Below are 225,363 nucleotides of genomic sequence, written 5' to 3'. Positions count from 1 at the left end.
AGCTCTCCCAATCCCCCACTGGCTCTCCCACTGCCCACAGTGTCTCTCCCAGTGCACTAATGGGTATCCCAATCACCCATTGTCTCTTCCAGTGCTCCCATGGCTCTACCAGCTCCCTATTGGCTTTAAGAGTCCCCCACTGGCTCTCCCACTGCACTCATGGCTCTTCCATTGCCCCTGTGACTTTTCAAGTGACCCCATGGCTCTCTAATCTCCACTGGTTCTCCCACTGCTCCCATCATTCTCCCATTGCCCCCATGGCTCTCCCAGTCTCCCATATCATCCCAGCAAAACCAGTTCATCCACGAGGCAGTGAGCCTATGCCCTCAGGAGTGCTTTATGCCCAGGCTTCTTTCAATTCCCTGGGCTTCTCTGGGACTTAAACATATGTTTGCAGTTAATCCTGAGCTTACATTCTATCCCAAATAGGAAGAACTGGGGTCTCTGGGCAAATTATCCTGCTGTTCAAGACAGCTGAAGGGCTCCCTCTAATTCAACTGAGCATTAATCCTCTCTCCCTGCTCTGCTCTTCTCCTCCTCCTCCTTTGCTCAGTTCTTTCCTCCTCCTCAGACATCATTTTTGAGGTTTCACTCCTTTCCCCTTCTTTCCTTCCTTCCCACACCCCAAGCAATCAATGGAAAACTTCCCTATTTCCTGGGATGACCAGGTGCTGGGTGCCCTCCCCTCCTGGTCCTGCACCAGCAAACCCCATCAAACCATCTGTTCCTGCAGAGTCTGGGTTCAATCAGGGCATGTTTGGTTTGCCCGGCAGGCAGCGAGCTGAAGGACTGTGTAGGATAACACCAGGAAATAAAATATTTGCACTGTGCAGGGAGGTACAACACACCTGCAGTCACAGGGCAGGCAGTGGGTTGAGGGAATGGGATTGGGTATGGAGTGGCAGGATGGGGACACAGGGCTTGGTGAGGATGGGCAACCACCCAAATCCCAACACTGCAGCTGCTGGCTGACGCCTGCCGGGAGAAATGTTTGCCAACTGTGAGCTGGTGTTCCTCCACATTGCTGTAATTAGAGCTGGGCTGCAAACACAGCCAGAGAGTGAGGCTGAGGACAGAAAGATAGGACTGCTGGCAGCCAGCAGAGCTGTCTCTGAATAGGCACAAGCATCCTGCCTGCCTGGTAGTGTTTGTGCCCTTGGCTGTTGGGAGATGCTCCAGGGATGGACAGGGGAGGGGGAGGCCCATTTGGAAACCTGGGAAGGACTTGGTGACATTAAGCCAGGTCATGGGGGCTGTTCCCCAGCAGAGGCCAGTTCTCACATAGAAGCAGCAGAAAAAGCTGTGGCAGCTCATCTCCAGGATGTGACATGCTCAGTTCACCCCCCATTCTGCTTGTGCACTCTGCACAGAGGGAGAAACTGGGGCACAGGGCAGGATCATGGCTCTTCCCTTGTTCTTGGGATTGGGAGGATGGATGGAGCGAGCAGAGGATGGATAGGGTGAGTAGGAGGATGGATGAGGTTAACAGGAGGATGGATGGGGTCAGCAGGAGGGTGGATGTGGGGAGCAGAAGGATGGATGGGGTGAGCAGCAGGCTGCAATAACTCAAGGCAGTGCTGCAGGGATGTGCAGGTAAAGGCAGGATGTGGCCACATGTCAAGGCTGCCAGGAGGTGACTGCTGGTGTCTGCAGTGAGTCTGCTTGGCTGGAATCCTCCTTGGCTGAGGGAGAGAAGAGCTGAACACTTGGGCTTGGTGACACACTGTCATCACCTCTAGTTCATGGAAATTCCTTCTCTGCTCGGAGGGGAAATTATTGGCCCAAGTAGGATTGGGGCTGGTCCCCTTTGTCCCATGTGCAATGAATGGTGGGTGTGAGGATGAGGTGACTTCTTGGGGTCCCATTTCTGGGACACCCCAAGGAAACAGGAGTGGCACTGCCATGGCCCAGGGGGGACAAGGACAGAAAGCAGCAGCTCAGAGCTGGGGGAACATTCATAGGGACTACCCTGGGTGAAGCAACCTGTCTCTGCCCAGGGGCTGATGGAGGGGACATGGGGAGTATGAGGGTTCTGGAATAGGGGGCCCGGTGACCCTAGCCCTGTGCCATATACCCCTATTGACACCCCCTACCCGGGGTGGCCCCTGCTGCTGGCCCCTGGGTGCAGGGTGCTGCCAAGCTGCTGCTGCATGTTTCCAGGCGCTCCTTGTCCCCGGGGAAGGGGAATGTGAGGAACGCAGCCCTGCACGCCCTGCCCGGCCACCCACCAGCTAAGAATAGACCTGGCCTGGCTGGGCCCCCGCCAGCATCAGGGATGTGGGGTCCCCCCCAGCAGCCACCATCCTGCAGCACGCTGAGTGTGGATAATGAGCACAGAAACATTGGAAAATGCTTTTTTTTGCTGTGCCCAAAGGGTCCCTGAGATGGAAAAGGGAAACCAGCGTGATTCTTGCTTTTAATTTGTAGGGTTTTAAGGCAGATTTTCCCTCTGTGAGCTTTGTGCACAGCCCCTGCCAGTGTGGAGTGATGCTTTCTGAGATCCCCTTAAGGGAGCAATGTGAACTGAGAGGGAATCTCCTCTTTTTCCCCACTCCTTTCTATTTGTTTTTATTTCCTAGGGAGCAGTTTTGCCAAGCCTCCTAATTCCAGCAGGAAGCATGATGCAGGAGCCAGAAGGCAGCAAAATCTCTCCAGATGTTATCACAATGGGGAAGGGAAATCATCCTCATTTTAAAGGTATCTTGTAGAACATTGGTGATGGGTTACCAGAGCCCTGAGGGCATCACCAGTTATTCATTGCTCTGAAAACTTCACCTGCTCCCCCACCCACGTCTCAACCATTCAGTTTAAGCTCAGGTTGGAAACTTTGCCTTGAGTTGGGATGGAGCAGCTTGGTGTTCTGTCCTACTGAGTGGCTAAACCTGTGTTGAAGGTAACGTGGTGTGCTCCTCTAGGAGACCACAGCTCAGTGCACCCATCACCCACCACTGTGGCATTATCCAACGTCCTCTTCCAGGACATTCAGCTCCTTGTGGATCCTCTGATGTTGGGTTGGGGCTGAGCTTGTATTGCAGTCCCTGAATGAGTGTTCAGTGTGGCTCTTTTTCTTTCCACAAAGCAATTCTTATGATGCTGGCAGGACCTTGTTGACCTTGGAGACCTCATTCCTTCATTAATTGTACAGAAGTGAGCCATGGGGCTCAGAATTGCCAGCAATGAGCTGAGCTTGATGGAGCACACCTGCACCAGCCTGCCCTATGGGGCTGGAAACAAGCTTGGCTTCACACCAGCTCTCACCTTGCAATGGGACGTGATACAAGGTCTTTGTTCTGTGAGCAGCGTGTGGCTGGGATTGGGGTAAGGACAGTGATCAGTGTGCTGGGAAACAGGGCAGCTGCTTTGGGGTGGGTGTTTGGGGCAGCTGTTTCCCAGCCCAGGGAATGTGGTGAGAAGGGAAGAAACTGGTGGTGGTCCCTCCCTGTGGGTGTCCTGTGCATGGATGGAGGAGGGTTGGAAGCAAGCAACAACAAACCTGAGCATGGGTGGGCAGACATCTGCCTTCTGCTCCTCTTGGGTGCCTCTGGGGACTCAGTTTCCTGATGTAAGACGTGGCTGAGAGTGGAGGCAATGCAATGGGAGGGACAGCAGGATCCATCCTGCATCCCCTTATTTCCCCTCCTGCTCGGGGCTGCAGCAGACCGCAGCTCTTTAAGGCTGCAATAATCCCTGGCCTGGGATTAGTTTTGCACCTAATCACTGCAGAACAAATACGAAGTTTTATTTACAGAAGCAGAAGAAAGATGGGGGTGAAAAAAAAAAGCCTCAAGCACTGCTGATCCCAAGATAATCAGAGCTGGAGAGCAGGCAGCGATCGCTGACCTCAGAGCCCCCAATCCCCCCCTCCCCATGCTCTTACGTAAGTACACATCATTCAGTGCTGGAGCATCCCATTGAGATACCCCACCCCTGATAAAGAGCAGAGCTGCTGCACTGAGGGTAACAAGACATGGGTTTATTTCTCATCCATGCAAATGAACAGCCCAGCAGTGGGCAAACTAGGGATGGGCAGAGATCAGAAGCACGTTCTGTCCTTCCCAAGCCTGCCCTCTGTCACTTGAAGCCCCCGTGGCTTTGCCCATCCTGGCACAGGGGCTGGAGATGGGTGGTGGGGGCCCATGCTGGATTCAGTCCCCCCTGGGCACAGGAGCAGTCCCTGATGGCTCCGTGCCTGCCGGTGCCTGTATTTCTCTTCCTTTTATGCAGACGTTGGCAAATAAATAGTTCTTTTCTGCTTTGGCTCTTGCATAGTGGAAAAAAAACAAGTCCAACCTGATTGGAGAGAGGAGTCCTGGGCTGTGGAAACCCATGGCTTCGTGGGCAGAAGTGCCCTCAGCATTGCCACCAGCTGCCTGAGTCGCCCACCCTCACACCCTGTCTGCGCTCCCCCGTCTGTGGTTGCCTTATTTCAGTTCCATTTCTGAGCTGGATTTGAAGGCCTTTCTCCTTGATGAGCACAACTTGACACCCAAGAAGATGGAGATGATCAGGAAGACAAGTGCCAGTGCAAGCAATACCCAGGCGCCTGCGGTGGCTTGTTTGGTGCCCACTGACATGCCCAGAAAATCAGTTTTGTCGGTGGCAGCTTGGAATCCGGTGGCTGGAAAACAAAGGAGGGATGTGGTTGGTGCTGGTGGCTCTGGGCTGGGTGCAGTGGGTCACCTGCCCTCCCTTGGTTGGGCTCTTGGGTGACTTGTCTGCTTGTGAGACTCAGCTTGCTGGGAAATCAATGAGAGGCATCCAAACCCCCTGTGTTTTTTGGGGTGGTCAAGCAGCTCCATGTCTACCATGAACCGCATCCCCACCACGGTGAGGACCAAAATCTGCCCCCACTGTGGACCATGTCCAGCCCATTCCCACCTGTACCTGCGTAAGGAGTCCAGCTGTACTCGGGCCAACCCAGCACCTCGCCGTTCTTTGTGTTCTCCTTCACCAGCCATGTCATAAGGGGCTCAAAGTAGCTCATCAGGGCTTCTGCTGACATGTTGGGCTGCCCAGTGATGAGCTGCATGGCTTCAGGCCACGGCTTGCTGAAACCCAGCTTCATGGCATCTCTGTCGGGGGAGAAATTGGGTCCAGTGGGTTCCTTGTGGCCCTCACCTATCTCAGGGCTTGGGATTCTTGGTGTCATCAGCCCTGGGACACAGTCTGTGCCTTCTGACACCCACAGGGCTGTGAGCACAGAGCATGGAGAGAAGTTTTCATGTAGGATGTTGAGGCAACCCCCCACCCCCCAGTGAATTCAGCCTGATGCAATTCACTTTATGGGTTGAAGGGGTTAATTTTGCAGGCACTTTCCTTGAAGTGAGGGGGCTGTTTTCCCTAAGGAACAGGGGGCTGCGGGGGAGGAAGAGGAGGAGGAAGGAGCCTTCCCTCTGCCAGGGTCCCAGCTACCATCTAGTGGCTGCTTTTGCAATCACAGCTGCAGCGCCCAGCCAAGGGTCTCCCTGCCCACAGCCCATGGACAGGGACTTGGCTGGAACAAGGAAGGGAAGGGACACCAGGCTGCATTACCTCCTGGCTTCCTGAGCCACGGCCTGACTTTAAGGTATTTGGACATAAAGCCTCTGCCCTGCCCGTAGACCTACCCCAGGAGCTTCCCAGCCTCCTTGGACTGATAGATGTCACATGTGTGCAGGGGTCCCGTGTGCCCAGCTGCTTTGCAGAGTGCCTGGTGGAACTGGAACTGGATCACAAAGCTGACAAAGTACCTGGAGGGTTACATGGGGACAGATCCTGCTAGTGGCTGTGAAGGGAGCTGAATGTCCTCCCCTCCTCCCCTCACTGCAGAATCTCAACTTGGAGAAGCATCAGAAGCATCATTGGCTTTGAAGCTCCATCTGCATCAATTTGGCCCAATCTGGTGATGCTGCTTTTCCTTTTAACATGAGCTTATGGCTGCTCAGAGGGATGAGCCCATGCTTGTTGGAGAGCTCCCAAATCCAGCCTTCCCCTCTGACGCTCAGTCAGGATGGGCACCACCAGGAATCCCACCAGCCATGAAACAAGGTGGCATTGCTGCACCTGAACTGGATGTCCATGTTTGTGCATGGGCTCATTTATTCAAGAGGTGCTGCCCTGACCAAGCTCTGCTTGCTCACCTGATGTAGGGGACGTTGGCAGGGATGTGAAACTTTGCCCCAGGGTCGAAGTCATCTTCAGACCTTAGTACTGGTGGGCATAAGCCCTGGTACTTCAGCCTGGGCCAGAGAGGGAGAATTAGTGCAGTCTGGGGAGGAGAAGGTGGGCTTGACTGGGAGGGGTTATGGAAGGATGTGAGGACAGGATGAGGGATTACGTATCCCATCATGTCCCCATTGCAGCCAACTGGGCCACATGGAGAAAACACAAAGAGAAATGATGACCAAGCACCAAAGAGAGGTCTGAATGTGAACATACCTGAGGTTCCACCACTGCTGGTTGTACTCATCCTCCTTGATCCGCCCATCAAACACCTTCCAACGCCACTGGTCCATGAGGTATCCAAAGGGCAGGAAGGCGATTTTGTCCAGGGCGATGCTCATCAGGTAGTTGATGTCACTTTCTGCCCAGAGTGGGAAGATGTGAACAAGGCAGTACTGCAGCCACCTCTCCACCCTGTATGAGTCGTTCCACCCAACTGCATAGTGTCCCTGTTGGATCTTGCCCCTTCTATTGATACTCAGACATCATGCATGTCCCTGGTACATTCTTCCTCTGCATTTCCAGCTGCCTCCCCAAGCACTGTGCTGCGTGGTGTTCCCATGTCAGCTCACCTTCATTTTCTGTCACTTGGTCCAGCAGGTTGATGCTGTGCAGGTGTTTTGGGGTAGAGACAGACAATGCCATGACATCCCCAATGGCCTCGTGGAAGCCAGGGTTGGCTCCATCACGGAATGAGATGGGCTGGTCCATGTACTGCAGGAAGTACTGCACGTGGCCCATCTCATGGTGCACTGTGATTAGATCATCCATGTTCACCACGGTGCACTGCTTGATCCTGGATAAGGACAAGTGGGATGGGAAGGGGACAGAGGGCAGTGTTAAAGGGTGAAAGTCTTCAGGAAAGACTATACCCCATTCAGCTAATTTTCTCTTTGGTCTCTTTGCGTGTACCCCTTCCATCCCCAGGTCTGATGCCAGCCTGGACAAGTCTTGCTCCATAGAGTTGATCTCTGGCCATCTTCCTGCCTTTCCTGCTGCCCCTGCCCATTCCTGCTGGTATTCATTGCCTTTTTCACCCATTAGGGCAAGTCAGGGTAGGTTTGGATTGCCCTTCATCTGCCGTAGGAGCTCCTACCAGCAATGCCAACATCTTGGTTACCAGTGGGGCAGTGTGCCCTCACCCTACCTGAAGTCCTTGCGGTTGTAGAAGTCCCAGGCTGAGGCATGGCACACCACCTCCCGCCCATCCGCTGGCTTCTCAATCATGGACTTGTCCCAGAACTCCTGCGGCATGGGGATGAGGCCCAGGGAGGTAAAGAAGCGATCTGACTCCTCAAACATCCTCTTGGGTGTCCAGCCCTGGGGAGAAGCAGACAGAGGGTTTGTTGAAGGGCAGTGGAGATTCCTGGGGTTGCTGGAGGGAGGTTGGGGACAATCTTGTCTTTCTGGGAGGGGAGGTCTGTAGACAGTGCTGTGAAAGCACTGACCTGTTGTTTCATGGCTGGGGTGGCATCCACCTTGGTGGCATCTGGGAAGGGCATCACCAGGTCGAAGATGTTGGACCATGACTGGGCCCACATGTTGCCTGGGAAGTGCAGGAGGGAGACATGGAGAGGAAAGAAAAGGCAACCAGTTACTTTCAGCTTGTGCACAGGATTGGGCTAGTAGCAATCTCTTCCTGCTGGGAGACACAGCTCTGCTGAGCAAAGCCCTTACCCAGCAAGTGAGCAGGAATGGGACCCTTCAGGTTTATGTGCTCTGCTCCATATTTGTTGTACAGGGCACGACGTACGTAGGCATGCAGGTTGAGGTACAGGGGCTGCAGCTGCAGGTACAGCCTCTCTAGATCTTCCTCAAAGGTGGGTGTCTCATACAGGGATCTCCAGTAAGCCCCATTGTCTGTGTATCCTGTAGTAGGGCAAGAGCAGAAGCTGTCAATTCCCTTCTTGGGCAAGCCTTGGGTCCCAGGTTTCCCCATGAGAAGTGGACCCAATGAGAAATGGATCTCTGTGCCCACAAGATGTTGGCTCTGATCTGGATGATCAGCTCAATTCCCTGCTCACAGGGTTCCAAGGTCATGGTGGGTGTCTGAAGGAGCAGAACACTGACCATTGAGCACTGCTGCCTTGTTGCTCAGTTCCACGTATCGCTTGTATTTGTCCTTGATTTTCGCCCCAGAAGCATCCCGCCAGCCCTTCCAGGCAAAGAGGAGCTCCTTATAGTCCCGTGAGGTAGCCAGGATGTCCGTGAGGTCTGAAGAGAGAGCAATGATGTCAGCCTGAGGGTGTTGGGTGGGTTGGCCTGCTGCAATGACGCTAGACCCTATATACTGCTCAGGGGATGTCATAGAGAGGGTTGAAGAGCCCCTTGATGACCCTTCTCTGTGCCCCTGTGAAGAATCCCTCCTTCCTAAGGCTGCTGCAGAAGAACCACTGAACTCCCTGCCAGCTCTTACCAGGATCCAAGGGGTGGCAGACGTTGTTCTCCCTGCAGACCTTGGCTACGCTGTATGTGGTCTCCATATCTGAGAGGAGGGTGTTGTACTGCAAAGGAGATCACATTGTGTGAGCTGCTTATCATTGCTCTTGCTCTTGGGGAACAACACAGCCCCTGGGTGTTTCCCTCTGCCCCCTTCCACACCGTCCTGGAAGGTTGTGTGAGCCCAGAAGGAGGCAAAGTTGAGTCAAAATGGAACATGTTGGGCCAGCACACAAGGTGTTGTTGTCATCTAAGCAGCTGGACCCCACAGCAGGATGAGATTGACAATACTTTGGTGGGAAACTCTGGAGGCAATGACCCCTCCTTTGTGTAGAAGGTCCCAAACCATCACTTAACAGCTGCAGGGGCAGAGTCAGCTGCCCAGTGTCATTTGCTATAAGCTGGGAGAAGCCTGTATCTTATAGTGGCAAAGGACACCCAGCCCTGCTCTGTCCCCTTGCAGCTCACCTCCTTCAGCTCATCCTCTGGCAGGGCTGCCCTCTCAAGGACACTCAGCTTATTGAGGATGCGGGTGACAGTTTCATCCTGGAAGTCCGAGGAGTCGAACTGCCTGGCTCTCATGCCATACTCAATAGTGTGCTTGGACATGGCCAAGTTCTTCTCCAGCTGTAAAAACAAGAGGAGACAGGAGAGAAGTTACCTGAGAGAGATCCCTGAGACAGGCCATCAACAGAAGCACCACCTGCTATACCACAACTGCCAGCATCCCCATGGCTTCCCACATGTTCTTCCCCATACAATCCCAGAGTTGTTTCCATACCATGACTTCCTTGTTGTGGTCAGTGATATTGGTGTTGTAGGCCCAAGATGCCTCAGTGTAAGCATTCCACACCGCCTCAGCCGTGCTGTTGTACTCGGCTAAGAACTCTTTAGCTTGTGCTTCATCTACTATTTTATCTAGAGGAAGACATAAACGAGGGAAGAGAGAGGGAGTCCTGTTCAGAAGAGCATCTTTCCATGGACAAACCACGCTTGAACTTTTCCCACAGCTGCAGGTCTACTGAAGGATGCCACAACCTGGGAGCAGCCTGAAGATGGGAACGTCCCATAGGACAGGGGGTGGGATATCAGGACAAGCTACACACTCTAGACCCACTTGGGCAGGCAAATGGCACCTGTTTCAATGGAAGATGAAACCACCCAGGAAACAACACCCTTAGGCTGAGTATTTCTCTTTTTCCTGGCATGGAGCCCTCACATATCTGCAGCAGAAACCTCCTTGTCTTGCCTAGGGTTTAGTGATTTCCTTTGGCATCTCCCAATACTAGCCTTACCAATGCCTTCAGGATAGCCTTCAGGGACAGGGGGACGCCAGTCAAACTCAGGCCAGCCCAACACCTCGTTGGTCTTGTTGTTCTGCTCCTGCAACCAGGTGGTGACAGGGCTGAAATACTCCAGGAGTGCCCCAGCATCCATCTTATCCGTGCCAGTGAGGTTGAACAGGATTTCCTGCCATGACTTGGAAGACCCAGCCTTCAACACCTCCCTGCAATGGAGTGGGACAGTAAGAGTTGGCATGAGACTAGGGCATGGATGGGAGAAAAGCAGTGATGGAATCTCAATACCACAAGGGCTTATACTGTTCCTGAGAGGGACACAGACCTGGAGAACTGCCACTGAAGCCCCCCAGCTATCCTGTGCTTGGGGATTGAAAACTCTCCCTCACATTCTCATGCATTCATTAACACCCAATACGTCAATGGGAACCAAACATGCTTGAGTGACCTCTTGTCTGGGTGGAGCTAGTGACGGGGATAATAGCAGGACTCTGGTGAGGACCACTCACCCCACCCCAGTGCTTCCATGAATTTCCATCTATCCATCCATCCATCTGCAAAGCTATTTCTCCAGCCATCTCCATGGCCACTTTTTCCTTCCTTCCTTCCTTTCTTCTTTCCTTCCTTTCTTCCTTGCACACCATCAGCTTCCACGCACACATCTGCCCGTGGCGATTGTCCCGACCCTCCTCTGTCCCCACCTGAGTTTGGCTCCAGCCTCTTTGGACATGTAGATGTCACAGGTGTGCAGGGGACCGGTGTGGTTGGCCGCCTGGCACAGCGCCTTGTGAAACTGGAACTGGAGGATGAAACTCGCAAAGTACCTGCCAAGGAAGCCCGTGAAGGTGAGCAATGGGGACAAAGGGAAGCAGATGTGTCCCAGGGCATGGCTGAAGGCACCTTGCCACACGTCTGCTCCCCATCATTTTTTGGTCCCAAGCATTGGATGGTCTCTGTGTATTGAGCAGAACCAACACATCCCAGTCTCTATCTGAAGAGTTGGGATCCCTGCACCTCTCACAAACCCCCATCCCCTTCCCAGCACCTTCTCTACCTGATGTAAGGGGTGTTCCCAGGGATGTGGTACTTCGCTCCGGGATCAAAGTTGCTTTCATTCCTTGAAACTGGAGGACAAATACCCTGGTATTTGGTTCTGTGGACAACAGAGAATAAGAATACAAGCTGGAAAGAGGAAGCCAGATGAACCAAGGGAGGGAACAGGAAAGGAAGATGCAGTGCTAAAGAGAGCTGCACCATTGTTTACTTTCCTGAATTCCCATTCCTGAACCCACCCATCCACCCATCCATCCATCCATCCATCCATCCATCCATCCATCCATCCATCCATCCATCCATCCCCAGCCATTTCCTCTGCCACTTTTCCCCTCCCTTCACATCCTCAGCCTCCATGCATGCATCCATGGTGACCAGCCCTACCTCAGGTACCACCAGTCATAGTTGTATCGACTTGGGGGTGTGCGGCCATTGAACACATTCCAGCGCCACTGGTCGATGAGGTAGCCAAAGGGCAGGAAGGCAATCTTCTCCAAGGCCATCTTCAGCAGGTAGTTGATGTTGCTCTCTGCAGGAAACAGAGTCCAGATGAGGCTGGGAAGGAGCCTGTCTGGACAGCACTAAGATCACCAGACCTTTTGTTGCCATCAGGGTGAGGAGGGCTGGATGAGCAGTTGGAACAGCATTTCAACATGTAGTTTTGCTCTTTAGTGAAGCTTGGATGGGACACAGGAGGTTTTTCTAGCTGCAGCTCCTGCCTGGGACAACTTGGAAGTGACAAACTCATTGTTCCTTTGCACTCAGTCTGGCTCTCAGTATGAAAATGTCTCAGATAAGGATACCTCTAATGCACACATTCATTCTAGAGGGTCTTCAGGCTGAAAGGGATTTGCTCCCCAGGGCTGGCATGGCAAAGCAAAAGATGCCACAGTTTGGATCCAGAACTGGGGTCAAACCTGGTACAGTAACCACCATTCCATGGGAAGCACTGCGGGTGGTGACATCTGCTTTCCCCTGCTCCCTGGGGAAACCTTACAAAGGCAGGTTGAAGAAGGACCAGCTGGAGAGCCAGCTGAAGCTGTGGGGTTGGGAAGGGTTGGCAGCAGTTCTCTAAAGGGCTGCTGGCTGCCATCACAGCACTGGCGTGGCAGCCAAGGACCCGTTAGTCAGACAGCAATGCCTGGAGGCAGGGACCATCTGCTCCACACTGCTTGTACAGCATCGACCCAGCACTCTTCTGTGTTGTGATGGCTTCCCCCTCATGAAGCAGATTTAATGACAAGGCAGGAGGACCCGGGACTGTCCCTGCTCTGCAAAGCAGCCGCCTGCGGCAGGAGGCTGTGAACACTGTTTCCTCTGCTGCCATCAGCTTTGATATGTTGGCTGAGAGGTGGCTGCGGGGAGGAGATCCTTGCCAAGCTGGGCAGTGTCCTGCAGTGACAAGTCCTCCTCCGCTGCACTGCCTGGCAGGCAGACATGTCATCCACTGACTGTCCTCGTGACGGAGCACATGAGAGCTCAGTGCTACCTCTGCAGGGCTGCTCAGGGGCTCCTGGGAGCTTCCTGATGAGGGGAAGGGGAACACCAGAAAGACTGAAGCTGATAAAGCACAGAAATGCTGCTGTGAGGTTTGGGACAGTTGGGGAAGGGAATGGACAAGCTCTGGGGAGCATCACTGCTGCTCTTGGTGGTGAAAAGAATGGACTCAGAGGGTGGTGACGCACTGGATCAGGTTGCCCAAGGAGGCTGTGGATGCCCCATCCCTGCAGGCATTCAAGGCCAGGCTGGTCTGGTGGTTGGCAACCCTGCACATAGCAGGGGGTTGGAACTGGATGAGCACTGTGGTCCTTTGCAACCCAGGCCATTCTATGACTCTATGGGCCAAGAAGGGATTGTTCATAGAGACAAGTAGGAAATGTCCATGTAGTCATGAGTCAAGAAGGGGCTGTCTATGGAGCCAAGAAAGGATCCATGCATGGATTCAGAGAAAAGAAGGGGTCTATGCTTCTAAATAAGCATGAGTGGAAGGTGTGGGGCTTTTCCTTCTCTGGGCTGTGTTGCCAGACTGCAGCCTACCCTGGCACATCCCCCTCCCTTCCTGGTGCCACTGGCAGTATTTGAACCCTCCAGATCTGCAGAGAAGCTGCCATACCTTCATCCTCAACAGCATTGCTGAGCAGCCCGATTTTCTGAAGGTGGATGGGGGTGGAGACAGACAGGGACATGACATCACCAATGGCCTCATGGAAGCCAGGGTTGGCCCCACCACGGAAGGAGACGGGCTGGTCCTTGTACTGCAGGTAGTACTGCACATGGCCCATCTCGTGGTGCACTGTGAACAGCTGCTCCATGGTCACTGTTGTGCACTGCTTGATCCTGCCGGGTGAAAACAGCATTGCCTGAGATGGGTGAGGGCTGCCTGACCTGCCCATGCACCTCTTGATGGGAACAAACCCTGAGGGTCCCCAATAGGATGGCAGAACTCCATGTGGAAAACATAAACTCAATGGAAGGGAAAGCAGAGCAGTGTCATACCTTGAAAACTTATCCCATAAAGGGAAACATCAGGTTGGGGGTACCCAAAATGATGACCATCACATCAGGGGGGACTGAGGAGGGTCTTGTTCTGCACGACCCACACACCTGAAGTCCTTGCGGTTGTAGAAGTCCCATGCTGAGGCATGACACACCACTTCCCGGCCATCTGCTGGCTTCTCCAGCATGGACTTCTCCCAGAACTCAGGTGGCATCTCCAGCAGCCCCAGGGAAGTGAAGAACTCCTCCGAGACGCGGAACATGTGTGTGGCATTCCAGCCCTGGTGGGACATGTGGGATGGTGTATATGTAGCCACTAGAACTGGTCCCACTGCATCATCATGCCCTTTTCTCATCTGCTGCCTCTTTGACTATTGCTGGAGAGGGAGTGGAGTCATTTTTGTGTCCCTGGCCCTCCCCCAAAATGCCTTTTCTGCTGCTCCACATGCAGATATGGGCAACCACCCCCATAGGCTCAATGTTATGGTCAATGCCTCCCCCCCCCTTTTTTTTTTCCCCATCTGTTGCCACTAGCTCTGTACCTTATTCACCATGGTGCTTGTGACATCCAGGTTGGGCTTGTTAGGGTAGGGGACCATTAGATCATAGATATTGTTCCATTGCTGAGCCCACATGTTGCCTGAAAGCAGAAAACAGCAGGAGTGGAGTCAGAGATGGGACACGAGGAAGTGAAACACAGCAATAGTTGGTACCCCCGCCCTGCCCCCCCCAAGTCCTGTTACAGCTCTCCAGCCCCACCAGCACCCCTGGCCCTTACCGAGGAGGTGAGCAGGGATGGGGCCCTTCAAGTTAATATATTTGGGGCCATAGCGGTCATAGAGCTTTCTTCGGACAAAAGCATGCAAGTTGAGGTAGAGTGGCTCCAGCTGGTTGTAGAGATGCTCCAGGTCATCCTCAAAGGTGGGGGAATCGTACCAGGAGCGCCAGTAGCTGCCTGTGTCCTCGAATCCTGCAGGAAGGCAGTGATGACTCTTGACTTTAACCCCAAAGAGCTGACCCCACATCTATCCCCACCAGCTGGGACTGTTGAACATCAGTGGGAATTTTACTCCTACCTCAAGGTGTCAACACCTGGGCAAGGGGGGAAGTGGAAGCTCTGTGCATTTGGGATGGGGAGAGCAGGACACCACACTGCCCTGATTCCCACCCCTGGCCCACCCCATATCCCCCATCCTGCTCTCACCATCCATCTGATACGCCTCGTTGCTCAGTGTCACGAAATCCTGGTACTTGGCACGCAGTGGGTTGCCTGCAGCATTGTGCCAGCCCTCCCAGGCATAGAGGAGCTTCTTGTAGCTGCGGGAGGTGGCCATGATGTCTGAGATGTCTGGGACAAAGAGGACAAGCAGGACATGAGGGCCCAGTGGGAAGGAGGGGCAGAAGCAGGGCACATCCCATAGCAAGTCTGTGAGGTGCCACCATCATTGTGTTGAATACATCACAGAATCATAGAACCATTAAGGTTGGAAAAGAACTACAAAGGTCAATAAGTCCATCCACCAGCCCATCCCTACAGTGCCCACTCATGAGGTTGGAAAAGACCTCTAAGATCATCAAGTCCAACCATCAACCCATCTCCACCATGCCATGGTCCTCCAGACTTGTGCTCCAGACCCTCCAATATTTCCTCATCTCAAGACAACCCCAGGACCATGAACCAGGACCCTGTCAACCACGACCTGCTGAGGATCTGGGGATCAGAGCACACTGTGTGTGCTCACTGGGAGGCAGGGGATGGAGATGGGGATGATCTTTACCTGGCTCCAGATCCCAGCAGGTCCCATTGTCAAGGCACACCTTGGCTGTGGAGTATATTTTGTCCATGTCGCTCAGGATGGTGTTGTACTGTGGGGAGGGAAAAGGCATTGGGGCAGGAAAGGGGTGGGAACAGGCTGCTCAGAAAGGGATTTACAAAGATTTCCAACCTCCAGAGCACATGAATGTGTCTGGAAGAGGAGCCAGTGTGTTTGTACAACACGATTCTGGGGGAGATGAGCGTCATTTCTGCACTCATTGTACAGAGGCTCTTTGGGACAGACAACCCACGTACAGCCTCCATGTCCCGGAGCACAGCTATTTATAGTGCCCTTCATCAGATAGAACAGTCTGTTTATCAGAGTGGGCAAAAAATAAAACAAAATTAAAGAAGGAGCAGGAGGAGGGAAGGGTATTTATTTCTCCAAACTTCAACAACAGCAAACAATAGCAACGGGAGGTTTCCTGGAACGTGCCCAGGGAGCTCATTCCCAGGGAAGGAAATTCCGTCCCTCTCTCTGTCCCCATTCCTCTGCTCAGGGTGTTTGAAGGGGAGGGGACGGTGCTGGATGACGGCAGAGGCTGCAAGCAGGGGGAAATGAGGATGATGTGTGGGGAGATGTGATGCTCTCTGTTATCAGGGATAGGTTTCCAGGAAGGAACCAGGGCCAATGCTGCTCCTATGAGGATTGATTGTATCAGTGGGCTCACTATGTGAGCTGTGTGTCAGTGGAGAGGTAACCCAAGAGCCAGCACAGATGTACAGACATTGCAGCCTGGTGCATTTTACTTGCGTTTAAGCTGCAGACCATGCAAGCTCAGGACTACTATGGGGAAGGCTCAGGCCATCCTAATGTACCCAGTGCTGGGCTGTGCCCAGGGCCAGCCAAGCCAGCTGGCCTCCAGCCATGGGCACGGGTTGGATGGTATCCAGGGCACACACAGAGCCCCTCAGTGTAAGCAGGAAATCTCTGGCTCCTCCTCACAGGTAGCTCTGTGCTGATGTTAGGGACTGATACCAACCATGTGCAGCCCCAGATGGGGACCACAGATCCCATATATGCCCTCCATCACATCCCTACTTCACATCATTCCCCCAAAACACAATGAAGGGCCATCAGAGGAGTCTGGATGCTCAGGGAAAAATGGCTTTCATAGAGCTGAGCAGCATAGAAGCATCTCCAGGGCTTCACCAACAAACAATATTACCTACCTGCTGCCTCTTGTCCAGGGGCAGGTTGGAGGGCCCCAGGGTCTGGATGGAGCCGATGATTTTCTTCAGCTGCGGGTCACTGAAATTGTTCCAGATGCTGCCATACAGCTCTTTGGCTTTCTTCCCCCACAATTCTGTGAAGTTTTGTTCCTCCAGCGATGCCTCGACCTGCATGGAGAGAGAGAGATGTTCCACTGCATGCAGTGTCACGAGGGTTTGTGCGAGCCAGAGGGCTCAGGACATGTGGGAACAAACAGAGACATCCCCAAGTGACATTTATAAGAAGAGACAGCAGTTTCCAGCTGAATCCACAGCTGCAGACAAGGAGGTGGCATTTCAGTCTCTTTTGGAGGCAATGTAGCTTGGGTGGGATGGGGACACCAGGATGAGGTGTCCGTGCCATGTGGGCAACCCCTGCTCTGTGTCCTATGATCTCCAAGCTTGGGTTTCACCTGGTAGTGGAGTACTCCTTTGCCCTGCAGATGCAACCCCTCGAGTTTCAACCTCTGGAGATGTACCCTTTGGTGATAAACCCTCTGGAGATGCACTCAGTTTTGGGGCTCCCACCATCTCCAGCCTCCAACCCTGCCAGCCCCAACCTCCCTTCCCATGCTGTGGGGCAGCAGCAGCTGGAGCTGCAGCCAGCAGCCACAATTCTGGGAAGAGGCTCATTGCAGGCAGCAGCATCCACACACCCAGCCTGCAAACACTGATTTTCTTGGGAGAATCCCAGCCTGGGCAGTGGGCAGTGAGAACATGCAGAACACCTGCCCTGTGCCATCCCAGTGTGATTTATGGAGCTCATTAGCTGTTACTTGTGGCGTTTCCAGCCTGGCCCCAACAAGCCTGGTTTGTTTTAGTTTAATCTCCACATTCTCTAGGGAGGATGGGAGTTGCAGTTACAGGGATGGGAGTTGCAGTGCAGTGGGGCTGGAGGTGGCTTGGGGTAGGGAGGGAGATGCCTGAAGCAGACCCAGGAGCCCTCCTTGGGACATCCTGGTGCCTCCCTGGGGACATCACACTGGCAGCCTCAGGGACACCCTACAGCAAGAGCCCTTCACCCATGGGAGTCACCCCACAAAGTGTGGAGGATCATGAGGGAGATCTGATCCCTTCCAGCACCCTGTTTCTGAGCCGGGAGATGCATGAGGCAGAGTCCAGCTGTGTTTTGTCTTCTCCTTGAGCAGCCGCCTGTGTTTGGTCAGACCAATCATGCCCTAAATTCTCCTGACAGCTCTGGTGGAGTGAGCTGAGGCTGCCGGCTCTGCCCGAGACCCCTCGGTCCTTCCAGGATCTCTCTGCATGGCTGAGGGCTGCTGTCATTTTGTCCCCTGGGCCACTTCTCTGGTTCCAGGTCCTGGGGGAGCCCACATCTGGCTCAGCCTCACTGTACTATAGACCTGAGCAGGGATTACCTGGCCCAAGGTTCACCAAATTTCCCCCCTCTCCAAGATTCAACCTTTGAGTCACCCCGTTAACCCTTTGGTGCTCAGTCTCCAAGTCACACAGCATACGTTCTTTCTATCTCTTTGATGAGCTGATGTCAGGGGCTGGTTCCCCTCCTCTCCCTCTCCTAACACTGCATTGGGACTGGGGAAAGAGTGTGCTGGTTGCTTTGCAAGCTGCTGGGGGCATCTCCCATGGAGGGCAAAACTTTGGGCACAGCAGCCAGAAAAGTTCTCTCCATCTCTACCCTCTCATCCCAAAAACCATCTGGGAGCTGCTGGGAAGGGAGTGGGGCTGGCTCAAGAAGCACTGACATCACAGTGAATGCACAGCTGTGATCCTCAGGTATTTATTAACATGGGAAAGAGCACAAGCTGCTCTGGGGAGGCCCCTGAGGTGCCTCCAAACCCACTGCCTTGTGTGGCTTGGATGCTCCCACTGTGCCCAGAGGTCTCTGGGCCCACTGCAACATCTGCAAAGGCAGCAGCTGGGTGTGTATTCAGACCTCACATCAGCTCGCCCTAAAAGGCCCCAGGGGCACACAGGGTGTCCTGCCAAGCTGGCAGCAGCCCTGGCAGTGTTTGTTCCCATCCTGTCCTTGCTGTGCTCTGCATGGACTGACAAGCAGCCCACAGTGTGTGTCCCTGTCCCACAGGCTGGGCTTGGGGTTGCATGATGGTGCTTAGGGCATGAAGGTGACATACAGGTCCCCAAATGCAAGTTGGTCACGTATGGGTTGTGCTGACCCTATGTCCACTTTGCTATATAGGGTGGCACATGTAGATCTGAGCTGCATACAGAGCTATGATTATGTCCCCATGCCATCACGTCCATAACCCCAAGCCACATCCCTATCCCCATGCCATGCCCATATCCCCATGCTGTGTCAGTGTCCCTGTGCTGTGGCCATGGCAGCTCCCCTCATCCAACAAGCATTAGAGGAATGTCCAAGCAGAGCAGGGGCCAGGCACAGCTGTGCAGCTCCATATCCTAGCCCTGGTTCATGCCAACCCCTTCCACACCTGCAAGGAACCCACAGCTTTGCTCCCTACTGGAATCTGCCAGCACCAGCTGAGCAGATGTCAGATTTCCCACATTTGGAGCATGTTCCCAACGCCAGCTTTGTCCCCATGGGCTGGGGATGAAATAATGTTGCCCCGGTGCCACCCCGCTGTGTGTTCACACTTGGGGCCCTGGCAAGGCACAGTGCCAGGGACGTGGAGGGAGAAGGGACAGGAACACACGACACCTGACCCTGGTCTGGGAGGGGGGGTTGAGGGGTGGACAGGGAAAAGTGCTGGGAATGGGGAAACACCTCTAAAAATAAACCCAGGCTGCTGTGGGGCCACGACCGTGGTGCTGAGGTCTCCCCAGAGGGACAATTTGGGGGGAAAACCTTTCAATTCTCAGGCTGGGAGTCCAAGCACTGTGCCAGCACCTTGGGACACTAAGGAAGGAACCTACAAGGGAGGAAGGAGAGGAAGGGGAGGAAGGGGATCGCCGACCCCACTCAGCAGCGCCCACCCCATGATGTCCCCATCCCATCACCCACCTGCAGGGCAGCGTTGGCGGTCGTCAGGTTGGTGTTGTACTCCCAGCTGGCCGACACGCTTCGGAAGAGGACGATCTCTGCCGTTCTGTTATAGGCATCGGCAAAGAGAACGGCCCCAGCTTCGGTGGCGTCGAACTGGGGGGGTTCCAGCCCAGGCTGCAGGGCACCCACCAGGCTGAGCCACGGCAGCAGCAGCCCCAGAGCCGCGGGCATCGTGATGGGATCCGTGCAGGAGCCTTGCGAGGGAGCTTCCCAACGCTGCCGCCTGCTTATAAGCCAGCGCTAACCCTGCCCACCGTGCCTGCCTCCCTTCGCCGATAAGAAGCGAGCATTTTTGCGCTCGCCCTTGGGCTGCACCGCAGCGGGGTGACAGAGCTGCCTTTGGGGTGCAAAGTCCCCTCGGCGTCCGGCTGTGCCAAAGGGAAGGGGAAGGGGTTGGGAGGAAAGAGGGAGAAGAATTGAGGGAAGGGTGGGAATGAAAATAAAGCAGGAGGAAGGCTGGGAGTTCGGGGTGGGCGGCTGCGGGGTCTGTCCCACGCTGGACTCTGTCCTGGGCCCCTCCCACAGCTGTATGGCAGTGAAACCCCATCATGGTCATCCCTGAGTGACCCACAGCTTCTTGGCAGCTCCCCATGGACCGAATCTCATTTTACAGAGGAAAGCAGTGTTTCTTTGAACCGTGAAGGAAATCCCATCCCGTCCCACGAAGTGTTTGGATTTGAGGAATTAAACTGATGACAAACGAGTAACAAAAAGTTCTTTCCAAATGAAAACCAGATCCGTTTTGATGGGCTTGATGGCTCATTTCACGTCACGTTTTTGTTTTGTTTGTAGCTTTGTTGTTGTTGCTTTTTAATTATATAAATCCCTTTTCTCTGGGGTCTGGCCCCAGCCCTGGGAGCTGTGCCCAAGTTGAGCTCTGGCCCCAGTCTGGCCACATCCCACTGACCACATCACTGCTCTGTAGGGTCACAGCAGACACCCTTCATGGAGTGGGGAGCTTTTAAAGAGGGGAACAGGGCAACACTTGAACTGTTGGCCCCATCATGTGCTGGACATGGCCATAGAGACCCAATGGGGAAATCCCAACTCTTTGAAAAGGGACAAATCATCCCAATGTGGCACCTATGGGATGCAGAGAACCACTTCCAGAAGAGAAAGAAGGGAATTAGGAGCCTGTGAGCCCTGACATCAATAAACCCCTTCCAAGAATCACAGCTTCCTGGTCACACCACATCCTGATGCAAGCATCCACAAAACCTTCATTGTTGATGCTGGTTCTGTGCCCACCAGTGAGATCAGCAGCGCCCGCAGCCTGGACACCACGACACCCTCCTGCCCCCCCCTTGCCATCTTCACTCCCAATCGGCCACACGATCCTGGAAACATCCCTGAGAAGTTGGGAAAATGGTTGGTTGGGCTCCAATTTGGCTGATGACCAAGAGCTGATGAATGGAGATTTCCTGAGAAGCTCCGGCCCCCTGTTCCCAGCTATACCGGGGAGGGGTTTTCCCGGCCATTGGGCCAGGATTAGGGCTGAAATGGGCTCTGCAACCTCTGCATGATGTGGTGACCCCAACAAAGGCAGTTTGGAGCCTTTTTCCATAGGGAAGAGCTCACGGTGCTCCTGTGGTTGATGTACCTGAGGTGATTCTGAGCGCTGCTGCTGCTGCTGTGGGATGTTGTGTTGGGCAGGGTGGCTGTATTGCCCAGCTCAGTGACATCCCATCCTAAAGGTTTCCAGCTGAGATCAGACATGGGACAGTGCTGGCAGAGGAAGGAGCCATGATCCAGGAAAGCAAATGGGATAGATGCAAGCCCAAAGATGCAAGTTGGTGCCTCTGTGCTGCCATGGGGCACACTTGGGTGCAGAGGGACCCACATACCCATTGCAATCTGATGGGGTTGAACTGGGTGATGAGGATATGGGAACACATTTGGACCCATAAATGGGATACCCTGGGCTGCGTGTGATGTGGACCAGAGGGATATCAAAGAATGCACATGAAGTGTTGCCACGGAGACGGATGCTGGACTGCAAGCGGCCGCAGGGCTGTGGGGTGATGTGGGCTCCTGGGTGAGATGCCGTGTCCCCGACAGCTGCTCCAGCTGGGAGGACATTTCCCATCCACTTGCATTTCCATCAAGAGCTGCAACCAGCAGCATCCCCCTCCCTGCAGCACGTGTGTGTGGACACGTGTGTGCTGGTGGAGGCACTGAGGGGCAGCGGCTCCTGGCACCGAGCACAGAGCCCTGGGGACCGATGGAAGAAATGGGACCAGAATGGTTCAGATATCCCCAAATCTCAGACATCCTGTATCTCATATATCCCTGCAGCATATTGCCCAGGGCAGGATGTTGCTGGGGAAGGAGCACTGTTTACTTTCATCCTCTTTAACAAACTCTTTGGCTTCCTGACTCAGCAAACCTCCCAACCCACAGCCCTGGGGAGAGAGGGGGGCAGTGATGGGAAATGAGCTCCTGGCCCAGAGACCCACAGACTGGGAAGAAATAAGGAGTCTGAAAGCAAAAACCTTAGGAGGTCTGTAAGGAATCAGCTGAGATAGCAGTGAGGTGGGAGGTGTGCGAAGGAGGAGGAGTTTAGGGATATCCCCAGTGCTGGATGGAGAGATCTGGGGATCTATGGCTCTCCCTATGGCCTCCATTGGGGATGATTAATCCCATCTTCTTTATTTCGGGTGTGCCCCCTCGTGTGTTAATTTCCCTCACTGCTGTGGTTTTGTGGGCACAGTGGCTGGTGAGAACCCTGCCAAGAGAATTCCTCCTCCCACTCCCAACCACGGTTTTAAACGATGCTGCTTCATTTACTGATGAATTTAATCAATTATCAGAGTGCATAATTCGCTAAGCTGCTTTCCCTGATGCTGTGACGTCGCTGTGAGGGAGAGGGAAAACATCACTGCTCCAAATTCCTCATCTCAGCAGCTCTTTGGTCGTCCTGCCAAATAAGAAATGCAGCAATGCGCCTTTGTTTCAGTTTGTTTTGGACTTACATGCGCCAATATGATGGCAAACCATTGGTACAAGTGCTGTGGCCGATGCAAGCAAAGAGCTGCAGTAACTGCAATCCTGATCCAGAGAGATTTGAGCACACTTGGCATTATGGGATGGCTCAGGGTCCTGATGGGTCATCTGGGCTTGGGGATGGGTTAGCAGGACCAGAGCGCTGTTGGCCATCAGCAAAATACATCCATTGAGAGTTGCTTTGGTCATTTCCAGGCTAAAGTGGGCTAAAATTTCCAGGCTACGTGAGGCTAAAAAGACTCACTTAAAACCCAGAGCATCCCCTCTCCCCTGGTTTGGGGTGTGGTGGCTTGGCAGCGAGCTTGCTGTGTCATCATAACAGCCACCCCATAGCACCAAAAGAGCACAGTCAGCATTTGTTGAGGCTGAACACAACAGAAAAGCTCCACATCAGCAAGATTTCAGCCCTGCCCTCTGACAACGCCTCCTGTCGCGTGCTGGCCATAGGACACACGTTTATGGCTGGTGGCGTGAGAGGAGATGTCAATGGAACCACATGCTTCTCTGCATGTGTAGCACCAAGCAACCTGGTGGGGCTGGGTGGAGATGGGAAGGGGGTGGAGATGTGGGGTTCTACCATGGGAGCTCCTCCAGCTCTATCCCCTGGGCTGGGACCAGCACCAGCATCTTGAGGCTGTAACATTGCCTCAGAAGGCAGCATGCAGGGGGTGTGAAAGCCCATCAATACTAGACCCCAACAAGCAGCTCAGTGGGAACACTATGGGGCAAGAACCGAGGGCCAGAAGTCATCTGCTGCTCGTCCCTCGTGCTGTATTCCTCATCCACTGTCACCCATCCCTCATCCCTTGTCCTGTGTTCCTCATCCCTTGTCACCCATCCCTCATCTCTTGTCATCTATCCCTCATCTCTTGCCCTCCCTCCATCCTTCACCCCCCACCCCTCATCCCTCACCCTCCATCCCCACTCCCCGTTGGCCAAGCACCAAAGCGTGAGGTGATGCGGGAGATCTCTGTGTTCCCTCCACACCTATGCATCAACCTGATAAAATATGGCAAAGTCCACATTTTTTTTCCTTCTCCCCACCCCCTGTTCCTTAATAACACAAAACAATCCTAGCCACAAGGCAAGTGAGCGTGACTGCTGCAGGAGCATTAATCACCCGCTGTGAGTCCGGTGAGGGTTATCGCCGCTGTTTATCCAGGCAGCTATTAAAATCCCTATAAACGAGCCTTCAGCCTCTTCTGAAAGAGATGGAGTGTGAGTGCCTGCTGCACAGATCTTATCACTGCACTGTGCTCCCAGCGAGGAGAGGTTTAATTGCTGAAGGGATGAAAACGGGTGTCTGTGCCCTTCGTTCTGAGCCCTGGGTCAGGGGGAACTGAATCTCAATGGGAATCTATGGGACCCCCAGAAATTGGGGGCTTGTAGGGGCAGCCATAGGTGCAATTCAGGACAGGGACTCTGCATGCTGGGGGTTGGGTCTGAAGCATTGTTTTTCCCATTGCATTTAGTGACAAACCCAATCTCAGCAGCTGTGCTCCTGCAGCCTCTCCTTGGGGACTCATCCTTCCCATGAACGCGTTTCTTAAGCGATAAAAAGTTGATTTAGGGGAGAGAAAAAAGGAACCAACCCACCAGCCATGCGATATAACAGCAAAATGGGAACTGGATAATCTCAGGTGGAGGAGGAGAGGGGGCAGAGCTGGGGGGGGGGATGTGGGTGGGCAGGACGTGGGGTATTGATCTGAGGGGCTCCTGGTGGTCCTTTGGAGCCCCAGAAGAGCCCAGCGCTGCTGCAGGCCATAGAGGTTAGAGCTGGGGCCAGTGTCATCCTGGCACTGTGGTGATGGTTTCATTACAGGCAGATTTAATAAAGCCATTATGTCCCTGGCAACGTTGCTAATTAAAGAGGCTGTTACAAGCTGCTGGCGGGACCCAGCGTGCAGGGCTGGTGGCAGGGCTTGGGCTGTCCCCACATTGCCACTGCTGTGTGTCCTGTGCCTGATGGGTGCAAGGGACCAATGGGCTCAGGTTTGCTCCTACTGTGTGGATGGGATGAGCAACCACGTGCATGTAGGGCTGTGGGCTGCTGCGTGGCTATAAACACATATAAAGATGCTTTGTTGCATTGCCTTGAAGTGCACGACACTGTGGATAAGGCCTTGATTTGGTGAGGGACACCCAGCTTGGAGGTCTCCTGCAAGCCAACCATGCTACAATTCCATGACTCAATATTAAAACACTGCTGCTCTTAGCACGAGGGTGAAGCTTCCCATCTTGCCATCTCTCCCAAAGGAAGCCCCCAGCTCTCATCCCCTGCAAGGCTTTTCCAAAGCTCTCAGCCCACCCACAGAAGGGGAATCCCTCCTTCAGCTCTGCCCCCAAAGCCCAGCTGACCCCTGCCACGAGCTGCAGCCCAGCTGCTAAAGGTTTGAGCTTTATGGTGGGTTTTATGGCTGAGATTAGCTCTGGTAAACCATTTACCAATCTATTTACCAAAGGTCTGGGGAGGATCCTGCTAACTGGATGCCAGCCAACATTATCCCCATCTGCCATTGGGAGCTGCAGCCCTGCCAGGATGACCCCCAGGTGGGGAACGTGTCCTGGGGATGGTGGAAGGCACTCAGAGAGCAAAGTTATTGCTAGAGCCAATGTGGGCTGATGGAGGAGGGGTCCATTGGTATATTTCTGAGTGTTGGGGGGCTGAGTGGAAGAGCTCCAGGGGTTGCAGAGAATGGGGCTCAACACCCGCAGTGCTCCCAGGGCTCCAATATAGGGCTGGATCTGTTTGACATCTATGGGTGGGAGGAGAGGCCCTGGGGCTGCCTGGTCTTTGCTCCCTGGTCGCCAATGGTACAATGTGATTGCACCACACAGCTGTGCCAGGGGAAGCTCAGGTGAGGCCATAACATAAATGTTTTATCATGAGAGTGGTCAGACACTGGCACAGGGTTCCTGTGAGGAGGCTGGTGCCCACACCTCTGCATTCAGGGGGCACTTGGAAGATGCCCTCGGTATCTTACTTTAACTTCTAGTGGCTGGGCAGGCAGACTTGCTGACCTTCCTTGGTCCCTTCCAGCAGAACTATTGACACATCTCCAATTGCTTTGCAAAGATAATGCTGCTGCAAGATACAGTGCCCCTGTGCCCAGGGTTGCAGTCGTGCTTGCAGGGATGAGGTCTCGAGGCTGCTGCACGTGAGGCTTTGCCCTGGAGCAGGGAGCAGACTTTGCTCTTAGGGTGATGGGTTTCCATTGGGAATGGGGATGTCAGCTCTGTTGAACCTCTGGGTTGTGCTCCTAATGGTACAGCAGCAGCCGGAAAGTGCTCCAGGTCCCACCAGATCCCACTGGGTCTTACCAGGTCCTCTATGTCCTGCAGCTCTTTGGGTGCCCCAGGTCCCACCAGACCTCATAAGATCTCACCAGGTCCTCCAGGACCTTCAGGTCCTTGGGTGCTCCAGATCCCACTGGGTCTCACCAAATCCTTCAATTCTTTGGTTATTCCAGGTGTGAGGTCCCATCAGGTTCCACCAAGTCCCATCAGCAACTTGAGTGTTCCAGGTCCCACCATCCCCACCGCATCTCACCAGATCCCACCAGGTCCCCCATGTCCTGCAGCTCCTTGGGTGCTCCAGTTCCTACCAGGTCTCACCGAATCCCATCAGCTCCTTGGGCACTCCAGATTCCACCAGGTCTCACCAAATCCTTTGGGTCTTTGGGTGCTCTCGATCCCATCAGGTCCCACTGGATCCCATTATCAGCTTCTTGGACACTCGAGATCCCACCAGGTCCTTCAGGTCCCACGGCTCTCCATGTCACTGGGTTCTCCACGTCCCACAGCTCTCGACCTGAGGGTGCTGTGGGTCCCTCGGGGTGCCCAGCTCCGGGGATGCTGAGCACTGCGAACTCCTGGTGACATCTAGTGGCACTGCGTGACGGACACGCACACAAAAGGGGGGACACAGGGACATGTCCCGTCCCCCCCCACCTCCGTCATCAGCCTTCACACCCGCACTCCCATCAACGCTGCGGCTGCCAAAACATCCCTTGGTGCTGCTGATAGGGGTGCAGGTGATCAGCGGGAGGTAATTGCGTTAAACCCACGCATGTCCCCTCTGCTCGAATGGAAAAAACAAGTCGTGAAGCCGCTGTGTCCTCTGTATGGGGCTGTGCGTGGGGCTGGGGGGGGGGGGTGATGCACCCGAGGGTGGCTGTGTCCCCTGTGAACGGTGATAGTGGGTGGGGGGACAGGGCTTGGGAGTGCGGGGGGGTCACACAGCAGTGATGTAGAGCTCTGGGGCTGTGCCCACACTGTGGCAGATCCCCCCCTGTTTTGCAGCCTCCCTGCCCGCTGCCATGGCACCCTCGGTCTGCAGTGATGCTGTGGGGGGGACGGGGTGTGCAGCCCCCCCCTCGCCTTGCCATCATGCCGTTGCCTTGCCAACGCGGTGGCCTTGTCCCTGGCTCAGACGTTGTCACCGCAGGGTCTGGAGCTGGCAGCACCCTCAGGTAAGAGCGGGGCGGGGGGTTGCGGGGGAGGGGGGGCTGCATCGTGCAGTGTTGTTGTACACCAGGATCCGCCCCCCCCAACCCTCAGAATATCTCTGCATGAACCTGTAGCCCCAATCCAGAGCAGGGATCCCCCAGGGGACCCCCAGACCATCCCCAGGGATGATCCCCACCATGAGAAAAAAGCAATAGGGAGGGGACAGCATAATGGGGTGGGGGGGTTTGGGGGGGTGTTGGTACTGATTTGCCATGCTGCTGACCCGCTGCTTTGCTGGGAGGATGCTTTTCACCCCAGTGCCTGGTGGTGGCCATAAACTTGTTCTTTCCAGTGCTAAGGGGCCACCTGCAGATCCCATGGTGGTTGGGGACCAGGCTGCCCCCTCGTATCCAGGTGTTTGCAGCTGGCATTCAAGTTCTGGGTGATGAAATCTTAGTCCTTTTTGCCAACTTTGAGGCCAAATGGGGCAGGATGGTATGGGGTAGGTGCCAATTTGGGGCAGGTCCCAGGGCTGTGGGGGGCCTTGTGTAGTGGGGAGGGGACCTTGCTGCCTCTCCTACCCCCACCTTGCTCCTGTCCCCATTGTGTCTCCCAGAGCCTCCGTGGCCCCGGGCGTTGGGGCTGGATATGGGCAGGCGACATTTGCAGTGAAACCTAATGGGATAAACCAATTCCCTTAACACACTTATCCAGCTGATCCAATAAAGGTGGCTGGGAATAAAGTGTGTGCGTGGTCTTAATGCATGCCCACCCCCTACCCTACCCCACCCACCATCCCCAGTCCTGGCAGTGCTGTTGGTCTGTTACAGCCCAGTTCCAGACGCTGCGCAGCACAGACAGGGACAGAGGTGGCCTTAGGGCTGTGACTTGGTGGCCCTCACTGACGGAGACTGGAGAAGCGGCTGTGCTGGTGGAGGTGGCTCTGATCCCTGCAGATAACCCGGCACAAAGTGGCTGAAGGTGAGTCTCAGGGGCTGTGAGTGTGGCCATCATGGTTTTCTCCCCCCCAAACCCTGTCCCCAAGGGCCAATGCTTTGGTCACTCAGTGAAGTTTGGACCCTGAGCAGCATCACTCATCCCTGTGCTGCTTTCATCTAATAGAGGGGTGCAGTGGGGTGGGGATGTGGTGGGGAGGGATGTGGAAGTTGGGGTATGGAGGGATGGAGATGAGGAGGGGGGAGGATGGGGATGGAAATGGAGGGATGAGGATTGGGAGGGAGTGAGAAGGGTGGGGATGGGGTGGGAGAGCGGATGTAGCTGAAGGGCTGGGGCAGGAGAAAAGGGCAAGAACAGATGTGGTGTGAGGGCTGGAGGCAGCAGCAGTCGTGCAGGGACAGAAGGGCTGGGTTGGGGCCAGGTGGGGGGAATGGGGAGATCACAGAATGGTCTGGGTTGAAAAGGACCACAGTGCTCATCCAGTTTCAACCCCCTGCTATGGGCAGGGTTGCTAATCACCAGCCCAGGCTGCCCAGAGCCACATCCAGCCTGGCCTTGAATGCCTGCAGGGATGGGGCATCCACAGCCTCCTTGGGCAACCTGTTCCAGTGCGTCACCACCCTCTGGGTGAAAAACTTCCTCCTCGTATCTACAGAACAGGGATAGAAGTGCTGGGAGGTGACAGGAGAGCAGTGACAGGAGGACAAGGATAGGAACTTAGGAACAGGATCCTGAGGTCAGGAACTCAGAAGCACTTGGACAGGAGCTCAGAACCAGGATCACAGCAAGATCAGGAGCTCAGGGATGGGAGCAGAGCAAGGACAGAGGCCAGCAGGGCTGGGCGTGCCATGGCTGCTGGGTGCCACCCCATGCAGGTGACGCAGCGGCAGCAGGAAGCATCCAGGTCTCGTGGCAGGTGAGGGCGGTCCGGGCTCCACCGCCCCAGGGTGGGCCCCATCAGGGCCTGGCTGCCCTCTTTGTGTCCCCGCAGGTCACCATGGATGGGTCCCCATCACCTGCCAGCCCTGCTGGGCTCTCAGCCTACGTGGCAGTGTCGCAGCTGCTGGGTCTGACGCTTCTGGCAGCTACAGGAGCCTGGCTGGGTCGGTACCGGGGTGGTGTGGCTTGGCAGAGCCCGCTGCAATTCAACACCCACCCGCTGTGCATGGTGCTGGGCATGGTGTTCCTGCAGGGGGATGGTGAGTGGGGCATGCTGAGCACCCATGGGGGAAGGCCAGCAGGATGGCTCATAGAGTGGGTGGGAAGAGATAGAGGGAGGTGGGGGGCGTCTGGGGAGATGGGGGTTTAATGGGAAGGTTGGGGTTCCCATGGATGTGGGGGGGACAAAGGGAGTGAGAGGGGTCCCAGGGGTATATGGGGATCTCAGAGAGATGTGGATCATCCAAGGAGACATGGGGTAGGTCCAGGAGTGTGGGGGATCCCAGGGAGATGTGGGGGTCCCAGGGAGGTATGGGGTGGGCTGAGGGATGTGGGGGAGTCCCAGGAATGTGGGGGTCCTGAGGAAGTGTGAGGATCCCAGGGAGGTGTGGGGGTCCCAGAGACATGTGAGGGTGCTAAGGAGGTGGGGGTCCCAGGGAGGTATGGGGTGGGCTGAGGGATGTGGGGGTTGCAGGGAGATAAAGGGTGGGCTCAGGGGAATGGGGAGTCCCAGGGACACGTGGGGGTCTCAGGGAGGTGGGGAATCCCAGGGACATGTCGGGGACTTAGGGAGGTACGGGAATCTCAGAGTGATGTGGGGGTCCCAGGGAGGTATGGGGTAGGTCCAAGGATGTGGGGGTCCATGGGGAGGTGGGGGTCCGAGGAAGGTGGGGGGGACTCAGGGACATGTGTTGTTTCTGGGGAGGTGGGGGGATCTGGACACTGCCCCACTGCTCACTGCCCTCTCTCCATCAGCTCTCCTGGTGTACCGGGTGTTCAGGAACGAGGCCAGGCGCTCCACTAAAGCGCTGCATGCACTGCTGCACGGCCTGGCGCTGCTCATTGCCCTCGTTGGTGGGTGCTGTGGGTGGGGGTGATGGATGGGACCCCCACCCCAGTGCTGATGGGCTCCTCTCTGTAGGCCTCGTGGCCGTCTTTGAGTCACACCGTGCTAAGGGCATCTCCAACATGTACAGCCTGCACAGCTGGTGTGGGATGGCTGCCTTTGTGCTCTACCTCCTTCAGGTGAGTGCTCGCAGCCTGTGAGGAGCTGTGGGTTGGTTGCCTATAGGGCTGAGCACCCTCTGATGCCCCAATAACCTGCAGTGGCTCCTGGGCTGTGGCTTCTTCCTGGTGCCTGGTGCATCCTTCTCACTGCGTGGTCGTTACAAACCCCATCACATCTTCTTTGGCATCGCCCTCTTTGCCTTCTCCATTGCTACCTGTCTGTTGGGCATCACTGAGATGCTGCTCTTCAACATCAGGTGCGTGACTGACCTGGGAGGGTTGTAGCCCCTTGGACCCCCATTAAGGGCTGCTCCAGCCTCAGCCTGTGGGGCAGAGCCCAGCCCCTGCCCAGGCTGTGGTTCTGTGGCTGTGAATCACCCTGAAGGTTTGAGTTGCGCTGGTGCTGAGTCACTTCCCAGATGCTGTTTAATAGGGGCCTGCAGCAGCTTTTTCCTTTGGTCCTAAAATACAGTCAGCACTGTGGCTGCTGCTCTGCAGCAAGATGCATGCATAACCACTCAGGTCCCCCCAAAAACCTCTGCCCACTTGCTGGGAGGATGCAAAGATGTCCCACAGCTGCGTGGTGTGGGGCCAGGCTGCTTGTAGGGTCTCTCTGCAAAGCAGTCTCACTTCTTGCTCTGACTAGGGACAAAGGGACCCTTCCCAATGTCTATACCTGTCTGTGGAGGGTACCACAGCTTCCTCCAGGGAGAGGAAGATGAGGATGAGAGGGGTTCCAGCCCTGGTAGGGATGGTCACCTACACCGCAAAGCTCAAGCATCCCCCTCTGCACCCACAGGGACTCCTACAGCCACTTTGTGCCAGAGGGAGTCCTGGCCAACGTGCTGGGGCTGCTGCTGGTGGCCTTTGGGTTGGTGGTGGGCTACGTGCTGACACGTGATGACTGGAAGCGGGCACCGCTGGCTGAGGAGATGGCCCTGTCCATGGACTTCAAGACCCTCACGGAGGGTGAGAGCCCTGGAGGCAGCCAGTGAGGCCCCCAGCGATGCCCTCAGCTGCCTGGTCCTCATGGATGTTGGATGTCTCCATGTGCCCCAGCTCCATGCCCGGTGTTGGTGAGCAGAGCCTTTGCTCAGGGCTCCCTCTGCTTCTCCTGCTCCATGTGCAAATGGAGCTGCCTTCACATACAGTGTCCCCAGACTCAGCATTTCCCTACTCCCAACCTCCAAAGCACATTCCCATCTCTTTGTGCCAAGCAGCGGATCAGATGTGTCCCATCACCAACACTTCTACTTGCTCTCAGCCCACACCCTACAGGGCTGCAGCCACCAAAGCTCCCTCGCGGCTCCAAGCAACACCATGTCCATCTGTGCAATATAATGTTTGTATTCAAAAGGTTTTCCCCTCTTTTGCCATGTGTTGTCTGCAAAGTGAACGCTCCTGCCTTAATAAATACTTGCAGCTAACCCTGCCTCTCACCAGTGCTCATCATTTCGGGTACCCCAAATCACCTCCCATTGCATTGGGATGGGCAGAGCTGGGCTGCTCTCACCTGCTGCCATTTGGGATCATTCACGTCAGGTTGGGAAGAACCATCAGTCCAAAGGCTGTTTCCAAGTGTTAACCATTTATAAATAAGTACATTTTTTTTTTTTTCATACATACAGTTTTCATTGTACAGATTACAATCTGTATACATTGGGGTGAGGGAGTGGTGGGGGAAATGCATTCTTTTGAACTTTTCACATCTATCTCACAGCTCACATGTACAGACAAGAAAACTCTGCTCAAGCAAATACAGCAAAGGAAAAAATATGTTTTCTTCTTTCCTTATACGTGACAGGCGAAGGCCTCCGCTGTCCGCAGGGGTTGTTCTCCCCACTGCACAATGTCACAACTGTGTGGTGTTCAATATATCATCAGTAGAGAGAACAGAACATGCATTGAATAATATACTGTACAGAGAAAGTCCTTTACATCGGAATTATAGAAAAGCTAAAGGAAAATTAAGTGTCTTAAAGATCTTCCCAGCAAGTGTCTCGAAGGATGGCAACCAGGGGGGGATTGTACAAATCACAAAGTGTGCATACTGTACAGGTCTGTACCAACTCGGATCCTCTCGGAAGTGAAGACAGAAACAAGAGACAAAACGTTGAATGCAACACTATGGGAATAGGGAACGCCTGGCAGGAACGACTCCTGCGGCGCTGGAAGTCCACACCAGTCCGTAAGTCAGCGGCGCAGCGAGGAGCGAAGGCAAAGCAACCACCTCTCCTGGGCACAGGAGAGCCCACCTGGCCCAACCCCGCGGGGTCCCAGCACCCACCTGCCTCCCGCGGGGCTCCCCCAGGAGGGATGAAGTCCTTCTTGCAAAGCTGGCGTGGCACTGAGACGCAGCGGTGGCCGGGAGGGGAGGACGCAGCGGATCCCATTGGTGTCCGTTCAGTGTAGCGGGTGATGATCGCATTGAGCTTTGATTTTCTCTCGGGTGGATCTGGAGAAGTTCCAGTGAGATCCAGCTGCCGGTCAGGAGTTGGACACGAACGCACCTTGCTAAAGAATTGAGCCCTTAGTGGTTTAGATTAGAAAAAAGAGTTTGATTGAATGAAAATCCAGCAATTTATCCAAACAAATCTGAAAAAAAGCAGATTGACTTTTCACCGTTGTGCTTGTGTCCAAACGCACCCCAGCGGCATCGGGGAGTGCAACCAGCCAGGAGTGAAGGCGTCCTCTGTGGAGGTCCCCATGCCACGCCATGCCCTCAGCCCTTCTCACCACACCATGAATCACAGCCAGGAGTTGTCGGAGACCCCGAAGACAAATTGAGCCCAAAGCCACCAAGGAGTGACCCAGGACCTCCTCTGCAACCAACAGGCACGGCGGCTTGCTTGTTTCTCTAGGTAAGGCGGAGCTGGCACTTGGGTTCAAGCTAGACTTCTTCTGGGTAACCCTGAATTCACAACTGCCTTTGTACGAGGGGACTGCATGGCCGCCCATTCCGTACCACCCCGCTTCGGGACCTAACCCACATATGGCTTAGGCGTGATGCACACACATAGTTTACGCAAGCTAAGCGGGTTTCTTTACAGCCATATGAAACTGGGAATAAAAGAAAAACAACAACCAAACCAACACAACAAAATTCAGCCCTGGATGAAGCAGCGCAGGGTGGGCAGCCCAGGTTCCACCTCTGGAGCTGTTTGAAGGACCTCAGCTTTGGAACAACTTCCCTTTGCCAAGCACTTCCATCGGTCCCTCACAGCTGTTGTCAGAGCCCTCCAATGTCATGCCCAGAATGTAGGGCCAGCAGCATGACCACACGATGCAGGCAACCCACCTGGCACCGCAGCATCCTCGGGCACAAACCAGAACCATGTGAGTCTACAATGGGGTACAAACCATTACCATGTGAATCTACAATGGGGTACAAACCATTACCATGTGAATCTACACTGGGGCACAAACCAGAACTGTGTGATTCCAAACCAGGGCACAAACTAGAACCGTGACCCCACACCGTGCTGCTGCAGCCCCACACTGAGGTTGTGGCTCAGCAATACAGAGAGTGAGGGACACCTACTGGTGCTGCAGCTCAATACAGGCACGTGCTCCCACACTGCTGACCGAATGCACCCCAAGAGCCAAATCCAGAGGGTTTCCTAGTTGACAGTCATCTCGGTGCAACCTAAAGGACCCTGCAAGATGTGAGAAACTCAAATGGGAGTTACTGAAAGAAGCTGAAGGCACAGCGCAACGTGGGGCACGACGGTCTGCAGCAAAGACCTGGCAGTGAGGGGACATGGAGTGAAATCAGAGCAATGAGGGCACTTCACAACGGGACCACAAACACACACCGACCTCTGCTCCTGCACAAGCAAACCCGAGTGTGATGCTGGGGGGAGATGGCGGCTCCTCACCCCTATAAGAACTGCTGGGGAAGTGCCTTAAAGCCACTGCAAAGGCCGTCGTGTTTGAAAGTGACTCTGCTTATTGATGCTTATGTACAAGAGTTGGTCCTTGTGCGAGAGATGCCAGAACTCCTTGGGTTGTTTTTTTTTTCCCTTTTTTCTCTTTTTTTTTTTGAAAAATACACTAAGAGACAAGAGCTGCTTTGCTATTTCCTAACGAGGACACTACTCACACTTAAGTACCCAGTATTTATCAGAGGAACAAATTCTAACAGTAAAGTGCACTCATGTACAAGAGAGAATGGATGGAAAGCCATTAGTGCAAGAATCCTGTGAAAACGCAACACCTGCTATTGTGACAAACCCACACGCTGCACTACTCCAGTGTTGTCTCCGTGCTGTGCCTACAGTGAGAGCTATGTTTTGGTTTTATCCTTAAAACACCTTCACAACCCCGAGGTGACACTGGGGGCCATGGGGCCGTGAGCAGCACAGCAAATGCAGCTCTCCAAGTGCTGAGCAGCAGAGCGGGGCTGAGCTTGGTTCCTTTTCCCACTCCAAGAAGCAACAGAAGGCAGAAAGCTGCTCATGTTCGGAAAGATGAGGGGATGGGGTTTTCTCCTTGCAAAGCAAAACTGCTTCCAAAAGAGGGATGCACAGCAGCACGCTGATTCCAAGGAGAGAAGCAGCACTGCTGGCGCTCCCCCAGCCCTGTGACAAAGCAAAGGTTGGGGCTGAGCTGCGCTGCAGAAGCAAGTCAGCCTCAATGCAAACACTGCCCTGGACAAATACACAACAGCAGAAGCAGAGGAAAAGCCCAGGATGCTCTTGGCATGTCTGTGAGACAAAAGGACCCGCCATGCCCAGCCTGGGCTGAGCCCGACCACCACTGGGGCTGGCTTAGCTCCAAACCCTCCCACACTGCTGAAGCTGAGTGCTGCAGTTTGGTTCAAGGCATCCAGCAATCTACATCCGGATTTGGGTAGCCCTTTGGAAACATCAACAGGTTTTGCTCACTTTTCCTGCTCAGCACCACATCCTTCTTGCTCTACAAGGCCACAGATGGGGCCCTGGGCAGCCTGAGCTGGGGAGGGCACCTAGCCCACAGAAGGGCTCGGAGCTGGGAGGGCTGTAAGGTCCCTTCCAATCCAACCACCCCACAGTTCTATGACTTTGTTGTTAAGAGCTGATATGGGTGAGGCTTGGTGGTGGGCAACAGGCACTATTTTTGCTTTAAAACAAGCTCCAGCTTTATCGCTCGTCCAACCGATCGCCCTCAGTAATGGAAAGGCAAATTACAAAGCAAGCAGCACTAAGTGAAGCATTGGTAAAGAAGTCCCTCCACTCATCCCAAGAAACGCCAGGGAACAACTGCAAAATTCAGTACAAAGGTTTCTGGAAGCATCCCCCTCTGTTCCCACTGCCTTGATGTGACTTGTGTTTGATTTACAAAAAAATAAGAGAAAAACAACCAAACCACAAAAAAAAAAAAAAAAAAGAAAAGAAAAAGTCCTGAAAACAGAGCACATAAATAAATTATAAATACCCCTCTTTTAACTAGAGGCCCTTAAAGAGCAAAGCACCATCTCTGCCATCTATAGGTAGAGAACAGAGCATTTGCTTTCCAAGATTTTGGGATGGATCCTGCAACCCTAAGTGACTTTGTCACCAGACTCATCCCATCCCGGAGCCACAGTGCCACATTATGCATCCCAGCCAAGAAATAAACTGTGGGTTTCCTTTTTGGAAAGGATTTCCTAGTCAAACAGACAGAACACCATAAAAAGCCCTGAAATAAATGAAAACCCCAACGTTCAAGCTGTCCTGGTGATAAATGTGGCGCTACGTGTGGGACGCAGCCATCTGCTAATGGGGCGACCAAGCTGTGGTCCCACTCCTAACCCAGTTCCCTTGGATGATGAATGCACCATCTCTGAGCACCTGCAAAGTGCCCATGAGTAAACCAAGGTCAGGGCACCCAGATGGCAAAGCAGCAAAGCACGGGGTGACCCCCACCCCTTCCAGCAGCGTAAGCAACTAATTAAATACAATTCCAAATGCGATGCTGCACACTGGACAAGGAGGGTGGGTGCTGTGCATCGCTACAAATGATGACCTGCTCCATGTGAGCAAAGAGAGTGTTGGGAAGGGAACGGCCTTGCTGTGTGGCAGCCTGCAGATGCAGCCTCAGAAAAGGCTCTTGGGATACCTGCTCTGCTCCCACCGGGATCTGTAATGATCTGTAAGAGCTCACTGAGACAAAAGAAACTAATGGAAATCAGACACGATTGTCTCCTGAAAACGATCCGGTTACCTCCCACTGCGTAGGGGATGTTCCTGGCCTACCCCGCACCGTGTACTGGGATATCCTGGTTGGCAGCTGCCAAGTGAGGGAGCTCAGCTGGAACTGGGCAATGTACTGCTTGGCTGATGGTGGCTTCACAGTCAGCTGGGGGACGGAAGGGCTGGAGAGCGTGCATGGTGTCTGATCACCGCACCAAGTACCGGAGAAACGTGGTCATGTCGCTACCAAAGAGAAATAATAATAATAATAATAATAATAACAATAATAATAATAATAATATGCATGGAAATCAAGCTTGGAAGTGTGTGCTGCAAACATAAGGGTCTTACTCCAACAAGCGTCTCTTACACATTAGACTCCACAAATGGTCTCTTTGGTTTGATTGGGGATGTCTGCCCTTGCCGGGAGTCCCGGGAGAGCTGCCTGTACAGGTTGTCCTGGTAGGCTTGTGCCACCGGCAGCGTCCTCGCCACCTTCACATCGGGGTACGAAGAGGCTTGGGTGACTCTCTCCAGGAGGTCTCCCCGGGACCCATTGGCCAGCATCCCATGGGGGCTGTAATAGTCTTCCTCTAGCAAATGGCCATTCTGTGCATTGTTGGTTTTGTTATAAAAGGCAATGTTGCTGATTGAAGAAGGTGGGCTAAATGATTCCGGCTGGGGGAGATTGCCAGGAGATGTAGGGCTAATTACAGTGTCCACTGACGACACGGCCCAGGTCCGGTTCTGCTGATGGAGGTGGGGGTACTGCTGAGTCCGAGCTGTTTTATCAATGATTCCCATGAACGGTGTGGTCCGGGAACGGGCCGGCTCGCTGGGGTACCCACCCTGCGTGGGGGACACCGGGGACAGCTCGTCGCACGCCCTGTCATAGGCCGGCTTGAGAGGGATCTCCATCTGCTGGATCGAGGCGGAGGGGCGGAAGTTGGGCGTCAGGTTGGAGGTGGATGAGATGCTATTGCTGGAGGGAGAGAAGCGCAGGCCGACGCTTTGCGAATGGAGCAGCGGTCTTGGGGTGGGAGGGTGAGGCTTGATTTCACTGGGGTTGACGCTGATGGGCCTCCGGATGAGGTGGGACACGTCCGGCGAGCCGAGCTGTCCAGAGGGCAAGGATGAACGCTCCAGGTCCAGTTTTGAGTGGCACATGGGGTAATAGGAAGCCGACTGGCTGCGCCCAATTTGGGGTGTCTGGCTGTACCTCATGCCCCCCCTATACGCCGAGGATGGCCTCTGTGGAAGGTCTTCCTTGGCCAACCCTCCGTGCTGGCAGATGGCCCCCGCGCTGAGGCTGGCCTGCACATGCTGCACAGGCCGGCTGTCCCCTACGATCCCCCCGATGGAGCCCTGGTACACCAGCCTGCTCTGGTTGACCCCCATCTCCCCCGCTGCTGCCTGATACTTGCTAGCCATCGAGTGGGCAACCTGGCTGTACGCACCGGTGGGGATGACAGTGCTGGAGTGCACGGCTGAGCTGGGCTGGTTGCTCCGAACGATCTGTGCCTTTGCTGGCTGCAGCCTCAGGCCCTGCTGCGGCACAGCTACGGGCAGCTGGGGCATCTGGAAGGAACGCTGTGACATTTTGGACAGTGGGGACTTGGGCCGGCCGGGAAGCGGGCTGACGGCGCTGGGTTCTTGCTGATAGCGAACTGGGGAGCCCGACTGCGACCTGTACACACTCATGCCATCTGCGGGGGGGCTGGCACGGTACTGAGGGCCTCTGCGAAGAGGAGAAGGAGGTGGGCTCTGATATTCCTTCCCCTGGCTCCCCACGGGAGGTGGGCTGAAGCGGTACGAGGAGCCCTGATGGGCAGGAGAGGTGTGCGGAGGACTGGGCCGGTAATGGGAGTTCTGGTGTGTCGGAGACAGAGTGGGAGATGTGGACTGGTAGCCCTGCCTGGTGGGTGAGCCCACTGAGCTGTTGGACCTGAAATCAAAGACCTGATGGGAGCCGAGGGGTGAGCCAGAAATATAGGCAGAGTCCCGATGAGCTGGGGATGGAGGCGGGCTCTGGATGATGGGAAGCCCTTGGTTTGGCCTGGACTCTGTCTGCAAGCCAATGGAAATGTTCTCAACGTCCTGCTCAAGGTACTCCTCCTCGAAAATGTCTTGCACAGAATACAGCTCTTCATGCTGGGCTTCGGGCTCAGGCTCTGCTGGCAGCGGGGATGGCTGTTGCTGCTGCTGTTGCTGCTGCTGCTGTTGCTGCTGCTGCTGCACCTGCCGGCACTCCTCCTCCACCCGCAGCAGCAGCCTCTGGATCTCACGGTTGTTGGGGCACAGCTTGATGGCCTCATTCAGGTCCTCCAGGGCTGCTGCAAACTGCCTGCTCAACAAAGGGACAGAAAGGAGAACTGAAGTTACTCTGCATTCAAACGGGGCCGTTCTCGGAGGATATCGGGGGTTAAGTGGCTTTGTCCAGTTTACTGTGACCGCCGCAGCTGGCTGCTGCCCTACAACCCTCACTGGGATTTATTTTATTCAACCTGAAGGAGAACACTGCCAGCCACTCTACAAAGAGGGGAAAATACGGTCCTGAGATGGCACAACCCAGCCTAGCAGAAGACCTCTGCAGCGTGCATTACAGGCTGACTGATTACTCCTCACAGCACCACCACGAGCTATGCCCTGTGTTAGCAAATACAAAGCCAAAGCAGCTGAGCTCACTGTAGCCGTAAACAAGTGTAGCTCCGATGGAACTGCCGCTGCTGACGCCAGTGAAAACGTCACTTCTGCCCACTGGCAAACACACACAGCATCAGAGCTGGCTGCAGGACCCAGGGGTTCCCAGGGGCAGCGCTTCAGGCTCAGCTGGCTCTCCAGTTTTGCAATGGCTTTGGCTAACTTCTGCAGAATGAAGGGTCTGAGCAACGTTAGCAAGCCTGAAGCCCCCCAGGGATGGCGTGGCAATGGTAAGGCTGTGAGGAGTTTGGCTTTGGAGTAGAACCATCCATCTGACTGTGACTGTGATCTGGAGGATGATCCCCACCCTGGGCTGGACATGCCAACACCCTGGTTTGTTGCTTACTGCTCTATCATAGAGAGAGAAAAACTCCCCAGAACCTCCCAACAGCAGCCTGAGTTTCTGCACAGCCCACTGGAATCCAGGGGCAAGGAGGAAAAGCCTCGTTCCCTGGATGTGCTGACCTCAGCGGTGCTGCACAAACAGGGAAACAAACAAGGGCAGAAGTGATCATGGTTTCTGTTAGAGAGACCTGGGGAGAAAAGGATGCTTGTATGCCTGGGGACTGACATCATCTGGAGCCCAGTTCTAAGACTTCCTTAAAGCGTTCTGGAAACAATGGAGGGGAAAGCCATGAAAGGAAAGGCACAAGGTCAGCATGGCTCAGCTGAAGGGCTCCTCTGCAGAACAGAAGGTCAGGGCTGCACTGCAGGAGGAGCAGGCAGCCCCACAGAGGGTCACCTCCAGGGGGAAAACATGGGAATGCCATGGGCTCCAGATGCACAGAAAGGCCATACTGCACAGCCCAGTGCACTGAGGGCCACAAGCACAACAGCTGGCACAGTCACTGCATGATTGGTCACCAACTCTGCCCTGCAAGCAGTCCTGCAAGGCAAGGAGTTGGGGATTTAAGGTCAGACAAAAGCACTGTGATGAGCAGGAGCCTGCCCTTTCGCATCATGTGAATCACATTTTGCTTTGAGTCCAAGCTGAGGTTGAACTGAAGTGTCTTTATAAAAGAACACCCAGTCTTGGTGTACAGGCTCCCAGTGCAGCACAGTGTTCAGACAAAGATGAATGGCTCAAAAACATTTATGCTCCATTCTGTCATCTCATGAAGTTCCTTTGCCACTTCTTCACGTGGGGACACTCACATAGAGCTGCATGCACTCAACTTTCTCTTCCAGTTTCCTCACCTGCTGCTGCGTTTGGCTCTTGCTCTTGCATAGAAAGCTTCATAAGATTTCGGTTTCAGCTCCAGTGCTTTAGTAGCGAATTCCTCTGCCATTCCAAAGTCCTGTCATTACAACAGGTGGGTAGGTGAGTCATTGAATAGACAGAAGAATAAAAACATACACAAACTGGGGAGAAAACAAACTTATCGCAGACATATTTTGCACGTTAGCTCTGAGAAACTGACAGTACTGGAATGTTTCACATGGATTCCACATCACTTACAACCAAAGTGCTCTGCTGGCACATCCAAAGACTCAAAGCCCTTTCCATGCTGCTGGATGCTGTCAGCACCCACCAGAGGCAGGCGTGCCACCAGCTCTGTTCTCATTGTGTCCCCAACAAGAACATGCAATCCCTGTCCAACAACCTACAGTCTTGAGGAAACATCTGGTCTCACAGAGCCTGGAATGTAATCTCATGAAGGATTCTTTTTCCACAGTTGAAAGCGATAGGAAACCTTTCCCACGCCCTCAGCTTCCCACTCTGGAACGCTGACATAGTTGAAAAGGGATGAACAAAGCTGTGCATGAAGGAAAGGACTGCTGGTACCTTGGGAGCTACAAAATAGGACCTGGCTGGCAAAGATCTCCCACCTGGGCCACTATTTCACTGTCCTTTTGCCTCTCCCTGCGTATCATATTGTTGGGAGTGGGAAGGAAGAATGCGACAGTGAAGGATGGAGATGTGATGCTGAGTGGCAATGCCATGAGATCAGCACACAGCCTGCTGCCCATCCTCAGCGCTGAGCTCTGGGGAGAAGGGGATCTCCTCCAACTGAATGCTCACTGCTTGACTTGACAGGACAAGGGGGAATGGTTTTAAACTGAGATGGGGAAGGTTTAGGTTGGATATTTGGAGGAAGTTTTTCACTCAGAGGGTGGTGATGCGCTGGCACAGGTTGCCCAAGGAGGCTGTGGATGCCCCATCCCTGCAGGCATTCAAGGCCAGGCTGGATGTGGCTCTGGGCAGCCTGGGCTGGTGGTTGGTGACCCTGCACATAGCAGGGTGTTGGAAATGGATGAGCACTGCGGTCCTTTTTAACCCAGGCCATTCTATGATTTTATGATTCTATGACTTCCGTTCCAGCCCTTAGCAGTCCTGCCAGAAAGCACCCAAGAATACCCCTTGTTTGTCCAAGAACTAACCAAAGCCCACCCTTCTAGAAATGAAGTTTATGAGCACACCACACTGCTTTGCACTGAGCAGCCGTGCAGGGACAGGTAAGGCTATGTGCGCCCTAAAAAAAACCCAGGGTGAGGTTTAATATCTCCCAAGGTGTCCATGCTGGGGTTTGCTATGGGGACACGCTGCTTGGAGAGGCTGACACTGCAATGAGCAAAGAGGCCCCAGAGCAGCACCTGCCTCACCCCAGGGTGGATCCAACCTACAGGTGCAAAAACTGCACAACTACTTACATCTGTTCAGTTTCTATCACAAACCCTGGGGTGACTCAATAAGCAATAAGCTGGGGATCCAGTCCTTAACACGCAGGCTTAGCAGGGGGCTGCCTTGCTTCAAGAGAGCATTCACACTTCTGAGAACTGCGCTGTTTGTTCTGCAGCACTGAGATTTCCTTTTCACTGCTCTTCATCCGTCTCCCTCCTAGCTTAAAGGTGTCACAAAATCCCATCCTCCCTCCCCATGCAATCATCGCTGGCTCAGATATCACTTTCTGAGTCTATAGAGACTTGAAAAGTTGTGGAGGTGAAAGTCTGAGAGCAAGGGGGAGGTGGCAGTGTGCTGGAGAACAGACGTGCTGCTGAGGTTTGTCACTGGGTAGGTGCTGCTGGATTGGAGCAGGGAGTGACAGTGCTACGGCACTGCTGGGAAGAGAGGGAGCGAGTGGGGGTGTCTGCAGATGAGTCACTGCCCTGGGGAAGCATCAGCCCCCTAAGCATATGCTCCTTCATTTTAAATTAATTAGCATTCCAAGGAGAGCATCTCTTGGCTCCTCCTCCCTCACTACTGCCCTAGAAATGTGAAAAATGCCTCCACCCCCCAAATCCACAAAATCACCATCAAAAGGGAGCGATAAAAAATTCAAAACGCTGTAAACACAGCCATGAATTTTTCATCACCAGAGATGCATATTAAATCATTACTTTGCTCCTCTGGCAATAGAAAATGTTCTTGCTCTGCAAAGGACAACCCGGGCACATAGAGGAGACTGTGGAGGTCAAGGCAGGGCTGCAGGAGGGACGTGGTTCTGTGCACTATGCAGAGGAGGGTGACTTACATTCATTTTCCTTCGACATCGGGAGAGGTTGAGCAGGAGTGACACCTTCAGCTCACGGAAGGTTTTCAGGTCTTCCCCAAAGCCTTCCCTGGGGAACTTCTTCAGGGCGTACTGGTAGCGCTGGGCAGCCTCCTTCACTTTACCTTTCTGATAGAAGGAGAACACGTCAAAGCAAATCCTTTGGGTGAGTTTACTGCAAAGCAATGCCAGACCCACGGGTGTTTTGGCAGCCGAGGTAAAATGATGTCATTATTTAGCTGTTTTCTAGAAATGAAAGCCAGACCATTTGTCCAGTATCTGATCTGGAAATGCAGATGCCATGTGCAAGTTGAGTTCTCCCCCTCTCCCGCAGCGGGAAACTCAGCAAGAACTGTTTTAATAGCTTGATCCAACTCCATCTGGTTTATGGACAAATGGACTTCTGAGCTGGGTGAACAGTAAGCCAGCTCTGCAGAAAACCCTACATCCCTGCACTCCTGGCACCCAACTAACAGCTCAGTGCTGTGCACCTCAGCAGCCACACAGTGCATATCCAGTGCAACTTCATGGTGCTGAGGAGCAGCACTCTGGCAATGAGCCTTCCACACCACTCTGACTTGACTCAAAACCTCAGCAAGCACTATGGAGGGAAAGGAACACAAAGCATTGGTCTTTGGGTGCAACAGCAACAGCAAAGATAAGCATTATGGCGTTGGAGTGGTTCTGACATTGGACAAATGGATTGGGACTCATCTGGAGTTCAGATGTCTAGAAATTAGGTGCCTACATCTAAGCCTGTCAGCTGGGTTCCTTTTATCACTACTGGGATGCAACAGTCACCTTCAAAAGGTGACTCAGCCTTCTTATTTTGGGTTCTGTGCCCTGAAGGGGGGCATCCATAGCAAATGGAGTGAGAGAAAGAGGGCAGAATGGGATTTGGGACGCACGCAATTCATGATGACCCAGACAGAAGTTTTGCAGCTACGAGCAGTGAGCTTTAAAACCTCTTAGATTCAGGTTTCAGAGTCGTATCACGTATCTCTGGCAGATAACTGCAGTTGCGATGCCAGCTTTGCATATTTTCTGCTTTACCCTTGGAGCTTAACAGTGAATCATTGTTGTACTTGCACATTTTTGTGTGTGCATGCAGATCTCCAAGTCTTAATACACAAGGAGACAAAGCAACTCTAACCACGATGGTAAAACACATCCCACGAGTTAAAGGACAATGACAAAACCACCTGCGTCCTGACAATCTGTTTCCATCACAGGTTTCTCTGGGCTGTGCTGCCCTGTTGCCTTGCTCACAGCACAGAGCTGCTTGGTAACCGCAACGCTGCCAGATCTGATGCAATGACATCAGCATTGAGAACCTCTGGAAAGCACTTGGGTTCTGGTGTTTTCAAGGAGGAAATGAAGTGCTGGCTCGAGCCCAGAATGCACACAGCCTTGGCTTTGCTTCAGCTTTGTTAGGGAGTTTGGCATTCAACCTCCCCCCTCCCCAACCCCATTAACCAAAGCCAGTTTGCAGCACAAGGAATCCTGCAGGCTTTAAGGCAGCAGCACTGCTCACACTGCTATCAGAGGAGAAACAAATACATGCTGTGAGCTGCACTTTCCCCATCTCTTCAAGGAAACCCTTCTCACCTTGTAAAACATGTCTCCCTCCTCCATCAGCTTGCTCAACAGGATGATCATGATGTCTGGTTTGGAGGTGGCCATCGCCCATGTTGCTGGACCTGCAGTGTACAGGATGCATGATGGGTAAAAAACTCATACAATGCAAGGGTGGTAGGAAGCTGGGTGGAAAAAATATCCTGGGGTGGGAATTTCTGCTGGAGAGAACAACTTGTGGCGTGGTCAAAGAGCTCCCAATGACGGAGCTGACATTTCCTCTCACACTTAAAATCAATGGCATCCACACTGCAATGTTTTTTCCTTGGAGGTCAGTTGTTAACGCTGGCACTAATCAGCACAGCCATGTGTGGAAATGCTGGGAGCCATCTCCACGAGAGGGCAGTGCTGTTTGCAGAACTGGGGTGGGGGCAAAGTGTGGGGGCAGTGAGAAGCATTTAAAGGGCAAATCCAAGTGTTTATGTTGATCTAACAGTATGTAACTTACTTGTGGATTGATATAGATGTATATATATGGGTACAGCAGCAGATCCTAGCTAAAAACCAGTGCTGAGTTGGGGATGCTCTGTGCAAAGTGCTGCGGGACAGCACAAGGGGACCCAATACAGAGCATCATTATCTGACTGATGCTGGGGTGGTAAAATCTGGGGCCAGCTCATTAGTGTGGGGGAGGAATAAGTCACTGCTATTTCTATAAGTAGATTCAGTACGTTTTGGGGGAAGCAGGTTAGTTTTTGAGTTCAAGTTATTCTCTGCAACAGTCATTTAAAGAAATTATTCGAAGGTGAGGTAAATTAAAAAGATTAGAGGTGTTGGGGACGCATGCAGGCTAAATCAAACAGGAGAAAGCAAGGCTGACAAAGCTATCAGATCGAGGCTGATGCTGACAGCAATGAGATATACCTCGTGGGCGACTCGGTAACGTCTGACAACCTTCAAAGAAAGGAGAAAACAAAAAGTTGTAGGAGAAGAGGGGAAAAAAATGGATGAAGGTGAAAAGAAATAAATTAAAAAAAAAAAAAAAGAAAAAAGAAAAGGAAAAAAAAAAAAAGCAGCTGTGAGAGGCAGGCAGCAAAGAAGCCAATGCACCAGCAAAATCCCCTTTCACAGGAAAACACAACGTGAGCGGCTGCGTGGCGCAGTGCAGGTAACACTGAGGTCTGAAGCGTATACAGAGCAGTGAAGGCAGCAGCTCACAGCAATGCATGGACACAGTACGCCTGTCGGCTTGGACTAGCAAAGATAGAAAAGGCATTACCAGAGGAAAGACCTTGCCAAAGAAACAGTTGTTTATTCGCTTTCTCTAAGTGATACGACAGCAATAAAACACCCCCATTTAACAGCACGGCTCTCCTGACTCGGGGCTGATTTTGGGGTACGAAGCAGCAGTGGGGCTGAGGCTGCCTCCAGGTCGGGGTTCTCACCCCAAGTGCCCACGCACAGTGCTGACCAGCTGCCCCCCAGGCCCTACCTATCTTTGCTCCTTTCTTCAGGAGGGTGACGACCACCGAGGTGTTGCGGCACCCCACTGCCCTGTCCAGGGGACGCATCCCGCTGTAGTCGACGTGCTCGATCATGGCCCCGTGGTCCACCAGGAACTGAACCTGCAATGGCAAACCAGCCGTCAGATTACTGGGGAACGACATCCAGCAACAGCTTGCCCAGCTCCAACTGGAAGAGGGGAGATTTAGGTTAGATACTGGGAGGGTGTTGAGGCCCTGGAACTGCCCGGTGCTGTGGGTGCCTCATCTCTGGAGGTGTCCAGTGCCATGGATGTGCTCCAGGCAGCCTGAGCTGGTGGAGGGCAGCCAGTCTATGGCTGGGTGTGGGGCAGAGGGGCTTTGGGGTCCCTTCCAACCCAGCCATGATGTGGTTATGCGGGTCTATGGCCTTCAGGGCCCCTTACAATCCAACTGTGCTGTGGTTCTGTGTCTATGGTATTCAAGGTCCTCTCCAGCCCAACTCAATCATTCCATCTTTCTCCGATCTTTAAGGTCCCTTCCAACTCAACTATGCTGTAATTCCACAGTTCTACCATCAACAAGGTCCCTTCCAACCCAACCCATCCTACGACCCCGTGATTTGCTATACCAAGCCATGCTGTCTACACCAAGCTATGCAGTACTACTTAGAGGGGTTAAGGTAAGCTGCCCTTTTAGTTCTGCCACTCACCACCTCCGCGTCACCGTAGAAAGCCGCCAGGTCCAATGGTGTGCGCCCGTTTTTGTCGGCGTGGTCGGTGGCCGCCCCATTCTCCACCAGGGCCCTCACCACAGCCAGGTGGCCCTTCAAGCAAGCCCAGCTGAGGGCTGTCAAGCCCTCCTTATCCATCAGAGAAATGGAGGCACCTGGAAGGACAAGTGGCAGCTCACTTGCAAGCTCAGTGACACAACAAACCATCACAAACTCTCCACACAGCGATGACAGCTTGTTTTTAGGGAATGAGAGATGTAATTATTGAATTACTCTATTAGCATTTCTCCCACTCCGCAGCTCACCCTCCATCACAACTCCAAATGCACTGATAAGAGCCGTGCAAGCAGGTTTATTCACACCAAACTACAAGCTTGTTCACACTCTGCTCCGCAAACCCTCCTGGCAAAGCCGTCAGAGCAGCCGGGTGGATCTGACATCCCTCAGCTGAGATGTCAATCTTTCCTTTTAACTGTTTTTTGGTGTCGTTTCTTTTCAGTCCAGCCTGTATGAGTCAGAGACGAGGGCCATTTTGCTGTTTCAGCAGGTCGTGGTGTACCAGGGGAACTAAATCACCCCCATTCTTCCCTGAAAGCGCATATTTCCCCCTCCTCACTCCCCTCCCTTTCACCCAAATGGACACAATTTCCAGCAGTATTTCTCCCTGAACTTTACCCAACATAAATACAACGCTGTGGGATAAACTACTGCCAACTGCAAGCCAAGGAGTGGGGGGGAACTTGACATTTTCTTGGATGCACAAATTGCGCTGCCATACCAACGGGTCAGCGTTGCTTCACACGGCATATGGATCCGCATACGTGATTTGAACAGCAGCATTAAGTGAACACTCCTCTGCGTGGCACAAAGACAGCTCCTGTTGCCATAGCACGCACTGAGCTCTTGCTCTCCAGAGTGCAGAAGAGATGTGCATCAGCTCTGCTGCTCTGAGCAGCCGTGCCTACCTGTGAGATGCTCCTGCCATCAGGCTGGCATGAATCGCTGCTGCAGTGTTTTTCTCCTGTAGGTAAACTCTCAAGCATGTGTTTCTCCCTGGCTCCAGAAAGCTTAGCAAGTGGGGGAGGAATGCAAACATCCTGAGCTTCCCATTCATCCCAGCTGACACATCCCTGGGTAGCAAACGTTGCCCAGATGACAGTGAGCTGCTGTGTCTTCCAACTCGCCCATCTTGTTTGTGGAGGAGCAAAACAACGTGAACATTTGGTGGAGATTATGTTCAGAAATCTGCACCTAGAGCTCTCAGCACAGTCCCAGCACTGTGCCTGCTGCGTGCACAGCGTGGCTGGAACAATCTGGTGTGCTGAGGTGGCACCGTGCTGACAAACATTGCTCCCCACCTCCTGCAATGCTGCTCCATGTGGAACCTACCAATCCTTCTGTGAAGGCTCTCGAGCTTGCTGAGGCCAACTGCTGCTCCACTACAAAGGATAAGCCTCATTTCATTCCTTCTCATTTGTACCAGCTTCTTTCTTGCAATTAAAGTTCTTTGTTGTTGGGTGGTCCCATGCAGAACCATGAGTTGGACCCAGTGATCCTTATGGGTCTCTTCCAACATGGGATGTTCCATGAGTTGGACTCCACGCTCCTTATGAGTTCCTTCCAGCTCGGGTTATTTTACAGTTCTCTTCTTGTTTTGTTCCCCCCTGACTTTTGGAGCAGGTGAGAAGGCTCCTGCAGGAAGAGGGAAGGCTGGAGAGCTGCGCCAACACCCAATCATCCCATTCCTTCACCAGTCCAAGGGAAGAGCCACCACACAATGGAGTGGTACACACAGACTTCAGGGCACCAATGCAGTGATCCAAGCTGAAGGTCCCAGCGAGAAGTGCCAGGCTCCCAGCAGAACCTCTGTGGGCTTTTCTACTTCTTCTTAATGCATCCTGCACTCCCCAGGGGTCTCTGACCCACTCAGCATTAAGAACATGGAACAAGCAGAAAGTTTGAAGGGGAACTGGCTTAAGGTGCCATCACAGGACAGACCCTTGCTGCAGTGGGAAAGGTTCTGTCTGAATACAACAGCCAATGGACCAACAGCTGCTCTGGCAGAGGTACAGCCAGGGAGGTTTAATTCATGGTTCACAGCTCTGCTCCTCCCAGGTGCTCATAGAGCAGCAGGTAACTCCACCAGTCTGGATTTCAAGTTGATTGAGGACTGCAAGTCAGTTAATAAAAAGTGTTTACAAACGCTGACTGCGTTCATCAAGTACAGCCAAACGAGATTTGCTTTGCAACACTCTAATTACTGCTTATGGCTTATGATTCACACGCTTTGATTTTCATGAAACATTAAACAGGATTGTTAAAGCCATTTTAATTAACGTAACCTATATATCACTGCACTCTGCCCAGGCATGGGCTAACTTTGCGGGACCGTGTGTTATGGCAGATTTAGTGGTGCTTAATGAGCTACTGAGATGAATGGTCCCTTTCAAGTACAAAAGGTTTCTATGGTTTTGATTTCTTGCACCTACAGCTTCATGATCGCTGTCACAGTCCCATGCAGGGCAGCACGAGTCCCAATGGCCTGTATTTAAGCAAGGACAGAAATAGTGGTGTCTGCACAGGCTGCAGGCAGTGTGCTGCTCCAAATCACCTCAAACATGTGCCTCAGAAATGAATAAAACTGAAACAGATTTGTGCTGACTGAACGACCCCGAGCGAAGCAGTTATTAGATACTAAAAACACTGAGCAAGGTGGATCTGTGAGTACTAGACTTGAAGAGCACACCATCTTCAAAACATCCAACACACCAAATCCTTTCCCATGTTAGGGCCTTACCATCCTGTTCATGTGGGTGTCAGAACTATGGGTATCAATGCTAGCACTGCAAACTGGAGTGATAACATGCCCCAACCCCTGGCCCTGAGCATCACTCTGTGGTCTTGCTTGCAGTTCAGGTGCACTACACGTTGATTTCTGTCTGAGGGGAAAGGTGGAAGTACAGCTCAGGGGCACACTCTGCCCTCAGTGTCCAAAGCATCTCTCATACGCTGCCATTGTAATTCCTACACAATATGTGGTTTGGAGGCCATGAGTGTCAAACAGAGATAACAAAACAGACAGCCAAGATCAGTACATCGACCATAACTGCTCTCCAACAGCTGGGTAAGTGATGGGGACCTCTCCTACTGCCCCATCCAGCAATGGGACCACAATCCTCATCCCTGAGGAAATGCAGAAGGCACTGGGATGGGACCTGCTGTGGTCAGACCCCAACATGTTCCAAACACGTGCTCTAACCTTGTGCAAGCAGAAACTCCACCGTGCCCAGGTGTCCCTCGGACGCAGCCATCATCAGCGGTGTCCGGCCCTGCTTGTCTGCCATGTTCACGTCGGCGCCGTGGGTGAGCAGCAGGTCCACAATCTGCAACACACAACGAGAGGACACACCTGGAAGAGCTGCTGGAAGGAGGTGGGAGCTCAGAAGGTCCACAGTGGTCCCTGCAGCTTAAGGGCTTCGCAAAGCCTTCCTGGAAAGCAAGCTGGGTTGAGGGCTGACCTCACACTCTACAACCCCCTGACAGGATGCTGTAATGAGGAGGGGGTCAGTCTCTGCTCCAGGGACCAACAACAGGATGAAAGGTGATGGCCTTAAGTTGCACTATGGGTGGCTCAGATTGGGAATTAGGGACAATTTCTTCTCCAAAAGAGTGGCAATGTGTTGGCACAGGCAGCCCTGGAGGCGTTCAAGTAACGTGAAGATGTGGCACTGGGGTACATGGCTATGGGCACGGTGGGGTGGGCTGGGGTTGGGCCTGAGGATCTGAGAGGCCATTTCCAATCTTAATGATTCTATGACTGTATGAAATCTCAGCTCCCAGCTGCACGTTGAGATTAGAGATGCAATTCCCAGCTCCAAGACAGAGGTGGGATGGGATAGGATGGGATGGGATGGGATGGGATGCTCACCTGCCAGTGGCCCTGTCGGACAGCACTAAAGAGTGGTACCACGCCGCGCCGGTTGGGCTGTGCCACAGCAGCTCCCTGCTCCAGCAGCAGCCGACACACATCCAGCTTCCCCCGGCCCGCTGCTGCCGTCAGTGCTGTGGAGAGAGGAGGCAGTGAGGGGAGCAGCCACCATGGCTCCATGGTGCCCCAACCACAGCACCCAATGGGCAACACCAACTGAGGATCAGAGCAGCGTTGTTGGGATGGGGGGTTTTTATGTCAGCCTGTGGTTCTCTGGAGTAACTGGAAAGCAAAAGTGGTGCCCACGCACTCAGATGTTCTCCATGCTCATTTTGGCTGCTGCTTCTGGGCAGGAACAACCCCACCTGCAATGGTCTTTGTGCAAAAACCAAATCATCTCATGCTGGAACGGGCTGCCCAAGGAGGCTGTGGATGCCCCATCCCTGCAGGCATTCAAGGCCAGGCTGGATGTGGCTCTGGGCAGCCTGGGCTGGTGATTAGCAACCCAGCACATAGCAGGGGGTTGGAACTGGATGAGCATTGTGGTCATTTTCAACCCAGTCTGTTCTATGATTCTATGGTCTCTCAGCTTCAGTGGGTTGGGAAGAAAACAGCTGATAACTCCTCCCTGTCCAAGTCTGCTCTTTCAACCCAAAAAGTCAGGCTGGGTTCGAAAAGACGAATCCAACCTGAAAATAGCTCTGAGTGCAGGACCTGCCTTTTGAATCGTCTTTGGTATTAATTTTAGACCTCTCAGTTCCTCCCTCTCCCTCCCCCCCCCCACTCTCTGTGCACTTCAGCCCTGCCTCCGGTGGGAGCTGGAGCAGAAGGTGGGAGTCTATTTCAAACTGACGTCTCTTGTTTCTTATTCTGAAGTACATTTCTGTGGGACGGCTGATTACGAGGTGTTGATGGGTTTCCAACTGCATCACTGTTAATGGTGGGGGATTTAATTAATTCTCTCTTCTGTTCCACATTATGCTCGAGTTTTTTCTTCCCTCGGAGTTGAGAGACAGCAAGAGTTAAAAGAAAAATCAAGCCTTTACCACGAGCAGAACATACTGCAGCATCTATAATCAGATCCATGTGGGTTTTAAACGTAAGCTACCAATATAGCAGGAGGACTGTGACCAATGTGCATGGCAGAGCGATCAGCACGCGGGGCTTTGGGGTTTTATTTCTAAACCTGCCCGCACTTGAAATGCTGTGGGTTAATTTCAGGTATTTCACATCAAAGTGATTTACGTAAAGCAGCCACACAGTCTGTGTTCACCACAGAACAGACTTTGGAAGAGACTTTAGTGGAGCAGGATGGTTGGGTCTGTAGCCATAACCTTCTGAGCTCTGCTCTGCTGGACTCCTCTGTCCTGCAGCACTGTGGCAGCAGTTCTGCTCATCTCATCCATCCCAGTTCCAAAGCTCAATTAAACCACTTTGAGAAGCCTCCTGCAAGAACCCACTTCCATAAGCTTTTAGTACTCCTCGGGTGCATGTATCCACCTGCTGCCTTCCCCATGCACTCTGATGTGCCTGCAGGAGCCACCACAGAACCCGCAGCTCAAGGCACAACTCTGCAAAGGGCTTGGAAAGGAGATGAGAGGAAATGAGAGAAATTGGTTGGTTGGAAGTTTTGCTGCCTGAGAGCTCACTGTGAAGAACTGAGCCCACTGAGCCCAGCCAGCAAGAGGAGACCAGAGATGGAAAATGAGAGTGTTTACACTGCAGTTCTTCCAGGAGAACAGAATGCCATCCTATCACACCCTGCAATAACCAAAGCTTGGCACAGATGCCATGAAACACTTGCTGCAGTTCCCCAAACACAGCCAACAAAACCCAAGCCGATTCCATCCGCCCTCCATTGCCGGCTCTCTGGCAGAAGGGATTTGCTGCAGCCCACTGCCTGCTGTGCAAAGCGTGCCTGCTTTCCTACAGAAGAACAAAGCTGATCTGCAGAAGGCATCATTACATGGCAGTGGGCTCCAACATGGCGCATGGATCCACCTCAGGGGCTGCCAGCATGGCACACACAGACAGTATTGCTGCTCTTGCACCTCCAGCCCTGATGGAGCTGTTACAAGTGATTCAGATGCTTTTGTGCTGGGTTTGATGGGAGCCTTGTCCCGGGGGCACACGATTCATCTGGAGTTGTGCTGTCAGCAATTCCTGACCTTATGATGTAACTTGGCGCTGCCGTGGGATGAGATCAGGCTGACATCACCGAGCCAAGCTCTGTTCTATGGCACATCAGACACACGAGCAACAAGTATCAAAAGAGAGAAAAGACCCCACTTGGATTTCTAGAGCAGACTGCTATTTTTAGGTGGAAATGAGCGTTTTCTCTTCAAGTCCAAACTAAACTCACTATTTACCCTTGGGAAAATAAAAACAGAACAGACGTGCTTGGAAGTCTTGTGATCCATACGAACGTATCTTACCTGTGATGGAAAGAAGGACTGCTGGCATTTGGTGCTTGGCTCAGTTTTGCTCCTTTTCCTACCTTACCCACAGCTGTTGTAATGGATAAGCGAGGATCCATTTCTAACAGCTTCCCAGTTTGTGTTTTATGTGCACATCAGCAGTCTGTGCTGCCAGCTATCCCTTCCAAATGTAAGTGTAGCTTTTGGCATTGGAGGGGGAAGGTATGGGAGGAAGGTGACAGTGGGGAAAGGTTTCTGCTGGAGTCCTTGGGGCAGCAGGCAAAGTGGGAACAGCAGAACCACCCAGATGTGAGAGAGAGAATAGCTGGGATTTTGCAGGGAGAAGAGCATACAGCAAAGCACTGGGAGCAGAAAGAGAGGAGGGTTTGGAGGGCTGTGACCTGTGAAGGCAGAGCTGCAGGGAAGAGCAGAGCCACAGAACAGCCGGGAAAGCAGCAAGGCTCTCCACCAGGCTTTGCCAGCTTATCCAGACAACCAGGACTATCCTAACCCAAGAAGAGCATCAGCATTACCTGATGCAGCTTCTGAGGGCATACTGCAGGGACATGTGTCCATCACTTCTAATCGTACTCTGAAGCCATCTGGACCACCTCCTATCTGCTACCCTTCTGCAGCAGGACCATTGCTCAGCAGTGCACGTCCTGTATGAGCCATCTCTGACCTGGGGTTACAGCCTGGCTGATCCAATAAAAATGCTGCTGTTTTGTTACTAACTGCCAATGCTCCATCATTTCATTTGAAGAATCCTATATTCAGTTTCTGTTTTTTTGCTCTGTGATGCCCTCGGGGCACTTTAAAATGGTTTATTAGTACATTTGTGGTATTATTTCCACCAATAAAGGCAGCATGTCCTTGCTGCTCTGTGGCTGTGTGTGCAGTGAGCTTCTGCTTTTCCCTGTGCTCCATCCCATGTTGGGACACGTTACTCCTCTCCCTCTGCCATTTAAAGCAGTGCATGCTCAGAGGCAACACTTCCCAGCCAGCTCCATCCATTACAGCACTGTACTTTCAGAAGTACTGAGTGCCAACCATCTCAGACCATAACCCAGCCCTTCCCTGCTTCAAATACAGACAACCTGAGCCCAGCACAGCAGTGCCTGCAGTTCGGAGCATGTCACTGTTAAACAAAGCTGATGGAGTTGAAGGCAGAGCTCTCTCACCCAGACAGGGACCAGCGCATCAGCTCGACAGGAGCACTGATGCAAGTGGATTGGTGACCTGAGTGCAGGAGACAGCGGGTAACATTTAAGAGGTCACCGGAGTCAAAAGCCAACAAGGCAAAGTCTGAACAGCTCAAGAAATGGAGATGACAGTGACTTGTGTGTGTGTGTGTGAGGAGGAAAGGGGGGAATGGCTGGTTTTGTTTTGGGGGCAGTGAGAAAAGGAGGGCTTCTGTGTTAGACTGTGAGCACCAAGGAGAGCACTGAGCAAAGGACTTTCTCTTTGTAACTAGCAGGTGTTAAATAATGGATAGCTTAGCAATCAGTGCTGTGTGTTACAGGGAAGAGGAGAGCAGAATGGACATGCTCTGAGTAAATATGTGAAGTATCAGGAGAGAACGAGCAGCAGTGTGCATCCATCTGACTTCACGTGGGATGTTTCAGAAACCAGTGGGCTGGCACTCAGAGCTGCTGTGCGCCCCGTGCTTCAAAGCCAGCATCAGGAGCACAGGATTTCCTGAAGACCAACTGTCTATTTAAGCACCTTGGCATCTGTACATCACCCAAAGTGAAATCAGAGGAAGGGGAGCCTCTCACACAGGGCAAAGCAGGGATCAGAGGTATACCAGGAGCCCGTAAACACCAACACAAGCATGCAGGAGAAGCTACAGATCTGCAGAAATCACCTGTCTCTCCCCAGAGGCTGTCGAAGCTGTTGATCTGCGCTCGCTCCACCTCCTCTTCATCTTTTTCTGGAAGGTCGAGCAGGTAGGAGACAATCTAAAACAAAACGACTTGTCAGCTCACCGACCTCGATGCATTATAAATAAACTGCTGACATTTTAACAGGAGCTGCTCTGAATACACTGAGGAGAAGGCACAGAATCTCTGCCTGGAACCCTCAGCTTGAGTTAAACAGAGATCCCAGCAAGGACTCTGCTGTGGCTCCAGCAGTGATTAGGATCAATTATAGACACACACAACATTTGTTCCATCACCAAAGCTGGAAAACTCAGCAAGTTTATCACCAGCTTATAGCTGTGCCTGCAAGCAACTCCCAGCAGGAGCCTGCAGTATATTCTGTAAGCAGACACGTGCATTTAGGGTGTAACAAACATGAAATTGCTTTTTTAAGTTACTAAGGTGGTTTGGGGGAAAACTCTCATTTGCAACATTCTGTGCCCTGTTACAAATGATGTCAGCGTGCAGATCCGTATGGTTTTGAAGTCACATCTGCTTCTAATTGGTTCAGCTCACAGTCACTTTAAGCTAATAGCAATTATCCAGCTTTCTTTAATCAGCTCCTCTGATCTGAGCATGTTATCTATGTTTTTATGGATTATTCAGAACAAAAGCAAAATCTAAAGTCAAGTCAATGACGGCTCCAACCCCCAGCCCCCCTTGCTTGGTATTGTGGCTAGAAATCATGGTTAACCTTTGGTGTCCCATGGAGAGCGATGGGCTGGGAGCCTTACCTCCGTGTAGCCCATGCTGGCTGCGGCAATCAGGGCCTGCTGGATGGCGTGGCTCTTTTTGAACACCCCCTGCTGCTGCCCAGCCATGCTCCAGTCGCATTGGATCAGGAACTTCACCACTTCCAAGTGTCCTCTGAGGGCGGCGTGGACCAGAGCGCACTGACCGTTCTTGTCCAAGTGATCCACCTTGAAAAGAGAAGGCAACAACATGCAGTGAAGCCAAACCTCGGGTGAAACATCTTCCTTCCTGAGTTTCCAGCCCTGGTTTCAGAATCATGCCACGTGTGCAATTCTTCTGGTCACAGTCCCTTCCCTGAGCAGACAGCAGCTCTTCCCAAAGGCAATGCCTGGGACTGAGGCATCCTCTTGGCCACAAGTGTTTACTTTGGCTAAGCTGCCATTTTACTACGGTCTTCTTCAGACTCAAAGGCTGCAAAACTGTTTTCCCTTTGTGTCCTGAAATACAGCAATCACGTTTTCTTGCAATCATGCACACACAATCATCTCCCTTCCCCAGATCCACTCAAGAAAGCAGCTTGTTTCCCAGATACCATCTCAGGATTCATTCAAGGGAGACAGAAATGTCTCAGCTGCAGCCTGACACCCTGATGTGAACCCGATGCAAGCAGAAGTCAATAGGAAACAGATTTCATTTGGCAGCTCTGCAGGAGCTCCTCTGCTCGGCTGCTCAGGACGGGGCACAGTTCAGCAGAATACACCAGCTGGGATTTCTTTGCTACACTTAGGGATACTGAAGGAAAACCTGGGCAAGCTTTTTGCACTGCGTTTACCCCTAAAACTCCTGTTCTCAGCAACAAGTGCCAGGGGCTCACTTGACTCTTAAACTATCCCAAAGAAGTGACATTAAATAATGTTACTTCCTCCCATCCTCATATTATAACAGACAAACAGGGCAAGGTCTGAGAAGTCCCTCAGTCGCTCTGACATTCATAGGGCAGCTTCACAAACCCACGTTTTGCTTTTTGAACTGAAGCTCACCATATAGGGAAACCACTAATTGTTTCCAGGAGGCTTCGCTTCAAATAGCAGCACAACTTTCTTCTCTAACCAAGTATTCAAACGTGACTCATTACATCCAATTAAAACTCCAAACGCTCAGCAGAGAGCTAAACAAAGGGTATTTTTCTAGGATAAGTCTGATAGAAGTTTTTGGATGATGTGTCTCAATGAGGTATTTAAAGAACACTCTGTGCTGCAGGAGCAGCGTTGCCATTTTGGCACTGTGATGCTCAAGGACCAGACCAGACCTCAGCAGGCTGTTAGTGCAGCACAATTAGGCAGCTCCTGCACCAGACCTGCATTCCAGAACACTGGTTACAGACTGCCCGGAGCTGTTTGCCTTTGGTGCTAATGTGACATTTGGACAGGCAATACTCTTTAAGCAGCAAACCCTCTGCAGCAGCACGCTGTGTTCACCTGATAGGGGATGCTCTTTAGCAAGCGGGATGTCCCCTGCCTGCAAGCTCATGTTCTGAGTGTGGAACACTGTATGCCAGCTGCTGGAGGGATGGAGTCATAGAATCACAGAATCTTAGAATGGCCTGGGTTGAAAATCCCACGATGCTCATCCAGTTCCAACCCCCTGCTACGTGCAGGGTCACCAACCAGCAGCCCAGCCTGCCCAGAGCCACATCCAGCCTGGCCTTGAATGCCTGCAGGGATGGAACATCCACAGCCTCCTTGGGCAACCTGTTCCAGTGCGTCACCACCCTCTGCTTGGAAAACTTCTTCCTAATATCCAACCTAAACCTCCCCTGTCTCAGTTTAAAACCATTCCCACTTGTCCTATCACTGCCCACCCTCACAAACAGCCATTCCCCCTCCTGTTTATACGCTCCCTTCAAATACTGGAAGGCCACAATGAGGTCCCTCTGGAGCCTTCTCTTCTCCAAGCTAAACAAGCCCAGATCCCTCAACCTTTCCTCATAGGAGAGGTGCTCCAGCCCTCTGACCATCTTAGTGGCCTCCTCTGGACCTGCTCCATGCCCTTTCTGTGCTGGGGGCTGCAGGTTTGGATGCAGTACTGCAGATGGGGCCTCATAAGAGCTGCGCTAAGGGAGTCACCTTACCTTGGCCCGTTTCTTGCACAGCAACACAACGATGCTCAGGAACCCAGCAGCAGCAGCGTACCCAAGGGGGGTCAGGCCGCTCTCAGAAGCAGCATCCACGTTGGCACCAAACTCCAGGAGCAAAGCCACCATCTCTGTGTAACCCAGGTGGGACTGCACGCACAGAATTGGGGCGTTGTTTAGAACTTCGGTCCGGTAATTCACATTGGCACCTCCTAGAATCAGCAACCGACTGACCTGCAGAGCATTAGGAAAGCACCTGTTAGCTGAGTGTTAAGGATGGGAATGAGTTTACTGTCAGGGCGATACAAGAGTTGAAATCAGAGCCCTTTGTGTGGTTTTAAGCAGATCTAAAGCCAGGAAGATCCTCCTCCTAGTGCTGTGGGGTGGTAGAAGCTCCCTATGGGAGCTCTGGATCCCCTCCAGCTCGCCCCTCCTCACAGTACCTTGATGTTTGGGGTGTAGAGGTTTCTCAGTGATGCCAAAGCCATGGAAAGACCCTCAGTGCTGTAGGAGATCCAAAGCCCTTGCAGGATGGAAGAAGATACTCCAACTTTTTTACTCAGCCCCTGTGAAAAAGAAAAGACAGCGTAGATCCAAGCCCTCACCTTTACACAAGCCCAACCTGGATTAAACCAGGATTAATTCAGTAACCACACTCACACCAATTTAACTGTAATCCCCAAGCTCTGCACAGAATGTTGCTTGCAGGTACCCCAAACCACACCACACTGATCCTCCCAGGCATAAAGATACGGTGCACTTTTAAGATACAAGATGTCAATGAACAAACATTTGCCCTTTGGGGTCAATCAATCAGCTTGTAGGAAACAAGCTGCAAAGTTGCTGCGGCCATCTGCAAGCTCTATGCAAGGCAGGGTGAAGCTGCAAGCAGCCCAAACCTGCTCACCTCCCCCAGAAGATGCTGTGTTGAGAAGCACTGCACGCTTCTATTCTTCTTTTTGTTAAAGCACATCTTATTTTGGCAGAACTGATTCACGGAGTTTCCTTATTATTCACAGGCTTAAACGAGATGACAATGCGTGCTCACAAAAGGATAAATTAAGGAAGCCTTAACATTTCCATATCTAACACCAGACTGCCTCCAACCTTTCCCGTGGGCATGTGAGAGCACTCATAAGCAAGCATCCCTCCTCCTACCAAGGGGACAACTGCTTTGCAACCAATGTGCCTGCAGACAGATCCATGACAGAGGGATGTGTCTGCAGCCCTGATGCATGGACAGCAGTGTCCAGCAGTGCTGTGTGCTGTGGGTACAGCCTGCACAGTGCTGTTCTGCTACTGATTTACCATTAACTCTGATGTTTCCATGGAAACTGTACAGCCATCTCTAGCTCTGCCACAATGCACAAGCCCTGATTTCTGCTTCCTCAGTGCTGTGAGGTCCACAGGACCACAGTGCTCATCCAGTTCCAAGCCCCTGCTGTGTGCAGGGTCACCAACAAGCAGCCCAGGCTGCCCAGAGCCACATCCAGCCTGGCCTTGAATGCCTGCAGGGATGGGGCATCCACAGCCTCCTTGGGCAACTTGTTTGCAACACCTTGTTGCTTGGTTTGTAAATCTGTTTATCTGAAGTTTGGGCCCAGCTGTATCATGACTGAGTGTTTCTGTTCTTGCCCTTCCCATCCATGCCACATTTCCTGGATGGGTTTCCACATAGAATTAAAGAACCACCAAGGCCGGAAAAGACCTACAGGATCATCCAGTCCAACCATCCACCTATCACCAATAGTTCTCACTAAACTACATCCCTCAACACAACGTCTGAACCTTCCTTGAACATCTCCAGGGTTGGTGACACCCCACCTCCCCGTGCAGCCCATTCCAGTGCTTGACTGCTCTTTCAGACAAGTATTTCCTAACATCCAACCTCAGTTTCCTCTGGTGCAACTCAAGGCCATTCCCTCTCATTCTATTGCTAGTTACATAAGAGAAGAGGCTGACCCCCATCTCACAACGTCCCTTCAGGTTGTTACAGAGAGTGATAATGTCTCCCTGGAGCCTCCTCTTCTACACACTGAACAATCCCAGCTCCCTTAGCTGCTCCCCCTAAGACCTGTGCTCTGTTAGGACTGGTGATCACTTTAAGACACTCAAATATTCATACTCATGTATGTTTCCCAAACTGTTTGAGGATGCTTGTGCTCAAGAAGGAACGTCGTTGGGTCCCAGCCTCAGTACCAGCACCGTGCACCGTCCAATGCACAGAGATGGACAATACCGTTCCCTCACTGATTAACCCATGTTTTAGTCTGCTTTCAAGAATTTCTTCCATGCTGTTGCTAATTCTGTAGATCTAATAAAGCACATCTCTTACGGAAGCCCTAAAACAAGGACAGACCAAATGCTGATGGTGTTTGGTAGATTGAACACAACCAGGACGAGGCTGGAGCAAAACTTCCTTTTCCTTACCTTAAAAATATGTGCTTTGAGAATGTGATGTCCCAGTTCGATCGTTTGCTGTCGGTTTAGTTTTCCTTCCTGACGGGAAAACCAGAAGGCAAGCAGTGTGTGGCCACTCCTGGAAAGAGAAGAAGGAAGCACGTCAGTATTTAAAGCCTTCTACCAACAAAAGGGCTTCGGAGAGCAAAGCCTTTGGGAGGCAGAGCTGTAAACCACCAACTCGTTTCCACTTTCTTTGGATTATTGGTGACCACAGGGACCAGGTCATTAGAAGATGCAACCATACAACAAATGCTCCCTGTAAACCTTTCCCCATTTGCTGAAGAAAGCAGCCCAGGCCTTTGCAAGCTGGAGATGCATTTCCCTACTGCAGACATTGCCACTGCCTGCAAAGAACTGGGAGCAAGCGAGGCTTTTCCAAGGTCTCCCAAGTGTTATCTGATCAAAAAAAGAGAGAAGTAATTCTTCTGTGATCAAATATGCAGACCATAATAAGCAAAGCAACTCCTAGCCTTGACATTGAGGGCAGAGAAGAAGTTCAGATTCTTCCATAAGCCCCCGGGTATCCTCAAGGGAGTCCTTTTTAACCCACTTAATTCCTGGAACTAAATAAGAATGTGATTCCATATAAAAGCAACCAAACTCCCTCAAGCCAAACAAAACCAAACACGATATAAGCTGCGGCTTCAGAAGGGCTTTTAAGGACAGGGAATGTTATTAGCTCATCACTGTTTGGTAAAGCAGAAAGTGCTCAGCCTGGCCAAAAGGCATAGAAGCAAGCAGATGTCTGCACAAGGGCAGGGATTTATCTGCATGTCTCTGTCCAAAGAGAACACCAAGCCCAGGTGCTGCCCACACGTTGCTGTGCTGTCAAAGATCTCTGCACAGCAGCAACTAAAGGGACAGAAGGAAAGTTGGTGCAGCAGAAGTGGTAGGATGTGGTTGTAGGATGCTGAGCCATCCTTGGCTCTTTGCATTTCCCTCCCGTTGCTCTTCCCCCCTTGGCTTCCCACTTTTGGAGCAGGAGGGTTGGGGTTGGTCTTGATGATCTTTGGAGATCTTTTCTAACGATTCACTGAATGGGAATGCTGGGAATGGCTCAACGGTTGGACCTGATGATCTTGGAGGTCTCTTCCAACTTTAATGACCCTGTGATTCTGTGAAGATCCAGAAAGTTCTGCCATAACAATGAGCAGCTCCATGCTGACACGCCAGCCTGGCGTCCCCGCTTTGCTGCAGCTGGAGGGCATTTACCCAAGTCTGATCACACGCATGGCTGTTACAAATAAGGCATCTACAAACTCTTCCAGAATCAAGCACAGCATTCATGAGCAATGCATTACCTCTGCAATGTTTCCCAGACCTCGGCTCCAGGCTCCTTGAGAAATACTTGCAGTCACTTGCTCTGTCAGCGCTAATTGCCTGCTAAAGCAGACTCCAACAGCACAGCCTTGCTTTCCTTTCCCTTTCCCCCCACCCCCCTTAACAGAGCAGCGGATGGCAGTAATGATTTCTACATCAAGGAGCTCAGTAAAACGATCTGCTTTGAATTTCGCCACTGCAGAGTTTGCCATCAGAGATTTTCTATTTTTAATGTGTGATTTCTTCTCGTGAAAAATTAATAGTGCTGCCAGCTCAGCTCCCGGAGCCTTTGTTTGCTGCTGCAGATCGTGTATGGCACAGCTCTGGAGCTCTGCATGGTGAGGGATGTGCTCAGGGATGGGCACAGAGAGAAGGAAGGATCCCAAAGCTCGGTGAGAATCAGTCCCTTCCACTTCTGGCCCTATCTGATGTCAAACTCCTGATGTCTCCTCACTGCTGGGCTGGGACTGAACACTGGGGAAACCAGTCCCACCTACACGGCCACAGCATCTTACACATGGCAGGGATGGGGCTGGGGAACGGAGTCTCCAATGCTGCTGGATAAAGACCATGCTGCATCCATGTGTTACTGAGTATGGGGAGCATGTGACATGGCGGTCAGAGGGCTCATCTGTAGGATAACATCCAGGATAACGTACCTGAATCCTCATCAGGAGCTGATCCTGGAGAGCCACTGACATGGGAGAATGGGGGTTCTGAGCACTGCCAGGGGGAACAACAAGGAGGAAACACGGATGGAACCCTTTGGTTCATGGTAACAAAGCAATGATTTAAAAAATACAGAGCAATAAGGAATACAAGAGAGAGAAAAGCATTTCGGAACACTTGCAGAACCTGATTTAATCAAGTTTAAAACCACGGATCCAGAGAGCAAAGATGGAATTCTGCCGTCTCCGCTCAGCTCAAAAAGCTTCCCCCAGATCTTGCTGGTTGCCAGCAGCAGATACTTCATGTTCAGAGTAAATAAGTGATGTCTGAGAGCACGGTGAAAAGACTGCTGGCGTAACTTAATGACCACATTGGGTGGGTTGAATGGGCAGAGCCATCATCTCCCTGTATGCTCTGCAATGACCGCAATGCACGGAGCGCTGGGCTGAAGAGCGCTGACACGTTTTCTGTCCTCATTTCACCTGCTGTAACTTCTCGTATGTAGGATTGCAGCAGGGCGGGGGATGCGACTTGGAAGTGCTTCGCTTCCATTTGCCTGGGAGTGATGTGGAACAACGTCGGGAGCTGCCCTCAGCAAACCTCTGCAAGGCTCTGCTCAGTGAGGATTGGAGGAATGCAATAACAAGAGCAAATTAAGCAACGTTTCGCTCTTCAGTAAGCGCTCGTATTGCCTCCAATTAATTCCACTTCTCTCTCTTTGGTGGCTCAGTGCCACCGAATGGATTACTCAGTGGATATTTCTTCCAGTGAATATTTTCTTCTTTCTTTAGATGTGAAAAGTGGGACAGCGTGCACAAGTTTGCCATCCGGAGAAAGAAAAAATAACAAGACAGAGATTTTATGAGGACAGTAACTGAAGGAAAAACATATTCCAGAAGGGTTCTCCATCTGAACCCTTACACTGCATGTCTAATGAGCCAGTAGTTCGGCTCATGTCCTTTGTGGTGGGAGCAATCACATCTGCTGTTCATCTCATCCCATCATGTAACGTCTCCCTCTTCTCTTCCAACCAACACTGCAGCTGCAGCTCCATCCAAATGTGGGGACGATCCTTGACTTGCCTGACTTATCCCAATGGCTTTAATCACTCCTTTTTCAACTCTGTACTTCTCCATGAGATCAGAGCCAGCACCTGGAAATGCCAGCCATGGGGATGCTTATACGTAGTCTCCAGCATTCACTGTATGGAGTTATTGCCCATTCCTATCACATTCCATGATGTACCAGTTACAAGTCAGGAAGTCAGACAGCTTTATCCTGGAAGTGGCAGAGGAAGGTGAGAAGTTGTGCTCCTGGTGTCAGCAGGGATTGGGTCCTCACCACTTGGTGGACAGACTGTGTTTGCCCATTCAGTGAACAGGAGAGCACCAGGATCCAAATATATGGTGCTCAGCTGTGTTCCCTCTTGATGAGGAAATTAAACCAACAGGAAACATTTCATTGCCCTTCAAATGCACCAGGTACAGAGGGACCCCAACGCCAAACCATGGGTAAACCACTGCTTCCACCATGCCAAAATTAGAGCTGTAGGAATGACTACCAACCACCAAAGCCCGTGGTGATCTGTGAATTGACTACACCAACTCAGCACAGGCTCTGAGCAAGGGCAAACACCAGGACACAAAGTACACAGCTGGACACAGCACAACCACCAGATGCCCAACGATGTAAGGGATTCAAATCAATACAAAACACATTCTTTCCCCTCACCTTCAGTTCAAATGGCATCTGTTTCACGGAGCGAAAAGCATCTCACGTGAGACCAGTTTTTCAGGTTTAAAATGGAAAAGCATTTGGAAAGTCAACCTGGTCTAGAGGGAGGTGACCCTGTCCATAGCAGGGCAGTAGGAACCAGATGATCTTAAAGGTCCCTTCCCAACCCAATCAATTCTACAACTCTATTACTCTATGACAGTTAGGAGCTATCTGTGGACAAGCTTTAAACATCTGATGTACAATGGATGGAGTCTGATCTACTGGTTGGCAACGCAGCCCATGGCAGGGGGTGGAACCAGATGGCATTTAAGCTCACCTCCATCCCAACCATTCTATGACCCTGTGATCCCCACACCTCCCATTTCTGTGTTTGTTGTATAACTTGACTCTTAAAGATAACATTTGCACTGCACTCCTTTCCTACACCCTTCCTAAACCTATTGCCTGGGGACTGCTGGTCAGATCAGCCTTTGCATCAAAAGCAATAAGACACTCATTTGCTTCTAATTCATTCTCCATCACCCTGCTGGGTAAGATGTAAGTACGCAACTTGGAGGAGGATCAAGTCTCTCCTTGCAGCTTGTCTCCTGACAGAAAGGAAAATGCAAAACACCTCCACTGCATTGTGTTACAAGACAGCTCTGCTCGAAACCATGGCAACTGAGCATAGTTATCACTGCTGCTGCTGAGCCAGCCCACACCGAGCCCCATAGAGACAGAGCAGGTTTGGCTCATGGTGTGGAACCGAAGGGAATGGGTGAGGAGCTGCCCTCACCCTCACCTCCAGAGACATCATTTCTTCACTGAGATCCTGTTATTATTAGCTATCTTCTAATAGCTGATCAATTCTTGGTGCACAGCGAACGTTTACTGCAGAACACTCATCTCCTATGTAGCGTTTCTGGGTCTGGTTTCAGACTCAAACAGCTCTGCAGTGCCACACCAACTCCTGTGCTGGGCACCAGCAATCAGGGTCTGAACAATACCAGATGCTGCATGGGTTTTCTTCACCCTTCTTCTGGAAACCAAATCCCAGGCATTTAGGATTTCAGACTAACACCACATCCTGAGATAGATGCAAAAACTCCCAACTGCAGTACTTCAATCCATACACAATCATTTCACTCTGGGGGTCTGCATCTGACTGCAGCCCTTCTACCACCTCACCAACACCAACCACTTCCCACCCCCCACCTCCCTCAGTCCCATCAGCAGCAGCACAGGGATGAAACATTTCATTTCCTAAGTGCTGCAAAAGGACGCAAAAATCACTGCATGGAAGGTTCTGATGAAATCAAAACACAGAACAGCATTACAGGATTTAGGTTAGGAAGTGTCAGAGTGAGTATATAATAAGCAACACTTTTTCATGCTCTGGTCACAATGGATTGGGCTTTTCCCTATGATACTTCATGTTATTTGTTAACTACAACACTTGAAAAACAATGCCAGCAGGGGAAACCATTACTGCAATGCTGTTTGAACCCTGACAAATGCTACCAACAGCCATGGATGCTGGGGGTCCCTGATGGGAGATCTACAGCAATCACGAGCCAACGAGCCCTTGTTCACAGTGAGCCCCAGCACAGAGGGTCAGCAGCCCCACAAGCCAACACAAAAGGTGGAGGCTGGAGATGCACCATTTGTCAGAAGCTTAGACAATGTGGTGATTTCTGGACGTTGTGTTCTTCCTCTTCCATCTCCCCATACTTCCAAGAAGATGGGAATACACTCCCTTCAACACAAGGAGAAAGATGCCCCAGTGGCGGTGCTGCAGCCCCAAAGCCCATCATCCCCATTTCCTTCACGGTGTTCTCAAACCCAAACACTGTGCCAGGGTACATCAATTAAGAACAGCCTCACAGAACCACGTTTCACTTCAAAACTTGGCCAAACAACACTGGCTTCAGCAGCTCCATTCCTCACTGCATCGACACAGAGACAGCAATGAGCTCTGTGCTAACAATGTGCTCCTGCCCCAGCGATGATGAACCCATGCAAGCAGAAAGGAAATCAAAGCTGCAGCCAAATCTGCTCCTGGTGGCTCGGTCAGGGGCAAGCTGTGCTTCTTTTAGAGAAATAAAGTGAAAAATCATCATTTATCTTCATTGTTACTAAGGGTTTACTATGCCCTGAGCTCAACGTCTCAATATTAGCTGGACAGGAGGGTTTTGAGGAGCACAACAGCAGAATCTCAGGGGGTCTGCCCTATTAATCACCCAAATGTATCCTGCTTCATTATCTACCATCAGAGTGTAATGCAATTAGCGTGCATTATACATTAGAGAAATTTATTAGCCTTTCAGTACATACAGACTTGCACTCAAGGCACTGGCAGCCTGTTTTAGCACTGTGTAACTTCTTGCCTCTGGCAAGGCACCTGGTCTGCTGAGTGCTGGCAATCCCATGGGGCCCTACAGATGCCCACATATGCTCAAGTGACCACGTATTTACCACCTGAGAGGTGGAAGCCATCACCTCTCATCCTACCACTGTGAGAATAGGAAGCTCCTGGCCACCTCTGTAAGCACCAGGAAGAACAGTGCTGGGCTCAGGGAACCAAAAACACCTGGATTACACAGCTGCACAACTGGCTGCTATGTGCAGAATGCCACATATGGGGGTGTTCAGCATCAGGGGAGTGTTCTGCAGATGGGTTTCCTTTTCCTGCCAACACAGGATGGCACTGAATTACCTGAACTGCTCCTGTGGTGGTGATCATTGCTCCCAGGCTGCCCATACCCAGGAAGGGGAGCAGATCTCAGCTCCACAGGCATCACAGGCACACACACATTACAAAGAAGGTTGAGAAGAATTCTCCAGCGACAAGCACTTAATGACTCAAGAGGAAGGATATCAAATAGCTGCCATCGATTGATACAGAGCCACTCGCTGCTGTAAGATGCTTTCCAAAGGGTTCACTCGATAGGACTGTTGTGCAGAACCTATTAAAGCAGGTCGGTTTCCCATTGGGAGGAGCTACGTGCTATTTTTCTACTCCAGACTGTTTGCCACAAAATTTAAAGCAGTAAATTACTCTGAGACCGCCAGCAGCTATGGCTGCTTTGATCAACCAGGAGCTGTTTGGTTCCAGCAGACAATGCTGTGTTTCATCAGCCTGGTTGCAGGGCCTAGAGATGCCCCGATAAGGCTGAGAATCCAAGTGTTTCCCTGAGTTTTCTAATCGTATTTTTGGAGATGGGCAGGGAAAAGAGAGCAGAGCTTACAGGGATCAACGACCAGCATTACAGTCAGAGCGTCTGTTTCCACTCTTCAGTAAAAAACAAAAGATAACGCAGTTAATAGTGATCATTGGGCTTACAGAATGTAAATCTAACCATGATTAAATTCTGTTCTCTGTGAGCTAAGCCAGGAGCTCTGCTGCTGTCAGAACAGAGATTACACATGCACTTAAGAGTCCAACATTGCTAAAGCCTGACTCTGTTCCTCATTCTGCTCTCCAAATGACACTTAATAGGACTACAAGGAGCAAGACTTCAAAAAGAAGCCAGCTTCAAAAGATGCATCGATGCTGCTCATCCTTCATCTCCTCATCCCTTATTTTGCGTGGCTGGGAGGGAATGGAGGAAGATTCTCCCTCCTGCCAGAGCTGGGGATGTCAATGCAGCTCCCCCCAGCAGTGCCATAACTGCAGCTTCGAGCTGCCGAGTGTGGACCCTCCGAGGTCCTTCCAGGGCTCAGCTCACCCTGGAGATGACTCTGATGTTTCCTGGCTCATCTGTGTGCCCAGGAAGCACCCACAACTTTCCATGACCAACACATAGGTTTAAGGAGACCAGCACAGATGTAGACCCACACAGTGTGGACAGAAAGCCAAGTAAAAGCAACCTCATCCCATGTGTGACCTCAACCAACGAAGCGGTTCTCAGAACAGAACAGAACACTTTTAGATGAACACACATCCATAAACCCATTTCTCAGAGCGTCTGCTTACCGAGGATCACAAAGAAACTTGGTCTTTTCACCTTCTTCTCTCCAAATAAGCCATTCTCGGAAAGAGGGATGAACAAACATTCGCGTCATGTCTCTACGTTTGATAAGAAACATAGAAAGGTTCTCCATCCTCTGCTGAAAGTCATCCCACTCCAAAGTGCCCTCAATGTTACCTGCATTAATGGCCTGAAAAATATGCTCATCTGTTAAAGGATGCAGAGATGCCACTGCCACATTCAAGAGAGGCATAACCCGATCAAAGGAAGACTGCGTTGGGAACTTCATATTGCACTGCAACAGGTAAACTTCTGACAGAGACACTGGGACTACTTTGTAGCTGGAGCTTTTTAGTACTAGATATCCTTTCTCTATGAGATCAAAAGTGAGTTTCAGGTACAGGTAGGACCCTTGGCTCAAGGTCTTGAGGTGAGAGCTGAGTTTGCCAAAGGTGGTGTTGTCCATTTTGCCGTTCAGTGAGATGTTGTTCTGGATCTCCGAGCTGCTGTGTATCCGATGGAGGATGTAAGCCTGCAGGTCCTGGTCTATGGCTTCGTTCTCTTCCAGTCTATCCAAAAATATTCTGTGGAAGGGCAACAGCTTAATTATTTCCTGCAAAGAAAGAAAACAGAAGTATATTCATTCTGGGAATGCTTATTATTCATTAAGTAAACTTGATTTGTATTACAATAGCACCTCCGAGACTCCTTTAAGACCTTTTCCATCAGAGAAAGCACATGAGAAGGCAGTTTAAGCCCTCAGGACCTCACAACCTCATCTATAATCAAACAGTTTCTGTGTGAGACGTGACTGAAATAAAAATGCAGGATGTGGTTCCTAACACTGCATCCACAAGAAGGACCAGGAAACTGGCACAGAGAGGTGCCCTCATCATCCCCACCCCAGCCCAACCCAACAGCAACGTGCCAACCCTCCTGCTGTCATCTCAGCCATTGAAAGTGGAGGATGTGGAGGTGATAGAAGAGAAATCCCACTGCTGACCCTGACCAACAGGGCAGGTCACAGGGAGTAAGTTCCACTGTTTCCAAGCAATGATGTCTAGCTGGATACCATGGCCAGGGAATCTCTCATTTGCTAAGCTCACCAATGGATGTGCTTATAGAGCAAACCCCCAAATCATTAAATGCTTTTCCAACAGGGTTCTTATGTTATAGGCTCTGTCACTGCATACTGGGGAGAAATGACCCAGCAGAGACTGAGGAGAGCAGCCCCATCTCCTGAATGGTGGTGCAAAACCAAAGCTCACAGTGAAGACAACAGGGGATGCAATTTACCTACCACCAGCAAAGCCTGATACACCCTAAGCTATTCTTTATCACAGCCCATCCTGACAGCCCAGCAGTTCCCAGGACTCAGAGTACCTGTAGACTCGTCCTGACGGTCACAACCAGCTTCAGCCAGGAAGGGAATTTCCCAATCATTTTGCTCAGGAATGATACGATGGTGTCACCATAATCTGGCTTGTGAAATTCAGCCTCGTTTAAACCATCAATTAATATGATGAAATCTTCGTCAGGGATCTTCCTCTCTAAGATGCAAAAAAAAGAGAAGAAAGCATTTCCTTATGAGGCCAAACATGTGGCTACAGAGTACTTTAAGGGTAAGGGAGAAAGAAGATATGGTGACAACCTCTCTCTTATGACACACTAATTGCACATAGGTAGGTCCATGCATACTCAGCTTCCATCCTCAGAAAATAGGTATTTTAATGAATGAACACTCATTGCCAACATGAGCTGTCCACAATACTCCAGGGAGTTGAGTGGAATCCCATTCTGTCCCAGCCTGACGTTACCAAGTTGCATTTAGTTCTGAACGTACCACTAATAGCCATATGAAAAACACACAGTTTGCATTAAAGTCACCAGAGATCCTTTTTCAGCTGACTCCCTCATAAGCTCATTGGATGCACCTGGAAACACACTTTATGGCTCTGAAATCATGGAGTGAGTGGAGCCTGAGTTTTATATCCATATATCATGTTTCTCATAAAGCCCAAAGGAGGAAGCAGAGAGAGGGGAAGAATCCCTACTTTGTTCTCCTATATATTATTTAAATTCCTTGAGATTAAATATATACACATATTGGAGAAACATGAATATAAGTTTCTCAGTGATATCCATCATTAACCATTAAGCAACAATTTTGCCCCAGCACCATTAAAACTCCATCAGCACCTTGTAAAAGACCTGCTGATATATTTACAGTGCCTTAAACGTTATAGATCTTAAAACCAATTTCCAGACATTGCTCGTTTTGTTGCAGAACTCTTAGTAGCCATCAGCCTGCCAGCACTCCCCATCTGCAGAGCTGGAAGATATGGAGAGCCCTGATTCCATATTTCCATCCCCCAATAACTTGGGACCAGCTGGAGGTCAACCTGTGTGGCAAGAGAAACAAGCATCCTCCAAAATGCCCTATAACCCAGAGCTGAAATACCTCGCAATGAGTTACCCAGCTCATTTTCCTGCATGGCAGTGGCTCCCAACCCAGGACTGCTGGGAGGAAGGAGCAGCCCCACTCCTCCTACGGTGACATTTGTGCATGCCAAGAAAACAAAGTGCTGTGTTTGTGCTGGCTCTGCATACCCCCATGCCCAGGAGAACCACACGCATTGGGTGCACGCTGCTGCTCTGCACTTTGGGCCATTTCTGCAAGCTGCTCTGAACAACAGGGCTTCAAATCAGGTAGATGCGATGTTTGCTCAGATGTGGTGATAGGAAGGGTCAGAAAAGAAACTAATGTGGACTATTTGTGAGGCCGATGACAACAGACACCATTTTGCAGGACAACAGAGCCCTGAACTCTGCAGCACTCTGACAGCTTTCATGACAATGAGCAAAGACCTTCAGTGCAGTGACTGTCACAATGAGTTAGTGACATCTCGGGTGAGGAGGAAAGGAAAGGAGACAAAATCAATGCTGCTTTGGGAAAGCTCTGAGATCAGCAGTCAGCATCTGATCTGTTAGCAGCTGCCTTAGAAGCTTCAGACAGCATGTCTATAAACTCCTATGGTATCAGTCCTTCTGCTGAAAGCTTCCAATTCTCAAGAGCCTATTAAATAAAGAGAAGGAAAAAACACTCCCGCCCCCCAAAAAATATGAAACAAAATATGTTGTCATGTGCAGGGTTGTGTATGGAAACTGTCGTGTGTTTTTACCTTCAGAGCTGCGAGGCCACATTCACATGGGTGGACAGTGATAGAACAAGGAGGGATAGTTTTAAACTGAGATGGGGGGGGGGTTGGGTTGGATCTTAGGAGGAAGTTTTTCACCCAGAGGGTGGTGATGCACTGGAACAGGTTGCCCAAGGAGGCTGCGGATGTTCCATCCCTGCAGGCATTCAAGGCCAGGCTGGATGTGGCTCTGGGCAGCCTGGGCTGCTGGTTGGTGACCCTGCACACAGCAGGGGGTTGGAACTGGATGAGCATTGTGGGCTGTTCAACCCAGGCCATTCTATGATTCTGTGATTTGGGATGGGGAAGAAAACAAGAACACGCTGCCATCAGCATTTCGTTTTTGGCTCTGAATTACACCCCAGGAGAGGAGGGGCTGCCAGCCTTGCAGATAAGTGTAGTGACAATTTCAGCTCCTCCACGTCTCACCCCCCCACCTGCAGCTCCTGACCGCTGCTGGGTTTAAATGCACAGATGCAAGAAAGCACTTCAAAACAAACAAAGTGGCATCAGGGAGCAAAGAGAAAGCAAAGCATAGGGAGCACCATCCCCATACCTTTGTGCAGGTTCTCCAAGGGCTCCAGGATCCCCCTGCGGAAGGAGGCCATGGGGTCCTGCACGCAGGAGCGGAGGCTCAGCATGCTCTGCAGGTGAGGCTCACGCAGCAGCTGCTCCCGGTAGGCAACGAATTGGGGTGAGCGACACAGCAGCGCGGCCACGTTGTGCACAAACTCGGGCACCAGGCAGGTGTAGGCATTGTCTGCCTGGCAGTAGTGGTAGGCGACAACCTGCAAGAGAGAGAAGGAAGGATGAATACACCTCTGCCAGAGCTGGGATGAGCTGCAAACCACGGCACTGCGTGATTATGATGCACTCTGGCAGGTGAGCTCTTTGAGGATCCCCAGCATTAAGTGCTCATGACAGGGATCCAGATGAACCAACACTGATCCTGAGAATGACCAGAGCTGCCATACAGGGAGCAATGCAATTCTGCTGGTGCTGCTCCTCAGGCAGGCACTGACAGCACTCCCAGCTCCACGCAGCAGCTGGTAAGGGTTTGGGATTGCTTTCTTCCACTTACTTCTTGCTGGCTGCTCCCCAGTGCTGGGTGCTGGGAGGCCACTGCATGGCTTCTGTTGGAGCAGAGCACCGTGCACAGCAGCAGCTGCAAGCAACGGGTCCCACGAACAATGAGAGCACAGTGCTGTGCATCACCCATCTGCCACCATGCAGCTCTTCATTCAGAAAACACGGGGAAAAAATAGAAGAAACCTTCCTCTTCTCCTCGATCAACTCATTTTCCCAGGTCTTTGCAATCTGCCAGGCTACTCCTTCAAGCATCACACCTGCATATGTGTGCCTAAGCTCTACTGGATACCTCACAACAGAACTTATGCTACCATGTACTCATTGCATCAAGCTGGAATAAAGGCAGTGATGTCCTTCCCATTTATTTGGGGATTATAACTGTGATTCCTGCAGTATAAAGGTCTTGAATCACCCTCCCTTGATGCCACGTTCCTGGTAACAGAAACCAAACTCCTACATGCAGAGCTCTAAGCTCCAGCACAATATGCAGACCCAAAAATGAAGGTTCCTTCATTATGAGAGGCTCATTACCTTTATCCAGGAGCCTAAGGAGCCATATCATGGGAAAGGGGACTGAGCTGTCCTTGGAGGGGACACATATTCTTCTTCTGGAATACACCCACAGTTACAGCACAGCTCATAGGAACACACTACATCCATCCACTCCTGATACCCAGGATTGAATCATGAGCATACTGACGGTGCTTATAAAATCAATGCAGTGCTTAAGGGACGGACCTAAGATGCACCAGTAAGCAGGGAGGACTTCAGAAGGGCCCCAAAGGAAAGGTGCTACAGTGCTCTCAGAAATGCAACTGCACAACATCAGCTTGATGGTATTTATTCTCCATGACATTTTCTCTACTTCAGACCCAAAAGAGGCTGCCAAAAGTGAGTGTGGTGCTGGGAAGCAGGCGGCCTGCCTATCTCAGAGCTGCCTGCCAAGCAGCTCCCTCATCCTATAAACTCCCAAAGCTTTCAGAATGTTTCCCTGTTCAACCTTCAGAACAAGACTGGGTTTTACATGGAAAGCTAAAGGAGGAGACCTGAGGATAACCTGAAACGAATGCTACTCTGGCTGTGATTCTGACTGTAACAACAGCCTTACTCACCCAGACAAGCACATTAATGATGTTATAAGGCTTGAGAAACACCAGACACAGGGAAGGTGGACGCTGCCTCTCCTGGTCCATGGCCTATGCCCATAGGTACCAACACAACCCCACACCTCCTGATGTGGGGTCAGGGAGCTCCTGAACCTTCCCTTCCTCAGGAGAGTCACACTGACTCATCTCCCTAACTGTAAAAGCAGGATTAAGAAGTAAATTATCCATATACTCTTCAGGTATTAAACCCAGAAAGCCTTCTGTCCCCATTTTTCCCAACACCAGCCATGTTCTTCTCTCCACCACATCTTCCATGTTTCCCTCTACCCAAACTCCTGTACCCATCACAATCCTGACTGCCTTCACTCTGCCCTGCTTCACTCTGTCCTCACTCACCCTTTCCAGGATGCTGTGTTTGGAAGCTCTGTCCTTCCTGCATCTCTCCCTGCCCCCCAGCCCTGCACGCTGCTTGCTAGGGCTGCACTCCCCACTTCAGCTGCTTTGTGCTACATGGGCATTCAACTTTGCTGAACCCAAGGGGGATTCTGATTCAGCTGAGAAAGAACTGCATGCAATGAGGAATTAAAAAAGAAGGAGATTTCCTCATATAGATCAGATCTACGAGAACAGCTATTTGAAGAAAAAGGATGACACGTGTTAAAAGCAGCACAGCTATTCCGAGAGTAACAGAAGATGCTGTTGGAACAGGAGGGAGAGCTATGGGAAAGCAGCAGGAAGAGGACAGAAAGGGCAGAGTGGGGGAAATAAGGCACAGAAGAGACTGTGCATCACCTATAAAGTACAGAGGAGCAAAGAGAGTGAGTGGAGGGGGAGAGGGGAGAGGAGAGCTTAGATGGACAGGTCAGGAGCAAGAACATGGGGCTGGGAGGGCAGTGTGCCTCAAAGGAGAAAGGGGCTGAGATGGCACAGGGGAAACAAGTTATTTTTACTTAACAGGACAGGCCAATTCAAAGGAGTTCTCTGGCACTATTTGTGACGAGTAATATCCTCCCTTTCAGAAGCTTTCCTTTGCCATCATGCTCTGCTTGCCCTGACTTATCCTCCTCCAGCCCCCATCTGGATGAACCCCACATCCCTGCACCCACAGCAACACCCTCCCCCCCTTAGTACCTCCCCCTGCTCCCAACCAACCACTTCAGCACTGTATTCTAACCACATTTCTGCCCCTACTAAGACTGATCTCCTTTTGACCCGTACAAAACAGCTTCGAGTCAATGTGCTTCCACCTGCCAAAAGGCTGCCTGCCACTCAGAACGTTGGCTGTCATCATATAAATAGAGATCAGCGTGTCTGTGTTTTATTCGCTGCACATGACTGTGTGTGGATGGAGTGACCCAGTTTATGGGGAATGCTCATTACTTTTACATAGCTGAGTTTGCCAGCAAATGCCCTCTGAAGCTCATTAATGTCACAGGGCTCAGAGGAACGAACCCTGCCACCTCTGCACGAGGTGGGAGGGCTCCTTTCTTTCCACAGCCCGCAGCAATGGTAGTGATGCTCTGCCTTGTGGCTAGAAGGATGGGGAAAGAAGTCAGCACTGTGCTCAGCATCAGCAGAGCGAGCTATGCAATGAAAGAGCAGCTCCCCAGCAATGTGTATGGGATCATCCATTAGTGTCGTGCTGCCCTTCAGGCTCATCTGTTTAAGTGCTGCACCCAAAAGCAGCCAGAAGCCCAGCAAAGATGGCTTTCAGTGGTTATTTAAACCACGTACTGAAGCCATTAACAATCCTGTGTGAATAAAGGACAAAACCTTCAGGGATAGTGGGGAAGTGATCCCAACCAGAGGGGACACGGCCACACTTCTCCCTCTCCTGAGCTGAACCCATTGTGCCGTGGCTGTCAGCCCTTACTGAGATGCAGAGATCACTGGGATGTGCCTCTGTGCTGCTCAGACAACCACAAAGCTCATCCAGTTCCAGCCCCCTGCTGTGTGCAGGGTCACCAACCAGCAGCCCAGGCTGCCCAGAGCCACATCCAGCCTGGCCTTGAATGCCTGCAGGGATGGGGCATCCACAGCCTCCTTGGGCAACTTGTTCCAGTGCGTCACCACCCTCTGGGTGAAAAACTTCCTCCTAAGATCCAACCTCAACCTCCCCTGTCTCAGCTTGAAACCATTCCCCTTGTCCTATTGCTACCCACCCCCACAAACAGCCATTCCCTCTCCTGTTTATACGCTCCTTTCAAACTCTGGAAAGGCCTTTCAAATACTGGAGCAACCTTGCAGTTGCTCTGTACAATCAGGCAATACATTTACAAGCACTGAGGAACCCAGATGAGTTTAAGAACACAGAGCTCTGCTCTGCCATGCTCAGCACACCAGAACGCTGCTGTGAATCTCCTGCAGGATAAGCCCTGGTTGTGCAGCCTCCGTGGCTCTGCTGAGATCTGGCAGCTGCTCAGCAGCCCTGTGAGCTTATTTCCATAACGTGTGCATATACATATTAGAAGAAAAAGCCAACCAAGCACGTTGCCAGGAATGCTCATGGTGTCAGGGTGGGTGCTGCAAGTCGAGGAGCTTTGCTTGTGGCTCAGATCTGTCAAGACAAACCCTGCTGTCCTCCCTCCCTCTCCAAGGCACAGAGCACTGCAGTGGGCTGGGATGGAGCAGAGGTGGAAGAGGAGCTTTGCAGGCAGGAGCTGCCCAGTAGACTGCACTGCATGGCCAGGGGACGTCTATGGCTCTGCTGCTTCCACTCCTCTGGGGCTGGAGGGGAAAAAGGGCTCTGTGCCAGCAAGGTTCCCAGCAAGAGGATTAATGCTGCCTTTAAAAAATATATTGGGAAGCTGATTGACGGATATCTCTGCTAAGAAGCAATTCACATTGCCACACATTCAATACTGCCATGAAATGGGAGGTGGTTTTTGCAGTTCCATGCTTCCTGGTGCACTTCTACATCCCTCCCTAAACAGCAGCACCCAATACAAGCCTCCAATGCAGCCTGGGGATGGCAGCAGGACTTGGAGCTTTGCCTGTCCCTCAGCATTCCCTATGAGTGCCAGCAGCACGGGGCTGCAGTGCTTATACACAGCATCACTGCACTTCCAGCACCTTCTGTGCTAATCCCTTTGGGTGGCAATCACAGCACTTCCACTCACAGCACCTCAGGAAGATGGAGGGGTAGGGGAAGAAATGACAAAAGGAACACGGCAACCTCAAGTTTTAAGCTCCTTGTTTTCTTTCATTCTTTCAAGAGAAACTTGCTGCAGCCCCCAGAGTGCACCCGACCTTTCCTACCACGACTGCTGCTCACACAACAGAACCCATTTCTGACCCAAGGGAGGGCAGCAATACCATGAATCCAACAGCAACCAGCAGGGCTGCACAGCCTGGAAAGCAGAAGAGGGACATGCACACGCTGTTATCTACCTCCTACATCTGATTTATGGCTCCTAAAACACTCCTGCTGATTGTGGCTGTCCATCACTGTCACCACTTTTTTTCCCCCTTCAATTCTGACCCGCTGCATTAAAGCAGCGACTACTGAACGTGTGCACAAGAACCATTATTCCAACAGCCCAACCCTAAGGGTCACCCTTTCTTCTGCAGCCAATGGAACAACAAAAGCTTTAAGCAGGCTGCCAGGAATCCATATTTCATTCCTCAGCTCCTGATGCAGGAATGTGCTCTGCTCTCCCTTCCTCCTGAACCAAAGCATTTCCCCTTTTCTTTTTCAGATGGGCTTTTGCTCTGGGCTCAGAGTTGAGCTTCGCAATGTGTTTTCCTGCCCTGTTGGAGCACGTGGCCTCAGACCCTCAGTTGCCTTTAACCACAACTGCTGACCGAGACCATTAAGGGCATTTGCTCTATTTTAGATTTCAGCACCTTCAAAGCCTCAAGCAACCAACACATGTTCATGATTTCTCAATGGCAACTTAGACACGTGTGACCGAGTTTCCGACCAAGGGGATCACACACAGAACAAAGAGCTCAGAACTGTTATTTTAATGGATTTTCAATTACGTTGCCAGGTCAGTAATCCTTTTTCTCCCGGTGTCACTCAGAGACTTCAAAACCCGCAGCTGTGGAGGAACAGGCACTGTTTGTTTTATCTGGGAGGACATCACACAGCACTGCTCCTTCTGTGCAAACCCATGTTATTTGCTGCTGACAGCATGCATCCATCAGTGGTGGTGCTGAGCTCCACTCCGGACATTACCAGGAGTGCATTACAACATCCAGCCATCCCTTTGACCAACACCCTGACTCCATTTCATTTGCCTTTACTTCCCTTCCTGAGGTTTGCTGATCCATCTGTAACACGCTGAGCTGCTCCAATGCAATAAAACCAGAACTGCTATTGCTATGGAACTGAAACATGGAAGCTGAGAGAAACCAAACCCCAAAGCCTGCTATGTTTTCAGTAGAAGTCTGTTTGTAATAGGATGTGATGCTTTGAATCAGGATTTGAATGCGTGCTGAACTGCAGTAGCTCCATACAAGCCTGTGTGGTGTTGGAGCCCAATGACCTTCCAAACAAAGCCACTCAATGGCTCTGAGCTGCTGAAGCACAACCAGCTGCCCATTATATACCCTTCCCAACATGGACACCCAAGGATGGTTGGCTGCATGGACCACTTCCCTATCTGTAACAGGAAAGCAGAGCAGGCCAAGGAGATGCTGATCTCCAAGGAGCCCACGGAGGCTTCACAGCAGCACAGGGAATGGATCCCAACCTCCTGCATGGCACTATGAAGCTTCCCCAAGTTCCTGCATGCCGTGTCAGCCACCTGAGCACAAGAAGCCATTCCCAGACCCTCCAGATCAGCTCATCAGCCCCAGCATCCACCTGCTCAGGGCAGCCTCATGTTGGAAGGAAACAGTGACATTTACTTCTGTCTCCATTTCCAGCAGTGGAGACCAATTGGGAGATGAAGAATTGCAGCAGAACGCTGCAGTCCTGCAGTGAGCACTGGACATGGCACATCTCCCCAACCTTTGGCTGTGGGATAAATGGGGCTTTGAAACCCCTTCCTAAAGGGGTGCGCAGCCAATCTATTTTAACTTCATGTTTTGGCTACGAAGATTGTTCCTTACTCTTTTAACCAGAGATGCAAAAAAGCTTCAGTGCCTCTTTTGTGCTCCAGCTATGACACACAGCTTGAAAAAGCCGTGTCCCTCACCTTCTTCAGTGGGAAACCGAAGCTAAAACTGCACTCATTTATCAGTTATGTATCCAGCAGGATTACTGGAGCACTCAGGGGGAAGAAAGTCTGGACAGATTAGGTGCTTGAGGCAGAGATAGCACACATTACTGCCTTCTGGCAGCCTGTAATGCTGAGGATTGACAAGAAGCACGATGACTAACGCACTCTGAATGAAAGCAGAGCTGCCTGCTGCATTCCTTTCAAGAGCTCCATGTGGAAGAGGAGAATATCAAGTCCCAGTATTTATTTACCCAGCAATCGCACACTCCCTGCCTTTGCCATCTGGGTGCAGCAGAAAGCAGACAGCACAAGGCAGTATGTGGCTCTGAAAGCCAAGCAAAACACGTCCCGGTGGTGACAGAGAACAAAGACTTTGCTTGGTATTTTCCTATCCAAAAGGGAACAGGCAACAGGAAAGCATCACTGCTCACATCCTGCAAACCCTGGGGGAGGAGCAGCCCCCTTGGATTTCACAGCAACACAATGGCACCTTACCAGCATCACAAAATAGGGCTAAACCCCAGGACCACAGTGAAACATGAGCTGCACAGCTCACCCCCACTAACAAACACCACTACATACAGCCTGCACTTATCAGAACACCAAAGCATTTGGGTACTGCTCACAAAAGGCTGCGATCTGCTCTGCATCATCCATGTGCAACCTGTGCAGCAAGCTCCTCTCCTGCTGTTTGAAACCAACCCCTTTCAAAGGGAAGCACCGAGCAATCTGCTTTCCACTGCTAAAGAAAAGCAATGGTAACTCTGGCAGCTGTGCCATCCCGTAACGCATCTGCTATTGTAATGGTGGCTGGAAAAGATCAAGTCTCAGAATTAGAAGTGAGTGTACTCGGTGTAATGGGAATTCCTTCCTACAGAACAAACTTTCTGTGGCTAATAAAACTCCTTCCAGGAGTTCTTCCTCTCTGCTTCCCCAATATGACTTTGAATGCGCACTCTTCCCAGCGCCCAAAGCGATGCAGGACAGGAGAGCTTCCAAGAGATCCCATGACAAAAGAGAGGTTCCTGAGGCCTGCAGCCATCCCAAATGATGCCCTACCTGGGAAGCGAGCCTCCTCATGGCCTCCTCCTGGCGCCGGCGCATCTCGGGGGTCCCCGGGCAGCTCCCGCTGGCGATGGAGGAGTGAGCAGAAGGCGGCTGGGTTAAGGGCAGCTCTCTGTTTGCATCCACATCTGTCTCAAAGAAAGAGGTTAGGAACTGCTGAGGGATGAGAATAGCCAACACAGCCACATAGAGGAATCACCTCTGCCACATGTGCTTCTCATTGCATTTTATCTCTTGCACTTCAGCAAAGCAGGAAGCTTTAAAAGCACAACACTTCACCCACCTGGCCTTTCTGGTTAATATTCCCAACCCACTCATCTTCACACTCATAGGTACTCAGAGTATTACTGAATGACATTAAGACATGCAGAACTTGGTGATGCCTAATTACTGACTTATTAGTTATAGGAATGCTTTAAAAGCAGCAGTCTGAAGAACAGACTGCTGGCAGAGGATTGGCCTGGATGGATTGCTGCAGTGCATCCTTGAGTTCAACCTGAAATGGTAATGGAAACAATGACCCAATTAATGGCAAACAACGAAGGAGGATGAGCCAGGAATCAATGGTACAAGGCTGCATTTATTCCAGTTTGCTAAGGCTGATAACACAAGTGCTGCAGTACAGTCAGGGCACCCAATTAGCATTTATTGCTCAACACAGAGTGCTACAGACTTCTTTCAGCCTGTGAAATCTGTAGAGCAGTTTTATCTTCTGGAGCTGCACTCCGGGCCTGTGGAGGCCTTAGGAAATAAAACCCATCAACTGAGTGATTCTTAGGTTCTCACCCCAGTGACTGACACCAAGGAATCACTCAGCTCTAACCTAATGGGCACATCTGAGTGTGAACTCAAGGGCTGCTTTGGGTGAGCAAAGATCTCTTCCTTTGTGCATGAAGGCTGTTCAGTGCAAAACAGTCTTTTAAACCCCACAACCCTCCCCAGCAGACTGGGGAGACGTGCAGCCTCTACTCTGCAGAGTTACAGCTAAAATACAGAAACCATGCCTGCCTTTCACCCTGCATTGCTGGGTTAGTGCTGACAAGTGGCACTCCTCAACATGGCACCAAGCAGTGACATCTCAGATATCTCTCCATGGCTCAGAGCACGGGATTCCAGTAAACAGATTTAACTACAGAGTCTGTGAGATACAGTGACCTGGATCCTTGAAGATACTGTTAGGTACAGAGCCTGGTATTTTTAGTCCTGTCTTATTCACTTACTGGAAGCAGAGTGGTTGGAAAACGCTGCCATCCCAACCGGCAAATGCACTGGGGCAGAGTGATGGGAACTGGATGGGACTGGGAGGCAGAGCAGCCCTGGCTGCCAAACCCACACGGGTTGGGACTCACCCTGGGCTTCTACAGCATCACACACTGAGTCTGTATGGGAAAGGAGGGCAACAACATGACAGAATGGCTTGGGTTGGAAGGGACCCCAAAGAGCACTGGGATCCAAACCCTGCCACAGCAGGGTCACCGACCTCCAGTCCTGGGACTGGACCAGGCTGCCCATGGCCTCATCCAACCTGGTCCAAAAGAAAATCCTCAGGAAGTATTTGTAATGACAGAATACTTGAAAGTAGTACTGGAGTATTTCTGATGGGAGAGAATCTGTGAGGCTTCTAAGGCAGGGAGTGGAGAGAGAGCTATTCTAACCCTTCACAGAAAAGATGTGCATCACAAGTAGTACAGACATTGCTTGCAGCTGCTTCCTTTGCTCTGCAACAAAGACTAAACTGAAGGAGAATGGGATCTTTTTCACTAAAAACATTGAAGAAGGGCATAGACAGGGTTAGGATAGGGTCAGGTTAGGGTTAGGATTTGGTGAGGTTAGGGTTAGCGATTAAGGGTAGGGTTAGGGTTTGGTTAGGTTGGGTTAAGTTAGGGTTAGCAGTTAGGGGAAGGGTTAGGGTTAGGCTAGGGATAGGGTTAGGTTAGGGTTTGGGTAGGTTAGGGTTTGGTTAGTTCAGGTTAGGGTTAGGGTTAGGGTTAGGGTTAGGGTTTGGTTAGGTTAGCTTTAGGGTTAGTTTAGGGCTCCAGACTTTGAAGAGCTGCACAGTATCACACTTACGTTTGGGTGAGGCGTGCGGGCTGTCGGATGCGATCTGCCTCATGCGAGTGCCGTGGCAGCTGAGTGCAACCAGCCTGGAGATGATGGCTGTCTTCCCAAAGCCAATGTTCCCCACGATCACCACACCACGGTTCACGCTGGCGTTGGAGCTCTGCAGCTGCGCATCGATCTCATGGAACACCCAATCCCGGCCCACGAAGACGGACTCGGTGGTGATGCTGGGGACCTCGAAGAGCAGCGGCTTCAGGGAGATGTCTGGAGGTCGGTAGGGTGCAAAGCGCACTGTGAACAAACACCAGGAGAGAATTGTGTGTTAATACTGAGCACAGCTACCGAGCTGTTTGTTGGGCATCTTTTCACTGCAAGAGGGAAAAAGAATACAAGCTTGTTTATTACAAGTAGCACAGGCATTGCTTGCAGCTGCTTCCTTTGCTCTGTAACAAAGGCTTCTGCTAAAAACATCACAGAAGTGGATGGAAAAGGGAGAAGGCTCCGGGGAGACCCCATTGTGGCCTTTCAGTACTTGAAGGGAAGTGTATAAACAGGAGGGGGAAAGGGCTGTTTGTGAGGGTGGGCAGTGATAGGACTAGGGGAAATGGTTTTAAACTGAGACAGGGGAGGTTTAGGTTGGATCTTAGGAGGAAGCTTTTCACCCAGAGGGTGGTGACACACTGGAACAGGCTGCCCAAAGAGGCTGTGGATGCCCCATCCACATGTGTCTGCATTTCTGCTTCAGGTGGGAGATGTGAAAGCAGATCCAAGTGGTGCTGCAGGTGCCCTGGTGTTAGCAAGGAGCACAAGAAGAACTCCTGACCCGCCACACACACTGCAGCACCAACAGCCACAAATGCAGAAGCTGGCTGGGTTCGTTTCCCCATTTCTGTATGCAAGCTCATCTTTTGAAATGGTCCTCAGAGCTTAACAGGGGGAGGGAGAGAAATTCAAGTGCTTCCCCTTGGCAATCAAGGGAAAATCGCAAACGTTTGTGGGTTAATTAATTCCTCTGAAGGTAATGAAAGAGGGCTACAAATGGCTTCATTGCATCCGGAATCTTTTCATCTCTATTTAAAAGAGGCATAAAGCACCAAAAAAGCAGCCTGCTCTATTTTGTTTTTACCTAATGACTTGGCCATTGCTGGAGTTTGTTTTCATGATGAAATTAATACCGTCATTCGTTTCTATGGGCTGCCAGAGTCAGGGCACCTGGGGACAGTGTCCTCAGCTCTGCATCCTGGAACAGCCCTTGGTTGGGGGTTGGAACCAGCTGATCTTTAAGGTCCCTTCCAACCCAACTATTCTATGACTGCACCTTGTCCCCTCCCTATAATACTAAGGATCCCAAAGACATTGGGAACCCTGGGGAGGCACAGGGACTCCTGCACGGCTCCTGCTGTTGCCACGCTCAGCTCTTAGCTTTGCATTTGTTCCACCTTTGGATTCTTATCAAGTGAATAACTAAAACTAAACCAGTCTGGAAACCTTTGCAGGAACATATGGGGGTGGAGGGAGAAGGTATTTGCCGTTCTTTCCACTCAAGTGCAAGCTATCTAGGGAATGCACGCCTAAAAAAAGCAGGAGCTCCACACCAACCCGATGCCAACCTGGGAACAGAAGGATCAACTCATACAGCTCGTTCTGCCTGGAAGGTCTGTAAATGGGAGATGATACATATAAACCCAAAAAAGAAACGGATGGAAGCACTTTGTGTTGGCAGGGACAGCTGCTGCTCCTTCATATTCTATTGCTGAGATGATTTTTTCAGGGGAAACTATCAGGAAATGGCCATGCGGGCAGCAGGTGTCTGCTTTGGTTTTAAAACATGGAGTTCAGGTTGGGGGTTGATAAGTTGCAGCTCTGTGCATGTGCCTATGGGATGTGTGAGTGAGTGGGAATGTATGGCAAAGCTGTGTGGAGCCCATGCAGGTGGGAGCCAGATGGCCATCAGGTACCAAACAGCCTCCGGAGTGAATGAAGAGCTGTCGCTGCTTAAACCTACCAGCTGTGGGACACAGTGAACTCTGCTTTATGCTGGGGAGAAACAGATTTCAATCCCTATTTCTTTCCAGAGGTGAGGATGGGGATGTGTGCATTGACAACTGCTACATCCTACAGAGATTAAACTGGACACAAATGGGCACAGCCCTGAAGAAGGCTCAACATGACCCCAGTGGAGATGTGCCCACTTGTCTGCCATGACCCAGTCCTAGAACCCTATCAGCCCCCTGGGTCACAGCAGAGCAAGCCAGCAAGCCCCATTCATCTTGCTGTCCAAAGGAAGCCTCTGCAGGGCTGAGATACACGATGTGGATATTGCCAGTATCTTGAGATGAAGCCCAGGCAAGAAGCACTTTAATATTTATTACAATGAAATGTGGTTCTGAATAACACAGTATCTATCAGCATCTACTGTGTCCTTTGGTAAATAGGAGCCCATAAATTAGCCAAATGTTGAATTTATTTCCTTTCCTTGCTTCAGACTGCAGCTTCTTTCAAGTGTCATCTTAAGTGCCTCCATCCATCACCATGAAACCTGTGCCTATTTTTCATGGACTGCGTGCCTGAAAATGCTGAACTATGCTGTAACAGACCCAAAAGGCTGCAGTGTGGAGTAGGCATCAAGAAGGAAAACAAAACTAAAAATCAAAGAAAACGGTTTAAAGGAAACAACTGCCATATGGTCTGTATTGGCCAATTGTCCTGGTCCATTGCAGCACCAAGTCTGGGCAACCCCACTTGATGAGCTGATGGTTGGACTGGATGACTTTAGTGGTCTTTCCAACCTTAGTGATTCTGAGTCTCCATCCCCATGAGCCTCCCCGACCCAATAAGGTTCATCCCCTGCACCAGCACTGACATTTGGGGAGGAAAAGAAGCCCTGATGGCAACAGCTACTGGATGGCATCAACCCACAGCAGGGGTTGGAACTGGGGGATCTTTAAGGTCTCCTCCAACCCAACCACTCTGCAGTTCTATTCTAGGTTATAGAAACCCGTAACGGCTTCAAATTGTGCTGGCTCAAAATAGCTACACCAAAAAGAGCCTTCACCATCCTATTAAAAACCTGCCATGGTACAAACATTGTAATGCTCTTAGCCTCGGGGATTACATTGCAAAGTTGCACTTCTGGTTCAAATCACCAACTTAGCAGCACACAAAAGAAAATAGCTGAGATGGTCTCCATTTAATTTCTCTGCACTGGGATTCTTAAAGGATGGGACCCAAATAAGTGGGCTATGATGGATGCTGCTGCACCCACAGCCCAATGGATCCAGACCCACTGCCCCAACACGATGCCAAGAGTGAAGGCAGTGAAGCTGGACCCAAGTTTAGCATCTACAGTCAAAACAAAGAGCTGGAGATGGCAGCAGTGCAGTTGAATGCAATCTCACAGCAGTATCTGGGCTCTATCCTATTTTGGGGGGGGGGAAAAGCCAACCCCAAAGAGGGTTCATTCATTGAAAGGAAAATATTTCCAAATACTGCTTGATTCTTTTCACACCCTCTTCTCTCCCCTCCTCTTTTTAAAAATAGCACATCTCCTCCTCAACCAGAACCAGAAACAAGCTCCAAAAACCCAAACACTGCTGCTATTCCCATGCAACACCAACAGAAAGGGAAAACACACAAAGGAAGAGAAGAAAGAAAACACGCCGCGCTACGTTCCTCAAGAGCGAGTCTGGAAAACAACTTGATTCTGTTCCTACAATAAACTTCCATGTTTTGGATGCAATCACTGCAAATTACGAAGCCTTGGCAAGCTGCTCTGCTCGAGCATATGGAAATCCTGTCTGTCAAAGTTTGCCTTCTTCGCTTGCTGCTGCTCATCCATTTCTGTAACAGCCTCACCAGCCAAGATGATTTCACGACAGACTGAGATCCAGCACAATACAAATGCTCTTAATGCTCTTCTCCCCACCACTGGGGGCTCGTGTGCTCCGTGCAGACCCCAGAGCAGGAATGGGAGGTTTTACCTTTTCACCCTCAGAGCAGCAGAAGTTAAAGAAGCTCCTGTGTGCTGCCCTCTGAGCCCCTCTGATGTTTGCTCACATGGCAATGGCAAGGAAGAACCAACCGAGGGATTGTGCTGTGGTTGCAGGGCCACCACTGCTCCCAGAGATACTGGAAGCTAAAACCAAGAGTAAGAGGGGATGGAAAGCTCACGGACACAGCGTTACAGCAGTGCCAAGTCTCACTGGAATTAAATAGAAGGCAGAACTGCCAGCCCTTGTGCTTCTTCTCATCACTGACCTTGTATGGGGCTTGCCAGGAAGAAGCACGCAACCCTTCCCCCTTGAAAGGCCTTTGAGCAGCAAAAGGGACACCTGAATGCAAGTGAAGGACACTGTGAGCAGCCCCTGCTGCATAGGGTGACCCCAAAGGGACCGAGGGGAGAACTCCCAATGCTCTGAATGAACCCAGCACTCAGAAACACACGGGTGTTCAGGGAGCAAGCGGGGAGAGGAGCTCAGGGACCACCTGTAGGAACATCCACACAAACCAGGAGCTCATCCCCCATCCAGCACAGTGACACACAGACACACATGGCTCCTCCTCTTACCTCGCAGGTCCTGCTGTGTGCGGGCTCCGGCCACGCTCTGCCGGGGCATGCGGAGGGAGGTGCGCAGGGGGGTGTGTCGCTGCTCATCCAGGTACGCCAGGTCCTCCAGGTGAGCTGAGCTGGTGGCTGCCAAAGAGAGCAGAGCCCATCTTAGCTCCCATTTCCTTTTGTCAACAAAGCATGCAGGTGTAAGTACCATGAGTCAACACTAAGATGAGCCAAGGCTGATTTCCCATAGCTAGGAATCAAGAAATGCTTTGGTAATGGTTTCTCGTGCCCTGCTGCCCAGATGCTCTACACCATGCCCACCTCCCTCTGTTGACATATCCATTGCAATGTTGGGACTAAGCACCATTTATATTCCATTCACAACTATACCATACCAAGACTGTTACATCAAATCAAAATAATTAATCATATGACTCCTTCAAAAACTGCTGGAGATGCTGACTCCAATTCTTCACTGTGAAATGAGTAAACATTTGGGCAGAGCTCTGCTCATGCAGTGCTGGGTTCTTCCTCTGGTCCGACTGCATGGGACGCATCAACTTCACAAAGCAGAGCATTCTGGAGTGAAGAGGAGCATTCCTTCCTCCTGGAACCTAATGGACATGCACAGATCTTTCCAAGCTCTTGTTGCAGCCAAAAATAAAGTGAGACTGAGAGATTGCTAAGATGAAGGTTTCCAAGAGAGATGTCCAAGCTCACCCCAAACTGTGGGGTGAAGTGACACAGCAGAGGGACAGGATGCCATCCAGAGGGACCTGGACAAGCTGCGCAGTGGGCCCAGGTGAACCTCATGAGGTTCAACAAATCCGAGTGCAAGGTCTTGCACCTGTGTTGAGGCAACCCCCATTACCAATACAAGCTGGGTGGTGGAAGAATTGAGTGCAGCCCTGTTGAAAAAGACCTGCAGGTCTGGACCAGGCCCTTGGAATCCTAATAGAGCTGTGGTGTCTCTGTGCACTGTGGGGAGTTAGGAGAGATGGCCCTCAGAGGTCCCTTCCTAAGGATTCTATGGCTCTATGATACCAACTTATGTGATGGGGAGATGCTCCCAGCAGCACAGAGCTGCCCTTCTGCTCCCACCTCTAGCACTGTTGTGTCCAGTGCTCTGTAACAGAGCATCCTTGCAGTGTCCTCACTGATCAGCTGAGATTTATCTTTCCCATTTAGAACAGAGGAATAATTAAAGAGGCCTCCAGCCAGAGAAACAGAAGTCATTTTTTTCCTGACAGTACGCTGCGGTACTTCAAACATAATGTAAGATGAACTGATCTTATCAAATATACTATCAAACTCACAAAAGCTTCCCCTCAATGGTGAGGTTCATTCTGTGCAGCAAGACACTGCAACCGCAGATGAAACACACAGGAGGAACAAATGCCTCCTCAAAAGCGATACCTGTGTGCTGCTGCTGCAATCCTTCCAAGGTCCCAATGAGCTCTGAGTGTGGAACAGGAGGTCCTGGCATGGAGTTGTGATGCAACAGCCAAACATGGGCTCAGTCTGCTTGGGGTAAAATGCACCGCTGCAAGGTGAGATCCTCCCTGTGCATCCCACTTCAGCATATTAATAAATACAATTCAGTTTTAATGACATCATGCTGGGCTGGACGTCTGCTCTGAGTGAGCAAGGAGGAGTCGAGCACAATTAGGGTAATGTTATATTTTGGGTCTTATCTGAATTCCTTCTGTGCCCGGTTGGCATTGATTCTATTTCCCCTGGGCAAAGCAGGTGTTCATACACAGCTCCTGTGCTGCTCCTTCCCAGAGCCATTGCTGTGTCTATCCCTGCAAGTGTGCTCATCCAAAGGCCTGAATGCACAGCCCCAGTTCCAAGTGCCTCCTGCTGATTGCTGCAAGACATGCTGGAAGAATGCATGATGAAATACTGCCTGCGTTTGCCTGGGATGCAGCAGGAAGAAAGCAAACACTGTTGTAGCTTTCAGTTGCTGTGAACAATAAAAGAGTAAAACAGCAAAGCCAATGTATTTACATGGCTCTGAGCCGTACAACTGAACTGCTGGAAGACCTGGGATTACTTTTATAGGTGTTTTTCTTGGATCCAACCTCTGGCTGCTTGTAGCTCTGGATTTCCACATTAGAATTGAGTGCACTCCATCTCTGCAGAGAGGAACAGCACAAAAGCAAAGCCTGCTTTGTAGAACAGGTAATGTGATGACATAGGGAATTACAACCACCTCTGCTGTGATTTGCTGTGATCACAAGGAACTGCCCGACAAGCTCCGTATCCACTTCTTTGCTCCTTTCCATTTCCTTTTCTTTTCTCTCTTTGGCTTTGAGGTTGAGGTTTCAATTAGAACTGCTGATGACTCGACTCTGCTCTGCAAATGCAACACATCAGAGCAAGTGAAGGAACACTCCTTGTACCATGAAGCCTGGAGAGGTGATTCTGTCACCCCAGAAGTGCTCTCTGTGTCACCAACGTCGGGAGGGAATTCCCTCATCCTCTTGGTTTCCCATGGCAGCACACAGTGCACTGCAGCTGCTTCTAGAGGATGGAATTTGGAACCCAACCAATCCAATGCATTAACACATGCAGTAGGCAGCCCAGTGTTCTCCTGGTGGTGTTGGTGAGGATTCACCCACAAGAAGTGAACCTCAACCCAACGTGATGAGGTTCTGCAGCCTGAGTTCCTAGTCTTTTAGTTCCCATCACTTGTTTCCATGCTGAAATCCCATGCTTTTAGTCTCTCAGATGTGAGTGCGTGGCAGATGTTGTACCTCCACACTGTGTGTTTTAGTACTGATGACAAACCCATTTCTACATTGCTTTTTGTCTGGGGTGAGATTAAAGAGGTAATGTAATCCCAGTTATGCAATGCAGCCTGGGTTGTGAAGCACTGCTGCTTTAACAGACGTTATCCCTGCACACAGACCAAGGCCAAACCTTCCAACATGTCTATGGAGACAGATATCTCAACATCATCACAGGATCATCACAGGATCCCCCAAGTCAAAAGGGACCCATAAGGATCACCCACATGCAATTCAAGCAATACAGCAGCAATGCAAGGAAGAATAATTCCAAGCAAGAAGCTTTTCAGTACAGCTTTAGCGTTTCTAATCCTCTTGCTGCTGTTCTGGTACCAACTTGAGGGCTGACCTCAGCAGCGTTCAGACACCACTAAGCTACTGCTGCATTGTTTAAGAACCTTTCCAACAAGGCATCTGAAATTAAATGAAGAGAGTTCTGATGCTAAGCCAGAACAAAAGGAGATTGGTTGTTAGCTGATCTCAGGTGCTGCTCCAGGGGAAGCAGTGCATGCACATGTGTGCTAATGCACCCAGGGCAAAGTCCCACTGAGAGAGGTGGAATCCACAGCAATTATTCTGTAGGCAGTTTATCCTAATTGACTTCACTGTGAGGCTCTGAGGATCAGCAGGGAAGTTTGGGCACTTGGCTTTTCCCTTTGGAATACAAGAAGTGACAGATGTGGAATCGATCTCAGGTTTGAAGTACGGTGTATTTGTATTGCAAGACAGGAAGGAAATACTTTTTGCTTTTTTACATCTCCTTGCCAATATTCTTCCAGCTGCACAGCTTTGTTAAAAAGACATCACAGATGGCCAAAACAGCCATTAAAAACCAACAGAAACAGTTCTTCCCACCAGAGTTTTCCATTAGAAGTATTACGGCACGTGAGAAGGCAGTTTTTGTCCCACTAAATGATGATGACTACAGAAAGGAGATGAGGAGCACAAGACAAGGGCTGTGATATGGAAGGGCTGCACCTTGAACTATAATCCAACCTGAAAGTAAAGCCATCACACTCTTACCTGCGACTGAGTTGGGCCGTGGCATGAGGTACAGTGGGATGGACTGCACTGACTGGGACAGGACGGTCTCCAGGTTCCTCTCTGGGATCTTGTTCAGGCTGTAGGTGGAGGCCGTCATGTTCTCATCCACACGGTACAGGCACGAGTCCATGCTGGACTTCTGGGACTGCCAGGGCTTCAGGTTGCCACCGGATCCCATCTCCTTGCTGCCTTCCCCTCCATACTTTGTGCGCTCCACGTTCTCGGAGTAGCTCGTCAAAGTGGCTTGAAGGAAGGAACCACAAAGAAAATAAGCATGGGAGGAAGAAGTGCTTGCACACACAGCCACGCTCGTCATACATTCCACATCCACATAAATCAGATGAAATTGCTTTTAATGATGCTGCTTCTGCAGGAACATTCGGGCTCACACTGATAGAAGCCATTTGTAATTACAGAGAGTATTAAAAATGATGTGCGATGCTGCGTTAAGGGTACACAGCCCCAGAAACAATTAAGGATGATCTGTTAGCAGTGCTGCTGCTACCTCTGAATTCGCATCACAGCCACAACCCTTCCAGACGGCGCTCTTAGAATTGCATAACCTTACTAAATATCATTTATAAAGACTGTCTGACAATGAGACGCCACACAGACAGAACCCCCCCACCTGCCTCACGCCATCTACTGCTCCTCTGGGTGAGTTCAGCTCAGAAGCTGAATGCATTGGTTTGATTTGTTCTGGTTTTGGGATGCTTTCTGTTTAATCCATCCATTCCCCTTTGCACTGTCCAGTTCCCAAGAGCTAAGATGCTGATATATTAACACATCACTCACCATTCAACTCAACATTCAATTTCATTCCAGCCCTTCCCAAACCCTGGGTGTGCGTGTGGATGGACTTAGAGATATTTATCTCCTAAATCCCCTGAAATGCATCGCTTTCACTTAGCCCATGGTAAATACCAAGCCAAGGCCAAACTCTTTGATCATTTCTGTCCCTGGGCACAATGCTGTGGCTCTGTGGCCTCGTGTTGGTGGTGCATATCCCACTGCTGTCCTTCCCGGAGCAGGGGATGCACTCCCTCATTACCACCCATCCCCACAGTGGGCTTCACACTGAGAGATCAACCTCGTAAAGCCACCAATTCATCATCCAAAAATATGAAGACATAAAAGAAACTTCCAATCCACATCCATCCCAATGGAGCTGGGGTAGCCTTCAACTTTCACCTTTCCTATCTTTTACTCTCTGGGTGTTGTGTTTGCTTGACCACACTGTCAGCTCAATGCCTGCATATCCCCTATGTGTCCCCTGCATACCCCCTATGTATTCAGCTCTTTGTAACATATATCCTGAGACCTGAAATCCAACACATGCAGCTGATGAGAACCACATTTGCTTGTTGGCATTTAGACACCCATTCCTGTCAGGTAAACACACTGACACTTCAATGGGAGAAGCTAAGATAAAACCCAGAGAGACACTTACAGCTTTCTTTGGCTGCCAACACTGATAAATACATTTTTAACTATAAAACCTCCAACTGGAACAGCCAGGGTTGCAATGCTGGGCACAATACACCTCACTGACAGAACCTCAGCCTATTTCTCATTAATCATTTCTCATTAACCTTAGCAGAGAAACGCCAGCAGCTAAGATGTTCAATACACCAAACTAAGGGTAAAAACCAAAGTAACTATGGGTCAAAGTAAGCTTTTTCAAGCACAGATGGCAGGCTCTATGCCCAACCAACCATCACCTTTCTTACCTCTTCTCTCAAGCAAAATATGACTTCTAAGAGTTATAACTTAAGAGCTTTGCTTCCTTATCGCCGCACTGTGCTGTGTTCCACCATAACCTTGAGAAATGAAGCACAGGTTCCAAACTTCTGCTGCTGCTCACACAGCTCTGCTGCAATGTGGATCATTACAGCAAAACATTCAGGGCCAATCCTCTGAGATTTCAGGGCTCTGTGATTCAGGACTGTGACACCAGCAATGATGGGCTGTGAAAATGAACCTTAATGACAAAGAATCCCAACAGCCCACAATCCTGAGCTGCACTGAACTGTGCCAGTGCCAAAGGGGCTGCAGCAGCACCCATCAGAACCCTGTGCTTTAAGTCCTTGCACCCTTGAGATGCAAATCAAAGCACTGTCTGGTGACACAGTGGCTGTCACACTGATGGAGATAACAGAGGAAACCTTTCCTCAATGCAAAGCTTATGAAGGAAACCAACAGTTCTTTGCTGTAAAACCTCTTATGGGTCCCATCTTTAAAGGGAAGGATACAAAACCAGACGGCATGCTCTAGATTTGGGAAAGATAAACTGAGCCTTTCCCAGTCTATAGCCCTGCAATGGGTTACGGGAGAGAGCACAGAGAATAGCACTTTGTGATCTTCCCATTGCTGAATCCATCTGGAAAGCACAACCTGGGTACCAAAAAAGGCAGAATACTGCAGTTCTGGGCTGCTCCAGTGGAGCTGCTGGGCTGCAGCCTTAAGTAGGCTGAGGCTGAGGAGCACAGGAGAGATGTGGGCAGAGGGCACAGCAATGGGGCAGCTCTGGAGTCGCATCTTCAGTGCATCAGCTGGTGGCCAATCTACACTGTATTTAATACGAGTGCAGACAGAATTTGAGCCATCAAAAGCACCTGAGAGCTGTGCAGCCCTTTAAGGAGCACAAAGGCCCTGTGATGGCAGGACTGAGGAATTCATCTCTGTGCAGACCCTGCACGCCGGAGCACGAGAGCTCCAGCTGCACTTATCTCCAGTCACACAAAGGCATTTTTGCCATCCCATCCAACTCTCCTCGAGGCAAAGATCATGCCTGGCAAACATCACCTTTCTGCTCACACTGCAGATGGAATGGCAGAAAAAAGCAGTTTTCTATGGTTACCATTTAATGGCAAGCAGCAGTTATGATATTAATTATAGGTAGGGATTAAGGATAGACCTCAAGAAGGAAATAGGGATTTTGTTGCATTAAAAAAATAACTGCAGCAATGCAGTGAGTTTCAAACACTGCAGAGGAGAAACTCTTGTGCAAACAATGCAGGTTCACCTTGTTTCTCTCCCATCCCCATGCATGCCTTGCACAGAGAGCTGCAAAACTACTTCCAGCCTTTGGATCCTGCACCAGACTTATTTCACGTGGCAGGAATCTGCAGTTTAAGATCTGAACTCAAATCTATGGGTGGAGAACTTAAGAAGGTGGCCCCCCCAATGTCACAGAACCGCAGGGGTTGGGAGGAACCTCTGGAGATCATTGTGTCCAATCCCCATAAAGCAGTTCCCTACAATAGCTCATGCAGTAGATGGGTCAGGACTATCCACAGGAGGCGACTCCACCACCTCCCTGGGCAATATACAGGTATAGATACAACTTGCCATGTCACACTGGAGATGTCCAAGCTAAAAGGAAGGAGTGGACACAGACTGGACCCCTCAGCCCTTCTTGAAGCTGGAGGTCAAACCCCAGCCTGCTCCTCACCTGCTTCACTTCTCCTACAACACTGGTCTCACCAAGAGGGGAAAAACAAGCACTGCTTTAAGTCACATCACCAATCCTACTAAAAACAACAGAGATTAAACAGGTAAACCCATTTCTGTTTCAAGCCTGAAGCTACCATCAATCACGAGGGAGCACACAAAGCTCTCGGAACGTAATGAAAAATACCTTGGCCATAGCATCGTGCTGACCCTGTATTCTTTTGGTTCTGAATCAGAATTCCCTGACAAGCAGGATGAGGAAGAGCAGGAGTGTCTGTGATGCAGACAGGGCTCATAGCTACGTGCTGTGCAGAGCAGAAATACAGCAAAGCAGCAGCACTGCAAACAGCCCTCTGCAAACAGCACAGCTCCAGCTCCTCTACTGCAGGTTCTCGTTTGGGGAAACATGGTGATGAGTGTTTTTAAGCACAGCAAACACCAAAGAGATCTGTTAGTAAGGCTCCAAATCTAATCTACATGCAATAGTTCTGATCTTCCAAAGGGAAAGTGTCCCAAAATACAATTATTTAGACACGTCCCTGTTATAAAACCACACAAGTAGGAAGGTTGGACTGGGTGATCTTAGAGCTCTATTCCAACCTTGGTGATGGTTCCGTGATCCTAAGGACAGCTGGAGGAGAACCTCTGTGACAGCAATGCATAATGACAGATGAGGGGCTCTCTCAGGTTCCTAATGGCCTCGAAACTTCATAAGATTAAACAAGAGAGCAAAAAAGAGGCATGTGGAGGGGAGTTATTCATACACCAAGTTAGTTGGCTGAGGCAAGGAGGATGGAGTGTCCTTGAGGTCCCTTCCAACCCAACCCATTCCATGATTCTGCCATTCTATGATTCTATGCTTGGTAGAATCATAGGTACCAGGAGTGGTACCTACAGCACACAATGCCATTGAGACACAGTGCTGCCCAACAGATGAGATGTCTGATAAATCACCTCTCCTTCCTCCTCCTGCCACATCACCCCACTGCTGCAAGATGCAGGTGCATTAGAGAGCAGAGCTCATCAATATCCAACATTATTCAGGGAGCTCCTCCTCTGGGGAATGAACCCGGATGGGCAAACTGAGAAATCTGTAGTTCTTAGAAACCTAATTCATTATTAAGCAGCCGCTTGATAATACTGATGAGAATGTCAGAACTTGAACTCAACAGCTGTAGGGTCACAACAATATCGAACCAGAGTGAAATCCATCTCGGAGGGACCTCTGAGCTGCTCTTTGCTCCCTTCTCCAAACTCAAATCTGTAAAGAAACCCGTCTTGGTTTCCTGCCAGCAGCATCTCTTCTGCTCAGCGTGCAGCCCAGACCAATTTATTCACAAACCCATTTTTCACCCACAGCCGTGTATGTAGGAAGCAGCAACTCTGTGACAGCTCAGAACTCAGCCTTCATTGTAAAGCACACAAAACCTAAGGGAAGCCAACTGGAGTACATGGGATAAGATCCACCTACATCACAGCAGCAGCGGTGCAGGAGGACCTACCCAGTTCACTGCCTTTGATTTCAGCAGCTTCAGCATCATAAACATCTCCTTGCTCCAAATGGTCTCTCCAGTAAGCACTGCACGGCTGCAAAGGACCCACCCAGAGGGTGGTGATGCCCAAGGAGGCTGTGGATGCCCCATCCCTGCAGGCATTCAAGGCCAGGCTGGATGTGGCTCTGGGCAGCCTGGGCTGCTGGGTGGTGACCCTGCACATAGCAGGGGGTTGGAACTGGATGAGCACTGTGGGCTGTTCAACCCAGGCCATTCTATGATTCTAAGATTCTTTATGTGTTGGCAAGAGTACAGCCTTGCATGGCAATATCGGAGATGTTCTGCATTCAGCCATGCATCAGAAATGCATTTCTGCTGGGATGGATGCACAGCACCCAGCAGCGCTGAGGTCCAGTGGAGGAGCGCGGGGTTGTGTGAACACTTTTCTTTCCAGTAGCAGATTCCGAACATCAGCAGTTGGCTGCCTCTGTGCTGAGAGAGCCAACAACTCTGGGAAGCTCTTCTGAGGTTAAAGCCAGGTCAGCACTCCCAGCAGCAGCTTCTGCTGCATTGAAAGGATTTAGCAGCTTCCAGGAGAAGGCTGACTGGCTCCGGGCTCCTGTCAGCTCCCTCCTCCTCCCTCCTCCCCCCTTTCCTTGTTCTGCAAGCAAGCAGCATACATTTGTGACAGCTTTCAGTGGCAGCTGCAAAAGATGCAGCAGATTACGCCCCAAAAGTCAGCTCTTCCTACAGCTGCAATGCCACTATTGCACCGCTCCTGCCCTGCTGTTCTGACCTGGGGTTCTATGGAGCTTTTGTGAGGGTGCACTGAGGGGTAAGCAGTGATATCAGCTGTTTGGGAGGAGCAGGAGGGTGACCATGACCACAGCTTTGAGATGGAAACCTCCCATGGATTTACACTTCCAAGGTGCCATCAGTGTGGCTCTCTTCACACAGAGCAAACATAAGCAAGAGAAATAGCACCGAGGAGCTCTGCATCCAATAAAGGAGGAACGCAGCAAAGGGAAACCTGATCCCCGACCCTCCAAAAACAAGGAGAGCACAGCTGTCTGTGCTGCACATATGGACCATTCCCTTGCAAATAATTCCTGCTAACTGTTGTCATGCAGACAGCGCCCTAACAGACCCAGAGCACAACAGCTCACATCCAACCGGTGTGACGATGGCACAAATGCACACCCATCCTTCTGCCTGTGCTGCATCAGGCCTTGCAGAGGGCAGCAGAAGCAGAAAGACCTGGCTGCAAAACTCCCCTTGTTTTGCTGCTGGAGAAGATTGCACTCCTGCAGTCTGTTATGGCTGCACAGCTTCTACTGAAGGGCAGAGTGAGATGGTGTTGAAAACGCTGTCAAAGGGAATGGGGCCAAGGGAGGGAGGCAGAGGCTGTTGTTTGCCTCTGAGTGCTAACAGAAGGAGTGGGAAGCACTGGATACATTACTATAACCTTGGGATAAGCCATTTCCTTTCACTTTCCGTTGGGTTCTGACTTTCAGGAATGACTACAGAATGGGATGAGGGGCATGACAGAACCAGCAGCTCCAGCATCTCATCCCACCAGCAGTGTGCTGACACTCCCAGCCTCACAGATGTGCTGCTGGGACCATCCACATCTCCCACGTCCCTCACCTGGGCAGCTGGCACAGCCATCCCCCACAGCAGCCACCCCCAAGACACTCTGGAGCACCAGAAGCCACCAGTTTGCTTTGCTATGCAGCTCCCCATGGCTCCTAAGAATTAAAGGAGAGGGGAAAACGCTGGGAAGAAAGATGGCAGGAAGCAAGTATGAGAAGTAGAGAATGAGGGAGGAAGATGGGAGGAAAGGCAGAGAGCAAACAACTGCACTCTTTGTCTTCTACCACTTAAACACTACCCAAGACTTCACACCAAATGATTTTCACTTCGCCAATGCAGCTCCCACCATCAGCTTATCAGTGAGGAAGGGTGGATGGAGGGTGACCATGGTGAACGCCTCCCACTTGTTACCAAAGCTGCACACGCTGCTCCAACAAAGCTTGCTGCATGCACAGCGACCGGCTTGACATTAGGGAACAAGCAGAGCAGGAGGGCACGCAGCCCTGCTCACCTATGATGCCGCTGTCCCTGCTCTCCAGCGTGGACGTGGGGCTGGTGACGGCCCCGTAGCTGCAGTCCTTGGCAGGGACGCTGGTGCTGACGGGTGGCAGCGTGGAGCAGGGGCTGCTGGCGGGCGGTGAGGCCGTGCTGCTGGTCAGTGTGGAGCAAGGGCTGATGCGCTGCGTGACGGCCGAGCTCTGCAAAGAGGGAACGTGCAGAAAGCAGTCAGCAAAGGGCGGTTCTGTGCGCTGCTATGCAAGGGTGCGAGCGCTTTGCTAAGCGGTGATGAGCTCACCTTGACTAACAGCGAGACAAACCAAAGTCAGGAAATCCTGCCCAGACCTCTGTGCCATTTGCATCTGCTCAGAAATCCCAGCGGGATTGCAATTTTCCTTTTGCCTTGTAAATGTTTTCCTCTGTTCAGGAAAACCAACTGTGGACTCATAGCTCTGCTCAGAGGGATGACTCCAAAACCCCAATCAGGGCAGAGTCGGCTCTGGATACGCTGCCTCCCCCACCATAGAGGGTTCCTATAATATCCCAACACTGGGAGGGTGACTCTCCATGGACAGAACACAAGGAGAAATGCAGCAGCACAAAAAAAGCCGCTGTTCTAAAAGTTATCTGTGCAAAACTGCATGCAGAAAAATCCTGTGAGTTTATAGACCCCATGCCATGCACTGAGATGAGTTTATAAAGCAAACAGATTTGCTGCTGGGTGCTGTTGGTGACAAGTTGTGCTGTAAGTGTGGCTGCAGAGCACACTGACAATGGGTGAGCCCACCCTGCCTGCCTGCTTTTGCTGTTGCAAAGTGGCACTGCCCTCAAGGAAAGAGCAGCTGAAGTTAATTGCCAATTAGGAATTTCCTTAATGGAGATGCCTTGTATTGTGGGTGAACACTTTCCTAATGACCCCAGAGGTCTGCATTCCCACATTCACACCATCTGAACCCAGACAGACGGCACCGTGCTCACAAGTCACAAAGCGTGTCTCAAGTCAGATTGGTTTCTTCCTTCTCACTCTTCTACACTTAAAGCCCAGGATGGACGTCAGTAAGCAGAACAGGGATCCCAAGGCAGGCCTCCAAGCTCTGTGCTCCCCCAACCAGAGAGGTCCCTGTGGGGTGGCAGTGGGCACACTGTGGGGCAGCCCCCTGAGCAGCACAGCCCCAGTGAGCAGTCAGAGCACTCAGCACTGCAGCTCCAAGCTGTGCATGGCAAGGCTCTGCTGAGCCTTTATCTCAACTGCTTTACCAAAATCTTAAGCTTATCTCGGGGTCAGCAAAACAATCTGCCAGCCTTAAAACACTGAAATTAAAGCTCAGCCCTCCGCTGGCCGATAGCATCACTGTCTGATGAAATGCCAGAAGTGATGTCCTTACCAATTCTTTTATTTGTGGCCCCAATGATGCAGCTCTGCAGGCAGAAGGAAGCAGCTCCGTAACGCAGCCACGGCTTGGCACTGACTGATGTTTTATTTCTGTATCTGTATAAAAGAACCTTCCTCTGCGCTCGCTTTCAGCATCCATTCCCACTGACAGAACATTCTGTATTAATACGATTGCTGCTGTTTCATCTGCCACATCCTCACTAAGCTTCACAGAATTCAAGTCCTCTGTCACAGCCCCACGGCCCTTTGTGCCACTCCAGCAGCTCTGGTTCAAAAACAGCTCCCCAAAAAGTCAGAGAGAAAGGATTAATTCTTTGATATTCATGATCTCTCATTAAGGAAAGCGTGATTAAGGAAGAGTCCATCCAACAAGCACATCATTCCACAGCAATCTGCATTAAGGATTGCATCCTTCAGTGGGTCCAGAACCAGGCAGCTGGATGGGAATGGGATGTGCTGATGGGGCAGTAACAGTGAGAGCAGAGGAGATACAAGACCCAAACCCATTGGTTGTGCCTATGAGTGGGGCTGAGGGAGCCCGGCTGCACAGTGGAGCACTTGGGACAATGCTGGGTGCTGTACCATCCTGTCCTAGGGGCACTTTAGAATGGAGCTCTGTGGGCACCCAGAGCCATTTCTGGCTGCTGCTTCTTAGGGAAGTCAGCACTGTGAGCCCAGTCCCTGCAATTGTGCTGTGTTGGTATCTAAAGCAGAGACAGAATCCTGCAGAGTCATGCAATGACTGTTAAAAGAAGAGTTACAGCTGAGCTCCTGAGTCTCACCTTTCTGCTACCTGCTCTGTTCTTCTCTTAGCTTAAAACAAAACATTCAAAACCAACAGCAGGAGGTCTCCCAGCTTTGTCCTCATTTCAACAGTGCTGACAGCAGCAGGTACAGCCCCGGGGCTGAACAGCAGGAGGAAGAAACTCAAGCAGGTTCTGCCAACCCCACACCGCAGCCAAGACCCCGACCTTGTGCCCTTTCCCTATTCAGCAGCCAGAGAAGATACAGCAAGTGCCCACTCCCAGAGCATTTGCAGACACAGGAAGAAACAATAGGAGATGTTTCACATGGGGGCAGCTCATCTCTGGAATGCACAGCAATGATTCACTGCTGAACAAGGAGATCCAGCCTTCCACCTCACTGCAATCATTTCATCACCAGGAGACACTCAGCTGCCATGGAACGAGGAAATAACCACCATCTCTCATCCTGTATTCTGATGGGAACCAATAAAAACACTGAGCGCCTTCCAGTGTTGGAATGGCGCTTAGAGAATCCTTCAGAGGGCAGAGAGTGATGGGACAAGGGGTGAATGGTCTTAAATAAAAGAGGGGACATTCAGGTTAGATGGGAGGGAGATATCTGTTACAAAGAGGCAGTGAAACCCTGGCACTGCTCAGATCTGTGGGTGCCCCATTGCTGGATATGCCCATTGCCATGGATGGGCTCTGAGCAGCCTGAGCTGGGGGGCAGCCAGACCACAGCAGGGAGAAGAGCTGGGGGCTGTAAGGTCCCTTCCAACCCAAGCATGCAGTGATTTTGCTGTTAAAAGGAGAGCAGAGGACACATCATACCTGGTTCTCGTCCTGCACCTCCATGCTGTACTGGGGCCCTGGCTGCACCTCTGTGACTTTCTCCCCCAGGAGGAAGCCCAGGCGAGTCATGAGTGTATTTGCTGCCTCATCTACGGATGGAGGGGGTCCCAGCTCCTGCTCAGCGTCACCTGAAGAGGGAGAGAAACAAACAGGTTCAGGTAAATTAATGACCTTGGCTACTGCTCAGTGCATTTACCAACAGAACACTGTTAAATTTCCACACTGTGACTTCTGTACCCAGGATTCTGGGTTACATTCAAGTCTATGTTAATGTTATTTGATGGTCATTAACTTTAAGGTTATTCATTCCCCCAGCCGTGAAGGCATATTTACTCTTATTCTGGCTGTCACTTCTGCTCTCGTTGCTTGTTTTATTCTCAGCACCCCAGGTGGAAGCAACACATTCACCTCCATTTCCATGCCCCACCACCAAAACCCAACTGGGAAGCAAGATTTCCTGGATGTGATGAATTCAAGCCCCCATGTGCCAACTTCTGCTGCTCCCACAGAGCTACAAGAGATGCTCAGCAGCAAACCTGCACTTCTCAGGGGTTAGCAGCAAAGAAGAGGGCAGAAAAATCACGAGCATAATTTGCTGTCAGCTGCTGCTTGGGATATACTCAGGGTTATATGGGAAGTGCTGCTCTGGAGAGGTTTCCTTGTGCAACATATGGGCTGTGATATGGAGGTGAGAGCACCTCCCAACCCCTTCCAAGCTTAACAATTACATCAAAAAGTTATTCCAGATGATTGTTTCCTCGAGTTTTCTTGCCAAAGAACTAAGTCTGCTTAAGGACTTGAGGCATCCCAATAGTGAGGCTCTAAAGGGCACATTCTGCCCCACTGACCACAGCTGCTGCAGTACAGTCGAAGCCTGAAGGTCAACCTCTTCCCACATCACACCGATGCAACACTGCGCTTGGCGCAGTTGTAGGATACTAATGAGGATCTGCAATTACTCTATAGTTAATTATTCATCTGATCGTGTACAATCTGGAAAAAAGCCCATCTCCTTTCCCGCATCCTGGCTCGGGGCTGCTGCAGCTCTCAGCCTGGAGCTTCAAATAGAGCTCTCTGATAACTGAACCCCACCAACCATGGGATCAGGGATGCACCCAGACACCTACACCCAGAAACTCCCATCCAGCTCCCAATGTGCATCTCCTGGGAGCTCCCAGCCAATTCTGGGTGCTTCACCCACACCACAGTCCTCAGGAGCCCCTCTGTTCAATAAAGTCAATGCTCATGAGCACTGCTGGCTCCGGGAGCATTGCTTACATGGCAGCTTCACCACGGCGAAAGTGGATTATGGAGCGTGAGAATGGAAGCTGTCTTCTAAGTCACTGAATCCCTATTGTACCGCTTTAAACAGCACCGACGTGAACAGGATGGATTTAAGACAGAGACAAATTTAGATGGATGGCCCCATTTTCCTGAGCCGCTGACCACCCACATTTGGGCTGTGGGCATTTACCATCCCAGGGAGTCATATTCAGAACAGATACGTTTATGTAAAATGAGCAGGATACGGGACTTTGATTTCCAAGGTTATCTCTGCTTTTTTTTGTAATAAAAGTGGACTTTTAGAATGCATCCCAGATCTCTGCATTGGCCTAAAATTAGCAAATAGGCGACTGTGCAGTGTGATGTCTGCAGTGATGCATGGGGAGAAGCACTCGGTATGGGTTCCTGTACCTAAGCCATGTCTCACCCCTTTGGGGCTGGGTGTAACCCTGCCCATACCAGCCCTACAATTGCTCCCAGGGGCACAAAACTGTCTTTTGTCCCTAAAATGAAGTTCTGAGCTTGGCCCAGCTTACAGATCCACAAAGGTTGGAAATGACCTCTGAGACCATCTGAGACCCCATGTCCAACCCACCCCGCCATGCCCATAACCACATCCCTCAGTGCCACATCTCCATGGTTCTGAACACCTCCAAAGACCAGAACTCCCTGTCCCCCATGCAGACCATGTCAGCACCTGACCACTCTCTGCAGAAGAAATCATTCCTAATACCCAGCTGGACCCGCCGTGGTGCAACTGTGGGCCATCTCCTCCCATCTTATCACTGTTACTGGGAGTGGAGACCAAACCCATCATGCTATAACCTCCTTGGGGAGCAGGAGGGTGTCCCCTGTGCTTCCCCTTTTCCACACTGAATGATCCCAGTTCCCCAGCTGCTCCCCAGGAAAGCTGTGCTCCAGCCCCTGCCCAGCTCTCTCCTCTTCATGGCGCAGGATGGTGAAGCAGCACAGACAAGTGAGAACTGCCTGGCATGGCTGTAGCCCTAATCCCATCCTCACAGTGCAGGCCACAAGCACAGAGAGCCCCCAAGAGCATCCAGGGCAGCCTCAAAGCATCCACTGTTTTATTACCAACCCAACGCTTCCAATGAGGTGGGCATCACTTCTCCAGCCTAGCATGCACAATGCAACGCTGCGGCTGCATTTCATGCACACTTCAGTGCAATGGGTTCCAGGAGCACAAACCTGGCAGCAAGAAGCACCAACACACTGCAGGGAACTGCTGGTTTCCCATTACATAAATAACAATCTGTTATTAATACCCTCAGCACCAGGAGAGGTCGGGCTCAGATGAAGGAGAGGTAATTTGTCTGAGCAGCACATGTGTGGTTCTGGGGAAGAAAAATGTACGCACGCTGCCTCGCTGTGTGCTGCCAGAACAAATGGACCCAAAAATAAGACATTCAGATTCTTCCGGACTGACCTTTTCATCAATAAGAAGCACCTTCAAAACAGAAAGCAGATGAGCGCTTTCCAAAAGGCCACACGCAAGAGGTGATCCCATTTCTGAAGAACCAACCCTTCATCTTCAGGACAGAAAGGCAGCTGCTGCGTTACACAACAGAAGCAAATCCAAGCTCCAGCACTGATGTGAGATGGCTTGTGCAGGAACTGAGAGCATCACAAGCAGAGCACACCGACTACACGGATGCCTCTGATTTTCCTTCCTTTCCAACAGCTGAACACACACCAGCTGTGACCGATCACTTCTGCAATTCACCGCAGAATTACCTGAATTAGGGCTGCTGGGAGCAATTTTATGGATCCCAACAACTTACCTACGCACATTCTGGGTGCTGTGGAAGGGTGCAACTCCAGTACCTCTGGACCAGCACTATGCTGGTCTCCTGGTTGCCAAGAAAACCTTTATGTGTAGCAAAATCAGATTCCAGAGCAGGGCACCAGGACAGACCACAATGCTCAGTGCCACTCCTGGCCTCACTCAGGAACCAGGTCCAAAGGAAAAGGGAGTTTTCTCAATGCCCCAGAAGTAATTTGCAGTTCTTCCACTTCTGCCACATGGCATTGAGCTCAGGTTACCTTGACTGAGTCAAAAAGGTTTTGGGTGGAGTTGGGTTTGTAGGTATGGAGCCGTGAGTTGGAGCTCGATTTGTAGGTACTGAGCTACAAGTTGGAGTTGGGTTTGTAGGCACTGAGACACAAGCTGGAGTTGGGTTTGCAGGTACAGAGTCATGAGCTGGAGTTGGGTTTGTAGATATTGAGCCATGAGTTAGGTTTGTATCCTCTCAGCCATGAACTAGAGTTGGGTTTGTAGGTACTGACCCTTGAATTGGAGTTGGGTTTGTAGATACCAATCCATGAGTTGAAGTTGGGTTTGTAGGTACCTAGCCATGAACTGGAGCTGGGTTTGTAGGTACAGAGCCATGAGTTGGAGTTGGGTTCGTAGATATTGAGCCATGATTTGGGTTTGTATGCACTAAGCCATGAATTAGAGTTGGGTTTGTAGGTACTGACCCTTGAACTGGAATTGGGTTCATAGATACCAATCCATGAGTTGAAGTTGGGTTTGTAGGTACCTACCCATGAGTTGGAGTTGGGTTTGTAGATATTGAGCCATGATTTGGGTTTGTATGCACTCAGCCATGAATTAGAGTTGGGTTTGTAGGTACTGACCCTTGAACTGGAATTGGGTTCATAGATACCAATCCATGAGTTGAAGTTGGGTTTGTAGGTACCTAGCCATGAGCTGGAGTTGGGTTTGTAGATATTGAGCCATGATTTGGGTTTGTATGCACTCAGCCATGAATTAGAAGGGTATGTAGGTACCGAGCCTTGAATTGGAGCTGGATTAGTAATTACTAACCCACAAGTTGGGTTTGTAGGCATTGAGCCATGAGATGGACTCAATGATCCTCATGGGTCCCTTCCAACTCAAGATGCTCTCTGCTTCTATGAGTGACACAATAGTGGCCCTGCGATAGCAGCACACATGGCCAGGGATCACCAGAAGGGTTCCAGGCAGTAGCAGGGGCATCGGGTTCTGCTTCCCATCAGATCAGTTTTGTTTTCTTTCCTCCAGGAGCAGATCACAAATTTCATAACATTTCCTTGAGAAATCAAACCTCTAATTTCCTAAGCACACTGTATTAGTTTTGCTTTTCTCAGTAAAGCACTCCAACTGTCTTGTTTTGAACGTTATCATTGTAAAATACTGTTTCTCTTTAAACCCCTTAAATTCCTATTAAAGCACAATGAGATTTCCCTATGACATATTTTGCAACCCTGTGGCTTGTTGAACAGCTACCACTGCCAAATCTCCCCCATCTACAACACAGGGAGGCACCTCTGTGAGAAACCAACAGTGTGCCTTTACTCCATAGAATATCTTTACTGCAATGGTTACGCTCTCACTTCCAAAACCAGACCCTGAATGGAACTGAAATTACATCTGAAATCTATTCCAGTGAGCGTCGAACTACAACAAGAGGGTAACGGTTTGCTCAGTGGCACCCAACCTAGAATGTGCCTGAATATAAAACTGATTTGTCTGAGAAAATCAGGAATTCTTCAATGAACAGTGGGAGAATGGAGCAGTTGCATTGCAACAGTGAGCCCCCATACAGCACTGCAAGAAACGGTGCCATATATTATTTTGATCTCCCATTACATAACTGTAGGGTTTTATCCAAAGACGTCCCTCTTTACATGTGACCTGAATCCGTCCCATTATTATGTACATCTGCTTTAAATTATTCTGGATATACTTGAGCTATATTTGGAAAATGCCCTTGACCATTTCTGCATATTTCCTTCATCTCGGAATTAACGGGGCGGCTTTTTCTTTACTCTTTGCTCACGTCAAGAAGAGAAAACTTCTCCAGTGAGGGATGAAGGCTACATTGGATGCACTGCTCTGGAATCAGCCCTATAGAACCACGTCACGCTTCAGCTGTGACCTCAAGCTGCCAAAAGTAGAGAGGATGAACACCATGGAGCTCAAGCAGCGGCTCAGAGCCACCCCATGGCTCTGGGGTTGGAAGCATGCTGCTCTATCCAGGTGCTTCTCTAACAACCTGCTCTTCTCCCTCCCTGCAAGACCAGTTCCAAACCTCACCTGAGTTGCACAGCATTTGTTCTATGGAGAAATTCAAGAGAAATTCTCCTTTCCAGCACAAACCAAAGCTGCTTCCCAGCAGTCCTTCCCACTGCCAGAAGGAAGTCACTTGTTAGTCAGGAACCAACTGAGCCACAGACACACATCAAAAGCAACATCAACGCTACCAGAAAATCCAATCCAACATATGCCATGCTCTGGGTTTGAAAAAACCCTTTGCACTTGAGCACTTGGATTTACCCTCCTGTTTACACCTATGTTGTTACCCAGGTTAATTCAGTGAGGTCAGCAGACAGGATGGCCAGGCAGGTAACCCCACATCTCACATCTCTTTGGGCTGGGAAACAGAGTGGAGAATCCAGCAGTAAGCTTGGGAAACTGGCTTCAATTTCAGGCCCAAACAGCAATTCTGGAGTGTGCAATAAGCTGCAGACCTCTGGAAGATACGTCAGTATCACGGATGCTGCCCAGCAAGGCTGTAAGCTGTCCATCTTTTCCAGTCAGCATCTGGCCAACACTGTCATGGTTGGGTTCCAAGTCATTATTTTCCCAGTGATCAGCAGTTACACCATCAGTGAGATTGGTATCTAAATGTCAGCTCTGTGAATTGGACACCCCAAAGCCACCTCTTGTCTCCAGTGTAAGAATGCAGCTGTGCTGACCAAGAGAAAGGAACAGACAGGATGGGCAGAATAGTGACAATCAAAACAAATTACAGCGCTGGGAACAATATACCCACTGGAAAAGAATAAAGAAGCCCCTGTTTTGCAGTCCTGAAGAGTGATAGGAAGTCAAGGCAACTGGTAAGAGAGCAGCAGTGAAGCTTTCAGAGCACCGCATATTTTCACTGATGAGAAGCTCTCCATAGCATCCCTGTTCAAGTTCAAGTGCCTTTTGGTTAAGGGGGAAAAAAACCCATTGGATTGATTCAACCATTAGGACATGGGAACCAAGCTTATAAAAGAACGGAGCAGTGCTCCAGAAATGAACTTATCTTTAGAGCTGGTAAAACCAACATTCACTTCTTGCTCTCATAGAAACTTGCAACAAAACTAATATTGCCCCCAAATCCATATCCGAAATGACAACCAAAGTCGAATTATTGACCACTTAGTCTAGATTATAAAGTATTTGGGAATAAATACATCTTTGAGCAACCTGGTGCTCAGGAAGGTGCCCCTGCCTACAGCAGGGGGTTGGAAGCAGATGACCTTCAAGGTCCCATCCTACCCAAACCATTCAATGGTTCTATGAAATATCCAAGTTGGGAGGAAAAAAGTATGATTAATTGGATGACCAAGAGCCCCACCTACCACCACTGCCCTTTCCTTTTGCTTCTTCAGCATCCTTATGTTCCCACCAGGAAATCTGAAAGTGAAGTGTGACCTTGTCTTTGCCCATTAGCAAGGCCACAGCTGAGCACCAAGTACAGCAAAGGCCCCCAGTGCTGCCTGCATGCAGGGAAGTGTGGTATGGAGCATCACATGGGCTCAGATGTGACTTTGCACTGACCCCAATGGGCTCATCACTGATGGCTGCAAAACCAATAGCAGCATGTGCCACAAGTGCCTTCCAGCTCAATGCTTTGGAGCTGAACCTCTCCTACATTGCATTTCTGGACCACCTGAAGTCTTTTTATTTGCCTTTCAGAGAGAGGAAACTAAACCTGAGGTTACAAAGGTTAATGTAGATTACATCAGGAAGCTTCCAGAGTACTGTGTTAGCACACATAACAGCCAAAATGGATGGCAGCAGTACCTGCAATCCCTGCTATTTCCAGCTCTGCCCTTGGGCACTTTGACATAAAGGCTCATCCCACAAACCCCAATTTGCACCTTCAGGCCAAAACTGCCATAGAAGCCACCTGGCACACAATGGTGAGTGGTCTGCAGCCGATCCCAACCTGATTCTCCTATGGGATGCTGGAGGGATGCAGTGAGCAAGGGCTGATGGTTGGACCTGGTGATCCTAAAGCCTTTCTTCATCCTCAATGGATCCGTGACCTCTATGCATGCCCTCATGGCAGAACCCCAGCCTGGTTTACTTTAAGGCTCTTCCTACCACAAAGCAAAACAGAAAACAGTGCTATCCTCCCAAGTGGAGCCTGAGAGACATCGATGGCTCCCATAGCAACCAGGCAGGGAATGGCCACAACTGCTGCAATTAGGGCTGATTGCAACGATTTCCCATTCCCTCCAGGTCAGCGGGCTGGAGAACACTGGGCCAGATGCAGAGCTCCCAGTAACAGCATTTGTCAGGCCACGGTTGGTTTGATCATTCCCAGCCTTCCTACCAGTCCATGAACAACATGGAAACCCCCAGGTCAGCCCTTACTGTCCATGGCACTGTGAGGTGCCGCCCTACTATATGGAATGGAAGGAGAAAACCTTCCCCAGATGATCCCTTTCACCATTCTCTCAGCCATGCCACCATATAAGCACTGCCCTGCATTACTCCCTATGGCAACTCGCCCTCTTCCTCTCCCTTCTTTCCCTCATGTCACTTCATGTTTCTTCACTGACACCTCAAGGTACGAGGAAATCCCACACCCCGTTCAACATCACTCCAATGGCAGCAAGAGAAGGAGATCAAAAGGCAAAAAAAGACAGAAATAACAATAGGAAATGCCACCATCAGCACCCAGGGCTGTGTGTGCGTTGGGAGAATGCCCATCCCCAAACCACGGGCACATGGAGCTGGGGCAGAAGGACGAGACACACCTGAAAGAGATGCCACGAGTGGGGAATGCAGGATTTCTGCTTTTAAGCCACATTTACGACTCTAACTCTCTGCAGGTGCAATCGTAACAAGTTATAATTACTTACAATTACAGAGACAGGAGGAGAAGACATTCAGTTGGAAGAAGAAAGGGCTGCGAGGGCAACAGTTTAAGTATTACATGATCCTTGACAAAGGAAGAACACTTTTCATAGCAGCTCTGGCCTGGAGGAGGAACCTCCAAGCACAGAGACTGCTTTGTTATCTATGAACCCCATCTCAAGTAAATCACGCTGAAGAAAGCCTGCACCCCAAGCACTGCTCACACAGTTCCCCCAGCCACAAACACCCCATAGGCTCTCACCATCCGTGCTATTTTAGGGTGTAGGTTCAACAACACTGCACAAGTGCACATCACTGTGAGCAATGATAGCTCTGAAACGCGCTCTCATTCCATGAACCGGCATTAAAAATGAAATTTCAAGCCTATCCGATCACTTTCACCTCCTATCATCAATATTCCTCATCTCCTATGCTGCCCCAAGGGGGAGCAGCCATGCAGCTCTCACCTGCAGCACGAGTGAATGGGCAGCAGTGAGAAATGAATGCATGGAGCTGCCTGCTCAATGCAACGGGGCTGTGCAGCTCCCAGGCAGCACCGTATAACAGAGCTGCACTACATGCAGTGCTGCTCCTGGCTGCAGCTGCTGTCCCTCTCCAAATGCAGCACCTCTGCATGCAGCTTACCAGGGCAGTACGCATCCACGTCCAGTTTCTGTGCTGAAGAAAGTGTTGGTGAGCCGAGCTCGGACTCGGGGATGCGAGGGCTCTCAACAAACTTTGCTTTCCTCAGAGGGGCTAAGGAGAAGGAGGGGGAGAGAGAGAGAGGGCTCATGAGTAAGGGAAACAGCAAGCAACAGATGGAAGCACTTAATGACACTGTCAGACTCAGATCAGGTTACCCCCCCCCCCACCCCCTTTATTTTTCTTTTCTGCTGGAAAAAAAAAAAAAAAAAGCATTATCTGCATTCTTTGCAAAGGAGATGGCTCTGATTGCAACTTGCAGGCTGCTGCCTTCAGAGCATGCAGGGCTGCAGCAGCTCCTGATGCTCCCAAGCACTTCCCTGTTTCCTTCTCACTTTAACCCATCTTTTATAGGAAGCAAACAGGACTGCACTCTGCCATGTAAAGGGCTGAGATGGCACAGAGGGACGCAAAGCCTGACGGGGTTTCGGGTATTTAACTCCAAAACACTGAAATGAATCCACAGATTCTGTATTCACTGATTGCTTCCTCTGCAGAGCAATGAAACTAAACCCATTTTGAAGTGTTGCAAACGTCTGATCTCACAGGTGCTGCACTGCCTGTGGATGATGGGATGGAAACCAGTGCTGCTCAGAAGGAGAGGACCCAAGTGCTTCAATTTCATCCCTGCAAACCCAGAAATGATTCAAAGGAATGAAAAAAAGAGCTGGGAAAGGAGAAGTGCACCAGCACTGCACCAACAGCACTGGATTGAACTGAGCTCTGAAATTCAGTCACAAAGTGCTGTGCCCCTTATGCTGGTAGTGCAGCAATGATTTCTGAAATGCCTTTAGCACCAAGTTTTTCAATGGGTATTTCTACCAGACCAGAGAAACAGAACCGGGCTGTAAAAGCTGGGTGCTGGTGATGGCATCGCGCTTCCCAGCTGCTCTCACTGCCCATTGAAGTGAAAGGCCAACTTGAAAAGCTGCTCTCCCAACTCCTGCCTGTGCTGCTGACAGCCCTCCTGTGCATCACTCACATCACAGCCCTCCTACCCTCAACACCAAAGCAGGGCTGAACCTCACGATAGGCTTTGCTCTCATGCACCTCCTGCAGCAGAAGCTGAACAGCCGGGTGCCAGATAACCACATTGGCACCATGGGGATTGCTGCCAAGGCCTGAGAGTTGTTGGGATCCATCGTTCTGCTCAGAGCCACGTGCTGATATTCCATGTGAAGCTGCAGTTCTGCCAATGGGGTTTGGTACAGCTGCCTTACTGCAGCCTCACTAGAAGACATCTTTATAATTGGAATAGCACGTCCTTATTTCATTGTTCCAGGCTCACGTCAGAGCCACAGACCTCTGCTGCGACAGCCAAGCAATGTTCCACTGAAAAGAAGTGCTTCTCACAGCTGGAGATGTTAATAATCACAACTGGGTTGGCACCAAAGCTTCTGTGCTACAGCTGAGGTACAAAACCTAAGAGCCTGCTGACATCCTGAACCCCCCCATCCTCTCCATAACCACAGCAAAACCTTAATGACCAAAACCACACCATCAGTGCTTGAGAAACAGCAGAAACCTGAACTGAGCTCACAGAAGGGACCTGCAGTGTTCCATATCTCCACCCACTGGGGCTGATCCTTCACAGTCATGGAACTGCAGGGGCTGGAAGGGACCTTCACTGAGTCCAACCCCCTGCCCAAGCAGACCCCCTTACATCAGGCTGCACAGGTCGGCATCCAGATGGGTCTGGATCCCTGTTTGGTTTGCACTGGGGAGCCCAGAACTAGATGCAGGACTCCAGGTGAGTCCTGACCAGGGTAGAGCAGAGGGGGAGGATCACCTCCCTTGTCCTGCTGGCCACGATCCCTTTAACTCACTCCAGGATCCCATTGGCCCTCTTGGCCACCAGGGCACAACCTGTCACCCACCAGGACCCCCAGTTCCTTCTCTGCAGAGCTCCCCTCCAGCAGCCCATCTCCCAGCCTGTTCTGATATGTGCCCTCTGAGCTCAGACAGCTCTCAGCCCACCTTGCTGGCCTCTCACCTACCCCATGCTTTCCCAGCTGAGTTATCAGGATGTTGTGGGATACGGTACCAAAAGCCCAGCTGAAGTCAAGGCAGGCAATGTCCAGGCAACACTGCATGTGCACTCTGCAGGACAGCTCTGTTCCCAAGGACCCAATGACACACACAACACTGCACCATAAAGGAATGGCCTCGCTGCTGCAGAACCTCCATAAGAAGTAATTCAAAGCAATACACCAGAGCAAAACCCCAAACCCTTCCCTCAGTGAAAACAAAACCTTGCTTGACTTTGAGAGGAGTTTTTCCTCTTTAAGGGAAGTGATGGTCATTCCAGGCCAGGAATTCACCACGTCATGCAAAACCATCACAGGGTGAGCAGTTATAAGCTTAATAAGCTGCATTATTGATGACCTTTGTGCAGCAGTGGGGCTGCCTTCCACCAGGGCAATGATTTCCTGCTTCCTCCTCTTGGCACAGCAATTCTCCCCAGGGCTCACAAGGCCACCAAACATCACAGCATCACCCAAAACCAGCATCTAGAACAGCAAGGTGTGAAGTGAACAGCAAACAAATCCAAAGATCTACTTGGGACAAAAGCAGAGATCTGTAATGAAGCTACCAAATAAAAACAGAACAAAACCAGCATGCCCGTATTTCTTTGGTCTCCATTAGCACTGTGCTGAGCACCCTAATTCTCCTGCATTCTCTCTCACTATCATGTAATTTATAGAAGAGTTTGCATTCTAATTAAAAGAAGGCTTTCCTTATGTGAAAATGCACTCAGAAAAGGAACTGACCGCGCATATACCCTATAGCATCACATATGGGGTATATGGGGGGGGAGGGAGGGTTGGGAAGGACCATATGGATCAGCTTGGTTTTAAAAAAACCTAACTTAAAATAATTAAATTACAGGGTGACATCCTTCTGTTTTATGGAGAAGGGAAAGGGGAGGAAGGAAGGTCAGGCTGGACCAGACTCCGAGTACCAGATGGAGCTGTAGATGTCCCTGTTCATTGCAGGGGAGTGGGACAAGATGACTTGCAAAAGTCCCTTCCAAGTCAAAAGATGCTACGATTCTATGACAGGATCCTCCTTTCCCTGTTGATTAATTTATTTCCAATGTGGACTACCCAAAAAAAGTCTTCATCTCCACGAGGAAAATAGATTTGAGGAGCAGCATCTCACGCACTGACGCTGCAGGAGGAGCGGTCGGTGCTTTCATCTTTGCATCTGAACCCAGGAGGTCGGCTCTGACATCAGCAGTTCTCCACGTCATTTCCCATCTAAAATTCTCCTTCTCAGCATCTTCTGAACCAGCTTTGAGTACAAATTCCGTGCGTGTTCCCTGCAGCACTCAGAGAGAGGAGGAAAGATGAGGATGAAGCCAGCGCCGCTCACCTCAGCTTCCCAAACAGAGGCCTGCAGACATCCCTATATATCCAGTGCTGTTTCTAACTCCTATTAAACTACAGAAACAATGGATGAAGACCCAGGATTCCGGGATGCGATCACGCCGTCAGCATTTTCAGCCCACTCACGTTCTGCTCAAAAACCCACGGAATCCTCTGAATGGCAGAAAACGGGAGCAGCGCTGAGGCAGAAACGTTCCTCACCTCCCTCCTCCCCTGTTTTCTTTTTGGCTTCGTTCGAAGTTAGGTTTAAAACAGATGAGAGCACAGCACTCACTGAGATGCGGTGCTGCCATTCAGCCCCTGAATGCAGCAGCTCGGAGGCTAAAAATGAGCACAGCTGCCCAAGGTGACCCGGATCCACAGCAAAGGGTGTTTTGTTCCAAGGAAAGAAGCGAAGCGCTCCGTGTCCCTGTGATCAAATGAAGGGTAATGCCATTAAATTGCTGTTTGGAGGAAGGCGGTGTGTCCGTCATCCTGAGCTAAAGGCTGAACCGTGGATGCACAGTGCTTGGATTTTCACATTAGTTTCAATGGGAGAAATCAGAAGCAAATTGAACTGGAACTGAAGGAAACACATTTTCCTCTTCTCTGTAGGAAGCTGCTGAAGGACAGAGCTGAGGAGGACCATAGAAAGGAAAACATGATTCCCTGCTTTCCTTGGGATGTGTGTCCTCCAAACATATTCCCTTCCTCCTTCTGAAGCTGTGTGTCACTGCAGTGCCCCAGCAGTGCACTTCTGCTTTAATATTTGAGGTTTCCATCTCACACATTGAGCAGGTCAGGCTGTGGGAAACATCCAAATAACTGAACACAGCTTCACTCATCTCAGGGCATGTGCAGCACAACTGCATCCAACAGCAGGGTGACCTGCACAGAGTGTGTGTTCCTCTGGCTTTCTGCACAACCCTTCTTTCCATTTACACTAAGCTCTGCTGACACAAATACAGGACCTGGTAAGTCAGTGTGATGCTGCATCACAGAACCATACAATGGCCTGGGTTGAAAAGGACCACAGTGCTCATCCAGTTCCAACTCCCTGCTATGTGCAGGGTCACCAACCAGCAGCCCAGGCTGCCCAGAGCCACATCCAGCCTGGCCTTGAATGCCTGCAGGGATGGGGCATCCACAGCCTCCTTGGGCAACCTGTTCCAGTGCGTCACCACCCTCTGGGTGAAAATCATCCTGCAAAGGGTCCAAAGAACAACAACCAAAGGGAATTATCCACTCTAGACACCAAAGTGAGAAAGCAGGACTAATTACATGTTACTTCAATATTTCACAACAGGCCGGGGGTGCTCAAAGTTATACATCCAGTTATACAGCCAGATTTGCACTGATATGGTAGGGCCAAGGCTGGGAGCAGAGCATCAATGAACCGGATGGTTTGGATAATAAAGACAGGCCTGTCATCCCATTGGAATGCACACACAGCTGTGCAGCTGATAGCCAACTATTTTGGATCCATGTTTCTTTGCTGGCAGCAGCCACAGGGATTGCTCTATCCCCAAAACGAAGCTCCTCACCTTGGTGTTTACCAACATAGAAAAGACTGAAATCCAATACAGAAGCTCTCAGGATGCTGAGCCAACACCAGAACCTCCTAAAAGCAGCAGCTCCTGCACCCTGCTGCTCTCTGTGCACAGTGCAGCATCCTGGTGTCACCCTTATTTCATCCTTATTTCCCCTTGAAGCCCATCTGCCCTTGCATCTGCAATAGCCACGTTGCATGCTAAGCATGCTTGATGCAACCATGAAAGCAGAACTTTAAATGTGGGCATATAGATGTGTCCCTGCCTATAGCAGAGGTGTTGGAACGAGATGACCTCAAGGGTCCCCTCCAACCCAAACCATTCTATGATTCTACAATAAATCAATCAAATATGCAATGTCAAGGTGGTTACTACCTAGCAGAGCTGGGTACCTAGACATCAGCAGGCATATTTCAGCACAGCAACCTATTTATACATGCACAAATGCCTTCTAACAGATATGGTACAAGACAAAAGCAAGTCTGTATGTGCCACAAAGAAATCCCCTTTACTAGAAGACAATGTGGAGTTATTCTCATCCCCTTATGCAACCTGCCTGCGTGTGATGTGGGCGGCCAGAATCTGCCTGATCCGGAGCAGCCCCGGTGGGCACTGAGCTGCATCCCCACTGCTGTGCCAAGGAAAGCTTTGTGGGATGCTTTAATCCCACCCCAAATCCCCATCCCACTTCCACGCCTCTGCCTGTACAACCTGGCTGACGGAGGAACACGATTCTGGAGCTCAGAATGGGGGGATGGAGGAGGGTGGGCACAGCGGGGATGGGCTGGTTGCTGGAATGGATGATCTCACAGGTCTTCTCCAACCTTAACATGGCTCTATGATAAGAGATGCCCAGAGAGGTAGAGGGAACCCCATCCATGCAGACCCCAAGGTGAGGCTGGAGGGGCTCAGTGCAGGGCAGCTGCACCAGAGGACCCTTGAAGGTCCACTCCACCTATTCTATGATTCTATGAAACCAAGATCCCTCCTTCCCCCCAATCCAGTCAAAATATGATGTCCAATTAGTGGGAGTTCATTTGTTTTCCCATCTCATTTCGCTGTGCAACGAGCTGATATTTTAAGGCCACTCCTTTGGACGACTAAAAAAGCTGATGCCGAAATAAGCGAGCAGCTGGTTTCAGAACGCAGGCACACGCATCATCTGCTTGGAGAAACTCATCACGAGCTGCATCCTGGTAACAAGCACGGTGCTATTTCTTGGCTGAGTGCACAGGAGAGGAACGGATTACACTATTTCCTATTCTGAGGTGCACAGACTGCTAAAGGTTTACAGCTCAGCGTTACACTGATATACAGGAGGCCCCATCTGGAGTCTTACATCCAGGTGTGGGGTTCCCAATACAGGAGGAATGTGGAGCTGATGGAGAGGGTCCAGAGGAGGGACATAAGGATGAGCAGAGGGCTGGAGCACCTCCCCTATAAAGACAGGCTGATGGAGCTGGGCTGTGGATGCTCCATCCCTAGAAGTGCTAAGGACCAGACCAGATGGAACCCTGGGCAGCCTGGGCAAGTAGCAGAGCTGGAGGTTGGTGGCTCTAGTGGGGAGCGGGCAGCTGGGTCCAACCCCACACAGCACCTCCTCCAATCTAATCCCACATCCCCACTCCCCACAGCACCTCCTCCAGCTGGAGGAACCTCATTGCTACGCATGGAAATTCCCACCCTCAAAAGCAAAGCGATGACAGATGCTCCATTTTGTGCAACACCGGTGTGAGATGAGGACAAACTTCTGGCTCTGAGCTCCAGGGCAGGCAGGGCAGCTCGGGGTGACTGATGTGTTCAATGTTACTGCACCGAGTAACAGCCTTCCCATTGAGTTCAGCCATACACAAAACACACGGAACAAAAAGCCACCAGCACCCCCCAGGCATAGCAGCAATGTTACCCACATACTGCACACATCCCTCAGCCAGGAAAGGAAGAGTTTAAGTTGGATCTTAGGAGGAAGTTTTTCACCCAGATGGTGGTGACGCACTGGAACAGGTTGCCCAAGGAGGCTGTGGATGCCCCATCCCTGCAGGCATTCAAGGCCAGGCTGGATGTGGCTCTGGGCAGCCTGGGCTGCTGGTTGGTGACCCTGCACATAGCAGGGGGTTGGAACTGGATGAGCACTGTGGTCCTTTTTAACCCAGGACATTCTAGGATTCTATGGTTCTATGATTCTATGAACCAGGAAGGTCCTGGCAGAGCACCCCAGGTTGGGGTATGGGGCTGGATGAGAACACTGGGGTTGAAATCACAAGGAGATTCTGCACACACACCTTCTGCCTCTCGTACTGAGATGCAATTCAATTCCCCCTTCTGACATTATGTAAGGCGCCGGGTTGTGCTAAGCCTCAAGACTGCCGTGGATGGTGATGGATTAGGGAAGATGAAATGGAAAGTGAATGATGCATCCTGACAAACACAGCATCCTGAAGCCCTCCATCCCACCCACACTCCAACACCAACACAGCCCTTCCTGACCCATACCGAGCTGCCAGAGCAGCAGCTACAGAAAGCAAGAGGGAAAAAGTGACCACACAGCAACACCAATGGTACCAGAACAGCCAGGAATGATATCAAGCACAGCACCCTGCACACAGCGCAGCACCAGCACCACCTCAAACCACACCTTGCAAATGCTCACTGCTGTACCGGTGTTCTTGCCAGCAGCTCCAATTAAACCCCTCCTCGTCATGATGCCGTTGTTCTGAAACCAAAAATACCATCCTTGATATCCCTGGTGGATTATTTTTCAGCCCGTTCCTCAGTAGATCTGTTCTACTTCAGCAATGCTGAGGAAGTGGAATGTTTTTCAGTGCAGGTTCTTTTTAGCTTTTGTCCATAAAATCCTCATCTCCACCAGCAGGAAACGAGCTCAGGGTTATGTAAAACTATTGCAATGACCAGAAGAAAAACACCCAAAGCAGCAAAACCTGCCCTTAACGCTACAAGCCACCTAATGGCTTCCACGCCAGCTCCAGGTGCTCAGCCCTCTTATTCTACATCGATTTTCTGCAGAGCTAAAGGAGGCCAAGCAAAGCCTACCACAATTTCAATGCAAGTGCATGCAAGAGGAGCGGTGCTGACACTCACAGGGCTTTGTTTTCTCTCCCCAGCACCCGCAAGCATGAAACGCTGCAGCAGGAGGGCAGCGAGACCCAACAGAGCAACCCTGAGCCTGCAGCCCAGACCCACAGCCTGGACCCATAGTCTGGATCCACAGCCCACACCTGTAGCCTGGACCCAAAGATCAGATGCACAGCCCGGAATCACAACCTGGACCCACAGTCCAGACCTACAGCCCTGACCCACAGAACAGCCTTGGATCCACAGAACAGACTCACAGCCCAGACAAACAGCCTGGACACACACAACCCAGCCCCACGGATCACATCCACATCCCAGCCCCACACAGCTCCATGCCATCAGCCCAGGGCTGCGGTGCAGTGACGGCTCCCTCTGCCCACAGCAAATCAGAGTCCCCCTGGCAACCCCCCATCACCTCTGCATCCTCACCGTCCCCACAGAATGGGCTCCGAGATGCTGGTTTCAGGAGAGCTCACAGCTTCCTCTCTTCATTAATCCTCTTGCTATTAAAGAGCCCTTCCTTCCTTCCTTCCAGAATGCTGCAGCAAACGTAGACTACATGCCTCCCTTGGGGGAAAAACAGAAGGATTTCTACACCGCTTTCTCGCTCTGCTGGCATTTAATTTGCCCTTTTTTTTTCTCTCCCCCCTCGAGCAAATTGTTGTAAGAAGAGGTAAAGGATGGCACAGCACCACGGGGCCAATGATCCACCGATGCTCTTGGAGTGAGCCGAGGGGCAGCGATGCAGCCCAGCACCCGGAGCCCGATGAATGGTGCAGTGCTGCGGTTGGTATGGAAACGGAGAGGAAAAAAAAAGCAGCCCCATATAAGGAGCTGTGACATGGATTCTGGGAACAATTTATACCAAGAGCCTGTCGGCCCTCGGATGCTTTAAAGCCGCAGCGTCCCCTTCTCGTTGCTTTGCAGCCGGCATTGTTTGGCTGGAAGGAGATGCGTGCATGGGGAGCCTTGCACAGATTGCAGCTCACTGAGGTGGTTTTGCAGTGCTTTCCAAGCTTGAAGGGATGATGATGGAGACAGCACTGAGCTGGTGGTGCTCCAAAGGAAGGTCTGAGCACCGTGATGCACCAACCTGCAGCACCAGCACTGAGCAGCAGCACTACAGTGGGGACTGAGCACCCTTGGGTGCATGGGTGCACTGAAAGGCAGCTCACACAGCTGACAGAGCAAGCTGAGGCACAGCCATGGTTTACACACACAAGGGGGAAAAACCCACTGTTTTATGCTATTATCCACATGGAAAACACATTATCTTGCATTACAGCCACATTGTTTGATGCTGTTGTCGGTGTCTTTCACCTGATGCATGCACAGACAGCACGCTGCAAGCACAGGAGCTGCAGCTCCTGCACCACGAGCTGATGAACAGGTTGCTCCCAAGGCCCCGCTCAGCAAACACTATTTAAAGCCTTCAGAAACGCTCCCACTCAGAAAGAATTCAGTTTGCAACCTGTTACCCAACGGGAGGATTAAAAATAGCTGAGGACGGCGAGGAATAAAATTACCCCCATGTGTGCAAATGGGAATGGCTCAGGACTGCACCCCAACACGTCCATCTCTGCAGCAGCCAGACATGCACAGCAGTGCTTTCTATGGGGTATTGAATGCAATATTGCCCTGTTTGCATTGCAGCCATGGTGCAATGATGTGTAGCAGCAACTTCCAAGTGCCAGCTTGCCTGCAAGCAAACCTGAATGGTTTGCACACTCACCTGGGCTGCAAGCATTGAGTCTGGGGTTTGTTTGGTGCTTTATTACTGCCTCTTCAGGCATGTTTCCCATTGGGCTTCCTAATAAAGCTGTCATTATAAGGAGAACATACGCAGTGATGGGGGTTGCATGCTCTGCTCCAAAGCATCCTCAACCACTGCTGCCCCACTGCTACCAGTGCAGGAAGGGGATGGAGCATATCAATTATGCTCAGTGTTAATTCACCCCTCAGAGCAATGATGACCTTAAGCTTTTCATTAATCCAGCAGAAGGGAAATTGCAAGCACACCGAATATTTATCAGCACCGCACCAGGGCTCTGCACAGAGCAGACAGAGGGATCAGGCTGCCAGTGAGCAAGGCAGCCCTCTGCTGAGTGAATCATGGCACCACGGGGTGGTGTTCAACCCAAAGTGGAAATCATTGCTGTGGTGTGGATGGAACGCCGACCTGTGAACAGATCAGTGAATCCACTGCACTGAAAGATGATATTAAAGTAAACAGACAGCGCTGCTGTATCTGCTGGGCAAGCTTCTCTTTGCTATACAGCCTTATTTCTCTTTCTAAAGGGTTACATTAAGACCATCATTAAGGGATGCTGGTGATGCCCATGGAGATGGCCAACCCCCCAAAGCCACCTTCCTGCCCCATCAGTTCTGCTTTTCCTATGGGGAATGCAGCCCCAGAGGCACCCGCAGCACTTCAGCCCTTGAATGGGAACCAACAGCAGCGTGGTGCAGCAAATGGTCCTACATCTCCAGGGGGAAAAACACACAGAGCCAACACAGCATCTGACGCCATGAAGGGCACCATCCCACTGCCCGAGCACCACACGTATTGCACAGAGACCAAAGCAACTGGGTAAGACCTCAATGATTTTCTCTCCCCTCTGCCTGCAGCTGAGGGGATGCTCAGCATTAAGAAGCTCTCAGCTGGTTTATATATATGTGGAAGTTAAGAAATGAGTGAGGAGATGTGAGAAACAACCAGCAGCACAACGCTGCACCTCCAGCTCCTTTAAGCATCACCTCAATGAAAGCAAACAAATCCCTCTAATGACTGCACGAGGATGCACAGCAAACACCTCCCCTCCCTTCCACCGTACCGACAGTAAATTAAACTAATAATGACAAAAAATCACGCTAAGCCACTGATGCACGCTTTGAATTTCAAGTGTGTTGGAGCTCCATTGCAAGTATAAGGATGTGTATGTGTGAAATCAAGAGGCTGTGCTGGCTCTGCTTGGGATGGGGTGTTTAAATGGGTGTAAAGGCACTGGAGTATAAAGCACCCACCTTCCCAATGGGGCTCCAAAGGATGCACAGGGCTGTCCCCAGAATGCAGCTCTGAAGGAAGCTGGCTGCTAACAGAGAGCCACAAAGGCAACCTGCAAGGTTTACAGGTTTGCCACTTCATCTCAGGTGTCCCACATTAATGACCCTAATTACCCAGGGAGATGAAAAGCAGGATTCAAGCAGCTGGGTTACCAGAACCCACCATGGGAGCAGATGTAACCCCCCAGCTTCTGCTCTATGAATGCACATCCAGATGGGCACGGACCCGAAGCAGCCCTCCTCCTACACCCACAGCATTACATCCTGCTGCACTCCACACACAACAGCACCGCCAGCCCAGAAGTGGGTTCAGGTTGGATGCCTTCATTGTCCCCTCTGTCTCTAAGGATTCCATGGTCCTATGAAGCTCTACAAGGGGAATGATCTGCAAGAGAGCAGCGGCTGTGAGATGGCAGCTGGGGCCGTTCCATCCATGGGATGAGGACATGGCAGGAGATTCTTGGCACAAAAAGAGGACACCCCTCCACAGAATCACAGAATGACCTGGGTTGGAAGGGACCTCAAGGATCATGTAGTTCCAGCCCCCCTGCCTGGCAGGGCCACCAAACATACACATTTACTAGATCAGGTTGCCCAGAGCCCTGTCCAACCTGGCCTTGAACATCTCCAAGGACGGGGCATCCACAACCTCCCTGGGCAGCCTGTTCCAGGGCCTAACCACTCTCCTAGTAAAGAACTTCCCCCTAACATCCAACCTAAATCTTCCCTCTTTTAACTTAAAACCATTTCCCCTAGTCCTGCTATTATCAGCCCTTTAATGGGGGCCCTCCCCACCCCCATGGCCACGCAGCCCATCCTCAGTGCAACCACTGAGCCCTTTTCAATTTCTCCTTTCACCAGTGGGCAGGAACAGCACGGCACAAAGCACAGCGGCACTCAGGGCATTGGCTGAACATCGGTCTGGAGGGTTCTCTCGGTGCAACGCTGCACCCTGGCTGGTTGATTTAAAGATGGGCACAGAGAAACGTCCAATTTTGGGTAAGAAACAAGCTTCCCAAAGCTCCAACCAGCAAGAAAGCATTGGGCTTTTCCAACAGCTCCTCAACAGCAGCTGCTTTGGGAAACCCACCTGCTTTGCCATCCTTCGGTGTTCCAACCCAAACCCAATGACATCAGTTAAACAAAACAGTGCAACAACATAAACAGACCCTCCATAAAGATCCCTCTGCCTCACCATGGCACCATTTCCCTGATGCACTCCCCCAGCCTCCAAACTATCAGCTTAAAGTTCTTATACAGCTGCTGGGAAACGCTTCCACTGCGCGTCACCAACGCTCTCTTACACATTTTTTTTTTGCACCGACGGACCAATAAAGCCCCCACCGAACGTTATTTAAAGTCCTTACCAGGCAACTTCTTCACGGGTTGGAGCCGAACACTGATAGACTGATGTGTGAGTAAGGGGGAGGATGGAAGGGAGCGGGACATGCCCTCCATAATCCGAAACTGCTGCATACCTTCGGTCACGGGGAGCGGCGGGATGGCGTAGTCTGCATCGAAAGCACAGTCGTTCTCTGTGGAGGTGCCTGGAGGGACACAAAGGGACAGCAGGGTGATGAGGGGAAGGATCTGTGGGGTTGGGTTCATCTCTCCCAAATAGGGTCCTTCCCACAAAGAAATCATTGTATTTCTCCAGCATCTTCCCAGCGCTGCTCTTCAGATTGCAAACAGCAATGCCATGAAGTGTTTGTTTGGGTTTTTCTTGCTTGCATGTTGAATTTAACCCCAATGAACCAAAAGCCCTCTGATTTTTTAGCATTAATGGCCGCCCCAGCTCTGCCTGGCCAACGTGGGACGCATGCAGAGCCCAACATGGAAGGACTGCAAACACCACAAGATACCACCAAAGCATATTGAGGTTACACACACAGCACTCCCATAGAGGCCAGATTTGAGCTCTCAGTGCCTGCTCCCCTCCTCACCATACACTCAGGTACACTGGCTTAGAGATGGTCCTTACAGCCGCAATCTGAGCCGGGCACCAATGCTTTTCTATTTGTTTCATGCTGTTTTAATTAAGCACACACAGGAACCCCCTGCAGAGCACATCCCTGTAAGGGCGCGTGGAGCATCATTCATCCTTTTGCATTCATTTTGCACTGCAGGAGTTGCAGAGAGCTCAGCAGCTCTGCTCACTGTGCAGCCCATCCCCAACCACCCATCAGCACCAGGAGGGTGAATGGTGCCGGTGCCAGCGTGGCGTAGGCACACACACAGCTCTGCCCAAGCACTGGTGCATGCCTAAAGCTACGGGGAACTGAGCAATGGGAACAAAGCAATGGTCACAGCATCAGGGATCAGCCAGGTAAGAGCTGGGTGCTGCACAGAGCCACATGGGAAGTGCACACAGAAGGAAGATGAGTTCTCACTCTGGATGGAGGGTTCAACCCTGCACAGCCGGAGCCCTCAGCCCAATTATGTGAGCACTGCAGAGTTGGGCTGAAAGCATCCGTGCACGGCACCCAGCACAGCCTCAAGGCACACACCACCACGATGGCACTCTATGGTAAGTAAAGAATTGCAAATTAAACCAACCAAAAAGCAAAGCCAAGCGGGTCCTCTGCCCCAAATCTGCACCAGCACAGCCCGAACAAACAGGAGAACACTGCACACAGCAACAGAGAGAGAAGCAGCAGCTCCATGTGCTGCAAAAGAACCGCTCCTGTACTCTGCCACAACAACACAGCAATGCATGCAAAATGTTGCTGAGCTCCCACAGTGATCATTGGAGGAACAGGGGGGCTGAGAGAGTTCTGCTTCCAGATGCAACACTCGAAGACGACAACAGCACAGCTCCTATGTTAGCAAAGCAGCTTCGGCTGCTGACACTGCACAGCGGTGGTGCTGCACTGCCCCGAGCAGCAGCACAGAGCTCAGCCTGCACACACAGACAGGGCAGCCGTGCTGCAAAGCGATGTGAGCTCCTGCAAACTCTGAGCAGCTCTGGGGGTCGCAGCGGGGTTTGCAGCTGCAGGGGTTGCAATGGCTGCAAGAAACAGACGGACACAGAGCAGTGCATGGAGAAGCAAGGCCACAATGGAGAGCAGCAGCAGCAGCAGCAGCCATTACCTTGCCCAGATCGGCTCTGCCGGGCGTCTACACTTGCCTGTCTTCGGTCTGGCGGCTCCTCGCTCCCTCCATCTGCATGAGAACCAAAACAGCACAAGTAGAACATGGCAGCGGACAGGTCAGGCAGACGCAGCTTCTCCTTCAGCCCCATGGCCAAAGGAGCCCCGCAACCAAGAAACTCTTGCTGAAATCGCTTCCCTTTAAAGCTATCTGCTGGGCTGGAAAGCAGGCAGGAAGAACAGGACGCTGCTCATCGCCCCTCCTGGGCTGCAGCTGGCGAGCAACAAACCCACCCGGATCAATGAGGATGGGCACAGAGCACGGCAGCACACAATTAACTGCACGCTGGTGTCCATCGATCAGCTGGCCGGATTAGAAACAACGGCTGTGCACGTCGATGGGGACATTGGGGCACGTGGGGCTGCTGTGGGCTGGAAGCAGAAATAAGCCCAGCTACACTGCTGCAATGCACAGTGCTGTACAGAGGGTACAAAACTACAGCAGGGAGGAAAGCTCCGGCAGCACCCAGCTCAGCTGGGATGCAAACTGCTGCATTATCCACAGCCTCAAGAGCTGGTTCTGCATTTGGCCTCCCAGCACCAAACACACCCATAAAACAGAAGGACTGCATGCTCCTTCTGCAGCACACACTGCTGCTCTGAGCGCTGCTGGGTGTGTGTGTGCAAGAAACACCAGGGTGGTCTCTAATGCAAGCATACATGGGCAGCTGTGAGGTCAGGAAGAAAGCAAGATGAGTCTGAGCCCCAAAGTGTGCACCAAGCAGTCCTAAGGACTAGAGGTGCTGTCACACGGAGCAAAGCACAGCACCAACATCAAGTACAGCCCCTGCTTATGGGAAGGAGACACAGCAGAGGCCCTGGTGTCACCCAGCACGGGCCCATGCACCAGCTGCAAGGGATGCCACTGGGAAAGCTGCAACCTCAGAACCAAATTCAGCTGCTGCTCCCCACATGAACAACAGGGACATTAAACAGGTTTGCAAGACTTGCATTGAATTCACAGAGTAACTTTTTTCCGCAGCACTCTGCAGTGTGATGGAGACCACAGTGCAGCTCAATGCATTTGCACAGCGACAGCGCATCACTTTGCATTGTGCTAACAACACACTCCCAGTACCAAACAAACTAACTTTAAAACGCCCTTGCACTAATTTATCCCACAAAACACCACAAAACTTATGTGTTCAGCATGCAGGAGCAGCAAACAGACTCGTTCCTTACTGTGCAGGGATGCAGGAGTGCAAAGCAGCAGCCCATGGTCTGAGCTGGTCCCACTCCCAGCAGCAGGGAGGTGGATGATGCTGTATGGATGGGAGCAAAGCAATGCAGGGAGCAGCAAACAAGAAGCAGGTGAGCAGGGAGCAGCAATGCAAGTCACACTGTCAGCATGCAGCACAGTGATGAGAGCAGATCACAGCACTTTGGAGGCCTCGCAGGGACCACACAGCCATAGCAGAGCTGCAGCCGTGGAGCAATGCAGACACACACAGGGTGGGAGGGCTGAGCAGTGGTGACTCAGCACTCGGTGCTGATGCAGCTGAATGGGAGCAGAGCGCTGGTGGCTCTGAGCAAGGGGTGGTGGCAGTGATGCAGCTGGGGGTCAACAGCACGTTGTTACACGCTGCCTGCAAGTTGCATCTCCACGTGCATGCAGAAAAAGGAGCAAATCGATGAGGGTGCTACAGTGTGCACAGCCCCCCAAAGCAGGACATTGTGCATGGCTGCCCTGCAGTGCTGTGCACACGGGTGGGTCCGTGCAGCTCAACACTGCCAGCTGTGGGCAGGAATCAGCACAAAGCATTGCTTGCAGGTGTGCAAACAGCAGCCGTGCAGCACTGCATGCACCGAGCTTAGTCTGCTGCTCTTCAAGCTGCAAATGGAGACGCTGCAACAACAGCACGGACAGCAGCTCCTAAAGCAGCACACACTGCTCTGAACAGCGTGAGAGCTACAGCTCCAGCTTTGCATTAAAACTCAGTGACAGAGCAAAGCCCCGCAGTGCATGAAGCCCACAGGCTCCAGCAGCCCCCCCAAGTCCCAGCAAAGCCCCCCATGCTTCAGCAGCCCCATCAGTGTCCCCCAAGTCTATTGGGTCCCCCCTCTGATCCCAGCATTCCCCCAGCTCTCAACAGCCCCCATAAAACCCCATCATCACCCCCCCAAACCCCAGCAATGACCCCAAATCCCAGCATCTCCCTCGGCCCCAACGATGCCCCCCAGACCCCCCCAAACCCACAACACGAATCACATCGTAGCTCAGCTCCATCACCCCCCCCCCCCCGACCCACCTGCAGCCCCGCCCGGCTCAGCGCGTTACGGCCGGTCTCAGCGCAGCGCCCGCTTCTCTCCGCTCCATCCCGACCCTCGCTCCGTTCGGTCGCGGCGCCTCCAGCCGCTTCTCGTGCTTTTCTCTGACAAAGCACTTTTTAACGCAGGAAAATAAGGGCGGGTCGGAGCTCGGCACGCATGCCGGGAAATCTGCGGCAAAGAACGGGAGGCGGCGGACGGAGCGGAGAGATGCGATACGATGCGATACGATGCGATGCGATGCGATGCCCCACGGAGCGGCGTTCAGTCGGGGCAGCAGCCGAAGGGATGAGCCGGGTCAGCGCTGCCCAGCGATGCTCAGATCCACGCTGAGCCCCCACGGAACTACACACAGCTCCAGATTCAACGCTCAGACCCAAGGAACCAAGTTCAGCTCCATGGATCCGCACTCAGCCCCACGAAGACACACACAGCCCCAAAGGAACCAAGTTCAGCCCCATGGAGCCACGTCCAGATCCAGAGATCAATGCTCTGCCCCAAAGGAACCAAGTTCAGCTTCACAGATCCTTGCTCAGCCCCACAGATGAACACTCAGCCCCAGGGAACCAAGTTCAGCCCCATGGATCCTTGCTCAGCCCCATGGAGTCATGTTCAGATCCACAGATCGCTGCTCAGCACCAAGGAAACAAGTTCAGCTCCATGGATCCTCACTCAAGCCCCATGGAGCCACTCACAGCCCCATAGATCCAAGCTCAGCCCCAAGGAACCATGTTCAGCTCCACAGATTCTTGTTCAGCCCCACGAAGCCACACTTGACCCCACAGATCCATGCACAGCCCCATGAAGCAGCACTAAGGTCCATAGATTGATGCTCAGCCCCCACAGATCCACTCTCAGCCCCATGCTCACATCCACAGATTGCTGCTCAGCCCCACAAATGAACACTCAGCCCCAAGGAACCAGTTTCAGCTTCACAGATCCTTACTCAGCCCCACAAAGCCACACTTGGCCCCACAGATCCATGCAAAGCCCCATGGAGCAGCACTCAGGTCCACAGATGCCTCTCAGCCCCACAGATCACTGCTGAGCCTCCATGCCCACATCCACAGATCGCTGCTCAGCCCCAAGGAACCAAGTTCAGCTTCATGGATCCTCACTCAGCCCCACAAAACCACACTCAGCCCCATGGAGCTATGCATAGTCCTATAGAGTACTGCACAGCCCCATGGATCCACTCTCAGCCCCATGGTGTGCAGTGCAGGTGATGCTCCCTGTGACTCAAAGCAATGCATGCAGTGCAGGTGATGCTCCCTGCAAGCTGCTGTTTTCCAACACCTGGAGACAGCAGGCAGCAAAAAAGCAACCTGGTGCTGCTCCTTGTCTGCAGGCATTGCTGTACTCTGCTGTCTTATTGCAGCTTCCCTTCCATTTGCACCCACACTCTGAATGCACTGTGATGCTCTGTCACAGCAATGCAGAGCAGCAGAGCAATCCTTGCTGCACCCCAGGACCCTGAGATCCCACACTGAGTGCTGGGCTGGGCGACCTCATTCTATTTATCCATGCAAACTTTGAAGCTTATTAATGGGAGTTTGCAGCAAGGCAGCTGCTCTGCTAATTAAATGAATTGTGAGCAAGTTCTCACATCGGCAGCTATTAAAGAGCAAGAGGGATTAATTGCACGGAGCCATGCAATGCAGGAAGCACATATTGCATGGCATATTGCAACAAGCACGACAGCAAGAGAATGCCCACCATATTGCAAGCAATGTGACACCAGAACTTGAATGCACTCCGCTCAATTCATATGCAATAAAGCAGCTTGGTTGCAGCAAGGCCTTCGCCTGCAGTTGTGCAGCACCAATGCACACAGCTGCAGTGTTTTGGGGAGGCAGCTGCCTGCAGCCTGTTCCTGTTAGCAGACCTGACAACGTTGGAACAAAGCATCTGCAAAGCAGAAGGGAGAAGCACTGTGTTCCTGAAACACAGACCTGGGGGCAGCAGCACAATGCAGCACAGCAAAGCAGAGACCACAGGGCTGCAGAGCAGGAACCCTGCTACCTGCTGATAATGCATTGCACAGCCCCACTCCCCGCATCCCCACAGCCACTGCTAACACTCCAGGTGTTACCACGTGCACAAACAAGAGGAGGAGGAGGAGGAGGAGGAGGAGGAGGAGGAGGAGGAGGGAGAGACACAAGTGTTTTACAAAGGAAAAGCCTTATAACAGGTTGCTGTAAGGAATGGTGGCAAAGTTCAGAGGGACACAAGTGCAGATCCTACCTCCTGCAGCACAACAGGGCAGGGCAGCAGCACAGCAATGCAGCAGCACAGGGCAGCAATGCAGCAGGGCAGCAATACTGGGCAGCAGCACAGTAGGGATGCAATGCAGCAGGGCAGCGATGCAGCAGGGCCACCACCCCCCTGCAGAGCCCCAGCAAACTGCAACAGCTGCAACCCTCCACTGCCACCTGCTTGCAAGTGCCTTTATTCCTTGTTAATGCACTTGCTCAGCCTTATCTCACACAGCCCTTCCATCCTGTTTGCTGCCTGTGTTCCCCCTGTCTGCACTTTGCCTCACATGAAATGGAAGGTGCAATTTTCCAAAGGTTACAATGCAAACGAGATGCAAACTCATTGCATGGAAAGCTTGAATGGGAGAACCACACATTTGGTATTTCCCACCTTGTCAGGATTCCCACAGAGCGAGCCATCTGCTGGGGGGGAGGAACCACCGCTGTTTGCAATACGGACACATTGTAATTAATGAAGTAAAAAAATAGCAATTTGGCTTGAGGTGCTTTGGCCATTGATAAGCATCCTTTGGTCCATGCATTGCTCACAGAGTTCCTGCAATCCCAGTATGCAAACTGGGAGAACAACTTCAAACTCCTGCTGGGAAGGACCTGGGGGTCCTGGCAGCTGACAGAGCAAAGAGCAGCTTGCAGGGTGTCCCTGCAGCCCAGCACAGCCATAGCACCCTGTGCTGCAGCAGCAGTGGGGTGATGCCCCCAGCTGGAGTGCTGCACGATGGGCAGACACACATACAACATCACTGAACACTGCTGCATTCTAATGTTGGATAATGGGAGCCCTGTTTGACTTCAGCTCAGGACAAGAACAACCCGAGGAATAAAGCACCTGAATGTCCCTGTGCTATCAGTGACAGCATTGCCATGTAAACTGAAAGCAGGTCTGCGTGCAACAATAAATCCCTGTTCACCTTCTCACTGTTAACTACAAGAAAACTCCAATACAAATTAATTGCTCCTTTTTAAGCATGAGGTGATGCATGACCTTCATGGTCCAGCTGCCTGTCTGCTGGCTATCAGCAATGAGCACAGATCTGGGATTATCCATCAGTTATCTCCAAATATATTCAGTACTACAAAAAGTCCTTGTATGAGCACAGGGAGGGACAAAGATGTGAGCGAAACTCTGCAGATGAGGAACTTAGAAGCACAGAGCTTCAAAGAATATCAATCCTCTTAAAAGAGTCCTTCCATTAAGTGCCAGAAACCACTGGATATTCGTCCTTAAGGAAAGAAAAGGGGAATATAAAAGAAAAGCAAGTACAACTTACAGTGTTCCCCAATGGGGCAGAGCACAGAGTGAGAAACAGGAATACAGTGCTGGTGTTTGGCACCAACCTTCCCCTGTTGTACTTTCCTTTGCTTCTATGACACACAAAGGTCATATTTACACTCGAAGCAATGAGTGCAAAGGAACAGATGTGCCTTCAATGGAGGAACAAAATGGGACAGAGATGTTCAACACCTGCATGTTGATTTTACACCCATTTATTTATGAGCATTTAATACTCCTAGAAACATGAAATGCATCACTTCTGGTTTGCTGCTATCACACAGTACATGTGCATCTGTATGGAATGGATCAACTCCTTAACTTAAAAGTGAGATTGGAGCACAGGGAACAAAGTCTGTTTTGACACAAGGGCTGGGACATCCAGCACAGAAAACCAAACATCAGCTGTATCATCACAGAACCATAGAACAGCCTGGGCTGCACAGGCCCACAGTGCTCATCCATTTCCAACCCCCTGCTATGTGCAGGGTCACCAACCAGCAGCCCAGGCTGCCCAGAGCCACATCCAGCCTGGCCTTGAATGCCTGCAGGGATGGGGCATCCACAGCCTCCTTGGGCAACCTGTTCCAGTGCATCACCACCCTCGTGGCTATAGCCAGAATTCGATGCCATCCCCACAAAATCCTGCCTACAGCCAAAACTGCACAGTATACACACCTGTTATTTTGCCCATCGTGCTGTTTCCTCCCCCAGCCTCCCAGAACCTCTCAATTTCAGACCCAACGTCCCCGAGCTGCTTTAAAACAGGACATTTAAAACAGACAACACCTGGGAGCACAGAGCACCTCCACTCCTTCCTCAATTCAGCATTGCTCTCTGTTGGTCTCCTTGCAACACACCTTCATTGGGTGCACACAGCATGTAAAGCCCTGCTGGGAGGAGGGCCAACATCCCAACCCCATGCCTCTCTCTGAGCACTGCACCACAGCACCAGCACCCACCACCCTCACTCTGCCTCCCCCAGACCAATGCTGTGCACTCATCCAGACTTTCCCATCCAGCCCTGGGGATGGATGGGGTGCTCCAATGCAGAATGGCCCCCAGCCCCCCCCTTGGTCCTGTCTTGCTCATTCCTGCCTGAAACCAAAGCTTGTGCATGCACACAGTGAAGGCTGTGAGCTCTGCTGACTGCATGCAGTGCTCTCCAATGGGGGCTGGCCTGGCAGAAAGCATGCAATGAAGGCAACTAATTGGCCCCACAGCTCTGAGTGTGGCTCATCAGTGAGCCCAGCTCACAGCCAACCCTGCAGCATCACCAAGGGGAAGGGCTGCAGGAGGTCTGGGCTGAGCTGGAGAACAGGCTGACCGACCTGCAGATCAACCCCAGAGATAAAGCTCGGATAAAAGCAGCACGCAGGAACATGTCTGCAAATCCACGTGGGGATGACCAGAGGAAAGAAAAACACAGATGGGAATTGCCTGCAGGGAATGCAGCTCCCAGCAGCTGCAATGGGACGGCCCCATGCAATGCTATTGCTATGCAATAGCAGGACTAGGGGAAATGGCTTTAAGTTAAAAGAGGGAAGATTTAGGTTGGATGTTAGGGGGAAGTTCTTTACTAGGAGAGTGGTTAGGCCCTGGAACAGGCTGCCCAGGGAGGTTGTGGATGCCCCGTCCTTGGAGGTGTTCAAGGCCAGGTTGGACGGGGCCATGAGCAACCTGATCTATGGGGTCTCTATGGGGATCTGTGGGGTCTATGGGGTCTCTACGGGGATCTGTGGGGTCACTATGGGGATCTATGGGGTCTCCTGGGCAACCTGATCTAGTAAAGGTGTATGTTTGGTGGCCCTGCCAGGCAGGGGGGTTGGAACTACATGATCCTTGAGGTCCCTTCCAACCCGGCTCATTCTGTGATTCTTTCTGTAATGCTCACTGCGCGTCCCCCACTCTCATCTGTGTCACACAAATGCCATCAGTGGAGACCAAACACATCACACCTCCCTGCCAGGTGCATGGCTGAAAAACACAGCAGGGTCTGAAGATTCTCTCATTACATTTTCTCATTCATTTTGCATTGGGAGAAGAAAAAAAATGAGCATTTGGATACAAACTGCTTCAGTGAAAAGGGACAAATGAAAGAACTGCACCCGTAGAATATGTGCACAAATGCATGCACAAGTAGCATCATATCACAGTATTACTGCACACCACGTGCATTCACACCAATGTCAATGGCCTTCTCTTTTTATGAATGCTTTAATCCATCCAGCATCACCACAGCACAAAGCACAGGGCTGTCAGCCTGGCTTCAGCAACCCCAGTTGCAGCTGCATCACTGCAAAGTAAAGCAGCTGCATCACTGCAAAGTAAAGCAGCTGCATCACTGCAAAGTAAAGCAGCTGCCTGGAGGAGGAGCTGCAAAGGCACCACGTTCCCTGGGTTCCACAAGAGAAAAAAACACCACCACAACCACCTTTCATTTTGCTTCAAAGGCCTCTGTGATGCCAAAGGAGCAGGGCAGATGAAATGCAGATGTGCACAATGCAGCTCCATCCTTCCCCATGCAGCAAAGCAGGGAGTTGCCCCCTGCACGACTCATTTCCAACCTTCCTATGGGAGGAGTGACCCAAGGAGCACAGCTGAGTCCCTTCACTGTTGGCATGAGATGCAGAACCTGCTCTGGGCTCACAGCAGTGTGCACAGCTCCCACCGCTGCTGCCCTGCACTTACAGCACTGCAGGGTGTCTGACACATACACTGTGGCCACTGTGCATTACAGGAAGGTCCACCCATTGGAAAATCCCACCACAGTGCTTTCCAGGAATGTGTTTCTCTGCTCTGCTCACAAGAAACAAGAAAATCATTACAAATCACCAGAGCCATGTGGCAGCGTGAACTCCCAAACCTAACCAGCCCCTTGTGTGGGCACCTTGCAACCAGAGCCAGAGATGAAGCAAACCCCAAGGACACAAAACTTGCTTCATGCACTGCTGCTGCTGCTGCTCCCAACAACTGTCTGCAGCCCAAAGTGACCTGGATGTCACAATCCTCCTTCCCAAACCAAACCCGATATTAAAACCAGGGGAAATCAGAAGTAGATATCACAATCAGTATTCATCAGAAGCAGCTATTAAATCATTTCAGCCAAGGGAAAGAAGGGGATTGTTTGGTTTGTTTTTCCCATTGCCTTTATCACCATTGAATCTCTGCATGTTCTATTGTGGTTTCCCACGGAATACACAGCTATGCTATTTACACAGACACACGAGCACGAAGCAACAATCCATCCCCAAATACTCCAAGAGTGCTGCCAGATGGCTTCACAAAGGAGAATGGAAGAACTAATTCAAAGCTCTTACGCTGCCAGCAATCCATTTTTGGAAGGAACTACTTAAAGCTCAACAAGAATACTTAGCACTTTCCCCAGCCATGGAGGCATTCAAGGCCAGGCTGGATGTAGCTCTGGGCAGCCTGGGCTGGTGGTTGGCAGCCCTGAATATGGCAGAGGGATTGAAACTGGATGATCTTTATGGTCCTTTTCAACCCAGGCCATTCTATGGTCAAGCACAGTGGTATTTCTTGCAATGCTTTGCTCTAGGACTACAACCCTCCCGGATGGAGCAGCAAACAACAATCCTGGGATGCTGCAGAGAGGAGCTGGGCAGAAACACTGACCAAATTTGAACACTTCTTCCTTAATTCCATCTCTTCCCATTTCTCCATCCCCCTCATCTTTGTTTCTCACAACACAGGATTGCTAACACTGCCAACAAGCATCGCTGAGGTGTAACTGTTTTCTTTCTCTGCACCATATCTCTGCAATAAAAGCAGACATGGTTTACTTGCAGTGTTTTCTAGCATTACACCACCACATGGTACTACGATGACCCACAATGATGTGCTGAGTCCATCACAACACCAACCAACACATCCATTCCTTAACAAGAAGAAAAGGGCCCAGTGAAATCAGCACGAGTGACATGAGAGGAGCAGTGCCAGCAGAACACACGTGAGCAGCTCACTTACTTACCACTGGACCTGTTTTTGCGGTTCGATTTCCCTCCCGTAAGGAGCATCTTGAGGCTGTTCCGAAACATGGCGATGCCGTCCCGCCGCGCGGATCCCACAGCCTGCATAAGGAGAGAGAACACACACAGACATGGAAGCCTCTGTACCATTGGGGATGCCAGGAAGAGCTGCTGGCCTCACAGCACTGACAACTCATTCCACTTTGCTAAGGCAGGTAAGCCACCAAAACTGCAATGGCAGTTCCAGGCTGGAGCAGAGCAACAGCAAAGAGCCTTTGACTGGGACATGCAATGAGGAGTGACTTTGCTTCAAAGGTAACACATTCATATATATCACATTTTGTCTTTAACAATGTAGGATTCTTCTTGGAGGATGCTCAGTAAACGCCATCCAGAGTTACTGCACTGTTACCTGGTGCTGTGAGGTATATTCATAGGGGAATACCCCCATACAAAGAGCTTCCTGTGAATGGTTAAAAGCCCTTTACACGACCTGCTCACTGAGACACACCAACATCTAAAGGCAGATTTTGAGGGACGTGTATCTGAATGCTATTAGCTGGGACACAGCAGCAGGATTTCCTTTCCACCCCCATCACTTGCTCCTGTAATGAACTTTTTCACATCAAACCCCCCCATGCAACAGCAGAAGAGGAAAACACGAAGGAGGCGCTGAATGTAGGACAGACAGCTGAACACACAGCAGCATTTACTTTGGAAGGTGATGACATTACAGCCCTTCCAGCATCCCACCAACCCAAATGTATTTATAGGGGCTTCGAGCAAGACAACAAGAAGGCAGCATACAGCTCCTGCTGCTATCTGAATAACCAGCCAGCTCTGAAATGACTGGGTCCAATGCTAAAAGCACCACAGCACCGTAAGTGCTGTAAAGGAGGATGTGAAAGGGGTGAATATATCGAGCAAGCAGCAGCAGCTCTGCTCTGAGACCAAGCTGCTGTGCTTACCACTTGCTTTCTTCTTATGGTCAGAGAATATTTTCACGCCGAAGCTTTGTGAGGGTGGGCAGAGCAAAAGGCAGCAGGCAGAGCAGAACCTGGAAGCTCCTGCGGAGGAGGGAGAGGTGCAGGAGGAGCTGGGATGCACCCAGCTCTGCTCCAGCTGAGAACAGAAGCGGGTGGAGCTGCGCCAGCAGAGCTGAGGAACAACATAATTAACCTAATTATGCTGATGGAGCCAACTGGACTGAGGCTGAACAATGCCAAAGGTGAGGAGGAAAGATTGCTAACGATGTTTACCTCCAGCCTTGACGTGATGGAACTTCTGAACCCTCTGCCCAGTGCCTTTATGAAGGCTCCACAAACTCACTCTGAAGAAGCAGGATGAGTTGATGCTTTGCTTTGAGACTCTCATCTGCCCACCCTGGGGGCCTTAGGGACCAGCATCTGCATTCAGAGCTCACCCTGAGGCCTCAGAAGAACACCAGAGGCCCCCAGAGGTGGTAAGGAAGGCTCTCAGCAGCAGGCCCAGCCTGCATCCCTGACACAGCTCCATATCGTACCCTACAGACAGCACGGCAGCATCCCAGCCCTCAGTGGATGGACATCTGATCACTCAAGTGTTCCAGGGGGCTGCACATTATCAGGGCCTACAGAAGTAATATTCGCTTCTTTCCTGAGATGTGAGGGACAGATACGGCCCAGCAGAGATTGGATTTCCAAATCAAAGCAAATTCTGTTTGCTCCAGATAAGTGAACAAGGACACCTCTGTGCCAGACCTGGCATCCCAGCAGCTCACACTGCAGCAAAGGCAGAATTTACTCCTAAAACCTTAACAACATCCAGCAAAAGTTTATGAATGCTATCTAGAAGAAAAGAACACTGTATTCATACATGTAGATGGATGGGGGGAGAAAGCAAAAGACATTTCAAGTTTGGAAACAGCGTCACAGATCAAGGCGAACTCAGAAGATGAGTGCATCCTTTGTGGCACCCCATCTCAGTGCAGCACTCTGCCATCCTGCAGATGCAGCTCAAACACTGTGTAGCAAAGCGTGCTTCAGTGCAGTCGGCATTTCCTCCTGCTGCTTCACTCCTGCTTGGCACTGCTCATGGAAGGTGAGATAAAGCTTTGCAAAACACATGGCCACAATGCACGCCTTTCCTGCAGCTCCCAGCAGCCTCTTCTCACCCAGAAAGCTGAACTCACTGCATGAGAAATTAAGATGTGTGTATAATAAGTGTATATTAACACACCCAAACTGTCTCTCTGAATATTAGCTCTCAAGGTTTAACAATGTGTTGATGCTAAATTAATGTTTTATGGGCAAAAAGGAACCTTTCACCAATTAGTGAATAGCTTGCTATGTTAAGAGCATTCAGACTTCAAGGAGGAGCAGACATTGAGGCCTCCCCTCAAGAAAGAAAGAAGGGAGAGAGCTATAAAGCTCAGGATGAAAGAAACTGAAAGCTAAAAGGAAAACACACAACACAGATGTGGCTGTTCTGACCACACTACCAACATGGTAACACTGAGATCAGAAACATCCCTGGAAGGATGCAGTCAGTCCCTAGAAGAAAGCCGACCCACAGAACCATCCTCTGCTGAGCATGGAAAGGTAACAACCTTGAAATTAAGGAAATTTAATTCTGAATGGGGCTTTATCGCTTCCCATAACCTGGTTTCCAATTCTAGATTGATGGTGCAGAGTCCATAAGGGATGCTGACGTTCTCTGTACGCAATGCCAGCCACTCTGAGAGAATTGATACTGGGGGAACAGTTTGGAATCTGATCACCTCCCTTTCACTGACCTGTCTGCAATGTTGGAAGAGCCTCCTGTGCTGCCCATAACAGTGAGAACTGCTATTCGTGTTGTCAATAACATCAGCAGCTGCCTCTATCAGAAAACACTTGGGCATTCCAAAAACAAGCAGGCATTGAAATGGAATGGTTCTGCAGAACTCAAGTCTACCTCTGCAAAATGAGGAGCTGGCACAAATCTTCAGGCACTTCTACAGCTGGAATGAATGGAGCCCAGTGAGCCCAGCACCAGGAACGGGTTCCTCACCTGGAGCCATCAGCACTGCAGCTCAGAGCAGCCAGCAAATCCTGCTGCCACTCAAGAAGCAGCTCCTCATTGCAGTGCCCACCTCTAATTACAGGTGATGAGACATGAGTGTCGAGATGAAAGCACTGAGGAGGGCTTCCGTTCTATTTAAGCAATTAAATTACAGTAAAAAAAAAAACAAACCCAATGTGGTAAGTCCAATTCTCTTACCTTGCTATGTCTAGTCAAGTTAAATCTCTAGGAAAGCGTGTCTTCCTCCATGCACCACAAGTCCTGAAAGAAAAGAAACAAACAGAATTTAGCAACGTCTTCTCAACCCAGTGCTGTGTGCACCAAAGTGAAGGATCTCAGCCCAGAATGAACTCACAGCTCTCAGAGCACCATCACCACAATCACAGCCTGTGTTCACACATCTCCATCTCTGCAGAGCATCCAGACATTCTGGTCACTTGATTCTCCCCCCTCAGAAGCCTCAAAGTTGCCTGCAAAGCAACCCAGAGCATCCCATCCTATCCACACAATGAGCTTTCACTGCTCCTATTGCTGCATTACAAATCTTCATGTGGATGCAGCAGCCGTGAGGGAGCTGTCAATATAAACCAAATGGCATCAAAGTCCTTTTCTTCTTTTAATGCCTTTAACCCTGTAATTATAAATCCCGCTGCATGGAAGCGCTGTATCACAACAAATATAGCCAGAGAGCAACACATAAATTGCTACAAGGAGAGGAATCAATGTTAGAACTGTTCTAACTAGAAGGATGCCATCACAGAACCACAGAATGACCCGGGTTGGAAGGGACCTCAAGGATCATGTAGTTCCAACCCCCCTGCCTGGCAGGGCCACCAAACATACACCTTTACTACATCAGGTTGCCCAGGAGACCCCATAGATCCCCATAGATCCCCATAGAGACCCCATAGACCCCATAGATCAGGTTGCCCATGGCCCCGTCCAACCTGGCCTTGAACACCTCCAAGGACGGGGCATCCACAACCTCCCTGGGCAGCCTGTTCCAGGGCCTGACCACTCTCCTAGTGAAGAACTTTCCCCTAACATCCAACCTAAATCTTCCCTCTTTTAACTTAAAACCATTTCCCCGTGTCCTGCTATTGTCAGCCCTTTCCAAGAGTTTACTCCCCTCCTGGGAGTGAGCCATGCACTCACCAAGCTATGAAGATGCACTACTGAAATGCACACAGCTGTTATTAATGCTGCAAAGCCAAGGAACCAACAAGCTGAGATACAAGCACTGGACCTCAGCACATGCAGGGATGGGGACTCCACCACCTCCCTGTGCAGCCCACCCCAAACTTAAGAAGTTTGCTGCATTGAGATGAACACCATCCCCTGTATAAAGTGTTTAACATCACAACTGAGCAAAGCCCCAGCAGGGTGAAATGCAAGGTTGACTTTCTGCTCCTCTTAAAGCAAACAGAGCAATGCTTTCCCCATCATCTATGCAGACACTGCACTGGAGCAGGTTAATACCTCAGTAGCACACAGCTAACTGAATTTGAAGCCTCTACAACAAACACTCTGGGTCACGCGGACCCAGAGAAATTACCAGCTCACACTTCTATCAACGCAGCATTAATGCAGACTTCCAACCCAGTGAGCACCTGTCTCCAACACCACTGATCTGAGCAATGCTGCCCGACCAGCTCTGCTGGAAAGGAATGCTCTGTGAATGGAGATTTCCACCTTCACACCAGGTTACTCGTCCTGTTGGGCCATCAGCTGGCACACACCTGGAAACCAAAGGAGCTCGGTGGGCATTCTCAACTCAAACATTACTTTGCATATACAAACGTGTTGGAAACAAAGCAGAGACTGACAGGAAATAGCCTCAATTTAAGCTCTAACTCAGCTTAATGTTTCTATGATTCTATGTGCTTCTTTTTGTCAGGTTTTTTAATGACGGGGGTCATCCATCAAACCAAAGATCAGGAACAGTGATCCTCAAGCTATAGCAATGCAGGGATGACCCAACTGCATTGGGACCCACCCAGAAAACAAGCATCGTTTCCATCCTGATAAACACAGTCTTCTCAACTTCTGACTCTCTAATTGAAAGCAATTACGTAATTAACTGCACTTGGAGAGTTTGCTACACAGGAGCAGATCCCACTGATATATCAAATACTGCACAGGAGACCATACAACCAACACAGCAGCACCTTGGTCCATATTCAGATCCCACCTGGCTGATCTGCAGTTGCATTATGCTAATATTCACTATTCCACATTCTCAGCTGGCAGCAGCTCCCTTGCAATAATCATCCCTGCAAATAATGTGGGAAGGCATCCAGATGCCAACAGAACCATCACAAGGATCAGAGAACAGCCCATGTTTACATGAGATGGTTCTGCTCACCTCTCCCACCTTCAGAAAGGACTGTATTTGCATCGTGCCATCTCACCAGCCCAGACTGTTGGTTTAATATGAAAATTATAACGAGCTTCCATTTTATTTCCTGTTTAACAAAGAGTTCCAAGCTATTGATGGAGCAATCTTCCCAGCATCTTAATAACACTGATCAAATGCACCACGATCTGTACTGGCAAAGCACTTTGTGGGCCCAAACTGCTTTGTTGTTACAACGAATACTGCTGCAAATCCTCACCTTTCTGATGCCTTCAGATGCTCATTAACATTACATGCTTAATAACATTAAATACAACCTAACTGGTCACCCCTCTGCTCTTTCTCTTCACAGGTCACTATTTATTAACTAATTGTTTTCAGTGCAGCACTTACAACATGCATGTCAATGCCAGCACCCATTACAGGGTTCGTTCAGCACACACCAAGGCAAATATTTTCCTTCCCGAGTCATTCAAGGTCAGAAGTAATGCAATTATTTAACGTTTTAATAGATGCCAGCTGATAACTGGAAGAGCAAACCCAACAGCCCACAGAGCACAACAAGGGGGGGAGGATGGAGGTCCCCACTGAAGGAATTTGAGGATGGATAGAGAGACACAGAACTGCAGGGGTTGGAAGGGACCCCTGGAGATCATTGAGTCCAGCCCCCTGCTAAAGCAGCTCCCTACAACAGGTTGGCATTCAGATGGGCCTCGAGCATCTCTGCAGAAGATACAACCACCATATACGACCCCATATAGGTCGAACAGACCCCATATGGCCCCATAGACCCAATACCTGCCCCACATCCCCATATGGGCCCCATAGAGGCCCCACAACCCTATATGGGTCCCATAGATCTCATACTGGCCCCACAACCCCATATGGGCCCCAAAACCCCATATAGGCCCCATAGACACCATACAGGCCCCAAAACTCCATAGAGGTCCAACAGACCCCATATGGCCCCACATCCCCATATAGGCCCCATAGACACCATACAGGCCCCAAAACCCCATAGAGGTCCAACAGACCCCATATGGCCCCACATCCCCATATAGGCCCCATAGACACCATAGAGGCACCACAACACCATATGTGCCCCATAGACCACATACAGGCCCCACAACCGCATATGGACCCTCTGGGCAGCCCATTGCAGTCTTCTTTTCCCCATGCTGAATAGCTCCAGGTCAGCCAGCTCTTCCTCATAGGGGAGATCCTGGAGAGCAGCACACACTCACAGCCATGGGCTTCTTCCAGCAGGGAACACCTTCAGCCACTACAGCAGTTATTTGCAGCTTTATTTCAGCTCTTGGAGCCACAGAACTCAAAAAGCCACTCAGCAGCTCCCTACAGCTCCCACAGAACAAGGGAATTCCCAAGAGAACAGGCAATGCCTTTGCTCACATGGAAGCATTCAATTATAACTTACATACCTCAGAACACAGCTTCTGCTCTGCCATCTCCACATCCCCTTCTTTAAGCACCTTTGGTAATAACATACTGGGACACATGCAAACCTGCTGCCTTACCAGCTCCTCTGGATGAAGCTGCAGCATTCAGCCATATACCTTCACTCCAACACAAAAGCTGCTGGCCTTCAAGATAGGAAAGGAAGGCAGAAAAACCACAGGGGCAAAGCACTCAGAGCATCCCAGCCCCAGAGCAGTGTGCACATGGATAAGTGCTTGAAGGTAAGGGCACATTTATACACATCAAAGACAAAAGGTAAGTGGTATTTAGAATAGGCCTGACTACTTAAGCAATGTGTTTAAAGCAAAAGCAGCTGTAAACAAACCTGTTGTGTGAGCACACTTGAAATTACAGTGTACAGATAAGAACGCTGAGTGCTGCAGTGTGTCCAGAGCTGTTCCATCCCAGCTCAGAATTCAGCTGGTTCTGATTTCATCATGCAATAGGCAATACAGGTAGGTATGGAGATGTACGGGTATGGGAACGCAAGATACAAACCCAATGAGATCTGACTGGGAGAACTGGCCTTGAAGCTGCCTTGAAGCCAGCTGCTATGGGTCCATATTGATGGATGGCCAGAAGATGGACAGCAGCACTGAAAACAACCACAGTGATGGCAATGGAGCAAGCAGCACTTCCCAAACACACTGTTTACATATTTCCAATGGGGCTCTTGAAATCCACCCCTACCCAAATGGAGCCCAAAGTTAGAAACCATGCAAACACCTTGAGCAATTCACACCAATGGCCCAAAGACTATGAGAACAAAGGGTGTTTATCAAGTATATCCTATCCTGCAGCTCAGACAGTCACCATCTGCCTGCTGACAATAGTGAGCATCCCCTTCGCTCACCCCATCTGCAAAACAGAACAGGTCGGAGGAAACTGCTCCCTCCTGGGATCCATCCCCATGTTCAGCTTTGGTGCAAAGAGCAGCTCATCCCCATCCCACTGCTCTGCTGTGACACCACCACCTCCATCCACTCTGGAACAATGTCCAGAAATAAACAAAGGTCTATTTCCTCAGGCAGAGGAAATTTCCTACAGAAACACATTTATGGCATTGAGACAAGCTACAGAAAGCACAGCATCATCTGCTGCTGCGCTGCCAGCCGCACCAGGAAGCCTTTCTTCCCTAACGAGATTGAGCTGGAAGGAGAAAAAATGAATTAACATTCAGCGTCGTGCTTCGATTGGATTATCTTCCATCTAAACTGGATAAGGATATCACGTTTTCCAAAGTTTGCTGCTTTTTAAGCAAAACAATGCAAACAATAGCACGGAAACCATTTATGAGCATTCCCACCTAGAGACAGTGAAGATTACAGCTCCTTTCAAGTACTGGAAGGCCACAATGAGGTCTCCCCCCAGCCTTCCCTTGTCCAAACTAAACAAGCCCAGTTCCTTCAACCTTTCCTCCTAGGAGAGGTGCTCCAGCCCTTTGACCATCTTAGTGGCCCAGATGATCCCTCCAGCCATCTCCATTGTCACCAGCAGTGAGAGGAACTGCGTTTGGAGCACTGTTAGAGGACCAATGCAACACACTGAGCTCTAAAACACAGATCTCTCTTCATGCCACGTTTATCCATTCTTTAGATTAAAGCAGATTGCTTGTTTCAGAGACATTACTGCCACAAAACATAACAAATTCTCCCCATTTTCTGGCTTTAGAGGTGCAATGAAACATCGCCACTTTCTCCTTCCATAGTGTAACCATCTACAGGAAACCATCTCCATCCATCTGCAGCTGAAGTTTGTCATCACACCAGTGCATGAATCCAACCCAAACCCCAAAGCACACATTGTAATGCTGAATATAAGATGCTGGTGCTGCAGTGCATGAGTCCAGCAGCAGCACAGCTTGGCTCCAGACCACAGGGATGGAGACATCAATGCTGTGTGTTATCCTGGGCTGAAGATGGAAGCTCTGCTCTACCAAAGCACCGATGCCAACAGGAGGATCAACCTTGGAATTATTCCTGCTGTTTCACATCAGTTTGCACAGGTTGGGCTCACAGCTCCCACAACAAACTGCGCCCCGATGTTCTGTGCAACACGGTTCTGAATGGCACAACAGCACACGAGACATGCAGGCTGTTATTAGTTCTACGTCACTGACAGGAGAGGAGCAGATGGGCAACTACAGAACCTTCACTATCAGGATTTTAGAGAAACAGCACCACTCTGCTTTGCCAGCTCAATCTGGAGACAACAGAAGCTCACCTGTGTAACACCAGCCAATATTCAGTTCATCTGAACTGAACAGCACACAGACTGGAGGAGCTGGGAGCTCCCACGTGGTCCATCTCAGGCTCTGTAAGTCGGATGCACAGCACTGCAGGGATGTAACAACAGCCAGACGGGAAGGGAGGGCGGAGGGAGGAAGAGGAAGAGCACAAATAAAGGAAGGAAAACCAACCTGATGTTTCTATAATGAGTAATATGCAAAAGCTCGCATCTGGGAGCTACACCAGAGGTAAACACAATACAAACAACAGCACACACTTGAAATAATATCAGGCTCTCCTGTAGCTTCCTTACAGCATCCCCAGAATAGCTCCAACTCTTTTGGCCTCAAGTTGAGTTCTCTGCCTAAACGTTTAGCAAAAGCCTGTGAGCATCCTGCAGCCTGACAGAGCCATCAGGGAACAGCACAGAGAGCCATAAACATAAAACAACGTGAACCCTGGAGACCTCTCTTCTATACCTAAAAGGAACGAGAAGCATTGAGGCTTTCCATCAAACAAGATGCATCAGGCATGCAAGCAAAGCCATGCATCGTTCAATTGGTTTCTTATTCAGAAGCATAGAAGTATGAATAGTTTAAATTAGGTTTTATTTTTTTCTGCACATATTCTGGTCTACATCCTGGCCTACATTCAGTCTCTGTTCTGCTTTATACTCTAGCCTATATTTTGTCCTATGTTCTGGTCTACATTCTGGTCCATATTTTGTCTACATTCTCCCCTACATTCATGTCTGCATTCTGGTCTATGTTCTACATTCTGGTCTATGCTCTGCTCTACATTCTGGTCTACGTTCTATGTTCTGATCTATATTCTATGTCCTGGTCTACACTCTGTCTGTATTCTGGTCTATATTTTGTCTATATTCTGTCCTACATTCTATCCTACATTCTATGTCCTGGTCTACATTTTGGCCTATGTTCTGGTCTACACTGTCTGTGTTCTGGTCCATACTCTCTCCATGCTCTATGTTCTGGTCTATGTTCCATCTATGCTCTCTCTATGCCCTATGCTCTCCCTATGCTCTACATTCTGGTCTATGCTCTCTCTATGTTCCAGCCTATGCTCTATGTCCCAGTCTATGTCCTGGCCTACTTCCCCTACCACGAGTATTTCACACAGAACAACTCTGACACCAGGAAAAAACTGTTGAGAGAACTCAACAGCCACCATGCAAAGCCCAGGTGATGCCAAAATTACTGTTTCCTATGGGAGAGATGAATGGGAAGTGGAAATCTCTGCTAAATGCTCCTCCTTCCATGTACTGCTCAGACACAGAGCAATCAGTGCACCCCATGCAGGGCCTTATCTCATCTCCCAACAGCAAAAACATTTGTCTGCAAGGAAAAATGCAGCAAGAGAGTCTGAAGTTAATCACAAGAGCTTCGTGTCACGTGAAATTTTAGTTACAAGCAAGATAGAACACACAGCACACTGATAGATCAGATAAGAGCCGATCTTACAGCGCCTTCTGCTTGCATGAATGCTGCAACTCCTGGCATAACATCCTTGGGAGCTTATTGCTTCAATAAGCGTACCTACCCCTGTGTATCCTTCTCCATTAAACTGTGCTGCTTCATCTATAGGGGGGCAAGCAGATGAAACAAGCCCATCATAACAAGCCCATCATAACAAGCCCGGTCATAGCCCTGGGATAAGCATCCCAGTGCTTAACAAACCCTTCTGTAAAGAAGTTTATCCTGATATCCAACCTAAACTTCCCCTGATGCAATTTGAGGCCATTTCCCCTCATCCTGTCACCAGTGAGAAGAGACCAACCCAACCTCACTGCAATCACCTATTGGGCTTTGGAAGAGAGCAATCAGGTCCCCCCTCAGCCTCCTCTTCCCCAGACCAAACGGCCCCAGGTCCTTCAGTCACTAAGAAGTCCACAGAGCAATAAGAAGAGCCAGATGCAAAGCTTATCTGCATTGCAAGGACCCCGTGCTTACAGCTGTGCCAGGGAAATGGGCAGCAGCCAAGGCCCCAGCAGACGGGCTGTGTGCTGACAGTGGCACTGCTAACTCAGCCCCCCCCCAAAGAGCTACAGAAGGAACAACAAAGGCTCTCTTTGAGAGCCTATCTGCCCCAGCACAGCTCTGATACATTCAGGGTCTGAGAGCACAGCACAGCCCTGAGAAAAGGCCAGGATTGCAGAGCAGGGTCCTGGCTAGGAGAGATACATAGACAGAAATAGGAGTCAGTACATTCTTTGCACATAAGCACAACCCACACCTTGCCTTCTCTGCAGCTCCACCCACCCTCTGATCCATGCAGAGCTCACCTTCCCACTGAATGCGTTGATCTGAAACCTCCAATCCACCCCGAATTTCCCATGCTCGGTGTGAGTGCATCATGCAGACACAGAACTGCCATTCACAGCGGGTTGTCTGCCTCGGTTTCATTGCCTTTGGTGCTGCTCTGCTTTCTTCTTGCACCTTCCACAGAGCTTTGCATATTCTCAACTCCGCCGTTCCCGTTTTCAGATCATTTACTTTGCATACAGGAGACTTAATTACCTCTTTTCTTCTAATAAATAAGCAAAGCCAACTCAAAGGAAGCCTTTCCCTGCGCCGCAATGGATTCCTTCAGATGAGCTCACATCCAAGCATTCGATCCCACACTGGAAGACGTCTCAGACGCATCAGCTGTTCAGCTCAGAAATGTCAGCTCAGCACTTCTACACCTCCCCGTGCAGATGGCAGCTCCCAAAACAAACAACAACAACAACAACAACGAGCTGCGAGAGCCCTTATCTACATCCATCTTTGACTCCAATTCATCCATACGTGGTATTTTTCCACTCCCCTGAGATGGGCATCGATGAGATACTGATTGCTCAGGGATGCTCTCTGGGCTCAGCATCAACTCCCATTACTGGTACATGGGTGAGATACGCCTCAGCTACAGGCCTTGCCAGACACGGCCTTCTCCCTTTTAAATTGCAGTAGCAATGCTTGCCTATGCACAGCTTTCCCACTAAACTGAGTTAATCCATCTGTTGCATTCGTTACCACGCTTCGGTGACGCAGCTCACAGCCACACAGTGGTGCCATGGCTCAGCTCCATGGATGCTCTGCACAGAGGTAACCACAGTCCTTTGCTGTGCTATGTGATCAAGAATGGCCTGAGTTGAAAAGGACCACAGTGCTCATCCATTTCCAACCCCCTGCTATGTGCAGGGTCACCAACCAGCAGCCCAGGCTGCCCAGAGCCACATCCAGCCTGGCCTTGAATGCCTGCAAGGATGGGGCATCCACAGCCTCCTTGGGCAACCTGTTCCAAAGGTTATTTGTATCCAAATACAAATATCCAAGGATTTATTGTACATCTACAGCATATCTTACGTGCAGAAAATGCCCGGAAAGGATCATCTGTAAGGCTTGGGTTGTCATGGTATTCCTTTTGTTATTCTCTAAATGCTTCTATTTCAAATAGAGGCCATCATCTTCCACTGCTGTCAGTGACGCTGAATCGATAGCAGCCCTCGGTCAGGATCCAACATGATGGAGGGAAAGGGGGACCAAGGAGATGTGCCACATCATCTTCACCTATTGTTGTTAGTTTAACTCCACATTTAAAAGTAATTATTAAAAGAACTATTAGTTCCAACTCTTCCCACCTTCCTATGAGGAGACATCCTCTGTCTGGGCTCTCTTTAATTAAAACTTAGTTTAGGTGATTGATAGTCAGTACTATAAGTGCGTTCTACCTGTTGATCAGTGATTGTATAAGCATTTATAGGAGACGTGGCTCAAGGATGTGAGATTTACACCCTTCCAACCAACCAGACTGAGCACGGGGTACCTTCCCACCTCATACCCCAAGGGGAGCAGCAAAGCCCTGCTAAGGGCTGGTTGTGCCAAAGGACAACACCACATCCTTCAGTTCCCACCAGGCAAAGCCAATGGGAGCCACTCCATCATTCACACCCTTATAAGAACCCCATCCGCAGCCCTTATGGGCTCACATACCCCATATGCCACTGCATTGAGGGCAGTGGTCCCTCATGCTCACTAAACACGGCCAAGCCAAGACCCCAGTTGAGTGCCCACCACTGAAAAACCTCTGCAAAAATAAACACTTGCATCTCTTTTCCCTTTGGAAACGTATTAATTTAGAAGTGCGCCATTTGGCTTGTGATCACAACTTGTAACTGGCAACAACTCCCACTTGCCATTACTTTTTGGGATGACTGCTGCCCACACGGTGACAGATGGTAACACTCCACCTCTGCTGAGGAGGTGTAGGAGCACTGCCTGCTGTCAGCGAGGCATGAAAAGAAACCCAGAGACAGATAACATTACCAGCCTGAAGGGAACGCAGGTGGGTACACGCAGCTCCGTTATGGCCTGAGCCTTCAGAACAATCTTCCTTCAGTGCCTGATGCATCAAATCCCTGCTCCCAAAGGCAGAGGATGCCCCAACACATAACTACCCATGGGCTGTGCTGATGGAAGGCCCCAGCAGCTCCAGTAAATGGGTGTAGCAGTGGGATGTGAGCTGGGGGCTGCACAGAAAATGAAACAGGAAAGAGTGATCTGAGCCATAACATCTCTCTGGGAGAGGAAGCTGTCCCTCTCTGACCACCATCTCCCCTTTGCAGATGTGCTCCTGGAGCCCTGCATGCTATCAGAGGAGCCTATGGGCTCCATCCTTTTACCCTATGTCCTGCACTGAGAGGCCCTGAGCATCACACTGCCATCCCCCCCATGGCCACAAGCATATACTTCCCAAGTGACATCCTCAGTATTAAGAACCTCTGTGCCCTCACCACTCAGCTCCTGGACCTCTTCTGATCACTATCTAGAACATCATGAGCATGCAGCTGTTAGAAACAGCATCTCAACGCAGAACCCACAGGAGACAACAGGAGCTGGGGACAAGGGATACGTGCTCCAGAGGAGGTGCATAAGGGCAAAGACAAGGGCAGATGTTTCCTTTGCTGCACACTGCATGGGGATGAAGCTTTGAACCATCCATTACTACAAAAAGTATGGGAACCCTTTAACATAACCTGCAGCTGAGTGTTGACACACAGCCAGGAAGACCCCAACTCACATCTGCTTCTCCTTGCAGTTACCTCTCAGCTTTTCCGACCCCCAGCTTCATATGAAATAGATGATCAAACTCAGAGGGAAGCAGCCCAGGAAAGATGCCAGGCATAACAAAGCAGCCCATGAACAGGGCTCATCCACAGCCAACCACCCCAACACCATCGGGCCCCTCCAGCTTCACACTCTATGATCCAAGGACAGAAAACCCACCTTGTGGGGAGCCCTGCTTTACCAGCCCGTCCTCAACATACAATCACAGCATCATAGAATTGCCCAGGTTGCAAAAGACCTTTAAGACCATCCAAGCCAACTGCAACCCAACCATACTACCCTAACAAACCTCCAATAAACCAAGTCCCTGTGCAGCACAAAGGGAGAAATAAAGCAAGCAAATAGGAAGGTCCTCTGCTGCACAGACACGGATCAGCCACCTCTTCTCCCACCTCAGTAATTACTAACACACTCTCAATGTGGCTGCTATTGCAAACAAGAGCTCACCCTGCCCAGCAGACTTTCTTCCATCAGCGTAACCCTTCCAACTCCATGCTACAGAACACCAGCTTGGGTGAGAGGCTCTGAACAAATAGCAGCTTCCATACCCCGAGCCTGGATGAAGGCAGACACACCACTGCCCCTCTGAGCTGCAGATATAGGAAGGCACACATCTGCTGTTTGCACACCCGTGTGTGTCAGCCCAGGAACAAGCAGAGCTCTGCGCTTGCTCTGCCTGGCTGCGGGTCAAGAGAGCTCATCAGATGACTCTTTGGTAACTCATGTGGATGGGAGCAGCGTGAATGGAAGTGGTTGTGGGGCAGAAAGAGGGTTATTCACACACACAAGGATCTGAAGGCTGGGACGTGCACCAAGTGCTCCATTTGTGTTAACCACAAGCCAACCCCATTGCTGCAACAACTCCATGCCATGGATCTGATAGACCTCTCATAAGGGAGAAATAAAGCAGCTCCTTCCTTCCATGGAGCCTCCATCCACCTCCAGGATACCCTGCAGTCGCATCATAGTGCAGACACACAGATAACAAACATGGGCAACGTCAACACATGTGATTCGTGGCTCTCCATGCACAGCACACACCAAACCAACTGCTCCATGTGTTTTAAAGCAATGATTCCTGCAGCAGACAGGCAGCGTGGCATGAAAATAAACCTGAGTCAAACATGAAAGCAGCACTCTATAATTACCGATGCTTTTTGAAAGAGAAGCTTTCAAGGTGGAGTTTCTCACACCGCAGCAGTATAAATAAATCATTCGACGCCTATCAGGAAGACAAGCAGTGAGTGCTGCCCAAAAGAACACAGGAGATTTCCTTCCTGATGATGTGGAGCACTGCAGCTCCTGTAGCAGAGCCGCGTTGTATTGTCACTACAGATACCCCCCCATGGAAGGCCAAGGCAGGCTGCCCCACACTGCAGCCCTCTGTGCTGTGCAGAGCTGGGCAGGAGGTTTAGCTTGGATCTTAGGAGGATGTTTTTCACCCAGAGGGTGATGACACACTGGAACAGGTTGCCCAAGGAGGCTGTGGATGCCCCATCCCTGCAGGCATTCAATGCCAGGCTGGATGTGGCTCTGGGCAGCCTGGGCTGCTGGTTGGTGACCCTGCACATAGCAAGGGGTTGGAACTGGATGAGCACTCTGGGCCTTTTCAACCCAGGTCATTCTGATTGTATGATTCCATGGCACTCAGGACCACCAGTAGGTTGGTCTGCTCACGGTGAGGCGATGAGCACACAGCTCCCTGCTCCTGCACGGCTCCAATTGCTTCTGCTCGCTCCACGGATGCGCACAGTGCTCACCAATGTCCATAGCAACGTATTAACCACGCTGGGCACAAGGCGCAAGACGTCACCTGGAAGGAGCAATGAAGCTGACTGCAAGAGTTACAATGAATGGATGGACCTGTGCACACCTTGAAGTGCTGCTCCTGGAGACACCCAAGCCCTGGATACCCACATCTCATGGGCACAGCACTGAACCGAGCACCAGCTGAGCTCACATCTCCCACACCCCCCCAGCAGAGCTCACACAGGACCAGCTATAGAGGAAGAAAAACTTGCATAAAGGGTAGAGAAGCCCCACAGTGCTCATCCAGTTCCAACCCCCTGCTATGTGCAGGGTCACCAACCAGCAGCCCAGGCTGCCCAGAGCCACATCCAGCCTGGCCTTGAATGCCTGCAGGGATGGGGCATCCACAGCCTCCTATTACTGCCATAACAACACCCTGAAATGAACGGCAGACTAAGATTCCATACTAGCAACACTCGAACCTGCTGCAAACAAACCAGGATACCTCCCAGGTAAAGGGTTCTGCTGCAAAACCAGATGGGAAACACAACCTGCAGGACCCGCTGCATGCAGCTGTGCTTAGGGATGCACATCTGGTCCAAAGGCACCTCCATACACTGCCATGCAGCCACGGGGACCGCAGGGCTGGAAGGTGGGTGTGCCTGCATGCACTGCTGCAGTAAAAAACAACTGCCATGAGATCTAACCAGGTTATATTTGAGGGTTTCTCCATTCTAAAGGCTGTGTTCTATGCAGACTCGCATTCTGAGGGCTGAATGGAAAGAGGGTGACCATCAGGTAGCTTAAAAAACACATTTTTTAACACATTCATTCCAGCTATAAAACAAGACACTCAAACCTTGCATCGGGGCCAAAGCAATGGAAGAATGAGGAGATGAAAGCAAGATGGGAACCGCTACAGAGCAGCACGAATTCATTCCTAGCATCGCCGTGAGATCGGACCCGCACCGACCCACACCGCCCCGGGTTGACGGCGTTACAACCACCCGTCCATCCCAACACAGCTCCCACCCGTTCTCCGAGAGGCTCCGGAGCACGGAAAGGATCGGATCGCTGCACCTTTATGGGGATTTACTATTTAAACTCAATCAAATACGGACGGACACGCTCCGAGTTCCGCTCCGAGATGGAGCAGAGAGGCGGCGCCCACCGCCCCACATCGCCCGTCCCCCCCCATCCGGGCAGCGCCCCCCACCCCATATCCGACACCCCCCCACCAGGAGCATCGAAGCGGCGCTGCCGACCCCCCTGTGACCATTCCCCTCCCTTATCCCCTATTCCCCTCCCTTATCCCCTCTCCCCCTCGCCGCGCCCCCTCCCCACTCCCAGACAGTGGCGGCGCTGCGGGCTCCGCTTCCCCGCACCGATTCCACCCCCCCCCCCGCACAACCAGAGGCTGCGGACCCCCCCCCCCTCAACACCGCGTTCCCCCATGACATATCGCCGACATACCGACATACACCCCCCCCCCACGACAACACACCCCCATACCTGCCGCCTGCCCTTCCGCACACGCACCCGACGGGGAGGGGCGGCGTAGAGGTTGGTTAATGTGGGGGGGGGGGGTCGGCTCTGCGGCTGCTCCCGTAGAGCGGCGGTGGCTCCGCACCCACTGCGCGCTCACTCCGTCCTTTCGATGCGCGCCGCCGCCGCCTCGCGGGCGCGCGCGCGCGGAGGGCGCAGGGAAAAAGCGGGCGGGGCCGCGCGCGCCCCCCGGGCGGAGGGGGAAGGGAACGGCGGGCGCGCCCCCGAGATCCTTCCCTCCTTTCGTCCCTGCGATGCGCGCGGAGGTGAGGCGGATGAATATTCATGAAGGGGGCGTGGCTATGCAAAGCGTGCCCCGTTTCATACACCGGCGAGTGGGCGTGGCTAATGAAGCGAGTGGGCGTGGCTTAGCGCTGCCTGGGGTCGCGCGTCCCGCCCGCAGTGAGGGCGGGAAGGCGGGAGCGGCGCGGAGGAGGCGTCAGTCAGCGCGGGGTTGAGGCGTTCAGGCCGCATCTCGGTGCTATTTCGGCCTTATTCAACAGTAAGTATGTTTTTCAGCCGCTGTAGGCTTTAATTAAGTTAATTGCAGTCTCTATGCTCGCTAGGCTGGACGATGCCTCTTCTCACCGCCCTTCCCTCAGCACTGTGGGAGGCTGTGTCCAGCATGGCGTCCAGCGAACAGCCCAATGGATGAAGGGGTCAACCAGCAACATAGAACCTTCCATAGAACCTTCCAGAAGCAGACACCTGCATCCTCCCATCTCCTTGGCTGCTCCAAGTGCTGTCTCTAATTGCTGACCCCTTTGGCCTCTTTATACACTAGGGGTGAATTAAGACGTCAGGATAAGTCCCGTGTTTTCCTTCTTAGCGAAGCAAATCTCTGCCTCGCAGCGCCGTGAAGATAATAGTTCCACCTACGAGAGAGTATTCTCAGAACTGATGTCAGCTGCTTTATATGTCGCCGTATCGTTACGAAGGAAACAGAGCCGAAGCCGTAGGTTTGTGGACAACAAGATGCGATGCTCCCATAGCTGAAGGAGCTGAAGAAGGCAATGAAGAGCTGAAGGAGTCAATGGCAGGAGGGCAGCTCCGAACAGGAACACAGCAGCCATGTGAGAGCAATACTGAGTGGTGCTGGGCAGCTTGAAGCATTTAAGAGCAGTCACAAGGTCCGTTTTCTGCACTGTCCATTCCAACAATAGCCAAAAGTAGATGCACATAGAATAATTCCCGCAGGTCTTATGGCATTCTGCAGTGTTTCTGGCTGTAGGACCTCTTGAAGCAGATGTGATTACAATGCTGTGTGCACAAGCTCTGTACAGTGCATTAATCTCAGCTGGGTGCTCCAAGTAGGAAATCCAAGTCAGTGCTTGGGTTTGAAAGCCTTGCGGACTGAAAAGAAAGCATCCTTTTGCTTGCCACCCCAACAGCCTCCTGTGCGTTTTGCAAGGAGCCAGATTCCATTGGAACACACAAAGTTTGTTCTGAATATGCCTTTGGGACACACAGGCACGCTTGGTTCCTGCATCCCGGCCGTTCAGACTTTATATACAGCACCAACCCGCCCAGACCTGCAGGACTGCAGAGGCACAACAGCAGGTATTTGAAGAATATCAACACAAAATACTCATAGCACTTAAGGCTTCAAGGATGGACTCAGGGATGGGGGGAGTTTTCAGGGTCACCATTCTGGATTTTGCTCCAGAAATCTGGTCCAAGTTCCCCATTGATCACATCCACACCTTACCACCTTTGGCCCTTCAGCTTGACAAGCACTGATTCAGATATCCTCCTGGTGAAATGGGACTAAAAGGAAGGACATCGAACCTCAATCGACTCCTTATGTTTTGTGTTGTCTTTGCAGCAAACTGCCATCAAGTTTATACAACAGCAAAGAGAAATAAAACGGCTGTAATAAACAAGATCTCATCTCTTAAAGAGCCGGAATACCTACGGTAAGGTATTAAAACACTCAGTCTCTTAGCTCAGATACCAGCAGATAAACTTCCAGATGGATGCTGTTCAGCTTGGCCATAGGAAAATAAACATTGCTTACGATGGGCAGGCAATGCAGAACCAACTGCAAAGGGGAACCTCGGGGATTCTGTTTAACAGCAAACACCCATTAGCAAAAGAATAATAGTGTATGGCAAATCCTAACTGCAAGTTTGGAAGAGAGGATGTATTTATGCAGATCATAATTCGGCAACAATGCCAAGCTCAACATTTTCCACTTGAGAGGCACTGGGGGAGCTTTAATGATTGCATGTGATCAAGATAACATCTTGAGTGAAGCAATGCAGCTCTGGCACACTGGGGTACAGCTATCAGAGTACAAATAGCAATCATGTAAAGAAAGGTCACGATCACACCTTCCTATGTGTTACCTTACAGAGTTGATGAGTTCTCTACAGACAGAAGGTACTGGTATTTGTGTGCCCAAACACAACAGCAGCTTCTGGCTTTTCCCTACTCGAGTCACACTGCAACCAACTTAACTCCATCCTTAAGAGTTAAGGACTGCTGGTGGCAATCAAGTGAACGTTCATTTGTGGTTGGAGCAGCATCATGCAACTGTCTGCAGTTTTGCTACAGGTTATGGGATACCCTCTGTGGCCACCATACTCTGAGTGCAGCTCCACTTCCAGTTTGTGTGTTGGAACCTCCCACATCCCCATCCTTTGTATTTCTGGCCCAGCATTCTGGAAGGCTGTTCAGCACGGACTGGTTTTTGTTGTGATGGTCTGTATGCACAGACATGACATCAATTGGCTGACCAATGAGAACAGCCAGAAAACATTGAGAAGCTTTCTATTTTATAAACCCACTTCCACATAGTTCAGACAGAGATTGCTGCTGTAGGGGCTGCACACCCCAAAATTAGTCTTGTGGTTCTAATTAGCCCAGTCGGTTTTAAGAAAACACTTCTGCTAATAAGTACTGCCCAGGGAAAAGACGACCAATTATGGTGCTATTTTCTGCACGTCCCACTTATTCCTATTCTCTTCTCCACTGAAAGGAGCAATTTGGTGTGCTAAAACAAAAGGGAAGGAGACAACAACCTTCATGCACGTCTAGGATCAACAGGAAAGGCAAGGAATTATTTGTTCTCCATCGCTGACATGAACAGGACGAGAAGTACCAGGAACAAAATGTAGCAATGATGATTCTGATTGGAAATAAGGAGTAATTTTATAATGGCACGGATGGTTAAACATTGAAATAGGCTTTATGTCAACAGCGGGATACCCTATCCATAGAGACAATAAGTTTTTGTCATAAAATAGGTACATTTGAGCCTGATTTGAGCACTGTAAAACCTCATATAGGGCGCTGCCACCCTTTGCAGCCCACAGCTGTGGGACAGCACTCCTTCACCATCAGACCTTGGAATAAAACTGGTTCTAAAGCAGCAATAATATTTTGCAAGCCAACAAAATAATAAGGCTATTTATTTAAAGCAGAACTGTCGGCGGTTTGATAAATGGAGCTCACGTGCTGTATTGTAAAGAGTAAAGCTCTAGTCAAAGTCATTCTTAGGAAAGGAGAAAGCTTTGGTTCACTCTATTTGTTTCTGTTAAATACACTGTAACTCAGTGGTGATGGAAAAAAGGGTGTTTAACCAACAAGAGTCCCATACACTCCATTAGCCCATCCCAGCATTAATAGAACAAGTCAGATTCTTCTCCAGCACGTCACGTCTCCCATTCAACCCATACAATCAATCAAGATAGATTTCTTAATCGCTCGCCTACCCCAAAATCCAAAGTACTGCATGTGAGCATTGCTCTGAGTGGTTATTTTGTGAAGGAGAAACAACACAGTAACTCTTCCCAGATCTAACATAGTGAATGCTTCCTCCTCTGCCTCTCTGCTTCTCCTACACCATATCAGCCCCACTGGTCCCAGCAGCCCTCGATGTGCAGAAGGCTGACCCTCAGCAGGTGGTTTAGGTGGAGCTGATGCCTCAGCAATAGGAAACATTCAGCTCTGCAAACTTCTGAGATCCCTCAGCTCCCACAAAGATGAATTACAACAGCAGAAACCGCCACATTTGGCAAAACAGCATCTCACAGCGAGAGGCCTGGAAGTGCCTCCTGTCCAGTAGCGGCGTCAAGTCGGGCTGTCACAAAGAGTGAAGAGCGTGTCTCCAACCCAGGGCAGACACAACAGCTGATGAATTTGTTTGCAATAACATTGTAAAAGCCTCATTCCCATCCCCAGTAGGATACCTCCTGACTCTGAAACGCTATCCCAAGAGGGCCTTATTATCACGAACTGCAGCAACGCTCCAAATCCTTCTTTCATGACATTCCTAAACTGTTTGCTCCACCCTGATTCATTTCAGGAAACTGATAAGGCAGCTGTGAAAATACACCGTGCAAAGCACACTCATATTACAAACCAGCTGGCAGAATCTGCGCCCTTTTTTATCCCAGGGGAGTCAAGATTGTTGTTTATTCCATTTATTCCGAAAGGCACATGAACCACAATGCAACCTTCTCTTAATGAACCCAACTGGTTTTGGGAAGTAGGTGTGTACTGACAGAACATTTTGGCTTGCGATGATCACTAAAGCAGCCGCCTCTGAAACATGTGTGGGCTACACTCAAAGGATTTTCTTATTATGAAAGGGGGTGTGGGTCTCTCATGTCAGGAAAATGATCATCATTTTCTCTCTTCCTATTCAGTGTCTCCTGTAATCATTGCTGCCTTTCTCACGACAGCTTCCCAAGCAAGATGATGGGTCAGAGGATCTGCCAGGCCTGGCACAATCCTTACACTGCTTCCATAGGAATGTCAGCCTCCTGTGGGAGCATTAAGCCAGAAGGGGAAATAAAAATGGAGGCTCTGCTTCTTATTAATAACACTGAATGGCATTTTTTCCCCTCAGAATTGTGTATCTTAAAGGCAAGGAAATGCCCAAATGTATCTTGCTGAGCCTATTACCCCATGTTTTGTTGATACAACCTTCCCAACTGCTCTGTTATTCTCCTGAACCTTCTTTCTGACACTGCTATGAGCCACTCCTGTGTGCCACTGGGCTGGTGTTGTTTTACACCCTGGAGGTGGCTGCAGTTCAATGATAGATCCCTCTGCTAACAATATTAGCACTCTGTGGCAGCACAGGAATCCAGATCTTCAGGACTAATGACACTGTAGAGGTACTTGAGGTGAATTTACAAAGTGAAAAACGACACTTTGATCTGCAGTTCCTTTTTAACACTTTCCTTACTTCACAGTTGATCCCAGTTGCCATTGCAGGCCTTGCTTCTGTCTCATATACTGGTCTTTTGCACTGACAGTTAACAGAAGCCCACACATAAGAAAGTCATTTCCTCCTCCTATTCCAGAGGTGCTATCTGCAGGCTAGACATACACTGAGGAACAAAAGTTGATAATGGACTTATACTTAACGAGGCAACTGTGGAGAGCTACAGATTGCTCCTGCTGCCACTGGATACCCTCCATGCATGCTCATGGCAAAGGAGCCCAGCAATACCTCCAAGCTATCCATGAAGGGAGGGGCAGGATGAGAAGGGCTCATCACCTGTAGGCCCCTCCACCACTTTAGCCTGAAGTTTAGGGGCTCTTCACTGGCTCTGCTGGTTCATCCCTATGAAGGACTCCCATTCCATTTGGGAACAATACTGCTTTCCCCAGCATCCCACCCTAGTTGCTTCCTAAACTACAAAGGCTTAGACCTGACCAGAAGCAATGGCAGGTGGCCACGTGGCTTGTGCCTCTCTAAAGCCTCTCTATGCTTTTCTGCTCTCCAAGACGGTGATCTGACAGAACAAACCAGCTGTTCCCCAAGTGCTCCACGACAGGCTGGAGCCTGGATAGTTCAGAGCAGCACTTGAACTCCTCAGCTCATGCCTATATCTTTGCCAAGCAATGTCTTCCATTATGAATCTTTGTTGTATAACAACAGATACTTTGCAGTTATTATTTTTTGTTTGTTGGTTTTGTTTTTTTTTTTTTAAGGTAAACCATATTTGAGCCGAATCAAAAATAACCAAGAGCTAAAATATCTGCAGTGCTGGGGCGATGCCAAACACCCACAGATCCTGTACCCTGCACTCAAGTCTTGTCAAGTAGCTCAGCACATCTTTGTTCTCATCATTTACTTTCATTTTATGCCTAACTGAGAAACGTCCTGATTAACCAAGCAAAACACTGCAAGGAAAGCACAGGGAACGTTTGGTCAGCTTTGGGCACTTTGTGTTGCTCCAACATCCACAACTATCTTGCTGAGATATTTAGGCATATGTAAAATTGTACATAGAGCTCCTAATTCTTCTTCCCCAAAGTCTTTTACAGAAGTAAACAGATAATGAAGCAAAATGATGATAAGATCTGTTATGGGTTATGGAACAACTAGTATAGCTGGGAAAGGCAATGATAAACAGCTCCTTCTGTTAAGACAGCTCAGCCCAAGCTTTCCAGTCTGCGGTCATTTACCCATTTACCCATGGACACCCAAGTACTGCAGAACAAAGCAAGTGCTGTCCTTTAACACAGACAAGGGTTATGTTACACAGCATTAAGTTGCATGTCAAAGTGTTCACCTCCATACACAGATGAAGCAGCTCAGAGGAAAACTAACAAGTTTGGTGATATAACCAGAGAAACAAGAGCACCCAGAGCTGCTCCTCCCAGGTACCAGCTGGATGAGGAAAGGGGGAGCAGCAGCCTTTGCTATCGTGCTGCTGGATTTTCTATCCTACAGCAGGTGGTACCCTGTGTATAGGAGTCTGCACAGCAGTCTATAGACATGGCATTTTCCAAAGGAGAAGCACAATAACCAGAACGTTTTGGGGCAGCACCAGAAACTACGGGAAGTTGAAAGATCACTATTAATTTTGTTCAATGAAATAAGGACTCTGGGAAACTGAAGCAAAAGTAAGTGCTTGTATGTGATGAGGTGAAGTGAGATGAAGCGACTACGTATAAGAAATGAGCGATCCACCACTGGTTTGAGCACTGGTGATGCAAACTGTTTTCAAGCTCTAATATAAAAAACATAAAGAGAATATTTTCTCCTCTGCCATTTGCAGAATAAGACACTTCCCTTCACTAGCCTGTGTATGAAGTGAGAATGAACAGCACTTCTTCACCTGAAGCTCAAGCAGATGAGGAACACCCCTAACGAGTTTGTTCTAGTCAGAATCAGGAAAGGCAGTAACAAAACAGCCTGTTTTTCCGGTACTTTCACTTTCCACACACCCTGAATTACATTCACTTTTATGGGAGATGGAGACCATTCACACCCTTTGCAAAATGAACAGCAGCAGCCAGGCAAGCGGTGTGGAGGGCAGGAGACCTGCCTGCTTTGTTACACAAGCACCTGCTTTCAGGATGCACTGTAGCAGAACCACAAGCACCACAAGAGCTGGGGCAGCTCTAAGGCTGGGGCTGGAGCCAGGGGAAAGAAACCAAAGGGAGGTTCAGCAAAAACATTCTGAACTGCCCTTGTCAGGGAAACACTGAGTCCTTGCATTACACCACAGCAGCAGGTGGGTGACAAGGATCCCCATAACCTGGTGATGAGTCCTCACATCCAGAGCTCTGAGTTTACACATCTCCATTGCAGTGCTAATGCTGTCCTATGGACAGTCTCTCTCTGAAGTACCCTCTAGGTTGCCTGCTCTCAGCTGTATGCATGGGAGAGGAGAGGTTCCCTGAGAGGCTCCCAGGGCCAGCTTTGATGGAGTTCAAAGTATTTCCTTTTAACTATTCCCCTTTTGAGCATAAGGTAGAATTCTTTCACTCTGAGGAAAAGGGACTGCCTGAACTAATGGGGAAAAGGGACTACATGAAGTAATGTCTGTGCTATCAGGACTTATGTATGTGCTGCAGCCCCAAGCAATACAGAAAAAAAAACCGAGGGTGTCTGAAAGTTTAGGACTTAGATATTTTTCTTGTATAGCAAAAAGATACATGTACAAGTTTTAATCTCAGCTTCCAAAGGTGTCCTTAACACATGTGTGCAGTACTCCAGTGATCACCCCTTACCTTATACTTCACTGCAGATTGCTGCTGGAGCTTTGTGTAAGCGTTCAATGCACTCAGTGGGAGTGGCTGCTGAACATCTTCCAGGAGAGCCATTAAAGATCCTTCCTGGCTGCCTTCAAACCATGCTGAGCCCCAGCTAGGAAACCTGTGTATACAAACGTAAAGACACCTAAGCAAGGCCAAGAGGAATGCATTCTTCCAATGCAGAACCCACAAGGAAAGACAGCACAACAGCAGCAAATGGCAGAGCACGCTGACATCATTAATTCCAGCAGCCCATCTGATGTTCACCCATAGAAATAATATTTATGACACTTAAGAAGCTTAAAACAAAAAAAAAAAACAACCAAAAAAAACCAGAAAGCCCGACACCAAGGAAACTATTTGCAAATGGCAATGTTTGAGAATGATCTCATTTGAAAAGATTTAGTGCAGCAAAATGTGTAACTGGAAATGAAAGGGGGGGAAAAAGAGAAAGAGAAATGCCTTAAGACGAGAGTTTGAGGAATATATCACAGGTTTATGCCAAGAATTATTCACATACATCTGCACAATCCCCCTCCGTCTATTTTTACTTTCCTGTGGGCCAATACAGAGAGCTGCGTATTGTCAATCCTAAAAATAAGCATTTGAGCTTTAAAAAGCATTTCTATCGCGGCATGGGAAAAGAATGATAGTGTTCAAATTAACCTTTCTCACAGGCTACATTGCCTCAGCCATGGTAGGTAGAGGGCAGAGCATAACCTCTTCCTCACCCTCCAACAGGAACAAGAGAACATGCCAGACGAAGGCTGGAGGACCATAAGCAGAGAACGTAGCGCAGCCCTCCTGCTCTGCACCCTGGGATGTGCATCATGGAGAAGCTGCCCTACCTGCAGTACGTGTGCCTTCCCAGAGCTCACACCGTGTACACCCACAGTCCCTATCAGCCTCCAAAGCCAAAGCTGAGACCCTGATGCTGTTCCAACAAATAGCAGAGCTCCCTTGGCTTCAAAGGCCGTTTCACACCATAAACTCCAGAGTCACTGGAGAAGCATTCAACTGCTTCATCACTGGCCCCTGTGCTTGCTGCCTGTCAGTGCTACCTTCTCTGCATACCTATTAGTGCACTTGCTCTAGTTCCTTAGGTCATCAGCTTTCAGTTGAAACTGTTCTGCAGTGGACACCATGAAACCAATCAGACATTTGTACAGCAAAAACTACTACCTGCATGCACGCTTACTGCTGTCACTTCCCGTGGCTTCTTCAGCTCAGCACAGTGTCACCCATAGGCGAAGGTGGAGCAGATGAGCACTCAGAAACTGGGGCCGACCACCAACAGCAGCCAGAGCTCCCACAACACCCCACAGCTGTTTATAACACAAAGGATAATTTTAGCAGCATTCCCTTTTGTTTTCCTCTCTATTTAGAAAACAAATGCAAAACCTTCTGGGGAATACTCCAAACTGACTTTGCATTAACTCCATTGGCAAAGAGGACCGCAAGCAAAAGTGTCTGGAGCACAAAGTTGGGCAGATGAGCATTGCTGAGCTCTGGGGACAGCTGTTGAGGGTCAGAGCTGCCAATCTAAAGCCATTTTGGTCTTGCAGAGAACAATTTTATCCACGTGCAGTGAAGGTCCTCCCCTTCTCCTTGCTTCCAACCAGCCCTCCGGATGCTATTCTTGCTGACTGCTCATGACAAATGTATTCAGTACTGTAAAAAAGCCAAAAGGTTCTTTACACTGAGCCACGTCTGCTGCAGCTCCATTGCCAACATTGCAGCTCCACTGCTGGGCCTTGTGACAGCACAGTGCAAACACACAACTGCAGGCAAACAAGTGAAACACACAGTGAAAAGAGAACAGCTGGAAAGCACAAGCCCAGCACATTGTTCCCTCATCTCTATGCAATTAGGCAGCCATGTGCTGGCTGCTTACAATTCTTGTAAGGAGTACAGTAGTGTTGTACGTGTCCTAGGCATTACCTTGGTGTAAACACCCATGCAGCAGGCAATGCAAAGTAAATGGGGCCCACAGCGAGGATAGGTCAGACATAAGCGAGGAGCAAAAGAGAACAGGAGCCACAGTTCCCTCTTTTCCTATGGTTTACATCCTTGGCTTTGCAGCTCTCACCATTTTAATGTCATTTCCTACAGCCTTTTCATTTGTTCTTTTGGGGGAAAGAGCAATTTTTCTTCCCTTTGTGCTTCATTCTTCAGAATGGAAGAAATCCAAAAACTTTGACAAAAGTACTTTTTTTCTATTAGAAAAAAATGAGCTTTTCTTTCACTTCAGATGGACACGGAGAAAGATTGCTTCCAAACGCCATCTGAGCACGCTCACTTTGCACAGTGAGCTTTCCCTCCTGGCGCACTCGCACCTCACTACTGTTTCACAAGCTTTTCCATTTGGAAGCCAGTACAGATGTGTGGGAAACACTGTCAAGCTCTGGAACATTTTCCATATGAAAATAACTTCCAGTTTTGGCAGTGACACTTGCAGTACTTACCAGTTGTTACGTGCTCAATGCATTACTCTAAACAGTGACAGCGTGACCCCGAGGCTCTTTTTAGGCTATTTAAAAGAGGCTTCAATATCTCAGGTTGTTGCTTCAAAAAAATGACTTCTGGAGCTATTGAAGACCAACAGCCACATCTCCATAATGGAAAAGAGAAGACTTTACCCTATGGGATCTTCAGAGCCTTCCAGAAATGCGATCTCAGGTGAGCAGTGGAGTTGGAGAACACCTTAAGTACAGATACAGATTGTATCTCTACATTATCTTAAAGATCTATGCTATGGCAAAAGACATAACAGCGTAGGCGTAGCTAACCACGCTTCTTTTCCCTTTATCAAACCTTAACTGTACGCCGGATTACGCAGCAGTAACACGGCCCTGCAACAGAAATGGAAACTCAGTGGGCAGCCCGTGTGCTTTTCTCCCAAACAAGATGTAAATAACTGAGGAGGAAGAAGCCTCCATGGACAGCATGGAGTCAGAAAGCTTTCTGCTGTCCCTTGGTACTGCACCCAGCAAGGAGCAACCACAGGTAACGCTGCCGGTGGCTGAGAGGAAAAGCAATCCCCTGACAAAACAGCAATGAGAATTCATCCCAGTTCTGCTCTTCTTGTTATTTACCTCCAACCTGACACAGCCTGCTTCCCAGCCATTCACTCCCTGTGTGCCTCAGCCTCCAATGCTGTGTTTCTCTTGCTCAAAGCTCATTAAGTCAATGCTGTGCCCTGAAGAGTTTCCCACAGAACCAGGGACACATTGCAGTGACACAGGGGGCACAAACACCCAATAAAGAGAGCAGGGAACGCAGATGTATTTCACTCCAATGCAGAAGTCTCACTGTTTGTACCCCCTGTAACCCACACTGCCTAGCACACTAACTTACGAGTAGATTCATTTAACCTAACAGCCTCATTTACATAGCAAATTAGGGCAGAATTTCAACAGTGCTCGCCTCTTGTATCTTAAAGCTGGTTGGTGAACTTCTCAAGACGTGGTTGCTGTTACTCAATGGGAATGAAAAGCAACAGGAGATGGCAGGGCCTCCTTATCCTGCATCCTCAGAGCACAAACAGCACAGCGAGGAGAGGAGCAGCCTGCTGTACACAGCGCCTTCTCACACCTTATTTCAGCTTTATTTCTTCACGTGCAGGAAGGGAAATAAATAAGCATTACAGGCTTCGCTCTGTGCTGCTGCCTCGCCCAGCTATGGCGGATGTTTACCGAAGGGATTAAACTAATCTTTGTCTTCTCCCTCTTATCTGAATCCTCATATCCCTTTCCTAGACGGTAAGTAATGCCATAGAATAATATATGCCATTTCGACCTGGAGCGCGGTGCACGTGCTGTTATCGGCTTCCCACAAACATAAGGATGTTTTCCCATCTGATCCATTTCAGACACTGCAGCCGTTTCACAGCGCCGTATGACACCGGTAGTGAATCTTCAGCCTGACTGCAATCAAATATTTAACATCTAACTAATAAACTGAATGCAGCCGTTACTTCCCCGCCACTCCGTGCTTTATCGTCTGCAGATAAATTACACAGGCAGAATCCCTCCAGAAGTACAGAAAAGCACGGATTTGAGGTTGGATTGACAGCAGTGGTCATTGACAGGCAGTGAGTATCTGCTCATGTATTACAGGCTGAGGAGAAGTGGAAAATGGTTACCTTCGGAACTGGCACTTCCTCACCTGACATTTACTACAAAAGATTAAGAAGAACCATTTCTGCTGACAACAGAGGACTGAAATCACATGCAACAAGCAGGTTCAGCTCCACTCTGCTCCAGCCAAGGCTGCATACCCGGCTCCGTCACAATGGGTATGGTCAACTTGTTCCAAGGAAATAACACCTGTCCTCTCAAAATAACCAGCATCACCTCTCACCACCCATTCCCTAAATAGGTTGTGAAATTACCTCCCTTGACAAGGAGCACTCCAGTGGGGATTTACATATGCAGACAACAGGACAGAGCATTGGAAGCGAAGCACACAGGGCACCTTTAGGTGCTGTCTTCTGTTATTGCTGACATATGTGACTAGTCACAGCCAACTCTGCGTGGAGCCAACGTTTGTCATTTTTACAAGGACTGAGTAATGCTAAATGTCACTGTGGGCTGGTGTGAGTGCTGTTTACAGGAACATTGGTACAAGATACGAAGGGCCACATTTACGGTTGCTGTAGCAAGCTGAAACTACCCATCTCAAGACACCGGAGTGATAATAAACCATCGGGGAACCCATCTTGCTTTTTGTCCAGATGAATTCCAATATATTATCTAAAAAAAGATCCCAAACCAATAAAAACTATGCAGCCAAAAATGTTTGTATCTCTTCTAGAAGCGCACATGCCAATTAACTGCAAGGTTTGGGACACACAAACCGTGCAGCTGAACTTAGGAAGGGCCTTCCAACATTCCAACAGATGCTTTAGGATCAGTTTGCATTTCTCTTTTAACCCCAGTTAAAAGCAGTGACAGCGGCAGAGCCAGCAGAGCAGGAGGGATGGACACAGTGCCAAACTCAACGCTCCACAGACCAACAACATCCCATGGTCCAACTGCAGAACACGCTCTGGGCCTTCTGAAACACACTGCAAAAGGTGACCAGAGACAAGGTGTTCACAAGTTCTCTGCAGCACCAAATACAACCTATCAGCCCTCACTGTGTGTTTCCTCATTTAGAGGACGGAAAGAGCTGCCACCACATATGTCATTAACTACCTGACTGGAACATCAGGTGCTCAGTGAACCAACGAGATGCTGATGCATGTCCCCTTGGGGTGTTCACTATCCTGTGCACACCCTGGTTGCAGGCAAATGCGTTAGGAATGCGTTATTCCCATAGGGAAGGAGGCTGTAAGCAGACCTAATGAACTTCTCAGTGGTGTTTGGAGCCAACCCAACACAAGGTGCCTGCAGACTGCAGCTCTGAGGATAACACACCATACCTGCTCCTCCTTTCCAGCCGCCCAGCTGGGCAGATCCATAAGAAAGAGGTAAAAAACTTGCATTATTCTTGGCAGCACAGATGACATCCTCGTACCATGTTTAAGGTCAGCAGGGGGGACCTGACAGGGAGCCTCAGGTAGGATGAGACTCAAATGCAAACACAGCCCTACCTTATGTTTCCATTTCACCATACAGCTCTTAATGATTTCCTAAGCTTTACAAATCACACGTCCTTTTCCACCAGGCAGCTCATTAGCAGCAGCCCTCAGATGGACAGGGAAGATCAAACCTTGGAAGGAACCTGGGTCAGAGCAGAGATTGGAAGAACTCCCCAGCAGATCCCAGCACCTGCACCTCACAGGGCTCTGATGTGACGTCTGATCAGCTGCAAACCTGGGAGGCCAAGGATGCGTCTCCTTTCACACTGTGCAGATGGCATCACTTTAATTACTCTCCAGCATCACATGTTGAATAGAGCACTCTGATTGATTACTTTCAGATAAACGGACCATTGTCTTCTCCTTCCTATGAATGTTCCTGCATTGAAAATTCAAGTGAGAGAAAGCAGAACGGAGGGGAAAAACAGCCCCACAAAGGCAGGAACAGTAAGCATACTCCACAGCAATTATTTTCACACCAAAAAGACAGAAGTGGATGGAAGGAACATATGACCAGAACCACGGGCACTATTACAAAGCACTGGCTGCCTCTCCTAGCTACCGAAGCATAGGATGAGGTTGCTTAGTAACCCAGCCTGCCGGCTCCCTGCTCGGAAATCAGCCATAAAAGGAACTCCCTTGCTATTGCAGCATTGCCATGGCAATGTACAGAAGTGATGGATCCCGAGTTAGAGGCACACCTTAAGCAAGAATATGTTTTCTCTCATCTTAAATATTTTCCACCCCACAAACACATGGAGTCTGCAATTCTAGATAGCTCCCAGCAAGGCTAACTTTTGTTGTCTGCCTTCGTTTAAGACTTTGCATGTGTAACAAAGCAATTTGCAAGGAAGAAAAGATAACAGCCGCCACGCTGAATTGTGAACATTCATCCAGCAGGGAAGAAAAACATACAGTAAATGCGTACAGGCGCTCCTGCAATGTGCTGACACACAGAGGGAGGAGGGTCCTGTGCAGGCACTGGCTGCAGTGAGGCTGTAGGACAGCAGTGCAGTGCAGCCTCACTGTGCAGCTGCAGGGAAACACAGGGTCTGCCCAGCCTCAGTGACTGCAGAAGGAGCCCAGAGCCTGGGGAGCCACACAGGGACCTGCATCACGCAGGGCAAGGCACAGCTGTGTGCCCTTCTGTGCTGCTGATGGACACGGGCTCTGCTTGGGACACCCAGTTGGGTCCACCATGACTGCTGAGGGACAAAGATGAGGCAGCTCAGAGGAGATGCCCATGTTCAGGACACCCAGCTGAACCCAGCAAGTCCCACCTTGTGCCACCCCTGCACTGTCTGGCACAGAGGGCTGAAGAGCCATCTAGTCCTAATGATCAGCATGGCTGGGGAGTAAGTTCCTTAAGGCCATATGAGAAGGGAAAGCTGTTGGTTCCTAGAAGAAAACTGGCCCCTGAAGCCAACAGGTTACATGGGTTCACAGGACGTCAGCTGTAACCCAACATGCAGCTCCTGCTCTTCCAGCATCTCTGCCCACCACCTCTGCATGGCAGTGATGCTGCTGAAGCAGACACACACTGGGACTGGACTGCACTTCTTGCGGCCAGGCAGCAGCAACAAGGCCACATTCATCCCCCGATCCTCATGCAAACACCAAGAGCACATGGCAGACACAGAGTTCCCTTTCTATTGCAGCAACACGCCAACGTTGGGCACCTGGCAAGGAGGGGAGCAGCAGAAACGAAGCTCTTTTCTTCCCGAAAATGTCTAAAACGGCCTCACAAACCAAAATTATACAATAATTATCCTCTGCCTTGAGCTGAACACAAAAAGGTTATTCACTACAAAGCCCTAGCAACCATCTTACCCTTAAAGAAAAGGAAAGCAGACTGCCAAAGCAGTAATGAAATGACACACAACTGTTAATTTCATGTCTGTTTCTCAGAAGTCTGTAATAATAACCAGTAATTCCTTACAAAGCATCCATTCTTGTTCCCTAATTCCCACCTAGGGATATTAAAAGGCTTAGCCGTTCCCTAGCTGTATCTTGCAGGAGATAACGTCCACTTTGTTCCTAAAATAAATACACATAACTCTTTTTAAGGAAAATCACCAACTTTATAGACAATCTATAGAAGTGCTCCAGTGACTCCAAATGGATCAGCAGGACTAGTAATGATGTCTGGGCACATAAATGGGTTTCTCTGCTGGCTCAACATGACCTGAGTTCGATGGCCTCAGCACAGTGCTTCAGAAGGTCACCTTGTGTACTTGGAACCATTATGAACAGAAATTACTGAGAACTCCCCCAGAGTGGACAAAGTGGCATCGTTTTGTTCTGCACTAAGCTGAAAACGCACAGTTTCATCGACTACTCATGTGTCTTTCCAGAGGACACCAAGCAGATTACCGAGCAGAGATCTGCTAACAACAGCAAAGGCAGGCAGGATCAGGAATAGCTCCTCTAATTGCGCTGCAGCGTCATGCTACCACATAACAAAAACAAATGCTGTTCCAGAAGCAGAAGTCTCTGCACAGCTTCTGCCATCAGGAGAACTGCCTCAGAACATGGATCCTGCGGGCTGGCTCAGACCTGACATCCACAGGCCTGAGAGTCCCACCCAGCTGCTTTTGTGTACGTAGGAATAAAGCAAGCTACAAAGCTGCTTGAGGCATCAAACAAGTGCATTCACATACGGTACCTGATGGACTAAGCCAGATGTGGGCACACACACATGGCACCATCTGACCAGGCAGACCCTTCTCAGCAGCCGTGAGTTTCAACTTGTAAGTCATTGAACCAGAAGCCAGAATTTAAGGGATTCCCTTTAAACCAAACAGACACTTGTTTTACTTATATAGAACCCTTCAGAATGGTCTGAAGGCATGTCACAAGGCAAAACCAACTCGATGCCATCCCAGGAGGGCTGCTGCCTCTGACTGTGCTTTATGATTCCGTTTGTAGGGCAAAAGGGTTCCTAAATCAGTGCCCACTTTTTAAACCATTTTTGCTTTTATACCCCAAAGTTAAAGCCCTGGCCATAGCAAGCTCGTATTTCTTTGAGAGCTCATTCACACGACATGCCTGTTGGCAGCAGCCCAGCATGCTTCCAGGACAGTAACACCGCTCCCGTGCTGCAGGCAGGCTTCTTCATTATCCTATCTCTGCATTTCAGGAAGAGATGGCAATGGAAAGGAAGTTGGTTTAACCTTTGTTTGCATCGTGCACTCACAGGTTCAACGCAGGTCTGCGTGTGCTTACGTAAGGTGGCAGACAGATGAGGCTCAGCGCTGAGACCCACATGAGGCTGTATGTAAAACAACTGCACAGCGGACTCGAAAACCAAGCAGGGCTCTGAAGCAGCGCCTCAGGAAATGCAGCTCTCTGCTGACTTGTGCCAGCAAGCCCTGGACGTTCCATTATTTATATACAGCTTCAGACAAGCAGAGCAGTGTGCGCTAGATAAAAATGTGCTGCACAAATAAGAGTCAGATCCAAAAAGGTGCAGTCTAACAAACCCAAAGCAGCACACAAATCCATACAGAACGTACACAGGAGGATATATAGCATTACGAGTTGGAAAGTGGCTAGAAAGACATTCACTTTTAAGAATCATTTATAGAAAACAACAGCTTGGACAGCTACTCCAAGCACAGGGAAAGGCTCAGAGCAAAGGTAGGTGCACAAAGTCGGCACAAATGTGTGCATGGGTATGGGGAGGACTGGGAACTTGGGGAGCTGAAGGAGGTCTGATGGTACATAGGGACAGAGCACTCACTGGCACCTCAAGGAAACTGCAGTGGATCAAAAATCTGATGGTAAAGTAACACAAAATACACTCCACAGGACATGCCCATATGGAATGGACCCTGGCATGGCTGGTGAATGTTCTGCTTTGAATTCTGAACTACTAATGCCGGCTTTAGAGTGTAAAGCTGTGCCCTGAAATGGTACTTGAGAACAAAAACAGTAGAACAGACCTTTAATTTACGCATCATACAGAACTCGTGTCCCATATTTGTGCTTTCTATGTGGTTTTGTCTCCTCCCTGTGTAGCTTTCCCAAGGAAGCGTTTGCATTTGGTTCAAGATACAATTTAGCCTTGGCCATCATATTCTTCACTACTTAACAACATTTCTCAACACTGAACCTGCATGGAGGAGGAGATCCTTAACAGATACAATGCAACAAGTAGATTTACTCTGAGACAGACTGTGTTTCCATGTTCTAAATAAAAGCCTGTGTGCTGCTCAGATAGACCTGATTAATGGAAGCCTGATGTGCACAAGCATGACTCACTTGGTACACTCACCAGCCTGATGGTGTCCCTCCTCCAGGATGAGTGGGAGACAAGCACAACTGATGACCATACCCAAAGTGCTGCTCATTCCAGCAATGACCCCACTGCAAATGAAGGCCCTGGTCCAGCTGCTGTCTGAAGGCACTAAACCACTGCACAGCACCTTTGTTACACCACGATCCTCCAGCTTGTTTCTGTGCTAAGCATGGAGATCTGCTGGAATTGAAGAAAACCCAATCCAGCAATAGCAGTGCCTCCAGAAGGACAAAGACACAGTACAGCTGCAGAGCATGCTATGTGTACAGTGCTTATGTTTATACAACAGTGTGTATACTTAAGGGGTGAACAGCAGGATGCGTTAAGCTGTTTAATTCTCCAGACCCTTGCTCGTGTCGCCTGGTGTTATGTGCACAGCAGTCCTAAGTGTTCCACAATACTTCTGCCTATTGATTCCAAGGATGGGCAACTTTTAGCAGGGACATGGAAGACATGAGAAGCAGAGCTCAGAGAGCAGCCAGCACTAGGACCCATGGACGCAGCACCAGGAGCAACACCTCTCACCTTTTGCCTCTGCATGTTACAGCAGCAGGGATGCTGCTTTCCATAGACAGCTGTAAGGCAACTGATATCATCCCTCCCCCAACAAAGGATGCCTCCAAGCTCGTGTTAAGTTTCTGCCAAAACATTTACCATCTAATTTGGGAAAGAAAATACATATATATATATATATATATATGGTTAGGAGCCATTTCTCTCCCCTAGGATAATGTGCCAATTCCTATGTTACAACGTGTTTCCCATGGAATCATTGTTACTGCATCTACTTCTTGGAAACAGAAGTAATGAGGTGCAAAGCTAGAGGAGGTGGAGGAAGCCAAGAAGCAGCCCCCCTCCTCCTCCTCTGTTCTACAAAGGGAGTTGCTCCTGCCATTTCTATGGGAATGATGCTCAGCAAGCCAGAAAGGGAACGTGCCAGATGAGGGGAAGGGAGAATCTGCTGCATGCTTTCAACTTCATCTACCAGGTTGCCAAAACAGCACTCGATGGATCAGGTAGATGTTAAAGCTCATTCAAGGAGCAGCAATTCAGAATTCCCTTCCAGCAGTCAAGGAAGGTGAGCAGCAACACAGGAGGAGGGGACACAAAGAATGGGGTACAGAAAACCTTCTGTGTGTGTGTGCAGAGCTCCTTGCCTCAAAACTGGCAGCCTGAACTCTCGCTTCAATTTTAGCACCGCACTGTTTATCCATCACCTTTGGCTGCTTTCAGGTATGTTGTTAAACAAGGGTATCTTTGGGAACGTATGGAAATATATCCTATTTCTGGGAAAGCTCAGCCACTGATTACTAAAAGGGGAAGCAGGGGAATGAAAACCAAGGGGCTCAGTCAGCTCAGTGGCACCCATTGTCTCACAACCAGAGCAAAACCAGACTTTCCCCCACCCACCAACGAGTGACTTGTGTATATTTACACATATGGAATCACGTACTGGTACATCTATGAGACCAGTGAGTGTAATGGCCTCTCTGCTCGTGAAAACATTGCATACAAAGCGTTCAGTCAGCCAGAAAACACACTGGGAATCCCTTTTAGAGGCCTTTAATCATGATGTATAAAACACTCCTCATTACTTCTGATACCTGCTGGGGTTTGGCATGTCTGAAAACACTGACGTTGAGTGTGGGGATGCAAGTCAACACATTGCACTGGAGCTGCAGGGCACAATGCACACCCCTCCTATTAACACAGTTACTGCAGAGCTTATAATACACCAAAACCAGAACGTGACCGATTCACCCACGTCACCAAAGGACACAAACCCTGAACATCCTATTCATTGCTTTTAGAGTATATTTCCTCCACGCGCTGACTGATGCACCATTAAAATTCCTGAGGCCATACCAAAAAGGAGTTCTGCCAAAAGCTGCCCATTAACAAGCAATTAATAAACAAGCTTTAAAGCACAAGGTTGCTCATGCCATCCCACAGAATATATTCCTTGCCTGCTATTTCTCACCGGAGACATTTTCTGACAGAACATTTTATCTCTGCCAGGGACTGCAAAGCAGAAGGCTGCGATTCTCCAGAAGAATGATGAAGTCTACACTTGCTCACTCTAAACACTCGGATTGATTAAACTTTAATCCTAAAGGCTGTTTGCTGGCCCAGCGGACAACAGATGCATAACAGAAATGACACTGTTAGCAGTACGGTGCCATGCAGCAATTGGAATGGGGTAACAAGACCACTCAGACCTACATCAGGAATGTGCAATCTGTAACAGAAGGCTTTTGGAAAAGGAGAAGGTTCACTCTGGCCTTGCACCACCAACACCCCTAACATGCTCCTGCTGTACCCACCAGGCTATAAAGTCCTGACTCCTGCAGCAGCATTTCTATGCTTCAGAGTTGACCCCTATGAGGTCAAGTGAGGCTGTAAGCAGCAGACACAGTCCTGCCTTCCACTCTCCCAGTTATAATAGCTGCTTACAGAGGGCTGACCAGAGATATTCTTTCTTTAACCAGAGGACAGACTGAAGGTCTGTGCTGGATTCCTCATCTGCTGCAGGGTTTGCACAAATATGGGCTGTGTGGTGCTTGGGGGCCAACCCATCTTTACAAAGCAGACATTAACCTGCATAGCAAACCCAAACACAAAGGCTAAGACAGAAAACCCCATCAAAAGGGGACAAATGCAGCTCCACATTCCTCAGAGGACAAAGGATTGTTGTGGTTTCTGAAGTAAAATATAGCTTACAACAAAATTATGTGCTTTGCCTGGCAAAAATAGTTGTAGACCGGAGGCAATTACTAGCTCATATCTAGGAGCCCAAGAACATTGGAGCTCCTCCAGCTGTACGCACACTGACAAGTCCATATTATAAATGTATTTCCTTTAATTCTAAACACTGTGCCTTGTATTATCATCATGTTTCAAAGTCAACCAACTCATCTTTTGCTTTTTTCCCTTCTGAATCCTAAGTGCAGTACAACGCAAGTCCCAATAAGTAGTTTTGCCTCAGCTAGCAGAATCTGATTGTAAAACATCTTATGACAAAGTGCTGCTGCTCAATTTTGCATTCATTCTCATCCTTTCTGAACTCGCTCTATGCTCATCTGTATTAGCATTTCAGATTTCATGCAAGAGGATCCATCTTTAGAACGTAGCAAACGAGTCCCGATCCTCTAGGAATAAAATTAATACCCAGATGGTGAGAACAAAAAGGGAAAAAGAAACTCAATCTGCACATGGAGGTCTCAATCTGAGAATATCCCCCCCTAAAAAAAAGGCAGTGTTGAGGTCTGAAACAAGTGTGATGTTCTGTCTTTCCCATCTTCCCTTGAGAAGTGCTGCTGTTTGCCAACAAGGCCCTGTGTCTCACAACCACCATCCCAACAGGACACGTTCAATACATGTCATTCCACAGGGACTCATCAGGCTGGGATCTTTCCATTTCCACAGCCCTCAACTAGATTTGGCACTTCTCATTCCCAAAATAACCCGCACAAAAGAAGAAACGCAGCCTTTGAGAATCATTTGATACCCTCTGCTCAGGGCCAGGCTGGAAATACATCGCCTTACAAGAATCCTAAAGGCATCTTAGGGAAGCAGAGGTTCCCCCTCAAGCCACATTCCTGTTTCTCTCTGACTTGTGTGTGTTGTACACTCGACATTCTCTTCCTGATGCTAAACTGTAACAAATCACACACACACACACACAAAAAGAAAGGAAAAGGAAAAAGTTATAATGCAGAACACAAAGTGACATGTAAATCCAGAGATTCATGGGTGGGATAAAGCAGGCTGGGACAGCAACCTCAGGCATGCTGTTTATATAAGGAAAACGCAGCTTTCAATCACGTGGGTAACACCAGTTGGCTTTCATCTGTTAGCTCTCAGTCTTTGTCATCTGCCCAGCACAACTGCAGCATTAGCAGTGAGAAATCACTCCTGAAGCAATACAGACAGCAAGGGGGAGGTGAGGCCGACAGGGAAGAAAGCAAAATATCTGAAGGTTCAATTAAACAAAGGGAATTAACATTAAAAGGCCTTTTCTGCAGCCGTGATGGATCTGAGTCTGCGATCACTTCAATCGTTCCTAAAGCCAGCCTGATTTCAGTGGGAAAAGGAGTGCCGGGCCCTTTTTCAGTGCCGTAAGATATTAAGACGTTCTTCATATGCACACCCTGAGCAGATGCTGCTCCCAGATCCCTGCTGCCCGTGCACTATAGATTATGGGCCAGATTTACAACAGTATTTGGGGGACTTAAGCATATTACCACACGTCATTACATGGCATCTGCAGAAACGCCAAGCAAGGTTACGCCTCCCATTTGGGCTATATTCCAATAGCTGGTGGAGATTCTCATCCTCAGGTTGTGCCTTTAGCTTCTTCTGTGCAATGACTGCTTTACTTTCATGCGCTTTAGGAGTCCACGTGCACTGCAGGCACCGGAATAAGGATCACAGCAAGAGAAACAGCCATGACTACAGTGGAAGACATCCATTTTCCTCTCAAACCTGACACTCTCAGGCAATGCTCCCTGTGCTCTAATGAATGGCTCTAATGAATGGTTTCCAACGTTCTCATTTCTTTCTTCCTCTTTGCAACAGGAGAATTGCATGAACGGCTCGAAAGTCAGTCAGAACAAGCCTCACAAACCTCAACAAACAAGGAAATCCTAAATTACATTGAGACCACTGAGCCCTGGAAACCCGACAATATAAAGAACAACGAGGGTGAGCTGAGGGCAGAGTCGAGGCTGAGCAAAAACACTTCTGTATTTGCATCTGTTTCGTTCTCTCGATCTTTTTGGAGAGCAGGAGGAGAGAAACGCTCGGGTGTGAGATACAGGGAATCATTGGAAATCAAACCTATCGAAATACGGACTGAGCTCCGTTCTGTGCGGGCAACACAACGGCGCGGCTGCCCCGCTGCTCTCAGCCCGCAGAGCTGATGCTGCGCGGAGCATCTGCGATCCGCTGGAGGTGGATGAGACGGAGGGGAAGAGAACGGGAACCGCAACGATCTCGCGGTTAACCCATAGGATTTACCCGAGGAAGAAGCTCAGCAACCCAACACGCGGTGCTTACAACGGGAACTGAAGCCCCACCCGGCCTTTCCCCATCCATCCCCCCGCTCTCATTCACTCACCCCCTTCCACCGCCTTCCTCCCCGAGTAATGGCCTCCTCAGGTAGCTCCTCCCCGGCGCTGCCACACGGAGCGCGGCCGCCGCCTCCTCTTTCTTCTCCTCCCCCTCTCCCACTTCCCCCACCCCGGAGGGGGGCGGCCTCAGGTGCTCTCGCACGTTAAGGAAGAGAGAAGCTGCCTTAAGAGTGCATGGGGAACGCTGGGTGAGCCTCGCTCAGAGTGATGGATGTACCCACAGCGCCCTGAAACGTGAGGCTGGAGTCGTGTTAGCATAAAGCTGCGAGGGCTACGAGCGTGTTTATCATAACTGAGGGTCGGGTGATGCTGGGTAAAGCCTTTCCTTGCCCTGTTATCCTCGCCATGCCCTGCCTTTATTATCCTCGCCATCAGGTAACTGCGTTGCTCCAAAACCCTCCTGCCAGCGCTGCGAGCAGCAGATCTTGTTCTGCTTTTGTCTGTATTCTTGCAAAGCTGTTCCCTATCAGGTGCTTTTTAAAGGTGTGTGTGGATACACACAGCGATCAAGTCACCCCTTAACCTTCTTTTCAATTAAGCTGAGTAAGTTAAGCTCCTTAAACCTTACATCATTAATGCTTGTTTTCCAGGAGCTGGATCATTTCTGTGGCCCCTCTTTGAACCTGCCTTAGCATTTCTCCATCCTCCTGTGGACGAAGAGCTGAAAAGCAGACACAGCATCCCCTGTTATCTCACCATTGCTCCTAGAAGGGGACGCTGCTTCGTGCCCATTTCCAAGCCCTCAGTGACCATCACAAGCTTTCATTTTTGAGGGAGAAACGTATTATAGAGAACGCATTATAATAGAGCATCATACTCCCGCAAAACACTTGATTCCTGCCTTGTTGTCCATAAATTCAAATCATTAAGCTGTGCTTTAATGCTTGTGGAGCTTCAAATAGCCCTCAGTATCAGATGGAAAAGAGAAAAAATGAAGAGCATGTGTGCTTTCCAAATGCTATTCTGCCATGGATCCCAGCACACAGACTGCAGGAGGCTCCCAGTGATGCAATGAGGCTGAGCTTGGCCCTCGGGGAATGACTTTAGCAGCTGGCTTAGGCTATCTGATATGGGAAGTATTCTCAAGTGCTGGCGTGTCACAGTTCTTAATATATTAAGTCACTGAAAATGCCTACATAAACAGCGCCTGAAAGAGAATCACAGCTCCTGCCTTCAGAGCCTCTTCCCTTTCTTCTTAAGTAATCACTGAGCCTCCATGTCCTGTTTTCCCCACTTTTCCACCCTTTCCCATGCTTTGCTCTTTGCAAAACAAATTTGTTTTACAGGTGGGAATGTCGTTGGGGACCAATGTCTGCACTGAGTGAATCTCTGAATGCCGAACGCATTCAGATATGGAAGGTAATGAGCTGCAGAAATAGAATCATAGAATGGTCTGGGTTGGAAAGGACCACAGTGCTCATCCAGTTCCAACCCCCTGCTGTGTGCAGGGTCACCAACCAGCAGCCCAGGCTGCCCAGAGCCACATCCAGCCTGGCCTTGAATGCCTGCAGGGATGGGGCATCCACAGCCTCCTTGGGCAACCTGTTCCAGTGCGTCACCACCCTCTGGGTGAAAAACTTCCTCATAAGATCCAACCTAAACCTCCCCTGTCTCAGTTTCAAACCATTCCCCCTTGTCCTATCACTACCCACTCTTATAAACAGCCATTCCCCCTCCTGTTTATATGCTCCCTTCAAGTATTAGAAGGCCACAATGAGGTTTCCCCAGAGCCTTCCTAATAGAATTAGGGATTTACAGCACAGGGGCTAAATGAAGTCTTTACAATTAGCCAGTATGACTTTCATTTTGTGAAAACAGTTCTTTCCCTTTCCAACTCTAAAAAGTCATCATTAATTTATACATATATCGGTACTAACCCTGCTGAAAACACAACTCTTTCTTCTCGGCTATTGAAGATGCACGACACGAACAGCAATAGTGGAATCCTGCCCATATCATCTTCCCCACGTGTTACAAAAAGCAAAGCATGAGGTCATCTTTCACATCTCACTCCATCACTGCTTTCATCTCCTGAGGTTGCCAACAAGCAATTCCATTTATGCCATGCAATGAGAGCTATTCCCTTTGCTGCTGCTTGGCTGACGTAGTTGCAGTGTTACACTGGGCTTTCACATGGCTGACACTGCATTTCATTGCTGGAGAACGCTGAAAATACAAATGTGCATTTTTTATGACAAATTTTAAAGGCACAACTTTGTGGTATTTGAGATGCTGTCAGACTGCATGTGGTCGTTGTATATGATGGAAGAGGGGGTGTTAGAGCTGCACTGTGGTTTTCAGAAGGAAGAAGCTGCAGACATGCCATTAATAAGCCAATATCCATGTTTGGGGTGTTTTAGATCACGTCTGCTCTCTCTTTGAACATCAGGAACTATTTTCCATAACAATCCCTTTCTGACATTATTTTTTTTAAGTCATTGGCAAGTCTATATAATATTTTGAATATCAAACTCTTGGCTTTTTTATCTCCGGCTCGCACAGCTGTTCATTTCTCTTTCTTCTCTGACAGATGCTAAGTCATTAAGGCAGCAGAAGTAGTTCAGGATGACAGTAACTTACACTCACCATCTTTCTCAATTCCTTTTATCACCGGTGATATGAATTTCTGAAATACACTCTCAGAACATCTATTTCACATCTAAGAAACTTTGATTCTGACATCCCCTCAGATATCCTGGGCTCTTTATGAGGAACGTTGTCATGGTACTTTCTTAAAGCCTGCATTGTGCTCCATAGCCTATGAGTTTTGCTCTTAGCACTTGTGATTCATCTCCTAATTCTCTGTGAATACGGCTTGCATTCTCTCCTCCGGTGCAACACGTTTGTTTTTACAGGCCAGCTGGATTCTGTGTGCTGCTCATTGGCTCATGCCACTCTGGCTTTCTCTCATTACCTCTCCTTTATTAGCTGAACACAGGTGATGCAGCTTCAGGATACGTTCAGACCGTCACACGATGGAGTGAGAAGCAACCAAATCTGCATGTGTGCAGAGAGCTAAAGCAGAGCCTTATCACTAAGCCAGTGCAGCGCTGGACCCCAATGCCACTCCTTGCTAAGAAACAGACCAAGCTGATTTAAAGCAGCCATCAATTTTATAGCGACTGTTTTTGCAAATCTTTATCTGCCACCTGTTGCAGGACGTGTTTGAACAGAATCTCTTCTAAGAGACACACAAAAAACCTCCCACATCCTTGTTCTGTGTGCAACTTTTGGTTACCTGCTGTGAGATAGGAAGCGCAGAACAAGCAGAAGTCCATCAGCAGTGCTGGATGTTTGCAGGAGATGCCATGCAAGATGGATTGAGAGTCTCAGGCAGACAGAAAGCAATACAGAGAGGTGCCAAGAGGTGCCTGCATCACATTCAAGCTTATTTCTAAACAAGGCAGCATTGATTTCATTATCTTATAGCAACATACAACAACGTTCCCATCAGCATCTTTGTTCTGCCTTTGTCTTATGTGTGGCTTAATATTTTTATATTCTAATATACATACTTCAAATATATCCTTAATTACTTATAGCTATATTTGCTTACCACACCAGCACACGTGGGTTTTCTGCTCCCAGCCTTGGAATACTGCTCAATTTCAGCAGCACTTACAAGCTTTTAGACGGATTAGGCCCCAATAGCCCACTTGCTGTTTAAATACAGTAAAAGACTGTGACTGTTCCTAATTGCTTACTAAGCAACGATAGCTGTTCAGGAGAGCATCTGGAGCCTCTTCTGCTCCGTGCATCATCAAAATAATTCTCAGCTAAATTCCAAATGCTGGTCTTTATTACTGGTAATTATGTAACAGGCAGAGAGATCACATAATGCATTTTGGAGCCAAGCTGAAATCTGTGAAGATGCCAGTTATATCATCTGTTGATTTGCAGATCGGGCCGGTTTTGATACATAGTCACTGGAAGCAAATTCAGAGCTAAAGCTGTTTGCACAGTCACTCCATTGACTTGGAACAACACAACGGACTTTTAAACTTAACTAAAATGGGGCGACTAAAGCAACAAGGAAAGGTCCAGAAAGACTGCTAGGATTTGACATGGCTGCCCTGAAATGAATGTGTCTGTTTGCAGCTGCTCTCTGATCGTCAATAATTTAAGAGCCCAAAGGGGAGGAGGGAACACTGAGCAGTGCAGGAGCTTTTGTTAGAAGCAGCACTGTGGCCAATCTGTCTCCAGCCTGGAAATTAAGGCTGTTTGTTTGGTAGGGAAACCCACCTGCTCAGGCAGGTGCAAACTGTTGTATTTATGGGCAAGGCTGTGAACATGCTACTGATGTTTTTGAGCTGATCTACCTGTTAGCATCACCTCCATGTCAGCTGTACCAACACCTGACCTGTGCTGTTTACAGCCTGGTTCTGACTGCACCATTTCTGCCAGAGGAATGAACATGGGATGCAGGAATTAGCATCCCCTCAACACTTTGGATCTGATTTCAATGTTTCCCTTCACTGAGAAATGCCCTGAGCCCTGGCCACAATCTACAGGCTCACAGACAAACTATGCATCACACAAACATAGGTCTATGAAAACTATGTTTTCTAAGTTGAACTGTGAATTTTGCTGGAAACTGTGGCTTCTAACTTGTGGAATAGGTTTTCCTTAGGTTGGTGCTTTAGGTTCTGGTATGCAGCAGTTCAGCTTTACCAGCCACCCTCAAGGCTTTATTCACATCACAGTGAGTGGCAGCCAAGCACTGCTGCCTTTACCCCCTCTATTTCACCATACCAAAAGCTTGTGGAGTATAGGGACTGTGTATATGACTTTGGTATTGGCCATGGGTTCCTTTGATCATATGAAGAGGCTTGAGCAGGCCAAGCTGATATCTATGGCCATTCCAATTGCTCAAAGTAAGGAAAGGGAAATAGAAAACTTTGTGAGAAGCAACAGCTTCCCCATTTTAGAGACCTTTGAGTTAGCAATGAGCATTCTTGAACACAACACTGAGTTTCAATAAACGACTGCAGTGTTTTGTTTATATTTACCAACGTTATTGCATTACCAGGTCAGATAATTATTCCCATTAGTGGTGAGCTTAGTCACTCCGTGGATTAACTCTTATCATGTGATACACCTCATAAGGAATATGAGTGCTGAACAGTCAGACATGAGATCATCTCATCCAGGTGCACAGCATGGAAAAATCTCTTTTCATTACAGACAAATAATATGTGTTGTTCCTGAGGCAAGTCTGAAACTACAGAAGCAGAACAGAAAACACGAAACATAAACTCTGCACAGGGGAAAAACAGAGTGGGAAAACCCAAAGTCCTGTCTTTGCTACAGGCAGTTCTGGCACTCCATGGCCATCCATGATAGGGAACTAAATTGTGCTCGTAACAGAACCATCAACACAAAGGATTCCATTTCACAGCACCTGCCTTGAAAACCCCAAATCCAAACAACAAACATGAGAACTAATTTAGGAAAGGAGACTGAAATTAACATCTATGTTTTCTGTCTGTTCCTACACACACTGCATCTTCCAGTTCCTCAGAGGCACAATTTAGCACACAACAAAGTTGTGTTTCCACAGCATGATGAGGAAACACCATTGACCTGAAGCCCCAAATGCTGAATAAAGCAAGGTGCTGTCATGCCAGACATGCTATAGAAATACTTGTGTAACGGCTGGATTAGCATCAATGAGTCCAAGGGGTGGGTCATGATGATGCAGTGGTGATACAGAGCTCCCCAGATTATCTCTGTTATTCACTGTGTAATTGTTCAGCGTGAAGTTCATGGTAGCTTCAGGATGGGAAGAGCCTCACTAGGATGAGAGGGAATGGCCTAAAGCTCTGCCAGAGGAGATTCAGGTTGGATGTTAGGAAACACTTCTCTGAAAGAATGGTCAGGCACTGGAATGGGCTGCACAGGGAGGTGGGGGAGTCACCAACACTGGAGGTGTTCAAGGAAGGTTCAGACGTTGCATTGAGGGATGTGGTTTAGTGACTGTTGGTGACAGGTAGATAGTTGGACTGGATGATCTTGTCGGTCTTTTCCAACAGTGGTGGTTCTATGATTCTATGATCCCCAGAAGAAGTTTGGTTCTGTTTTTGCTTGGAATTATTCCTAGAGTAAGACCCTGATAACACAGATATTCTATTGTTTGTGTGTCATTCAAGTTCAGTCATCCACGGCCACCAGCTACAACACTACTGGAAACCCAACTCTTTGGAGGACTCTACCTTACATCATTGTTCATCTATGGTGAACTGGGACAAATGTGAACTGCCATGAAGAAAAACACTTCTCCCTCAGCCAGGACTCCCACCTGCTGTGTCCACCCATAGAAGGACCAGCTACAGCCCTCCATATCTGATCACCACACCTCACCTGCTTTCCTAAGGCCATCATAAAAACACAGCCCTCCGCTGCCATCGTCACACCATTTCCTGGATATCTTTAATCTGCTGAGATCTGGATATCTGTGCTTATTGCTATTCATAGTCTGTTTTCCATTTGCTGTCATCTCCATAAGGAGATTCTCAGAGTGAAAATGTACTGAACATGAAAACTCGATGCTGCGTCTCTCATCAGAGTGGGATGTTTCTCAAAACAGACGCGGCTCATCACAGAGGTTAATCTCTTTTCCAAAACACTGTTTGCTGGTTTTGCTGAACTCACCTTAATCCAAAATACCCCAAAAGTTGTGTGTTACATTTTAGATATTAGAAAATCAGTTGAAGCGTATTAACGTGAGAAGTTTAACACAAGGAGTTGGGGCTATTTTTTGCTTGATTTGTTGGGGAAATCACCCTTTTATTCCTTGATTCACCAGCTAACAATCCAGAGAGTGCAAGCCAAGGAACTGTAAATCCTCCAGTCAACCTCCCAGAGAAGTTAAACACCGGCCATGCCCAGCTGTATCTTGAACACTGAGAGCAGTTTGACTTCTCATTCATGATGAGACCCTCACAAGAGCAACAAACATCACATATTCCCCCAGCCTACATGTCTGGATGATGGAGTTTTGGGTTGAAATTTCAATGAGCCAGAAATAGAGGGAGGAAATCTCCATTCCAGCCTGCCTCACTGGCGACTGTAGTGACCATAGATCCCTGAACTACTCTGCCAGCCCCCAACAGCAGAATTCCACTTCTACAGCACAAATGTGCAGTCTAAATGCTAAATTCATTAGTAAGAAGCTGGGATGTTGCCCCCGTGCTTCCTGTGTTGCAGGGTTAAGCGTGGACATTCTCAGGGAGGTCTGAAGGGTGTGAGATGGGGTTTCGGACATGGAAAAATTCTACAGTGTGAAATCAAGTCTACAGAGTAAACATTCTCTTATGGGATTGAGCCTGTTCTCAAATCAGGTCATTACATGTAGGTCAGAGCCGTTCCCTAACATGCACACTGTTGGCAAATGCAAAGCATATTACTTTAACTTGGCTGCACTCGGACTTTCCCATTCTACAAAGCGATCTTCCTTGAACTCGGCAACCATTAGAACAGGCACTGGGTGAATGTTTTGGCTGGACGTGTATGCCTCTCCCATATGATTCCTCTTCCAAGTAGCATTACTTCTGCAATAGCTGCATCCAGGTTTTGATGCTTATTTCTAATACTAGTTTGAACACAGCGCTCCGTTACCAACCTCACTTCTGTTTTGGTTGTTATGCTGCCATCATCAGTGTGCTGCATGTACAAAATAACTAGCAATAATTTATGGCTTTCTTCTCAATTATATTTGCAATGAGAGAACTTCACGTGGCAGTACTTTGATTTTACCTTATTTTTTCCCCTCTTTCCAAGAGCTGCAGTGCTACATACTTATAGTAGAGAAAGCCAAGTCAAAATAGTGCATCCAAGTGTTGGTGTGGAGGTCAGCAAAGGGTTTGTAATGGACTCTAGCTTTCTGGAAGTTCACTCTGCCCATCTCAGTCAGCTCTCTGGCCAACATCTTCATCGTGCAGTAATGCAGCTCGATAGATTTATAGAGTGAGAGTTGAAGCCAAGGACCTGACATCCACATTATACACATTTTAGGAGGCTCCACTTCTGCCTATCGCATGGCTGGTCACGTGGATGAACGCTAATTACCAGCTGGAGCCTGTCTTCTAGTTAAACTTCATCTGAAAGGAATGCTAGTCTGTGCTCTCCCAGTCCCCTCCACAGCAAGTGGAGACTGCAGAGCTGTTCTAAGAGCCCAACTCCTGAACAAAATACAGCTGCAGATGCACCCTGCCCTCTCAATGGCACAAGAGGCACTTGATAGGTCTTGTTTTGTTGGTTTGCTTTTGTGTATCACAGAAATGAGACGACTATTTAGCAAGAAGAAGGGGTTATTTTGCCACGGATCAGCCTCCTGATATGGTTTAAATTCCTTTGGGTGTCACTCAGGTGAAGTGGTGTTGCTGCTGTTCATTCAGGTGCAGGGCAGACTGAGGCTGTCTGCCCACGTTCAGCACACAACAGAACATTAAGGAAAACACCATTCACCATGCAAACTGTTTGCTAAACCCCAATCATCTATTCCTACAGCTTGACTGGAAACCTTTTTCTCAGCCCTGTGCATGTGGCATACAAGACAGAGAAACACAGCAACTTTGTTTGCAGGCTGAAAATTAAGATTGACATTTAATGTGTGTAGATTACAATTGTACAGTCTTAATGAAATACAAATGCTGTGAGGAGGTCACTAATCTCTATAAGGCCTATTTTTCATCCAGGAGAGAGATTCTTAAGTAAAAAGTGAGGAAATATTCACACGTCTTATTGAGTCCCATGGCATGAGAGCTGAGGAAGCATTCAGTGCAACCTAATGCAGCTCCAGAGAAACAAGCCAGCTCAGCCTCGGTGCCACTGCATTGCTGCATCTGGCCCTTGTGTGTTGATAGAGCAAACAGTGATGTTTTCTCAGCACCTTACAGGAAAGGGTGGCGAGCTGAGCAAATCCACAGTTGTTTTATGATTAGAATAGAATGGAGGACAGTGATCCAACAATGACCTGATGATGGACAAGGAGCTGACCAGGCAGCCCTGGAACACGTGGGTGTTTTATTTCCGTCTGCCAGAGAACATTCGTGCCAACAAATATATTTGGCTTCTGCATATTTCAGGTATTGCATTACACAACCATTCCTTGACATCCATGCAGCTTTTAAAGGAAAAGAAGTTTACCCTACAGATATTTCTATTTATCCAACTTCGAAGCTCTTTGGTGAGGATTCAGTTTGTTTGCACTACTTAATAGTTATTTCCAGAGGAAACATTTCTGTTTGCTATATAAGGTCTTTTTTCTATTGCAGTTATTGAGCTAATTCAGTAGCCTCACTAAAGATGAATGCATCTACCTGCTGGTCTATCATTTATGTAACAAAACTCTAATATTTTTCAGTTCCATTGGGTAATATTTATCAAGGGCATTTGCTCTGCTTCAAAAGTGAAAGCATTAACCCAAAGTATATCCCATTTGCACATAGAAACCAAAGGACACCTGAATTTAGTCTCTCACTCATCCTCACATTTGCTTCCATGGCTTTCTCCCTGATCCAGGGACACTTGATACCCTTCCACTCAATCAGGTGAAAAGAACAGCTTTCTAATTTCAGAATAGAGGACAATAGAGATCTAAAGAGATATTTGTGATCAATGGCTCCCTCTAGTTTTTACTCTGAACTGTTTGGTGCCAACAGGGAGTTGAGACTCAAATAAATCTCTCCTTAACCCAAAGGTTTATCTTGGTGGCTCGTTTCCACATTGTGAAATAGGGTGTTTTATCATTTTTAATCCTAAATTCAAAGCCAAATGGAATTTAAATGGTGGAACTAAGTATATTAAAATGGTCTGTGAGATTAGAAGATTAAATGAACATCAAAACATCCGAGCAAAAAGAAACTGCAACACCTCTGAGAAAAGAACCTAAATCATTTTAAAGCAGAGTAACGTGGATCATTTTGTGATCTGCAGAGACAGAATACAGTTATGTACTGTTTGACTTTGGCTAATGCTTACACCCCCAGCCAACATAGCTTTCAGGAATGTTTTATTCCTGCTCTTCACTTGTACCACACGCTACAGTAAATCACACTGCTCCTCACTGACTGCTCAAAGTTGAAGCTGTGTTGTCCAAGCTTGGAAACAGCATCCAAAGCTTAGAAACAGCACCCAGAACTTGGAAACAGTACTCAGAGGTTGGAAATAAGTTGCACCCAAAGGTTGGAAATGGCACCCAGAGCTTGGAAATAGCACTGAGAGGTTGGGAATAAATGGTGCCCAGAGCTTGGAAATAGCACTGAGAGGTTGGGAATAAATGGTGCCCAGAGCTTGGACATGGCACCCACAGCTTGGAAGTAAATGGCACCCAGAGCTTGATGTGAGACCTCCAAACCCATACTAGTAGTAGAGCAAGCACCTATGAACATCTGAACTTTGCTAGGATGTTCCAAAAGAAGCAGGACATACTAAAAGACCTACACTGTTACCAACACATCAGTCATACAGTTCTCCATCAGCTGCCATGCAAACTAAACCATAAGCTGTTTTCTTCATTAAAGAATAAAATCTGTGACTGAAAGCTCGAGTGGCAAAACTAAAATGTGAAGAGAACCTGCCGAGTTTTCATGATGGGCACTTAATCCTTGGGAAGCTGTTAACAGTGAGGTGGATGTATCATCCTGCAGAGTAATTAATTGAGCATTAAAAGCTACTGTGTTCTGATTGCAAGGAACTTTTGAAGTCTGGCAACAATTTGGGAGTGAACCATAGTATTAAAAGGGATGGAAGGGATGTGTAGAGACCACCGAGACCAACCCCCAATGGCAAATGGATACGTATCAGTGTGAAACCCTAACATCATCTCAACAAAGGTCGTGTCTGTCCTCCAGAATACAGAGGGCAGAATTGTTTTGTGGCAGAGGAGCACACAAAGTGCTTCAGAACTGAGCGACCGTGGCACGGTTTGAATGGCTCACATTGTGGTTCCGCAGATGATATTAACATGCAAAAGGTCATAAGTTGAAGTTAGACTTGCAAAATCACAATCTGGTAACTGGACACATTCGCTGCTGTCTGTCTCTGTTGTGGTTCTGCTTTTTCCTATGACAGAATTACAGCTTCTGGGTTTGTTCTTATAGTAATGATACCACTCTGGTAAGTTATCTGTAAAACAGGTAAGAAGGGTAAAGATTTCTTGGGAAAGGCCCTGATCCGTACGGCAGAGATTTCCCCCATCCCAAAATGGGATTAAATAAAACATGAATGAACAGATATTCAACAATATTCTATGTTATCCAGAAATGTTTCTCTTTACTCCATATCATACAGCTCTGGGGGAAGACCAAAGAAGAGCAGGAAAAAGAGGCTTCCAATCTGGCCACTGTTCCTTCCTGCTATCAATGCAATTTGTTTTCTAGAGTCCTGGAAGCAAACATGGATCCGTCACCAACAATTCTGGGACCACACCAGCCCTTACATACAATCATAGAACGGCCTGGCTTAAAAAGGACCTCAAAGATCATCCAGTTTCAACCCCCCTGCTACATGTAGGGTTGCCAACCACCATACCAGGCTGCCCAAAATTTCCTACTATAGGCAATGGTTCTGTCAAGCAGGAGCTGAAATGCAACATAAGCTTTGAAAACACTGAGAGAATTATGTTTGACCCAAATGAAGACTCCTCAGGTGTGTGTTCAAGACATGGAAATGAACCATTTGTCCCATCTCAGAAATAACTATAGGAAGGATGCAGTGCCATTTCATCACTCCTGTATTACTGCAGTGAATTTCCTCTGAGTTTTTCATACAGACAAATGAGTTTAGGAATAGAACCTTTGGAAGCAGAGCTCACGTTTACATATTTAGGTCATTTTTAAACTGTCATAAGGTGGAAAGTTTAAGGTGGAATTACAGTGTAACTATAAATTCTGTCTTTGGGAACTGAAGGAAATGGTTTAGCAGCGTTATTCAGGGCACCTGAAAATAATAAGGAATCATAGAATATGCTGCTGTGCCTTCCAGGTCACTGTCAAACATGGAACCAAAGGGCAGAGATGAAACATCTCTGTTTCATCTAATTGCAGGCAAAGCTCTGCAGCTGTATTCATAGGGCTTCTAATGACTCCATATTTCACGCAATTACAGATTTGGTTGAGATAAGGGCCATTTTAGATGAGTTATTTGGGTTGAAAGTATCGAAAACAGCAAAGGTACTCCTCGTTGTTGTCGTTCACTGTATCCAAACATCAAATAAAGCCTCAGTGATTTAAACAGCAGCCACTCAACAAGTTCTGACCCAACGATGCGTACAAGTAAATTCTGAGCAACCCATACCAAGTTTGCCAGGATGAGCTCATCAGGGCATTGTTTTGCTAAAGCCAGTCAGTGTGGATGCCAGCAGGCTGCTTTTTAAAGTGATATTCCATTTTTAAGCACGTTTACAGAACAGAATGCTCCCTAAACTCAACAGCAGTTGAGTGGCTTCTCCCATTCTCCTTCCTTAGGAGTGATGGTGGTCACACAGCTGTATCTCTGCTGGCCTATGTGATTCTGCAGGGATCACCATCTTGGCAGATCTACATCACTGCAGAAGCAGCTTGCAGTAACACAAAGGGTTTTGATGCCGCTTTCTACATGTGTAATTACACCATGGACCTCTTCATGCTATTCAGGACTCACAGGTGTGAGTTTTGCTGTCACGTTTTTGGTTGGTTTTGTTTCTCTTCCAAGGTTTTGTGTGGGGAAAATAGAACAGGTCCATTTCTAACTCCAATCTGCTGCGCAGTAGAGGCACTCCCTTATTCAAAACCAACACCATTCTGCAAAGATAAATATTGTTATGTTAAGGTTAAGCCCATTCAAGTGTGCACTCGTAGGTTTGAGGTAATGCCACTGACATCACTGCTGTTTCACATCTCTGAGTCAATGCAGAGCAGAAAACAGGCCTATTTGGGGAGAAGGTAGAGTCAGAATTAACCACTGCCTCACTCTTGTAGTCATGTAAGGACAAAATCTTACTGCCACACTTACATCAGTGTGCAGCCTGGGGGGTGAAGGGCTGCTTTACTCCAGCAGCCATGGCAGAATGGGGAAGAAAACCCTATAAATAGAGAGCAGCACTGCTGTGTTTTATCTATGTACATGCAACTTGCTGTTTGTCTGCAGGGAGCACAACTCAAGCTTTGCTCTAATTTATCAGCAATATGGAGTTCAAAGGAAAGTTTAGCTTCCAGTTCTCCCCATCCCAGCAGCCTTCCTGGCTGTTCTCTCTATACCACCTCAGACCAAGGATGTGTTCTTCCCTCAGTTCCCCACTGCTTTCCCAATGTGTATTATCTTCATCTTTTATTTCTCCCTGCTATCCTTAGCATGCATGCAGGCACACTAGGCTGACACATTCCATGTGTGTCACCATTTGGCCCTTCCCAATGTGGGTTTTGCTGTCCCCCAGCATTTCAGTGCATTTATCTTCACAGTACCTTGGGTTCATTGGTTTCTGTTTAAATGAGGAGCTATGGCATAAGTCATAGGATAAGTTTCAGTAGAGCACAGAACTGAATGCAGACCGCTTATCTGAAGGTCCTGATTACAGATTACACTTTCCATCCCATATTTATTTGAGGCTCAGGGAGCTCTGCTTGGCTGGGCCATGGGCAATGAGGGAGTTGTGCAGAACAGCACAGCCATCCCTTGTTCTTTGATGTCACCCCTTTGGAATGACCACTTTCATCTGCTTCAGACTGCTACCTTGACAGTGAACATATGGTGTGGGAGAACAAAATACTCCAGCTTCTCAAAACTGATGGGATCGCTGGGCTGCCAGTTTACTTATCTTTAAGTTATGCCTTGGAGGTAGATTGGAAAAGTTTATCATCTTGGACCTATCTCAGCACGAAGCAGATCAGGAGCAGCACAAGGAAAACCAAACATAATAGGAAGTGTCTGCTGCACCACTTGGAAAGCAAGCACACACGTAAAGGGAAGAATCCCATGGGCCCCACACTAGTATATAGTATATATAGTCTACAATAGTAGCTCTATCAGACAGCTTGCCTGTAAGTGTTCAGTCTTTCTTGCCAGTTTAAGTTTGCATGAGGCAGCTCCACAAGGAGACACAAGCAGGTATCAGCCATTGCTGTCAGTGCTCCAGCACCAGGTACTGCAGACAGGTTTTACTGGTGCCAGAGCACTGTGGGTGTGTTCATGTTAGTTACTACCTGCACTCCTTGGCAAAAAACACCATGAAAAGTTTATCACAGGTACAAATTCCTTTCTTTACATGATGGGGACATTCACATCCTCATCTTCACTCATTCCCGTGCTACTTTCAATGGCATTCATTGCTCATTTTCCCATGTATCCCATGCCACAACTTTCCAGTTTCATTATTCTTAATAGGGTCATCTTCCTTTTCCATTACAACCTGCACACAGAGCTGAGCTTTGTGCTAACATCTTTGCACAAAGATTTCTGGCTAAAGCATCGACTCCCACCCAACTCCTGCAAAGTTTCAGTTGTAAAGTACAGCAGATACACATGCAAGATAATCATTAGAGTCTCTAAAACCACACTTCTTTTTGTTAACGTAACATATGGGTTTGTGTACCAGTGTTAAGAGCCAGAGAGTGTTAAGGGGTGCCCTTAAGGATGAGAGCAAACATGAGGCCTCCTGCAGAGCACACAATGAGAAAGCAGCTCAGCTTCAAAGCAGGGCAGAACAAACTGGCTAAAAACCTTACATGGGTGTGCAATAAGCCAAGGAGACAAAAATACTCAAATGGAAAAGCTCATCTTTTACCCTGCATAACAACAAGCCCTAAGACAAGCTGGTGGTGCAGCTCCTATTGCACATATAGAGCTGCTTTCATCTGATCCTTCATATTCAGTGAAGCAAAGGCCAGGTGGGTCAGAACATGTTCCAGTATTAATTGGCTTTCTGCTGCCATTGCATTATTTAGTGGTATTTATTAGCTTTTGTCACATGTCCTACCAGACAAGCAGTATTGATTTATCTGTCTACACTCCAGCAAAACTCAGGAATGAATTCAGATAGCTAACAAGAAATGTACTACAGCCGGGATTACCCATAACTGGCTGTGCCACATCATCAATACCAAGCTGATATCTTTAAGCCAGTGTGCTAAATGCTCTGTCTAGGAGTAAAATGGGTTTTGATGTTTGCTTTCTGTTGTTGTTCTGAATTCAGATCTCAGTGTTACACGAGATTGTGCAAGCAAATCAAATGAAATCACCCTTGAGAACAGGAAGCAATGACAGGAAAGGAGCTCAGCACGATGCCCAGCTCAGTCTGCAGGTACAGGCAGCTCCCCAGCAGCCTGGAGCTCAGTTTCTCCACCAGCATCATGTTCAGATGATGGCTCAGCATCCAGCGGGTGCAATCTCTGGTCCATTACACTCAATAAGGACTTACTTCCTACATCAGGAAGTTCAGATTCTTCACTGCCTTCTGAACACAGCTTTCTGGAGGATTTTATCTGTGGTACCTCAAACATCAGGGAGCGCTCACCAAGATCTTCCAGGTCTTTCACCTCCAGGTCCTTCCAGCTCATCTTTATTTCAGCCAGGATTCTCTCCCACACCCTGCCCTCTTCCTGCTTTATGGGACTGTTTGCTACTCACTTTCCTTACAGTGCCTTGTTTGGGAAACAAAAGCAGCACAACAAACACCACAGCAGCACAGAAACAGCTGCGGGCACATTGAGAGAAGCTTGAGCAACATGGAAGGTGAGGATGTACAATAAACACTCATGCATTTTTCTATTTTCTTAATCACCATTTGGCTTCAGGTTTGACTTGTTTAGTAAAGTAAGGGCTACAGTCCCTCCTTGAAGCTTCCCCTGCATTTGGAAACATGCTGAAGTTGATAGCCAGCCCATCTACATGCATCTCCATCCTCATCATCCACAGCAGCTGAGTTCTGCTGCACTCTATTAAAGGCTCTAAACACTGCTCAGCAATGAGACTGTGTTTGCAGTGGAAGACTTCTACAAGTCATATGTTCTGTTGCTTTATTCCTAAATATTAATAAATACCTCTGAAGCTTAAGCCAAGCCTTCTTGGCACCAAGGACATTTGGGGTTACAGAGTTGGAGGAAAAAAAATAGAAGAAAAAGATTCCTCATTGGGACAGCATCCACACAATCATGCTCTATGAGCACTGTGAATGTGGCTTATGGCATAGCCATAAGACTTGCCCTTTCATTCCTTTGTAAAGCTTCCCTTTGGGATAGAGCCCACATTACCAGCACCGAGTCCTTTCACTTCAGCTTCTTTATATACTCCATCCACACCCATTAGCTCAAGTTTCAAGAGGCACAGCTTTGTTTGTCAAAGTTATTTTTAACTGTTTGCTATTTTCTACTTGTGGTCTAAACACCATCATTTCTTTGACTGCAGAGATGTTCAAATGAAGGCAGAATGGAGGAGCAATAGGTTTCCTCATTGCTTGTTGCAATCAACAAGCTGCTCGCTCGTTCTCAAGCAACTGCTTTGGCAATGAGAGATGCCATCAAAATAACATCCCAGCTCTCAGCTCCACTGGAAATAACCCAATATATTGATGTTCCTCACCCATCCCAGGGACAAAGGCAGGCAGGAGCCTCAGAACTCAGAACTTTTCTCTCTGAAAGTTATGGAAATTCAGAGCTCAGGGATAAAAATGGACACCTAGAGGGTCTTCCTGACTTGCCCTCAAAGGTTGCAGATACTCAGGTCGCTCCCACTATGCCAACAACAGGAAGGTCCCTTCTCCTCACCTACATTTGTATTATCACCATTAGGCAAAGCATAACACAGTTAATAAGAGAGGAAAAGGGAGGGGAAAAAAAACAACCGACCACAAAAGAAAAACAAACATTCGTCTGCTGGCATCAATTAGAAGAGTTTGGTGTCCTGAGATGCATCTGTATTTGTAGGCAGCCAAAATGAAGGACAGAGTGAACTCTGTATGGTTGAAGTTTGCACGTGTGAAGTGATAGATTCACAAATGGCTTTATTATTATTACTGGATTTCTATTTCTGCAATCTCAGTAGATCTGAAGCTTCAACATTTTCCTCTGTTTATTAACCAGGAGCCCAATCTGCTCATCAGCTGCCACGCAGAAAGAACTAGATGGTAATCAGCAAATACTTAACATGTTTTCATCCATCGGCCATAAATAGAAAAGCATTAAGACACTTTGTTCTATAACAGCACAACTCCTATTTAAGGAAAACTCATTCCAGTTAACCAAGTAGGAAACAAACACCACCACAAACCTAGAAAGCTTGCTAGAAAGCACGTCAAGACAAATGTTTATAAGCATTCTGTGCCAATAGAGGGGAGGCACATCTCCTCGCGTGCCCCATAGGCAGCACTCAGACATGATGAAAGCAGAAAGGGGGATTTAAAGACTGGAAGGTATTTCCTTTTCATGTTCATCAGCCTTAAGGTACACATCAGCTCTAGATGTTGGGTATTATACATCCAGGTCACAAAGCAATTGGAATCCTTAGCAAAACCTCACCATATCTGAGAATATTAGTGCAAAGCTATCACCCAATGTTCAATGGAGACTTCACCAAAAACAGGAGGTTTTTTAATTATGATTATTATTGTTTCTTCTGTTATGTCTTGACAGTCTACAGGTGAGCGCTCAGATGAGGTTCTCCTAGAGATCCACTGCCAACGCCTTAGGATGGTTCACCAGGAACATCTAAAAGAATGGCTCAGCACCATCATCATGGAATCATAGAATCACTCAGGTTGGAAAAGACCCCCAAGATCATCCAGTCCAACCGCAACCCAACCACGCTGCCCCAACTCTAACAGCCCTTCACTAAACCACGTCCCTGAGCACCACATCCAGATGGTTTATAAACACATCAAGGGATGGTAGGGAAGGGAGAGGAACCCACAAGATACTTCAACAGAACGACTTGTGCTTTGCCAGATTCACCTCTTAGCAGATTCCACTGCACTAATGGAGTTACAGCAGACTGAAGTCTTTAAATGTACTAAAAGCGTGAGTTTAACTCCTAGCTTAGATCAGCACAGTAGAATTTTTCTCTGGCACAAACACTCTCAGTGAATTAACCATAGAAATTAACATACTTGATGAGGCCATTGGTACACGGTGAGCAGATCACCAGGACCTAAAGCAGTTTTCTTGTGCTTGGTTTGGATTGAAAGAGGATCTTGACACCAAGTGCTGAAAGATTTTATGAGCCAACCTACAGCAATTAGCCGTATCAGATGAACATCAAGTTTTATAGAGATCATAAAGTGCGCGTGTGAGACCAGCCTGCATGAGAAACGTTTGAGATACAAACACATAAAATGGGGTGAGATGTGCGAAGTGTCAGAAGGATCCAGGTAAGGACGGGTGGATGAATATTGGCAGAACGCATCAGGAAGGCAGGTTCCAGCCAAAGAAAAGAGCCCTGATGTTACTGCTGGACAAGCAACCCTTGATTTCGCCCTCACTTCTGTCAGCACCCATTTCATCCTGCAGTCACTGCTCCTGTTGTGCCATTTTCACCTCGAGTGGATGTTAGAAGCTAAGCTTACAGCAACACAAGTGCACATTTTCACAATGCAGATGGTATCTTTATGGAGAGATTGCAGGTAATCACAACACAGCTTGGTATCTTCTCCTTTTAAAACGCATTCTGCAGCATTGCTTAAGCACTCAGATGTACTCCAGCTTCCAAACAAGCAGCGTCATTTTCAACTCACTTCTTGCAAACGAGCACTAACAACGTGAAAAAAAGCCACCATCAGATAATAACCTGAAAATTAACCTCCAGAAAGGATATAAACACGTCTGTGATACACACACATACACACACCCTAACCCAGGGTGGATTGTGCGAAACGCTGATCCGGTATGTGGGAAGATAATAGCTTATGCCAGCTTTGTTTCTTCAGCCTTCAGATGCAGATGATGCATCAATGAAATCCTGACTCCTTGGTTCCATGCCAGGCCTTGTGCATTTACACCCCTGGCTCACTTCCAGCCTGGGGAAGTGAGTCACATTTCCCAAACCTTCCCTGAATCGTGTCCTTAGAAGAATTGAAGCTTCCCCTCAATGCCACAGGCTGAGCGCAAGGGAACGATTGCTCCACGTTATCCAGCAAAGGAAGCAAGTGAGGCAGCACCCTAAGGAGCACACTGGTCAAGATAACCATCTCGGCAGATGGAGGTTTTGCTGCTGGCTACTGAAGTGCATGGAGAGGGTTTTCTGTTTGATTTTGGTATCCTAAGCTCCATCAGAAGAGTGTCCAGCAGGGGACAGAGAGGGGGTTGTCCCTCTCTACTCTGCCCTCATGAAGTTGCATCTGCATTACTGCGTTGGGGGTCCCCAATACAGGAATAACAGGGAGCTGTTGGGGAGGGTCCAGAGGAGGCTACAAAGATGATCAGAGCGCTGCAGCACCTCCCCTATGAAGACAGGTTGAGGGAGCTGGGCTTGTTCAGCCTGGAGGAAAGAAAGCTGCAGGGTGACCTCATTGCAGCCTTCCAGGACCTAAAGGGAGCCATGCGCATGTAGAGCATGGGCTTTCCTCTTTAACATCTCTCATTTCTTCATCCTTTAGAAGAAAACTGAAAATGAGACTGTTCATAAGGGAAGAATGCATCCACTTGTTGTACGGCACTCAGATGATGATCTCTGTTGTCTTCAATGAGAAGGAAAGATGGCAAGTAATCAATTCCAGGCAGCTCCTCAGCTCTGATGGGAATGAAATGGCCTTAAACAAACCTCAATGCAATGCATAAGCAGGTGTATAGGAGATATAGAGAAGCTTAATCCATCTTCAGATCAACCTGTATAATCCCAAAGTGACTCACAGAACTGCCCCACGTCCTGAAGCTTTGCACAGGGGAAATCTGTCATCAAGGGCAGTGAAGGAAAGGTTCTTGTTTGCTGTGTAGATGCAATACAGGAAGAGATGGACAGAGAGCAACTGGAGATTTCATTGTGCTTCACAACATTACGTAAGATGAGAAATAGAGTGAGCAAAGTGACAGAAGAATGGGACGCCTTCCTGCCAGGGTCACACCTCTTCCTTTCCTCTCTTGATTTAAATGAAGGTGCAGTTTTAAAGCCAGAAGTACCTGGATATGAACCAGAGGGCTTCCTAATTTGATGGTAGCCAAGGGTTCAGTTTTCTGAGGAGTTAATTGCGAGATGCATTGATTTTGTTAGAAGGGGATACTATAGAGCTGAGAGAAGAGATCAACACACTCAGCAGCCAAAGCCCGCCTTCTTGGTCCGACTTCAAAACAACTCTTCTTGCATTTTAATGCACAAATTCTGTTACTTCATTGTTATTGACAAGTTTCCACAACCCTGGGGAGCTCAAGTCAGACAGAACCCCACTATGCAAGCTGGAAGTAAATAAGATCTTGTAACACAGCCTTTGAGCCAGGCACAATGGAAGCTGCCTTCTGCAGAAGCCTTACAAATGCCTCAGCTCGCCTCTGATTGCTGCCAGGAGTATTGCCCATCCTGCACAGCCCCAGTGCTCCCAGCAGCCAGCAAACCAGGCTCCTTGTGTGCCATGCACAGCGTTGAAGCTTGCAGATCTACTTGGATCATCCAGCCTGTCGTGTTTGCATGTTCTGCAAGGAGAAACTGCGAGGCTCGTTTTCTCCCCTCATGCATTTAGGAGAGGGGAATAAACTGCAAGAGCCCAGAGTACTTTGATTTAATAATTAAACTGCAGGTTGCTCTCCTCTCTTGAGATGGATTCTATTATGGCGTACCATTGCACCTCTATAATATCACTTAGAGTGCTACAGTGATGCCAGAAGCTTTAAAACACATGGCTAGGTGCCCTTCTCTGTGCTCCTACCCATCTAAATAACTCACCATGCCAGAATCCTTCCTATCCACTAGGAGACGTGCAAAGTGCCTCTCAAATTATTTGCACTAAACAGAGTCTATTTCCCACCATCTGTACGCCTTTGAGCCTTCCTTTATAAGTAAATTACTACCCGGGATGCTTCGATGTGTTGAGCAGCAAAACGTTTCGTGTGTGATTGATTTGCATCTATGCTGTAAAATCTATATGGGAGCATCAAGTGATTGTCAGCTATTCTCCAGAAGCCTAAAGGAGAACATTGTGACCTGAAACCTCCAGAACAAACACAGAAACTGAAAGGAAAAGGGTGGGAAAAGATGTAATGGTGAACAAGCAGCTTGAAGAGGATTTACCAGCATGGTAAATCATGTAATGCTATAGCACAAAGATCACGTTCTGGGTGTGCACACACACAGTTATCCCTTCCCTTCCTCTCTGTCACCTCCTTGCAATGCACTGCAGCACACACACTGCTCCCCAGTGGCTCCACTGTTGTCTCACAGGGAATCACAGCCATCCATAACTTAGAACGAGGGCTGCTGCCCCACACCAGCACTATTGCACTAGGGATTTAGAGGGGAAATGATATTTAATCTCTATTATTCCAGCTGGCTGTGAACAAATCCTCAGCTAGAAGTTGGGAGTGGAAATCTGGGGAGGCAAAAGTCAATTGTCCTCAGCAGAATGCTGCCAGGACACACTGCATTGTGGTTTATGACAGCACAAATGGCTTTGCTTCCTTCCCAGTGAGCTTCATTGATCTTTGCTCATATATTCTGGAATATCTATCTCTCTGCTGGACCCCACAGGGCCCATTCTGGCCTTGTGCTCACACAGTGCTGTTCTTCAGACCCTAAATGCTCAGTTTTGGTTACCTGCATTCAAACCTCCATTTTTTGTTTTCCCATCTAACAGATTTCCTCTCAGTAAAGCTGGCAGCTCTGAACTTTGCAGGCTGAGACCTAAAGAGCCAATAACTCCCTCAGCATCAACACCAAGCCCTCGCAATAGGCCAACAGCTGTAAGTACTGCTAATATGAACAATTAACAAATGAAACATGAATTATGTGAGCAACCCAGACCAAACAGGTGAACTGCATTCAGTAATCCGAGATGCTCAACCCAAAGGCATTTGTTTTAGCTGAGTGCTATTTATGCAGAGCCCTGAAGGCCTCTGAGATACCGACAAGGAATTAAATGCATTGTTCCAGTTGTTACCCCCATCCCAGCATAGGCATAAAATGCAATATATACGGAGCAGTAACAGGAATACACGCATGCATCCATAGCTAAATTTCACCTGCATGCCCCTCACCAGGGCTGCCTTCACTTTGGCCAGACATTCCCAACCTCCTGATGCAACAGGCTCACTCCCATCCAGCAGGGCAATCTGCGCTGCACTTCCCACATGCCTGTTAGCACATAACCACAGGATATCTGCTTTTCACGCATGGAAGATAAGAGGGGTCGCTGGAATATGGAGATAAGAAGCCACACATCCTGCCCAGCCAACAGACAGGTTATCACTGCTGCAATGATGCCTAAAACCACAGTGAGTTGTAGCATCATTCTGTAGTTTAGTCTATTTACCAGGTTTATTAAAAGCCACTTAGGGTGAAAACATAGCCCTATTTGGCCATACATGGGCACAACATGAGCTAACAGGTCTCTAGCTTGGGCTGCAAGATCTCTACAAACAGCTTTGCAAAGTTTATGGGACTAAATCCCTTCCTAGACACCAAAAAGAGGGTAAGAAAAGCAGTGAAAATAGCAGCACTCTCACTTACCTTGGGGTTCTGCTTCATCCTCATTGCTGGGAGCTGCAGCACACCTTACCATCCTTCTTTGACCCTCAAGCTCTTCAGCCAACAAACTACTTACAAACAGCTTTCTTTCTAAAAACAGCCACTCATTTCTATTAGGTGCCTCCTTACAGGTGCAGCCTGTAATCACACCTAATCCTCTCCAACATCCTGATACAAGGGAATTGATTTCCTAATTGTAGCAGCTGCCCCCTTCAGTTAAGGCTTTAAACCCATGCCAAGTTGCTTTCCTGGCTGCAAGGAAGCACTGTGACCATCATCTTGGGGCGATCACTCTGAGTTCCATCATATTAGCAGGCAGAGCAGAAAGAGAATACATCAGTGCTGCTGTTTGTTACCAGGCACTGGGTCAGATGTGCCAAATTAAAACACATTTCCTGTGTCATGGTGTGCTCGCTATGAATTGCAAAGCTGCAGATGAACCTCCAGTTAATTGTCAGACAAATCCCATGTGAAACTCCTGATGAGCTCAGTGCCACACAAAGCTGTCTGCAATGACATCTGGGGATGTTTTTAAGGCTGCAGAACATCACTTGGATGGAGATCTATGGATGTCATGGAGTCAGCCTAAAAAAGGTTCCCCCTGAGCTATCCTGGGCTGCTTGTGGCTTGTCTGAAGTCTCTCATCAGCCATGATCAGCAGTGATCCTCAGTCTTGAATTCTGGAGGTTGGGTGGGATTTTAATGAGAACCTACTCGCTGTGATCTGGATTCTTGGGATTCCTTTCTAGCCCTGCCATTTTGAAACATCCACTCTTAAATCATATAGACAGAGAGATAAGAATAACTCTTGGTCTCTTTTTTCTTGATGTTTTATGGCATGCCTACCCTTACAATTAGTTGAAATTCCTGGCTTTGTTATGAGCATTGAAAAGAAGACGAGACAACACAAGGCAGAAAAACCCCAAACCAAAGGACCAAACGCCTTCAGATTTCTCCTAACAAATCCTCCATCTGGATGAGGGAACAAAAAGTGAAACCACTTCCAGATGCAAAGCATGAACCGCCTGCCTTGGTGCCCCAGCATACCCACATCATTCCCTTTATGGACAAAGATCTCTGGGGGATGGTGGGATGGAAGAGCTTAGAGCTCCTTTCCAGCCTTGGTGGTTCAATGATTCTATGATTCGTATTGAACCTCCAGCCACAGTGTGTCAATGAGAGACCCCAAAAAGCCTGGCAAACCCAGAGGCAAATATTTCAGTTGCTGAAAGTTTGGGTTCAGGTGTGAGATAACCATCACATCAGGAGCAGAATCTGTGGCTGGGCATGGAGCAGCAGGACCGAATTACAGCTGCAACGATGCTGGCTTCCAAGCAACCTCAATTATCTGTTAATGGCTCAGCATTACATGGTCAAACGTGCTCTAAATTAGTCCAACTCCCTCTCCTATAATAGAAGCCACGCTCATCTGATGCGGTCCATTTTACTGCGAGCGGGGTAAATACTTGAAAATGCAAAACAGAAATTGTAATGAGCATCATTTACCCAAAATGGTCAGGAATGGAAGGGACAACATCAGTGCCAAATAACAGCATTGTAGCGGTCAGAGGTTCCGGATAGCTGTGTTAAATCGCTCCCACTGAAGCCCATCAGCAACAGGCACACTTGAAAGAGAATCCACTTGTGAACAAACACTTCAGAGGGAATACAGAATGAAAGCAGAGCCCCGTGGGAGCAGTTGGGTGAAGCTGTTAGAACATTTATTAGTCAGACATTCTCATGTTTTGGTACAGAATCACGTCGGTTCCCTTCTGAAGGGCACATGCTTTCCAATGGCTGACTCAGCCCACCTGATGTTAATAGGTGATGGCAGGGAAATAAACGAGCAGCCCCAAAGGGGCACAAGGGCACGATGTGCTGCTTCAGTGATGGACAATTAATAAGCATTCAATGCTGTTTGTTCAAATGTTGACCATGCACGCTCCTCTGCTGCAGGGCTGCTCGCATCATTTAACCCTCCCTCCCACGTAGGTCTATGTTGATGCCATTGGAATGAGGAACAGGCAGCGAGACGCATCCGCCCAGGGCTATGGGAGACCTTTGGGTTTGAAAAGCTGCTCCTTCCCCAGTGCCACTCTTAAATTCAAAGGGATGATAGAGGTTTTCCCATAATCATCCCATCGTGGAGAGACAAAGGAGCTTTAGCTGAAGTGACAACGCAGACTGGTGTCAGCTCTTCTCTTATGAAACCTCAGGTTGGGTTGGACGTGGAAATGAAAAATACCAAATCCGGAGGCCAAGTGCTCTGCCCCGTGTGACTCAGAAGAGTGTATGAACTCCTGGTCTTGTGTTACCTCCGAGACCCTGAGCATAATTAGCACAAAATTGTGATTAAATCCATCCAATTTCTCTTGGTTGGGGTTTAAATGGCACTTTAAACAAATAAAGAATCTGAAATCACAGAACTAAGTGGCAGCCTTAGAATTCCTTAATGCTATCGATGGTGTTGAAATAGACGGGATTGGTGCATGAACAGTCTCATAAAACACAGTATAGCACAGATAAATGGAGGAGGACTTAATGGCAGCCCACAGCCGTGTCTAATTAGAAGTCATTCTGTTAATGAGCTTTACTGCATCCTCAGCATCCAAAATTGGCAGACGAGGTGGCCGAGTGGTTAAGGCGATGGACTGCTAATCCATTGTGCTCTGCACGCGTGGGTTCGAATCCCATCCTCGTCGGTGGCAAAACTCAATCCCGATGGGAGCACAGAGCGATGCTCTGCCCAGTGGTGCTCAGTGCCTCCATTGGAGGTGATGGGCACAGACTGGAACACGGGATGTTTTGCTGTTGATGTTGTTGGACATCTCTTACCTTTGGAGATCTCCAAAACCTCCCGTGATTAGTGGGACCAGATATGGGGGTTACCCATCCACTCCAACTCTGTGCTTGTGTGATTTCCTTTTAAGCATCTCCATGCTTTCATTTGCTTAGCAAGCATTCTATTTGCTGTTTCTAGAGACATATTCAGTGGGCTCCAATGCAGAGTTTGGTACAGTTTAACTCTGATTCGCCATCCAGGCAGTGTCTGCACTCCTCCTGCTGCTTTGGCTCAGTGAGACTTGAAGTTGCATTTAATGAGTGATTTATGAACTTCTATGAGCTGCTGTAGAACACCCAAGATGAAGGTTGGTGTCCTACTCATTAAAGAGTCACCCCTTCAATAAAGCTTTTCTTCTCATCTAGTCTTATGTCCTGTGTGGGATTCCAGGTGCCCAGCCACGTTGCTGAATATCAGACCCCTTCTGCAATCTTACAGTGCTCCTAAGCTGACAGCAAGATCTACCCTTGACTATCTTCTCATTATTTCTTTAAGGAATTAATGAGCTTATTGGAGCTTATTTGCTTGTTGACAGCTCCTCGCCATCACCTGGTCAAGGTGGGGAAATCACTGCGCTCACACTGCTAAGTAATTTGGGCTCAGTTTGTGACTGTAGAACTGCTGCCTCCATGTTGTCCAGCCACAGCCTTGGGTTGACCTCTACGTCACAGTCCCCATTAGCAAACTATTTTATCCACTTTCCATTCCAAAGATAATCTGCTTTGTTTTGACTCCTGACGGTGTCACGAGTCACCCAACCAAAGCAAACGTCGCACTCGGGTTAAGATGTGGAGCCAATGGTTATTGGCTGAGAGGAGATGGGCTGCACGGCTCTGCTGATCCTCAGCCAACGGGAAGGACTTGTGTTCCCCTCAGAGGCAGAAGTAAAGTGGTAACAAAGGGCTCTCTGGCAAATCATTGATTAACCTTGGCATGGTAATGTTCCTCTGAGATGTGGAATTGCCGTCCTCAGCCACTTCACTGCCCTTCAATGTCCTTTTCCAACGTCACCGTCAATGCCATTGAGCAGGAAAATGAGAACAGATGTTTTCAGTCCCACTTTGCCAGTGGGTGATGGGTGGCCATTGCGTTGCAGATCACTTTGCCCAGGAGGGGATGATGAGGAATGGAATCATTGCACTACTGCTGGGGAAAGCTTTCTCCAAATCCTAGAGTTCCAGTTACAGGAAAACACATCCTATAAACAGGATTTCAAGAGTTGCAACGCACTAAATGCCAAATGAGTTACTTCAGCTCCAAGGAAGGCTCCAGACCTCCGTGTTTACAACACAGCCCATATTCTCATGGCAAACCTCTCGCAGTCGGAGCAGCTTTAAGTTCCTTATTGGGGTTGTGCCAGCAAAGGGCTCTCCCAGTTCTGTCAGCTGGGGCTGCAGTGACACCTAGGAACCGCTCCATTCATTACAACTGAGGTTTTCTACTTTCTTCTTGGGCTGCTCTATGCCTGGAGTACTGGTCCTACTGGGAACTCCCCACCCACAGCATGGTTTGCCCTCTGCATGGCTGCATAACTTCACTTCTATAAGACATGATGCTGCTGTGCCTCATTGGGAACAGCCGGCTGGAAGAGCTGTTTTTAGCCACCCTCCTTTAATCTTCACAATTCCAACCCATGGAGATGCCTGTGGTTCCTTTGCTGTGTCTTCGGACACAGTGGGATGAGCTTCACTGAGAGTTCTCCTATTTAACAGTCCTTCCCTTTCACAAATAGCACCACCTGGACAGAAGGTCCTCCCTTTATTCCAAGGAGGAGAATGAATGCAGACAGCTCCTGCTTTGAATTACCAGGACTTTGACATGCAAAAATACTGCTGGTCCTTAGAAGGGGAGATAAGGAGACTGATAGCTTTGCTGCACAGCAAGGGGCCGGGCTGAGCACAGCCCTGCACAACTCGCATTTATTGGTACAAAAGTGCTGTAGGGATTCCTTTAAGCCAGAGCTGTATGTGAACCCTTTGAATTCTTGCCTAGTTAACACGATTCCACATAAAACCCATTGCTTCCTAAGTTACATTTCTTTTTACAGCGTGTGATGAGAGGGTATAATTTGGCAAGTTTGAAGGCACTGAATACCCCCTGTGCTGCACTAACCCTGTGCTGTTATTTCCTGGTGCTGGAAAACCAATCTACACACCCGGCTGTGCTCATCCAGCTCCAAATTGAACCTCATAAACTGCACAGAACTGCAGCAAATAGGGGGCAGTCGCTGAATACAAGCTGTGCAGGTTGCATGCATGGCAGCACCTCGAAGCTCAGCCATTGCCCATGAACAGAGCTCCTCACTGAGCAGACCCTGAGCTCCCAGAGCATTGCATTCCTCCTCCAGCCAAAGATGGGTAATTTCAGACTCAAACTCCCAGCTGCGTTCTAGGAGTGAGGAGACAAAGCTTTCATGGTCGCTGGTTTGGCACAGGCTGGTTGAAATGCAAAGCACTGCCAGGTGGGTCCTGCAGGGCTTGCAACACATGCAGACCCCAACTCCAGCACAGAGTGATTTCCTTCTCCTGATGGTTCCAATCTGAATTCTGAGCTTTCTTTGCAAGCACCAAGTGTGGGTTTTCCCCCAAGAGAAAATAATAATAATAATAATAAATAAATGAAAAGGGAGAAAAAAAAAGATGGGGGAGGAAATTTTATTTCCAAGCTTCTAAAAGGATCTTACAAACCACAGAGAGTAAAAAATTGCAAAACTATATATATATATTATATATATATATAATATATATAATTGACGGGGTCCTTTTAAGCCACTCTTCACATTATTCTAATGGTGATAGGAGATACCACGTAACCATATATGAGCTTTTTCTGTAATCCTGATCGCTGGCAAAGTTATTCCCATACAAAATTTCCCCTATATTGGACAGATCTCTTTGCTCGAAGGTAGAGAAGGAAAGAGAGTGAGATGCATCAAGGAGGGAAAGACAAGGAAAGAAATGGAAATCATCTCTTTAAAGAAGCGTTCCTAGGACGCATGCAGGCATCAATGCTGCACTCATAGCTCCGAGCTGAGCTCAACCCTGAGCTCAGCACTGCTGCATTCCGCCCACCCCAGCCTCAGCACTTCTCCCTTTGGGATTTCTGAGCTCTGCTCGTGGCAGGAGATAGAAGACGACCCCTCAGCTGCTCCTGATCCCACCCAGCCACAAACAGCAGCTCTCAATGGCACAAGGATGGAGATGGGGACGGACCGGTGCTCAGCTTTCCCAGATCTGGCACCACATCGGGATTGAAACCAACAGCTCCACGCCAGGAATGACCTCAGGAAATAAAAGCCACGACTGAGGAATGGAACCGGGGCAGAGCTGGGGCCCCTCCTGCCCACAAACATCATGATGGTGTTTGGACATCATTGCCAAAAAAAAGTAAACATCAAAATGAAGCGATCCCTTCATCCCCACCCCAACCAACAGTTCCTCAAACACTTAATATCCAGCTTAAGTGAAATAGACAGCTTTAAATCCACAGAATGGAGAGCACAGCACCCTGCAGGCCCCGCTGACCTCACAGCACCAAGCTGGAAGGGACAGGAAAACCTCTCTGTGTGGGGGTTGTGCCGCTTTCCTTTGGAGCTGTGGGGGTTTTCTTGGGTCCCATTCCCAGCAGGGAACCCCCAACCCCCCTCTCTGTGGGGCTCTATGGGAGCTCAGCCCCATAGTGCCTTCCTCCTCCTCCTCCTCCTCATCTACACCTGGCACATGGAATGCAACCACACACACACCCCAGCCAGCTGTGTGAAAGACGTATATATTCAGCACGCACTCAATACAGCATAGCAAAAAAAAAAAAAAAAAAAAAAAGGAAAAAAAAAAGAAAAAAAAAAAGCTATTCTTTCCATTAAAGGGGAAGGGGGGGGAATTAAACAACCAAACCTCCAAAATGACCACCAAAAAAAGCACAGAATCGGTCCCCAACCTACATCCCTAATGCTCATCCACAAGATCAGCTGCTCCATACGCCATCCCTGCCCTACATGGAGAGCACACAGCAGCCCTGAGCCCTTTGCTTTGTGCTCCTGAGCCCTTTGCTTTGTGCTCCTGAGCCCTTTGCTTTGTGCTCCTTCCTTTGCACTCTCTGCAGTTGGCCAATGGGACCTCAACTGGCACAGCTACGATGAGAAGGATGCGTGGGGCTTCCAGTTCTCCCACCTGCTGGTGGTGTGGGTTGCTCTGTGCTAAATGGGATGGGGGGCAGCGAGTGGGATGGGATGGGATGGCACTGCCAGCCCAGGGGGAGCATGGTGGGGAGAAGAGCTGCAGCGCCGGGCATGGGAACATCGGGGTTAAGGGGGGACCACAACTCTGCTGCTGGGGGAGGTGAGGATGAGGTGGGTGGAGAGAGGACCGAGGGAAGGGGAGGTAGATTGGCTTTGGAGACCTCTTGCCCAGGAGGATGTGCTCTCAGACTCATGTTGTCTGGGGGATATGAGCCCCTGCAGGGCTCTGACTGCCCATGCACACCTTCTCCCCAGGGGAAGGTGTCTCGGAGCCCGGCCAGGGAAAGCTCTCCAAGTGGAGGCAGCTTTCCTCTGAACCTCTGAGCCCTGAAACCGCCTCCACAGCTGCTGCAGGAGCTTCCAGCAGCCAGGGGCAAGCCTGGGGGTATGGCAGCAACCCCAACCCCAGCCTCGCTCACCCCGGGGACCGCCTGCGTGCCGATCCCCATCCCCTCCCCTCCCCTCTCCCCCTGCCGTTAGTCCTGCTGCTCATTCATCTCCATGTCTGACACCAGGATGTTCTTCTCGGCCGCTTCGCTGGGGTTGGACGTGGTGCGGCTGTAGCGGGCGCTTTCGAAGGCTCCGCGCTCGGAGCTCCTTCGCTTCTTGTACAGGAAGATGGCGATGCCGAGCAGAGCGCTCAGAGCCAGCGCCGACAGCACCACCACCGCGATAGCCGTCGTGTTCTCCGGCAGAGCTGCGGGGAGGGGAAAAAGCACGGTGAAATAATGATGCTGTATCCTCAAGTCCTTGCCCAAAAGCCAGGCTTGGCTTTGGAAGAGCTTCAGCTGGGGGTTCTGCTGGAGGGTGGGTGGATAGAATGGGGCAAAGAGGGACAAAATTGGGGTGTTCTGGGTGCATCGTGCCCATGGCAGAGCTCTGGGACAGCCTCTCTGGGTCGGTCCTAATGGGTGTTCGCATCTGGCAGCTGCCCAGGCTGGATCTATAGGATCCCATCAGATGTGGCACCTCCAGAAGAGCAGAGGGTCCAGCAAAGGGCTGGTAGATGTGCTGCTCCACAGATGAGGACTGAGAACTGCCTGGGGATGGGAATGGCCTTAAGCTGAGCCAGGGGAGGGTCAGGTTGGATCTTATAAAAAATATCTTCTCTGGAAAAGAGGGGACGCATTGGCACAGGCTGCCCAGAGAGGTGGGGGAGTCACTGACCCTGGTGGTGGTGAGCTGTGGAGATATGGGGACAAAGCAGGAGTGGTGGGAATGGGTTGGGGTTGGACGAGGATCTTAGAGGTCTTTTCTAACATGAAGGAACAGTTCCAGCTCCTGGTGCTGTGCCCAGGCTGACGGTGCCACTCACCTGCCCTGGAGAAGCTGCTTTCCTCCACTGCAATGGCAACACAGAGAGATAGATAAGCACAAGACCACAGCTCCCTCCCCCATCCCCACAGATCCCACTACACCACAATTACCCCAACCACGGCCAACCTTGCCAGCAGGACACAGCTCTGCCCTGCAGCACCTTGCCCAGAGCCTCAATCCCCCCAACACAAGGTTCCTACCTCGGGGGATCTTGCAGATGACACCCATGGTGACGTTGGTACAGGAGCCCAAGCGCCAGACCCCATTGCTGCTCTGGATCCAGTAGCAGCTGTTCTGGCTCAGCATGCTGGGCCCCGTGTCGTGCTGGCCCCAGTTGGAGTAATTCACAGCTGTGTTGTCATGCCAAACCAAGGTGCCTCCTGGAAGTGAAAGAACTGGGGCTGGGAATGCCCTGGTGCTGAAAGCAGGGGGAGGGGTGACGGGAAGGACCCCCAAGGACAGGGAGGACACATTTGGCACATCTAACACAGCCTGAGACATCAGCCCTTGTAGTCATACCACAACCTGAACCCCCCATGCTGCAGCCACCACCACTACTGAGAACTCATGGTGTTACCCAGGAAGGGTCGTTTTGTGCCCTGTACCTTTGGGGTTGAATGTCATGCCCAGCCAGGCACCCTTGGATGAGCCCTCATACGCCTGGAGGTGCTCCCACACAAAGACGTTCTCCATCTCGTCCTGGATGGACAACACTGAGCCACCAACTGCAGAAGAAAGAGGGGTTGGGGTGAGCTCAGAGCTGGAGATGGAGCTCAGGAGCAGCAGAAATGGGGAAGACAAAGCTAAGGAACTGCTGATGGCCTGTGAGACACATGGGGAGCCCAATGCAAAGCAGTAGTGAGGAGAGATGATGGCTGACCAGGGCAGGGCCATGGCAACAGGGACAGAGGCTACATTTGAAACCATTCTATTATATCCAGAGGTAACATGGGGACACATCCCTTTCCATCCTCTTCCCATCCCCCTCCATACCTTTCTGGCATCTCCTCATTGCATCCTTCTGCCCCAGGGTGATCTCCATGTGGAAGGTGTAGCAGTGGTCCCTGAAGGGGATCCAGGATGAGTCCTCCAGTGACTTGGGGCAGCTCCCACTGTAGCTCCACTTGTGTGTGCGGGGGGGACCTGGCAGGGGGGACAGAGTTGGGGGACAGGGGTTATCAGGGCACCCAACCCCATGGGTTGAGCTCCAGAAGGTCCCCAGTAGGACGCCACCTCCAAACCAACATCACACCCACTGCTGGGGTCCATGGAGCCCCCCGGGCCATCCACCACGCACCCGACTGGAGCTGGCAGATGCCGCCCTGCAGCTTGGTGTCACAGCCAGCCGTGCGCCAGCTCCCATCCACATCCATGTAGGCACAGCCAGCAGCCTGCTGGGGCTCCCCATCCTGCCAGTTGGCGTAGAACAGGTTCTCCTCCGACAGCCATGAGTAGCTCCGACCACCCTAGAGAGCCAAGGGGAGAGGCTGAGGGGCAGCTGACACCCCCTGCGGACCCCCACCCTGGGTGCCTACCCTGTGTCCTCACCTCGTTGTTGGCCAACCCGATCCAGAGTGGGGCCCGTAGGCTGCTGATGGCCTGGGTGAGGAAGGCCTGGCTGTAGGGGTCGGGGATGGTGACCAGGGTGGCATTGAGGGTCTCACACAGCAGCAGGGCCTCGTGCCACCTGAGGGGCTTCTGCAGGATGCGGTAAGTGCTGTTGTGGTAAAAGAGGGTGCCGGTGGGCGAGGGGGGGTACGGCGTCCGCGCAGCGCTCAGGGATGGGTCTGGGGGAGCAAAGAGACATGGTCAGAGGATGCTTCTGCATGCCAGGGGTCACCTCCTTGCCTGTCCCCCACCAAGCTGGGGAGTTCTCACAGCAGTGCCATACATGGGACATGTGCACCTGGCTGCAGAGGGCATGTCCCCATGGGCTGCCATCCTAACCTTGAGGATGCCCATCAGATGCACGTTGCTATAGAGCCCACCAGGCTGGGCTGATGTACACAGGGTCAGCAGCACCCCAGGAAACAATAGGGCCAGGTGCTCTACAAGGTTTGCCCTCCTGGATGTTGCCCCATGCTCCCCCAGAGCCAATCCCATTGCTCCCCATTGCTTACAGCAGCCCCCACCTCTGCACAATGGGGCTCTGTCACCCCTCACCCTACCTATGCTCCGCTGGCAGATGTAGCCGTGCTTCTCCTCCACACAGCTCCGATCATCCCAGCGCCCCGTGAAGTGGGGGGGTGAGCCATGCCACACCACCACACAGTTGGTCTGCAGGCCAAGCCACAGAATCAGAATGACCCTCCAGCATGTGCCCCACCACACACAACCCCCAGCCCATAGAGCCTACAAACAGCAGGACCAGATCCTGCTCTGCCCACAGAATCCCCCCCTGCAGTGTGCAACCTTCAGCCCATTCCGGGGGTGGGACACCACACTGTAACCTCGAGGTGGTGGGGGTCCCAACCCCTCTCCATCCCAGGGCCAGGGGATGCAATGGAGCAGTGGGGTCTCACCGGCTTGTCACCAGGGCTGGAGGAGCTGCACTCCGAGGGCTCCCCAGGCGCCCAGCTGACGTGTCGCAGAGGTTCATCCTCCACCCACTGGAACTCCTTCTTGGCATCATGGAGGCCAATCCAGAGGTCGAAGGAGATGTTCAGCAACATGGATGTGATGAAAGCTGCGAGGGATGGCGAGGCGCTGAGGGCCACCTCCAGCAGCCCTGGGACTGATGCTGGCGGAGGTTGGGGGGTGACATACCCTGCTCCAAAGGGCTGGAGATGGTGGCCAGCACAGCGCCCTGGCTCTCACAGGCCTGCTTTGCCTCCGGCCACTTCACGATGTCAGCTTTGTCGTGGCCATTGAAGCTGAAACACTGCACGGGCACCGGGGGCACAGGGTGGTCTGGGAGTGTTCCCATCCCACAGCCATCACTCCCAGTCCCAAAACCCCAACCTCTCTTTGCCCCCAAGCCCAGACCCATCCTGCTTTATTTGGCCCCTGCCCGCCCTGCTCACCTTGCTGAGGAATGGGACCCAGCCACGTGGACAGCCCCCACTTGTGGGAGCGGGTGGTGGTGGGATGGATGGCTTCACAGCAGTGGCGTTGCTCCGTTTGCAGATGTAGGGCAGAGCTGTGGGGCATTTCTGATCCCCCCAGTCCTCTGTGGGGAGAGATGGGGCAGGGACACCCCCTCAGCTCAGTCTGCAGCCCTTGGCTCCTCCGGAGCTCAGCACTGCAGGATGCGGCCCCTCACCTCTGCTGGCCGTCATATAGACACACTTCTTGTCCTTGCTGATGGGACGGGGTTTGCCTGGTGCCCAAGAGACAAAGTTGAGGAGGGACCCATCAGACCACCTAGGAAAGCACAAAGCAAGGACTTGGTGAATGGTGCGAACTGGCTGCAATGGGACAAGTAGCACAGCCAAACTGGGACCGTGCTGCAGCTCTTCCCTCTCCTGGGTGAGGAACCAGCAGCCTTCACCCCAGCACCCCAGAAGCACCAACCCAGGATGGGCACAACCTGAGACAGGTGTTGAGTGCTCTAGGGATACAGGGGGCTCTGGTCCACACAACTTACTTGAACCTGCCATCATTCTCGTAGGTGTGCAGCCCAATCCACCAGTGCTGCTCTTGACCCCTGGAGAACTGCAGGATCAGAGAGGGGACATCAGTGCCTGTTCCAGGGCCCTGAACACCCCACCACCACCACCCACCCAAGGCACACAGAGCCAGGCTGTCCCCAAATAAGGCCATGGAAGAAGGGGGATGTGATGGGCACAGAGCAGCCCTGGAAAGCAGCATTCAGACAAGGGCACCTCCTACCTTCTTCAGGTTCTGGCCCAGGAAGCGCAGCTCGGACTCGCTGTGCACTGATACCAGCTCTGCCTGGAACCAGCTGCAGATGCGCTGTGCCTGCATCCACGTTGAGTGGTGCTCAAAGAACTTGTACTCAGCCTCTTGGTACTTCACCCACTCTTTGCTGCCTGCAAGCAGAGACTCAGCATCACACTGCAGCTGGGCCACCTCCTATGTCCCAGCACGTCTTCCCCATGAGGGTTTGCCTGCTGAGCTGCTCCCTGCAGGACTCAACATCCATCTGGGAGCTTGAACCTGCCCTGCTGTGGGTGATCAGGAGGAACCAGCCCCAAGCAGCAACAACAGTGGAGCTGAGTTCTGGTGTTGGGCTGGAGCTGAGGACATTTTGGTTCCCACCCTGGCTCCCACTCCCCCATGAACCCACACACAAGGTCTGTCCTTCTCCGGGTAACACTGCCCATCCCCAATGCCCTGCTGTGAACGTGGGTTGCTTGCACCCAGGGAGGATGGTAGAACCAGATGGACACACAGCCCCTAACGCACCTTGAGTTGTGATCTCCGGCTCCTTCACATCGGTTCCTGGAGAAGGAAAAGGGAAGCTGTGACCTTACCTGCAATCCCCTGTGGATGCTGCCTGGGGTAGCACTGCCACACGGTACCTTTGGGCAGTTTGCAGATCCAGTCCAGCTGGGCTTCACACTGCATCGGCATCCACTGCAGGGAGGCCAGGTCCAGCACCGCACAGTTCCGGATGTCGTCGTCATCGTAGTTGCTGCGGTCAAAGTTGTGGTAGAAGAACTGTGGGCCGAGACAGATAGGAAGGGCTGGGGCTCCTGGGCTGGATTTACACCCCAAAAACATCCCCTAATCTTCCAGTAAAAGCTGCCTGCAGTGCTGCTGCTCCCCGGCTCAGCTCTGCACTGCTGGACTCACCCCCAACCCATCGCTCCACCTCCAGCTCCGGTCCCCTGATGGGTCACGTCGGTTGAGGCCGATCCAGAACCAGTGCTGCTCGTGGATCTCTGGCTCTGACTCCCTATGGGAAAAGGTCAGAACACAGCCAACCTCCAACCTGGAGGCTTTTTTTAATTGCACTTTCACAGCCGGCCCCTCACCCAAAAATCTTGTTGAGGGTGTTAGCCACAAAGTGCTCCTCCTCGTAGCTGCCCAGGCTGAGCAGCTGGGCTCCCAGCTCCCGGCAGAACTCCTGTGCTGCGATCCACGTCTTCTTCTCTTGCAGCTTGTCAAAGTTAAACACCTGGGGATGAAGGAAGGCAGGGAGCTCAGCCCTGAGATCCCACTTGGATACCCCTGACTTGGGCGGGAGGAGGAAACAGAGCATCATCTCTACCCTACAAGCAGCAGCATCCCAACTTCCAGCCCCAGCGCTGTGTCCAGGATGCCTTTTGCATGCACCCCACCCACAGGATAGGGGCACAGCTGAGGTTCACTGCAGCCCAGCACCCTGTACCTTGTAGCAGTGCCGCAGCTTGGGGTCTGCACTCCATCCCAGGGGGCAGGTCCCGGTGAGGCTGGGTGTGGGGTAGGCGCTGGGCAGCTCGGGGTTCACCGGTGTGCCCAGGTTCTGCCGGCAGATGTACTTGGCCTTGAAGGTGCTGCAGTTCTTCACCTCCCAAAGCCCCATGGAGCTGCCAGTGGCCAGGGCCACACAGCCACCCTTATTGTAACCTGCAGCCAGCCTCAGGGTCAGGCTGTGGCTGTGACAATCCCCTTCTTAGGTAGAACCATTGGGGATGGGGACATCCCGTCCCACCCGCTGCCATCCCCTTACCGGGCTGGTCGCGGTTCCAGTGGGTGTACATGACCTCATCTCCACTCAGCCAGCGGAAAGCTCCCGTCTCATTGATGTCCTGCAGGGCTGTCCAGAAGTATTCTCCATCCCATCCATAGATGAGGCTGCTGACATACGCCTGCTCAAACCTGGAGGGCAGACGCTGTGAGCTGAGGCCCCATTGCCTTGATCTCATCCCAACCAATGGGTAAAACCCCATCCCCATGCCGCTCATTTCCAGGGCACGATGCTGACCTGTTGGTGATAGTGACCAGCGTGGAGCCGTAGTCAGAGCACATCTTGCGGGCATCGCTGTAGGTGACGCGGTCCTCACCCAGCCAGAAGCAGGAGGGGCTGTGCCACTTCCAGCCCTGGGGACATGAGACAGCAAAAGTTGGTTGGGGTTGGAATGGACCTCCACAGAGATCCCCTCAGCCTTTTCTCCTCTTTTCCAGGCTCTCTGATGCTCTCAACCTGTCTCCATCAGAAGGTTCTCCAGGCCCCCATCAGCTCTGCAGCCCTCTGCTGGGCTCTCTCCAGCAGTTCCCTGTCTGCCTTGAACTGGGGAGCCCAGCAATGGCTGCAGTGCTCCAGATGTGGCCTCCCCAGGTCAGAGCAGAGGGGAGGAGCACTTTCCTCATCCTGCTGGCCACCCTGGGGTCTCATTGCTTTCTTGGCCACCAGGTCACACTGCTGGCTCATAGTCCCCTCATCATGACCCCTTCTGCACTGAGCTCCTTTTCAGCAGCTCAGCCCACAACCCGTACTGGTGCATGTGGTTATTCCTCCCCAGGCGTAGGACTCTACATATGCCTCTGTAGAACCTTCATAAGGTTCTTCTCAGCCCAACTCTCCAGCTGAACCCATGCCAAAACTGTCCCCAAACATGGGGGCTGAGCCCCTGTGTTGGGGTGGGGACATGGGATGGGAGCCACGTCCCCCACTGTCACCTCCAGCTTTTCCTGGGAGGTCTCTGACCCCCAGCTGACCCGGCATGACCAAGCTCTAGCAATCCTATGATCCCAAAGGACAGGGCTGCAAGGAAAACAAACAGCCAGACAGCTTCAAAGCAGCATATATCATTCTCCCTGCCAGCATCCAGCCCTGCCGGGGAGCAGGGAGGGAGGGGAGGATTATCCTCCTCTTGTGTCGTGGGGCTGAACAGAGAGCAAGTCCCACTGCAGCCTGCTTTAATCACCCGCCTGTTGATATTGGAGCCCGTCCAGAGCTGGACACACAACAGTGCCTGTCTGCTGCCAGGGCAGGGAGAGGGCAGCAGCACAGGGAGGGATGCACACGTGATGGGATGTCAAAGGGTGGGAAGGGTGAGAGGGCTCAGCCCCCTCCTGACACTGTCAGGATCAGCAGCACTGCAATGGGCTCCCCATCCCATCCCATCCCATCCCATCCCATCCCATCCCATCCCATCCCATCCCATCCCATCCCATCCCATCCCATCCCATGTCCATCCCATCTCCATCCCATCCCCACCTCACTGGGCTCCTGCATGGAGCAGATTTGCTGCTGCATTTTGATACATCAAGACTCAATGTAAGCAAGCAGGGGAAAAAAAAAATAAATATGAAGTTCTGTGCAGGAAACTCAAGCCAGAGCAAGGGGGAGGATCTTGGATGATGAAAGCATGAATTTTATCCCAATTTCTTCTTGTGGCCTCATGCAGCTGCAGAAGCCCAGGACTCTGCAGTCTCCTGGGCACAGACCTGCAGCTCTAGGAGTGCCAAAGGGACCTTCAAGGCTGCACTTTGCAAATCCATCTTACATCTGCTGAGCACTGAGAGATTACCCAAGAGACTGCACCCCGTTGGCACGGGGATCCCATGCCTGCCCCATGTCCCCCTCACCTTTCTGCATCCGTGGTCATCCTCCTCTTTCTCCTGGCTCACCTGGCCGGGCTTTTTGCAGATGGAGGGCAGGCTCTGGTTGCATGGGCTGTCATTCCACCTCCCTTCCTGGAAAAGGTGGAAAAGAGCAGGACTGAGCCCAACTCACAGCCCTGAGGAATTTCCCAGCCTGTACGCCATTGATTTTCCTTCCCTGCATCAGCCCCCATGGATGCTCTGGATCCCTTCCCTCCCAGCAGCTGGGATGAGCCAGGTTCAATCCAAGCAAGATATACTCCCTCAGGCCCCTCCTCCCTTGCCATAAGGATGCCATGGGGGTATAGGATGTGTTTCCTGCCCCATGCTCTCACCGGTCCCCAGATGGTGACACAGTCCTCCAGGCTGTCACGAAAATTGTTGGGCTCGAAGGGGTGCCAATAAGTGAACCTCACGGGTGTCCCATCCGACCACTCGAAGTTCATCTGCAGCTTGAGGTCATTTAAACCAATCCAGAGCTCTTCCACGTCTGCCAAAACAGGAGGCTCAGGGCCAGGAGGCAGAACGCCCTCTGCCTGACTGCAATCTTGCAGAGACCCTCCCCAGAGGGCTGCAAAACCCCTCCCCAAGCCCCCACCCTGCATGGGAGCTGCAGGGCTCAGCACCATGCAGCAGACAGGGCAGGGATGCTCTCTCCCCACAGAGGAGCAAACGGAACAAAATCTGCCTACTTCTTGGCGTTTTCCTCCTATTTCTGCATTAACCAAATGGAATCAGTGCTATTTTCAGATGCACGCCCCACACCCATAGGCTGGATGGGCTCCCCTCACCTTGCTTGACCTGCTTGGTGACAAACTCCAGCTCAGAGAGTGTGTGGATGCTGACCAGGTCCCCCCCGCTCCGCAGGCAGGTCTTCTTTGCATCCTGCCAGCTCTTCTTCTCTCCCACCAGGCGGTAGCAGTTGGATTGGAAGGACAGCCAGCTGGGCTCACAGTCCACTTTCACCTCCGACCATGAATCTGGCAGGGAAAAGCAACACAGGGCTCCCACCCTGCTCCTCCAGCCTCTCCTCTGAAGGGGACTGCGGTGGTCCCAGGGGGATGCTTAGAGAGTGCTTTGTGCTTGGGACAAGAGCCTAAGACATGGGACAGCTATAGGCAAAGCTTTGCACCCAACGGCAAGGCACAAGTATTGGCAAGGTGCAAGCAGTGGTAACTTTAGCGCTCCAGGAAAATAAAATCCCTTCTGTTTGTACATCATCGATGCAATAGCAGAGCCCAGAGATCTGGGGAAGCACCAGGGATCTCCCATTTCTCCTGCTGCCTCTCCTGATGTCTGACCTGTGAGCATACAGAGCACTGAGGTGGTGCTGCTTTGCAGCCTTCCAAGTCGATGCCCACCCTGGTGCACCCTGATCACCTCCATGAGCTGCCAGTTAGGACCAGAGCTGGGGAATGGTGGGGAAGCTGGGATCCCACCTGCACCCACAACCTGGGGTTGCTCAGCCCCTACTCACCTGTCAGGAAGGGGTCAGTGGTGGCATTGGGCTTCTTCTTGCAGACGTAGGGGAGGGCAATGCCGCAGTCACGGTTCTGCCATCCCCCAGAAGACTCGGTGCGGATCACACCACAGTTCTCCTCGCTGGGGTTATCAGGCTGGTCTGGAAATGGATGGAAGGGGGACAGACTGCTGGGGGCTCACAGAGCAGGGTTTGCAGGACACAGCTCTCCTCGCCCCAGGAAGAGATGGATTGATTTTGTGGCACAGTAGGGATTATTTGTTGTGCCTTGATGCATGAGGACCTGGAGCATTGGGTGAACTAGAAATGCCAGGTGGCAGTCAGTGGTTGTCCCCACACCTCCTCCAGGGGCATATTTATCCCATGAGTGCCCTGGGGGTGATGACATCAGGCACAACCGGAGCATCCCCTGCAATGGGTCCTTCTGCCCCGTGAGCTGAGGGTTAGAGATGGAAGTGGGCAAATAATGCCACCAGTGTCTTCCACATCAGGCCATCGAGCTGCCCATCACTGGTATTCAGCAGCACTTGAAACAAGGATGCTCAGATCAGGGCACCTTGGCAGCCCAGGACACTTCTCCTGCCACCTTCCCAGAGCCACATCCTCTGCTCACAGCCCATCCCCTGCCCCTGTTCCCCCCACACACAGCCCCCAGCTCACCGCTCTCCCAGTTGAGGTATTTGAGTGGCGAGTTGTCAGACCATTGCCAGCCCCCATTGATGTCCAGGTCATTGAGCCCAATCCACAGCGTGGAGCTGTACCCAGTCAGCAGCCCTGAGACCAAGGTAGAGAGAGGATCATCATCAGCCCTCCAGCTCCATGCACATCCCCAGCCCATAAACCAAGCCCAACTCAACCAGGATAGAGAGTGCAACCAGTTGACCCTGGTGTCACCAGTTCTGCCCCAGGGCCACCCTGCCTCACCATTGATGTAGGTCTGCTCATGGATCTCGGTGATGCTGAGCAGGTTGGCTCCTTGCTGCTCACAGCTGTTCCAAGCCTCCCGCCAGGACAGTGTAGACTGGAAATTGAACTGGTAACAGCTGTTGGTGAGATGGTCCTTGTCCCAAAAGGTCTCACAGTCATTGCCTATGGGGACAAGCAGTTGGCACCCAGCACATCCCACCCCAGCTCCAAAAAAAACCCAAACCAAACCAATATCCCACCTAAGCCAGGCACTGAGCATCCACCAGGATGCCCCTGCATCCCATTGGGATGGGGCAAGCCACCCACACTTACTCTTTATGGGACAGAAGCCCCATCGCTCATCCTTGCCATAGTCCTGGGTGGTGGCACACCAGAGGTGGCCATCCTCCCGACCTGTGCTGGTGCACTCATGGAACCATTGGTTGTCGTACTTGAAGGGGATGGTGCAGGGCTTCCCATGTGAGTTGCCCTGGATGGTGTAGATCTCTGCAAGAGAAGAGGGTCCCCCCATAAGGCTGCAGCAAAGGGGAGCTGAGGTTGAGGTTTCTCCTGGTTTGGGGTCCAGGGGGGGGCAGGATATCCTGGCTTTGGCTGGGATAGTTGATTTCCTCCTTACAAGCTGTGTTTTGGATTTAGGATGAAAATAATGTTGATAACACAGCCATGTTCTACTTGTTGCTGAGCAGCACTTACACTGAGTCAAGGACATTTCAGCTCCTCACACTGCCCTGCCAGGGGGGAGCTGGGAGGGCACAGAACAAGGACAGCTGGCCCACATTGGCCACAGGGACATCCCAGACCATACGATGTCATGTGGAATGATAAAACTGGAGGAGCTGGAAGGGGGGGGCTGTGGGAACTGGCTGAGCATCAGCTGGCTGGTGGTGAGCAATTGCCTTGTGCATTGCTTGTTCTGTTTATTCTTTTGGCTACTGTTGATTTTTTTCTTTTTCTTTCCCAATTTTTTCCTCCTTACGAAGCTGCCCTTATCTCAACTCATGACTTCTTACACTTTATTTTTCTCCCCATACCACTGCAGGGTTGGGGCAGAGAGCTGCATGGTGTTTAGCTTGGGACTGCTTTGGCCTAAGGGCTATCACTACTGTTAATGGCTCCTGGGTGTCTGCAAGGCATCAAGGCAATGGGGACAAAGAGAATCACAGATTCATTAAGGTTGGGAAAGATCTCTAAGCCCAACCACCAACCTCCCCTCCCATGCCCACTAAATCAAGTCCCTCAGTACCACTCCAGGGATGGTGACTGCACTGCTGTGCCAATACAGAACCACAGAATTATTAAGAATGGCAAAGAACACAAAGAGAAGGGAAGCCCCATTTGGAATACTGCATCCAGCCCCGAGGCCTGATCCAGGGGGGGGCAACCAGCCCACAGCAAGGGGTGGGACTTGTGGGGTCCTTGGGGTCCCTTCCAACCCAACCATGCTGCGATGTTATGTAGCATTATAGGAAGCAGATGGCGAGCCCGGCAAGTGACAAAGCCTTACCAGAGTAGGGCACAGAGCACAGATCCTCCTCAGTTCCATATGTCCTCCACTGAGAGCTGCGTGCCTGGTCACCCCTATCCAGCGAGGTGTTGTTCGGTCGGGCTCCGAGGTGCTGTGAGAGCTGCTCCCCAAGACCACGGCAGCTCCAGCGCATGTTGATGGACTCACGATCGCACTCATAGGTGGCCAAAGGGTGCAGGCCAGAGGTGGCATTGCCCCCATGCCATGACACCCCCAGGCACTGCATGGCCCCCACGTTGAAGAGGCGGTTGCGTGAGACCCATTTCCACTGGTGGGCTGGGGAGCTGGCATTGCAGCCCTTGGCAAGCCGCACCAGAGAGTCCTTCGTCTCCAGGCAGCCCTGTGCGCCCACGTTGTAGATGAGGAAGACTTTGGAGTCTGGGTTGTGAGAGGGGAAGAAGCGTAGAGAAAGAAAGGGTTAAAGTGCTGCCAGTGGTTGGCCTGGCATCATAGATCATAGAACCAACAAGGTTGGGAAAGACCTCCAAGATCACCCAGACTTGTCACCAATATTTCCCTCTACACCATGTTCCTCAGTACAACATCCGAACGTCTCCTGAACACCTCCAGGGCCAGCAACTCCACCTCACTGAGCTGGCCAACCCTCCGTTAACATGGCCAACCCTTTGAGCTTTGAGCTGGCCAACCCTTCCTTATGACAGAATCACCAGTGTTGGAAATGACGATGTCCCAAGTCCAACCATCCACCTACCACCAATATTTCCCACTACACTATGTCCCTCAGTACAACATCTGAATGCTTCTTGAACATCCCCAGGGATGGTGTCTCCAACTCCCTGAGCTGGACAGCCCTACTTCAAGACGGACAACCCTTCCTTGTCATAGAATCACCAAGGCTGGAAAAGACCTCCATGATCATCCAGTCCAACCATCCACCTGTCACCAATAGACCAAGTCTCAAAGTACAACCTCTAAACACCTTTAGGGGTAGTGATTCCACCTCACTGATCTGGCCAACCCTCCCTTGAGCTGGCCAACCCCTTGTCACCATAGAGTCATAGAACCACCAAGGTTGGAAAAGACCTCCAAGATCATCCAGCCCAACCATCCACCTACCACCAGTATTTCCCCTCTACACCATGTCCCCCAGTACAACATCTGAATGTTTCTTGAATACCTCCAGGGATGGCGACTCCCCCACCTCCCTGGTCAGCCCATACCAGCTTCTGACCACGCTCTGAGAAGTATTTCTTACGCCCAACCTTGTGCAACATGAAGCCATTCCCAGATGTTCATTGGGAGCATCCAAAATCCCAACCTCCACCATGCGCACACCTCACAGCTGCTGCCCATGCTCACAGCTCTCAGTCCCACAGCACTTTCCCAATCCCCCATTGCCAAAGCACATCGCTGAGGGCCTCATTCCCTCTCACCCCCAAAGCTGTAAAGCCAGCAGAGCTCTGCACTGGGACACACCTTCCTGGGCCACCGTGCTTGGCCCAATGAGCCAGTGAAAAGCAGCACGTCAAGAAAACAACATGTATTGTTTTTCCTTTTTCTTTCCTCTTCATCCCATTTCTTCCACCACAAACATCACGAGCAGTCAGCCTGCTCACGGGCCTGGCTATATTTAACTTTGGTTTGCTTTGGTTTTTTGCCATTGTATGAATTTTTTGGTCTGAAAAGGTTCTCATTTCCGATTCATCCCAACCTTCCCCCTGCTCCGGCTATGTTGTTCCAGGCCACCAATCCCACTCATTTCCAGCAAAGAAAAAAGAAATGGAGGGAGGAGGAGGAAGCAACCAGAGGGATTTTGTCCAGCTCTGCAAAAGAGTTCTGTGCACCTCGAGTGGCTCTAAAAAACAGCATTGGAAAGAGTTCATTCCCCAGTGGGGATGGCACCAGGGATGACCTCAAATAATGATGGGTGAGAAGGAGCGCGGGCTGAGCGCGGGCAGTGCTGGAAGCCAAGGATTGGAAGAAGAGACTTGGAGTTTCTCGGAGACATTTTTCAGATTCCAACAAGTTTCAAGCTAAGCAAAACCCTCTTGGAGCAGGGCTGCAGGCTGTGCTTGCAGCTCTTTGTGAGGGGCTGAGCAGCAGAGCTTTGGGGCTGGAAAAACCCTCTCCCTCACGAGCACAGAGAGGGTCAGCAACCAGGACAACCCTCCTGCTTCCATGACAGCCTACATTTGGGAAAGTAAAGGCAAAAAATCAACAACATGAGGAAAAAGGCCTGGGGTCAGCCTGAGGAGTGGGTGATGGGGTGCTCTGTGCCTCACTGCCGCCCACAGTGCTGGATTGATGCTTGCTGGGGCCCACACAATGCTGTGTGGGCTCAAAGGAAGCTGCCCAAGGACAGTCCTGGGGCTGGAAAGGCAGAAAATACAACCATCCTCTAAAAAGAGAACAGCTGGAGTTTGGTAATTATAGCTTAAGAGTTTTGGGCTTGCAGAATAAGGAAGGAATGGGAAGTCACCTGCTGGGACATCACAGTGTGACCCACTGGTTGCTCCTGTGAGGAGCTGCAGGGATATGTTGTGCTCGGGAGCATTAAGCACACACTGGAAGCCCACAGAACTCAGCAGGAACGTGGCATTTCTGGATGTGCCCTGCTGTGCTGCACACACATGGAGCAGAGGGGCACAAACTCCTGCCCCCAACCCATTATCCTGTGCGTTAAAGCCAGTCCTGGCAGGATCCGGTGCTGGTGAAATGATGCTCAACCCTGATCTGCTCAACACAGCAGCAAAACTTGGGCAGAACTGAAGGTTTATGCAGAGCACAACTTCCACCCTCTGCTCTGAAACTGAAGTCCAGTGCAGAAACTACAGAGACATAACCTCTTCTGAATCCATGCACAGAGCACTGGAAATGCCAGCACTGCCTTCCAGTGATAGTACAGCTGTGATGCTCTGCCTGGACCAGCCCAAAACATACCCAAAATCCAGCCAGAAAGCCAGAACTAAAAGGAACTCAGCTCAGCTCTTCCCTCAACAGCTCTGTCACCACACAGCAAATAAGGAAAGCATCACAACCTGCAGTTCTGGGGAGCGTGGGCAGCACATGGGAAGACAGTTAATGGAGGAGGCTGATGATGGATGCTGGTTCCATGGGAGCACACAGGGTCCCTTGTAGCCCCACAGGGTGTAGACCCCATGCAAAAGAAGCAGAACTGCTGTCGTTATCATCATAGTGCAAGGGGGAGTGGAACAGTGATGCAGAGCATCACCCCAAGACCACACAAGGAAGCTGGAGGAGAGGTGGAAGCAGCAGCTCATCCACAATAAAAGCCATGGGGATGTAACCGGTCCAGGAGGAAGGTAAGCACTAGAAAAGTGAAAACCCTGCAACAAAACCTAGAGGAAAAGAGGAACCCCACACTGTTCTCATTGGATACCATTGTCCAACAGTGAGAGCTCAATGTGCACAGCCCTGCATGCACACAGGTGGGGATGGAACCATGGACAAAGGAAGGATCTGACCCTGAATCCATCCATCGTCAGTGATGTGGGTTTGGGTTAGGCAGAAATCCCCCTTCCTTAGGAAAGTTGTACCACAAAAGCCCAGCGTTGCCACCCCCCACTTTGGTACCCCCAGCCCAGGTGAGGCTGCAGGCATCCCCAGCGTTCTGCCATGGAGAAGAGCAAAAGCATGGTCATAATGAGCAAGTTTTGGCCAGAGAGAGCCCACAGAAGGAGCTGTCCAAGGGTGAAGCCCAGAGCTGGAGCTCAGAGCTGCACAGAGCTGCTGAGCGCCTCCTGGCTGATGGAAAAGCTGATATCTGTGGGTGGGGGCCGGCTGGGACGAGCTCCTTACTTGGCTGTGACCAGAGAGGGCTATCAGCACCCTGCTCCATTTCCAAAGCCTCAGAGCGATATTGGATCGAGTCCACATCCCACATCCCAGCTCCCTGAGGGCGGTCAGCCCGCTCTCCTCATCTGGGATGCGGACAAATAAACATCCAGCTGTTTTCCATGGGGGATGCTGTCTGTGGGCAGGGCGAGCAGCTCACCCTGCCTGTGGAAGGGGACGAGGGAACAAATCCCAGCACTGCACCCAGCGTTTGAATTTCCCCTCCTCCTCCCACCCTCTTCCAGCCTCCAGCAGTGGGACGGGGCAGGACAGCCCCAACATACAACCCTATAGTGGGGTCCAGCTGAAAACCATCAACACTTTCAGCGCTACTAACAGCATAAAGACACAGGTTATTCCTCCCATGCTTCTCCAGCACCATTCCTCTTATCTTTCTGATTTACAGGAAAAATCCCATTTACATCCCCATTGTGGCAGCATGAGGAGCAACACAGCACTGAGCTCTGGGAGGGGATGAGAGGAGCCTGTAAACTGCCCTCTGTAAGCACCCAAACTGCCTCAACAGTTCTCTCAAGAAGCTGCCAGTCATCCCCACTCATCATTTTCTAACCCTTAATTAATTAAAGATGGGTCCTTTAAGAATGAGAGCATCTGTGCGGGTCTCTTCTGGGCTCCGAGCAATCTTAAGAATGAGAAAAATGTAGATGCTCCACGGGCTCCACACAGCTCACATTAATTAGAATCTTGCTCCTCGGCAGCGGTGGAGCTGGGATAGATCGCTGGGACAGCCCTTGAGGCCACATGGGCTTCTCCTGTGTCACCATCCCATAAACGTCGGTCGTATGCGGTAACCCCAGGGCCAGCAGCACTTGGAACCATGTAATCACTGAGGCTGGGAAAGAGCATTGCTTGGTGGGGCCCTGGAGACTCAGGTTGGATGTTTGGCAGCAATTCTTTACCCAGAGGCAATGAGGGCCCAGCAGCGCCCAGAGAGCTGTGGGTGCTCCATCCCTGGAGGTACCTGAAGCTGTGGATGTACAGCCTGATCCCACCTCCCTGCACAATCCCAGCTACCAATTCCTTGGAGCTGAGTTTGCTGTGCCAAAAGCAAAGAGGAAAATGGGGAGGACTCCATGCACCGCCTGCTGTGTTTATTTTAAAGGCTGCAAATTCTTCCCCTGGTCCCTTCTGCCCTCTTCCCTCCCCACAAAGCCCCACGGCAGCCTCGGCCCATGGCTCCATGCTGGGGAATGGTTTGGAGGGGTGGAGAAGTTTTCCTTAAGTTCTGTTTTTTCAGCCCATCCCTGTGTGATGGGGAGGGAAGTGATGCCATCAGCTCAGCCCTGAGCCCCCCTCCCTACCAGAGACCTTCCCAGCATCCTTCCCAAGAGCACTCATTTAAAGGGAAATATGGGATTCATCCCAAAAGCCAAGCAGGGATCGTCCCCCAGCAGTGTCTGCCTGGATGGAGCTGTGTGCATTGGCAGCACCTGGGACGTGGCACAGCTATCACTGCTGTCCCCATTAAAGCTGCCTGGTCTTGTGGCAGGGAGTGGAGCTCCCTGGGGACCAGGAAACACCATTAAATCCCATTCTCTATGGAATAAATCACAGAATCATAGAATGGCCTGGGTTGAAAAAGACCACAGTGCTCATCCAGTTCCAACCCCCTGCTATGTGCAGGGTCACCAACCAGCAGCCCAGGCTGCCCAGAGCCACATCCAGCCTGGCCTTGAATGTCTGCAGGGATGGGGCATCCACAGCCTCCTTGGGCAACCTGTTCCAGTGCATCACCACCCTCTGGGTGAAAAACTTCCTCCTAAGATCCAACCTAAACCTCCCCTGTCTCAGTTTCAAACCATTCCCTTGTCCCATCACTGTCCACCCTCACAAACAGCCATTCCCCCTCCTGTTCATACGCTCCCTTCAAGTATTTGAAGGCCACAGTGAGGTCCCCCCCGAGCCTAAACTCAGAAGGAACGGTGCCTGTAGCCGTGCAGCAGGAGAACCTGGGCTGGGGGAGCTGAAAGCAGCCTTGTTCCTCCCCCCTCCCGTTCCCACCTCGGCGGCTCCCACCGACCGCAGGGACAGAGCTGCCTCTGTGCTCCGCGTCCTGCAATAGAGGGGAACGCGCCAGCCCTGGATCCGCCAGCGGCACCGCAGCCAGCATCGGCCCCGATGGGCAACGCAACCCTGCTGGAATCCATAGACCCCATCAGAGGAGCTCACGACTTCGGGACAAGTTTTTATGGGGCCAAGAAGAGGCTGAATGGGAATTCAAATGGGAAAAGTTCATCCGAGAGAGTCCCCACGGGGCAGCGCGCCCGGGATGAACGCTTCAGCTCTGCAACCATCCCTCCCCCATCGCTTCGTCCTTCCCCCCACCCAACCCCCCGAGCTCTGGGCTGCACCATAAAGCGACCCAAAGCCCCGACAGGCAGCGGCTCCCTGCGCGGCTATGGGGAAATGCCACGGGGCGAGGGGGGGAGCGGGGCCGGGCGGCAGCACCTCCCCTCCTGCCATTTCCAAATCTGCTTTGGATTTGCTGAGCCGACGTTAATAAAACAAGGGCCGAGGGGCTCACGTTTGTTACCGTGAGGCCAGAAGTAACCAATATATGTTTATATATTTAAGGCAAATTAATTCAAGGAGCAATGAAACGTTTGCTTCTCTACCGGACTATCCTGGGGTAAAAAAAGGAGCCTGAATCCGCTGCTCCAAACCCTCGGGCATCTGCGCACATGGTGACCTCCGAGGGCTTTAACCCCCCCTCCAACCCCCATCGCCTTCACTGCTAAAGCGGGGAGAAAAGAGAAATGCGGGACAACCCCCCCCCCATCGGGCCCCGATCCCGCGAGTACCCCCATATAGGATTAACGCGCTGTGAGGGGGGGCAGGATGGGGGTCGATGGGACCCCGAAGCCCTTCAGCCCCTCCGGGACACCCCGGGGCGTTGGGAGCCGTGGCCGCCCCCTCCTCCCGGTGCCGCCCCCCCCTCCATCCCGGAGATGCGGCAGCGTTTCCGCCCGGCTCGCCAGGAGCTGCGTGGCCGTACGGAGCGGGGAGCTCAATTCCAAAGGAAGAAAAAAGCCTTTAAAAAAAACAGCGAAGGAACGAGGCTGGAAGGAAGAAAATGCGGCGACGTGGGGCTAAAAAGAAAACACAAACCCACCCCCGAAAAGAACATAACCAAGCAACCAACGAACCGAACTAAAATAAAAGCAAAAAAAAGAAATAAAAAACAAGACAAAACAAAACGAGGAGGGACAAAAAGAGACCGCGGGGAGATGAAGTAAAACAAACGGAGCTGAACGCGACTCGAAGCCGGGAGGAGGAAACAAACCGCAGCGAAACCGATCGGCACCGGGGGGCGAAGCGGCTCCCACCCTCCCCGCTGTTGGCGGTGCCCCCCGCGGTCCCACCTGGGTGCGGGGCGCTGAGCATCGGGTGCAGGGCGAGAAGCAGCAGTAGCCGAGGGCACAGCGGGTACAGCGGGCAGAGGAGGGGCCGCGGCCCCGCGGGGCTCCCCATGCCCCGCAACGCTCCGTTCGGGGCCTCGCTGCTCCCTCCTGGACGGGGTTTGGGGGGGGGGTGGAGGGGAGGTTGGAGGGGGGGGGGATGGCGGAGGGGCGGGAGGGAGATGGGGGAAGAGGAGGGGGAAGAGGTGGAGAAGGAGGAGGAGGAGGGGGTGGGACGGTGAAAAGAGGGAGGAAAGAAAAGAAGAAGGAAAAAAAAAAAAAAAAAGTTGAAAAAATAAACTCGAAGGGTGTGCGGGGAGCCAGGGGCGGCCTCAGACACTGCGTCAGCGGCAGCCGCGCTGCCCTCACCGTGGGCCGGGCCCGATGAGCTCGAAAGGGGGGGGTGGGTGCGGGTTGGGGTCGGGGGCTGCGTGTTGGGGGCTGCTCTGTCCGCCCCCCCCTCCCCCCCGCGGCTCCGGCAGTGCGGGTGGATGCGCCCCGCTCCGTGTTGCTTTGCCCGACAGCAGCGCTGACAGCCGAGCTGGCACCGATCCCCCCCCGCCCCTTCCACCACCACCCACGGGCTGGGTGATTTCTGAACAACTCTGAGCTATTTTTTAAGCTTATCTGTCTCGATATGAAACATTTCCATCCATCCGGTGCTACACAACCTCCAAGTGCCCTGCAAAGAGCCGGGTAGGATGCGTTGCCGTTGGGAAGCCCAGCTTTACTTTTAGCTCCGGTTCTCCCATTGCTAGTGATCTCCCTGGGCTCCTGCATGGATGGCTTCGTGCAGAAAAAGGCTGGAAATCAGCTTAATTCCCTGCCTTGTAGGGCTGCGTGTTTCTATCTGAGCCTGTTCAGGTGTTTGGGGTTAAAATCATTAAACACCAGCAGCAACAACCACAGGGAGCTGCTCAAACAAGGGGGAGATGCTGTAATGAGGGGGCACCCCGAGGGGATATAACCTCCTATAAGGCCCAGGGAAGACAAATGAGCATGGCACTGCCTGCAGGATGGAGCCCTGAAATGGAGCGGTGCGATGGATGCTGCTGGGCTGCCACGTTTAGTTTGGCAGCTCTTATAAATATAAAGGAATCTGTGGTTTCCCAGCATGGCAGGAAGGACCTGCAGAGTGGGGCCAGGGTGGGATTTGGGGATACAAACCCTCCAGGAGGGGCTTAATTAAGAGCATCAGCATCTGGGCTGTTGGAGCAGTGGATTAGTTTTAATTAAAGCAGCTCTGCTCTGGGGGCTGCTGACAACAGGGGAGAGGAATGGGTCCATATAGGGTCTGGGTTGGCCCCATCCCAAAGCCTTGGGGTGGGGTGGTGCCATCAGTGGGATGCAGTGGAGCTCTAAACCCTACAGATGGGTCCCCATTCCAAAGCTTTGGGGTGGTGTCACCAGCTGAGGTGCCATCAATGGGATGCAATGGAGCTCTAAACCCTACAGATGTGTGCCCCTATATGACAGACCCAACAGCGCTTTGCCAGGAGCTGAATCCCACCTGCAAGAGGGATCACAGCCAGATCCTACAGAGCATCACTGCCCCCCGACATACACATTTACTAGATCAGGTTGCCCAGGAGACCCCATAGATCCCCATAGAGACCCCATAGACCCCATAGATCTTCATAGAGACCCCATAGATCCCCATACAGGCCCCATAGACCCCATAGATCCTCATAGACCCCATAGATCTTCATAGAGACCCCATAGTGCTGTTAGAAGATAATTAGCACTTCCTAATAATGAACCCCCCCCTCCCGGTTCAAGCCAACAGCTCCTCGCTTACTCTCCTCCTAATCCGGTTGAATTGTTACTCGTCGGAGCAGATCTGGAGGAAATGCCTTTTTTTTCCCTCCCCCCTGGGGCATTTCCAAGCTGTCTGACCCCGCTGGCCCCAACGAGCTGCTGCAGGGACAGCTTTGGGGAAAGCTTTTAGCACCGAGTGAGGGCCGGGAAGCGAGGATTCATCCCAGCTGAGTCAGCAGTGGGAGATTCCAGGCTGCGGATGGAGCATCCCCGCCTGCTGTTTGAGAGAACGAAATAAACACTGCTTGTCGTGATGGTCGATTGATGATGGTGATTGCATGCACCAGTACAGGCTGGGGGAAGAGCTGCTGGAGAGGAGCTCTGCTGAGAGGGACCTGGGCATCCTGGTGGATGACAGATTAACCATGAGCCAGCAGTGTGCCCTTGTAGCCAAAAAGACCAATGGCATCCTGGGGTGTATTAAAAAGAGCGTGTCCAGCAGGTCGAAGGAGGTGATCCTCCCCCTCTACTCTGCCCTGGTGAGGCCTCATCTGGAATATTGTGTCCAGTTCTGGGCTCCCCAGTACAAAAAAGACAGGGATCTCTTAGAAAGAGTCCAGCCACTAAGACATAGAAGGGCCTGGAGCATCTCCCCTATGAGGAGAGACTTAGGGAACTGGGTCTGTTTAGCCTTGAGAAAAGAAGGCTGAGAGGGGACTTGATCCAGGTTTATAAATACCTGAGGTGTGGGAGCCATAGTGGTGAGGCTGGTCTCTTTTCAGTAGTGAATGGGGATAGGACTAGGGGTAATGGAATGAAAGTACAGCATAAGTGAAAATCGACGTGCAGAAGGGGTTGAGAAGCATTTCCTGGGCTCAGACT

At 50.3% G+C, this 225,363-nt stretch overlaps 4 protein-coding genes and 1 non-coding gene across 31 annotated transcripts; 2 read left to right on the top strand and 3 right to left on the bottom strand.

Annotated features, from left to right (window-relative positions):
• Nucleotides 1–3,952: 3,952 nt before the first annotated feature.
• ACE (angiotensin I converting enzyme) lies at nt 3,953–19,891 on the bottom strand. Of its 2 annotated transcripts, XM_015885889.3 has the most exons (25): nt 19,475–19,891; nt 16,477–16,644; nt 15,266–15,353; nt 14,692–14,835; nt 14,266–14,457; nt 14,030–14,127; nt 13,596–13,768; nt 13,105–13,328; nt 11,376–11,520; nt 10,993–11,091; nt 10,640–10,762; nt 9,936–10,147; nt 9,422–9,558; nt 9,109–9,267; nt 8,618–8,705; nt 8,272–8,415; nt 7,879–8,070; nt 7,650–7,747; nt 7,349–7,521; nt 6,774–6,997; nt 6,418–6,562; nt 6,120–6,218; nt 5,607–5,729; nt 4,885–5,072; nt 3,953–4,618 (listed from the first exon to the last, which is right to left on the bottom strand). In XM_015885889.3, the coding sequence occupies exons 1-25, from the start codon at nt 19,685–19,687 to the stop codon at nt 4,422–4,424; spliced, it is 3,846 nt and encodes a 1,281-aa protein (XP_015741375.1). In that variant the 5' UTR covers nt 19,688–19,891; the 3' UTR covers nt 3,953–4,421. The 2 variants fall into 2 exon arrangements, with proteins under 2 accessions (XP_015741375.1, XP_085379938.1); XM_085523812.1 differs by lacking the exons at nt 10,640–10,762; nt 10,993–11,091; nt 11,376–11,520; ... (6 more) ...; nt 16,477–16,644; nt 19,475–19,891 and adding an exon at nt 10,448–10,594.
• A 7,041-nt stretch (nt 19,892–26,932) lies between these two features.
• On the top strand, nt 26,933–31,518 carry CYB561 (cytochrome b561). 3 transcript variants are annotated; one of them, XM_015885758.3, is made up of 7 exons: nt 26,933–26,991; nt 27,799–27,949; nt 28,917–29,124; nt 29,840–29,938; nt 30,006–30,109; nt 30,191–30,348; nt 30,891–31,518. In XM_015885758.3, the coding sequence occupies exons 3-7, from the start codon at nt 28,923–28,925 to the stop codon at nt 31,084–31,086; spliced, it is 759 nt and encodes a 252-aa protein (XP_015741244.2). In that variant the 5' UTR covers nt 26,933–26,991; nt 27,799–27,949; nt 28,917–28,922; the 3' UTR covers nt 31,087–31,518. The 3 variants fall into 3 exon arrangements, with proteins under 3 accessions (XP_015741244.2, XP_085379937.1, XP_015741245.2); XM_085523811.1 differs by having other exon boundaries at nt 28,887–29,124; XM_015885759.3 differs by lacking the exons at nt 26,933–26,991; nt 27,799–27,949 and having other exon boundaries at nt 28,846–29,124.
• A 144-nt stretch (nt 31,519–31,662) lies between these two features.
• Nucleotides 31,663–173,120, bottom strand: TANC2 (tetratricopeptide repeat, ankyrin repeat and coiled-coil containing 2). 24 transcript variants are annotated; one of them, XM_015885745.3, is made up of 30 exons: nt 173,019–173,104; nt 157,992–158,136; nt 135,730–135,792; nt 132,492–132,591; nt 122,628–122,699; nt 120,905–121,084; nt 108,407–108,517; nt 99,541–99,689; nt 96,584–96,770; nt 89,513–89,776; nt 85,710–85,835; nt 81,152–81,433; nt 79,076–79,209; nt 71,210–71,441; nt 68,840–69,006; nt 67,462–68,069; nt 59,748–59,856; nt 57,761–57,883; nt 57,315–57,551; nt 55,225–55,410; nt 54,436–54,529; nt 50,152–50,285; nt 49,483–49,606; nt 46,203–46,378; nt 45,502–45,634; nt 44,934–44,963; nt 44,043–44,134; nt 42,417–42,563; nt 40,141–40,241; nt 31,663–38,587 (listed from the first exon to the last, which is right to left on the bottom strand). In XM_015885745.3, exons 4-30 carry the CDS (start codon nt 132,556–132,558, stop codon nt 36,610–36,612), a joined length of 6,243 nt encoding a protein of 2,080 aa, XP_015741231.2. In that variant the 5' UTR covers nt 132,559–132,591; nt 135,730–135,792; nt 157,992–158,136; nt 173,019–173,104; the 3' UTR covers nt 31,663–36,609. The 24 variants fall into 24 exon arrangements, with proteins under 24 accessions (XP_015741231.2, XP_085379925.1, XP_085379922.1 ...); XM_085523799.1 differs by having other exon boundaries at nt 121,016–121,084; XM_085523796.1 differs by lacking the exon at nt 157,992–158,136 and having other exon boundaries at nt 173,019–173,120.
• A 25,166-nt stretch (nt 173,121–198,286) lies between these two features.
• TRNAS-GCU (transfer RNA serine (anticodon GCU)) lies at nt 198,287–198,368 on the top strand. The gene has a single exon. It is a non-coding gene; the product is annotated as a tRNA-Ser (tRNA).
• A 3,892-nt stretch (nt 198,369–202,260) lies between these two features.
• Nucleotides 202,261–222,958, bottom strand: MRC2 (mannose receptor C-type 2). Its single transcript, XM_015885857.2, has 30 exons — nt 222,688–222,958; nt 215,468–215,866; nt 214,276–214,449; nt 213,961–214,125; nt 213,697–213,810; nt 213,034–213,177; nt 212,348–212,536; nt 211,892–212,046; nt 211,542–211,649; nt 209,935–210,050; nt 209,680–209,828; nt 209,359–209,576; nt 209,003–209,145; nt 208,821–208,923; nt 208,547–208,685; nt 208,431–208,466; nt 207,894–208,054; nt 207,649–207,716; nt 207,325–207,425; nt 207,086–207,231; nt 206,829–206,943; nt 206,585–206,748; nt 206,231–206,339; nt 205,611–205,849; nt 205,360–205,528; nt 205,056–205,205; nt 204,668–204,787; nt 204,263–204,442; nt 204,061–204,087; nt 202,261–203,442 (listed from the first exon to the last, which is right to left on the bottom strand). The coding sequence occupies exons 1-30, from the start codon at nt 222,794–222,796 to the stop codon at nt 203,222–203,224; spliced, it is 4,431 nt and encodes a 1,476-aa protein (XP_015741343.2). The 5' UTR covers nt 222,797–222,958; the 3' UTR covers nt 202,261–203,221.
• Nucleotides 222,959–225,363: the final 2,405 nt, after the last annotated feature.

This window comes from Coturnix japonica, chromosome 24, assembly GCF_054131305.1.
Source record: "Coturnix japonica strain WE chromosome 24, WE-NBRP24, whole genome shotgun sequence".
In the NCBI taxonomy this organism is placed as follows: domain Eukaryota; kingdom Metazoa; phylum Chordata; class Aves; order Galliformes; family Phasianidae; genus Coturnix; species Coturnix japonica.
The sequence above is the reverse complement of the archived record's forward strand: the minus strand, read 5'-3'. Positions and strand labels throughout refer to the sequence as shown.

Coding starts and splice junctions, on each gene's coding strand:
- ACE (XM_015885889.3), bottom strand. CDS start 19,687: ATGCCCGCGGCTCTGGGGCTGCTGCTGCCGTGGCTCAGCCTGGTGGGT. Junction 10,148..10,639: donor GAGGCTGGAGCCAAACTCAG/GTGGGGACAGAG, acceptor ACTCCATTGCAG/GGAGGTGTTGAAGGCTGGGT. Junction 7,522..7,649: donor CCCCAGCCATGAAACAACAG/GTCAGTGCTTTC, acceptor GCTTCTCCCCAG/GGCTGGACACCCAAGAGGAT.
- CYB561 (XM_015885758.3), top strand. CDS start 28,923: ATGGATGGGTCCCCATCACCTGCCAGCCCTGCTGGGCTCTCAGCCTAC. Junction 29,939..30,005: donor GCTGCTCATTGCCCTCGTTG/GTGGGTGCTGTG, acceptor TCCTCTCTGTAG/GCCTCGTGGCCGTCTTTGAG. Junction 30,110..30,190: donor TTGTGCTCTACCTCCTTCAG/GTGAGTGCTCGC, acceptor AATAACCTGCAG/TGGCTCCTGGGCTGTGGCTT.
- TANC2 (XM_085523796.1), bottom strand. CDS start 132,558: ATGTTTCGGAACAGCCTCAAGATGCTCCTTACGGGAGGGAAATCGAAC. Junction 108,518..120,904: donor ACCCGTGAAGAAGTTGCCTG/GTAAGGACTTTA, acceptor CCTTCTCCTTAG/CCCCTCTGAGGAAAGCAAAG. Junction 46,379..49,482: donor GGAGTTTCTGCTTGCACAAG/GTTAGAGCACGT, acceptor TTGTCCTTCCAG/GTGCCTCCATTTCTCTGATG.
- MRC2 (XM_015885857.2), bottom strand. CDS start 222,796: ATGGGGAGCCCCGCGGGGCCGCGGCCCCTCCTCTGCCCGCTGTACCCG. Junction 215,867..222,687: donor GCTCAGCGCCCCGCACCCAG/GTGGGACCGCGG, acceptor CTCACAACCCAG/ACTCCAAAGTCTTCCTCATC. Junction 207,426..207,648: donor GAGAATGATGGCAGGTTCAA/GTAAGTTGTGTG, acceptor GTGCTTTCCTAG/GTGGTCTGATGGGTCCCTCC.